At 45.2% G+C, this 284,796-nt stretch overlaps 7 protein-coding genes across 42 annotated transcripts in view; 3 read left to right on the top strand and 4 right to left on the bottom strand.

Annotated features, from left to right (window-relative positions):
• Nucleotides 1-16,385: 16,385 nt before the first annotated feature.
• On the top strand, nt 16,386-94,961 carry CASTOR2 (cytosolic arginine sensor for mTORC1 subunit 2). 7 transcript variants are annotated; one of them, XM_015646554.3, is made up of 11 exons: nt 16,701-16,812; nt 28,255-28,327; nt 53,762-53,832; nt 69,716-69,760; nt 82,133-82,326; nt 83,052-83,184; nt 84,450-84,573; nt 85,177-85,287; nt 86,654-86,736; nt 87,175-87,269; nt 88,910-94,961. In XM_015646554.3, exons 2-11 carry the CDS (start codon nt 28,314-28,316, stop codon nt 88,973-88,975), a joined length of 936 nt encoding a protein of 311 aa, XP_015502040.1. In that variant the 5' UTR covers nt 16,701-16,812; nt 28,255-28,313; the 3' UTR covers nt 88,976-94,961. The 7 variants fall into 7 exon arrangements, with proteins under 7 accessions (XP_015502037.1, XP_015502038.1, XP_015502039.1 ...); XM_015646551.2 differs by lacking the exon at nt 28,255-28,327 and having other exon boundaries at nt 16,386-16,812; XM_015646552.2 differs by lacking the exon at nt 28,255-28,327 and having other exon boundaries at nt 16,386-16,812; nt 69,719-69,760.
• A 2,042-nt stretch (nt 94,962-97,003) lies between these two features.
• RCC1L (RCC1 like) lies at nt 97,004-110,261 on the bottom strand. Of its 4 annotated transcripts, XR_002002368.2 has the most exons (12): nt 109,824-110,104; nt 108,596-108,725; nt 107,645-107,773; nt 106,754-106,820; nt 105,643-105,694; nt 104,548-104,632; nt 103,364-103,545; nt 101,898-101,982; nt 101,186-101,359; nt 100,426-100,511; nt 99,319-99,413; nt 98,808-98,896 (listed from the first exon to the last, which is right to left on the bottom strand). XR_002002368.2 is itself a non-coding variant. In XM_015646546.2 (11 exons), exons 1-11 carry the CDS (start codon nt 110,244-110,246, stop codon nt 98,819-98,821), a joined length of 1,491 nt encoding a protein of 496 aa, XP_015502032.1. In that variant the 5' UTR covers nt 110,247-110,261; the 3' UTR covers nt 97,004-98,818. The 4 variants fall into 4 exon arrangements, 3 of the variants coding, with proteins under 3 accessions (XP_015502032.1, XP_018864171.2, XP_015502033.2); XM_015646546.2 differs by lacking the exon at nt 99,319-99,413 and having other exon boundaries at nt 97,004-98,896; nt 109,824-110,261; XM_019008626.2 differs by having other exon boundaries at nt 97,004-99,413.
• A 413-nt stretch (nt 110,262-110,674) lies between these two features.
• Nucleotides 110,675-119,612, bottom strand: NCF1 (neutrophil cytosolic factor 1). Of its 3 annotated transcripts, none has more exons than XM_015646549.3 (11): nt 117,636-119,605; nt 117,110-117,190; nt 116,721-116,796; nt 115,328-115,493; nt 115,134-115,189; nt 114,716-114,838; nt 114,240-114,347; nt 113,314-113,431; nt 112,615-112,722; nt 112,040-112,182; nt 110,675-111,136 (listed from the first exon to the last, which is right to left on the bottom strand). In XM_015646549.3, exons 1-11 carry the CDS (start codon nt 117,705-117,707, stop codon nt 111,018-111,020), a joined length of 1,170 nt encoding a protein of 389 aa, XP_015502035.1. In that variant the 5' UTR covers nt 117,708-119,605; the 3' UTR covers nt 110,675-111,017. The 3 variants fall into 3 exon arrangements, with proteins under 3 accessions (XP_015502035.1, XP_033374838.1, XP_033374839.1); XM_033518947.1 differs by having other exon boundaries at nt 110,680-111,136; nt 112,010-112,182; nt 117,636-119,612; XM_033518948.1 differs by lacking the exon at nt 117,636-119,605 and having other exon boundaries at nt 110,680-111,136; nt 112,010-112,182; nt 116,721-116,975; nt 117,110-117,193.
• A 3,289-nt stretch (nt 119,613-122,901) lies between these two features.
• On the bottom strand, nt 122,902-169,243 carry LOC107212819 (general transcription factor II-I). 20 transcript variants are annotated; one of them, XR_004499891.1, is made up of 46 exons: nt 169,110-169,239; nt 166,111-166,216; nt 165,310-165,448; nt 164,037-164,168; nt 162,962-163,145; nt 162,734-162,762; nt 161,680-161,728; nt 160,933-160,976; nt 159,745-159,762; nt 159,588-159,665; nt 157,055-157,114; nt 155,098-155,160; nt 154,292-154,399; nt 153,410-153,472; nt 153,124-153,228; nt 152,805-152,867; nt 151,722-151,844; nt 150,507-150,569; nt 149,785-149,889; nt 149,170-149,232; nt 148,645-148,749; nt 148,059-148,121; nt 146,405-146,509; nt 144,908-144,973; nt 142,996-143,179; nt 141,560-141,612; nt 140,599-140,682; nt 139,723-139,906; nt 139,361-139,419; nt 138,138-138,209; nt 137,445-137,628; nt 136,881-136,939; nt 136,179-136,262; nt 135,624-135,707; nt 134,879-134,944; nt 133,878-134,061; nt 133,002-133,054; nt 132,367-132,465; nt 131,475-131,555; nt 130,495-130,678; nt 129,548-129,576; nt 129,115-129,165; nt 127,811-127,849; nt 125,958-126,102; nt 125,460-125,534; nt 122,902-124,022 (listed from the first exon to the last, which is right to left on the bottom strand). XR_004499891.1 is itself a non-coding variant. In XM_015646516.3 (45 exons), exons 2-44 carry the CDS (start codon nt 166,207-166,209, stop codon nt 125,476-125,478), a joined length of 3,819 nt encoding a protein of 1,272 aa, XP_015502002.1. In that variant the 5' UTR covers nt 166,210-166,216; nt 169,110-169,238; the 3' UTR covers nt 122,902-124,022; nt 125,460-125,475. The 20 variants fall into 20 exon arrangements, 17 of the variants coding, with proteins under 17 accessions (XP_015502002.1, XP_033374876.1, XP_033374875.1 ...); XR_004499892.1 differs by lacking the exon at nt 122,902-124,022 and adding an exon at nt 127,107-127,327 and having other exon boundaries at nt 124,964-125,534; nt 125,958-126,063; XM_015646516.3 differs by lacking the exon at nt 125,958-126,102 and having other exon boundaries at nt 169,110-169,238.
• A 6,592-nt stretch (nt 169,244-175,835) lies between these two features.
• GTF2IRD1 (GTF2I repeat domain containing 1) lies at nt 175,836-236,939 on the bottom strand. Of its 6 annotated transcripts, none has more exons than XM_019008621.2 (28): nt 236,880-236,939; nt 216,800-216,928; nt 214,572-214,713; nt 212,881-213,027; nt 209,303-209,486; nt 207,522-207,832; nt 207,006-207,095; nt 206,072-206,155; nt 204,533-204,716; nt 203,965-203,990; nt 201,355-201,475; nt 198,937-198,974; nt 197,826-197,906; nt 196,084-196,173; nt 195,503-195,565; nt 194,967-195,032; nt 192,993-193,176; nt 191,786-191,844; nt 191,548-191,613; nt 190,646-190,729; nt 189,375-189,558; nt 188,667-188,695; nt 183,247-183,294; nt 179,396-179,473; nt 178,196-178,388; nt 177,696-177,733; nt 176,855-176,991; nt 175,836-176,089 (listed from the first exon to the last, which is right to left on the bottom strand). In XM_019008621.2, exons 2-28 carry the CDS (start codon nt 216,920-216,922, stop codon nt 176,015-176,017), a joined length of 2,925 nt encoding a protein of 974 aa, XP_018864166.1. In that variant the 5' UTR covers nt 216,923-216,928; nt 236,880-236,939; the 3' UTR covers nt 175,836-176,014. The 6 variants fall into 6 exon arrangements, with proteins under 6 accessions (XP_018864166.1, XP_033374887.1, XP_033374891.1 ...); XM_033518996.1 differs by lacking the exon at nt 236,880-236,939 and adding an exon at nt 219,154-219,242; XM_033518999.1 differs by having other exon boundaries at nt 175,851-176,089; nt 176,936-176,991.
• Nucleotides 236,940-247,369: 10,430 nt separating this feature from the next.
• On the top strand, nt 247,370-261,689 carry MKS1 (MKS transition zone complex subunit 1). The gene is made up of 17 exons (XM_015646989.2): nt 247,370-247,480; nt 247,553-247,772; nt 248,551-248,706; nt 249,087-249,184; nt 249,384-249,512; nt 249,834-249,938; nt 250,654-250,762; nt 251,625-251,681; nt 252,584-252,626; nt 253,122-253,184; nt 254,230-254,300; nt 255,073-255,136; nt 256,618-256,725; nt 257,243-257,376; nt 258,053-258,135; nt 258,227-258,324; nt 258,822-261,689. Exons 1-17 carry the CDS (start codon nt 247,383-247,385, stop codon nt 258,926-258,928), a joined length of 1,743 nt encoding a protein of 580 aa, XP_015502475.1. The 5' UTR covers nt 247,370-247,382; the 3' UTR covers nt 258,929-261,689.
• A 1,456-nt stretch (nt 261,690-263,145) lies between these two features.
• The window catches only part of STX1A (syntaxin 1A), a 46,958-nt gene continuing 25,307 nt past the window's right edge, over nt 263,146-284,796 (top strand). Inside the window, exons 1-3 of the mRNA XM_015646859.3 lie at nt 263,146-263,244; nt 275,323-275,400; nt 276,528-276,627. Coding sequence (XP_015502345.1) covers nt 263,215-263,244; nt 275,323-275,400; nt 276,528-276,627 — 208 coding nt within the window. The 5' untranslated portion in view covers nt 263,146-263,214. The remainder of the gene's footprint in view (nt 263,245-275,322; nt 275,401-276,527; nt 276,628-284,796) is intronic.

Genomic DNA, 284,796 nt, shown 5'->3' on the forward strand with positions numbered 1-284,796 from the left:
AAATAAGACATTTGTCTCCTACAACAGGATAGGAGCAATGAATATTATTTTAGTTATGGATTAAGTGTGCTAATAGAATACTTCATCTAATCCTGTTTTCTAAGCAGCATGGCTACTTACACTCTCAAAATGAACTGTGTCATGAGAGTGGTTTCATACAGCACCAGGCTCCTCCTGGTTTGATGCAAATGTCACAGATGTTGTGGTTAACATCCACCACTGATGATCTGATTAAGCCTGCACTGAGTGGCACTGGAACACGCTATGAATTAATTACCATCAGAGGGGTGAAGGGTTGAAGGTGTTTAGAATTTAAATTTGTCATGTTTATACAAATAAATCAGAGATAAACGAATACATCGAAATACCTTAGTGCTTAAAATTGATTTGCTTCTGTAGAAAAGAAATTAAATTCTGGATACAAACCAGTAAGCTCTAACAGACATAATACAGATTTTCATGACAAGAAAGGCAACTTCTGCTTTCCCATTTCAGTTATTGTCATAGATTCATGAACAGCTACTTGAATACAATCCTTAAGTCCTATTATGGGATACAGGAGCAAACATTTTATCAGTTGGTGTTACTGGGTACAACTGGGGAAAAGTGCTCAAATCTGCACAGCTGTCCTTTGTATGAATTGTCCCCAAAAGACATGGGTCACACTGTGATCCCTGTAACTTTAATGTACCACTCCAGTCATTTCTCTCACAGAGAAATGATGGAAAATTCATGTTCATCCCAAAGCATGTAGCAATGTCTCTTTGTCTGTCTGTCCCCTTTGTGGCTTTTCACAGCATGATTTTCTACACCTAGGGGATCACAACATGCTGTAAAATTCAGCAATGATAGCTCCAAACTTTTTCTTAAATTCCACTATTCTGTACCTCAGGTTGAAACCTCCCTTACTTTGACTGGCAGAAAAGCTTTGCAAGGAAGTCTCTTAAAACAGAGTAGGAGTTCAAAATAGAGGTCCCAAAGAGTGACTCCAAATCGCCGACGGGGTGGATGGAGCATCCCTGATGATGAACCCCAAGCCCCAGCCCTCAGCATGCATCTTCCAACAGTGAGGATTAATAATTACATGAATAAAAATATTTCTAAGCCCCTCCTCAATGTCATTTCCAGGGAACATTAATTTCATTAATTTACTTCACTGCTTTGATGCTTTCATTTCTTTTTTTTTATCAATTAGCAAAGCTTTCTAGTGTCTCCAACAGACACAGAGTGGCAGTCAAGAAGCTTTAAAGTTGCACTCCTCTACTAAAAGAGTTTTGCATTATGTTATTTGGTTTTCAAAGTGCAAGGGATACCTGTATTAAGTTGCCATGAGCTATGTTTTGTCATCCTTAGGCAGACCAGTGCTTCTCTGTGAGTACTGCTGGTGACATCAATGCCAAAAGTGAAATGTTGACTACCTGGGTTATCAGTATGGGAATCTGACTTTAGGAATTCATTGTTCTACTCCTCATGCATATGAAGTACTAAAACTTTAGGTCTCCATTCCATGCATTATGTAGCCATGGAAAATTGAATGTAGCATCTATCAAGCCATATACAGACTAGGAAAGAGCTTGCTGGGTCATCTGCTCTGTCATCATCTTCCAGAGAAGAATCATTACTCTTTTAATCAGAAAACATGGAACATGGTCCAGGCTCTACAAATGTCTTCTGCAGTCTGGAGGTAGGTAGCTATCAGAGACAAATCTCCTGAGATGTTTGTGGCATTTCTAGTTAAGAATTCTGTCTGTTTTGCCTCAGTTTACTGTCAAATATACTGACAAATATACTATGGCAATCACTTTGTGTTTCTTAAGATAAAAGTATCTTGTGCTATTCTGAGGCAAAGCTGCAAATCCTCTGGCAAGCAGTCACCTGCAGGCTGACTGGGCGAAGTGCAAACAAGGAGACTGTAACCAGTATGAGTGGAGGGGATTGCAGGCTGGATATTTTACAAGTTACACTGTTTGACCTTCAGCGTGGGAGGTCTGACCACTCTGCCTAACTCTATTAGTGTGTGGGAGTTATGCATTGCAGGGTTCTGCATGTGTTTATCCCTGAAACCAAGGGAGTACATTAGTGAAGCTGCCTGCATGACACTGGCTAATAATGCTCCTTCTGCTGGGGATGGAGTCAGTGCCTCAGAAGGGATTATTCTTGTTGACAGACAGCACATCTGGCTGCCATATAGCCATGCACTCCAGAGGTTTTATTCTGTCCTGATTTACTCCCCACCTGGGCCGTGCCTGTAACTCTTCCAGATGTGCCACAGGTTGGTAAATATAACTCTTTTATCAGTGACTAAATTTGGACAGAACTTGGTCTTCTGTGTATGCATGTAGATTTAATTTCATTTTAGTGATAAATTTGGATTTGGAAGGCTAATTATAAGCACTTGGCCTGTGCTTATAACACTGTGCTTATAACCTGTAACACCAGTGTTTCTTGACCAGAATACACAACCGTTGGAAAAAGGCTGCCCAAGTCCCTTGCTTTATTTAGATTTGTGGGTTTTTTCTTAAAACATTTGGTTTCTTGAAGTGTTGATAGCTGTGTGAGTATGTTTATGAATGTCTCTATACAGAAGAATAACAACTATAAGCTTTTGACTACATTCATGTTCTTTCCCAGCATTGAATGTCAGGATTGTACAGTGTTGCAGAAAGAACAGAACCAGAGTCTGGAACTTTATCTCTTTTGTAGATGGGTTTTTTTGGAGGTTTTCTGTTCTTGTTTTTGGGAGTGATGCTATCCATTTTAGACTTCCTTGTGCATACAATAGAGTAACAGCATAAACCATACTTTAAAGAAATAAGTCACAGGTTGGTAGCTCTTGTAAACATTTGTAAAATCCCCTTTTCCACCTTTAGATGGCTTAGATAGGAATGGATGGTTCTGGTACTAAATTTTGAATTAATTATATATTTAATCTGTGTCATCATTAATTTTAATTATATTTTTTGTGATAACTTAAATTGTTTGTTCTTTTTATGGATGCTTCTCCAAGACAAAGAAGGAAATGTATCTAGCACACATCATAGGAGCTACAATTAAAGCTACAGATCTATTTTGTACCTTACTATGGCTGATTTCTATGCACTTCCTTAACCAATTTAGCATATTTATCAATAAGTTTTTCTTACATTTTGCTCTTCATGTATGAATTTACAGCTTCCATCCCACCACTCCCTGACAGGCCAGGAAGTCAGGTGAAACTGTGATGGGCTTCTTCTAGAACAATGAGAGTGCTTTCAGCTAGGTGCAGAAAGTGTAGCAGCTGTTGAATTTAGCAAAAATATTTTGGTAGAAGTATTCTACTTGCTTATATGTTTTCATACTGTATTTTGATAGAATTTCTATTTATTTCCCTTTGGTATCCACAGAGTGCATTGTGCAGTAGCTGTACAGTCAGGTAGCTTGCAGGCTCACTGCTCTTCTGTGCATGTCCTGAATGTAAAAGAGATTTAATGGAACTGATCTAGTCAGCATGATCCAAAGGAATGAGAATAAAACTTGGTGTCATATAATTCTGAGTTTATATTTAGATGATGACAATTATTAACTATCTTGCTCCTTTTCTGCCTGTAAAATTGGTATTTTCATTTATACCTTTCTAACAAAAGGATTGATTTGCTTAATTACTACACTGAATATGGCAGCTGCTAGTATGGATGTTGAGTCATTAATTCTCCAATTGTAGCTTTCTTTAGAATTTCATGGGGATCTCAAATTTGATAAATCACCTTTTTATTTCTTTTGGGGAATATTCCAATAAGTCTGCTATATTTGCTTTCTGTTTCTTGTTTTGTTTGTTTTTGTAAAATGTCAGCAATTTACAAGTGTTTTGTAACTAATGTCTCCACTGTAATTTCCTTATGCTGAACTCATAACTCAATGAACTCATTCTTCAAATACCAGGCTCATTAAGCTTGTGAAGTAGTTTAAAACACATAGTTAGCTACTTTGAAAGTAATAAACACACACTGGAAGATTCAGAGCTTTTTCATTTACCTATTCACTTTTTTCAGTAGCACTTTCATTCCTTTTCTGGTTTTCTCCTTCTTACCATCTTTCTGAAGCTGTGTAGAGAGGAAGACAATAGTGACATGCTTTATCAGCTGATGAGTACCTAATGTCCCAAAGATCTTTCTCCTCAGTCCAGTAAGTTGTAAGGGTACAAGTTATAGATAAGAGGTCAAATGACTGTTCAAAATTATCAACAGAGTAGGTCTAAATTTTCTTTATGCTACTTGGAATTCAGTTGTTTTAACTGCCCTGACCTGACCAGAGCTAACTGTGTGTGAGTCGTGTAATGCAGTAGAGAATCTGGTCCACACAAATGCAGAAGAAATCTAAATGATGCTTAATGAAATGACAGCTTTGGGCTTTCCCAGTAACTATATGTAATATGGGGTAGTACTACTCATTTTAACTCAGGTAATTAGAAATCTAACATATCTTGGTTATTTGCAGGATCATAATTCTAGTCATAGTGACTGGAAACTCTTTCTGTAGATACTGTCCTGAGCTTATTTCAGCTGCCATCATTTCAAATTCTGCCTTTTCTTCTCCCCAGCCAAATCTGATTCTTCTATACACATTTCACTTGAAAACTTTTTAGCAATCTACCCTCTGACATAAGCCATGGTGCATTTTACAAGAGTAGACATATTTGTGGGTTCCAGAAAGGATGGACACTTCTAGCTTTGAGATAATATCTCCTCAAGAAATCAGTCTCTTTCTGGCAGGTACCTGTTGTGATAGGCCACAGTGTCAGGGCTCACTGGAAGCTAAGCAGTTTGGAATGCCAGCTCAGACTCAGATTCTAAGAGATGATGTGCACCTGCTCTGGGGCCAGCACAGAGATGATAACTCTGGCAGAGTTCAAGGGAGGACAGTGAGGATGCTCACATTGTCCCTGGCCTTGGGCTGAGAAATAGGGCTCCCCTTGCTTCTTGGATTCTGCCTCTGGTGCCTCCTTCCTTTGATGCCTGTGGTATTGGTTTTGCTAATTCTGAGGAAGCTTATCCTACGTGGAAGAAACCTATTTGTGTAAAAGGGTCTGTGATGAAAGATGACTGCAATCATTGCAGACTGTTACATTTGCACATTTGAAGGTTAATTCATGTACTGCACTCAGACACAGCCAAATATCCATGAGAGGTTATTCTGATTTTAAAAATAGACTGATTACAAAGCAAACAACTGAATAGAGATGAAACAGCCAAAGTCCACCTGATTCCAGTACTATGAAATTGTCAATGACATAGGGAATCTCATGCCAATTTAACTATTGCTTTTCTTGTAGAAAGTGACAGAAACAAGTATTTGCAGTATCAGATATAAGCATTAACAGGGTGCTGAAAACTAAATCAGGGGTCAAAATTGGTTCCCTATGTCTTAGCCCCCTTTGTTTTTTGTTTTTTTTCTGGAAGTGAAACTTGTGTGCCAAAGCTTGAAAAAGTAAAATATGGACAAGTCAAACAATTTCACTCATATCCAGGGATCTTGTTCCAATGGTACTTCCTTAAGGCTTGCTCATCAGAAAAGAGGGTTGTATGTACAAAACAACACGTAGCACACCAGGGGAGGGAATAAATTTCTTGCATACACATGTGTCTATATGTAGAGCATATCTGTGGAACACTGACCTTCTTGTGCCTCTGCAAAGTACTGGCAGTACTGCTGCTGTGTTTCCTCTTTTGCTCTTGAGAGTGCACAACTCTTATTTGTGGCAGCTTAGTGCAATAATGGCAGCATCCTCCATTGATGAGTAGAATCTCAAGACTCAGAACGCGCTTCCTGCTCACATTCTTGGAGAAGAGAACTTCACATACACACATGGTCTAAGGAAAGAATTTAACTCATCAGCATGTATCATCAACACAGATGCAGAACAGGATAATGTGGATGGGGAAAGCCACTTAATGTACTCTTCTTGTCTTCCTTGTTGAAGAGGATGTAAAAGGATATTGGAGTGAAAATGAAGCAGCCTACTTTGTTCTGACCTGATTTGTCAAGGGCATGGATTGTTATTGTTATTTGGAGAGAAACACTCTCTTCATGTTTCCTTTGAGGTTTCCAGAGTGAGTCATGAAGGAGAAGTACCCAGGTGGCTTTGAGTACATACCTGTCTCCTGCTTCTAGCACTCTTCAGCACACTTGCATAGTAATTCCAGGCTTACAGATAGTAAAAGGATGTTCCTTCTTGAGAGATTATTGAAAGGAATTAATCACAATAATAAGAAACATTGAAATGTCTGTGTTGTAAAATGATAATTCATTCAAATCTAACCTTTTTTTCAGAAGAAAGCTTTTCCTGAGCCTATCCTATCACATTTTTACTTTTAGCATTTTCTTTTAGCACTTAGCATTTGCATGAAAAAGTCTTGTGAAGCAATAAAAAAAATAATTAAAAACCAGTGATTGGCATCAAACTGACATTCAGCATCTATATTTTAGGAAAATAATCTCTTTATGCTATTTGGAGTGATAGGTTTGCTATTCCCTTTCTACTTATGCCTTTTTACATCTATGACAGTACCAAGCATGGTGTGTACACATTGCTGATGGAATCATGGTCAGTCAGAAGTGGTCACGTGGAAGTCCCTGTGCTAATAGAAGCTGTGACATGGGGGCCATCTCTGTGTTACTTACTCTTTTGGTCACAGCAGATTTCCATTGACCCATGCTTTGGCAAAGAGCCCCTTCCTCTCACCAAGTGGCTCTTGAATTTTTTTTGCCTTTTCTAGCCCTTGAGTTTTACAGCTCAAAAACCTGACAAGAAACACCGCTAGGGACCAAGTGTCTCTGCCAACCTTTCTTTTTCTAATTGCTGAGAAGATTGGTGGCACAGCAGCACGCTCTAACTCTTCTCAATGCTCTCTATATGGCTGATGCATGGCTCATTGCTGCTTTCTCCCTGGGCAATTGCCTCTGGAGTGGCTTATACATCAGCAAACTCTGAAGTACAAGGCGTTATCACTTGTTGCCACAACAGTCATTGCCACAACAGTCATTGCCACAACAGAAAATGAGGTACATAAAAATGTCAGTCACAAAATACTGATCCACAAATAAACCTTATTTTGGATCAGCAAAAGAACTTAAGGTGAGATAATGTCATGGTGCTTGAAATGGCTGTGGTTCAGCTCTTAATCCTAACTGCAGACTTGGGTCAAGGTGGCTGTGAGCTCACAGTTTGTGGACAGTCCTTCCTTGTTGCTTGGAATCTCAATTCATTTATACTCAGCTGTTTTCCAGCAAGTAGTGTCTCTAAGACTTTATATATCTGTCTATATCCTGTTTCCATGCCTTGTGGTTTCCAAAAAAATCAACTAAAATATTTTTAAATTGCATGTTCTTTGGTAGCATATATCCAAAAGGGAATTCTTTCATTTGTTTTTTGTCTAAGTTTGATAAGGACTTGAAACTTTACAACAGAGAAGTCTTTTGGCAAAGAAACTCCCCAAATATTTACTTGTGGTTGTGATGGCTCTTCAGTAGGGGGAGTTCTGGTATGCTTAGTTAGAGGTTCATGTCCAAGAATTTGGAGAACAAGATAAAGTGCTTCCATGACTGTGGTTGGTTATGAGGAAGGGGTAAAAGCCTCTTGGACTTCAGCTCTTCCTTTGGATTCATCATCTCCTGTTCTTCTTTCCCTTTGCATGTTTCTGAGTTAAACAAATATTGTCTAGTATTTATTCCATCATCTTTCCCCTTGGGACAATGGACAATTACTCCAGGAAACCTTTCTGTTATTATTCTGTTATTTAGCCTAGGTAGTGAAATATTCTTGTGACTACATTGCCTTCCCTTCGATTCATCTATTTCTTCTGCAAACATGGGAACAAATTTTGTCTTGTTTTTGCCTTTTATCCCATTTTTATCCCATTTCTAGCTCTGCCTAAGAAGCACATCATAAAATCACTGCCTACTCACTCCACTTAAAGAGTAAGAAATTAATATGAGTTTTATGGGAAGAGAGGTAAAGAAGACTCTAGTTAATGCAAACAACTGAGAAGGCTTAGTTTTCAGGATACAAGAAGATTAGCATCAGGTAGCTGTCTGGAGACTCTTTTCTTGGTGGAACTCTGTACTTTTTTTTCCTTTTCTGTTCTCTTCAAGTCATGAACAACAATGCAAAAAAAAAATAATTTCTTGCAGAGGTTTTTCTCAAGAGCTATGTTTGCCCCCTTGTGAAGACAGGCCACTAGAAAAAGAAAAAAATCAGTTGCCAATGCAGTAAATGGCTTTCACTGTCTGTCCATCTGACTGCCAGACCCTCCTCTTCCTTTTCAGCCCTAGATGTCCTCCTGTTCATTTGCCAGGCCTCATGTATAGTAAGAGGCATGGGTTTTCTTCACACAGTATTTATTGCATCTCACTCCTCCCCACCCATCCCTCTCTACACTTTCTCCCCTCCCTCCTTGTTAGAAATGATTACATGTTGTTTGGCCTCATTCCATTTAGGTTACTTTGCTGTATCATCCTGTATTTGTGTGTAGCATAACAGCTCCAAAGATCTCCTAGTTTGAACCAAATGATAGAGTAGGCAGAGTTCATTAAAATAAATAACAGCAGAGCGTGAAACACAGCCTTGAAGTAATCAAAACTGAGATTTGAAAAGTGACTCTGAGTGTAAAGAAGTGTGTTATGTGCTGGCTGATACAGGCAGCAATGGGACCTTGAAAACAGCCAGCTTTATAAGCACTAGTCAAACTCTAAGCTCTCAAGACAAAGATATGGGTAATTATAATGGGGAGAAAAAACAGTTGTAAAGGGGATATGTGTGACCATAGTATACAACAGTGTGCCTGAATTTCTCCTTTTTATCCCTAAAGCTGGGATTCTTCATCTTGTTGCTGCTGTTCTTTATTGTGGCCAGTGGCAGAGGAAAGCCGTGATTTAACCTAGCAGTGAACTGTTTCCTTATGAAGCAAACTTTCTACACAGATAAATGTAGTTGAGCTGCAGGAGGGCTCATTTGTATCAAAGCAATCAGCTAAAAAAGACCCTGCTGAAGAAGACGAACAGGAGGATGGATGTTGATAAAGTGCTGGAGGAAATGGAGGTGGTTAGACAGACTATGCTGCTTCCCTGTAGAAGTTCTGCCAAGGGAGACCTGGACATGCTGGCTCAGGCTTGCTGTCTTCTACAGACAAATTACCAACAGGCCCTACTTTGTCCAAGTGATTCCTGCCTGCTTGACTCAGCTTCTCTTAAAGAGGGCAGGCTATAGAGTGGATTTAAAATATTCCATTTCCTCCTTTCTGTTGAACTTCCACCACAGGAGCTCTTTGTCAGTCCGTTGGCCAGACAAAAGCTTTGACTAGCACAGCAAATGTGTAGGAATTAGTCTCTTAGGGCAGACTGCAACTTCTAAAGCCAGCTTCAACAGCAGTGAATGCACTGCCACAGCCAAAAACTCCCTAGCGAGGAAAGAGCATGGTGTTCCAGGCCCACAAAGTCAAAAGTCCACAGGATTTACCCAGAGGTTATACTGACCAACAGATTCAGGGGGTGTTCAAGTGGCAATGACAAGACCCTGTGAGCTCAACTTAGCTACACCAGTTGTAAAAGAAGCATAGTCTGGTTAGAAGTGTACTGCCTTTTGTGCACATAATGTTACTCTATAAATATATGGGTAAATAAGGCCTTCTCACTATTGAGGTATAGGGTGTAGTTTCTTGAGAATACAAGAGGCAAAGGGATTTTTCCATATGGCATTTAATGTGGAAATAAATCTTGTGAATCCCATGATCCAGCAGAGCATAAAGGATTCTGTCCTGTACAATCAGATCTTTCCAGTGTGTATAAACCTGTTTCTGGAAAATACTAATGGTTTATAGACTGGGCTGGTCTTTAGGAGTCCCCAGGCCACTGTGGAGCCGCATCTCACTGTGGATGGTGTGATATGTGCTGTGTTCCTCAGTGGGAGGTATAACAAAGCACATTGAGCAAGATACTGATCTGTGCTTTCTCATGAAATCTTGTCCCCACCAGCAGATGCCTTCTTGCAAAAATGCACTGTCCACTGCCTTGTGAACTCTGGCCTCTCTTACAGCACTGAGTTTCTATAGAGCAGTGACAGTGTTTATTTGATTTGGTGCAAAATGGTTCAGTTAAGAGGGGAGCTGTGGATAAATTCCAAATCCTTAATTTGTGGATCATTAACTCTGCACTGTAACCCTTGGGAGACAAGGTCACCTGCTTCATGGGCTGGGAAGGTGCTTTTGCAAATAAGGGTGTTTGTTCAACACTGCTGATCCCTGCTGATCTGTTATAAAAGCCATGTTAGTTATTGTATTCACATGTTATGTACAGTCATGTGATGCTTGAGGCCTGAAATACATTCAGCCAGTCAGAAGAGATAAGGCAGGCTGCAATCTGGCTTTCTTCCCTGAGGTTTGCAGAATGTGTTTGCAGATGTGTTGATCTTCAGGAGGCTGGCAGTCTGGGGCTGGTGGGGGGGAGGGAGTATTTTCTTTAACTGCTTATTTCAGTATCAGAAGTAAAAGAGAAGATGAGGTCATATTTAACACCTCCCAGTACCTGTGAAGATGTCTTTACCACATCCTGAGCCATGCTTTCTCAGTTTTGTATCAACAACGATTGTCAGCATTCATTAAGTGGACATGACCTTAGTAATTTTGTCTGGAATTGTTTAGAGATAATGAGCTGGACTGGCTCTATTTCAATAATGCTTATTGCAGCAAACAGGTGTGAGTAGCTCACCTGATCAACAAACCAGCAGGATCAGCACCTTGGCTAGGAAACTACCAGCTTCTATCTCATGTGATGTTTTAGTTCAGCAACACACACATTACTTTTCCTCCTTCTGTTACTAATCATTTTACCTTCTAGACCTGAATGTTTCAAACAAAGTCAAGGTTCAACTTCTTAATGCATCTAGGTGCTAAATGAAAATGAGGGTTTCATAGAAGTGGCTGTACCCAAGTAACCTCCAAGGATAGGGACAAGCTTTGCCAGACATTAGTTAAGAGAAGGAGAAATTGAATAAAAACACCAAGACCGAATATTTATGCTTGGCTTCTCACAGGCTAAAGTTGACTAAATATTGCTTACTTTAGAGGGGGACAATACAAACCTGCCACTTTATGGTATATGAGTTTTGGCAAGGTACTTTGGGCTTGGTGAGCCCTGCATCTGGGAGCTGTTATGTCCAGCTACACAGACAGGTACATGCAATTTCATCCCTTCTACCCAGAGGCTACACGACGGGATTTACAAGTGTCAAAGCTTCCTTTCCCCAGGCCAGTTCTGGGAGTCCCATTGTTTTCTGTTCTTCTAGGGCAGTAGCTATGAGGCATCACCAAAGCACAGAACATAGGTGGGGGAGTTGTGACATTTTGTCCTCCCTGACCAAGCTGTTTAGTTGGACAATCTCCATTTGCAAGCTGGTGTGTGGATGCTTAATGGAGCTCTCTGCTGCTGTTCAGGTTAGGGGTAATGTGGCTTTGGGCACAAGTGGAGCTGCCTCTGCATATTCTTTGACTGCTGTGGCCCCCCTCAGCTCTCCTGCAGGACTTGGACTCCCTGAGGAGCTGATGCACAGCACAGTCTCTTCCACACCCCTGCTACCCTGGGAGCATGAAGTGTCTCACCTGCTCAGCTCACTTTGTACCTCAACAGTAAATTCAAGTCTTCATTATCTTACTTGATAGTTGAATAAAATGCTTTGAAACACTGGCATATTAACTGCAATCAAGTTTTGAAAGGTCTCTGGTTGCTAGAAGGAAATTAGTCTGATAAATCGCTCTTTTTAATTAAATAAATGAGTAATTTTCCAAAAGCAAGTTCAGAAACTGTCATTTGGGAAGGTTTCCCCCCCACACACCCTTTTTTTTGATTTTTATTTTCATTTTAATATATTACATGTGATTATTCTTAAAGAACTGATTTTTTTTCCTTAAGAGATTAACTGTCACTGAAGTATAAGCAGCTGGTAAACCCATCCTGTCTGTCTTCCTCAGACAAACTTGTGGTGGTCTCATGATCAAGCAGTGGCCTATGAATTGCACTTCCAAAATTATAATAACTTATGGTGTGGCCTCGGATCATTGCCTGCCATTCTGTGCCTTTGTTTACCTGTTTGTCTAAAGAAGCATTACCGTCCCTGGGTCAAAAAGGCCTGTTTAACTTAAGCAAGGAGTTCCCAGATAATTATAGTTACTTAGTAACTTCCATCTCAGAGCAAACTGGTTGAGACTGCTGAGAAATGTTGTGGCTCCCCTTTTGGTCAAAATCTGACCTGAAGGTACCTCAAGTTCTCAAACCCTTAAAAAGAGTCTGCACTCAGAAGTACAGCTTAGGAGCTGGAACAGATTGCTGTGTCCTTTATGTCCTGGGTCTGAAAGGCACCCTAGAAATGCACACTGACCCTGGTTTCACACCAGAGCTACAGATGTGCTAAGAACTTAATATGTTCCATCTACTGAGGAAAAGCAAATGCTAATACAAACAACTGTGACACTGGGTTCATCTTGCCATGGGCATATTTATCCAGGGTATTGCCATTACATCATTCACATTAGGCTTTTATTATCAACTATTTTAGGTCTTAGCAGCTGTTACAAGCTCTACTCAGAGGTCAAGATGCTGCTGAACTTCAGATCTTTTTGAAAGAAGAGCATAATTCTACCAACAACAATGTTAGATTTGCTGCAGTGCAATGTCATACAAATAATGAAATTTAATCTAAATTATATTCATTTTTAAAAATGAGGTTAAATTGCCAAAAACTTAGATACTGCATGTTAAATTCCATCTGGAAAAGGCTGCCATACCTTAATCTTTGAGAACTAAATAAGGTAATTTTGGGCTTTTTCATTATATCAGAAAAAACTAAAAATTATTTAAGAACAAATTTCCACCATCTAAATAAAATAACACTGAAATATTTGCTGAAGTTTGTAGTAACAGCATAAAACATGATGACTTGTATGATTAGAAATTCTCCTTTATTTTTCTTCTGTGTGCAGTGCTGATCTTCATGAACTGCTCGTCACAGTGCATAATTACATTCCTTTTACCTTAACTATTTCTACTACTATTTCTACTACTATTTCTATTTCATATTTTCAATTTCTATTTACCAAAGCTGATTGCTGTTGAGTGTTTCAGTGTGGTTTTGATGCAAATTGCATGCAGACACTTGGATGGTGAACTTCAGTGTACTTTATGAGAGATTTTACTCTCAGACAAAAAGTCAGACTTAGAAGAGCAGAGTTTCCCAGAGAACTGCTGGTGAATTGTATCTTGGTTGCCTCTGAGAGAAATGCTCAAGGCAAAAATGCAGAGCATCTCCTTGAATTGAATTTCTTCATAAAATAATCCATTCCTTCTTAGGGCCTCATTGCTGATAAGCAGGGCTCCAGGGTAAGCAGGAGTCCCTGTTGGTCCAAGTACAGTTGTTTTTTTTTTTACTGGGAAAGCCCCACCACCTCTGACCTCAAGGCTTCAACCCCCAAATTCTGCTTAGTATGGGTGGTATCTGACCCAGAGCACCCAGAGATCTCATCTACTTCTGATGGCTCTGCTCGCCATCCAGGCAGGAGATGACTCAAAGAGCCTGGTGAGATTTGTTTTGCTGCTATCTCCTCTGCCTGTGTTCTTGTCCAAGCTCCCATTCCTGTGTTCTGCCTGCCCAGCATGTGCTGTGGTAACTGACACTGCAAGCTGCGTGGGCAGGGAACGAGTTTTGGTTTTAGTAAAAATGGGCAGTTACATCATCTTGCACAACAGGTCCTTGCTCTGTGGCTGGGCAACAGAGCCCAACTGAGTCTCCCCAAGCTGAAAAAATATGGAAATCTTGAAATTGCAGTAATCAAAAAATATTATAGTATGTTTACTATAATATATATTTACTAATGTATGTTATTTATATATATATATATATATATATAATATATTATAGTATACTAACAACACATTCTAGGCTGCTCCCTGTGTAGAATCTCCCAGATGTACCTGGCAACAAGGGAGAGAGAGATTTGAATACTAATGTCAGCTGGAGGAGGGGGCCCTTATTAGTATTTTGGCTAATTGCCAGGTTGCCTGCTCTTGAAAAATTTGCCTGTGCTGAGCTAGACATATTTTTCATGTGTAGAAAATTTTATTGAGTGTTTGTAGGGCTTTATATTTTCCTAATGCTTCCTACAGTTAACTGTGTGAAGGTTCACAGTAGCCATGAGGTCAGTATTTCTAGCTCAAAGGCCTTCAGGCCTTCTTTGGAAGACTTAGAAAACTGTAGCAGCTGAACGGGCCCAGAAAAGGCATTGCAATTTTGGAGAGCACCAAATGTAAACTCACAAAATGAAGAAGTATTTTTGTATTTTGTGGGCTGGGGGGTGGGATTTTTTTTGCTTGTTGGCTTGATTTTTCTTTTTTTTTTTTTTAGTAAATAGAGATGACTAACTCAGGGCCTCCTTTTCTCCTTCCCTGCAGGCAGAACAAAGTCTCTGATGAGTTGCTTGTTCAAAAGGTTCCCACTGATTTTACCTTTGGGTCTGTTCTAACTTTCTTATTGTTTCATGTAAGCATTTTCTGTGGTAATTAGTCTGTAATAGCATAATCCCTGGTGGCCTTCCTGGAGTGTCTGGATTCTCTGGGCTGAGAAAGCTCTGCTGGGGGGCAACATATTTTTCTCTAAGTGGGAAGGGGAAGAGTTGATGTTGTGAGTGGAGTCCTGATTATGATGGAAAAAATCCTTAAAAGTGGAAAGTTTTGCAGCATTTTCTAGAAATTTTTCAGGCTACATTTGTCAGATTTCCTCTGGAAGATCCAAGCAACCAAGAAAGTGTGTGTATATTTTGTCCCTGCCTGCTTCCTTCTGGACTCTGTGGTCTGCATTGTCCCAGGGGAACACAGGTATCTCTGTGATTTGTAGATGCAGGTGCAGGTATTTTTTGTAGCTGGGCACAGACACATTCAAAGCTTTTAAGTCCAAGACCTTCAACTGGCAGTGGAAACAGATTAAAAACCCTCTTCAGCTTCCTAAAATGCAATGCCTAGAGTCATCTGAACTGTGAGTCCATGAAGGAAAACTAGTTTTTTTAAGGCTTTTTACAAATAAAGTAGAGATTTGATACTTCATGTTGGTTGCATTTCCTCTAAATGATTTTGACAAACTATCAATATGAATGCCTCTAATGTCAAGTTTTTTCTTTTTGGATATAAGAAAATCAAGACAGTTTTTCAGGTGTATGGCCACAGAGTAAGAACAGACATGTCTAGAGGAAAAACACAGCTATCCCATGGGAATTTACAGAACAGAAAGGGCTTGGAAATCCTACTTTTGGAAGTTTGTCTCCAGACAAGAGACTTCTGTAACAAGACAGACCTTGAAAAGCTCAACTTACAACTGCAGAGGCTCTTCTTGCTTTGCAGGGGAGATGAGTCACTTGGAGTGGGGCTTGGCTGGCTGAACTCTCATCTTGGGCCCTTGGACACATCCCACAACTCAGTTTCCCTGTGTAGAACAGAAAGGATTATTTGAAATCTTTTGGTGGAAAGGGCCATAGTGATAAGTGCTGCTGGTGTGCTCACAACAGAATCAGTGTGATCTGAAGTCAGAGGAATCCCTGCACAGCACCTGAATCAGTCTTATTGCCTAAGTCCTGTTTTACGAATGAAACTGTTTTATGTTTTATGAAAAAAACCTGCTGGAGCAGTCCCTTTTCTGGTGTGCTGTTTGGAGGCCATCCCTTCCCACCTCCATTCAGCCTCCTTGTGCTGAGGAGTGGGGCAGGAATGGGGACAAACAGGCCATTCACCCTTCCAGCCCTACAACACACACAGGGCCGGTTTTATGCTCTTGACAGCTGTGATTTTACCCCTCTAACACTTGCACGCAATGTTTTTTTTCCACATTATTTTTGCTGCACACAGAAATAGACAAGGATTTGTCCATTTTTCTGTCACGTGTGGCAGATGAATGAGGCACAAAGAATGTGGCGCATTTCATCTGCCACATGAAAGAACCAACAAGGTAAGATTTGCGTATTTCCCCGCTATTGAAGAAAACTTCTAAAATCCTCTTTCCTGCTGGCTTTTAGCTTGGGAAAGATTTTCCAGCAAGCCGATAGGTGCTGAAAGAAAATGAAACTACCCAAAACAACACCCCAACCGGCTGGGTGCTTACCAGCGTCCATTCCCGTTTTAATGCTTTTATATATATAGATTTTATTTTATTTTTTTTTATTATTATTTTTTGAGTGACGGGTGGAAACCGCGCCTGAGGGCGGGCGGGGTGTGGGGCCGGGCGGGCGCCCTCAGGGACGGGGAGGCCCCGGCGGCGGCTGTGGCGCGGACTCCAAGGCCCAGCATGCAGCGCGGCGCGGCGCATGCGCGCCGGCCCGGGCTTGAGTGGCAAGTTGTTTGTTCCAGCGAGCACCAGCTGCTCGGCACTCTCCGGGCTCCGCTGCTCCGCTCCGCGCCCCGCCGGCCTCCCCCGCCGCTCCAACTTTTGCACCCTCTGCTCCCTCATCCTCTGTTCCCGCCTCCGGAGCCGGGAAGGGACTGACAAAACCGGGGAGGGAAAGGAGGAGGGGGGAGGAAAAAAAAAAAAAAAAAAAAAAAAAGGCACCGACAATAACAGCCCCCCCTCCCCCTCCCCATTCAAAAACACAACATAAACCCCAGGGATAGATGAACTACAAATGAGAAAGAGGAAAAGATGGAACTGCACATCCTAGAGCACAGGCTCAGAGTGGCCAGCATAGCCAAGGAGAGCATCCAGTTGTTTACCTATGGATTAATCAAACTTGCTTTCCTGTCCTCTAAGACGAGGTAGGTGCTGGGGATGGGGCAGCGCTGGGGTGAGGTTGGGGGTGTCCTTTGGAGGGGACAGAGTGTGGGGGGCGTATCCTCCTTGTTTTAGGGGGCTGGGAGCTGGCAGGGCACCCCCCTTCTCTCAGAGGGGCTGGGGTGGGGGGCATCTGCCTTGCGAGTGACCAGGGCAACCTCCTTGGAAAGGGGGTGGCCTGATGGGTGCTCTCCTCTTTGGGGGGGGAATAAAAAAAATGAAGCAGGGTCCTGGGATGGGGGACACCCCTCTTTGCAAGGGGGTTGGGAGGGGGGTCACCCTCCTTCCTGCAAAGGGGCAGGGTGCTGGGGTGGGTGCTGGCACCTTCCTTGCCAGAAGTCAGGCTGCTGCCTGAGGGGGGGATGCTCCCAGAGGTTGTTTTTTTTGGGGGGGGGGGTGAAGGGACCACCTGCGTCTTCCCAACGCACACCCCGCCATCCCAAGAGCGGGGGGATGGAGGTGAGGATCAGCGCTGGAGTTCAGGGTGTCCCCGTCCAGCTTTAGGGCAGCCCCCGGAGCGGCTCCTGCGTCCCGCTGCCCGCCCGGGCCGGATGAATGAGAACAGGTGGGGGCCGGGGGGCCCGGCCGGGCCGGCTGCGGCTCGGACAACAAAGGCAACAACAGCAGCCCGAGGAGGAGGAGGAGGAGTGCTGGGGTTTGTTTTTTTCCCCTCTCTCGCTCTCTCTGCTTTTTGTTGTTTTTTTTGTTTTTTTCTCCCCCTCCCCGGATTGTTGTTCCTTGCAGCACTTACAAAAAGAGCGGGTCCTCCACACGCGGGTTTGTTTAAAAGGTGCTTTTTCCAGTGCTGCCAGATTGGGGGAGGACGAGGGGCAATGCGTGCCTTGCACTTAAAACATTGTGGTATTAAGTAATTTGGATTGTGATAGCTTTCGGGGAAAAAGAAAAACGTAGTGGAAGGCGCTGAAGGCACTGTGAAAATTATTATTATTATTATTTCTATTTTTTTTTATTTAGGGGGAGGGTAGAAAATACTGTGGCCAGTTTATTGGATGTATGTAAGGTGCTAGGCCTTTTGCACAAAACAACTTGAATTGCAATTGCAGATTCTTCTGTCTTCACTTAGTTTGTTGACTTCACGCTATTCAGAAAGAGGAATGGGAATGTAAATAACACAATTCAAACTCTTCTTGTTTTTCCTGCCTGATAATTAGTATTTCAGTTTTCTCCCCACATTCATTCTTATATTAAGGTGGGAAATTTTCTTTGGGAGTAGGAAAATAATGAATAGATATGTAAGAAATAGAAAACAAATTAATTTGTTTTATTTCAAACTGTAATTCAATGCTCTCTGTTAAAATGCTTACAGATGAATGGACCCATTTGTGGTGTAATTTGATTACAGTCCTTTATCTTAAACTTCATGCCTTGAAATTTCATTCTGATTTGGGGCTCATCCCATTTGGCTTGCCACTAACATTGTTTGCAGTGTAAAGTATATCAGCACCTTGTTTACTGCTGTCCCTGAATACTCCACAGGGCATTAAAGGGTCCTCAGTCTTAAGCTTCTATTTTTATGTGTTGTTTCATTGTAATTGAAAGTTGCTGCTGATTTTTTTGAAGGTCTTTTTGCTTCCTCTCCCATGCTTAAAATGTCACTCTTACTGTCAACAATGAAGTCTTTAATCTGTCACTCTTAATGCATAGACTGGAGTTTCATGGGGCTTTTTTCTGTTTATTTGGGATTATTATTTATTATTTTTTTATTTTTTAAACTTCAGGAATGGTCCTGTTGTCTTTTTGTTTGACATTACATTTCACATTTTCAATGTTAGAGAGCTGTGAAAGGGTCATGGCAGTAAGATAACCCCTTTGGGGTTTGATACCTTGTCTGGCATTTGGGTGCAGCACCTGACAGTTTTGTATTGTCTCTGGTTGCTGTGTTGTCTTTTCATATAAACACCCTGAGTATCAATCTTTTCCTACCTTCCATGGAATCTCACTGATCAGGAACAACAGATGTTTGTGGAACAATTTGTTGGCATGGGAAACTTCTCTTTATTTCCCTTTTGTTCATTTTGTTATTTTTGCAGACAGTAATGATGCAAGGGAAGCTTGTTTGTGTCATTCTTGAGACAACTGACAGCACAGAAACGCTTTCTCCTGTGTGCTTTTGCATGCCCTGCAGCAAACAAGGTCCCTGCCCCACAGATCTTCTCTGATGATCATGTGTATAGGAAAGAAGAGGATTGCTGGGAGATGTAACTCTATAAATTTATGACTCTACTGTTTGTCTTTCCTCCTTCTTTAAAAGATTAATATGCCCAAAAGTCAACAGCTTTTTATAGGGGTGCGAGACAAATCTCCTCTCCCACACACCCCATCAAAGAACCCCTCAGGGGAATGAAAGGGAGGTAATCCCTGCTAATCTTTGCTGATGAGATAGCAAAGATACCAGTTACTACATCACCTACATTTTTCCTGGTGAGACTTTAAACAGAGTTTTACTGGTGCTGCAAGGCTGCCAGTAAGAAATAATGATTTGTAGGACAGATGTGATCCAAAGGGGTGACAATGACATCATCAGTGTTCTTAAGTTAGTCATGCAAGAAACTAGGGTTTTTACATAGCCTCCTGTGAGAAGTGATTTGGAGGGTCTCTTTCATGTTGTCATACATCAGGGAAAAGGGCTGAAACAGTTTTTTTAAAATCTTGCACATTTTTCTTAATCCTCTTGGGAAGGAAAAGTAACAGATCTCCCTTTTTATTTGGCTTTTTGCCACTCTCTCACACTCTTGCCCTTGTTCATGACACAAGTGTTTTAATTTAGCTTCTGTTACAATAGCAATATTTTCTTGTACAGAGAACAGCAGTTTTGATACTATTCTGATGGCCAGAAGCAAGACAGCAGCTAGCATGGTGAAGAGGTGAGACCACTAGTGAATAAAATAGTGGGCTGAACTGAGCTGAAAGAAAAATTAACCGTAACTTTAAGTTAGGCATGAGGTATTTTATGCAAAGTTGCATTAAGAGAGGTTGTCTAGGAATAAATAATAGTGGAAGTGTTAAGCAGGACTGTGCCCTTGGTGTTCTGCTTTTGTCAGTGCAGGCCTTCTGATTCCAGCAGGCCCTGCCAGGCACCCCAGTGGAGGAGTGATCCATGTCTTTTTTAGTTGCATGCTGAAGATTTGCATGTGTCTAATGTTGCTGTTGCTGTCATCACCATTCTGGTGTTTATATTATTGATTGTGTTGGTTAGGGCATGGTGCTAATAGCACCAGGGTTGGGGATTCAGTCCTTGTACTAGCCATTCACCTAAGAGTTGGACTGGATTACCTTGTGAGTCCCTCGCAGCTCAGCATATTGTGTCTCTGTGTCTGACTTGAATGTTCCTTGGTGCCAAGGATTCTCACCTGTTCAGAGGCTGTGCAATGTGTTTATGCATGTAAATATAACAGCTGTGTGTGGCTTCACCATTGTATTATTCTTCTTTTGTATGTGCCTCTGTCAATGATAATTCTCTGGTGCAGAGGACTGTGATCATCTGAAAACTCCTGCCTTCATCTCCCTGAGTGCTGCAAAATGAGCAACTTGCCTCACTCCAAAACCAAGTGTCTCTGCTTTCTTGGTTAAACTGTCTCATGCTACTGGGAGAGGTGCCACAAGTAACCTGCTCCAGGACTTGATACAAATACTGTTTTGCTACATTCCTGTCTTGATATTTTTTTATTTTTTTTTTCTAATTGCAAAATATTTTTTAACTGCATCCAACAAGGAGAAGTACTGGATTCTGCACCTGGGATGGGGCAGCCCTGGATGTGCAGGCTGGGGAAGGAGATGCTGGAAAGCAGCAGCACAAAAAGGGCCCTGGGGGTCCTGGCTGGTGGCCAGCAGGATCTGATGATCCACAGTGCCCTGGAGCCAGGAGGGACATCCCTGTCCTGGGGGCACCAGGCTCAGCACTGCCAGTCCCAGGGAGGGAATTGTCCTGCTCTGCTCTGGGGCAGCCTCACCTCCAGTGCTTTGTGCAGATTGGGGCACCACAGTGTAAGGAAGATATTGAACTATTGGAGAGTGGCCAAAGGAGGCCATGAGGCCACTGAAGGGCCTTGAGGGGAAGCCCTGTGAGGAGCTGCTCAGGGCACTTGGTGTGGTCAGCTGGGGGAGAGGAGACTGAGGGGAGATTCCTTGCAGTCTGAAACTCCCTGATGAGAGGAAGAGGAGGGGCAGGCACTAATCTGTGCTCTGTGTGAGCAGGGACACGACCTGAGGGAATGGCTGAAGCTGGGGCAGGGTTTGGTTGGAGTTTAGGAAAAGGTTCTTCCCCCAGAGAGTGGCTGGCACTGGAACAGGCTCCCCAGGGCAGTGGTCACAGCACCAAGGCTGGCAGAGCTCAAGGAGCATTTGGCCAACACTTGGGCACATGGTGTGACTCTTGAGGATGGTGCTGTGCTGGGCCTGAAGTTGGACTCAATGATCCTTCCAACTCAGCATGTTCAATGATTCCTTTTAGTGCACAGGAGTTAAATCTGAATGGAGGACAGTTTGGGAGAATGCATGCATTGAGCCACCAGTGCAATAGTAGGAAGGTGAGCCTACCCTTGTCTTTTGAGAGTATATAAAAATATATGGAGATTCCAGGAGAATAAAGTGGGGTCAGGGTTCTTGCAAGCACTGGATTTATGTAATGTAGTTAGCCTGATTTCTGGGTAATGCTTTAGTAGACCCCTGAACATCTGGAGTTAATGCTAACAAGTAATCTTTCCTGTTTATTTCAGTACCTAATATAAAGATTTGATGGTAAGCAGTGAAGTGGTTGAGGGAGAAAGGTATTATTTAAATTGTAAAGCTATTAAATTATAACGAGAATAAAGTTGAGCAGTTAGTTTGCTCACAGGGCTGGGTGGTTAAAGTAATTGTAGGTCATGTGTGTCTAGCATCACAAATTTTAAAATCTCTGAGGGTTTTTGATACTCTTTAATCTGAGATGGTCATTATTTCTGAATGCTGAAGAGAAGGAAAAAGTTCTGCATGTGTAAAGGATGAGACCTTGGTCACCTGAAATGTTTAAGGCAGCCATTCCAAAATCATCTGTCACTCTGGGTTCTTTTTCAAGATGCTCCAGTTTATGTCTGTTGGTGCTGGGACTTTCTGCTTGTCACACACTACAACAGGAAGCTTGCAGGCAGAAGGTATTAGTGTGGAGGGGTCCTTAAAAATATTCATTCCAATAAAAACGTAGCCAGAAGCGAATGGTGATAAAATGTACAGAGTAAGTTGGGTTTTCTTTGAGTTTTGAGCGAAAAAATAAAGCTAGGTTTGTTGTCTTGAAGTTTGTGGTGGTATTTTTGGTAATCTGTCCGTTTTGCTTAGTAATAATTGACACCTCTACTTATGAACAGTGTGCTGTTGCTATTAATACAAGTGTTTCTCATTGCCTGATCACTTGTTTACTGTATATGTGTCCTGAAATTGGAGATACTGTAATAAATGGTCTATTTTGGACACCAGAATATAATAGGACAAACAAGTGCTTAAAATGTATCCATGCATCATTTGAGGACATTGAGATCAGCAGTCTGTTTCCTTTGGTATGAACTCAGACAAACACATGTTGTTTATGCCCTTATATGAGAAACAGATCGGCCTGCAACACTGGATGATTATCTGGCAAAGGCAAGTTACTCCTGTCATTAAAACCTTTTTCTTTTTGTCTCTCCTGGCTTCTGCCATCCTGTGCATCCTGGGAAGACCACTGAGTAAAGGCTTTTGCCAGTTACAAGATCGTATCTACTCATCTAAAGCATGTTGCTCATGTTTTCTTTTGTTGTGGCAAAGACTCCCAAGTGCCTTGAATATTTTATTTTGTTTTCTGGGTGTGTATATGTGTGTGATATCTGAGGGAGCTTCTTTTTTGGTCTCATTTGGTGACCATCTGTTCCAGAAGGAGTGAGTGCTGATGTCCAGACACTGCAGGAGGCTGGAGCGATGGGAAGCCTCATGGCCAAACCCGCCTGCCTGCCCTTCCCCAGAGCACTCTGCTGCCCTGTTTGTGTCACTGTGGGCATTTATGGTGCTGAACTTGCTGGTGGATGTTCAGGATGAGTAGAGCTAGTGAGAATCAGCTAACTGAGTAGGTGGAGAGAACAGAATTTACTTGTTTGGGCTAAGGAAGCATATGAGCTCTTTAATTGAGGATGTCATCAGTCTGCATTCAAGGCTGCTGGGTGTTTCAGCTGCTGCTGGGCTGTGAGTGTGTTCTGCAGTGTCTTAACGTGTTAAACCTTGAAAGGAACAGGTTTCCTTCCCGATGGTCTCTCACTGTTTATCTACAAATGTTATTTTTTCCCTTTATTTTCTGCTTCTGGCACGTGGCTTACCAGTGGGGCACTGCCCAATTTTCTCTTTCTTTGCCTGGCAGTTCTGTCATACAGAACTACCATGTGGTCCCATCAGGCTGAGGCTGATGCCAAGCCAGAAACTAACAGGAATGCTTTGATATTGAATGAGATTCAAAAGGTGGAATGGAAGTAGTAGATCAAACCCAGAGTGTAATGCTGGGCAGCACTATGTGCTGGAGAAATGTTGATTTAAATATTGTACTTATAAATAAATAAATACTTGCCTGTAGTTTTTAGTGGGATAGTTGTTTATCCTTATTTCTCATGCTTCAGTTCATTGGGAAAGTTGTCACATAGATGAGATGCATCACCTCTGAATAAGGTACAACATCAGTTATGTAAAAGAAACATCAATGGTGCCCACTCATGTTGAGCTGAGAAATAGAAAAAAGGAAAAAGTATTCGTCTTTTGCCATGTAACTCATTAAAGATCCCCTCAGATGAATATTTTTTTTATTACTTTGAGGTGAAAGTCAGTATTTAAATTAAATTAAAAATGTGGCTTTTATCAGTTAGATGACTCTTCCTGCAAGCTGGTACTGGTATGCCTCAGCAGTAGAGCCAGTGCAGGTCTGTTATACAGGAAAGTATGAATACTGTGCATTTGTCATCTAGAAATAGCTGCTGAACTGTTCATTAACACTAGTTTGAATCCACAGTCTACCTCTCCACTGAATTATAACTTAAATTAGACTCTGTTTGGTGGCTGAATTCTTTGGTCATTCTCTAGAAACATGTCTTTCCATAATTTTTTTTTTTTAATTCAGTTTAGCACACTACCTCATTTATCCAACACATAACTTCTTGGTCATCCTGCATGTCAGACTTTTAATATATCTGGACAAGGGCTACACTTTCTTTCTCAACAGAAACAGTGCAGATTTGTTTTTTTGTTTACTACAAACTCAAGAGTAAACTCCTGCTCTGATCTGCTGGTAACTGAAGGCTGGTAAAGGAAGAATTATGCAACAGGAATGTGAGGAAATATCTCCATTCATTATAGTTCAGAATCAGCAGAGCAAAGCCTCTAAGCTGCTGTTATAATTTCCAAGTAAAACGATCTCTTCTCACCCTCAGCTCAGCTTAGTTTTGTGTAGATAAGATATACTTGTTAAGAAAGAGAACAACAGGCAAAAATGTTGTATTATGGTACAAAAGAAATGAAGATTGGTTAAGCCAATTTCATGACTATACAAGCCCCTGTTAGTCCCAGACATACTACACAAACTTTTAGTGTGCTGACCATTGAAACAGAGAATCTGATCTCATTTTTGTGATTTGATATATAAAAACCATTATGTACTGGTTGTTAATGTTTTATTTTCACATCCAAAGAAATGCAGTGAATGCCTAAATTTTCTCACCAACTAGAACAACCTTACTTTGGTCTGTTAAATGTGGCTTACTAGAGATTAAAATAAAAAGCCTACTTCTGATCTGCAGCCTGCTTTAGGAAGCTCCCAGCATAATACCAGAGATACCAGATCTCCCAGCAGATACCAGAGCTGCTGTTTAGCACAGAGTTGGGATGTGGGAGAGAGAAATGGCAATTTTGCTTGGTGGCAGAAAACCATTCATTAATCCTTTGGGGACCTCTGAGTTATATTTTTGTGGGGATGCCTGGGAAGGCAAAGTGATTTTTTCAAAATTTTGTGATCCAGTTAATGTTTGGTAATGTGATGGAATAAATGTTTTTAAGATATTTGTGCTACTTATTGGCCATTAATTGTAGAGAGATGTAGGCTGTTATTGATGGTAAGCTGTCCTTGACCCCATTTTTTTCAATAAAATTGTTTATAAAGTAGGAACCAAACCCTCTCAGGAGTATGAACGTATGTTTGACTGAGATGTAACTGCAAAGGAGAAGTTCATCTTGTTTTCCTGTGAAGTTCTAGTGTTATTATAGAGGATACTAGAGATGGCACAAGGTGTGCCTGTTTAGGAGTGAAACACAACCTTTAAGTCTTATGCAAAGTATTCAAATAGATGAATTTAAAAAGTTGATACAGGGGGAATTTCTGAACCTGAGAGGGGAAAAATTACAGGTTTTGACATGGGTGGAACAGTTTAAAATGTATGTGTGACTCTTCCTGATTTTTCTGTTCAGACTTTTTAAGAGTGTTACATGAAGACAATCTGGGTAATGATATGCAATTGGTTTCAGCAATATCTGAATATTTATTCTAGTTCTGTGGTTAAAAGATCAGTATTCAGCCCTTTCTTATGCCATGCATGTTTTTACAGGGTGAGTTGGTGGAACTTGATAAGTCTGAGACCTTGACTGAAATGGTCCATGTTAATCTTGCTTAACATTTGTAGCTTTTATTTCTTTTCCGAAAGAAAGATTGACTCTTTTCCCTTGATAACCTCTAAGGCACTCACTTGCAAATAAATGTAGTCTTGGCAGGAGGAAAAAAAGGTAGCTCTTAATATTGAAAAGGATATACTCTGCATGCATCTAAGCAACTGTATACATTTACATAGATTTACTTAGTCTTTATTTTTGTGCTTTTTTGAAAATGATGGATGACTTATCATGTGATTAGTCTTTCAGCTGTGATCTTTTTCAAGCTGCTTTTGGGTGGAAATCGGAATTTGTAACATGGAAAGCAAACATTTTCATTTGCTCTTTTTAAACTACTACACAGTATTGAATGTGCTAAGTGTTTAGGAAAAAAAAATCTCAGCTTATTTTGTGTTTATAACTAAGCAGTGTAACATGACCTGTACTAAATAAATTAAGCCAATGGTGACTTGAGACTGTGCTTGGCAAGACACTGAAGCTGGGAGGTCTCAGCCTTCCACACCTACATCTTATTTGCAGCCTGGAAGAAGAAAACCAAGTTTACTTGCCTTTTCCTAATTTGTTCCTAATTTGTTTCTCAGTCTGGAATTAACTAGTGATCATTTTGAACTAAATTGTATAATTTGAAATGAGGAAAATATTCACAGATCTTGTGGAAGATAATATGCTGTCAAAATCTGGTGTATTGCATAAGTGGACTGGTAACAGTGGCTTTGTCAGTGATTTCTCCTCAGCTGACTTGTTTAATTTGGTTTGAAGCAGCAAACATATTTTGATAAATTTTGTTTAAATTATCTCACTTATACCTAAGATAATATTATCACTGCAAAAATTTTTGGATTTCAGGTATCTTTATATCAGATGAGCTAATGTTAAAATAAAATTGTGCTCTTAATTTTCATATTCATATTCTTCTCATATTTTCATCTCATATTCAACCTACTTGGTTGCAAAAGTATGATGTTAGAATTGGCCTTTCACTGCTGTGGGGATAGATTTCAGGCAATTTATGATATACTGAGATGATGTGTTGTGAGTTGCATGTTATTACCCATTTGGCATTTCTGTAAACCAAGCAGAGTTTTATTGTGTGCAGTTGGTTTGCATCTGCTGAGCCAGCGAGGTGTGAAACCACACACTTGTGGCTCAGTCTCTCTTGAGCTTACTGCAGGTAAGTCTAGTTAGTGAATGGTTTTCTGCTGTGAGTGGTAAGACTATGTGCTTTGCAATAGTTCCATCTCACGAATTAAGTGAGCTGGAAGGTCACAAATTGACACAGATTGTTCGTTAAGAGATTTTTCTTCAGGTAAAATGTCGGCAGTGTAGAGTGGTTATAGCAATTTTTTTTTTGCAAACAAAATCAATACTTCATTATGGAAAATAAAATGGATGTAGTTACCTGCATTGCAGACAAGGTAATGGTAGGCACAGATGTGCAGAATGACTGGATTCCTCAGGAACAGAGCATCATTTTTAACACAGATTTTGTTTTTCAATTATTGTTTTCTTGTCAGCATTCCTGGCATACGGTGTAACAATATTTTGATGACTGCCAGAAAATACCTTGCTACACCAGTGTGATGCTGGTGTAAACAAGAAAAGTAAACAAGAATTTGGCTTGACCAGAGCAGGCTTTATGATTTAATGGGGAGGAAGATGAAGGGAAGTGATGAAGGCCAGAGCTGTGAATGAGCGTGGATGGCTCAGGACTGCCCAGGAGCCTCCTGTGAGACTAATGGTTAATGCAACAGTGGAACCTCCAAGCTTTTTGTGCAGTTTTCAGTCCAAACCTGGTACTTTGTCACAAACTTAGAAAATAGCAAATCTGCACAGAATGGATGAGGTCAAGAAGGATCTCTGAAGATCAAGTAGCCCAACCCCCAGCTCAAGGCAGAGGCTGCTCAAGCGGCTTGCTCAGGATTTTGTCCATTGGGATCTCGTGCTTAAAGCCATGCATGGAGCTTTGCTCTCTGCTCTGGTAACATGTTGTTGACCTCGTTGACATTGTAATGCTTTTCTCCATTTGGCATTGCTTTCCACATAGCATTATAGTGTGTGATTTAATGTCTCATCTCAGCACGACAAAGTGTTTTTTAAACTTCAAAGCAAAACTGTGCAACCTCTTGGTTATGGAGAGAACTGTTGGTATGAATGAGAGACTTTACTGCAGCAGTTCATTGGTCCTTTGTGCTGCTTTGTGAGCATTTCAGGTGAATCTGCTTATAGCCTTTAAAGTGTAAAAAACTAGCTGAAACAAACTAGGTGCTGAAAAATTCCATAGCTTGGTAAGAGCAAAGGTTGCCTTGGGAAAGGGCTTGTACTCACTTCTGTGCTGGTGCAGACAACTTAATTTCAATTTGTAATGATGTTGGATAGATGCACAAGACTAATGAAGGTACTTCTACCCAAACCCTCTACATAGAAGTTTCATTCACGTCCTTGACCTAAGTAAGGGAAAGTATTAGAATGACATGAAGCCCAAATGTGACTTAGTTTGACTTTAATGTGCAGTACTGTGTGGTGCATGCCCTGCAGTAAATGTTGTGCTTTATTATTGTGCAGTTTCTGAAATTCCACTGTAAGAGTGCTCATGTGATGGAGCCTCACTGTAGGGAAGTGTTTTCTCTGTACTCTTCCTATTGGGATCAAGTTACTCCAAGCATTTCTGAGTGGTTCTTATAATTCCTGTACATACAGAAGTGCTGTTGGCTTTATGCCTTATCACATTACCCATCCCAGGTAATTTCTGTGCTGTATTCCAGGGACTGCTGAGGTTTGATCCCAGGACAAGTGCTCTGTGTCTGTATGTAAGGAAAGCCTCATGTCTGAGGAAGGGTAAGTTTCTAAGGCAAGGGTTTGCATGGACTTGCTGAGCTATCCCCTGGTAGCTCTTATGCTGTGACAGGCCAGAAATACTTCTTGTTTGCACAGGAGTGTGAAATCAGGCCAGAATGATTAATGTAAATGTAAATTAATGTGTCCTGTACCCATTTGAATGGCTTTGTTCATTCAGATGGTGGTTGAATTGTAATCTCAGGCAATGATTTAAATATGAAGTAGTTCTGAAACAATATAGTTGCCTGTTGGCTTTTAATGATCTTGTGAAGAAGTGTATTTTGAATGGATATCTCATTATAAAGGTGATAACAACCTAACTACTGGTGGAGGGGGAAAAAAAAGAGGAACAAAGTCAGAAATACTAAGTAATATGTGCATGTGTAAGTTATATGCTTCATGTAAAATTTGTGTCCTTCTGAGATGTACATGAGCATATGTTGGAAATTATTTTTCTTCTTTTATAGTATAGCATTGAGGCTTTAAACTGGTGCATGATTGGCTGCTAATCCATTTTTGATAGCCTTCCATGGCAGGTTGTTGCTGTTTATCTCTTTTTGAGATTTCCTACAACCATAACCATGTGCTTTTCTTAGAGATGTGTGGATGGCCACAGTGCATAGAACAGTTAATGGATCTATCTCTAGGTGCAGTCTCCATTGGCTGGATAATTTAGGGTGTACTCAGAGCATCACAGCAAAGCAGTTGATGAAATTCTTGTCCCTGATTCAACAGTTTCCATCTCCAATGTTTTGGAAGTTGCTGTTAACTTCTTGTGTGTGTTCCAAGTTCAGCAGAGGAAAAAAAACAAACATCAGACATTAACAAACCTATCAAAACTAGGAAGAAAGAAAACACAAAAGAAGGCAGCATCTGGATGAAAAGGACACCTGACACCCCTGCTCTTTGAAGCTACCTCATTTTGTTTGTTTATGGACTCACAGTTGGAGTAGTGTTGCTGTGGGCTGGTTAATTCAGAATTGGATTTGAAATTGACTTGTTAACCTTTCTTTACTCAGGAGAATGAATGGTCAGACGATCAGATCTTGTCATAGGGAGAAAAACTACTTATTTATATAGGTGTAAGGTGTGTGACTAGCAATGGTGTTAACCTTTCTTCAAAACTATAAGGGAGGCTTTTTTGATATGTGTTACTAGTATCCCACTTTGAATATTACATTTTCTCACTTTGTGTTTTCACAGTAATCGTTTTTCCCTTTCACTGGGGTTTGAAAAAATTCAGCGACAGGAACAGTTCCTGAATTCAAAATAGACTAGTACTAGTACTTTTTTCTTGGACTGTTAAAACATACTCCTGGTTATATATTCCTTGCAGGATCAGCACAGCAAAAAGGACAATGAAAGGATTTCATGTGCTCCTTAAATGAGCATTACATAAAACAAAATCTAAAATTAATTAGGACTTACCTTTTAAGCACTTGTCAAATCTCTTCATTGTCAGGTTTTCTTCCTACTTAACGTTCACTTTATATCAAATAAATGAGAGATACATGATAATACTTTCAGAATCACCTAAGTCCCTTTATTTTTAATGCACACTTGGGTACCCCAATGCTCATTGGAACCCCATAGGGCTCGGACTCAAATTGCTGTTGTTGCTTGAGGAGGAGACACTTAAAGGCTTTAAAAAATCTGCCTCCTGCTCAGACTAGCTGGTAACATTCAGGACAGGAGTAAAGTAAAAATGCACCAATGTACACATGTATGAGCATGTGTACAATATGTCTGTAGCTGTATACATGTGTCATTCCACAGTCAGAGTTCTCTTGAAATGGAAATTGCCTTAGCTAGAAAGTGGAGGTAGTTCCTGCTGACAAATAAAACCACATGTTTTTAGAGCTCTAATAGTTGTGCTTCAGGACAGAGAATGTCTCTCTCCCACTATCCTTCAGACGACAGCTGCCACAATGAAGCCTGACTATGAAGAATACATTTTTTGTGGCTGTATCCTGGGCACTGGGAAGACTCTACAGTTCAGAACAATAGCAGAATATGGAGCTGCCAGCAGGCAGTCAGAGTGGACAAGTATAATCATGCACCACTCAGCTTTCAAGGAAATTACAGTTAGTGCACTGACTTGCTCATAATAGCAATCCATTGTTTAGCTTAATAACTTACCAGCTCTCCAGGAACCAGCTAGTGATCACTGTCATCATACACTGCTAATCATTCTGTTCTTAAATTATCCCAAGATGAACTAAGGACCCATCACATCACCTATTAAACCAGCAAACTGAGTGCACTATAATTTTATTTTTTTTTAAGCTAGAAGGAACAATATTGCCTACCTTTTTTTCTTCTCTTGTTTTGTCATTATCTTTGTCATATGTAATTGTGCCTGTAGGTTTTTTTTAAATGTCTGGTAGAAAGGACATTGTCAAATTGTGTTGGGATATTTTTAGATAGATAGAGTTTATGTTAAGTTGTGGGGGTTTTGTGATAACTACTAGGGAACTGAATCTGAAACCTGCTTTTTAAGCAGGTTAATTTGTTTTTCATAAAGCATTTATGGCAGAGGGGTGATTTTTTATTTTTTTATGGTGTTTTCTGTAGTACCTGGGTTCCTGTCAATCACTTGTGTAGCCTGAGAATGCCCCTCTTTAGTAGTGAAGAATGATTATCCCTCTTAGACAAACATAAAATTTAGGCACAGGAGGACAGTGTGACTTACCCAGAGCCATGCAGGGAGCTGTAGAAGAACAAGAAGGAGAAACAAGCTGGTCCCTTTGAGTCCTGATCCCAGTAGGCCTTTTAGCCAAAGGGTTATTTGTGAGTTCAGAGCTGCCAGCACTGAAGGAGCCTTGGAGTATTTCTTCTGAAGGAAGAGAGGCCACAGCTTCATTTGCAGACATTGATATGAAAGATCCTTGAGTGGTGCAAAGTACCAAACCTGCTGGGACACTTTGTGTGGTCAGGAGTGCACAGACATGCAAGCCACGTGGGCAGATCTCCAACCTGTTCCATGCCTAGGACTGAAATGGTGAGTCTGTTACAAGGGGAGGAGAAAACAGATGCATGTGCCCATGTGGAACAGCCTCCTTGCTGTTCTGAATAGTGCAGGCAGCTGTTGCATAGTATCTCCTGATCTCAGGAATTGTGCAGACTGTGGGGTCAGCTGTTTTTATCAGACCAGAACAAGTACATTGGGATTTAAATGAAACCCTGAGTGTTTTTGTGGTTTTCTTTAATTTTTGTTTTGGTTTGTTTTCATCTTTCCTATGTCTGTCTTGGAAAGACAATTGTATCTCTTGATCAGTGACAACTAGAATTAAAACAAGGACCCTTCTGCTCCAAGATTTATTGCCTGGCACAACTATATCTGATGAAGTGTCATCTTTCATGTTTTGAGAAGATGCTGTCTGACTGAGATATCTCTGAAGCATATAAGACAAACCTGTTCTTGTCAATTATAGTAATAGTCTAGCTCAAATTATATAGGACTTCGTATATTGTACTGAAAAATGTAGACCCAGCCTTTGTTAATAAACAGAAAAGATCAAGTTGTTACAAAATGATGATCTCTACAGAGACTACTAACTTTTGCATATACTTCAGATGCATCACCTACTTTTGGCAGCAAGAAGTGAAAAAAATGCTGAGTAGGTATGTCATGTCCCCAAGGTAAATTCTGTAATAAGGAAATACCTGAAGCTTACGGGTGTGGCTTTCTCTTTTCCATGGGAATATTTCCCACTTCTCCAGTTTTCCATCTTTCTTTGAAAACAATTGTTCAGGTTGCAAGTCAGTCCTGTTTTATTGGCTTCATTTTCTATAGGGCCAACAAATGGCATTCAGCCCAAACTCCAAGGTTGTACCAGTTCACTGTATTTTGCATTGCCAAATGAAAAAATAGAATTGAATAGGATTGAATTGGAAATCCTAAAACCTCCTATTAAACAATGCTAACCTGTTCTTTAATGCAACACAATGGCTGTGCAATGATTTATGTTACTGTGTGCTTTGAAATGTGTCTGGCTTGGTAGTTATGCTTGACCAGAGCTTTCTCTCACAAGAAGTATTTCTTTCTTTGCCTTGTCTACAGATACAAGAGTGGAAATATTCAAAACAATGATTTTGTTACAAATTTGCTTGGGATGCCCTCATAACTCATTTCTCTGCATAGCAAAGTTAACAATTTTCTCTGTGTTGGTGACTTAGAGCCCAGGCTGAAATATTCACATTAGAGGGAATGGTTCTGTAAAACCCTGTTCATGCAAACTGGACATCAGTGTGCTTGAGGTTTCTGAAAATATACCTTCACACTCCCACTCCACAACAAACAATGGCTTCAAGCCATGCTGGAGCTGCCCAGCAAAAAGATGAGAGCACTGTAAGCATCAGTTATCCAGAAGAACAAAGGAATGGGAGAGCCTTGGTAAAATAAAAGTTCAAGTAGCAGAAACCACACATATGAGTCTGGAATGTGATGCTGGGGAAAGAACCATCAATAATCCTGTCACTTGCCGATTTTCCCAGGCTGAGAAATGCCATGTTGCTTGCAGTCTGCTCATCTAGATCCAAAAGCCTTTGCTTTTTGTAGCCTCATCAAAAATGAAGCTTATTTTACAGAAATCCAGTGAATTACAGATTATTAAATAATTCAGCTTTTCTTTGGACAGGTCAGCAGTGATTTGCTTGGAAACCTTGGCATACTGTTGATTTTCTGCTGTGGTGAAAGGTTGCCTATGATTTAATCTAAAAGATTCCCTTCCCCTCCCTCCCCTGCCATTTATTTACCTCAGCACAAAATTATTACTTTGACATTGTGTGAGTTGATTCCCGTGAAGGTAACATGCTCCCCCACAGAGTGAGTGCCCTGGCACTGGAGCTTCCCAGGAAATCTGTCAAAACTTCTTCACCTTGGCCTCCATACCTTCACTGTGTCTAACACTGCTATTAAACCAGTAGTAAACTTCACTCCAGGCTTGCATACTGACAGGTTTGAAGCAACAAGCTCTGTAATGTTACTTTTGGTGTTTTTACCCATGTGTTCATGACCATGTGGAGCCTCCTCCTGAAATGTTTCTAGCATCCCCAGTCTGCAGATTGCTGGCTGGGAGCATGTTTCCTCCTTAATGCATTATAGAAAATCAGTGTTGTATATTGCACCAAACTAGTGAATGTAGTGCTTGCATCCAGAATTGGGACATGTCTTTGTGGGAGACTGGCTTCAGGAGAATTATCTGATATTCCAGTTAATTGGTTCATTGGTGGCTTTCTCAGAACCCCATAATGTCCCTTAGTCGTTTTCTTTCAAAATTAACCTGGTTTTCTTGGTCTGAGTAGTTGGTTCTTAAATAAACTAAGTCCTTGGGGTTTAGGGGATTGTATTTACTCATTTTCAGATTACAGTTTTGGTTCCTTCACTGACTGTAGCTTGCTGCCTTTTGAAAGAGTCTGTACTGATGGTTCCTCAATCTGTTGCCACTCATTCTTTGTCCTGTGCTTGTTTCAACATATCATAACTGTTCTACTGGCTCCCTCAAGTCCTGTAGAGCCTTGTTATGTCAGGGTGTGTGGGAGATAGCTGTATATATTTTTGTTGTTGAGTGAATCTCATTTTGAGTCCTTTATCTTTTATATCTCAGGCCTTGGAGGTGTTTGGTCCTTCCCAAAATGTGGTGTTTTTTATAGAAGTGCTCAGCTGGCTAAAGCCTTTGCTGCTGAAGCACTGATGTTGTAGCTGAGCAGGCTTCTTGGAGCACAGACTGTGCAAGGAGCTGGAATGCAGGCTGGGAACTTGGAATATAGGTGGTAGGACTGTGGGCAAGATCAATGCCATGATCAAACTTACACGAAGTCACAGTCTTGACACATTACTAAATCTGTTTTCAGAAGGTTAAACTTTGTAATGACAAAGCCTTTAATCTTCCCTCTCCTGTTCTTTCACACATACACAGACACACAATCATCTTTTTCATTCTTCTTTCTCTTTGGTCTGCAGAAGGCGAATTCCTGCAGCATTCCTGGCATAAGGAAGGAAGCTGATAATGCTGGTGTGTAATGCTGAAGCTACAGCTGTTTAATAGTTTCCAGCACAGGGCTCTTGCATTTTAGCTGGGGGAAGATTCCTGAGTGAAGCTTCACAAGGGCACTGTGTCCTCTTGCTCCATCCAAGTCTAGTTGTGTGCCCGAGTGCCCTCTTTGGGAGAAGGCAGGGGTTGTGTAGCAACTACAGCACCAGGAACCAGGATTCCTACCTTCTATTCTTAGCTCAGCAACCAATTTGTTGTAAAGCCTTTGGCAAATCATTCAGGCCTAATCCTGCACATACAGCAGCCCCCAACAAAGTCCTTTGTGTTTTTCACTGGGGACAGAGGATCAGCTTCTTAACTTCTCCTTTTCTGGCACACCAGAGGACCAATGAATGGGAAAATACGCAAGAAAACGTGCTAATTTGTTCATGTTTATGAAGCAGTGACGTGGGCATCACTGTGTGATATGTGTGATCTTGCATCCATAAAGGGAGATTGATTGATTGCTGTTATCAGCTGGATCTCTGGAGCACAGGATTTTTGGCCTCTCTAATCAGAATGCAATTTTACATGATTATACAGGATAATGCTGGAAATGCCTTTGCACTGTCCAGATGGCAGGGTCAATGTAGCGTGGACCTTGCTCAATTGCTTTGTGTGCCAGTCTAAGTGCTGCTGCATTTCTCTCTTTATGCTACTGGCACAGCTAGAAATTGAGGAATTCTATGACTGTTGATAAATTCTGTGAGATGGAAATGAATACCTACAGAGACCTCTGCTTTAATTGACCTTAAATTAATTTCCCCCCGTTTTGCAAAGGTGAATGGCAGCACTCATTTTCCTGTGGTACTTATGCTTCAAAATAATCTGAGCTGCAATCTGAAAATGAAATGGTATAAAAAACATCCTGGGCTAGGAGTTAATTTCAGGAGTACCTTGTAAGATAAAAAGGCATAACAAAAAGGAACTTTAATCTGCAACCTCCTTGCCTTTACATTTGGCCATGCTGTATTTTGTAGCATGTGAGGTTCTGGTATCTGCTGAGTGCAGCATCTTGCTCTGCTGATTTGTGTAAGGCTTTATTTGCCTGCTGCAGGGACAGAGGTGGATTAATCTATAGAGCTGTCGGCAGAAATCCCTTAGTAGGCTTTTGAGGGGAGATCAGCTTGAAGAAAACACAACTTGGTTTTTGTGTCAGTTGAATTTTTGATAATATTACAGAAAGTCTGGTCTCTTTGTAAACTTAGTTCTGAAAACACAGGGCCTGGTAGGGGATTTTTTAGGTAGGTAGTGTTTTAGTGTAATGCCCTTGCCTGGGAAGGGACAGGGCTGTTCCAGAGCTCACAGATACTTGACAAATAGAACTAAACTACAAATAAAACTATGCCTTGCTGAATACATCATTTAGTTAAAATAAGAGACAGAAGAGCAGAACTATTACCTTCCATGCCACCTGGGCTGGGACAACATTCTCCTTTCCTCTGTCCTCAGTGAATTATCCTGTCTCCCACAGCAAGTCATTTCTGGGATCTGGAGGGGCAATGGTGTAAAGGGCACAGGTAGCCCACAGTCAGAAGCTTCTAGTTTGTTGGAAGCTACATGTCTATACCTTTAAATATGAATATCAATCTGTTGGTGTCTCTCCAGCTTTACAGTTTTCCTATTGTCTTTGCATTTGGGGCAGTGCACTGGAGCTGCCAGCAGTGCTGGGTACTCCTGGTCCTCGTGGAACTTCACAGAGGGATGTACCTGCTAGTGCCCATGTCCCACCCCAGTGCTGAGGTCTCTGAGATTGATGCACCAGGGCTGGGTCTGTCCCCCCCAGATGATGATGATGATGATGATGATAACAGCAATACCATCTATCATACTGTTCTTGGCAGTCACTGCATGGTTGTGATTTGGAGCTCTCGTTCAGCAGTCTCCTGTACTCTAAGGAGATTGTCCTCATATTGTTCTAATGTTTCTCCAAGAATATTTTCTCTTCATGCGAGTATAAGAGTCTCTTGCTCTCCTGTCTGCTCTCTCCTTCTCAGTTGTAGAGCCCTCCTGCCTTGAAGGGGAAGGCTGGCTGAAGGAACTTGTTTGCTGCAGGGCACCAGTGCCCCTCTGGGCATGGGATAAGTTTTGGGGCAAGTTGGATGGTTTGTTTGTCTTGGGAGGACTCAGAACTAATTGTGAGCTTTCAGTTTTCTTCCTACCTCCTTGGCAGAGGTGGCATCCCTGAGTACTTCTCACCACAAAAGAGCAGGAAGGTTCATCCGTAACAAAACTGGGATCAGGAAAGGGGCCAGGAAAAAACCTTCAGCTCTGCTTCTCCAAGTGCTGCACTGCACCAGCACCTCAAGATGAGCTTAAATGTAGCCCAGTGCTGAGAGGCCAGGCTGACCACAGTTCACATATCAGAATGGCTCCCTGCCATTGTTGGTTCTTTTGTTTTTCTCCACATTTTCAAATCAGAAGAGTTTTGACAGCTCCAAATCTTTCACAAGACAATTTTTCACCCATAAATTAAACCAACTCTCCAAAATATGTCTCACCAAGGAATTTGCTGCCTGCTACAGTGATTCCAGTTTCATTGATGGGATTTTCAAAGGACTGAGATCAGTATGAGCGCTTACTGCTCAAGTCTGCAGTCAGGCAGCCTGTCCTCCCTGTCCTCTGAAACTGGAAAACCTGGTGGGAAACTCTCTTGTTACCTAGTAGAGCTAATCATTAATTAGCAGGGGATGAAGTACACCAAACAATCTGCTATGCCAGATGGATGCTTCAGTGTTTAATTTATGTTCTCAAAATAACTGGACATAGATATGCTCCGCACCATGGCCTCAATCTTGCTTTTGTTGAATTCAGTGGTAAGAATGATGTTGGCTTTAGTGATCCAAGTACATATTTCTTTGAGAAAAATGTATTTTGGCATCAAACTGTAACAGTAAAAATGAAATTAATAAAAGCTGTCCAGAGCAGTGGACTTCACCTTCTTACACAGTGGCCCATTGGTGAAAAAATGAAGTTTTGTTTTTATTTCCCTAGAGCATTTCTAATATCTGAATACCAAGAAATGAGTAATTAGGTTTGGTTTTGGCTTTTCTGTTTTGCTCCTATGAATATCCTATGTGTCTTCCTAAGAGAGTTGAGAGTTTGGGGGAGCTCTGAATCGTATCAATAGTTCACCCACATTTTGTGAAAGGCAGTGGATTTGTTCTGCCATGCTCATGCAAGAATCCAGGTATTTACTAAAGGAGTTATTTGTAAAGCTGGAGAAGAGACAGGCTCTGGAGGATGGAAAAAATTTGAATTTTTCTGCTTTTGTCTTTTTTGTTGAAATTCAAAATATTGATGATACATCTTACCAGTTTTTAACTATGAAAATAAGCTTTATACACTCACCTTCAGCTGTGTCCAGATGAATTTGAGAGTTATTTACAGGATAAACTGTGCAATCAAAAGCCAATTCAAATCTCCATTAGTATCCTCTAAAAATAAAGCACAGCATGCTATGCACAGACTGACCTCACAAGCTTCAATTCTATTTTCAGGATTTAACCAAAACATTGAATTACTTTTACCTTTGTGATATTGTGAGGATTATTTTTAATGAAGTGTTTTAACATGCTGTAATTGGTTTTTTAGCAAATGTGTCTAACACTTGATAGAGAGGGGATGGTTCTGGGAACAAGACAATGCTGTCTTGCCTCATTTATCTGAGAGTTGGGTAAACATTCCTTGAGGATCAGGGAGGGAGAGGTTATTGATGACTTTCCTCTTATTACAGCCATGTGCAAATCCCAGAATACTTGTGTGTGAAGTGCAGGGAGGAGCTGATGTGTACAGGTTAAATGGTCTGATCCTCACATGTGCTGTAGGAGCAGCTTATGCCCACAGGAAACAGAGCAGAAAGCTGAATCTGAGCAAGCTGAAGCTGAATCTGAGCAAGCTGAAGCTGAGCAAGTGTGGTGGGTTGACCTTGGCTGACACAAAGTACCCTTCCAGCTGCTCCATTGCTCAGCTTCCCAGGACAGGGGAGAGAAAATAACATGGAAAACAACTCCTAGGTTGAGATAAGGCAGTTTACTAAAGTGAAAGCTTGCATGTGCACAGGCAAAGAGTAAAATGAGTTTTATTCCTTACTTTGCATCAGCAAAAAGGCCCCTTCTGGGGAAGCAGGGCTTCGGCACACATGGTGGTAGCTTGGAAAGACAAACATCTTAAATAATGAATGCCCCTTCCTCCTCCTTTTCTTAGCTTTTAGATCTAAGCTAATTCTATGGTCTAGAATATCCTTTTGGTTCATTTGGGACAGCTGGCCAGGTTGTGTCACCCCAGGATCTTGCCCCTTGTTGAGGAGACAGCGCTGCTGCTGTGCCAGTGCTGCTCAGCAGAAGCCAAAACACTGGTGGTGTTTCATCAACACCTCTGCACTTCCCAGGGCAAAACACAGCACTGAGTGAGGGCTGCTGTGGGAAAATGAACTCCATCTCAGCCAAATCTAATACAGCATTAGATCAGCTCATTCTGTCTCCCTGATGTACTCTCAGCCCACTTTTAAGGTTAGACTGAAGCCTGGTCTCTGGAAGTAGGTTTAACACCTGTTTTTACATGGGAAGATGAAAGTGATAAAGTTAAGGACAATAATTTACACCTGTTTGCTGCAGGGAGATGTGAAGATCTATTTGTAAAATCTGTTTGCAGACAGTTCATGTCCTGAACTGCTGAGGGTCAGGAAGGGATGGCAAACAGGCTGGAGAAAGTCCTGGTGCATGATGCTGCATTGTTGCTGGGGAAGGAGGCAGCAGGGCGAGGTGTCTGCATTTGGAGCCCCATTTTTCGCTGGCAACAACAGACACAAATTATTCCCTGCTCTGGTTATTGCAGGGCATTTGCCAGCATAGAGCTTTGTACTGAAATCTTTGGGTGGTGTGCAGTAATTGGTTTGTTTTTAATTTCTTTCCTTTTTTTAAACGATGCTTCAAATGCTGCAGCTTTGCCATGGGGTTATAATTACATAAACCATAGAAATGTACTTCAATGACCAGTCAGATAATGTTGTTTTTTCCAGTAGTTTAAGCTTGCCATTTATTAAGCTGTTGAAGGAATATAATTGAAATTCATTGGGGAGTTTAATTTCATCAAGCCCTCTATAGTTTCATGCTTTTGCTGTGTCTGTGTGCATTTGGGTTGCCTGTAAATGGCTTGCTCACTTTCATAAAGGAATTAGCACAACTGTGCAGCTGTGTAAGGAGCCAGCCCCCAATCCCCACCTGATGCTGCTCAGCATGCCCAAGTTTATTGACATAAACATGTGCAGAAGTGGCCTCTAAATATTACAGTTGGCAGAAAAAGTTTTATATTTTTATTAATTTTACTGCAGTTCTTTATTCTACTTTTGAGCATAAACAGACACCTGAGGTCTAATATAGTACAGAAGGTTTTAACGGTTCTGGGGATGCTCCAGCCATGCTGACTGTTGCTGGGAGATGGCTGCTGCCTTCCAGCCCTGTCAGGCTTTATGGTCAGCAAGAAACCCACTTGTTTTTTCTTACTTCATGAATTTTCAGCTTACCTGCTGGTTCTGTAGGTGTCAGCTCCATCTGGGGTCTGCCCTCAGCTTAGTGTGGAGGGCTTATCCAAAAAACCAGCGCTTTGCAAGGCAGAGTCCCCTGCTGCATCCTCCTTTCCTGTATAGCCCTGGTTCTTCGTGTGTGCCACAAGACCCTGCACTGTGTCCCCCTGTCAGCCCCTGGGATTTACCTTCCTTCCTAACATGGAACTTGTGAGGCCCAGTGATGCTTTCTGGCACTCCAAAACTGAGAGGGAGGAGTCAGGGGACTTGTACTTCTCAGATGTGGCAGGCCTCCTCCAGCGGGATTTCTATAACCAGCAAATCCGGGGAGGAGTTTAAGCATTGCTTGTCTGATCTGAAGACATGAACTAGCAGGAACCTTCTCCAGCTGCTCTGCGGAAAACGCTGTGTGGACATGAGAGCCTGAAGAGAGATCTGCCATCCATCAGTGTGTGGCTGTGCTGGATTTCAGGTGTGGTGGCTGTGGTGCTGTCCAGGACTCCGTGTGCTGCCTCATCCTCCGCGGCTCTGAGTGCGCTCTCCGCCATCCCCATGGAAACGCAGCCACTCTTTTTTTCTGTGCATGGTAGTGCCTGGATTTTCATGCTTTTGGCAGTCTTGTTCCTTAAACCAGTGACTTTAGCTGTGAAAGGTGAGCATGTGGGGAAGGACCTGCTTACAGAGATCTGGGCTCTTGCTTTAATTCTTTCACTAATGGGCTTCAGGTACTCAGTTTTCACTCTGGCCCCTTGCAGGTGGGGAGGGCAGAAGGATGAACGCTGTCAGTGGGTTCAGTTCTGCTCCAGTCTGAGTTGCAGGCTTGGGGGAAGGGTTACTGTGTTACCACGGGAGTTTTTTTGCATAAATTGGACTTTTGAATGATTATAAGAATTATTCTAAGAATTATTCTCTGCTTTGACTGAATCGGTCCTCGCTGCTTTCCTCATTGTCTGGCGTCTCTGCAATTCCTCACTTGAAAAAGCCAGGCTGTGACGGGCTGTTAGCATGGGCTGAGCCCAGCAGGACATACACGCTTCTCTGCAGTGTGGTTTCTTTGCCTTTTCTTTTAATTAAACTTCAGCATCTTCTGGTTGTTTTCTAGTGATTGTGCTCCACTTTGTTGAAGCCGTCCTTGACAAGGCTCAGCCTGTTCAGTTTGCACCAGATCTTCTGTGCTTTCTGGCAGTGTCATAATGCCAGTCCTTCTCAGACTCTTTTTCTGAGGCAGATATGAAGGGGAGCTCACAGAGATTGGCCTAAGATCACACAAGAAACCTAGAATAATACTGCAGGCAGCTTTGAATTCTCAATTTTGATCTGTAAAACATGGTGGGGGAAGTCTCTTCCTTGAGTCTTATAAGGGTAAGTACATCAAGGGCAGTTGAGAAAAAAAGGTATTTCAATTCTGATGACCATAAAAACACATTGTATTTCAGGCTTGGGGATGCTACAGACGCCTCAGATTGTCACCTCAAAAGATCCAACTGTTGTGTGTCTGCTGTAGCTGCAATCACAGAATAAGGTGGATTTTAGGAATGTGTTTTGATTGAGGCTACTGCTTTAAGCACACTAGCAAAACTGTCTTCTGGGTCTGAGCAGTGAGAAAATTTTCAAGGTGGTATGCCTTGAAGTTTTCTGCTTACTTAGTAACTTAGGCTTGATTTCCACATCTGAGACATACGAAATAAATGAATTTAAATACTCAGAGATGATTGGGGGTGGAGGGAAGGGCTTGTTAAGCAGCCTTTTCCTCTGTAAAGAAAGATCTCCCTGTCAGTTACAGGAAGATCTGTTACACCGTCTGGAATAATGCTACAGTTAAATCATGTTTATGATGAGCCCTGGGAGGCCAGGGACACGAACACAGTGAAGCTGCACCTCTGTTCCATTCCATGCCCAGGGTTATTTGGGAATGTTGATAACCATGGGGATCCCTGAACACCCATGGCTGGGTTGCAGTTGTTTTATCTACTGGAACATTCAAAATCAGGAATAAAATTCTAACGTGTGAATGTTCAAATTACCACTGAGTTAGCACTGAAACACTGAGTAGGTTGCTCTCTACAGAGGTGCTGAGCCATTGCAGCTCCAGCTGCTTGCAACAGGAATTAGCAGTAGCTCAGCAGTTTGGAAGCTGCTGAAGGACTTGCAAGCAGATGTAGATGACTGTCTCTCAGCAGTGAAGTTGAAAATACTGGCCTGAATTTCCATGGCAAAGGAATATAAATAAATAGCAACAAATTAAGCATGATGGAGAGAGGAAGAAGTTCATGACAGCCATAAATGTTATGGGAAATGAACTCTTTCTTCATAGCTGTTCTCAGAGCAGCAAATCAGCCAGTGTAAACTCACAGTGGTGTTAAATCACTCCTGGTGATTTGATGCTTGGGAGTTGAGTGTGGATTGGCACTCAATTTGAGTTGAGTGGTAGCTTGGTGTTGCACTCATTTGATGGGATTGTTCCAGCCCAGTGAATCACATTTTGTTTCTGATTTACCCCCATGGCCAGGACGGGGTTAATTTTTGCCATAGGGAGGAGGGGTCATGGTCAGCACCTGGAGGTTATTCTCACACCACCCCACCATGGAGGGGATCTGGCAGCAGTCAGGTATTGTGGGCTCTGCGTGGTGACCAAATTGCAGGTGAAGCCTTAGCCTCCCTTGGACCCTGTTGTTAATATTGATGCTGTTACTGTTCATTTCCTTACTTCACTACTTGTTTTCAGTACATTTTTCTCATCTTAGCCCCTGATCTTTACATTTTGTGCCTCCAATTCTTCTCTGCAGCCCCCTGCAGGATTGGGGGGAGGTGTGAGCAAGCAGTGCATGGTTTGGGGTGTTTCAGTGAGGACACTAAACTGGGGAATACCATTCCTAATATACAACACCCCACCTCCACAATGGCCAGATCTTCTCATTTGTGACAAAATTCTGGTTCTCCATATGCACAATAAAGTTACTAAGAACATATATTTTTATTTTTTTTTTATTTATTTTACTTGTTACATCTGTGTTATCCTGCAAGAACTGTTCTGATTGAATTTGCAGCAGGGAACAGGGAGAGACTCCCAACTTTTCATCCCTTGTGTCACTCAGGACTTTCCCTGTTGAATTCACCCAGAGCACAGAGCTGCAGGAAACATTTTGTTATCCAGGAGTGGGGCAGTTCTGACCTTGCAGGGCAGTGAACCTTTCTCACTGTAAAAAGTGATAGTTTTTTTTTACCTGGAGACTGTTTTGATACTGCCCTGCTGGGACTGTCATGTGTGCCAGCACAGTGTCAAATATGAGCAATATGGGGCTAGCAGGAAACCTGGAGTTTTAGAGAGCACTGCCTGCTCCTGGCATATCTGAGGGAGAGAGTGTATAGGTGAACACTTGATAACATAATAGGTGTTGTTCTGAAGCAGCAGCACCTTTAGAAATGCCACAATATATGCCTTATTTTTGTCTTCTTTTGAAAACTGAGTGGTGGACAGTTGGATGTATTGGGAGGACAAGACAATGATTCTCAGTCTGGCACTACACTGAGGTACAACAGAGCATTATAACTGTAATATAATTATAATGCAATAATTAAATTTTAAAGCCATAACTGAATATACTTGTAAATGCTTACTGTGTCTACTGCCATTATCTCTTCTCCCTTTCTTGCTTGATTTTTTGCCCATTGCTCTCCTTTCTGTACACAAGTGCATAATTCTCTCTGCAGGCTTTTTTTCAGCACATACAGCTGTGAGTTGGCCTGCACATCAATCTTCTCTTACCTGGGGAAATGCTTCAGCTCATGTAGATCTGTTCCTTCCATCAAGAGAGTCATCCTCTTCATAGACCTTCAGATCATTTAAAATAAAAAAAATATCTTCAAGCACTTTCCCAGAATTTTCAATGCTAATTGAATACTCCCTCTAGGAATTATTTGGTAAATGATGAAAGCAGAGCTGTGAACGTGGAAATACTCCTGGGTGTTCAAGCACAGGAATGGGTTAATTGTTCCATGGGGACATACTAGCATTTGCTCTCTCCTCTCCTTGCTCTTTCAGTAATTTTTTTCTTTTTTGGTGTGAGATAAGAATTAGGGCTGTTGAACCAGACTTGTTTCTAGTTAAATACAAACAAGAAGTAATTTTCTCCACATACACACAGAAATTGTCATCCTGGTTTTGAGTAGTGGTGTAAAGCTTCAGGACCCTTCTCCACACCTGTGAAGTCTAGCTGAGCTGCTTCATTTAAAAAGGGCTTTCTTTTTTTAAATGGCATGTGATTACATAAAAACTTCATCTGTTTTTAGATCCATCAGCATCAAGGCAGTCATTTGATAATCAGAAAACCATACAAATCTGATAGCATGGCACAACAGCAAATTGCTGCCATTTGGTGGAAGTGTAGTGGGGAGCATTGCTTTCACTGCTGCTTCCTCACTTCTGTGCCAGCAATTTCTAAGTTGTTGGGACAGGATGGAAGCTGTCTGAACACACAAGGAAATGTGAATAAAATGGCAGCAGTCTCTGTGATTAACTGGATATCTTTGTACTTGGTTCTTGTTTAATAATGCACCAAGGCTATGCTTCTCTTGCTTCTTCTCTGCATGTTGAAATTGTCTGATGCCTAAAATATGACCCTTTATGTATAAATTAATTATACATAATATTATAATATTATAATTATTACATAATAATAATTATGTATTATTAATCTTGCCTTTGTGTTTGTAACAGGAGTTAAGTTGGTGGCAGTACTTGGTTTAAACTGTGGGCTTCTGACCTATGTCTCACCTTTTATTTCTTTTTCTAGCAGCTGAGGCAATTGATATTATCTAAGTTGGTAATAATATTTGAAGCATGCCTGGAAATATCTGATAAGTGGCTTCATTCTTTTGGTAAAAGAGTGAGGCAGAGAAAAGCAGAGCTTAGTGTAAAGTTTATTAAATGGCAGAGCACGTTTAATCTTTCCACCCCACAAATTGAAGCCAGAATCCAGCATTTGTAATCACCAGTGTCCCTGCAGCATCACTAAAAACTGGTTTGTCTTTGCCACAGCAGATTGTTTTTTTCTTTCTCAGATGGACATAATGGGTTGTTTGTTCTTTCTCCTTGGACAGCTGAATAATATGTGCACAAACCCACCTACCTCTGTGCTCTAAAATCATGGAAATCAGCAAGTTGCACAGCTACCCTTTTTGACAGTATTGTAGCATGCTGTAAGTGCTAATATTCATTAATATGCACTGGCAACTGCTTGTGCAAACTGAAATCTGCAGTTTCCAGTTAAATGGCAGATGAACATCCTGAGGGACAGGTATGTGAACACTTAGAGCATGTACATGAGCTCTCATATGCCCACCATTGAATGCTTCTCTCCTTATCACTTTCCCCATGTCTTTCCTTCAATGCACTTCATTTTATTGAACTTTAAGGATAATTGCAAACTTCACGAGAGCTAAATTAGGCTTGAGCAGATAGGTTGTCAGAAACTACTACCTGAGTTGTAGCAGTAGCAGCAGAACTAATAATGTTACTGCAAATTGCATATATTTTATGTTTTCTGGCTTTTCTCCACGATTTTATTGCTTTGCCACTTCTATTGGTGATATCATCAATTATCATCTGAAAAATAAAATAAATTGTCTCATTTACTGATGCTGGGTGAAAGAGTTACCTGTGAACTTACAGCACTTCCCCACAGCTGGCAAGTTCAGAGGTACCTGAGATGTTGATGTGGTTTTTTTGTACTTGGATTTTTCACTGGAAAAAATGGATGGCAGCCCAGAATAATGCATTGAATGCATTGAAGCCATAAGCTGCATCTAGGAGTCCCAAGCCCCAGTGCTGCCATTTCCATTAAATCCCTTCCATTACTTGCAGGTAAAGATCCAAGCTCGTCCTGGCAGTTTGAATGACCATGAGCACCTACACTTCTACTTCTGTGGCTGTTTTTAATCCAGCTTTCTTGGACATATTTTTATCTAGGCAGAAATTGAACATAGTAATTTGCCTGTTCCTGTGCTTGACAGACAAAAGCCTTTCCAGTCATAGACATAAATCTGGGGAGAAATGCAGGAGCAAATGCTGCATTCTTATTTTGTGGGGTGTTTCCTTAGAGAAGAGGAGCTGACCTTTTCCCAAGGGAACAAGGCTGCCCTTCACATTTACCTCTTGAGAACAAGAGCTCTCTCACACACTAAAGCATCTTAAAATGGAATAATACCTCTCTTGACCTTTTTTTTCCTCCTCACTAAATCCACAGGACTTTGTTCCAGAGAACTCAGCACCTGTATGTGCAGCTGCTTTCCCACACTTCAGGTTCTGCTTCATATGTAAGTTTTGGACTTGATGTCAAAAGCTGAGGGTGTGTAGGACAGAGATCAGTCAGGACAATGTCTCCTTTTTGCCCTCAAAAGCCATCTTTGGAGGACTAGTGTTGGTGAAACTGCTGTGAGACTGTATTTTTCTCTGAGGTAAGAGATAAAAGCTTAAAAGATAAAGTCACACTAAGTGAAACCTGAAATAAATGTGCCTTGTTGCATCAGGTAGTAGAAGAAAATGCTGGCCTCTGTACAAAGCAGATCTTACAGCACCTTTGTGATCCAAGGGGTGAAGCATGTTCCTTACTAAGCAAAAACATTTTCTTCTTTGAGGTTCCTTGTCTCTGGTATCTCCTTTTATTGGGGGCTTTTCTATACAAATACCTTACAAAAATGTCTTTGTATGCTGTAAGCTGTGCAAGTTCTGTCCTCTCCAAAGCCAGCAGACTAACAGGATAAACCAGTGAGACTGATTTGGCTGATTCCTCATGATCAATTGTAATTGATCTTGTAATTCCTAAAGGCTTGACTTTGCAATACTCCCCATAAGTGGTTCAGAGAGTGCCCTTTCTTGGGCTTTACTAAATAGCTGATTGGATACAAAGATTGCAAGACTAGTAAAAGCAGGAAAATTCTAAATCTTGCAAGAATTTGACTGATCTCTGTGTAGTGGTGCAGTGTGAATTTACACAGAAGGTTGTATATGGTGCTTATCCAAGACGAAGTAAATTCTTTCCTTAGGAAGATAAGTGAAATTTTCCTTACCTGTCTTACCTACTCTTTAATGGAATTGCTCATGATGAACATGAGTGCTGAGGGAAAACTAACAATACTAGATTGTCATGTCTTTAAATAAATTAAAACCAAACTGTAAGTCAGCTTCATAACTTAACATTTAGTGTGTCCATTTAGTCCATCTTGAATATATCAGAAACCAATGCAGAGGAATGAATAAGAAACCACAGCACAAATTAGTGCAGGATGACATTGTTCCATGTGTAACATGAAAGCATTTGGCACCATGAGCTCATTTCGATCTCACTTGTTGTGTCTTCTGCCTCCTACCAGCTTAGAAAAGAGCTGGAGCTGTGCCTTAATGAGATGAACTCAACATGAATGATATGTGGTTTACTCAGAGTTCATCAAATGTGTTTAACTTTCATGAAAGCAAGGATTTCTTAGATGAAGTTTCCCTCACCTACTCTCAGTGATTCACTGGGTCTAGAAATCATAATTCTCATCTTATTGAGGAAGAGATCCCATGGTACAGTAGCAGCTTGGATGGAAAGCACAAGTTCCCTACACTTACAGGCCCCAGGTGCAGAGGAGCTCAGTTCATTTTGGGTACCTGTAGGGGTTTGAGAAGTACTGGAGTGCCTGACTCCTTTTCCACTTCTCTTGAAGCAGGGGTGCTTTGGAAACCTCACAGTAATCAACCCTGCCTACCTTTCAAAGTTGTGCTGCTGAATTTTACTATGGAATTTGTCTGGCTGGCAAGTACTGGTGGAAAAGTGCTGCCATCAGTGAGGCAGAAGCAGCAGCTCTAAATTGATTTTTCCCCTTACATCAATGACTAAAATGTACCATCCCCAGTCTGATTTCTGGGAGGTTCTCCTCAAGCCTTGTTTGCTTGGTGCCTTACAGGTAATTCACAGTGCTGAAACCTGAAATGAGTTCAGCTGTGTCAGGGCTAACAGATGGCCATTGCCTAGGAGAAGATACTAAGCATTCTGTACAGGTTTTGCAGCATGGTGAAAATCCAGGTTAACAGAAACAGCCAAAAGTGAAGGCTGAATTATATCAGATTCCTGAGTCATCAGCTATTGATGCAGAAGATCCTGCTACGCTTTCGTTGTGATGCTGCAAAGTAGCATTTCCAGCCCCCTGGGCAAAGACATCAAAGGATAGTGAAGATAAAAACAGGCCATGTTTACTTTGAGAAAAATGTTCTATTTATACAGGCAGATGTTGAAGCAAGTGAAAACTTTAGGACTGCTTTAATGAAAGTTTGGCAGTCCTCAACCTTTGAAAACTCATACCCAGGCTTGCTTGCTTTCCTCCAAAATCATAGAGCTGGCTTTGAGTGCCTCTGCTTCTTAGCAGAGGAAAGCTTTTTCCAGAATGAATGAGGAGCTCAGAGCAAAGCAAGGCCTGCTGTGACCTGGCAGGGCAGGAGGGTTGGCCAAGCCATGGCCTTTGCCAGAGATGCCCCTCAGTCATGGCAGTCCCTTTCTCACATGGGCTCCTGATACAGGGGCTGCTGTGTTTGGTCTGATTCCCTTCTGGGCTGGTCCCCAGCTCATGCTCTGGGACAGCTCTCTGCCATCAATACAGCCAGGCAGTGTGGCAGGAGCACACAGGTGTCACCTGTCTAGAAGTATCTCCCATTGTTTGAGTCATCTGATAGTTTCAACTTCATTATTGATGAGAATTAAAAGCAACATCTGACAGCATATTTTCTGTTGTGTCCACTTGCCCCCTTACTGGTTAGAAGGAAAAATGAAACCAGAGCATTTCCAGGCGTGGAAGGATGAGGTGTTGGCATTGCCCAGCATTACCCTTATCTGGTTTTGGTGGGCCTCAGCTGCACACAGAGGAAGATCCAAGACCATTACTCATTAAATTCTTATTCTTTGTAGGTATATTTTGATGATACAGCCTAATATTGTTCTGAGAGTATTTGTTCTTCCCATACCTTTACAAGAAGAAGGTTGTGTAGTTTTGTTATAGCTTTTTTTTTCATCTTAGCTATTGATTTCACAATTTAAATTTCTTGTAAATCTTTAACAGCTGTTATTTTGTGGCTTTAATTTTCTCAATCTAGTTTAATACTTAGCCTGCACAGCACTTGGTACATGATTACAGCCTGGTCATTTTGCAGTCTTTGGCTGTTTCCAAAGAATGTGTTTAGGGACTCTGTTGGTTACTGAAGCATCTCTTCTTCCCTTTTCTCATTCTCCCCTTCTCTGTGGTAATGCAGTAAGACATAAAATTAAATGGGGATTAGAATTTCATGAGAAGTGGTATTTTAAGTGGAGCTGCACTTGATTCATTTATGCTTTAAAGAAAAGAGCATAAGGCAAGGGAAAAACTGCTAGTTAAAGTATTAAAATCTGCCAGGGGCATGGTATTTCCTTTAACTTCCAAAACACCTATTGAGTCAAAGATGGGTGGAAATAGATGTTGTCTGTTCCCTCAGGGTTTCACTTGGAGCTATCTGAGTTTCATACCACCTCTGTGTATGTAAAGGTTGTCCAAGCATTATAAATGCATTGGTTTGGTTCCCATAGACTTGAAATGCCTCTAAAACAAAAGCTCACCACTGCCATTTAGGTGCTTTTTAGTTTGGCTAAGATGACAGCTAATACTGATTTCTGGTAGTTGGAACTGTAAACTGTTACTAAAATGCTGCCTTTTTCCTGATACAGTTCTGTCATGCCCCCCTTCCCCAGCACAATTCATCTTGTGTCGTGGTTAGAAAGACAGACGTCTGCTAAGGAAGGCAGGAACTTCCCTTTGAATGGGGAATATGACCTCCTTCCCTCCAAATTATTATAACTTGGAAATTGATGGGCTTTCAGGCAAAGATGTGGGAAAAGGAATAACAGTTCCTTACTGGCATGTGTGTGTATAACAAGGCAAACGACAGCAATGGCAGCAACAACAAACAAAAAACCCAAATAACAAACAAAACAAACCCCAGAAAACCCAATAAAGTCTCTTTAAGCCCCTTCCCCTCTCTGCAGTTCTGGGCACGGCCGGCAGGGACACTCCTGCATACACTGATAAATTTGAGTTGAGAATTCCTGTGGTACCTCACAGGCAGAGTTAAGCGACATTTCTTAGAGTTTGTGAGAATAACAGAAGGTGAATGACTTGGTGAATGACTTCTCCTCTGTTTCCTGTCTCCAACAGTTAGTGCTTTTCAGCACAAATGCAGCTAGTTCCATCAGCAGTCTGACACCTGAATTTTTTGTTCATAATGAATCTAGAAAGTTCAAATCCTATTTAGGGAAGTAATATCTAAGTGAATGTATTTATTTCTTCTCATTTCTCTCTTCCTCCAGCCTTCTCTCCTGCCTTGCTGTGTTCTCTACTTACACAGATGATAGAAATTAGTTTTCCAAGGTGGGAACAGGCCAGCACTATGCTGTGCCACTCCTAAGAGTTCCTGAAGAGGAAGGTGGGGTCTGTTGTGGCACACCTAATGCTCCAGTGGCAGTGTTTGTAGTGTGTGTGATGTGTGTGAGCCAGCCCTGTGCTCCAGAGCACACATAAAGGAGCTGTTGGGGCAGGACTTGGTCTGTACTGAACTTTCAAATGACCCACAGCAGTATTCCCAGGAACCTGTGCTCTGTGTGCAACCCAGAGCAAATAGAAGTCACATTTATGCCAGCATTACCACTCTTGTGATCTCAGCAGACCAATTGTCTGGATGAGACACTTGTGGTGTGGACCTGCAAGCACAGCCAACCCCTCCACTTCCCTGCTCACTTCTCCCATGGAGCCTGGAGTTCTGCTTGCAAACTGCAATGATGCTGTTGCTGCATCCCATAGGCACTTCCCTGCTCTTGCAAGCTTGAGTATTTCTTCCATACACAGTGTAAGTTTTGCAGTTTCAAGGATCTCATCTAATAATAGGTTGGTCTACATTTGTGGCACTGCCAGAAAAAGGCATATGTTGTCAGGCAGTCAAAGTCAGCAGCAGTGCTTAAGTGGAAATGTGCTTAAACATTGAGAAGGCAGAAATCCAAAATAATCCATCCAAGATTTGGCTATTAGGAAACTAAAAATACTGTCTTCCTACATATATGGTTTCCACATGTACTCAGAGAAATACCATTTCCCTGATATCTCAAAATTATTAAAGGGCAATTCTTTTCCTGTCTTGGCTTTGGTGCAATAATAGAAGATGCTGTTGGCATTCAGCTTATCGAAGACTGGTTTAAGAGGAAATTGAAATTATTGAAATAACTTGAATGGAAGAGGCATGTGTAGTGTAATGTGGGAGAGAGAGATGACACTGAGTTCCTTTTTCCTATCACACTTTTTCCTAAGGTTTGCAATTCCAATTTTTCATGTTTAGATTTCCTCTGGGAAAAGAATGCATCACTGGCTTGAACTAAGTGAATGTATACCACAAGAACCACTGGTTTCTCTGTGCTGGTGAAAGACTTCACTTTTAAAATCAGATGTCTCTGTGGTCCTGACCTTTTACAGAACTGCTCTGAGTTGAGGATTGGGCTTTGAGATGATATCTGGAGATACGAGGTTTTGACATGAGTTCTGAGGCAGCAATTACGGGATTTCATGTGTATATATCCCTTAAACATCAGCACACATTCAGATGTGTGCCCAGAAACTGGCATCTGTCACAATCATTCTTCTGCTGGGGTCAGTGTGTGAGCACAGATACATATTACTGTTCTAGTAAAAAATTCTTCCATAAATGCCATTGCAGATCAGCAAAGGTTAGGTTTTTAATATTAATGTTTGTTCCTTTAGGACCTCTGGTTTCTCCCTAGTCAGCATGCATGTGACTCGGTCAGGCAGTAGTAGCAAAAAGTTTTATTTCAATGACTTCTTTAGGGAATTCATCCACTGTAACCAATATTTCTGCCTCCTGGAACCCACCTAAAGCAGCATCCCAAAATTTCTTTTTTCCCAGCCTGTATTAGCCCTTGCACTGGTAGCAGTCTCATGCATTTTAGAAGTGACAGTAAAAAATTGAGCTGCTGCTATTTTCTGCTTCTTTTGGCACTATTCCTGGAGAGAGTTGAGTTGGTAAATGTGGCTGTCACAGCAGCTATTACCAATGACACAAAATAATTAAGTTGTGGTTTCTATTGTGGTGGGGCCATGTCTGTATTTTATAATGATATGTCTGTGCTAGGAAGGAGTGTTATGCTTGATTGTTGTGATGGATGCTTCCAGAAAAACAGGACAGGTCTCTAAAGGCAGGTTGTCGAATACATTCCATGTACATGAAATCCTCTTGGTTACATGGCAGACCACTAATTGAACTGTGTGTTGTTTCCCCTCAGTTTTCTGATGAGGTGACGAGGAGGGCAGCATCCATCTCATTTTTCTCCCTGTTGCTTTTGGAAAGGACAGCTGCTATGTTTGTTCTTTTCTGCCAGCCAAAAGAACATTGGAGCTAGATTTTCTTATGATTCTTTATGGTGAATGCTTTCATTTTTTGATACCTTGAGCCACCAGTATGGGGTTCCAGACTTTCAGAAGTCTTGAGGACTTTAGGACACAGATGCTCAGCAGTGCTGAGAAGCCCTGGTAGTCCCTGGTTCTTGAATCCTGCTGAACTGTGCTTCATGCAGAAATTACACTGAAGATGCTGTGAAATTTGGGGGCCTTGAGAGCAATCTCTCTTTTCCCAGTATTTTCTGTAGTTGTCTCAAGTAAATGTGAGAGTATGGTAGTGTAACTACTAACAGCTAGTGAAATCCTGCTCTTTGCTTCTTAGAGACACATGCTCTTCCTGCTGCACCCAATTTAGAGGGAAAAGTTTCTCCTGCTCTTAAGCAACAAACACAGTCAGTCCATGTGCTCTGGCATTCTCCTGGAGGGGCTGGGAGGGTGCTGGCCAGCACTGTGCTGATGCTCTGCTGAAGGTGAGCATGAGCTTGCAAAATGTCATGTTAACCTTCCTGCCACTGCTGGGGACCAGCTAGGTAGAAGCTGGGTTTTTTTCAGTAGCTGTTCAGTACATATGTTGGTGTGTCAGGGGGAAAAAAAAACCTTTTCAACTATATGTGGTCTTAAGCCTTAAGGCTGAAGTTTTTATTGTTTGTGTGTTTGCAGTGGAAGGGAATGGGACTCCATGTCACACTTGATTTGTATCTCCTGTTAGAGGTGTCATTGTTAAATGGTGAGCAAGCTGGGGGTGCTGCACTGCAGAAGATGGAGCAGAGCAGAGGCCACAGGGGATCAGGAGGGGGAGAGCCCAGCCTTGTGTCCATTGTCTTGGTGGCTGCTGCCATTCTTCTTCACCAGGAGCACCCCAGGAAGGGGGAAGGACCAGCACAGGAAACTGGGATGCTGTCTGCTGATGGCAAAAGCCTCTGAAGGAGCAAGAGATACTGGGGCTGGGTTGAGAGGTTAGATGCCAAACCTTGATAAGACAAGAAACTTCATTGTGCAAAAAGGTGCATGTGTGAACCATGGAAATGCTTTTGGATGGTGCTGGAGTGAGCAGTCAGTGAGCAAAGTTTTTTGCCCTGTGTCAGTGCACCACAGCAGGTCCTGGATGTGATGGGAAGCCTTAAGGGATATGGTAATTAAGAAAAGTAACTAAAAACTAAGTAATAAAAATAATAGGAGTTTTAACAGCTTCATTGTCCATAGGCAGGCATCAGGGAATATGGGTCACACAGTATGAGCTAGCCAGAAATAAAATCCAGGTCTGTTAATGCCTCAGGCCTCTCCATAAACATCAGACTGTGACTCCTTCCTTCAGCACAGCTTGGCTGGGAAAGGACTCCCATTTTAGGTGGAAGAAGAGGCTCTGCTCAGTGCAGGTGCTAATCATGTTCTCCTGCTGTTTGCCTTTGCCAGGTGCAAGTTCTTCAGCCTCACAGAAACCCCTGAGGACTACACCATCATTGTGGATGAAGAGGGCTTCCTAGGTAAGTGTCAGCATGTGCCACTTTGGTATCCAGCTTTTGGGGATGGACGAGGAAATTGTGTCATCTCACTGAGCCTGTAAACCAAAATGTTTGTAAAACAAGTCTGTTTGTCAGTGCTGGTAGTACAGCTCTGAAGTGTGCTTTGATCACTTAAGCACACTGTCTCTGCTGCCATGCTGTACAAGGCAATTCAGACATGGAATATGAATATATTTGAATGCTGGGAGAGGATCACACACAAGTCTTAAAAAGTAGTTTAAGCAGTTTTGAAAAAAGCAAAACCATCTGTGTATGAATGCATTAAAATGATCTGGCCTGTGTCCCTAAACCTCCATGAGTACACCACATCTTGCATTTCCAGCTTCTGTCAACCTCTGTGTTTGAAAGGAGCACTTGAAGATGAATAGTTTGTGTCATCCCTACAGCCAGCACAATGCTGTGGAATTGTGACTCAGCTCCTTTGGCTCATTGCTGTAAGCTGTGATTTATTCCCCTTTCTTACACCCAGCTCTCCCTGTACCAAGTGTGACATCTTTGCCTGGGGTGGCTGAAAGGGTCCAAGGTGGAGTTGACTGTGTGTCACAAAAGGTGGCTGGCATGTGCTTGAGAGCTGTAGATTCTTGGCATTGTGCAAGAGCTGATGTCAAGAATGGTTTGGATTTGTAGGTGGAAATAGTTTGTAATAACCTTTATCATGTGTGGAGGTTTTGTTTCTAACAGTGATATTGAGGTGGGGGAATGAGGAAGCTGTTATTATTTCTGTTTAGTTGCTCTTTCTGTATTTGGGATTAAAAGTCTACATATTTTGAGGTCAGAGAAAGATCACCTTCCAGGCAGAGCATGGGAAGGAGGGAGCATGCTAAGGCCATGCTCTGCTCCAGTGTGGTGTGGAAGCCAGGTGCAAAACCCAGCCTGAGTTTTAGCATCACAGAGCTGCTGGCTTTATCACCTTTTCTGTGCTTTCCCTTGTGAGTGGTGATCTGCTGGTGAGACCTGCATACACCACATCCTGCTGACTCTCCTACCACACCCCCCATACCCTTGGGGTTTGTGTCCAGCCCATGTTCTTCTTTCTGAGCTGTTGCCACCACAGGCAAAGCTTCATCTCAGGGTTAGCCCTCTGTGCAGTTTCATCTCTGCTCCTCAATTCAGTGTGGTGGAAGTTTTTCATAGTCTGGCAAGTCCAGGAGAAGTTACAGTCTAGCTAGAAATGTCTAAGCTAGAGAAAGTTCACTTTTCCATTGTATAGCCTGTAATCAGCTCATGGGCTTGAACCCATGAATCAAAATCTCTGAGTTGCAGCATCCCACCTTCTTGCAAAACAGCACCAATTATGTCTGCCTGGAGTGCATCAGCTGCCTCTTGTCCTGAGTACTGAAGTGCCAAATTCAGCTCAAGAATTACAGGGTAAAATTGAACCTTTGATGAGCAGTTTGGATAGCAAGTCCAACAGTAAATTACTTCCTTTTTCTTTCCAGGTAACTTTTTTCTTGCAGTGCTTGACAAACTCAATGTAAGTCTCTGAAGGACAGGTTTTTCTGTGTGGAGAATGAGAACCTTTCTTTCTCAGGCACCTGTATGAATTTTTAATGCAGCAGCAATGAGAAGGTTGTCCTGTTAGCTGGCATCTTCCATGTTAACCAGGTCCTTTTTCCTGCACATTACAAATACTGATGATGGGCAAGGAACAGGCTGGAGAAATCCGGGCACTTTCATCAATTCTGGAGGTTAACACTTAAAACATACTGATGTGCAGAAATCATTCTTAACTGTTTTGTCAAAAAATAATCCCTAGGCTTGTTCCACTGAGGGCAGTGAGTTGGGCTGGTAAAGAAGTCATTATTTCTTCTCCCCAGAAAATGTCCACAGTGCAAATCTGTAACCTGCTTAAGTATTCATCGTGCTGAAAGGGAACAGCTACAGCCTAAATCTTGGCTTTAATTCCCTGGTGGTGAGGTGGGGATTATATTTGCACAGAACCTTGTTTGTTCCAGTGACTGTTTCTTGGGCTTTGGCCTGCTAAGAAGGAAGAATTTAATTCAGCAAATAACACAGGGAACTGTGCACAGAAAGCTCTTTTCCTGGCTGATACTGAAATGAACTAGCAGGAAAAGTTTGGCCATGGGGCCCCCTGCATGAAGACAAATGTCTCACTAACAGGGTGCTTGGATAGCCATGGATGGTCCTGGCATTTATCCCCCTGCTGCACAGCCAGCACATGGCAGAAAGGTGGAGTGGCTGCTACTCCCTGAATATTTGTTGGGCTGGTTTGCTTTTTTCCCCAAAGTTTGGCTGAAAGCAGGAGCTGTTTGTGCATGTGCAGATGTGCCATATCCCCCATGTGCTCTGCATAGTCTGGTCCTTCTTCAGAGAGCTGCAAGGACAGACTCACTGTCCCTGGGCATGACCAGAGATTCCAGCCTGTGGTCTTGCTGCTCCCAGTGGTCACTGTTCATCAAAGGTTTTAGCTTTTACACACTGAAAGGAAACACCTGCAATCACACCTGGAGGTAGTCATCATCTTAGAAACGCAGTTCACTGTGTTATCTGGGAATATTCACTGGGAATATCTGCATAAATGGGGCCTGGGACAGTCTGTCACCCAGATGAAGCTGTCCTGAAGATGGATTATTGTAAAGGAACATGTTGCTAGCATTTTCAAGGTGAGGTTACTGGCTTCCCAACCTTGGCACTTGGTTGGTGTCCCTTGTGTGCACTCTTTCATGTATGCATAAAGTTTGAAGATATTGGAGAAGGGAAAAAGAAAAAAAAGAAGTGTTAGGGTCAAGTGAATCACTGTGATTTTCAAACTGGTAAATGTGCATATTCTAGGTTCAGGGAAATTTGGGGTGAGGGAAACACCCATCATCTTCATGTGCTCTGGTTCTTCTTTCTCCTAGAACTGGTAATCTGATTAGCCCATTTCATGTGGATAATTGCAGTCAGCAGACCTTACATCCTGGCTGGTCTCTTCTGGGTCAGAACCAGAGAGGAAAAGCTATTTCATTTCAGTTCAGAAGCAGCAGTGAGAAATGTCCTTCTGAGGTGCAGATACACTGTGTTAGCACACAGAGCAAAACTCTTGGTCTCCTCACACTGAGGTTGATCTGCAAGATGGGCATTAGAGTCCTTCCTTAAACCTTCTTTGGCTGCCTCATATGGCTAGTAATTTCTCTAAGGCCAGAAATCCATTTGTTGACACATTTTTAGGAGGAGATTCTTAATCTCAGCTCATACTTCACTGTAGTCCAGTACATGAAAAATAATGGAACTATCTGAAAAATCTCAGCTAGTTACCATGGCAGAAAAAATTTCATTCTAATAAGAAATGTATTTTTAAAAAAAAAATCTTGCTGGCAGTGCTTTATTTTGATAACCATCATCATCAGACAACCCTGTCTAACCTTGGATTCAGAACCATCACATACTTTAGTACCACACTGAGTTCCTGTTTCAATAACATCAAAATGGTAAATTGCTTTCAGTGTCCTCTCTCTTTTCCTGTACATATACTGGGTGAGAAAACAGCTTATTTATAAGTCCAAGCACAGAACCCATCCAGCTAGGAGCTTTATTTAAAGATACAGAGGGAAGCAAACTAGAAGTTGCATCTGGTTTTCTGAGTATTCCTTCTATAACTATTTTTTCTTTAATTTTTAATTGCCCACTGACTAGGCCTTTGTATCTGAGGCACAGTGGCATAAGTTGCTTGCTGACATTTTTAGTGCTGGATTCCTCCCCCGGATGGCCAGGAGAGCCTGTGGTTGCTAGGCAGAACATGTTTTTCTCTACTAAACACTTGTACAATCACTCTCTTCTGATCTCTGTATTGGGTAGACTATGCTTTGTCTGGGGTTTTTAGGTTTTTAAGTAATGTGGTATTAATGACCTCAATTCAAATTAAAATGTGGGGATTTGAGTATTGCCTTATTATAAATATGTGCTTGGTTGGGGAGGCTTTTCCTGCAATATATCTCTGCTGATACAGATCAATAAACATTTTGGGGGTCTGTGATTACATGGGATTTCTGCTCTCTCCCAGGAAGCAGTAGGGTTTGGTGGTTTCAGCTTTTGGCAGAAGGGAGGAAAATGAGAAATATTCCAAGGTCTGCTGTGCATCACATAGGGAAAGGAGCACTTTGTCTTCTTCTTAGAGCTTGTATGTGAGTGGGTTTGCAAATTTTGACAGCATATATTATTCCTTATGTTTGTAACCTGCCACATAAAGTCTTTTGGTTCAGTTTCTCTGCTCACTCCTATTTAAAGAAGTACTGCATAAATAATACATATTTTTTGCTGGTTCCTCCAGCAGATGGGTGTGTATTGATATCTATTTTTGTTTCACAGCCTGTGGTGAGAAAGCCAAGACTCCTCTTCCTGAACCACTTGACTGGCCATGATTTCTTCCTTTAAATTTATTACATCTTGTCCGCTTCCTAGTACTTTCCAAAGCCCAAGATAAATGAGCAGATAGATACTAGGGCTCATTTTTATCAACACCTCTCATAAATGCAGGACCTACAGAGCTTTCCTGACTGAAACAATGGAACAGTTCATTGAAATTTTAGGTTGCTCTCTACCATCAGGATGCAGCTCCACAGAAAGGTACCAGCCCTCCTTATTTTTTTCTTCACTAGAGATCATTTGACCGTCTGCTTGTTCTTCCACTGGTGCATTTCTGGTTTTTTCTCAAGGGTGGGCTTAAGGGGAGAGAGTGGCTTGCTTTGTTTGTGCTGGAGCTGGCTGCAGTCTGCCAGCTCTGAGGAGACACACCAGGGTGCTAAATGTGCCAGGAAGGGCCGAGGCTGAACACATGCTCTAAGACCTTTTGAAACATTTATATATTGTAAGTGCTGGTAAGACTGTGATTTCTCATCTTTCCCTGTTTTAAGTGAATTTTTTATTGAGGAACCTTGTGAAACGTGGGTCCAAGTGCTGTTTTCCCCTGAGAAATGAAGCACCAGGAAAGCTGAGGGATCAGTGGTACAAGCAGCAAAATTAATCCCTTTTCCCATGGCTGAAAACATTCAACCATCAGTTCCAATCTTTGCTAGTTGTCAGCTTTTGGAGATTGAATCTGGTTTTAATTTTCCAGGTTTGCTCGTTATTAGTGGTGTGCTATCCTGTGAAGAGGAAGAAAGAGAGCAGCCTGATTTCCTGAAAACTGACCAGAGCCTAAACTGGATTTGTCTTCCCAACCCAGCTCTCCAGTGAGAGTGGACATAATGATTATTTTTGGAATCTGTCTTACCATGTTCCACATTTTTAGCCAAACATAATAATGGTGCTTTGTTTCTGGAGTGTATTCATACTTCCTCTCTTATGAGACCTCTGTGAGGTAAGAATTATTTTCTCCCACATATGAGGAAACTGATAAAAAGGAGATCAAATTACTTGTTTCAGATCACATACGTACTTTGTAGGACAAATCAGATTTTGCCTTAACTGGAAGCCCAAACTGACATCTACTTACCTGCACTTCAAAATCAGACTTTATTTACCACTGTATTGCAAAAACCTGAATATCAGTTCTAAGAAACTACTGTGGAACCTGGAGGGTTTTCATTTCCTCATGACCCTCCAGGTCATCCACAGTGAGTCCCTCATCCCTCTGTGTCCCTGGCCAGCTGGGATTTGTGTTGACACATTATAACAGCTTTTGTGTATAGACTCGACTTTCTTGTGCAATACCTTTTATTGCTGGCTCAGTGTCTGGCCTGGCAAGAACTTTGTCTCTTTCTCTTAAATTCAGACTTTGGTATTAGTCTGAGTTTTTGTTTCTTGCAACAGAAATCACACATAGAGGCCACCAGAAACAGATTTTCTAGGTGAGCATGTTTGTGCATTTCACAGACTGCACCAATCTCATTGGAAATGCACTTTGTTTTGTTTAATTCTTAAAAAGTCAGTGTAAAAGTATAACCAGCTTAGTTTTTAGATTGCTGACAAAGTTTCAAGTTGCAAGGATTGTAAGAGGAGAAGTAATTGAAATGAGATGAAAGCAGGGATTTCTGTATAAGCATTTCCTTCTGTCAGTTCTTGATTGCACTCTCATAGACACTTTGTAATGGAGCTCTTTCCTTAGGAGGTGCTGCTGCTTTTAGTGGAGAGAAGGCAGATTTCTGATACATGGATTTGCAAGTTCAGCATCAGCCCCTCAAGAAGGACCAGTGTTTGTTATCCTATGGCCTGATTGAAAACGATAGTTGCATGTCCTAGTTAAATATTGAATCCCTTGGAAAGCAGAGGGGATGCTTGTCAGAGTCAGGATTTCAGAGCTGGGCTATGTGTTTGTACAGCTTTATTTAATTCCAAGTTACCCTTGGGTTATTTAATTTCCTGACAGCTGCAAAAACAGTGTTCTCAGATAACAATGGTTTCTAATTAGGCAATGTGCCTAAAGTGGTAGAATGTTTTATTTTGACCATGACACTGATGTTTTGCATGCAGCCTGGGGATGAGAAAGTCAAGCAAGTTGGACTTTCAGCTTCCTTTGGTAGAGCTGTGTCTCTCTTGTGATTCCCCAGTGAATAATGCTGAAGGCATGCCCTCTCCTCTGCCCCTAGCTTCAAACACCTCTCATTGTTTTGGACAGTGTCATCAGTAAATCTTCCTTGCAGCTGGAAACACCTTCTAGAAATATGTTTTATCAGCACAGCAGGACTAACATGACTTGAATAGCTGAGGCTACAGAGCATTCCAGGGTGAAGAAAACAGGTGAGATTTACCTGTAACTGAGGATTGTAGCTTCTTGGGCATTCTGTTACACTGCATAGCTGCCCAGATATTGCTTTTATGGCTCATACACTTAGTACAAAATCAGGTAGTGATAGAAATAAACATACAAGTCAACTATTCTTCTAAATAATTTGTTCAATTATTTTTCATCCTTCATTCACTCATTTATTATCATTTATTCATTTTAGAAAGGGTGTTAGCATCAGGTTATCTAAATTAGATCCTGACATGATCTGTGCTTGTGGAAGGTTTATGCTTTGGGCTGTATGAATTGATGATCTCTAAATTCCCTCCTGTGACAGCAAAAAGTGGCTGTTGGGAGGTCTGTCACCTCCTTTAATTCTTAGACATCCCTTGAAGTCTTGAATCTAAAAGAAAATAAGCAATTTTGTTCTGCTGTTTTGCTCTCTAAACTAGGACACCAGGTTATCCTGCAAAGGTTCCTCCATTGAGAATTGACTATTTATTGTTACTTTTCTTGAAAGTCCAGTCTTCTAAGAGAAATTCTGCTCTTTGATGAGCTGTTTCACAGTGTATCTTCCCTTAAAATCCTATCTCTGATGGCTGTATTACAGCTACAGTACTCTTAACAGAAAAAATCCAGTTGATTTTCTTGTGATAGAGAAGAATAAAATTCTAAAATAAGAACACTTCATGCCCAGAAGACAAATCAAAATAATTACAATATGTTTGGGTTGATACCTCCCTCTCTCTTTCCCCCTCCCTCTCTCTATGAATGTGTTTATGAGTTTGAATCATATAGTATTTAAATCCTAAATCCTGACTAGAATCAAAGTTGGGTGTAAGATGCAACATGCTTCTTCAGAGATGAAATTAGCTTCCTTTAGAGTAGCATAAAAACTTATTTTCCTTCATAATCCTCCAAGATTTCTGCAGACCATCGAGGCACAGTGGTAAACATGTTCCCAGGTTTGCTTGGCCATTTTTCTTTTTGGGTTGCTCTCTCTGGGATTTCCATCACAGTGTTCTACTAAAACATTCTCATGTTTATCAGCAAAATTCACCAACTCCTCTTCAGTTCCAACTTCCCTACTTTCACATTTATTGAATTTTCTCACTTGGGAAGAACTGTATCTCCACAGTCACAGTCTGCATTTATTGTTTGAGTGGGTTTTGGTGTACATGAAATTGAAGAGGTTGATAAAATGTGAGAGGTGACTTTTAAGGACTGGCAGTGTCAGCAGCACTGGCATTGTGGCTAACAAGCCCTTGGAGGGTCCCCAGAAACCTGATTTCTTTATTTTTGTGTCTTTCACATTGCTGAGCAGATTGCAAGCACTAAGTAACTGTTAATCTCTAGAGCCCTGCTAAAGTAACTGTATCTGCAAGGTATTTATTTCACAGTTGTTTTTCTCTTCTGCTTCCCTGGGCTTGGGTAAGGTGTTTATTTACTGAAACACTTTGAGCTGAACTTGTATAATTAGGAGATGCCTATGTGCATATATATATATATAGATATAGATATATTTATAAATCCTGTGTATGTTGGTGTATATACACCTATATTTGTATTTACTTATTTATTCAGGAATACAGAGGAGGTTTAAGAGAAAGCATTTTTAGCTCTCCTTTTTCAGAAACCTGTCCTTGAACTCTTGCTTAAAACTGAAAAGTATATTAGATTTTCACTTTATCTGCCAGGAGCAAACCAAGTTTTTCTGTAGCTGGTGAGATAAAAAAGCAGCTCACACTCAGGCACTGACATCCAAAAGTGAGGCAGGCCCAGCAGAGCAGGGAATCCTCAGGACTAGATGACAGGTTGTCTCCTGACCTCTTGAGTACTCTTGTACTGCTGAAATCCTCAGGTTTTAATTTTGGTGAATTAGGTGTTTTATTTGTTTCTTTTAAAAAGTTAGAATTGAGCTTATGAAGAAGAAGTGGAATGAGAATTTATGTGGACCATCATGTGGATAAACCTCTGCTGGATGCCTGGTTTTGCATTTTAACCAGTGAACAAAAATAAAGCAGCCTTTTAAACAAGCTCTGTGCTGTTAGCAGCAGACAGGAGTGCCTGCTCTGGTGGATGTTTACCATGGCTTTTCATGCTCTAAACAGAGCAGATATCATTTTTCCCCCAAAATTCATTTTTAGAATTTGTATAAACAAATTCTTGACCTAGATGGGCGCTGCCAACATGCCACAATGTGCCTGGGTTTAGTGGCTTGTATGTACCTTTCTTTACAAGGAACTGTATTTATGTATCCAAGAATCAAGGACAATCCATGAAAGCTCCTCAGATCATCTCAGATCACCACCCATTCAGATGAAAGGAAACCACAAACTGAAACCTGTTTGCTTTCAAAAGTGCAATTTGTGTATCTCATAAACATGAAGTTCAAAGGAACTGCAGAGTCGGTGACGACCCCAAAGAAAAATGCTCTTGAGAGCAGGAGGTTTAATAGCTCTTTGTGGAGTAATGGCTGCATCTTTAAGACATTTACGCCTGCTTAATTTTAAGCATATTGAGCTGGGTTTTAGCAAGCCCCTTGTGCACTGAACATGGATTAAATATCCAAAAGATGAGGACCCCTTCCTGTCCTGCCCCACAGAAGTGAGGGCAGTAGGATGAGGCTGCTCTTCACAGCGAGGAGGAGGAGGGCATGAGCAGATGTCTTCTCCACACAGGAGTGTCCTTGGTTTGACTTGGGTTCTGGGACAAAGGGTGTTGATGCTCTGTTGGCAGTGCAGAACACTGGATTGGGAGCAGAGCTCTTCCATACAGGACACAAGGCATGTGCTGGGGTACTCACTGCAGAGAACTGCAGATATTTAGATGTTTCAGATGGGATTTGTCACTGTCAGTCCTTGCCCAGCTGCTTTAAAAAGTCACTTCAGCTGAGAAGTTTCTGAAGGGACATTTACTAGGAAGAAACCAGCCTGTTCTATAGAGATTTCTGTGCTTGAGATCAGTGGAGTTTTGATCAGTGGGGTTTTGATGACTTTTCTACACTGGGACACTTTTGTTGTCAGTTTTGATTAGTTGGGCTCCTGGCATAGGGTGCAGTCTTTGTCCTTGTTTGAAAATGGAAAGGTGATACTTTGAAGGCACTCAGTGGAAAATTGGGTAAAAGAAAAGAGTTAATTACTGCTTTTCATCTGCTGCTTTATGTGGGTTTGAATTTTTCGGTTTCTTTTTTATTTTCCTGGTCTCTGGTCCATGACTAGATCACCTTGCCTCTGCCACAGCATAAAGAATGATAGTCATGTGGTCCAGGAAGCAAAAATCTTAAAGGCCCTTGTGTGTTTACCAAGTACTTTTTTTCCAAGCAGTTATTGCAGTTCAGATGCAGCTCAGATCTTAGATGTTCCTAGAAAGAAGAAAGGTTTTTTAAAAGAAAGGTTTGAACAAAAATGCAGAAGGTCCTTATTGCCAAGATGAGCAGAAGGCAGAGAGGTTTAATGTGACCAATTTCCCATAAAGAAAAGGGCTTCATTACTGATCTGTGTGTGACTAAGTTCAGTTGCTAAACAGTGACAATAATATAATTTCTACACTGGGTAGATATGCAATAAACTATTGTTTTTCTCCCAGCTTCTTTCTTCAATTCTAACACTTTGGTTACTCATGGATTAAAGAGTAAGATTGATTTAGCCTTTTTTCCTTTGAGGTGAGTGAAACAAGGCAGTTGCTTGTCAATATAAGCCTAATTTGACCTGATCTTCTCCAGTTGGGTGAAATAGTGGAGTAAGAGCTGGAGTTATTGATATACTTCACGTGAGTAGTGCATCCACTGAAAACACATCATGCTTAGCAGGTTGGGAAGCACTTAACAAGGAGAAGGCACTTGTACTCAGAAATGCCAGAGTGAAATTGTGTAGAAAATTCTGTCAACTAATGGTCTGAAAAATATTTTGCCAAGGCTATTTTCTATCCTTACTTCTAATACATCTTATACATTAATAGCCTGAACGACTGGAGAATCACACACATTAATGTCACAGTTCACTGGGACAATTTGTTTTGCAAAGATAATGAACTGTGTCAGCAAAAGTTTAAAGCTTGCTCTAGGTGGGGCTGACAGTTCAGCTTTCTGGTAACTTTGCCAGCATTTCCCAGTAAAATTCCAATGGTCTCTGACTAAATCTCTGAGAGATTTGGTAACCTGGGGGGAGGTTATGCCATCACTTTCTTGAAGTATTTATTATTTTGTTCAAAGCATTCTCAGGAGTAACTTGGAAGGAAATACTGCAAGATATCAACAGTATTTTTTTGAAGACCTCTAGTCCTCTCACACCTTGGCAACAGAGGTGTCTTTGAGTGAGAAGGTACCTTCACCTCATTAAAGTCATTCAGCCCAGGTAGAGGTTTGTGTACCCTAGGGTTTTTCAGCACAGTGTCAGGAATGACATCAAGTCTGGTGGGGTTTTTTTGCAGTCTGTAGTGCAGCTCATGCTGGCAGAGGATGCTGTACCCCTGGTTGTGGGGAGTAGAGATCCTTGGGGGTGTTCAGGAGCAGGGGAGGTTTCTGACCCTGGTGTTACCCTACCTCTGCAGAGAAAGAAGCTGAATAAAGGTATAAATAGTTAATCTGAGATTGTAGGGGACAAATCTGTGATTTGAGATCCAGACAGGCTGCTTGGGTGAGGGGATGGATCCAGTGTCAGGGAGCACAGGGTACAGGGTCAGTGGGGAAGACAAAAAGAGACAAAAAAGAGTAAAAATGGACATAGCAACAAGGAGAATAGGAGGAAATGATGCAGTTTGAGCTGTAGTAGAGGGTGACTGGGGTGGAGAGGTGGGAGGAGGGAAGAGAAGAGGAACAGGCTGGTGGGTGTTGGATTTGTGTGTAAGCAGAAAGTAGCCACCTAGAGCACTTGCTCCTTGCACTGCCCACGAGGGTGCTCAAGGCAGCAAATACCTGCCAGACAACAAAAGGTGTCTCATTCAGATCAACTGAGGGCAGTGGAAAAGGCCAGCTACATTAGCAATGCATGTGGCAGGAGGATGGGCTGGTTCTAAAGCAGCAGAGTGTGCAGCAGGCCATGAAGCCCTGCCAAAACTGCAGTTCTTTAGCAGCTCTCAGTGCCCAAGATGGTAGTTGTACTGGTTTTCCTTCTGAGCAGTTTGTTTAACTATTACTAAAAGTGCCTCTGGTTATTAAAAAACTCAGTTTGCCTGTGCTAATTTAACTCCTCTTGTGGAGCCTCATGAGGGATTCAGTTGCATCACTACAGGCTGCTGCTTTCAGCTCTGTTACAGTGCCCAGAGCTCTGGCACTGGGTGGCACCTGGCTCAGTGGTGAATGTTGCTGGGGCTGCAGACAGCCCTGTCCTTCCCACAAGCAAGCTGGAGACTAAATAAAGCAAATGGCAGGAATAGAAATACTGGTTTCATGATAAATTGGACTGTGTCCCTGCCTGTGACAACCTCTGTTTGGCAGCCTCCCACCTGCAGAGCACTCAATATTGCACCACTTTAAACATTTTCATGTGTAAAATAAATCCTCGATTACGGTGCCAGAGTGGTTGAGTAAAGCAAAGCTGCAGGATGATGATTTGTGAGTTGTCTCAAGGAACCACCGTTTCCAGCACCAGCTGCTAAATGGGTCTTTAACCTTCACTGAGGGGCTCAGGCACATGCATTAGTGCTTCTCTTGGTTTGCAGCATTGCAGGATGAGCTGCTCCCACTGGGGACTGAGCAGTACTGTGGAGCATGATCCCTGACTGATGAGGAATGTATTGCTTTCCAAGCATGGGTAATAGCTCCTAAATTCCAGGCTGTCATGGGGTCTGCAGTAAACTGACCCTGTGGAGAAAATGTACAGGTAATGAATGTCCAGCTATATTGAAAAGAAGGATCACCCTTTTCAGTAAGGGCACATGTATAGGGAAGTTATAAAAGCTTAATAAACAAATAAATAGTTTATTGATGATTAACTCAAGTGCAGATTTATTTTATGTGTTTGTAGGACCATCTATGCCACACTTGGGAGAGACTGGGCCACAACAATCCCATCTTTAGTGTTTTCTTGCTCTCTTCCATCTTTAGGATCACTTGGGGGTTTGGGGAGTGGAGAGTCATCTCTAACTGTGTCTGAGGTAGATTTGTTTACTCTGAGGAAGAGGTCACAAGAGTCTAGTGCAAACACAATGGCTTTGTTCTGAGGGATGCTTCTCTTCTATGCTTGCTTTCATACCATGCTGTCCCATGGCATTTCACAACAGTGGGGCAGAGCTGGAAAAGTTATCTATCCTTTGATTTCTAGGACCCAAGGTTTCGAGGTCCAGTTCTAATTCTTAAAAATCAGAGGTTAGCTGTGTCAAGGCAGCACTTTGGGAACAGAGCTGGGAAGGACAGCCTGAAGGCAAGAGTCTAAGCTGAAGGCACACTGAGGTGTGAGGCTGCTGCTGGGGCTGTGTCATGATCCAGTTTTAAAGTTATTAGAAATGCCTCTGCCCAAACTAAGGTGCAAACAAGACCATATGCCAAGGTCAGTAGTATTTTTATTTCATATTAAATTAATATTTAATATTAAATAAAGGGTTTTATTTAATAGTAAATATGAGAGAAAGAGGAAAAGAGAAGTAGACAAGAGGTGGGGGGGGACACCCAAAACTTCCTTCTCCCCCCCCTCATTTCAGGGGGAGGCTGTGGGCTGTGGTCTCCCCCACCCCAAACCCAGCCAGAGATGATTCTCAGTGCAGCTACTGGGTTTGGCCTCCTTGTGGATTCATTCCTTTCCCTCAGCCTTGTTTGTTTGTCCCTGGACCTGAGATGATTGAACAATAGCATCCCCTTTATCTTATCTAGACACCTTAACTTGCCATCCAAAGTTCCAGTCCAGCATCTTCAAGGAGGCTTCTGTGTTTGTAGCATCTTTATACAGTTTTTGTTATAATGGGCAAAACTCCTTCATAACAATGTTAAAGGCATGAACCATTTCAGTCCCTGACAAGCTGTGTTCCTCTCTGCCCACATATTGAGCAGCATGGAAAGAGAGGGTAAAGCTGGGGAGCAGGGTTAGTCTGCATCACTTTTTAAGCCTCCTTTTCTGGGACATCTAGCATCTCTGTCAGTTCTCTCAGGACCTGTGTTTGTTCTGGAGGTGTCTGTTTTGTTTGTTTGCTTGAGAGCTTGTGCTGAGTTTCTGCTAAGCCCTGTCATGGATAACTTTAGCTTTTGATTGCCTGCAATGTTCAGTGAAGTTCCACTTTGCACTTCTTGGATTATGTTTGCAGAAATGAATTTAAGCTATTCTTGTTTCTACTTATCCTCTTTGCTCTCTTTTGCTTCTCATGCTCTGAAAGCAGCCAGAATGCATTTTTGCTTATATCCATGGTCTCTCTGGATTAGATGGAAATGTAAACTTCTGGGGGCAAGAAACATCTCTTGGAAACCAGTGCAGGGCCCTTTGGAGTACGGCTGTTTCTGCAAGTGATCAGTAAAAATGTAGATTAAAAACTTATGTAGTGCAAGCATTTAAAACCAAACAACTTGTTACATCAATCCACTCTCAGTTGGTGAGGCATGATGAACATTTTGATGTTGCTTTTCTGCTGCTCTTTTTTTTTTATATATATAATTAGCACCTCACCTTCCTCTGCAGGGTTTTCTTTTCCCCATCTGGTATGTCCTGCAGGGTGGGCAGGCAGAAGCCAAGCCACAGGAGTGATTCTGGCTCAAGAATTGGTCCTTCCAGCCATCCTTTGTGATGTGCCTTGTTCTTCCTTGTGGATCTCCAGAAGCTGCAGAAGTGGCTGTGGGGTTGAACCCCACCATCACTGTCAGGGAGGGAACTGGTGGCTCTGACAGAGCAGAAGAGTGACTTTGGTGCCTGTTCCCAGCTGAGCAGGGGTTGATTTGCTGGGCTCCCACTGGGGCCAGCACTGGGCAGCCTAATCCATCAGTGCCCTGTCCTGGCCCCTGTGCTGCAGGGCTTTTGCACCTTTTAAATGGTTACTGCTTTTGCAGAGTTTAAATGAGCACTGCTTGCCTGTTTTCTTTCATACAGACCAATCTGAAAAGCCTTTTAACTGGGGTTATTTTCCATTATAGAATGGTTTGGGTTGGAAGGAAGAGATCATCTTGTTCCTCTGTTTCTCTCTCTTTCTAAACATTTGCACTTCTGTTGATGAGGATTTGCAGTAATGCAGATACCTCTTGATGCATTCCAGGATAGAATAAACACTCTGTGGGAGAAGTTCTTTGCTTATAAATAATCATTTATTCCCCCTAATTTGAATGGAAAGCAACATTTTACTTATCTTTTAAAACTGTCAGCTTAATTCTGTGTTTGTTAGCAGTGTAAACTCTTATCTCTGGAGCATTCTGGGCAATTTGTAGAAAAGTTAACACATATTGTGCTCAGCACAAGGAGGCAAGGGCCACAAGGTTGATGAAATGTCAGCTCTCCTTACCTAGCCCAGGTAGATTTTTGGCATACCTAAACCTGCAGGTGATGTTAATGCAGTCTGAGAGATGTTTCTAGCAGTTTGCACCATGGGTTGTGCAATACATGTAATCAATAGGCTGTTAAAGAAGCTGCAGGTTCCCTCTTGCTGGGTGATTTCAGATAATGCATTAAGTACAGTTGGGAATGATAGGGCTAACTGCCATAGACTGGCTGTATTTTACCTGAAGATCTTTCAGCTGTGGGGTTTTTTTTTGTTTGCATGGTGTATATTAGAAATGTACACAGCTCCCATCACCCAGCAGGGACAGCAGTGCACTGTGTGAGTGTAGGAGGCAGGTGGTTATGCCCTGCAGATCCTGTTTGAAAAGCCAGGCAGGAATTAGGAGCAGGGCACAGTCTTTTAGATGGAGAACTGGAATCCAGTGAGATGCTTTGCAAGATGATCTGTGGCAGACACTGGTCCCAGCCCCCAAAGCTGGTATTCTCAAATGGAGCTCCTCTTTGCTGGAGGTTGTTTAAAAATACATGTCAGTGAAACAGAGCTCACAGGCCTCCTTGGCTGAGGGCCCATAGCTAATCACTAGAGATTTCACATTGAAGTCTTTCAGAGTGTCTGTTTGATTAATGGTTCATATTTTGCTGATCTGAGCCTTTTTATTTTATTCTTCAATTTAATACATATTACTTACATGAGTTAATATGTTTTAATTCCATCTTAAATCCAGTGGAACAATCTTTACAGTGGAGTTGGCTTTTTTTTTTTGCACAGCAGCAGCAGCATGTTTGCAGAGGCTCGTGCTTGGACATGCAGCTGGTTAGTAGGATTCTTCACAATCCCGTTGTATGCACTTCCCTGGAAGTCTCTTAAAAGTAAGAAACCAAAGAACTCAGAAACACCATGGAACTGAACCTCAGTGCATTATGCCTCAAGGCTATGAGGGATAACCCTGCTGCTCTCCCAGGAGAGAGGTTTGGTATGTCAGGCTGTCACAAAGGTATGTGCAGAGAGGCTGGGTGGGAATGGGAATGCATGTTTGGGTCCACTGAGATGACCTTGCAAAGTCCAGCCGGTTTCCCTTGGCCTAAATTCGAGTACGTTAGAGCAAAATCTGATTTTTACAAGTTCACACAGTCTGTATGCTGCTCCCTTCCTTTTAAATTAAACATCCTTTTCTTTTCCCCAGGCAGGAAAAGCCCCAGGCGCGCTCCCATTGTGGCTGTGCTGTCTGGGGACAGGCTGTTTGCTGCTGCTCTGGCACCAGCAACTGCAGCCAGTGTTGGATAAACAGTGCCCTCCATCTGTTCAGCCCTGGATTCCTGAGGATGCCTTTTCCCCCTGCTTTTTGCATCCATGCAGGAAGAAGCTAGTGCTGTCTAAGCACAGCCATGCCGAAGGGTTCATTAACAAGGAGTTGTGCCATGTTTGCCTGCAGAGCTTTGATCTTGAGAAGGGCACTCAGCAGCAGCACCACTGCTGCCATATCAAGGGCCTTTATCCTTGGCACCTGGGGCTGGAGCCTCAGCAGGGAGGAGCTTTGTAATGAACTAGAAGCCTTTCTCCTGAGAACCATCAACTTCTGTCTCAGTTAAATGTGTTTGCTATTTTTCAGTGGTACAAGTGATCAGTTATTGTAAAATCCCTAAGTGGTTTGTATTGAGGAGAAGTCTGTGACATATGCAAGTGAACCTACTGCTTTTGACACTTGTTTCTCTTAACATTTTCAGTCCTGAATGACAAATGGACTGTATTCTTTGTGGTTAGCATGGACTACTTGCAGAAGTCTCATGCATTCATGCCTTCACAGTTCAAAATAGCTTCTCAAGCCAGTTTTTCCAGCAAATTTCCTCTTCCTGAGGTTAATTGTTGAAGATCATAATAGCTAGGTGGCAGAAGTCCACAAAACAAGGCAGTATTCCCCATGTAATAATGTATCTTAGTACACTCAGTAAGTTTTTGTATGCTATTCCTTCTCCCCTAACTGCACTACTTTAGTCCAGACCTAACACTGTCATGCCAGCTAATTCATTTTCATGTCTTTGCTTCCTCTTTGTCCTGCTTTCTTGGGTTTTTGCTCATGTTCACAGGATCACCTCTGCCAGACTGGGCTGTAGTCACTACTTTGAGAGCACTGCTGTCAGTAGTGGGGTCTGCTGTGTTCTGCAATGGCTTTTAAAGTCAAGAAGTCTCTCCCTGAGCTGACAAAGTGCTCTCCAAGTGTGGCTGCATTGTGTTTTTAGTTTCCCCACTCTCCCAGTGTTGTTTTTGTTCCTGTGTGTGACACCAGTGAAGCACACAGCACGCTGCCTTCCCATCTAGGCAGTCCAGGGTTTGGTTTATTTATAGGTCAGGAGAGCATGAGTGGCATTTCCAGGTTTAGGGAGATGGAAGAGAGAAACAACAGAAGGGAGCAGCTTGCTAGCAAAGAAGAGATTATTTGTCAGATTATGTCTCTTGCTCTTCCTGGAATCAGCTCATTTTTTTAGAGGACTAGCATGAGAAAGGCAGAAGTCCTGGGAGTGCTGTGTTGGTCAGGAAAGCTCTGTGCTGGGGGTTACAGAAACACAGGGGACCCTTGCCCAAGCTGGTAGGATGACATGATGTGGGGGCTTGTGGTGTGCCACTGAACTGATTTGATTTCTGCATCCAGAGGCTGTGTGACTGCTTTGGCTTTCTTTAGGTTCAGAGATAGGAAGTGTAGGAAAGGAAATATTTCTAGCTTCTGGAAACTTTCTTCTCTTTTTTATGTAGCACATAGTCTGGAAGCAAAAGTCTTTGTTGCTCTGCCAATATGGCTGTTAAGAAGAAAAGATAAAAATATGCCAAAGAAGATTTTAAAGGAGCACCAACAGGCAATGATCTTTCCAGGAGATAAAAAAAAAACTTTCAGTTTTTCCTCAGCACCTCTTACGTAGTGGTTCTCCCCCACCCTCATATTTTTGTCTTCTGAACTATCACTGTGAGATAGAGAAAAAACAATATTGAGAAATTTAGTGTCTGCACAGAATCACAGCGTGTCCCTTTAAACTACAGAAAAGCCTTAGTGGAATTTCTATTCTGGGAATAGTTAATTCTGTTTGAGGTTGGGCAAGAGAGAAGCACTCACAGGCTTAGTAGCAATATTTTTACTCCATTTGTTTTTTCTCTTAAGGATTTGACTGCCTCATTTATTTGATGGAAGGTGCATTTATTGATCAGTCCTTCACTAAGGAGAAAATCTTGAAGAAAAAGAGGGTGAGAGAAAGAAAGAAAAGCAACCAAACAAAAAGCCTAAAAGACAGTATTTGTAGCTGTAGTGCTGTTATATAATAGCCATTATGTAATGTCTGTTGGTTCCAACTAAAAATATACTGGAAGATAACTTCCAATTCATTGAAGCATTTAACTAGCATCAGGGTTTCTGATTCTGGATTCAACTCCTCCTGCAGATGTTGAGAAGAACTTACAAGTCCCCTAGGTAGCACAGCAACCCATTCTGTCTTTTATCCCTCTTCTTGTCCACTCTTGATTTTTTTTTCTTCTAACTGGAGTTTTAGAAATGGTAAATCCCTCTTCAGGTCACCTCTCTGCACACCCCACTGACCGTGCCATTGGTCCATAGAACCTTTCTCTTAATGCTTTGTTCAGCTAAGCTTTAAATGTCCATGGCAGACTCTGGGTTCCAGGCCAAGCTGAGTGTAAAGTGTAGCAGGGATTAGATTTTGCAGCAGACATTGAAAACTTGACAGCTTCATATGTAATGTTTTACAGGAAGTTGTTCTCCTATAGCTGAGCTGCAGCTAAAAGCACCTTGCATTTTCCATCCTTAAGCCTCCCCTGGAAGTGCCAGCAGGACCTGCCCAGATGCTCAGTCCAGCTACAATTGCAGAAATGGGCACCCCAAGATACCCAGAGCTGGCCCTGGTGAGATGCACACCATGGTTTACCCTTCCTCTCTGAAGCACAACATCAGTGTGGCTGGGCAGAGCCTGGAGCACCAATTCCTGAGCAGCCCAGGCTGAGCAGTGCTGCACAATGGAAGTGCCTTGGCCTTGAGGGCAGTGGCAGCCTCTCTGGGGAGGGAAGAAGACATCAGCTATGACACCCTGCACATGGTGGGTGTGACAGCTGTGGTCCCCTTAACACAAGGGAACACAACAGGCTGCTGAAAGTGACCCAAGGAGGAGCAGCAGGGAGGTGACCCAGACATCCATGAGCAAAAAACCTCCTTATATCCAGGATTTCAGTCTGCACAGAGCTGTACAATATTGTAAATAACAAGATGTATGACAGAATTGTGTGCTTTAATTAAAGCTTCGTGGTAGTGCTGGGGGAGGGTAGTAGACATGTTATCACCAGAGACAAAGCTGAGCTGTGGCTGAAGCAACTTCACACAGAGGGATTCAGAAAGCAGGGTTTAGACTCCCATCTTGTGCTGTAATTGATGTAAAGCATTGCCATTTCTGTTCTTCATTACTGAAGGTACTGTTCTGTACCTAAGCACTAAGACTGTGCAATGGCATAAATCTATATTGAGGTTTGTTACTACAGTGAATGCATCCTGCTGATGAAAAATGGTCAAGGACACTAATGGCTCCATTGCAGGCATAACAGGTGAGGAGAGAACTGTCCAAGCCCTCCAGAATCACTGTTTTAATCCCCAAATGTGATCAGCAAGGGGTTTTGTTTTTCAGAAGAACAAAGGTTTAGTCTGTTTTCAAGACTTAGACTTTTTGTTTTGCATGAATTTACTCAGGAAGCATCTTGAGATTGCATCCACACAAGCATTATGAACATCAAGTGACATATTTTGTTCTTGAAGGTGCAGAAGTCATTAGTACCTTAGTTATTAATATATATATTAGTACATTAGTTATTGTTGTTGCTGTTGCTTTATTAAAGCAACAGAATGAAGCAGGAGTGCATGTAACTCATAGGTAAACTCAGTTTCTTCTGCAGGAACAGAAATGTTGGCAAACTAATGAAGGGAACTTTGTGCATGCATTGCCTACATGTCAGCTGCAGTGCCAAGGGCAGTTAGGTTGTGTCAAGTTTTAATAAAGGGGAAATCCTTGAAAGCAGAATTAAGATTTTATCCAACAAGTATTTTTGTCTGCTTGCTTGTAACTGAATGAGCCTACTTTCTACCACAGGAATGTGCTTCACATCCTAGTTCATGGTCACATGCAGGAAGCCTTTCTGCTGGAAGATGCCTATGTGGAAAGGGCATCAGGTACTGGGTTAGAGCAGTGGATCAGGACATAGAAATTGTGTCATGTGTGATCAGATGTTTTCTCCTGGTTCTGTGTTGATGCTTGTCTCTGGTAATTGCTGAGTGATGTGGATGCTTACTCAAAACCACAGCAAATTAGGTGAGTGATAATTGTTTAGGACTCTGGGATACAGATTATAGACTCAGGCCAGCATGATTTGCTTTCTCTGGGGTAAGATATGGTGTGCAGTGCTCATTCCTTTATTTCTATAAAGGCAGGGAGAGAGTCTATACAAAAGCTGTTTGCTGAGGTGTGTGTGAATAGAAACCACTCTCCATTTCCTTGTGTTTCAGATCACAGGTGGCAGATGGGGAGAAAAAAATGTGTAGCTGTGGAAAAAGAGGCAGAGGATTTACTACTGCCTTGCCAGTCCAGCCAGGCAGAGTTAGAGCAATACACTCACCTTGGTGCACTTCTCTTGGTGACAACAGCAGCATTTTAATTGAAGACAGGACATAGATCTTTTAGTGCCAGGAAAAAGCTGGAGGTCTGAAGCATGGAATAGGGAACAAGATCCACTGTCCTGTACGTGCTCTCCCGTGGGAAATGCATTCATTACATCCTGAAAAGGCACAAATAAACCAGGGAGCACTGTATCAGTGATATTGTTGTGTGAGATTGTTATTTAAAACACTGTTTCATCTAGAAGCTCTGACCAGCTCTTAGACTGGAAATCAGCTGAGTTTGTTATTTGTGCCTATGTTTAAATTGTGCTTTCCTTTAAATGTCTTTAGTCTACATCTTGCATTGAAAATCCATGTAATTTTATGGTCAGAAGATGCCCTGGCTGTTCCTCCTGTACAACAGTTTCACCACCAAATATGCCACAGCCATTAAATCACCCCCTGCAGTGACCTGCATATCTTTAAGCATTTAAATGCCTTCTCTAAATTAAGCTTTTAGGATTAGTCATCATAGATTTGCAGCATCATTGGTGTGTTGCCAAGGACCCCAGTTTTGTCACCATGACTACTACTGCAGGGTTCCTGAGAAACACAAACTGCAGGGAAGTTTATTCACGTGCCAGAATGCGAGTGGGTGAGTGATGATGTTTCACCCACTGCAGCCAGAGGAGCACCTGATTGTTTATACCCAGCACAGCCTGGAGATGGGCCTCCAGAGGGGAGAAGATGGTTATCCATCCAGGGAAAATCACCATCATACTTACTTGTGTTGTCACTTGTGTGTGTTCAGTAAATAGTGTGCTTGGAGAAGATTGGGAGGTGTGTGCCTGTTCTCTGAAATGCTCTTATCCTGTGGGGATTATCCCTTCCCAGGAAAGGCAGTCCTTCACCATGGGGTGTGAAGCTGCAAGAGAGCTGATCCTGTGATGAAGTAATGATAAAATCCCCTGGTACTGCCTAGTGAGATGAAGTGTCGTGTTTGGGAGATATTTTTAAACCTGAGCACTGAAAAACAGAATGCCATGGTTTGTCTCCAGTGGGGAATATAGAACCCAGCTCTTTTCTGCTATTGCTTCTTTAAATATATGCCTACCTTGTGCAAGGGGAAGCTCCTGGCCCCTGTATTCATTTTCTTCAGATATCTGGGAATTAAATCTTTAGAAATACCACTGCTGGAAACTCTTAAGTGCCATCTCTTCCAGTTTGGTGCTTTTTTATTATTTGAAAACCTATCCCTGTAGCTCTCCTCCACCTTCTCCCACAGCATCTTCTTGGATATCCAACATACATACATGAGTTTACCTGGGGGATCTTGAACACAATGCACATTTGGTAGCATCTGATGTGGGTTTCCCTATGCTGTTGTTTTTTGTGGCTCATCTGCTTTGTTTCATAATGGCTCAGGACCAAAGTTGTCCTCTTGGCTGAACCTCCTGTCTTCTGGTACATGGCCTGGACTCTCCTACTGAATCCTTCAACAAAACAGTGCCAGAAATCATCAGTTCACATGGAAGAAGGGTCCAAGTTTTGAAATGTCTTGTATGATCCTTGGAGGCAGAAGGAAATCCAGGTTCTCAGCTCCCCATCAGCTCTGCAGGCACTTTGTCCTGCTCCAGGCAGGAGTGCTGTGAGCAGGCTGCCCAGCAGTGTTCTTAGTGCCAGGCAGGAGCAGAGCCCTTCTCAGAGTGTTTTTCTTCATGCATGAACCTGCTTTTTCCATCTCACCCCACCCCATCCTGCTCCCCATCTCCTCTCACATCTCACAGCTCTTGTAGCTGAGCATCTCTGTAAGGCTGGCTGCCCTGAGTGTGGGATCCTCCCTGTGCTGTTCCACCAGCTCTGGGCCACCAGCTTGCCATCTTGGCATGAATGCCTGAGTGGGTTTTTGTTTTTGAAAGAGATTCTTTGAATTAAAAACAAAGCAAATTCCTGGTGGAGGCAGCTGATGGATTATGCTCTGTGAGTGCTCTGTGCCTGGGACTTGCTCTTGTGTGATCCTTCCCTGACCTTCCAGCAACAGTGCCCAAAACCTCTGTTGTGGGTTACAGATCAGAAATGCAAAAACTTGCTAAATAATTTCAAGGTGCTAATTGCCCCACACTGCAGCTGATCCATTGATCTGGAACACAAACAACCTCAAGGTAATTTTCCGTCTGAGCCAGTCTGGGGCTTGTGCAAGTGCTGATGTTTGTTTCCTTGCTTTTTAATTTCCTGCAAAGAAAAGCTTTTGTGTTGCTCTCTGTAAGATGCCCGTGCCTCTGCCTCAGCCAGCAGCTGCTCTGGAAGGCCACACAGGGATGGAGGAAGTTGACACTGACAGTACCCAATTCTGGAATTGAAGTCTGGGGGTGGAAATGCACGATCCTGCTCAGTCATGTTGTGTCCCTCTATCTAAACTGTTAGCCTAGTCCTTGAGATATCAGGTGCCTTCTTTGCCCATCTCTAGTCCTGTTTGGGACAGACTGGGAGCAATCAGACTCTTTGTCCTGTTAAAAAAATACTTGTTTGGCTAGATAAATACTTGGAGGCAGAGGCTGCTGGGGTTGCACATCTCTGAGGATTCAGACATCCCTGTCTGTAGCAGCTGACCACAAAATCCAGCTCTGGGCCACTGCTGGAAGTGCATCCTGCACAGCAGAGAGTTAATTTTCCTGGCTATTGCTTCCAGCAGCCTCAGCAGAAGCTGTGCCTGTGCAGGGTTTGATCCGGGGGGCGGAGGTGTGGGATGATGTAATGTTGCCAACTCCCTGCACTGGTGGGAGGAGGTGAGATAAAAAAAAAACTCATCTGCATTCATTTCTCTCTCCAGCTTCTATGCACTGGTTCCATTTACCTGGAAGACTTGGGTTTGTATTTTTCAATAAAATCAGTGGTTGTTTTTCTTCCCCAGGGTAAGGCTGGTGTGGCAGCAGGATGGGGCTAAAGGGAGCATCCCTCCAGTGCTGGCAAGGCTGCACCCCACGTGCACCCCTCCAGAGCAGGGGGGAATGAGCTTTGCAATCCTATTTCTGGAGGCAGTCTTGTCTGCAGGTGGTGTGTGCATGTAAGCACAAACGAGTAGCAGTTGGCTACCCCTGAATCATAAGCAGATTTTGAAAAATGTCACACCTATCTCCCTCCAGAAAACCAGCCCCTTCACAGACTCAGAGAAGCTCCCATGCCTCAGACCCCTTGGATGGAATGCTGCAGGCTGTGTCAGAGGGGAAGGACAGCTTTAAGGTGGCATGTAAGCAGGCAGAGGGGTGGCAGGGGAGAGGCAGTCATTGGCATTATTTGCATTATTATATATTATATATATATTATATAGCACTTATATTTTTAATGACTTACAGTTGGAGCTCTCTCCCAGTGCTGTGCCCCCTGCTGTCCAGGGTGTTTGAGGGGTCTTCAGGGTAGAAAATGTAGGCAGAAAGAATGTTGTTTTTCTAATGTTGTGTAGACTGACACTGTCAGACTGATTCTTCGGTCAGAGTTGTAAACTAGATCTTCCTTCCCTGCTTTCTGTGACTTCTCTTGGCATGCAAAGACCCATGAGCTGGAATCTCATCATCATCCCATCATCCTTCCAAGGATAGTTTAGGAATGTCACATGGAGCAGCAGCTCACAGTACTTACAGCATTGCATAGTGCTCCAGCAGCAGCAGTTCAATCCTATTTGGGTTCTAGCCAGTGTTTGTTGTCCTCCTTGGAAATGGTATTGATTTTGGAGCTCAGGAGCCAATTATGGCCAATGTGATACTCAGCACCTCACATCCCAGGATGACATGTGCTAGGGAAGCTGCTCTGCTTCAACTGGGGCTGCCAGATGGGCCAGTGAGGCTCTGGACAGACTCCACACCCTGTAAATCACCTGTGCTGTGAGTAAGCAGTTACTCACACCCTAAATGTTATTTGACATGTTGGCTGGGTTTGGTTTGCACAAGGACTGGCATTAGTTTGATACTTGTGCCAGTGGAGAGCAGCCCCACAGGCTTTTGGTACCCAGCATTGCCAGGGAAAATCATCCTGGACTATCACAATGATCACATCTTGTCGAGGCTGGTGGTGTTCCATGCCAGAGACCATGGATGGAATGACAGCTTGAGCCTGGAAGCCTGCTCTCCCAGACTGTGGTAGCTGTCATGTTGGGCAGCAAATGATGGTTACAGAGCCTGCAGGCAGCTGAACTGCTCCTGGTGCCTTCTGCTAGCAACTCTGCAAAGCCAGAACAGCAAAACCAGAGAAATCTTAAGGCTTCATCCCAATGAAAGGTCAAAATAAAAACCCTGATTATAATAAAGAAAGCCCAAATCTCTGATCTTTTATCTGTGTTGATAATGCACTGATCAGAAGTGGGAGTGACTGCACTCTGATAAACCAGTTACAAGAGGACCTTGAGAGCCCAGAGAGAGATTTCTGCCCCATGGAAGGACAAGGGATATGGCAATGCTGGAGCTGTGGGGGCCTGGAGCTCTGTTCTCCTGTGGGGAAGGTGGTGGTGATGGTGAATTGGTACTGGAATGTGGTAATTCCTCTTTTTGCACTTTATTTATTACTTTATTCTGCCTCGCTGAGTCTGTGCTAATGCTAAAAGTGGTGTTTTCAGCTCTCTTTGGGTTTTGCTTCCTGGGCAAAGCACCATCCCACATGGCTTATTTAACACTGTTTAGATGAATTTGTTGAGCTTTCAGCCTAGGTTTGTTTCATTAAAATTTGGGCTGCACTTTTCTGTCTGGCTGCCTAGTGGAAACAGTGTCCAAAATTGGTATTTCAATCACTTCCTATATATTTTTCCAAGTTAATTGAATCATAAGAAGCAGATTATTTAAGCAAATGCAATGGCCTTTGTCACACTTCATAGGGCCTGTTAAACACATAAACCCAGAAATTATTAACACTTTGAGTAATTACAAGTGCAATGAGCAAATCAGCCTTCCTTCCCCCTGAGGAAGAGCTTGATGAGGTTTCCTTGGGGCAGCTCATCCAGAGCAGCTGCTGCTGGAGTAAAATAGGATAATGCCTCTGTCCACCACGAAATGCTGCATCTTCAGTCATATCCCTGGCCCAAAATTGTATTTAAACTGGTATTTAATGAATTGCAGTCCTATCACCTGTACAAAGCAGGAATATTCTCCTCTGTCTATAGAGCAGGAAGTGAGCTGTGGTCTCACTGCCTGTAGGGAGGTGTCAGTGGGTTTGGGCACACCTGGGATGTGCCCACTGCAGGTGGGATCAGGTGAGAACAGGACCCTGGAACATGGAGCTCAGCAGCACTTGTTTGATATTTAATTTCTCCATGCCAGGTGATGCAGGAAGATTGAGTTTGGAGGTGCTTTTCTGAGGCAAAGGGCTGGTGAGAAAATGGTGTTTTGCTGCAATAATTTGCTTTAAGCAACATGCACAGGTCTCTCTGACATAACATGCTGTTGATTAATGCACAAACTTACCCCCTCTCCCTGGTGTCTAGTTTTCATGTAAGCTGTGATTATTATAAAAGAAACATTGGCTTATGAAGCCAAACATCAAAATGCAGAGGCAGAGCCCTCAGTGCCCCCACTGTTTGCAGTGTGTATGCTCAGGGTTGTTTTCATGCTACACACAATTGAGGTTATTGAAGAGAGCAAAATGTGTTTGTTATTCAGATCATTTTGGGTTTTCAGTGCTGTCAGTGTCTCAGGGAAGTGGTGCCTGAGGATTCAGAGGGGGTGAGGTTAGGAATTTATTACACTGTGTCTGGGGCTGTACAGAAACAACTCCCAAAGGTCTCGTTGAAGGAGGAAGAAAGGATATTGCATGGAGGAGCCAGGAGTGTGTGGACATGGAGACATGCAAGCATTGCCTGAAGGGCCAGAGTGCTGATGCAAGAGCAGCAATGCTGGGCTGCATTTCACCTCTGACCTGTGTGTGTAACCTCCCCTGGCACATCTGCTGTGTCCTTGCTGGCTGGATCTGCATCTGACATCAGGTTCCTTACACCAAGTAGATTTAGCTGGGATTATATATTTGTTAGTCTGGATCTGAACTGTTTGCTTCTATAATTTGCCAAGCAAAAATCAAAAATCCAGAGAATCCTAGAGCAGTGTATGCCTTCATTCCAGAGTCTGCATCTGGTTTTCTGGGCTGTTAATACATTAAGGGTTTCCTAAAACCATTAATAATTTCTATTAAATGGTTTAGCTGCAGATTTTTAACTACTTAACCACAACAGATTAGAAGCAAGTGGAATGGGATTATTTTTAGTATTTTCCATTTCCAAAGTAATTTACATTATTTTAGTATGTGCTTACTTTGTAATCCCTAGTATAGATGTTACAGCATCCATCCCTTGCAGAGCTGTGTGGCTCTAATGCTGCAGGAGCCCACAGATGCATAGGGTGCCTGCTCTGCATCTTCAAAAACGAGGGATAGTGCCCAGGCTGCTCTGTCAACCTCCATCTCCAGTCCAGGAGTACAAAATTTGGGTTTAGATTAGAGTGGGGAAATGGAAACAAAAGAGGCCAGAACAGCTTGAGTAAAATGTTTGGAGAAATTGTATGATAGAGATTTAAGTCCAAGAGCACTGTGCTGCTTTGAGACTAAACCAGCAGGAGAATCCCCACAGAATTACCTTGAGAGAGATTTCAGGCTGGAGTTAAGATTTAGTAGAAAGTTTGCAATATATGCAATGGTACACAGAAGACTGGCACAAAATCAGAGTTCAGCCTGGCACCCTGACCAGGCTGCTGATCATAATCCTGTCAAATGATGCAGTCGTGGTCCTGTGGAAGTCCTGGTGCTCCTCTGGATCCATCCAGTGGTGGTGGTGATGGCAGTGTTGAGATTCTATCCACTCAGGAATGCTCAGTTCCTCCTCCAGGGCAGGGATTTTCACAATGGAGTGATGTTATAGTGTGAGTCGTAGGATATTTTTGGGAGTTCTTGATGGTGTAAGTTACAGCTCCTATTCTGGTGGTGCCCATTGTGGCCCCCTAGCAGAGATTACCCCCTTCAGGATGGATGTGGCTGTGCTGGTGCTTCCCCAGAGGGGAGTTACCACAGCTCAGTCATTGGTGTGAAGAAGAAACACTCCCCTGCCTCGAGGGGTTTGCTGCTTCTCCCCTATCTAGTTTAACACCCAGCTTGTAGCCTGGGGTGTCCAGGTGTGGGCAGCTCCTGCAAACCATATATAATATAATATAATTTACAGTTTGTCAGGAATGAGGGGAGTAAAATACAGTTTGTTTCCACCCACATTGGCACTCTCCTTTTGTAACCAGGACAGGCACTTGGGAAGGTCAACAGAACTGGTCACTGGCGTCCAAGTGAACTGCTGAGCCACCTGCAGTTCCCTGTGTTGTCCTTGACAATCTCTGTGAATCCTGCCATGGAAATTGATGCAATCCTTACAAGAAAGAGTGTCACAGTAGGATCCTGTGAGGCAGCATGGGAAGCCCAGGAGGTTGGGATAAGGGGGCTCATCTCATCCTTGCACTGAGGTCTGTGCTAAGCACAGAGTGGACCTGGCTCTCCCTGCCTCTGAAACAAACCTGTGTCCTCCCCTTGTGTCTCTGCAGAGCTTCCTTCCTCGGAACACTTGAGCGTGGCCGATGCAACATGGCTTGCCCTCAACGTGGTGTCTGGTGGAGGTGGTTTCTCCAGCTCCCAGCCCATTGGAGTGACCAAAATTGCCAAGTCAGTCATAGCACCTCTAGCTGACCAAAACATCTCAGTGTTTATGCTCTCCACCTACCAGACGGACTTCATCCTGGTAAGAGGACATGAGGGGACCAGGCAGAGCTACTGCCACCAGATGAAAGTTCACTTGGGCAATTGTGGGAAGAAGTTGTCTGGGAGTGGCAGAAGCAGCAAAGTGAGCTTCCCCCAGAGCTCTGTTCCTTGTAGTCAGGCCCTCTGACATCTCAGGAGCTTTTGCCATGGGATAAAGCATTTGTTGTCATGGGTGGTCTGGTGTCCAATGAGAGTGCTGGGCCTACACTGCAGTCTCTCCTGAAATGCAGATACTGGCAGTACTTCCCACCATCAGACTTTGGTTTTCTGAAAGTTGAAGGAACACAGTGTCTGCTGTCAGGCTGGCTGGTGATGGCCAGGAGGCTCCAGAGCTGTTTTGGGTATAGACAGACAGCCTGTCTTCCTGTCACACACACGTGTGTGTGCATTTCCTTATTTCCTGAGGAAGCAAGACTGAGGAGCAGGCAGTGCTGAGCTGTTGAAGGAATGCTGGAAAAGAGGTGAAGCATCTCTTGGCTTAGAAATCTCCTCATTCTTTTTACAGTCATAAAAGCACTCTGGTGCTCAATCCTACTGATAACCAAGTGTGTTTCTCTTAAGATACACCTAATTGGTAACTATCCCCTGGCTCAACAGGAGTCTTGTCCACTTTGCTGTGCCCTAAAGTATGTTTACTCCCTCCCCTGCAGTGTTTTGTCATTTGTGGTGCACACCATCACCAGGTAATGCTGTTGTCACCCTCAGGTGCGTGAGCGGGACCTGCCCTTCGTGATGCACACGCTGGCTGCCGAGTTCACCATCCTCAGAGTAGTGAATGGGGAGACAGTGGCTGCTGATGACTTTGGGGTAACAAATGGATTTGTCAAACCAAAACTAGGTAAGGAGCAGCACAGGCTCAGCTTGCCAGGGGTTTGAGCTTCCTGAAGCATGGGGTGGGAGTCCTGTCTCCTAGCTTCCTTCAACATTTGGGTGAATATTTATCCTGTTGTAAGATTATAATCCTACAAGCCTATCCCAGTACAGAGCGGGTTCTTAACTTTCTGAGCAGTGGCTGAATTTTGGCCTTTTAATGCTAGTTTTTCTAGAGAAGACATGTCTTTTGTAGGACAGAAGGTTGAAGTATAGTTCATTGCAGTTGCAAAAATAATGTTGTGTATGTCTGTGGCCCACATTTCCATGCTTCAACACTCCAGAGGAAAATGACTTCTCTAAAAGCTTGTTTAAGTATTGCAATGATGCACAGAGGAGATTGATTTTCAACTTCCACACTTCAGTGCCAGTGAGGCTCAAGGCCACAATGAGCCCAGGGCTGTACAGAACCTTAGGATGTTTGCAGGCCAGAGGAACAAGTATCAAGCCAAAGAGCAAAATCAGGAAAAGGAACCATTTATATACATATGCTTTCCTACAGACATGTGTGTAATTTTTTGCCTATAACCAGACAAAGCAGGGATCAGTTATCATGAAGAGCCACTCATTTTCATCACTGAAGAGCTAACAATCACCTTGCTTAAGAAAATGAGCCTTAAAGAAAAAAAGCATCAAGAAAGGGCACAGTGAAACACATGTTGATAATGCACTGGTATGCAGTTTGCTGTGTTGCTCTTTTGGTTGCATGCCTAAATGCTGGCTGCTTTTCAGCCACTGGCTGCAATCTGTTAGACAAACTGCTGCATGGCAGCTGGTTTTTCATTTTTCAAGATATTATGGCAAAATAGGTCCGTAGAAATGAGGGAAAACAGGATGGACTGCCAACAACCACAGCTGGAGAAATGCCTTCCATAGCCCTGCCTTTTCATGGTGGAAGCCTGCATTTTTTTTCCACTTTTCAGTTTCTCTTGGCACTTCCTTTAGCTTGCCCCAATGCAATGCACCCTGAAAGCCCCTTGGAGCAGAGAGCTGGGCAGGGCATTCAGGGTAACACCACCCCAATCCAGAGAGGCAGCACAGGAGCAGGTTATCCACAGGCCCCTCATTCCCTGTGTGAGAGCAAACAGGGCTTCAGCAATGAAGCACTGCCTCCCAAATGCTGTCAGCTTTCTCTGTGACCATTGCCTGTGCATGGATAACATGTTTGATGGGACAGGAGCCTGCTGCAGGTGTGGCTTCACAGCTCTGTGTGTCTGTGTGTGTCTCTTTCAGTTCAGAGGCCTGTCATTCATCCTCTTTCCAGTCCAAGTAATATGTTCTGCGTCACCAGCCTGGATCCAGATACCCTTCCCACTGTTGCTACACTCCTAATGGATGTCATGTTTTACTCCAATGGGTAGGTCCTGCAGGGAGATGGGCTTCCAGGAGAGCTGTGCCCAGGGTCTGGAGTGATGCCCACTGCTCCTCTGGGGTGCCCAGGGATCTGCTGTGGCTCTGTGCTGCTCCAGTGCTCTGCTCTGAGGGAGAGAGGGAGGTTTCACAGGCTCAAGAGGGTTGTCCTGACAGGTGGAAGCCAAACAGGTGATGGAGGGTGCCCAGAGACATGGGCTGGCTTTGGAAAGCCGAGTGTTTTCAGAGTGAGGTAGGAGCAGCCACGTGGTCGCAGTGCCGCAATCTGCACAGGGCCGGAACACGTACGGCTGCCTGGATTGCTGCTCCTCGTGGCCTGTGGCTCCACACCCACAGCCTCTTGTGAGCTGATCTTGAGGCAGGGATGGAGAGTTTTGTGGGGTTTGGATAGTTTTCCACCTGCAGAATAAAAAAAAAAAAATCAAATCAGTATAATACAGCAGGACTCAGTGTCACTTTGCTAAGTCAATGTAAGAACATTTCTGGTTTCACTGGCTATATCTGCTTTAAAAACCCTTTTTTGGGTTTTTAAAGTCTTTTTTAAAACTCTTCTAGCTTCAGTTAATGTCGTCCTCTTCTGTTTCTTCAGAGTAAAAGACTCAGTGGTGGGCAATGAAGACTCGGGACACATTCGCTTTTTCTCCTTTTCTCTCATTGAGGGTTACATCTCCCTGGTCATGGATGTCCAGACACAGCAGAGGTGAGCTCTGGTCTTAGAGTAACCTGGACCTTGGTTACTGCACCTGAGGAAAAAGGATGTTCTCAAAGGAGCAGGAAGCAGCTTAGACTGCTAAGTGTTAATTATTTGGACTGTCTTTGTTTGGGTGTCATGGACCTGTACACCCTGTCACTTTTCTGAGTAAAATCTGGCATTTTCCAATGTCTAAACTTTGGACTGGTCTGTCCAAGCCCTTAGTAAAATCACAAATCAATGTGATGTAGGGTTAGCTCACTTTCAAAAGAGGAATACTGGAGCAAAGTGATTTTGGCATTTTTATTCTGTTGTTCATTAGCTGTGCTTACAAGAGCAAAACCCAAAAAGAAAACCTGGTGTAGGTGTTTGAAGTTTTCCTGCTAAAGGCCAAAATCAGGGTGGGGATGTCAGTGATGCAGTCCTCGAGCTTTGATTTTACCCGTGGGTGTGCTTGGTTTGGAGCCTTGTTGTGATGATAATGTCCTGAGTCACCACTGTGCAGCCAGAGCCTGTGACTTGTTTATCTAGCAAGGAAAGAGCCAGCTGGGGAGCCTTGGTGTGTGTCTGTGCTTCTGCAGCTGGGCAGCACAGGAGGCTCTGGAAGCTAGAGGAATTCTGTACCCTGCTTAGACATACAAGCTTGCTTTTGACATACAGCACAGTTTGGGTTTGGTTCTTGGGGGCAAGTCTCCTGCCCCAGGGACTTGTTCTTCAAATTAATAAACTGCCCTCTTGAAAGTTTCTTTGGCCTTATTGGAGTAAACCTTTGTTTGTCTTAAGAGCCAGAGGGCTGGAGCTGCAGCCTGGGGTGTGGGAAATCTGGAGGGCCAGTTCTTCTCTCTCACAGGCTGCCTGCTTGACCTTGGGCAACTCTCTGAGCCTCTGGTCTCCTTTCCCCTGCTAAGGAAGAGAGACCTCTGCAGTGGTCCCAGGGACCTCCCAGGATGGTAGGGAAACAAGCACTGGTGGTGCTCAGACACAAAACCTTGGTTACCATTGGCATCCCTGAGAGAGGTATGGAAACATTCCATCCCTAGGTGTTTCCAAATGCAGCTCAAATCAAACCTTCACAGTCCCAACATTTGTAAAGGTGAGACTTTCTGTTGCTTAGAATTTTTTTCCCTGCCTCTCTGGGTACCTGTGCCCAGCTCCAGCAGCAGATTCTGATTTGCCATAGGATTCCTGGAGGGTCAGGCAGGTGCATCTGCCTCACCTGCCTTGAGATTTCCCAGCTTGCCCTAGCTACTGCCCGTTATTGCTGGCTTCAAACATCTCAAGGATGCAGGAAGAGCAGATCCCCCACAGGCAGAATCTGACACACTGCTGTGTTTTAATTGCTATGTTTGATGCTTGGTTTTTTGTTTTTTTACAGATTTCCTAATAATTTGTTGTTTACAAGTGCATCTGGTGAACTCTGGAAGATGGTGAGGATTGGTGGGCAGCCTCTTGGCTTTGGTAAGTAACATTTGGAGGATCAGCTGGTGTGCAGGCAGGCAGTCACCTCAGGGCCTTCAAGGGGCATGGAAAAATCCATCTGAGGCTGATGATTTAAAGAGCCAGCAGTGACTTTGTGAGCTGAGATTTTCAAATGGAAGCCTGACTCCTGTTAAGTTTGAGTTCTGAATATGTTCCTGAAAGTGCTACATGCTTAACAGTTCCAGCTACATTGCATTCATCTGCTGAGGAACCTTTGGAGGTGGCTAGAGCTGGAGCTCTGGTTAAAGAGAAAAAACTGGAATAAAAAGTGGGATGGAAATGCATTTTATTACAGAGATTCCTTCTGATTGGTGTTTTTTTGAAGACAAACTTCTCCATATGTAGGGATGGAGCTGGTGAGCTCTGAGACTTTTGCAAGCCCCTCCAGACAATGTTTGATTTTTTATCTCCCCACAGATGAATGTGGAATTGTCGCTCAGATTTCTGAGCCTTTGGCCGCTGCTGACATCCCAGCCTACTACATCAGTACTTTTAAGTTTGATCACGCCTTGGTGAGTATGAACACAGCTTCTTTGGAGTAGGGGAGATCTTTTCCTTAGAAAACTCACTATGAGAATGTCACTTCTCATCTGGATAGCTCGTTGGAGTGCCTTTGCCCCAGTGTAGCCCAGCTAACTCCTGTTCCAGCTCCTGGCTGTCACTGCCCTGGGGGAGAGGCTTCTGAAACAAGCCCAGCCCTACCCAAATAGTGAGTGTTGTCTCAAAAAAGGCTGGTCTCAGTCTTTAGAGACCTGCAGGGATGGAGACTTCACAACCTCCCTGAGCAGCTTCTTCCACTGAATCTCTGTCTTTTATTAGAAACAGCCACAAACCCTTCCATCCCTTCCAACAACAGTTGCAGGCTGCAGACTCTCAGGACAGTGCTGTGACAACCCACCCTTGAGGAGAAGGTGCTTCCTTCCCCCTAAGAGTGGGTCATCAGGGGTGCCTTTGTGTGTTGGGAACTTCTTGGACAATCTACAGTAGCAGACCCCTGCCTTCATCCCTTGGTGCCTGCATTGTCCTAACCTTTGCTTTGTGAGACCCAGCTATTAGCTCTGCTGTCCCTACATCTTCTTATTTCTTGGTAAATAAGCAATGGTTGCCAGCACAGCAAGAGAAGGTGATTTTGAAGCAGATAAGGTTGTTCCCATGTTTGTTCTCATGAGTGCCCATAAGCAGCTGTAGCACAGTCAGCAACATGAGAGTCTTGCCATTCTTGGAGAGCTCTCTCCATTTTTTATACTGATGGATATTTTACTTTCTAGGCCTACCTCTGCTCTTCCTTTGTGAAGAAGAGACCCTCAAAAATGAGGAATCCCCTAGAAAGAGAAAATGTTATGCCTGAAGCCACAAATGGGATGGCATTTGTCTTGGAACCCATTTCCCTGGTCCTGAAGGAGAGAGTTAGCTGCTTTATGCTATTAATTTTTTTTTCCTTAAATGTGCCTTTTATTGCATTATACTTCTCTTTCCATCACTTGCAAATTGATTATTCAGGTCCTACCTTTGACCTGTAAAAGCTCTAGTGAGATCAGAGCAGGTTTGGGGTTTTTTTAATTACTTTGTTTTTTCACAGTTGGTGTGAGCCATTCACAGCTGATAGGTCATGTGTGTAAAGAGTAAAAGTAAATATTATTTCAGATAGCAAAGGTCAAAGTGTTATATATGTTTGTCTTATTTTTTTTTAATATTAACTGTGCTGATAAGATAAGCTAATAAAACACCATTTAAAAATCAATACTGTTAGCTTTCCCTCACATTTCTGCCCATTGTGTGGCCCCAGGTGTGTGCATTTTGTGCAGAGCACAAGGTGCAGAGTGCTTCTACATGTCAAGCCATATCTGGAGAGCTCAGCCCTATCAGTTAAAATAGATATGTAGCTGAAAACTTTTCCCCTTACAATTGTGATGACTCTGCAGGCAGCTCCTCCTTCTCACAGTGCCTCATCCTGCTGCCTCCAGGCCCCACAGATCCTCCCTCCGAGCAGCTGGCAGGGGGTGTCCTTGTACAGCCCTTCCTCAGTGAACTTCAGGTGTGAGCAAAAACCAGCAGTGTTTGCCTCCTTGGGACTGGCCTGGCTTCACCTCCTGCCTCTCTTTTCCTTGTCAAACCTTTTGCTGGAACATGACCTTTCTCTGTTTTCTTGCAGGTACCTGAAGAAAATATAAATGGTGTGGTCAATGCACTCCAAGTCAGTCAAGCTGAAAAGCATTAGAAATCTTCTGAGCTGGTTCCAGATGCTTTTTATTATTCTAATAATAATAATTACTATTATTATTATTATTATTCTTTTTTTCTCACAGTATTTCTTGAAAAATCTGATTACAGAGAGTGACATGAAAAGAGACTGTGGAAAGTTGAGCAGAAACAGCTCCAATAAGCCTTTGTTTTAATTATTATTATAATATTATTATTATTATTATTATATTATTATTGTTATTGTTATTTTATTAAATTTATGAATGAGGGGCAGGAGGAAAGGGAGTTCTGATATGGTTTTCTGATGTTCAGCTCCGAGGTGAAGTGTACCCTGGCTGTGCTCTCAGTGTGGAAGGAGCTGCAGCCGATGGCAGCACCGTGGGGATGCTGCTGAGAGCAGTGGGATGGGCCAAGAGCAGATGGACACTGGCTCAGAGAGCCCTGAAAACCAGAACCAAAATGAAATATGGAATTAAACAGAAAAGACATTGTGTTGTACTGGGTTGTCTCCTCGCATCAGACTTCCTGAGGACTGTCCATCTTGCCTGTGTTGAGATAGGATGCAAAGGGTTCTGTTTCCCCTGACAGAACAGTTTGGTGTTGGAAAAGGGGAAAATACCCAGTTGTTTGACATTTCCCCTTTTTCTTCCTCCCTGCAGTCAAAGCCTGGCTGCTCTGAAAAAGCCTGGGCAGGGGGAGCTCAGCTCTGGCCAGCTCCTGGCAGGTGGTGTCACCCAGACTTGTGTCTGCATTGAAACTTGGCTGGTTTTGGTCAATTTTTTCCAGTCACTTTCCCACTGCTGCCGTTCCCCTGCTCCAGGACAGCTGTTGTCCCTTATCCCACATCAGAGCCTTCCCCCTGCCCTTGTTCCCCAGGGCCAGCAAGAGGAGGAAGGCCTCTTTTCTCCTGTCCCCTCAGGCTTTTTCCCACCCAGTGTGCACACATGGGGAAATAAAAGGATTGCCCAGGGTCCCTGGGTAGCTGCTCTTGCACATCCCAGGCCTCCTTGGCCACAGCAGCTTCCCCCTGCCAGGGCTCTGAGTCTTGTGGGGACCCTCCTGCAGTTTTTCATCAGCTCCTGCATCACACAGGTGGAAATTGCTGCTGGCTGGGGAAAGTAGAATGGTGCTGAAAATACCTAAAACCTGCTAGCATCTGGTCCTGTCACAGGAAGATGATGAGGCTTTTCCCATGGGGCAGCAATAGCATGTTTTCTTCTGGCTTTTACCAGAGCTGAGGGCCAGCAGGAGCCAGGCTGGTGGCACCGTGTCCAGGCTGTGGCCACTGGTGTGGAGAGCACAGCAGAGCCCAGGGCTGGGAGAGGAGTGTTACCCAAGAGTGGGTGCCAGCAGTCTGTCCCACGTGTGACCTTTTGTGATTACCAGCCCCAGCACATCTTACATTTCTTAACTTCTTCCACTTCAGTCTTGACATAAGGAAATGGCAGATCTTGCCATTTCCTGAGGGCTTTGCTGAGGGCTTCAGAGAGAGCCTCTGGCAGGATTTCCCTGAGGCTGTGCCAGCTGTGAGCCAGGGTTTTGCATTAATCTGGAGGCAGTAAGCAGGCACCTGGGATTGTGCCATGGGTGTGGTTTGTTCTGGTGTGTGGGACATGCAAACACAGACACAGCTCATTGATTGCTTCTGCATTCACAGTACTGGAGGGCAGTTATGGTTTCTGATGCTGCTGGATTCAAACACTGAGTTTCAAATCTGATTTTGCTGTTCCTTTACATGGGTTTTTGGAATTGTCCCACGATATGTTTATATTCACTTCAGATTTCTGAACTAAAGGTTTGTTCTAGAAGTGGCACTGTGCATTTCTGGATGTTTGTTTGGAAAGAAGCTTTGGGACACAGGCTGCACAGTGCAGTGTTGAAAGCGTTCAGAGATGTTTGCTGTGGCTCTGCCCTGTGCTGTGGGCACTGAGCTGGAGTGGTGGCTTTTCACCCCATATTTTATCAGTTACTCCTTGGGAAGGCAGATTGGCAGCGTGGCTGGCAGGGAGGGCAGCCTTGAGTTGCCAGCCCAGGTTTGTGGTCAGCTGAGTTGAGCCTGAGTTCTCTCTGTGTGCATGGATGGTGCCACCAGGACAGAGTCATCAGGACAGGGTCTTCCTTTTGCTCTGGGGTTTTGTCAACCTTTGGGAGATGTCAGTTTTGAAGATGCTGCTTCCAAAGGACTTCAATGTGGATAGGAAGGAATTAACTCCAAACAAGCAACTTTACTGAGCCTTAAATGAAAACAAAAAACCATAGGTTTTAATTTTCTAACATTGCACTCAGGCTATTTTAGAGGCTGATTTTTGTAATTTTTTTTTCCCCCAAGGGAATCAGCCTTATATTTGTGAAATCTGTAGAAAGCTTTGTGGTATTTTGAACCTTCCAAAGGAAGGTTGATGTCCCAGCACGGGACAGTTGGCCTGAAGAATTCACAGGATGTAAAATGCCATTGAGGGCTTCTGATGCTGCCATCATCCTTGACTTCACCTTTTGATTTCCTTTTATTGTTTTCTCCTGACATCCAAGAAGATTGTTTCAGACAACTTGATGCTTTCCCTTTAGTATTCCCTTCATATTTGTTCTGGTGGGAACTGGGATACTCCAAATGTGGCCAGAATTGGTGGAACTTTGTCCCTGCACCCAGCCTGAAGTCAGGATCAATGCAAGCTTGCATAGTGAGATCTGCCCTGCAGGAAGGGGTCTCTTTGTTAAATATTTTCATAGTAATAATAATACCACCACACTATTAACACTACAGTGCTTAGAGAAACCAAAGCAGGGGGCTCTGAACTCTCAGCACCCAGCCTTTGGGGTAGGGAAAAAGTTGAAGATATTTTCCTTTTAAATGCCTTGTGCTAATAGATCTGAGCCTCCTGACATTGTGCTGCTCACTGGTGTGTGGATAAAGGAGGAACATGGCTCAGTGGACACCCTTGGGCTGGGTGCCTGGATTACCTGCAGCTGCCAGTGCTGCCCTCAGCATCCCTGCTCAGCTCTGGGCAGCTCCAGCTGCCCATGGCCCTGCTAATGAGGGATGGCCTCAGTGCTGCAGGGGGGTTCCTGCCATCCTTGTGGAGTCCACACACCCACACAACTGTGCAAGAGCACTGGCTTGTCCAAACTCCTTCATTTACAGGTCAGCAAGGTGAATGGGAGGTGCTGGGTCCTGCAATGGCACAGTCAGTGTTCACTGAGCACAGGTGTTGCTGTCAGCACTGGATCATTGGTATTTTCTGTTAATCAAAAGGGAGAAATTCTTTATTTGGCCTCAGGCTGAGCATTGCTGCTAATTCCTGAAAGAAGGTGTCCCCCAACAACATTCAGTTATGGACAAGAAATCATTTTCTGATGAGGATTTCTTCTCTCTGTCACTTTGACTCTTGTGGCCATCTCCAGTAAGCAGCTTAAGGCATCTCACTTACCTGTTCCAGTCCTGCCTGCAAACATTGGATTGGATTAAACTTTTCTTATCTGCAGGAGAGTAAAACCCAGTAATCCTTTGCCAAAAATATTTACACTCTGCAGCATGTGCTGGGGTGTGTTTACATTGGCTAAAATGTGCAAAGCTGCCTCCAGCTCTCCCTACCTTCTCCCCATGAGTGCATCTGTCTGTCCTGTCTGTCTGTCCCCTGCCACGTGCCAGGGGCCAGCAGTATCTCTCAGGCATCCTGGCAGCACTGAACTGGTACAGAAACAGTCTGTGCATCCTCAGCAAGGCTGTGGGACCTTCCCAGGCTCCCTGGAAGGGAAACACTTGACTGTGAAGGTAATCTTGAGTTACTTTGCCATCCTTAGCCTCCTTCTTTATTTAATCCTTATGAAACACAGCTGGGTTGAGTTACCAGCTCCAGTTAGCAAAGGTGAAGGAAAGAAAGGGGTTCTGCAGTGTGAGACGTGCACTGGATGCTGATCAGCAAATCCTGGCTGCAGCAGTTAAAGCCTCTGCAGATGCTCTGGTGAGCACAGAGCAATGCACAGCCCCTGTTGTATGAAGGGAAAATGGTTGAAGTATGGATCAAAGTACATTCTCATTTTAGGATACGAATTTTCGGGTTCTGTACCTCTTTGGAACATACATAAGCCAAGATCTTTTCTTGGTGTCTTTAGACAGCACTGGTCATTTCAGATGTAAAGTCTGGGAATGAATGTTGCCATGCTACTGCAGATTCCATGAACAGCTTCCCCCTGCTCTGTAATTCTCTTGCAGCCATGACCTGTGCTTCTGCACGCTCTGACTTTGCAGAGGGCCTGGCCACAAGGGACTAACAAACCTCTGGCATCTCCTCCCAGCTGAGAGTGCCTAAGTTGTGCGGCCAAGGTGGAGGGAGTGGCACAGGGATGGCAGGCACACAGCTCCTCCCCTGCCTGCTCAGCTCCAGCATGGCCACAGCCAGCCCAGCTCAGCACTGTCCCAGCTGTGTGGAGCAGGAGAGTTCAAAAGAGCTTTTAATGCCCTGGGCTCCCTTGGGGGTTTGTTTTCATCCAATTTTAGCTTTCTGCAAAATTCTGTAAATGAATAGCCTGTCTTGTTCCCTTACTGTTAATTCCTTACATAACCCATTCTCTCCTTGTTTTCATTAGAATTAGAGGGTGGGTGATCACCTCAATTTCCCTGACAGGTTCACCTGCTCCCACCACCGAGCCATGCCAGCAGGTCCTGCTGCTGCTGGGATTTGGGTCTTGGTGCCAGAGTGCCCTGGAACATCTGCAGCCCCACCTTGCAGTGTCTGGTTGTGGCTGCACAGCACGGGCTGGTCGTCTCCTGCCAGAAGGGTTTAGTTCTGAGGGAGCACTGCACAGAGGGAGGAGAAGCCTCATTGTTCTCATCAGTGCTTTGGGCAGATTTTTAGTGTGGTTCCTCTGGGCTAAGGTTCAGTGAGCCATCACCCTGCAGGCTCACAATGCACCGTGCAAGGTCAGGGTTGTTAGGAGGGGTTGGCCCTTCTGGGGCCATAGTGCAATGCCACTTTATTAGTGCCTCAAGTGGCTTCAACAAGCCTGAGCATTTCTCTTTATCCCCTTTGTAAGGACTCCAAAGGAGCCCATATTCCCTCCAGACACCTAAACAACACTAACCCAGATTTCTAGAACTGCCAAGAGAGCAGAGATGCTCCTGGTGCAGAAACTGCCCAGCCTGGATCAGGGTCTGTCTCTCTTCCCTGGCTGCCTAGAACAGCTGTGCTGGGCAACCTGGGAAGGAAACACAAATCTTTAGGACTTTTTTATTTAAAAAGTTATTTATGTATCATTTGCTCTGTAAGTGAAATACCACTTTTGGCCTCAGACACACACCAAATAGGCTGAAGTTGGGTTGGGAACCCCAAACTCTTGCAGCCTCTCCTCCCTGCTCACCTCTCAGAAACCCCATGCAGCCTTTCATTGGGGAGGGTGGAAAAAATAGTGTATTTATTTCCCTTTAATTACCAGCTCTGATGCAAAGAGACAGGGTGGGGGAATCCTCCCCATGCAGGGGCCTTTGGTACAGCTCCTGCTCTGGGCTGCAGCCATGGAAAGGCTGCTTGCACCTGCCCTGTGGGCAGTGCCCATGGGCTCAGTGGGGCCAGGCCCTGCATGTGTGGGTGGGGAGATCCTGTAAGTTTGGGGGGACAAGGCACAGAGGAGCCTGAATGCATCAGTTGCCTTCATGAGCTCTGCACGAGGCAGGATGTTACAGCACCAGGCACAGGGAATGGTGGCAGCAGCTTGGGATCATGCACTGGACATTGTGTGGAGCTGAGAAGTGGCTGCTTTGCTTTCCCAGCAAGTGCACACGCTGCTTTTCTTTGCTGGTCTTATGCTGAAAAGCTGAGATTTATGTACTGTATGAAAAAAACAAAACAGAAAAAAGAAAAAATCCTAATGTTCCAAAATAAATGACAGTATATTTTGTACTTTGTAAAGTAATTAAACCGAAAAAGAATAAAAAGTGAAACTTATGCTGTCTGCTTTTGTACTGATCAAACTGATGAAAATAAAGCAGAGCTTGGCATTGTCTGCAAGATGTAACTCTCATTTCTTTCACCTACAGCCATACTGGGTGTCACTCACACACAATTTATGAAGGCCAGCAGACATTCTTGATCTCTCTGGTGTCCAGGTCCTGTCTCTGGGTGTATTGTACCCCTGCAGATGAAACCCACCACCATCCCCATCCTCCAGCTGTTTTCTGGAAACCACCAAACCTTTTCAGTGTAGTGTAATCCATTGTTTACTCTCGTGATCAAAACAGTCATGTAAGAAGTTACTGTGGGATTGTTAATATGGAATGCAGCCTTAATACAGAGCACTGCCCCACAATCTCAGCACTGCCTACAACTCCCCACAAAAGCAAATGGCATCTTAAGGTAAATAACAGGACTGAGGCTGTTAAACTGGTGTCCAGACCCCAAAGATACTGATACCTTTCCACAACAGTATTTTTCTTACCTCACCTGCCCAGGCCCACACCTTTGAGCAGGAGGGGCACGGGAGGGAGGTGGGGGAGATTCCAGCCCCTTGCAAAAAATGCTACAAAAATAGATTTTTATGAGTTATGATGAAGCACAGTGAAGTAATATTGTTTCTGGAGTATTTTGAATGGTGAAGGCTATTAGGTTCTCTGACTCATCTGTTTTTGAAGGATCCTGTAGAGAAAAGTCTGTTGTAACACAGCAAGTGCCTGAGATAATCTTTATCTTACAGGTGTTGGTGTGTTTTATCCCCAGCAGGGCAGTCTGCTGACAGATGAGACCAGCCTTGCTGTGTGGGGGCTGCAGGGCAGCCTGGGGGGGCCATGCTGGATTCAACTCTCAGCAGGGAATTGCCAGGACCCCTTGGGATGGTGGGGTGTGGAGACCTGAATTTGTGCAGGTGTGCTTGGGCCTGAAGCTCTCACCCAGCCTTCCTGCAGCTCCTCCAGTCCCCAGCCACTGTGGCACCTCTATCAGGCTGCCTGGAGCTGTTTGTGCACAGGGCTCTGCACCAGGGGACCCTCCTGAAGCCCTTCTGGGCTATTTTAAGCCAAACACGCCAGCACAGTGCTGATCTGAGGGCAAATCACTTGTGTAATCAATGCCAAATCAAGCAGATTATTCTAGTTCTAATTTGAGCTGCTCCCCATGTGCATCCTTGGCCCATACACTCCCTCACTGCAGGTATATTTAGGGATGCTGGGATATTTTGGGCTGTCTACTTTGCCATACTTTGAAGGACAAAATGATGCAAAGTTGCAGTTCACAACAGTGGTGACCTGAAGCTACCCCAGCACAGCTGGGCTCCTGTATGGCCCTGGTCCTGCAGGAGAAGCATAAGCCACACCTCAGGTAGGATCTGCCTTCAACACACAAGGGGTGTGGTGGGGAAGAGGATATTTTTATTTTCTGAGCCAAGACTGAGCCCATCAGCAGGAGCAGCTCCCAAAGAACTGCTTTAGAAAGGGGAAAAACTGCTGCACAGCAGCAGCTAAAAGAAAGGAGTGAGAATCTGTGACAGACAACCATGTAGAAACAAAGGTCAGCAGAGGAGATGAAGGAAGTACAAAAGTCAGAAGCAGGGCTGAACCTGGGAAAAAGGGAGAGGTGTGGGAAAGGTTAGACTTTTCTGTAGTTACTCTAACTACACCAAAGAGTGCAGGTTCTGTGTGTAGTAGTGTGTGTGTAGGTTAGACTTCTAGTTAGACATACTAATTCCTCATTACCCTGCTCTGTTTCATTGGCAATAAAATAATTTCCCCAACGTGAGTCTGCTGTGCCCATGATGGTAACAGCTCCCCTGTCCTTGTTCAACCCAAGTTTTCCTTCAGATTCTCTCTCCCTGTCCTGTTGATGAGGGAGGAATGACAGAGCAGGCGGGGGGGCACAAGGTCCCAATGCTCCCCCCACACTGTAACAAAAACATGGGCAAGTGCTGGTGCTTGCCAGACTGCTCTCACTGCCACTAACCTTGTTCCCACTAAGCAACATGTCTGAGAACAGCCACAATCACTATAATGAAGGCACAAAAACCCCCCACTGCATTAAGCCATACAACACTTCTTTTTAGGGCTGAAGACCTCATTGGCATCTCATTAACACAGAATTTGCAATTTATTGTACAGCAAGAATGCAACACAAGGACTCAACCCAGCTCTTGAGAAGGCCCAGCCCCAAGGTGCACCAGGAAACAGCTGTGAATGAGAGCAGCTCCCATGAGGCCAACAAGACATGCCTGGGCACCACACACTGCTCAAGTTGCATAGAATAAGGTATAAATTAAAGCCAACCAAATGAGAATTCACAGTTCTGAAGGTCTGCCAGTTTCATGGTAGCTTTTTGTTCTGTCCCAACCACCCAGCAGTGCGTGTTACACAGGAACATCAACAACAACTCAAGAGATGTGGCTCTATTTCCATGTACTTTGGTTCACCTTTCCTATATTTCATGCAAACCCTTCAAAATTTACTTTAATTAAAGTTTACACACTGAATTTTGGCACAGAATTTCATCTAATGAAGCCAATATATGGATGCAATACCTACCTACAACACCATCAGTCCTGCAGGTATGGAGCCAGCCCAGCTGACAAAAGTGGTTTCCTGTCACATAACTGACCCAAAATGCTGCAGTTCAAATGCAGAGCCAATCAATGCATGAGCAAATCATGCTCAACAATACGCCTATTACTACTGATAAAGATTTTATCATCACTTTATTGAAAACCTACTAGCTTGGATTCCACCTAAACAGTTTGCACACGAAAGTATCCCACACAGAGAGAAAAGTCACAACTCTGCCTGATGTTTGGAGTGTTTCACAGGAGGCAGTTCCCCACACTTGGGTGTGAGATTGGGTAAGTGCCTGCTACAGATACAGCTGTTGCATCCCATCTCTATCAGCTTACTGCTAAGAAGGTACCAAGGAATGTAGCTCTGCTTTTTACCCATTCCTTCCCCTGCTAGGCAATCCTGAAATCCCCAGGTAATTACAACTGAGAGCCACCATACCTCTGAAAACAGAAAGAGTGTAGGGAATCCAAAAACAATCAAAGGCAGTGATGTGTGATCAGCACAAGGAGACAAAGGTACCTGAGGGGTGGTGAGCACTGCTCACATCCATGCCTGAGCACTGATTTTGCAGGCAGCTGATCAAGGGCTGTGTTTCCAGCCTCCCTCAATAAGCTAGACTGGCTTGTCACCATCCATCTGTCCTGCAGCACAGAGCCTGCTGTCTTATTTGATAGTACTTACCCCTGCAAACAGGCTCTCACTCTTTGAATGTGCTCCTTTGGTGTTCAGTCTTTAGCACTAATACAGAAGGTCTTCAACAGCCCTCAGACACATCACTGCCTCCAGGCAAGGGCTGTGCATTCAGTTTCTGCACAGGGTAACAGCCTTGGCACAGGGCAGATCAGGATGGCCACCCAGGACAACTGTGCTGGGCTTCAGGACATAGCATGACCTCTCTTCCACACAATAGTAATAAAAAACCACCCAAGTTTTCCCTTGAGAAATAGTCTGGCTCTGCAAAACACTAACTCCAGAACTGATGACAGGAAATGTCCATATTTCAATGTCCTGTGTTGTAGATTTCATCCCATGCCAGTCTTCCTTAAGGGAGATGCTCTGCATGCACAGAGGGGTTCACCAGCTTGGGGCTGGGCCTCAGATTCTCTGGGAGCTCATCACAAAGGAGCAAGAGCACTCCCTGCATCTCCATGCTCCTCGGGGAACGTGCTTCCTTCCTGCAGCCAGGCCACAGCATTTCAGCAAGGCAGGGATGATAAGGCACCCAGACGCTGCTTTAGCTGTCTGCTCACAGTCACTTGGTTCCATAAAATGAGTTTTCCTTTCCAAGAAGCTCAAAAACAAGCCCTGGTACAGTGCTGAGACCCAGCAACATCTCTAGGTGAAAGACCTGACCATGCTTACCATATGATCAACTCCACACGCCACATCCACCACCTCTCCGGGTACAGTCACCTGGGTGAAACACATGACACTGCGTTATTTATCCAGCTGGAACTTTGTACCTGGTACTTCCTATTTCTCATCCTCCTTCTGCTCAACATGCCAGCTAGTTTCACAGGGATTTGTACCAATGCAAGTGCCAACTTGAAAGCACAGAAAGAGCAAGATTCAGCACCAGGCAGGCTTGTGCACTGAGCTGTGAAATACTCTTTTTCCTTCACAGAAGCCCATAAAGCTTTGGAAGGAGAAAGAAGAGCAGGCTCACTAGCAGACAGTGAGGAGATTGTAGCCTCAGCCCATCTGTTCAGCAGCAGGAGCAGCATGACTGAACAGAGCATAATCTAGACATTAGGAAGAGGGTCTGCCCAAGTACCACAGGGATTTGCCTCTTCTTTCATCATCAAGAACCGGAACAAGACAAAGATTCAACTCACCCTAAGGCAGTTTGTGCTTTGATGCCAATAGACCAGCGCCTCACTCCTGAAGCTTACTCACTTAAAACTGACTTCAAACTTGAGGAAAGCAGAGTCTAAAAAAGCAAGTTTTTCCTTAGAGGCAAGACAGAGGACAGCAGCTAGTTGTAGGGCAGGAGGTCACAGACAAGGATCCTGGCACATTGCCACAGCACTGTCAGACAGGAGCTGCCTGTCTCAAAGGGCATAACCCCCAATGTCCAGCCACACCTGGGGAAGTGAATTCAGAAATTCCACTCAGCCATAGCAGTGTGGTTTTAGGCAAATGTTCCAGAGTTGGTCTGGTTTTGTTCATTTTTAAGAAAAGAAGAAAGCATACTACAGAAACACATTTACTGCAAGTTCAGACACAGACAGGGACTCCAGGGTGGTCCAACTGATCGCCTCCCTCATCTCCTACTTGGCCTTCATGGAGACCAGGAGCATCTGTTAGGCTGAATGCTCAACTCCAGAACCAAAATCTCTTCTACATCCACTGAGTCTGGCTCCCAGAGGCATTGGGGGGAAGCAGTGGAACTGGAAGCACTGTGAAACAGCTATGAACACAGCTGAGTAAGGATCTCCTGCTGTAACCTGACAGCCAGTCCAGTGATCCACAGGTGGGAAGGAAGTCCACTGCTATGTGGACCTGCAGCCACTACAGCCCAAAATGTTCACCAAATTTAGGTGAGGAATGACTTGGACAGATGACCAATGTCTTTCTTTGCAGCACATATAAACAGAAGCACAGGTTAGGAGGGGAAGGGAGAGGCAGTAAGGGTAGCAAGCAGATGATGGTGGACAGGAAGGAGATGAGAACTGTTCAGATGTGGTGGCACAGCACCAGATGCTGTTCTAGGATTCAAAATCATTACTGGCATAGCATACTAAAAGGTTTACTGAATACCTCCATTCCCAAGCAGACTACACAAGGACCTCTGGAAAACAAAGCACTTCTACAGTCATCTTAGGCTTCCACTCCTTTCAGAATTACTCAGCAAAACCACACAGCAAATGATGGTCCTTGCCCTAAGGATAACAAAAACTAGCCAAACAATATACTCTTGGCCTTAATACCACCATCCTTACCCTCCATGGGAAATACTGGTCTTCCATTCTTCCAGTTCCTAGGCACCCTCTTAGATTCTTTCCCCACACAAACAGTTCTCCTTTGTCTACACAGGAGAAAAAAAAAAAAAAAAAAAAAGAGAATAAAATCACTCAAAAGGAAGAATTCTATTTGTGATGCTGGCAAATGTGGCTGCAGTGTTTCTGGGAGTACACAGGGTGATTCAAGCAGTATGACAAATACCAGATTTACTTCAAGGTACAATAAATGTACTTGCATTTGGAGAAAATTATGCCTAATGAACAGTACAAGACACAAGTTCTCCTTGTGCACACATCTTTGTTTACCCCTCTTACATCACCTGCTTTGGAATTCTATTTGAAAGAAGAGTGCAGCAGCAGAAATTCCAGGGAATCATTTGTGAAATTAATAATTTGTGCTGAAAGTTAGACAACTGCAGTTGATCTGTATCAGCTATCATCAGAGCAAATCCAGTAAGCAAGGCAGTGAGATCTGTCCCAAGCCATCACCTGGAGACTGTTTATTTGACTGTCTGAAAGAAGTGACCTTCTAATGACAGCTATGGAAAAGCAAAAATTTGTGTTGAACAGAGCTGAAGAGTTTTGAGCTCCTCAGGAAAACACACAAACCTCAGAAGTGTTTGGATCAGCTCCACAGCAGAAACAACCAAAACACAATCTATAACACATGGGGTTTTTTCCTCTTCTGCCAATAACACAGCAACAGGACCTCCCCATGGCAGCAGAATGAGAAACTTACTTGTAAGTGCTGCAAATTGGCTGAGTCCACAGCGAACATGAGCAACACGGATGTCTGGACTGAAGTCTGACCAGCCAAAAAGGCTGGGTGGGATCATCTCTGGCACTGCTGTCTCTATTAGATTTGGTCCTTTCCCAAGAATTCCATATCCCCAGACAAAAACATTTCCTTCTTCTGTATTACAATAAGAACACATTCTGTAAGAAAGTCTGTGCTTGTGAAATTCACGCCACAACCAAGAGTTAATCAGAACCAAAGGGGTATTTTCCTTTCTTCCAGTCTAATACTTTTTGATTATTTAAAAGCTGCAAATAATGCATTCCCATCCAAATGCCTCAATCTTTTCCTAAGCTATACAAGCATATCGAGCCTCCTACGCAAAACTTTCATGGGGAAATAATGCCAACACAAGAGTTAGCTGGATAAAATACTTCAGCCTACTTCTCACTATAGGCCATGACAAACAAAAGAGGTAAGAGCAAACAGCTGCCATGCTCTTGTTCTAAGTCTGCACACACTGGAAGCAATGTTCTGCACTAGTGAAAACAACTCCTCCAGTACATTCCTATATCACGTTTCTCAGCCTCCCAGCTTTCCTCCTAACATACAGTATTACCCTGTTTCCAGAAAACAAGATACTTGTTTCATAATGTTACATTCCTCCTACAGTGTGGCCTTGCAGCAAAGCCAATGATTCTACCAGTGAACTCACCTGTCAGCACCATGTTGCCAGTCCCTCCACAGGCAGCCTCCTTTATCTTCCCAATCTTGAATGGCAAATGCCTGGGAACATTCACCTGTACAAGATTGCAGAAGAGTAGTTAGAAACAAGGTAAACTTCAAACTAGATACATTTTAACTCGTTCATTAGCTCTAGTTAGAGCTCACATACATTGGATTCCTGATACAACCTTTATTGACTGAATAATAAAATGAGTGCAAGTCCCAAAATGAAAAAAACCCTCTATGAATTCATTAAGGTGAGGACAAAGTGGAAAAAGTTACCTACAGGAAAGCTTACATGCATGGCAACAGGGCTAAGAATGACTAATAACTGCTTCTTATCCCTGGGTTTTAGAAGTCAGACACAATGGGGAAGTCAACAGGTTGTCTTCACACTGGGTTAGTTCACTAAAATTCAGTTTGCAGTGGCATTTTTGAACGTACTAGGGAAAAAATTACTTAAAGAAAATGGCACTTATTTGGTACAGTCCAACACACATACATACATTTGTAAAGAGCAATCTTTGATTTCACAGCTCTGCCATTCTACACTTTGGACTGCATCTGTATTTTAGCTAAAGCTCATTTTTGGTTCATCCATTTCAGATGCTGCAGAGCTCCATTGCCCACGCAGCCAGGAAAACAGCTACACTGCAAAATCTGATCATTGTCCTCAGGCCTTATGGGTCTCAGCATTCAGCCCTAGATTAAGGCTACATTAGGAGAGGCACAGGAAAAGCTTTCTAAAAATTTTGCTAAAGCTATTCTAATACAATTGTCAGCTCTTAGCCTTCTGCCAAGAGTAGCTTGAGTATTGATTAATTTCCTGACTCCATTTCCTAAAGTAGCTGCAACATGAGACCAAGTGCCTAACTACCTCAGTAATATAATGCCTAGTGTGAACTCAGCAATCTAACAATGCCCCATGTAAGCTGGCTAAAAAACCCTTTCATCTGTGAGACACTGGAGTTTAGGACTCAAGTTATAAACCCACTAAGGATGCCCATGAAAAATTCACCAGCATACAGGTTGACTGGAAAGGACTTCCAAGAGCCATCTGGATCAGCACTATCCTCAAAGTAGGATCACCTGAAATCCTAGAATAGCCAGCCAAAAAACTAATTCCTGTCCTGAAATCAGCAAAAGCACTTGGGCTGGGTCTCAATTTGGTGCAAAGTCCATGGCATGGAGAAAGAAGAATACAGAGTTCTTAGACTAACAAACTAGGGTGAGGTGACACAAACCTTTGCCTGTCAAAGTGGGAAAACATATTGTCCCCTAAAGCTACACAAACATGTCAGACAGGTTGGTTTTGTAAGCTTATGTAAAAGCAGACTGCTAGTGGTGTTTGTATCTGCTGCCAAAAGAACCCAGAACAGGGAAAAACACATAATTTTTAACTCTGAACAGCAGCTGAACTGAAAGACATAAATACACACCCCTAAGTCAACTGACCTGTGTATTTTCTGTGACAGATGCCAACTGCAAGTATTCTGAATTTCCCCAGCCAAAGACATCTCCTTCATCTGAAACAGCCAGACAACAGTCCCCATAGGAAGAGACCTGGATAATGTTTACTCCAGCAATGTCCCCATGCAGCTTAGTAGGAACACTGGTGATGTTATAGTGTCCAAGACCTGAAAGGAAAAAAAGTACAGATTATGAAGAATTTTTTTCCAGACACACTTTTAATGACTGCATATGACCATTTCTGTCATGCTATAACAAAATCACCCTTCCTCTGAAATAAATTTTTCTGTCTATACTGCTTAATTAACAGCTGCAACAGACACCATTTCCACTAGCCAAAGCCACCTCTCTGGAGTACACAACAACTTTATACAATTGCCCCCTGAAGAGTCTCATATCTCTTGTCTGCATGGACCAAAGTGTTTGAAGAACAATAACCAAGCCAGGCAGATATCCCATCAGAGATGAAGTTTCACAAATTGACTGCATCCTATCTTCTGCTAGGAGAGCCATGAGTCACAGCACACTGCAATCAGTCAGACAACAGCTGGGGAAATGGCAAAAGAGGCTGGGAAGAAAATGCTTTACATGACAAACTGCTGCCTGGAAAAGAGTCCAGAATGTAATGACAGAAAGCTGGGTTATACTATATTGGCACACAAGAATTATGGGAAGCACTCAGCTTTGGGAGCAGCAGAACGAATAGAGAGTAGGAATTACTGAGAGGAGGAAGTTCTCTGCAGCAGAAGCCACCACAGAAAGGGCTCACCAAGGATCCCATGGTAAAATGTGCAACAGCTACCAAAGTGTTCATCAGTTCAAAAGTACAGAACAGCCCCAAAACAAGGAAGGAAAAACCACCACCAAACTGAAGAGCAAAGCTGTCCATGTCACCTCCACATCCCCTCAAAAGCTTTAAATAGCAAACACACTCTCCTCCAGCTGCATGCTTGCATTGCCAGAGCACCATCCTAAAGGTCCTCAAAAGATGAACAGGATTGTCTTAGTTTAGTTACACAAGAGAACTGAAAATATCTACACACAACTGGAAACATCAGCAGCCCCTTTCTGTCCACACATGTATGACAAACAGACATGACAACTTCTCAATTAGGGCAGCTTGCTGTATTCATCAATACCCTGAAAAGCAAGCTGAGCTGAGTTCCTACCTGTTTGTCCATCAGCTCCCCATCCACATGCATAGACTGTACCTTTCTTGGTTCTAAACAGACTGTGGTCCTGCCCACACACAACCTGCACACAAACAAGAGGTCAGAGCTAGTCAGGAAAGGTCACATGCTCAGACTTGATTTAGTGAAGCATTACTGACAGATAAATTGAGCAATGAACCTCTATGATGTCCATCAGCTCAGACTTTGACCTTTCTCTCTTGATCACATGGCTCTAGAGAAAGGGAAGGCCAAGAGCCACAAGACACAACATAGAAAACAGCAGAAAACTACAGGGGCACAGACATACCAACAAACTGCTCCTGTGCCTGGGAATACTGCAGCCATGGCAGGTGTTTCTGCTGCCCTGCAGTCCCTTGCTCTCCTAGGAACCTGACCTAGAAAAATGCTGGCTAGCCTAAGTGGATGGTTTTACAGCTCATTTTTGAAAAGGCAAAGACAAAATTTAAACTCTGAAGCAATATAGAAGTGACAATAGGGAAGAAATCACGACAGGAAGAGAACAGTGGTGTGGAGAGCCTAGAAGTAGACTTCTAGGTAGACTTTAGAAAGTAGACTTTCTACACAATAGTGTAGAAAAGAAGAATCATCTCCTTGACCTGTAGGTAACACTCCCCCTAATGCAGCCCAGGGTATCATTAGCCTTCTCTACAGCAAGGCACATGGTCAGCCTGATGTACCCTAGGGACTTTTCTGCACAGCTGCCTTTCAAACAGTCACCCCTAGCCCGTGGTGGTGTCTGAAATTGTTCTGCACCAGCAACAGGACTTAGCCACTTCCACTGCTGAACTTGATGAGGCTCATGTAGGCCTATTTCTCCAGCCTCTGGATGGCAGCACCAGCCTCTGGTTTATCAGTCACTCCCCTCAGAGTTTTATGCCATCTGCTATCTGCTGAGGGAACACTCTGTGATCCAGATCACTAGTGAAACAGGATTGGAGCCCAGATCCCTGGAGTACTGCAGCTGTTACTGGTTTCAACTTGGCTTCGAGCCAGCGACTGCCACCCTCTGAGCTTGGCTGTTCAGCTGGTTTCCAATTCATCTTCAGGACTGAGTTCAGATGATCCTCTTACCTGGACAACTCTGCTGTCAAATTCCTTCAGCTGATGAATGAGATGGCTTTCACTGGACACCAAACAACCACCAAGAAGAGAAAAGGCAACACAGAGGATTTCAGAAGACTGCAACTGAAAAACACAAAGGTAAACCTGCCTCTACTGAAAACTACTTTATTACCACAAGTAGAGAAATTTGTTCACATGTAGTTTCACCACAAAATGAAGAGGAAACATAATTCTACATTCTCTTATTTAAGAAGTTAAGCACTGTCACTTTTAATATATAAGCTCTTGTAATAATTGGGGGTAGGAGCAACCCTCAAAGACAGTCCCTAGTCTAAAATGAGCAGAGACACTAAATAACACTGCAATACTCATATGAACACTACACTTGGCTAGAGGTAAGCCAGGTATCCCAGAGCACAGTGTAGTGCTAACAGCCCTGCAGTTTTTTCACTATACCAGGAATTATGAACAATAATTCCAGTATCAAGAGAAACAAAAGCTACCTAATTACAGCTATTTTCTCAAACTTCACAGACCAAGCGTTGTGGATCACAGACAGAGCAATGAACAAGAATTTTTTTTGGTCCTACTAGGGAATCAGAAACTCGACATATTCCCACTATTACTTACTCTATTATACAGAGCAGTTTGAGCATATGCTTTGGTGCAACCCACAAAAAACCCAGTGAAGGAAAAGCACTACAGACTCAGCAGAGACTTAAAAGGACACTTCTTCTGTAATTAAATGGCACTTCCAGCATCCTCAGGAACAGCACATGTACTCTGAGCAGCCAAAAGGAGAAAGCACAACGACTAACACAAACTACCTAAAGCAATTTATGAAGGCTGGGTTCTCTCACTATGCCCTGCAAGAACTGTCCCATGCTGACATTCTTTTGTCTCTTGTGAATGTGGTAAGCAGAGTGCTAGTGCCCAGCCTGGGTTCAAAGCCAGGCTGCTTGTATGATGCCTGCAGTACAAAAGCCTGATCTCAGACTCCTTAATCTTAAATGGCATGCTTAACTACCACACCTTTTCCACCTTTAGGCTTTTCTGCAGGGTTGTTTTCATGCAATTATGTTTTCAACATTAAGAAAGTTCAGGATCTTTGAATTCTTACCTGTAAATTTCATCTTCAACAACCTTCCGGCCACACTGTCCATAAGAATTGTTTCCCATTGTGAAAACTGAAAAACAATGATAAAATACACTAGCTTTATTACTGCCCAATCCCCTGAAAGCCTCTTTTCAGGTCCACAAAGTATTTTCACACACTTCTAAGTCTGAAAGTTGGAGCACAGCAATGTAAAAATTGGCATAAGCTTTTTTCAAAGGAAGTCCACTTGAATTAAAGTGACTGAATCCATTTTCACCAACACCAGCCAGCAGTATCGCTGCAGGCACAGCAGCAGTACCTGGAGCCCACTGTTTGTCACAGTCAGCATTGCCTGGTTCACCCTGCTGATGTCAGAGACTCAGATCAGCATTCCCACAGGAGTGGGTATCAATAAACCAACCAGTGCACCCACTAAGAAACTGCACTGGATCACTTGGTGCAGCACTGCATCAGAGTTCCCAGGGATGTGGAGAGACAATTCACCAACAGGATCTTTTCTATAAAGGATTATTAATTAATTGCTGTTATAAACACAGCACTCTGGGGCTTCAAGGGGAAGTAACACAGGAGTACTGGCATAGTCACCCAAATTTGTGTTCAAAAACACATCTGAGTGAACAAGACAAAAAGGCTGCACTCAGCCAGGCCTGGGGCTGGAGAAACAAACCTTGCAGTAAAAAGCACCCAACACATTTACAACTTAAGCTAAGTGAAGCTCATGGCTTTGCCTTGCAGAAGCAATCCTACAAGGCCAACAGCTGCCTGCATCCCATTTACAGTGCAAAAACCCACCTGGGATACAGTTCTAAAAGACAGAAGACAATTTTTTCCCAAGCTTTTAGTAAAAGCATAGTCAGGCACCCCTTGACATCATCAGCACAAGCAACACTGTACCTCCTTCATTATCTGTCAGGACCAGGGAATGGGCTCTCCCACAGGACACTTGCAAGACTCGAGTTTGCTGTGGCTTCTCCAGTGGTAACGGAATTGGAGATGGTTCCAAGACATATTCATAGCCCTTAGCTTCAGGAAGAGACAACAATTTTAAGACAGTAGCTTCCACAAAGTAAATTCAACATGTATTTGCTGATCCTGTTGTACATTCACACACTCACTTCTGCTTTGTTATAAAAGCAGATACATTTTAGAAAAGCAAGATACTAACCAAAGAGGTTGACAGGGACTTATCACAGAGGGAGGGAGAAGGTAAAAGCTGAAGGCAATAATCACTGCCTAAAAGAAAGCCCACCATAACTAGAGGGTGAATGTTTTTAAGGCTTCAGATAGCAGAATTGTGAAACTGAGGCTTTCACCCACATGTTCAACCACTTCAGTGAATACAGCTGGATCACTAGAGCCTAGTGTCACACACAAACATTCTGTGCAACTGGGGATACTGCAAACAAGGTACAAGAGCAACAATCACAAAAATGTATCAGGAAAGGTGAAAAACGTCTTAGTGCTTCATATTAAAAGAAAAGTAGATTACAAGCACCTTCAGAAATAAGGAATGCAAGAAAGATTAGCTAGGCTAGGTTCATAAGGAATAAGACATCTAACATTTATGAAAAACGACATGCTCTACTTTAAAAAGATTTAGCAACTTGAAGAACACATAATCAGTTACAGCCAACTTGCAGGGAGAAAGAAGAGCAAAACCCCAACAAAACAAAACAAACCCAACCCACACCTAAATTTACAAAAAAAAAATGAAAATTAAAAAAATTTACAGATGGTCTTTTGCAGGAAGGTACTAGTGGATGTGAGGGCAGCAATGAGCAACACATGTACCACAGGCATACTGCAGTGTCACCCTGTAAGTCTTCAAAACACTTAAATGCTTACTTTGATCTCTTCTGCTTCTCTGGAATCCAAGCTGGGAATCCTTGTTGAGCCCCATGCCCCACACCTTGGTGATGTCTCTGGTATTAGAAGCCAGCAGTGTGAATCCATAACCGCAGGCAGCAGAGGATATCTTTGAAGACACACAAAACCCACACCATTTAGTCACAAACTGTGGCTTAGAAAAACAAGTTTCACCCCACATTTGTCCATCAGCATTCACTTTTCATTAAGATACATTCACATGCAGCCCAAATTTATGGCATGTATGGTCTTGCAAAAATTATCAGTCTTCTGTGATAAGTACAATGGTGAAAACTCAGGTCCAACCTTTCTGCCTCAAAGTTTTGGTTTTGTGTGCATACATCTTTATTTCTGCATTACCTTGAGCCCATTCAACACCACAGAAAGACCTGATTGCTGACCTGCATCAGCAGGTTAAAAAAACAAACCAAAACCAAACACATAAAAAACCAAACCAAAGAAAGATCTAGAGATACTAAGAGAATAACATGTTTTACTCCTTTTGACAAAAGAAGCCCAGCATAAAAGCCACATGAGGAGGAACTGTGGTCACTTGGACTGTGGAGAAATGGAGACTGAGGTCAGATCTCACTGGAGTCTGCAGCTCCGACCTCTGCTGTGGGACCAGGGACAAGACACGAGGGAACCGCTGGAGCTGTGCCAGGGGAGGTTTACACTGGGTATCAGGAAAAGGCTCTTTCCCCAGAGGATGATCAGGCTCCCCAGGGAATGGGCACAGCCCCAAGGAAAACTCAGGTGCAGGGTGGGATTGTTGGGCTGTCCTGCGTGGAGTTGGACTCCACGAGTCTCTTCCAACTCAAGGTATTCCATGAACGCTCCATCTCTGCACTAGACAGCAGAGCATGTGTGAAACACGTAGGCAAAAGAATAACATAATTTTCAACACAATGTCCCGTTTGTCAGGTGGGAGCACCCCCAGAGCCACTGGTAGAGGCCAAATTTATCTGGCAAATGCTCTTCACACCCTGGCTGTCCAATGCCTCTAACAAAATTACAAACACATATTTTCTAAACTATATGCTGCTGCAGTTAAACCAGTAATCATCCCAAGCAATACCACTATATCGATAAAAAACACTGAATCGTGACAAAGCCTTTAAATCCGATTCAGTAACGCCGTTCTCGGCTGTGCTAAGCCCCGATCAAGCCCCGGCGGCCGGGAGAGACACGATGGGACCGGGCTCACCTTCTCCTGTGTCTCCAGGCGGTACGGCGTGGTTTGGATGCGCCGCGGCTTCTTCCAGCTCGCGTCCGGCTTCACGAAGCTGGGGATGCCCAGGGCGCCCGAGTAGCTGAAGCCCCACACGAACACGCGGTCGTTGCGCTTGGCCGCCTTCCCCGCGTACTGGAACACCGGGGCGGCCTCCTCGGCCTCCCGCAGCTGGCGGGTGCTCGGCGGCCCCGCCGCCCTGCAGAGCAGCCGCCGCGCCAGCCCCGCCATGACTCCCCTCAGGCCGCCGCCATCTTGGCTCTGTCCTCCACGCGCGCCTGCGCAGCGCCACCTCCCCTGCGCGCACGCGCCCGGCAGCGGCGGGGTGAGCGCTTCTCTTAAAGGGGCCGCGCCTCCCTCTGAGGGAGCGCCCGCTCCCGCCCAGAGCCAGAGCGACATCAGAACCTGCAGGCCGGCCCAAAGTCAAATCATACAACCAGACCTAGACCTAGATCTAAACACACCCCCAGAACCCAAATGTGGACTTCGACCCAGGCCCAAACAAAGATAAAAACTGAAACTCAGACCCAAACCTCCACGTAGGCCCAGGCCCATCCCAAACCCAAAGCGAGACCGTGGCCAAGCCAGCCCCGCCCGGCCCAGCGATGGCAGCGCTGGCTCTGGGGTAACCCAATGGACCTGTCCCGCCACACTCCGTGGGAGCAACAGCCCTGGCTCAAACACTGAGCCCTCGAGGAAGCTGCTGTCCTTTCATATTAGTTGTCCCCCAACTAAATCTCCTCACTGCCAGCATCTTTTGCAAGAGACCCTTGCCCAATATCCATCCGGGAGGAACTGCTGTCCTGCCGCCATGCCCACTCTGCTCCTCAGGGTCTATCAAGTGTCTTTCCTTTATTGATGAAAACAAAAAAACATAATTCAAAATACAAAGAGGTAATAGAAGGGCATCTGGAGATGAGGATTTTTGGTGGTTCTAAGGAGCTGGTAGAGCAGTGCTGGTCCCTCCTCAAAGTGCTATCAGGACACCTTGGGCTGGCTGTGATGGAGGATGAGGATGGGCACTGGGCTGGGCTGACATGGCCACCATCCTCCCTGGCCTGTGGTGGCTGCCAGATCCACCTGGATCCCTGGTCCAGCTCTGAGCCCTAGCTGCACAGAAGCTGGAGGAGATGAAGCTTTGGGTGTCTGGTGTGGGGGCTCACAGGATCCTCACAGGATCTTCCTCCATGTGCTCTCAGTGCAGCGGTTCAGGATGAGGTCTTTGCTGGGACGGGGAGGAACAGCAGGTTGAGCCTTGGGCTTGTTGTCCTCTGGCTCATTTTTCTCAACTGCAAATAAAAAAATATGTACAGATGGGTCAGAGCTCTCCACCACACACCACCCTCATGAATATTTCCTACGTAATAGCCACTCCTGCCTCTCCTCCTGTCCCTGCTGCAGTTAGTGGTCTTCCTGTAGGTCATGGAGTCAGGATGCACTCACCAGTGCCCAGCTGGGACCTGTGCTCAGGGAAAGCCCATCTTTAGTTCTGTGTGAGGTCTGCCCATCCTTAGCTCTGGGAAAGTCATGGATACTGCATGAGGACTCCCAGATCTAAATGTTTACCTCTCTTTCTTCATGAAGAGAGGCTTTTTACAAGGGCCTGGACTGGTAGGACCAGGGGGAGTGGCTTCACACCATCAGAGGCTAGGATTATATTAAATATTAGGAAAAAATTCTTTCCTGTGGAGGTAGTGAGGCACAGGTTGCCAAAGAAACTGTGGCTGCACTGTGCCTGGAAGTGTTCAAGGCTAGGTTGGATGAGGCTTGGAGCAAGCTGATCAGGTGGAAGCTTGGGACAAATTGGTCTTTAAGATCCCTTCCTACCAAAATGGTATTCCATAACTCTAAGACTCTTCATGCAACGCTTCCTTCTGGGGCCTCTGCTGACAGCTAACATACATGGTGATTGCAATGGTAATGGCATTATCATGGGGGAGGTTGGGTGCACAAAGGAAAGCACAGCTCCCAAAAGTGGGCTGACCTCCTCCCAGGACCACATTCTGCTCTGTCTGACCTATAGCCAGGGGTAAGAAAACTCATTGAAAGAAATCCCTCCCTGCACAGACTTTCCCCATGGGAAAAGGGCAGATGGGCATGGTGTGACCTCAGTGTGCCATCCTGCTCCAGCTGCCAGCACTGGTGGGGGGCGTGGGTCATACCTGCAGGATTCCAGTTCCATTGAGACTTACTGATGACATTGGCCTTGCTCTGGGAATTTCCCCGCATGTTCCGCCGGTTCTGGATGTACTTCTTGCTGTTCCTCCTATAGGTGTCCTGGCTGATTTGCTTCCGGCCCTGCTTGTGGATGCTCTTTACGTTTCGGATGGTGGATCTGCAAGGAGTGAGAAATAAAACTTTCAATTTTCATGCTGGCAGCTCTCACACCACACATTTCTTTCCCCACACTTCCTCCTCTGCTTCAGCCAAACCCCAATTTCTGCTTTTGGGTTTTGCCTGGTGGATGCCAGCCCTTGAGGGCAGCCATCAGTGAGACACAATCTACGATGTGTTCAGAGGCAGCTGGATGATGCTTTGCAAGCAAACACTGAAGGGTGAACCCTGAGCACAAGTCTGGAAAATAATGATAGGGATTGGGGAGGAAGATATTGGACATAAGGCTGGAAGAATGAGACAGGCATGAGGTGGATCCACAAAAGCCCCAGAAATGATCTATAGCTCTTTGATGAATGAACATAGAGCACCTATCTTGGCCACAAAATTGAGGTCCCTGGTTCTTCTGCCCTCTACACAGAGCTTCTCCTACCTCCGTGGAGGAGCACCCCGGTTCCTCAGCTCACTCTTCACAGAGGTGTTCACCTCCCCAGCTTTCTGCAGGTACATGGAGGGGTAGTAACCTGTGGTTTCATCCTTCCTGCAGTGCAACACAAAGCAACATCACTTGCAATCGTGGCTCTGCAACCACCTCCTCAGTCCAGGAGAGAAATTTGATCATTCTTGTGGGTGGTCACAGAATGGATTGGTTAGAGGGGACCTTAAAGGACCTTATTCCAATCCCCTGCCACAGGGATACCTGTCTCTAGAATAGGTTATTCCAAACCCCCTCCAACCTCACCTTGAACTCTTCTGACTCAGGACATTCCATGAGTCATGGTTCATGTCTATCCCTTGCTGGTGCCATGAGGGTTACTTGTCATGTTCCTTGCAGCTGGGATGAAAATTGAGGTTTTACAAAGCAAAATGTGCCAGAACAATTAGAGCTAAAATAACAGATGCTTTTTTTTTATTATTTTTTTTTTCATCTGCCTCCTTCTTGGATAATTCTGAAGCCCTCAGCAGAGGAATCTCCAGCTGCAATGTTTAATACTTGGCAAAGAACAGACTCTGAGAAGCAGCCCTGCAAAAGGAAGTGCTGGGCTTTCAGAGCCCTGATGTGGAGAACCATGGATGCTCCTTTCCCTCTGCCTGAGTGCTGCTCACCTGACCTGTTCATGGCATCTCTCACCTGATGACCCACCAGCCATCAAGGAGCTTGTGGATGACTTCAATGGCATCACCTTCCTTGAGGGTCAGCTCATCCTCTTCCACAGCAGTGTAGCTTTTCTGGACGATGTATGCTTCACCTACACACAAAATGGGGATGGTGGATCATGTGCTGACACCTCAGGGATGGGGGCTCAATCTCCTAAGCCACTGAGAAGAGGAGGCACTAGAGCATTAGGAGACACTCAACATTTTAGGCAAGACTCAGGCTGCTTCAGGTTTGGATTCAGACGTCTCCTAGTCTTGTCATTACCTGTGGGTAATCCCAGCCCCTTCACCATCTCTCCAGAAGAAAGTTCTTGGGTGCAAGCAGAGGAAGTACACCTATCTCTGCTAGAAAGTGTGTTCAGAATTCGGGTGGTGAAATAAGGCAGAAGGAAGTGTTGTCCTAATAGAGCCTGTTCCAGTGTTGTGAAACCCACAAAGCTGAAGCCTGTTGAGCAATTGGTACAAGTCTGCAGGATCCTTCCTCTGCTCCACGTGACAAAGCCCTGCTGTCGTGGCAGGGCAATGCAGAGGGCAGAGAGCATGGCTGGACCCTGATAAAAACTGCACAGAGGCGAAGCACTGTGAATGCCTGTGCCTGATTTGGATGCTGCACCATGCTGTTCTGCTAACCCAGCACCTCAGCCTTCACCCAGCCAGTTCAGCATGGCCACTGGGTAAACATCAGCCAAAACACAAACCTAATGCTGAGCTGCAGGTCATGGGAAGCTCCCAAGGTTGACACTGAGGCACCAAGCCATGAGATTTATTCCTCCTGGCACTTCCTACAGCAGCATCCCCAGTGATCCTGCTCAGTCTGAATTGCCCAGCTTTGCAGTGAGCCATCTCAGTGGAGAGCTGCAGTGGGCTGTGCTCTGACACACACACCCCCCAACATTTTACCTGCATAGTTAGGCTCCTGCTCTTCAGACTCATCAGGACCATCCAATGGCTCCAGATAGGCAGCAGGTACCCAGCCTCGTTTATTCTTCAATTGACAAAACCACCAGCCTGCAAAGAAAGCAACCATGGGCAAAAGCAGGGAGTGTTGTGGGGACTGGCACTGGGTCTGTCCTGGCCAGGGCAGGTGCAGGCATCTCCATGTCCTGGACTAAAGGGACAGTGCTGGGACCAATCTCTGTTGACATGCTGCAAACAGAGAACTTGACCAGTTCATGCTGTTCCTGCTGGGCAGGAAGCCTCACAGGCTGAGGAATGGCCAGGATGTTGCACAGTTTTCTAGAACTGTGCCTTCACTACCATAACTAGCTCACAGGCTGTTTTTGGACACAAGATGCAAGGGAAGTACTCATTCCTGCTGAAATTGTGGCAGGGAGTGGGCTGACCCTCAGGGGCTCTCCAGGGGGATGGACACATACCATTCTCGCTCTTCTCCACAACATCCACCATGTCCCCAGCTTTGAGAGCCATCTCAGATTTGGAGCTCTTCTCATAGTCAGCAATGGCTCGGTACGTTTGCAGGACAATGGGGCCTGTGATGTCTGCATGAGAGAAGTAAGGGATGTGCCCTCCTCCAGCCCCCAGCCAGAAACACCCTATGTCAGACAGGCTAAAAGCAGCCCCAGGACAGCCCAAAGTGCTCTCCCAGCCTCTTTCAGCCCCAAACCAGCTGGATTTCAGGACAATGACTCATTTCCCCTGAGGATTTGGCTTCCCAAGAGCTGCAGCTCTGGCACAGGTACTGTACTCTTGGTGAGGGTATCTGCCATGACAACCCCCCTCCCGAGCAGGCTTTGCTGCTGCTGAGGCAGCCACTTGCACCCCTCGACCTCTTACCAGTGAGGTTTTTCTTGGAATCCTTTGGCAGGAGGAAGACCTCAGGCTTCTTGATCCTAGACAGGTCAGAGCAAAGGCAGCTCAATGCCAACCAGCCCTATCCATCAGCAGTGACACCCTCCCTGCAGGCTACTGCCAGCATCCAAAGCCAGGAAAGCAGGATTTCCCCCAAAACAGCAGGCAGCTGGACTCACTGGCTGTCTGTGACAGGATTCATGTCGTCATGACGGACCTTGAAGAAGTTGACCACATGCAGGCACCGGGAGATCTTGTGGGGTAGGTTGACAAGTGTGTAGCAGTACTCAGCCAGTGTGCCCTGCCTGTTCTCAGTTGAGCGTTGCCCATCAAACCACTTTGGGGCTGGGGGAGAGGAAAAAGAGCTCAGAAAAATCAGAACAGCTTGTTTTTAATACTTTCCAAGGACACTGCTCTGAATCATTAACTTTGCCCACTCTGCCAAGTGGGTCTGGCCCCAAAGTGCTGCATGGCTGCAATGTGCAATAAGGTGAAGCTCTATGGGAGCACAGCTCACGCAAGCCCAGAAATGATCCCGTTTGATCCTATTTCAGTTTTAGGGTAACTTCCACATGTGTGTTCAGACTAAGCCCTGCTGCTGGGCCACAAATACAGCAGATGCACCAGGGCACCAAGAGGGGCTAAGGGGACCAGCCTCCAGTCAGAGTAGATAGGCTTATCCTCCCATCCCACTGCTTATGGTGTTCTTGACTCCAGAGCTCTAAAATACTTCTGGCAATCCCAACCCCAAGCAGTGTTGAACTGCTTGATGGGGGTTGCTTTTGTGTGATCAGTGGCACCCCCTGCCCCTCCCAGCAGTCTGACACCTGTCTGGTCCCCAGTGCTCTCAGTTCCCCAAATGGAATAAGGATGCTTTGAACAGCCCCAGCATGGTGGGGGCAGCATGTTGGAAGAGGCCCAGCATGGTGGTGTTAGTCCAGCTGCAGTGGAACCCCTCCCAGCTTGGCACCCACACTGCTGCTTAGTGCAGGCTTACTCCTTCTCCACAGATGTCAAACACAACTGCAGCTCTTTTTCAGACTCCCTTCTGCTTCTTTCAAAGCAGGAAATTAAATAAAATGGGGAAGTTTTCTGATGTGCACCTTGCTTGGACACAAAGCATCAGCTGTTTGGTTCAGGAGTTCATTCTCTATCACTGAAGACATATTGCAATTTTCCTCTTACAAAGTATCTGTGTTGCCATAAGGGCATTAAGCCAACACTACTGATGGTGTCACCTAAAGAGGGCTCAGCTCAGCTCCACTCAGTTCAGCCTCCCCAAAACCAGACACTTTGCACCAGCCAGGGGTCATAGGGGTCATTCTTCTGGACTTGCCTCTGGGGTGCCCAGCCTTCATTGAGGAAGGATGGGGTCTGCTGGGCTGCTGAGTGTTAGGAAGAACCACTGCCACTGCTCACATCTTTCTGGGGTTTTGATTTCAAGCCTGGTGTACAGGAAATACTGCACCACACACTTGTCTGGGAGGCAGCCAGCACAGCTCAAACCCCCAGGGAATTTCCCAACTAGCTGCAATTTCTATTCACCCCCCAGACACAGTGCTTCCCCCTCACCTGGCAAGTGCGGGATGATCCGGTTCTCTATGTTGATGTCCCCGGATTCAATGGGGAACATCTCCTTCAGTGCTTTCTGCAGAGCAGAGCCAGGCACAAGAGTGAGGACAGAACCAGGGGAATACTCTGTGACACCCACTCCTCTGGCCCTAGCTTGGCTCCTTTCCTGGTGCTCGCCCTGCTGCCACTAGCACGTGTTGGCTGGATCCCACACCTCGGCACTCTGCCCAGGGACACAGAGCCAATGGCTCCCACCTGCAGGTGGCAAAAGAGATTGAAGGACTGGTCCCAGGAGCCTGTTTTGAACCAGGTTTGCTTTGAGACAATTTCAGATGGCATTTATCCTCCTTTTTCCCCACCCCGAGCCCATGTGTCCCGGGAGGACTCACGTGGAATTCATATATCTCAGTAAAGCGGCGGTAGACGACCTTTTCAGAGAGGTCATTCCACTTCACCAGGAACATGTAGACCTGAGGAGCAAAGCAGAGGCTGCAGTTTTGGAGGCAAGTGGGACACCACACCCCACTGTGCCCGGGAAGCCCTGTGGACAGTCCAGTTTCAGATAAAATTTAATATTTTCCTTCTACCACCCCAATGCCAGCAAATAAACTGGGCACTAGGGGAGCTTGGAATGAACAGAGGGGACAGAAACATGCAGGTGGGTGGGAAACAAAGAGGAAAAAGCCCTTTCCAAGACTGCAAAGTATCCAATGGCTTGCAAAGGAGGTGCCTGAATTCTTGTGTGTTCAGGACATTTTAGTCTCCTGCTGCCTCCAGCTCATGTTATCAGCCACGACCCCCTTAAAAGGAAGGATTTAGACCCTCAGTCAATTTATCTAAGGAAATTTGTTGCCCATGCATTTTACCCTGGCCAGTCCTCAGTCCTCACATGCCAGAACGCTTCTGAGTACTCACATAGTGCTGGCTGGGGAAAAACCTTTTCTCGTAGCCCAGCAGTTCAATGTGTCGGATGAAGGCGTCCCCCATTGCTGCTCCTGCCCGAAATGTTCTCCTCCAGACCCTGCTCCTGCCTGCCTGGCTGCTCTCCTCTCCCCTGGCACTGCTCTGCTTCTTCTTAAAGCCCTGGGGAAGTGGAACTCCCGCTGCAATCACCCAGAATTGTTTACCCACTGTGGTTTGTATGGAGTCGGTGTTTCCCGTGGCAAGTTCCCAGCCCAGCCCCTCCAGTGGCTCCACAAATGAGGAGAAGGTGAGCCCTTGTTAGCTTGTAAAGAAAAAAGCTTCCTCTGGCTGCATTAAAAACATTAAATACTAACAGTAACCCTCCCCTGGAATTTGGGTGTGGTACTTGCAGCTTTTGCAGGTCATTTGCATTTGGTTTCTTACTATTTTAACATGGGGACTTCCCTATATGCAAGGCAAAATTACACAGCCACAGATACTAAAACAGATCCATCCAGGGCTATTTGGATTCTGCTCTGTTAGTCACCAGATAACTGCTGCTTATGCAGAACACCATAAACTTTTTCATAAAAGCTAATTTCATAATTACAATTGTTTGTACTAAATTTAGAACTGCATTACAGACAGTACATTACTGGAAACCACTTAATTTACATGCTTCTTTCAGTTTCCTCATTCTTCATCTTGTGATGTGAGAAATGAGAGGTTTTAGATACCACTGTCCATGAAGGATTAGCTCACAGCGAAACACCACCCGTAAGTGTGTGTGATACACTGCTGAGTGTCCCATCAAATGTCTCACATCTAATACGTGGCAAGGAGCATGATTTTAGAAGAAAATTCTCAGAAGAACATCCCATCTGAACAAGCTAAGCTCTGTTTGCACAGTCTGGCTTTTGGTAGCAGGGGGGCTACGGATGTGGCTTCTGTGAGAAGCTGCTGGAAGCTTCCACCATGTCTGGCAGAGCTGATCCCTGATGGCTTTGAAGATGGACTTGCTGCTGGCCAATGCTGGGCCAGTGAGAGATGATGGTAACACCTCTGAGATAACATATTTAAGAAGCAAATCAAAACAAAGTGGGGCACACATGGTTTTTCCTAGCCAGAGGAGGATGTGAGAACATGTGAAGGAAACAACATGGAGACACCCAGGTCAGTGGGAAAGGAGGGGCAGGAGGTGCTCCAGGTGCCAGAGCCAAGATTCCTCTGCAGGCTGTGGTGATGACCATGGTGAAGCAGCTGTGCCTTGCAAGCCATGGGGATCCACAGGGTTGCAGAGATTCACCCACAGCCCGTGGGGAAGGATGGAGCAGGCGGATGCCTGGAGGAGGCTGTGCTCCAGTGGGAGACCCAGTAGGGAGAGAGGCTCTCAGGCTGGAGCAGCCTGTCCTTGGAGAGCTGCACCCTGGGGGAGGAGAGACCCATGCCACAGCAGTTTTGGGAGGACCACTGTTCATGAGATTGGAATCACGTTGAAGAAGTTCCTGGAGAACAATGTCCTGTGGGAGGGACCCCATGGTCTCACAGGGGAAGGACTCCTCTCCCAAAGCAGCAGAAGAAAACCTCGGGTGATGACCTGACCAAAACCCCCATGCCCTATCTCCCTTTGCCGTTGATGGAAAGGACAGAGGGGCTGGGAGAAAAAAGGTGTTTTTAAGGACTTATTTTACTTCTAATTATCCTCCTCTAATTTTGTTAGTAACAAATTAACTTCGTACCTCTAAGCCAAGCCTGTTTTGCCCTTGGAGGGTCTTCTCCCAGTCCTCATCTCAACTCAACTGCCCAGCTGTGGCAGGGGAGGGCAAGTGAGCAACTTTTGTGGGTACTTGGCATCTGGCCAGTGTCAAACCACAATGGAAGTTTCTTGAGTTCATTAACTGATTCATGTTTTGGGAAACAAGGCTGGGATCTTGTCTTGATTTAGAAGACAGGTGTCTGCTAGGGAGGGCAGGAGCCTCCCTCAGAATGAAAATGCAGACCCCCTCCCTCCAAATTACTGTAATTTTGAAATCAAGGGGTTCTCAGGCAGAGATCTGGGGATAGGAATAACAGTTCTTTACTAGGAAAATTAAAATTCAGTAGTATAAAACAAACCATTGACAGAGTCAGAATACAACCTGACACCCTGTTGGTCAGAGTGTTGATAACAGTTCCATTAAATGGTGGCTGCTGTCCTCCTGCAGTGACAGACGTGGTTCTGTTGAAGCAGTGATCCTGTAGAAGGGTGTAGCTTTCCTCTGAAGGTCCAGTGGTGGTACAGATGGGTCTGGTCTTCCTCTGGGAATCCAGTGGAGAAAGGCTGACTGTGGTGGTCCAAATCTTAGATTATATCCAGCTGGAATGCTTGGCTCCTCCCCCTGGATGGAGCATCTCCCAATGGGATGATGGAATTTTATCAGTCCTGCAGTGAGACTCAATGTCCCATTAACAGAAGATATTCCCTGGAGTTATGAGGGATGGGTCATGAAAGAGATAAAGAACACTGCCCCACCTGGTATTAACAGATGGCAATAGAATACATACTAGAATACATCTTGCACTGCAACCCAAGACAAAGGTATAAACACTGGGGTAATTATTTTGCCAGACAAATTTCTCTCAACTGGATATAACTTAGAATGTCTGAGACCGAAAAGAGCCTTCAGCATTGAGTGCCAACACACCCATCAGCATTTCTGCCCACCCAGCAGCAGGCCATTCATGATGCACACCATGTAAGGACTCCAGTCCTTCCAGCAAAACCATTGCAACCACTTTCACTTCATTTTTCTTTCAGCTCCTGCATACAAAGTTTAAGTAAAGCCACTCTGCTGTAACACACTTGACAAGGCAATACCCTGGAATTATTTATTTTCCCAGCTCCTTTGCTGTGACAGTGCCCTCATTTTGAGTGAGCACTGAGGACTCCACTGGCAATAGACAGCTGGGCAGGCAGCTGTGCTAAAAGTGCCTCCTAAAGAGGGCTGTGAGTAATGAAGGGATGAACCATCCTAATTTTTCAGAAGGGGAAGTCAAGCCAGCTTAAAGCCTGAGGAAAGTTGCATTATCTCATTTCCCCATTCCAAAAATGTCCAGAAGTAGTGAAACCTGGTCCCTGCTGGAGGTTCATTAGCTCAGTGTGCTTGTTCAAGTGAGGCAAATGTGTTGGTGGTTCTCATGTGGACAGTGCCTGTTGTTTTGGAGACAGACACATGGCTGAACACACAGAGTTCATGAGACAACACCAAAATTTATTGATGGATGCCTCCTTTTATAGGGGCTTCAAACTGCCCACGCTCACACACTTGACTGGTTGGGGTCTTAACTGTGCCCAGCTCACTGGCCAGTTAGATATCTGCATTCATGATTGAATGGGATTGGCCAGGGTCCCCTGTTTGAGTTTGAATCCAACCTGTCCTTGCCTCACTCAGGGACTGGTTTACATCTATTCTCTAACAAGCCAGGCTGGTTGAGTTGTTTGTTATGGCCAGTTTATCTGTACAGCTGCAGACCAGCTGTAGCTGTCACAGTTCCCCCTTCTTCTGTTAAAAACTTGCAAAGTGTTTTTTGTCATCCTCTGTGCAGACAGGATGATTCAAGCCTAGCTCAAATAAGGCTTTTCAGCCAACTGGACAAGCCTAGCCTCACCAGCCAGTGATGTATCTACCCCATGTCACTGGAGATATAACATTCATATCCAGGAGCTGTCAGATGAGATCACCAGCAACACAAGATCTCAAGATGGCATGCCACAGGATCATTACTTAGAAGTTACAATTTTACAACTTACCTCTACAAACAGGAAATAAATCAGCTTCAGAACCATGAGAAAACCAACCAACAGAAGAAACAGTCTGTCTTACTTGGTTTGTGATTCAAGTAAATAGAATTAAATAGAAAAAATCCTTAAGTCCTCATCTATTTAAATATATAAAATCTTATCTTATATAAAATCCTTAAATAAATTGTCACCTCAAGAGTCCCAGATCTCCAAAGAGCAGTTGCACAAGTTGTTTCAATCACTTCTCCACTGGCTGGCTGGGGGGCCACCAATTCTAAACTATCAAAGGAAACATCCTCTTGTTTCAGTTAGGTTTTACAGGAACTTCAGAATACTAAGAATTTCACAAGACTTTTAGGGATAATAACTATACAAATTGCATAAATATAAAAGAAAAGGTCAAATCCAAGATTTTAGACTTATTTCAAACTTTCACTCTAGGTTTTCATACTCACATAGAATCTGCTTGTTTTCCACAATTTATAGTTTTGGGACTCCATACAAGGCTATCCTTGCAGGCTGACATTAATTGCAGGATGTGTGGCACAGCACAGGGATGTAGAAGTCTATGCCTTGGGTTTTCCTCTGCATGGTATATTCTTTTCTTTGAAGGAATTATGATTAATCATCAAATGGAAGGTGACAAAACTGTTATGTTGCCATTATCCAGTTATTACAAAGTGTGTTCAGTCAGATACAGGGTTTTATCATCTGTATCTGCATTTGTAAGCATCAATACTGTAAGGTGATGAAGTCCAGGTAAATATTACCATTAATATTGTACAGTGTATGCATTAGCACAAATCCTCTTCAGAAACAGTTTACTATGAAGAGTCAGGGAAAAACATTTCAAATTTACTATGCTTTATAATAAGATTTTCTCCTTACAAACATATTTAATAGGTTTCCTTTTGGTGTTGTCTAACCTTCCAAGCTTTAGTGATCTATTTTATAACCCTGCCTGCTCTGCTATAGATTTGTTAATTGTCAGATAAACTAAAAATAGCCAACAGCTTTTACACTTGAATAATATGTTTGCACAATCTAAATGACCGAGAACAAAACTTAATTTAGATTTGGAAATCCCATAACTGAAAGCGTATGATTTTTGGAAGAGGAAAATAAATACCTTAATGCTTCTTTTCTCTGGAGGAAAACAGCCTGGAAAATTACTGTGAGTTTTATATGGGAGAAAATTATTAAGTTAAGCTAAAATCTTTAAATATTATACAGTATCATACTGAATTTTAATACACATTTGAAAAGAAAATGATGCAGTACCGTCAATCATAGCAGGAGGACTGAAGCTGTTGAAGGTATACACAGAAGCCAGTATTAGAATGGGTGCTTGTCTCCATGGCAACCAGTTGTCATGTCTGATTTTTGAAACTTTCCCAATCCTCTGATGCATGTTCTACCTGCCTACAGAATTACTGCTAGGACTTGATTGGTTGTAAAAGGCATAACTGTGTACTGCATGGACAGCCGTGAAAAACATCAGAAACATCTTCATTTATTCATCAGGGAATATGATTTACCATTTGTGCATAATGTAATCATCTCAAACTGATGGCAGTAAAAGAGAAACCTTTACAAATAATCTGCATTTTTAGAGATTATCATATAGCCAGAACTGGACATCTCTTATGGTTTGTGAAATTTGAAAAAAAAAAATAAAAAAATATGTACATGAATCTTACATATTGTGATGCATAACCAGGACTACAGGGAACTTTAATTGTTGTATTCACAGAATATTCTGAGTTTTTGACATAGTAGGACCTAGAGCAGGTTGTAGCATGTTTCCATAACTAGCTCTAGATGAACAGAAGAGCATCCCTCACAGCCTTCAGCAGAAAAGCTCACACATGTCCACACAACTACTGCCTACACTAAGATTGCAAAAACAAACCCATCATATATAAACTGTATGATGCTCTGATATAACATGGACTTACTACTTTAAATTAACAGAACAATAAACAGAACATTAAACTGTGATGGGGTTTAATTTCAGTTGGTTCCTAATCCACACATCGGAATACCGACCATTCTATCTCATTAAGGCATACTAATCAAATGAAATGAAATTCATTTGAATTCATCAAATTCATCTTTTATTTAGGAAAAAACATATGAATTGTGACAGATAAAATAGGAAAAAATTGCTAAAATATACAAATAATGTAGTCCAATGAGACATTAAAATAATAGCTGAATATTCACGTGGAGGTTTTTTTTTTCTCCAAAGTAAATAAATGTAACTCTTTACAGGAATTTTTCATTACAAAAACTAGGATGCATTCAGGTACACTGAAATTCAGCTTTATTGGAAAATGTGGACAGCCTCAACTAAGTCCCTGATGATTTTAATCCCTGCCATCTCCCCAGCATTGCTGTATTAAATTCAGTCCTTAATATATATTCCAAAGTAAACTCAGACATTCCAATTCTACAGTCATTCTTTGATTTAGGTCAATTCATAGAACTGCTGAAAAAGTAGACATTTCTATATAATAGTACAAAAGGGTTTGTATAGAAGATACTTCTCTTATACAATTATATTACACAGCTCTGGACAGGCCCAGCAGGCTCTTCTCAGAACAGGAAGCTTCTGACTAGGTAAGAGAAATTTAAAAAGTAAGTTAGTTTCATTGAAGCCTTGTGTCTTATTCCAACTTTGAGCAGTTTGTATTTTAGTTTTCACTTCTTTAGGCCTAGATTCAGCAAGCATGCAGAAGTTGAATATAGTTCTCAATAAATATGAGATTAAATGTGTGTTTGAGTGCTCTCTGTTAGAATTTAGAAGAAATATTTATTTTAGTAAAAATTCAGTGGATGGCCTAAGCATCCCAAACTCTGAACCACTGCAGCATCAAGTTGTGCAGCCACTGCTCATACAACATTTCTATAATCTTTAATTGACAAATGAGATGGTTTTTTATATCACACTGGCTGCACTGCATCCCATGACAAATCAGTTTTTCCTTCAGTGTATTTTATCCTGCCACATTCAATTTTATGACAAACACCTCCATCACAGACTTCACTGATTTAATAAAGCCACAACTGCTGTGCCTGTAGTGCTCAGGGAACAGACAGTTGGGATGCTGGTTCTTCAGCTCCTGCAACTTTCTACCACATCATTTCATTGTCCTGATGCTGCCTTCTGTGTCCTGGGCTGTGTTCAGATGCACAGATGGAGGGACAAGGCTGTCCCTCAGCTCCAAAAACTTAGATGGTGCCAGGAATGAAACCCACAGGCTCTCCTGGCCAATGCTTCATTTAACTTTATAGCAGTCAAATCAAACTGCTGAATTATCAAACGCTGCATAATGAGGAACATGCTTGGGTTTCAGTATTACCAAAAACCTGAAATTGGAAGAATTTCTACTCTTTTCTTTGAATGAAGCACAGAGACTCCAAGTTATGCAGGTCAGCATTTTAGATTTGGTGATGTGATAGCATTGCTAACACTGCTCTCCACCACCACAAAAACATAATTTTTAGGAATAAGGGGTGTTAAAAATAGAGAAAGATTTGGACATCTGGGCATTAATTAAACTTTTCATAAAAACTTAATTTATTTAAAGAAATATTTAATTTTTAAATTAATTTATTAAAAGAAAGAAAAGAAAGAAAAAGAGCTTTCCTGCTCAGTTACAATTTAGAAATATATGCGTTATCAAGAACAACAATGCTTTTTCAAACAAACATGTCAGAGCTTTTCATAAACACTAATTCCCTCAGCTTTCAGTTGCTTCTTCACATCTCTTCTGAGGTATGTGATTACCATCACACATTTTAGGCCACATTTTTCGAGGATTTCCTCACAAATTTGAACACAGTGTACTTTATATTGCATTTGGATAATAAAGTGCAAAACATCTGACATCTTACATGTGAGAACTAAGACACATAAAAATAATTCACAACTAAAGTACTGGCACCTTCCAACATTTAGTATTATACTTCATCTCTCTTTTCCCCAGCCAAAAATATAAAATATTCTTCCTTGACAGGTGTTGACTTCAAGAAACACTAAATTCTTTTACCCAGTATTGATGAGGTCTATGACATCAGGTTTGGATCTTGCTTAATTTGAGAATTTTCTTCTGTTTCTGTGTTATCTGTTAAAAAATTATTAGTGAATGAAAAATTTGAACTTCCCCACCGATTTTGTTACTGCTCTACTTAAGAAAAAAATTAATAAAAACATGAAAAACATTAATTATCTTTTTAAACTAATAATAATAATAAAAAAATAAATAAAAGTATATTCACAGCAATCAGATTCTGTGGAAATTACCATTTCCAGTGCAATGTAAAGCAACTTAGGTTCTTAGAGCACTCTAGTTCTTAATGAATGGAAATAAAATTGGCATTAGTAGGACTGCTTCTCTCTCAACTACACACAGATTTCTGCATCATTCTATTTCAGTCTATCCCAAACAAATTTTAACCCTAGCTAATTTTCAAAGCACAGTATCATACAGGAAGACATTATTATATGTTAAAAAAAAAAAAATCACATTGGCTAAAGCATTCATCACCTTTTGATACAGTTTTATTCATTGCAGGGATACTTGGAGGTAAATCAAAGGAATCTTGTGTCTGTGTAGCACTGTCCATATGACCCAGAGCCTGATTCTGTTCTTTCTGCAGAGAATATGATGTTGGATGGAAAATGGTTTTTTCCTGAAGTTGTTTAGAAGGTTTGGGGTGAGAATAATTCATCACTACAAAGCCAAGCTGTTCTACCACAATCATTTTATACCTTCCAGCCTAGTTCTGAAGTGATTTTAGCTACTGTACACCTTTCCACAAAAACATTTCTGTAGTTACAGTGTCTGAAGCCAATTTTGATGCTTTTCTACCACTTCCTAACCATCAGATTTAAGGCCTGCAGTTGAATTTCCTCCACGTGACAGCATTCAGGAAAAACTGTCCTTCTCCTGCATCATCTAGCTTCAGCAACCCACAGAGTTTTGGCATGATAAAGACATTTAAAGTTCCAGCCTTCCTAACTGAGCTTAAAATCTGCAGCTCAGCTCTGCTGTGACTCTAACACTTGTCCTCTCTCTGTCTTGATTGCTGCAACAGGGTCAGTCCATACTCCAAGAAAAACTGACTTAAAACCCTTGGAGTTAGCCTGTAACTCAGTTTGTAACACTCATTCTAGTTGAGAATGTTCGCTTGGCTTGGCTTAGAGTTCAATGACACGACAGAGAAAGTGAAGAAAGAGACTGGAAAGGGAGTTTCCATGGAAAAAACTACAGGAGAACAGGAACATTGAGATTTGCTGCTTTCTCTTTTGGGGCAATGAAAGCAGGATTAGGGAATTAGCCAAAGTTGAGAATCTCAAGATGGAAAGTGCTGGTGCACAGCAGCCATCATCCCAGGGCTGCTGGCTATGCTGCCATCAAGCTGCCACAGACACATCAGCAAACCCTCCTTGGGACCCCCTGACAAAGGCAGGACCCCAGCAAACTCCCACAGCACCCTGGATCACCTTGGAGCCACAGCAGAGACAAGCAATGGCCAGCCAGGGCTGTGCTGACAGGCTGGGCTACAGCAAAGGCAGCACTGACAGGAGCACAGCACACAGCAGACAACAACATCCCAACTCTCAGATCAATTCAGGATTTCTAATGCAAAACCACATGGGGGGGATACAAAACCTAGAGCTTCCTTGGTCTTACATGCATCCACGTCCTAGAAAACACTTCTTCACCAAAAGGGTTGTCAAGCCCTGGCAGAGGCTGACCAGAGAAGTGGAGTCACTGTCCTTGGAGGCATTTAAAAGCTGTGCAGATGTGGCACTTGGAGAGATGGTTTAGTGGTGAGCTTGCCAGTACTGGGGCAACAGTTGACTTGATGCTTTTAGAAGGCTATTCCAAACTAAAAGATTCTGGGATTCTATCTGAAAAGGATACAACTCAAATATATTCTTGGACAATAGGAAAGCTGGATGTTTTCTAGAGTTTAAGGGCTAGAAGAACAATAATACTCCACTCATTTGCCCCCAACACAGTGTATCAAAGCCAATATGGCATGCAGAGTTCCTGATGATCACTCACTTGCATCAATTCTGGAAACTACTCCACTGCATAACTGGATGCATCACTCAGGATATGAACACTCACTCAGAGCCTATGTATAGGCATGACTCACCAACCATGAAGAATTCATAAAACTTCTTTGTAAAATTATTTAAATACTAACTTTTGCTGCTAAGTATTTTTTACATGATGCAGCATGATATTACTATAAATGAAGAAATGTGCCAGGAACCAATAAAAGACCTTTTCTTGGTTTTGATTGACCTGACTTAAAGAACAGATGCAACTTAGTTCAGCATTACTTAAAAAATATTTGTTGATAATAACTGAAGACAAACACTTACCTTCTAGAGATACTTCTACTTTGTTTGGTTTAGCTGGCTCTAAAATGAAAAAAATACAGTCAAATGAATATGAATACAGCTTCAACAAGATAAATCAATTAGGGAAATTAAGTTTTCCCTGAAAAAAGAGCCTAATTTTTCTTTAACAATCAGACTCATCTCTTTGTCTAAGATAAATTTGTGTAGCTTTCTATAGTCTGCAACAAAATATAAATACACCCCAAACTTTTATTACATTTAACTATGTAACACTTTCTCTTCTAAGAATGGTTCACTGTGGCAGGCATCACCAAGACCCAGAAGATAATGTGCATTTGCACAGAATACACCAAATTTGGAACAGCATAAAGAAAGAGTCACCACTTCTCCTAAGCATTGTCTTAGAATGTGTACTTTGGGGGAGAGTGGGAAGGTGCATTACAGAGGACAAGAATGCTTTAATTCCATGCTGAGTTTTCTACTATCTCTGCATGGATTGTAGGTGAACATGTTCTGGGAAAACCATTTAACCTTTTTAATACTGCAGATATTAAGGACCAACAGCAAGCTCACAGATCACCAGCAGCTGATCTTCTTCCTCCCACACCTAAACAGAAGAGCCAGTAATTTCCTTTACAGTAATTTTCATCATACAAGTGCCCCTTCAGATGTTTTCTCTTCGTTTTCCAGTTTCTTTGTATAATGATTTATTCAGTCAATTGCAGTTTTCCCCACACTACACTAAATTAGGGTACACATTCTTAGAAGGTATATGAACATTTAGAAGCTGTACTGGATCAAAGCAAAGTTGCCCAACCACATTTTCTTTAGTTAATTCACAGCCCAAAGCTAAGTTCTCTGTTCAGACTAAGATAGGTGATGTGTGTGCAGTCCCAGGTGCAGTCTAGTTACAGAGCTTGGCAGCAGACAGAAATTCCATCCAGCTATGAAAGCAAACTTCACTTGGCTGTACATGCAGACATGCACACATTTGAGTTAAGCAGATATTAATAAATGGATACTGAATTGCCTTTACCCCATTTTACAACTTTACACATTGCCCCAAATAATCTTTCTTTCCAGCTCACTCATCATCTACAAAAATCAAACCAAGGAATACACCAGTGATACAGCTTGAAGAAAGCAGAGGCACTTTCCAGTAATGTTAAACAGCCATTAAAGTGTTGCACACAATTTCTCAAAATGAAATGACTCATCATGAGCACCTTACACCTAGGACATGAGTGCTAATGACAGCTGCCAATAAGATGCAGAACTCCACACCCCACCCCTCCTGCAAGGACATGTGTCACACTCTGCATCACCTGTGGTTGCTGCTGGTGCTGGTGCTTCTGCTTCAGCTTCTTCCAAGAGCTCTAAGATTAAACATGATCATTGTTTTAGTTCACAATGAAAATGGTTCACATGCAACACAAGGACAACCTTTAAATCTGCAAATCCTGAAACTTGTCACATGAACAGGTTACTAACACTGTGATTGAGATGTTAAATTTTCTGTTAATTTTTTTCTGTTCAATTTTTTCTGTTACAGGAAAAACACTTCCTGTCTTGCCTTCAAGCACCAAAAATTTTCTCTTAAGTTCCCACATGTTCTTCAGAGACATGTTCAATACATGTTCCACATGTTCAATATAGAGACCTTAACAACTTGAGGCCTCTGCCACTAACACAATGTAGAAAATGAATCTTGGTAGGTTACAAAAATACTTTTGTCATCAGTGTATCATAAATACTTACGATTGTTAATGACAAGTCCTGGAAATGGTCTGGAAAGAAAAAAAGAAAAGATTATTGATTGTAAAATGCACTAAAATGTGTGTTTCCTCTCCCCGTAACTTCCCCATACCTTGTGTAACAGAGGTCATGCTAAAAAATGAAAAGAAAGTCAAGTGAAACAGAAGGAATAGCAGCTCTTGGGCATTTTGGTTCTTCAAAGCTAGCATTCTGAAAAGTAACATATATGGGAATAGCTAAACCCTTCCCTTGAACACTGCTACTTATCAAAGGGCCACCTCTTCTTTAGGGTTCAGCACAAAAACACATCAAAGTCCTTTTGGTTAGAATATGTCATGATTAAGGGCTAAGAATTCAGAGCCCTTAGTAAAATCTATTTAGGAAATTTCTCTCTCTAAAGAGAAACTGAAGCTTTTAAACTCCTATGAAGTCATCTATGATTTGAGAAGTTACAGAAACTGATTGATTTTTATTTTCATTTCCTTAGAATGATTCCAAAGTTTGATCTGTTCTGCTTCATGCATACAAATTAACATTGGATATGTGTGTGTGTGTCTAGGGAGATATACACCTACAAATGAAATTCCCTTACACTGTAACTGGACAATATTGTATTTTTAAATATTGAATAGAAACTAATGAGCTCTGAACTTGTCTCAAAACTTGGTATTATGACAGGGAAAGGAAGGCACAGAGAACTATAGGGCTTTCATACACATTATGATTAGATTTCAACTCAAAAGACAGGCTGCTGTAAATATGCAGTAATAGGCCTTTTGTCATACTAAATTGGACATGTCCTCCTTCCTTCATGCTAGGAACAAGTGGGCTTCATTTGACCTGACATATTGAGCCCACAGCTATTTCAAGATGTACTACAACTTCTATTCTCTCACATTTATTCCAGCTGTGAGGCTGTACTCACAATCTAATTAATGGCAATTACATACCTAGTGACAGTAAACTTGATAAACTCTGCTGATTCCAAAATCTTCTTCATTGAGCTGATTTCCAGATAACTGGGTGCTTTAAATGCCACACCTGGAGGCATTCCATCCACCAAAATACAGCCAGGGTTGTTAGTGATTTTTCTGTATGGAACTTTCACAGGAAAATTCATACCAGTGGCTTCACCTAAGTGAGAGAGGTTGTGTTTATTTTCAAACCTAGAGTTTTTATGATTACAATGAAGAAAAAGTATTCAGAGTATTAGAAACAAAATTCAAACCATGCTTTCTATCAGATCTGAAACTATGAAAATTCACTTGACAGTGAAATGATTACAGTGTTAGAAATGAGGTCTGGATTACACTCATGAACATTACTAGGAGAGCATTAGTCACAACTCTGACAGTTCAGCATATAAAGAACACAGATTCTGCTCTAAGAGAACACTGTAGAACAGGATATAAAAGGAGACAGCTACATGAAGGAAAACAAAACCTTTCCTGCAGTGCTAAGAAAAGCAATTCAAGCAGCACAAGTGAAAGAACTGCAGATAGGGAAACCCAAGTCATTACTACTGTACAATGCAAGGTAAACCAAATAAAACTATACCTAGCAAAAAGGTTAAATTGCATTTTAAAAATTACTCTAAGTGTTAAGAGGCCAGGATTATGAAGCCCTGAGAAGAACCATGGACTACCAGCAAAATAAATATTTCATCCATGTTGACACAGCAAACAGGAAAAGGGAACCACAAAGCAATCTAGACTCTTAGGACTTTGTTTAAAATACCAAACTGCCTACATCACTTACAAAAGATTCTTTTTGGACTCAAAGCACAACATTCATATACAATTTCAAATTTGTTCATTTTAATGACCATATACATAATTCACTGTGACTGAATATTCATTCAGTAACTCCAGTACGAACAACATTAATTGCACTCACACCTATATAAAAATGGGGAGTAAGAAGCAATTACCAAATTTCTGGCTAAAAAGTTCATTTACTTGCTCTCTCAATTGTCTGGCATTTTCTTTTGGCACTCGCTCACTTTCTTCACCTGGAAGAAATTGTTAGAATAACATGAGAATTAAGCACAAATTTCCCCCCCTGAAGTTTGTTTATCCCTGCATGTTTAGTCAAAGCAGGTATACCCAAGAGCTTCTAAACAGGCACTGTCTTTTTTCCTCATTTCAGTAGTAACATGGATTAGTTGAAATACAGCAAAATAGATGGTTGCTAGAATCCTAGAATGGTTTGGTTTGGAAGAGACCTTAAAAATTATCCAGTTCCAAACCCCTGCCATGGGCAGGGACACCTTCCACTAGACCAGGTTGCTCCAAGCCCCATTCAACCTGGCCCTGAACTTCCAGGGATAAATCTAGAGATGCTGTTGTAAAGTAATTTAAACCAACAAATTGTATTTTATTTTCTTACAGAACATATGTTAAGGTAAAAGCAAATCTGATCATTTAGTAGATGACCATAGCATGCAACAAAAAAAGCAGTAATCAGTATTAAGGCAAAGCAGTTCAGCCTGCATGGTCATTCAATTCAGCTCAAGAACTGATATCTGGAAGTTACCAAGAACTACAAATCAGTATTGAATTTATTGCATCATAAAACTGGGGATACTTATTAACAGGTGGTTGGACTAAGAATATTCTAAAGATGTCACTGATGAGATACTAATGAGGGTTGGTTAATATTTAACATCTCAGCAAAACCAAAAGGTAACTTACGTTCTTTCTTGGCTGTATTGCATTCCATCAAACCAGCTTGACATTAAGAAAAACCTTTATCAAACTAAAGAGGTATCAAGAAGAATATAAGCATAAATAGTATGATGTGAAACCAGACAGTATACACACCTGGTACAGTTACTTGAACGATGTTGAGGTCTTCAACACGTGCAGCTGTGTTTTCTGTGGTCCTTGCTTTATCAGCTTTACTGGGGGAATTATTTTTTCCTAAGAGGATTAATTTAGAAAACATTTATAGAGAGCTCAAAATCTTCAGTCTCATCTATAAAGAAAATATTGCAAAACAACAAATATTGGCAAAGTTTTCAAAGAGGACCTAGTTTCAGTTTCAAAATCGGAGCATTTATTCCATCACCTACCTACCTGACACAATTTTCTACTGGCTATCTGCACTCCTGTCTCTGGCATCATTCAGATGATCTACAACTAATTTATCTCTAGACCTGAATAACTCCTGTGAATCCTACATTACTGGCTACATTTTGATAGAATGGAGTAAGGAATATATTAGAGGCACAATTATTTGTGAATAACTTAGAAAATTAATACTTCCTTGTTAGACCTATATTTAAACTGTAACTAGTAAGTGCTTTTTCCATCTTAAAAACAAACAAGTAAATAAACCAAGCACCTGCTTGTAGAATAAATATTTCATGAATTTATTAACACCATGCTTCTCTCATAATTAATTTAACCCTTGAAATAAACTGTTATCTAGAAAGTTAAGCAGTTGCAAAACTCACCTTGGGGGCTTGTAGAAGCCTCTTCTTTGATAGCTTCCTCAACCATCTCAGGCCTGCAAACAGATTGAACATTTTACATATAATACTAAAGTTATAACATCAACATTATTTTCTAAGAATGGTAACTAAGTGATATCCTCTGAAGAATGCAGTGACTGAGAGGCTCTATAACTTCACAGAATCACAGAATCTCAAAACTGGTTTGGGTTGGAATGAACCTAAAGCCCATCCAGTTTCTTGCCCCTGCCATGGGCAGGGACACCTTCTACTAAACCAGGTTGCTCAAAACCCCATCCAACCTGGCCTTGGGCACTTCCAGGGATGGGGCAGCCACAGCTGCTCTGGCCACCCTGTGAAAATTTCTTCCAAACATCTAATTTAACCCTGCACCCTGTCAATTTAAAGCCATTCTCTCTTGTTCTATCACTACATGACCTTGTAACTTCTCTTGCCACTGTTTCTGCACCACCACAGGAGTATCTAAACCTGTTCTAGGTAAAAGAAGGAAAATTCTTACAGCCCTTATTAAAATAACCTCCACTCTCAGCAATCTGTTTATTAACAACCAGCAAGCTTTAAGAGTAGCCCATAAGCTCTCCTTGCAGTAGGAACTAAACCAGTGACATGATAATTGTCATGGATTAAGAAATATGGCCTTGCTCTTCCTCTCACTACAAAGTCTGTAAGTCTTTCAGAACAAAGAGATTATTGTATCTTGTTCCACTTGCACAGCTTTCCAACCATTTCCTCAAGTACTAAAAATATTCTAGTCTGTATTTTATAGAATGATTTAGCAACTTGGCAACACAATTTCATTTTTTGATCTGCATTTCAATTCTCACAGAACAGATTATCAAAGCCATATGGGAGACTTACTTTTTAAGAATAAATTTTATTTTAGATTTATTTCTCAGGATCTTCTCTAGTCTTGGAATCCCAAAAGTCGCAGGTTGGCGGAAGGGCACTCCCTCAGGTAGTCCTTCCACATAGAAATCCTCTGGGAAGGAATCAAACAGTGCATATGGCACCCTCACTGGCTCACTGAGTCCCAGAGCTTGCCCTGGAATGCAACAGAGGTACCAGTTAGGTGATGGCTGTGCACAGAAATAAAATACCTCTGGTATAAATGGGATAGAGTAGCTGGCACATACATACTCAATTAGGTAGAACCTGCAGGCTCTGCCTTTTCTGGTGACAGTTATGAGTATGCAGGAAGAAAATTAAGCTTCAAGCCTAACTCATCCTGTTGCAGTAAATCTCGTATTTCAGTAATTTGCTGAAAATCAGTAATTTGCAGCCAGCTAATGCCACTGGCTTGGTCTGCATACAAGACTATCCTATTTGTATGAAGGCAATGCATTCTGCCTCTTTCTCTTCTAGAGAACAGCGCCAAGGGCAGGTGAGATCACTGCTCTTGTTCAAAAACCCACACTCATCTGAGTAATGAGAAGCCATTACTTCCAAAAGTCACTAGTTTCCAAACAGCCTGCACAAGAAGAAATGCTGGAATACAATGGAGCACATTTCTCCAGAAACCACCCATAACCCATTTTGAGTCATGCAGAGACATACAAAGTCCCATTTATAAGCAGAGTGATGAAAGCTTAAAGTGATGTGCCAGTATGTGGAATCACTCTGTCTGTGGATCACTAAAAAAACTGTGATCCAACTAGAACTTCTCTGTTTTCAAACCAAACTAAAATAACTAGTGGAAATATGACACTGGATTGCAAGTACATGAGAAGGAACTCAGATGGGAAACAGGAATGTATAAAAGGATTGTAGGAGCACTGGAATGAACATATGAACACCCCTCATACATCTAACTGCATGTTCACAAGAAAGGCATCCCAGTAAAAAAGAATCAATAAACATACCACATTTTTCACTAAAAAGATTTTCAACTTTCTGCTTTAAGGTACTGATTCTGGAATTCCATGCCTCTGCCAGGAAGAAATTGCAAGAATTAGAACAACACTCACACAATGAATCAGTCTTTGGATAACATTTCAATAAATGTTTTATAAATTATTATGCTTGATAACCAGTTTACTGTGCAAAAATGTGCAAAATGGCTTTCATCCTGCAAAACTATATTCACATCAATCCTCATTTTCCTGAAGCTTTGAAAGATATTGCCACTAGATAAAGCAAAGGTGATTAAAAGTGAAATTAATCTGAGAATGATCCAAATTTACTATCAGATAGCATAAAACAATATCAGATAGCATAAAATTTACTCATCTGATCCAGCACCCATAATAGTGGCAAAAAGTTCCTCATATGTTCAGTGACACAGCCCTGAAACACTTGCCTCTCCCTGAGAACTTTAATCTCTAGCAGTTTCTACTTTAGTGGTGAGATTAAATATCCATCTAGATGGGCATTTTGTTTCTGCCAGCCATCAGAGCAATTACTAAACTGGTTTACTTGTGGCTGCACTAAGTGGGTCTTAGTGCTGGTCTACAAAACTAAAAGCTCAGTCTGAAGTTTAAAAAAGTTGCAGATTAAAAAAGAAAAAAAAAGCCTAGGTCTAAGAGCAACAGTATACCTGATATGCAACCTGGATGTTCCATACCAACATTAAAGGAATGCATGTGTGTTAATTCCCCCAACACTTACCAAAAGAAAACTCTCTTCCATTTTGCCTGAAGTCATTGGTTTGAGAATTAGTTTGACCATCTTTTGTTTGTGCTTTAGTAGGACCTATGAAGAGACATTACACATAAAATGCAGAGAGCAAAAGCAAGGCATCATACAAAAAGGACAATTCATCAAACTTGATTGCTAGAGAAATCTTCAATTCTGAATCAAGAGTAGAATTTTAAAAAAGCCTTTAAGAAGCTCTAGAGTTGTATTTAAGCATTTAATACTACTGACAAAGTCTGTCATTTCTCTGCTCAGGACTACATCAGCTCCCACATCTCTGTTTGGAATAATAGCCCAAGCAAGCTGCCAAACTCCAACATTTTACCTAAGTATCATCTACACAATATCCAGTTTGTTTCAGAAATGAAAAATAAACTTGTTTCTATATTGAAGTAGATCTGGAGCTTTCAAGTGGAACAGAGTTTGCTACATGAGCTGTGTGCTACTTATGGGCTATGAAAGCTTAGAAGAAGAGAAAACATCAGAAGAATGTAATAAAAGAACATCAGAAGAATATTTCTTCCATACTGGCTTCAACAGTAACTTCAATCTCTGCGACACTTGAATTTTCTGATGAACTTCGTGACCTTCTGGAACTCCTTGGACTAACATCTGGAAGCCAAAAGAACACAAGGTGTAAAGCACAAATCCTGCACACCTAACAAAGGAACAGCTGTATTCTAAGAATTCTAACAGACTAAACTAAGTAGAGTAAAACCTGAACAATACAGTGATGCTCACAAATCTTGAAAAGTAGGTTAAGTGCTCTTGAAAAAAGCACATCTAGATTTTCTACTAATTAAAAACAAAGACTTTTTTCTTACTGTGAAGGAGAGTTTTGGTACTTTTTATTGTCTAAAACCCAAAAAAACCTTAAAATCTGAATTTTCTACAGATAAAAGATTCTTTTATTCTTTTATAAAACACCATTATTATTATTATTATTTACTGAAGTTCACAGCTCTCAGTTAAAAATAGTTGTCAAAATTGAGTAAATTCCATTTTCTGTACTAAAATAGTCCAGTAAGCTAAAAATTGCAGGTACATTTATGGTTTGAGTGTCTTTCTCAAATAATAGCAGATTTAGAGCTACTATGCTAGATCATCTTAAATAATGCTTTTTATTTAGAAAACCTGTATTTTTCAACCATGAAGATGCCTCAGTCTACTAAGGAAGCAGAAATGAAGTATTTACAAATGGATGGCAGCAAATAATATTTAATTGTTTACCTTTTTTCTTTAGTTTATTAACCACTCTTAGAGGCAAATGGGAATTGATAAGCTCAGGCCTAGAAGTTGAACAGAAATCAAATCAATTGCAAGACAACTCATACAGCAAAATGTTACCAATTTCTTGGAATTCAGTTGAGTTCTAATTCACATAACATCAGTTCTCTACAATGAAATTCTATTAGAAGCATTGATGACTCTCCATCTACTATAACCACCAAAAAAACCAGAAAACATAAAGCTGTATTTTCTATTCTGCAATTTTCTTCTGGGTTTACTTCAAGAATAAATAAATAACAGAAAAAAGAAGGAACAAAACTTCCACGTACAAGACCATTTTACCTCCTCAATTCTTGATGCATGACAATTTATACATCTACACAATTTATACATCTATAGAAATTTAATGAGGAAACTATGTCCTTGCATGAGATAAAACATATGTGCAAAATATTTGTGTTTCATAGAACCAGAGTTTAGGTAGCATTTAAAGCCTAGAGTTGCTGGGAAGAAAGTCAAATAACTTCAAAATCAGAGGTAAAAATAACAGGATCATAAACTTACTTCTTAATAACAAATTTGATTTTGCGACTCCCACGGATGATTCTTTCAAGGCGTGGAATTCCAAACCATGTGGGACTCCGGAAAGGAACTCCTTCTGGCAAGCCTTCAACGACCAAGGATTCAGGGTTTGATTCAAATACAGAATAGGGAACTTTCACTGACTCTGAAAGCCCCAGAGCTTCACCTGAAAAGAAAGATTAAATGACAGATTGCACACTTAAATGGGTGGAATTTTATCTCAAGTGATTTTAGGAATCGTGTCTTATAGAAGCTCTGCTACCCAAATTTAGCAAGCACCCTGCAAAAAACCATAAATATTTAAATATATTTAAACAGATTCCCTATTATTTTCTGTGGAGTAACTGCAAATAGGAACTTGGCCCATCTTGTTATAGATAGTATCTAATATAGGCCTGCAGTACCTGATGTTTTATTTTGAGAACTTCTTTTCATCCAAAAGCTTTTGTGCAATCATCTTATCACACAACTGGAAAAATTAGTGCCTAGGATGCTGTTATAAAAACATTTATGTCAGTTAGAGGAAAGAGTAAGTAAAACACAGATAAGAGAAGTCAAGATTTCCATATCTGTCCTAGTATACTTCTGATGCTTAAGTAAATACAGTAGCATTAAAACAGAGGAGTTTTAAAATGCAGCAGCATTGCAGAATAGTTCATTTAGCATTTAACTTACCAAACTTCACACTAAATAAATCTTCTACTTCCTTTCTTAGCTTTGTAATCTTAGAATTCCAATCTTCTCTCGCTGAAAACCAGAAAGAGGTGTCAGAGAATCATCCAGGCTCTAGATACAGAGGTACATGTACCTCTGTTCTTATGTTCTTTCAACATAAGAACATGGAAACTAACACCACAATTACATCTGATTAGACAGGGACACACAAAAATGAGTAAGGATTACTAATAGCAGCTTAAATGATACATGTAATTACCTCTACATAATGAAAAATCTGTTTAAATGTAGTTTCAAATTTCAAACACTGACCCTAATAGAACAATTTGTTCTTCAGATGCAGGAAGAAATTATTTTAGTGGTTCCTACAAAACTGGAATTAATTAATCATAGTGTATAATAACATTGTTTAGAGTAGAACATGAGGATTTAAAGAATGCTTTGCTAAACATTTTGATTAGTATTTAAAAATATCATCTTCAGTCCTATTCTCTATTTTAAATAAAAGCCAACTATAGGAGTGCTAGTGCTACTACTACTGCTAGTACTAGCTACTACTACTACTTTGAAGCAAACCCAAACTTGATGCTGCCTCCTCTTTGCTCAACAAAAAGAGCCTTTTCTATTTAACTACCCTCTTACTGAATATGAGTTTTTTCCTAAAATCCAAAAAAAATCCACAATACATTGTGATGATGTGATCTGATTACTGCTTGCATGATTATTAAATCATATCCCATCTTTTTTTTTTTTTCCTCTCCTAAAAAACCCAGTGAGATCTGGATTGCACATTCCTGTAGTAAGAAAGCACCAAGACACTTCAATTCAGGGCATTCAGAAATAAACCCCAAACTGATTCTTCTCCCTGTTAAAGGCACATCATACTTTCAACAAGTCCCTGGAGTTCCTTACCAACAGAGACCTGAAAGAACCCAGGGTCAGGTGTGAAATCCCAAGGGACTTCAGACCTTTGATTCAGGCCAGGACAGTAACTCCAGCTCTCTGGGGCTCTGAAGGTGACCCAGTCTAGTTATTCAAAGCTGGGACTGCACCAGGAAGCCATCCACATTCACAGTGATCAGTTTATTCCTTCCAACCCTCATGAAGAATATGCCAGCACACTCATCACACATGGGTTACTTCTTGAAAAGTGCTGCATTGATCAGGATGAGTTTCCCCATCAAACCCTTCCATTCCCACTTGGGAGACATCCCCTGTCTTACCTTGAACGCTCGACCTGGAGCGAACAACTTCGACTGAAGTGTGAGTTAGCAGCTCTGGCCTGCAACCAGAACACAATAATCTGATAATTCTTGATATAAATTAAATCCTACTGCCTATTATGACATGAATTGAAGACTTTGAATTTTTCTATTTTGTCTTTCATGCTTGTCAACATGCTAACAGATATGCAAAACATATTCTGAAATATGTCTGGATTGCAAGTGCCCACTAATATTTAATTTGCCTATTTGGTAACTAGAGACCAAATGCTTCACAACTTAATGAAACCAAATGCTTGATTACACTTGGGTGTTTGTGTGGACTCTTCCTTAAAAAACCCTCCATGTTTTTTTTTACTTACCTTTTGATCACAAACTTTATTCTGTCGCCTGCTTGAATTATTTGTTCAAGGCAAGGGATTCCATACCAGGAGGGACTCCTAAAGGGGACATTTTCTGGCAGCCCTTCAACATAAAGGTCAGCTGGATGAGCTTCAAATTTCTTGTATGGAACAGTTTTGGGCTCATCACTCCCCAAAGCCTTGGCTGTTGGAACAAAACACATCCAGTAATGGGACAGACTGGCCAATCAACCTTCATTAAAAGCCAGCTGATACCAGTTCCTCAGGCTGTTGCAACTGTGATCTTAAAATGTGGAACAATGCAGGACATCTAAATCCAACAGAACCCAAGTCTCTGCACATAAAACATGTAAAACATTTGCCATACTGTATAATGTTGCTGTTGGGCAGTCACAATACCAGACTGGACTGCTCACTGAGGCATAATATATTTGTTTTATCTGAAGTTGTTAATCTGTTATAGAGTATAATGAAAAATTTTATTCTAGCTCTTATGAAGTTGACTATTTTTTCATATTGGACAGAACATGAAAATTCACACAGAAACGTTTTAATACTGATTATGATGATATTGCAGTGGATGTAAAGAAATGTCTGTTTTATTCATCACCAAAGGAAAAAAGTCCAAATAGGAAGGAATCAAGAACAATCAGAAGAGTTGTATATGTAAGACTTGTAATTATTTTTAAACTATGAATTTACCTTGTATAAGCAGTAAACTAAAACATTCTTTATCACTGAACTTCTAGAATTTTAAAAAAACTTGAAAAGAAAATCTGAACAAAGGTCTCATTCATGTAGACATTCAAAGGAATGAAAGCAACCTTTGAGAAACACAAAGCCATAAAGAAAAAAAAATAATAATACTGTACTTACCAAACTGTTTACAGAAAAGTTGATCTACTGTCTTTCTCAGTTTGGTGATTCTGGCATACCACTCCTCTTTCACTGTACTTGAGACTGACACAGAACAAAACCAACATTCCCTAATTATTTTGGTTATATTTTCAGTTGTTCACTTTATATGATGCATAATCATCCTGCACTTTCAATTAACACATAAATGCTGTGTTATATAATGTAAGAAGTATGGATTTAATGTGGAATTAGAAGAAACAATCATAAAATAATGACAGAATATTACAACCAACAAAACTCCACTGAACCAGTGACATCACTCTTGCTACAAAATACACACAGTGTATTGGCCTGAAAACTGCAATACCTTCATCATCATCATCATGCTAAACTTCTTTCTACCAACTTGAAAGGAAATGAGTTCATGGGTGCAGTTCCTCTAGTCTTATTTTAACATGGTCATTTTTTCTGCCTTTGGATGGGCACCCAATGAAAGCAAGACATGTAAGAAGCATTAGAAACCTGATTAGAAAAGTGGTTGGAATGCATTATCTTTGCACCACTGTGTGCAAATGTAGCCCCATTTTCCATGGAAATCAGATCCTATGGCAATAAATGTCACTATGCTCACTGCTGAATTTCAGTTAATCTAACTTTGGAAAATCCCATATAAAAGCAATTATTCTATGGTACAGTTTCCCTATCCAATACACTCTATCTGTGAAAACCAATGCCTTTTCTCTGTATCTTAGGATTAACACCTAGCCAGGTCATTGTTCTTCCTGCCAAACTGAATCAAATCCATTGACAGTAACACTAGCTTGGATAACCAATGGAAAACTCTACAGCAAAAGAAAATTTAAAACCAGAGCAACTGCTTGCAATGTATTATTAGTAAAAGCAAACTGTAGCTGCCAGTAAGACTGACAAATAGGAATATCATACTGTGCTTGTACAACTCACAGATTTGAAAACTTACCTTCTGAACCTTCCTTGTCCACGGGAGCATCTGTTGATCTCAGAAGTTCAGGCCTGAAAGATTTAAGATACATGTTTCAACAGTGACAGATACTTTGAAAAACTAGCCTCCAGCTACAGCCTCCAGTTAGTACTTATTGAAGGATGAGAACTGAAAAACTTCCCTGGGAACATCATGATCCCAGCACTAAATTCCAGCTAACACTGAAATATCTTAAGAGCTGACTGGAACTCCATTGACAAAGTATTTTTCATGCCCAATACCCATGTCTGCCAGAGCTGTAACATTTCATGGTAACATACAGGTTCCATTAAACTTAATTCTAAGATACACTTAATCAGAAACAAAGATCTGAATAAAAAATTTAATCTCAAAAAAGTAAACTTCAAAGCAGACACTTCTGTTTCCAAAATTTATATAATTTTATCCACAGCTGAACAAACAAAAAATTAAACATTTTGATGTTTCCCACAGAGCCAAACTAGTTTCTCAGCTGCTCTAGTTACACATTTCAAAATCAATGAATACCATAAATTAATTTCTGTTAACAACTAAGACATGTTTGACAAAAGCAGGTGCCAGCATTGCATATATAATTCAATCTAAGTACTATATCTGATGTGACACAAAAGGTAGATCTACACTTCCTCTTTTCTAGTTATCTGCAAGTATTTGGATGATAGAAACTGACTGTGTTCCTGTCAGATGTAAGCAGCTGCCACCCATGGTAAAGGCAGCATACACAGAGGTAGGGGCTGCCACCACCCCCAGTTCTGAGCCTGACCATTGCAATCAGCAGATTCCTGTCCATCTCAAATACTCTTGGATCAAACACAGGAAAACATCAGCTGTTACTCACTGAAGCTCCCCTTAAACTTCAGTCAGTCTCCATCTGAGGCCTCCTTCATGCTCACCACCTGATCTACCTCCAGATACACCAAGGACACACATCCAACTAAACCACAGGAACCAGCAGTTTTATGTTGGCCTCAAGCTTGCCCTGGGAAATGCTTTATGCAAATACAGCCATAGACACCTTGATAAAATATTCCAACAAATTTTTAAAAAAGCATAAGCTGAAATTAGGCCAGGACCCTCAAACAGGATCAAAGTCAATGGCTTTCAACATGTGCTGCAGGTACAGAGATCTGAACAGTACAAAGAGATCTGCCCCTGACAAGAGGTCCATAATATTGGAGAGATCTGTCCAGAGATCTCTCCACCACCACTGTGAGTGTTCCACTGGTCTGATAAGCTGAATTTATTGACATGAACATCAACTAAAAACTACTCTTTAGCACTGTAAATTAATGTAATTAATTTAGTACTGTAAATAAAGTAGAAACCAGTTTGGAATTCCTTGCAGAAACATGAAGCAAAGTGGAACCAGCAGAAAACAGTGAATAATGTAGAGACAAACATGCAGAATTTCTCACTTTTTAATCACAAAGCGGATCTGGTCCTTTACCAGGAGTATCCTCTCCAGTCGGGGAATGCCGTACGTGGTCGGACGTCTGAAGGGAATCCCTTCTGGCAGCCCTTCCACAACCAAGTGTTTTGAATGTGACTGAAACGCTCCATATGGGATAGACACTGGACCTTCTGCTTTTATAGCTTCAGCTTTAAGGAAAAAGGAGAATAAAAATATTAGACTAGCTTGTGGCTCTACTCAGTTACCTGTTTGGTATTAATCTGATAAACATTATAATTAGCATACAGGTAATAACCTCTCAGCACATTTAAATATGCAAACATTCATGTTGTGAGGGACTTTGTTTAATAGCAAAATCACTTTGATTCACAGTAAACAAGCTGCAGTCCTGCATACATATGCAGATCACCCTCTTTTCCCTTTATGTAAACATTTAATAACAGTGACTGCACCTGCTAGAGTGAAGATTCTCACTGTTTTGGTTTTGATTAATAGAGCATTTTGAAAGATGAAGTTATCTAGACTTAATGATAAACCAAGCATGTTTCAGTTTACTAGCTCTGTTATTATTTGTTACTACTATTGGCTTACAAGTCATTAAGGCCTTGGAGTAGGGGCACTCATCCCTTCTTTTCAGTGAATTCCTTAAGTTCCCATGTATTTTAGAAATCCAAAGAACCACTAACAAAATTAAAAATACACTTCTAGCACTGCTGAAAAAAGCGTGGCCCTACTATTGAAATCTTTGAAACAAATGAAAAGCAAGAAACTAACTCAGCCACAGCTGGAAAATAACCTCAACTTATTTCTTTAAGTTATGAGGATCACACTATTATCAATAGATCTATCAGGCTAGCAAATATTGGAGAATGACACAAGAGTTTGCCAATACCAGAAGGGCTGATTTCTTCATATGCACAAGGTACATTCATTTTGTAGGCCATGCAACAAGAATTCTCTATTACCACATGACTGGTCTGCATAGTTTGGTACATTCTCCTGTTTTGATATGGAAACTAGATGTAAAAAATTATTTGAGAACAATCAAGCTAAGGCAAATTTAGAGTACAGTGATTCTCATCTCATTTCATAGTGTCTACTTCTGAAATTTTCTTAACTTTCTTAATTTTCTTAAACTAACTTTGCTACGTGCAAACATCAAAATTGAAGCTACGGCAATTCACTATGAACAATGCTCCTTTGTAGAGCAATTAAAATTCAGTGAATCAGATTCTGAACTGTATTTCCTGGGTGCAAGTTACTTTCAGCAGGCTGTTTAAATGTCAGATGATAGTCACATCCCAAATATGTAGTAACTCTGAATCACTTCCACTTTTTGCAGGAGAGGCACACCAGCATCTATTTTTAAATCTTTGCTGATGCTGTTTTATTTTGTGATATGTGGACACAAAATATATCTAAGTGTAGCATTTGGAGACAAATTCCAAAGTCTAACACATCTGCTGCTTTTTCCTTCCAAGAGCCATTAACATATGTAATTCTGCTTCAGTGCAAAACAATCATAATCAAAAATGAACAATCAGTGAGGGGCAGCCTCTCTTCAGAGCCATTCTAAAGATTCTTTCACTTAAGGACTCAGTAATTGCAGAGAAAAGGACAGCTCTCTCAAATATGGGTGCCCAAGATATGTGAGTATGCAGGTGCTCCAGGAGACTGAGCACAACTGAAAAATAAAATCAAGCTTTGCACTTTGGTGCCAAACACAGATATCCCATTTTGAAATTACTCTGCTCATCAAAAAAGCTACTTTCCTCAGTTTTACATCTTCTAACAGTGTCTAGCCTTGTAGTGCTGTCAGTTCTGGTGTGCTCCTGAGCCAACAACAAGATGCATGCCAAAGAGCTTGCATGCCAAAGGACTACAGGCAATGACTCAGAAAGGTGTGTAACACATACCATATCTTTTTTCAAACACCTCTTCAACTTCCCTTCTCAAGTCTGAAATTCGTACGTTCCATTTGTCTGCAAAGAAAAGAGAAGGACATGTCAGGCAACAAACAAAACAGAATCTCTTGTAAAACCTGTGTTACCACTAAATAAAATATGAAGTGTGTACTTTTAGTGCTCACTTGCAAACAGATGCCTGCTGAGTACAGTACAGACTACACCTCAAAATACATAGATACATTCAGAAAAAAAAGGAAACTGTTTTTTGTACAATCTCCATGCTTTTAGGAAAATTCCATAACTCTTTTGTAGATGGTACAAGATGTTGTCTGGCCTTCTATGAAAGACATAAGCAAATGAAGGGTCTTTCCCCAAAACTTCTCACATTAATTTTGTGTTTTACCCAGATCCTGCAATACAATAGAGACATGCCACTTTCTATATGTGAACCTCAAATTGAACTTGAGGCAATATCTTTAATACAATTTAGGAAGCTCAGAAATAAAGATATCTGAATATGAGATGCAAATAACTGTAATCTAACTGCACACTGGCCACTGGCTAGCTCAAAATGAAATTTTCTTAAAAACAGCACAGAGAGAAGATGAATTAAGTCAACTCAGAGAGCCATTCAGCAGGTAAGCCCTCAGATAGTCTAAAACTAGAGATTATATATTGCAAGCTCAACTAAAACTTCTGTCATCCTGGTACTTTATTCCCTTTCCTCTCCATCTGAAATCAAACTCAGTATTTCTTCACTTCCAAAACTGCTGGCGATCAAAGCTTAGGTAATTTTCCTACTGAGAGACCATATCTATAAAAGGCTTCTTCAGCACCAACTCCCCAATATTCTCCTCTAGAAATGCTGTCTTTATGTTCTCCTCACCAAGCCAAAAGAAATGACACATGTTCAATGGCCTACTGGTAGTAATGATCTCTTAAGAACAGCTCTCAAAATTTCAGTCTCTTTTGTTAAAATTGACACCTGTCATGCAAAAACCATGTTACAAGAAGATTCATAAGAATTTTAATATTTACTTAAATTTACAGAATTCCAAATAAAAACTCAAATACTCAAAAAACTAAAAAAAAAAAAGACATATTCCTGAAAGTATAGAACCTAAAAACGCAGACAGAATAATGCGTCCATAAAAACAAACCAAACCACAGAATAAAGGAGAGGTACAGAATCACAAAAAATCCCAGGCAAAGCATCTCCAATCAGAGTAAACTGAAGTGCACAGATGCATTTCTGTGGAAAAACAATCTAACAGATCAGAAAAAAACACAACCAGAAGATCCCAACTTCCTCTGTGTGTATTTACGTAGTCACACCACGTAACAAAAACAACACAGCCTATGATGATGATTATACTGCAGCAACACTCCACAGAGCCCATGGCTCTTAAAAGAAGACCTGCACTAACATGTAGCACTCCTGCAGCACAAAATAACCCAAAACCTTTTCAAGCAGGGAGATAAAATCACCTGTAAGTTTAATCTTACCAAAATTGAACTCTTTTGTTCTACTTGTCTCACTATCGGCATCTTCATTAGCCGACTTGGTTCTCTTCACTTTCTTCTTACGGGGTACATAATCAAGGTCATCATCTTAAAGGCACACAAAAACAATCAGTTATTTTGCCCTCTAAACTTCTGTGCAACATAACTGCTCTGAATTTCCAAACTCTAAAGGAATTAAGGAACTGTGCTCATCATGGCATCTAATTTTCCAACAAATTACACACCTAAGTAACTTTAGAAAACCCCTGTTTTTACCTGTGAAAGAACAACTTTTGCAAAAGGGCCTGTGCAAAGCAGAAGATAGCAAAAAACCAAGCTGCTTCTGGACTTCCAAATGAAAACAACACTGTCTTCTAAAAATCAACTGGACATCACAGATCATAAAACAACCATGCCACAGCAAAAAGGAATCTCAAAATAAATTCTGCCAATACCAAATAACTTCTTTATCTAACTGGAAGTAATATCATTCCACTAGTGGATCTCAAAAGACAGCACCTAAGGTTTGTCTTGAAGAGCTCAAATGTTCTAAACCCACTTTCAAGCCAGTGTAAAACTGATGGGCACCAATCAAATTCATCAAACAGGTCAACTCTACCACACACAGGAGAACTGCAAGCCTAGCCATTTGCCAGAGAGCTGCTACTTAGCCAGTCACTCCCCAGTCCATCCCTAGCTTCCTCATGGTAATGAGCTTTTCATTCTGCCCTGTTACCAATACCTCCAATCTCAGAGAAAACAAATGGTTAGAGCAGACAAAGAAAACTAATTTCACATACAGAAAAACATGTGCCCACCTCACCAAAGGTATAGTTTACTTAGCAAGAACAGTATCACATACTGACATATCCTGCACCTATACATTTCTTGCTGTGCTGCAAGGTAAAATGTTGAAGGTAATGCCACAAGTGTCCACTTTGTCCCAAATGCCCTGTCTACTTTCTAAATTGCTGATTGAGTGATCTTAGTCTAATTCCACAAGCAAGCACTGCAAAAGCCAATCTCAGCAGTGTCTTAAAGCACGTACAAGACAAGAATTCACAAATACAAGAAACACAGCTGATGTCCTACTAGGATCTTAGCATGAGAGCAGCAGAACACAGGTAAGCAGCTTCAGAGACACTAAGATGAAAAAGGAAAGTGTTAAGTTGCAAAGGTTTGTATCTCAGAGTTATCAGTACTAGACAGACACCTTGAGGCTTCACCTACACCACCTGCAGCACAGCTTTCTGTTCCAGTACCATTCTGCCCACAAGCTGCTGTTAACTACTAATGGTACATACAACTACAGGGGGTTTATAAAGTAATGGATTCCTCAGAATGAATGAATGCTAGAACATCTTCTCCAGACAAGGAGGATTTTCCATTACCAACACTGCAAAAATACACTCAAGGTACAAATTGCTGTCAGGCAGCATTTCAAAACCAGCCCAGGAACTCCAATATGCTTCAGTGTATTGTGGTTTTCTAATACTTCTCCACCAGGTTTTGTTTACCAAGCAGTGCACAATCCAAACTACAGTCAACACTGGCACACAATTCCCTTCATTAAATGCCAAGTCATGTAAGCTTTGGAAAACACATTTTGGACAGAAAACTGCCCAACCAACTGAAATCAATGACCTGGTGAACTGACCTCCACTAGTGAATTCAGCCTCAGAATCCTCACTTGTTTCTGACGAGTCATGCTGGGAGGAATCTGAAGGAAAAACAGCACTGCTAATGATGGACACGGACAAGATTTTACACCAGAATACCTTTACACCTTACTGCCTTCAAAATATTAAGTAAAAAACATGTTCCTGACTTCACAGAACCTTATAAAAGCAGACAGATTAATGCAGCCACAAACCAAAGCAAAGCACAGAATAAAGGAGAGGTACAGAATCACAAAAAATCCTAGGCTAAGCACCTCTAAACAGGGTAAACTGAAGTGCACAGATGCTTTTCTGTGGAAAAACCCAACAAAAAGAATCAGAAAAGAACAGAACCAGAAGATCCCAACTTCCTCTGCGTGTATTCACATTGTCACATCACATAACAAAAAACAACACAGGTAGCCTATGATGATGATTATACTGCAGCAATACTTCTACACAGAGCCCATGGCTTTTAAATAAACACCACCACTAACACGTATCACCTCCTGCAGCACAAAACTGCCCAAAACCTTTTCATAAAACAAAGCAGGGAGATAAAATCACCTTCCATCTTCATCTTACCTGAATTGCATTCTTCTGCTTCATTTCTCTCACTATTGGCAGTTTCATTAGCAGACTTGCTCCTCTGCAGACTCTTGTCAGGAGATATGAAGTCATGGTCATCATCTTTAAGAAAGAGAGAAAGAAAAAAAAAAACAACATTATTTTGCCCAGAGCATTTCTGTACAGCCAAATAACTGCTCTGAATGTTAAAAATCTAACACAACTAAGGAACTGTGCTCATCAGGGCACCTAATTTTCCAACAAATTACTCATCTGAGTAACTTTAGAAAATCCCTGTCCTTAACTTTTGCAAAAGGGCCTTTGCAAAGCACAACATAGAAAAAACAAAGCTGCTTCTGGACTTCCAAAGGAAGACAACACTGTCTTCTGAAACATGACTCGACACCATGTTCATCATCATCAACTACAGTCAGCACTGGCAAAGAATTCCCTTCTTTTTGTGCCATGTAAAGTAGTTTTTAAAAACACATTTTGGACAGAAAAAAGCTCCAACAACTGAAATGAATGACCTGGTGAACTGACCTTCAATGGTGACCTCAACCTCAGGTTTCTCACTTGTTTCTGATGCGACATGGAAAGAGGAATCTGAAAGGGAAAAACAGGACTGCTGAATGATGGACACTGACAAGATTTTACACCAAACACTCCATCCTTTGCATTTAAACCAACAGTTTAAACTGTCAAAGTTTGGATTCTATAAAGTAAAAAACATATTCCTGACTGCACAGAACCTTATAAAAGCAGACAGATTAGTGTGTCCACAATCCAAAACACATCAAACCACAGAATAAAGGAGAGGTACAGAATCACAAAAATTCCCAGGCAAAGCATCTTTAAACAGAGTTAGCTGAAGTGCACAGATGCTTTTCTGTGGAAAAACCAATCTAACGGATCAGGAAAGAACAGAACCCAAGGATCCCAATAGACAATGTCTATTTACATTGTCACATCAGATAATGAAAATCAACACAGGTAGCTTATGATGATGATTATACTGCAGCAATACTTCTACACAGAGCCCATGGCTTCTAAATGAACACCAGCACTAACATGTAGCACTCATGCAGCACAAAACTGCCCAAAACCTTTTCATAAAACAAAGCAGGGAGATAAAATCACCTTTAATTTTCATCTTACCAAAACTAAATTCTTCTGCATCACTCCTCTCAATATTGCCAGCTTCATTAGCAGACTTGTTACTCTGCAGACTCTTGTCAAGGAATAGGAAGTCATGGTCATCATCTTTAAGAAAGAAAGAAAGAAAAAAAAGAAGGTAATGCCAAAAGCGTCCACTTTGTCCCAAATGCCCTGTCTCCTTTCTAAATTGCTGATTGGGTGATCTTAGTCTAATTCCACAAGCAAGCACTTCAAAAGCCAATCTCAGCAGTGTCTTAAAGCAGGTACAAGACAAGAATTCACAAATACAAGAAACACAGCTGATCTTCTACCAAGATCCTACCATGAGAACAGCAGGACACTGGTTAGCAGCTTCAGAGACACTTAGATGACAAAAAGAGGTGATAAGTGCAAAGGTTTGTATCTCAGAGTTATCAGTACTAGACAAGACATCTTGAGGCTTCACCTACACCACCTGCAGCACAGCTTTCTGTTCCAGTACCATTCTGCCCACAAGCTGCTGTTAACTACTAATGTTACATACAACTACAGGGTGTTTATAAAGCAATGGGGTCCTCAGAATGAATGAATGCTAAAACACCTAGCAAAGTGCACAATCCAAACTACAGTCAACACTGACACACAGTTCTCATCATTCTGTGCCAAGCCATGTAAGCTTTGGAAAACACATCTTGAATAGAAAACTGCTCAAACAACTGAAATTAATAACCTGGGGTACTGACCATCGACTGTGACCTCAACCTCAATTTTCTCACTTGTTCCTGATGAATCATGCTGGGAGGAACCTGAAAGTGAAAAACAGGACTACTGAATGATGGACATGGACTAGATTTTACATCAAACACTCCATGCCTTTGCATTTAAACCAAACTTGTCAAAGAAGCCCCTCGCACTCACAGCAAGAAGAGAGGCAAATATACCATGAGCCTTTGAGCAATTCCAGACAAAGGCAAGGAGGACTACACTTGCTAAACTGGGTGAGCAGCAGTGCAGAGATGGTGCTATGACAGTTATGCTTCAAAGCAAAACCAATGACATTTGCAAGAGGCAGCATTGCTGCTAGCAAAACCTGGCTAGAAATGCACACAACTCAGGCTGCAGAGCTGTGTGCTCAGAGCAAATGCAGAAGGACAATGATGTGCTTTTCAAACCACTAAACTTTGTGTGACTAGCACCTTACAAATGCCTTTCATGACCTAAAATAATGGTGACTCCCATCATAATTTGCTCATACCAAGCCCCAGAGTGGTGTGATTTGGGAGATTAACAGCAAATCAAAATCAAAATCACAAAAGATGACCTGGTGGAAATACAAAAAATAGAAGTTGGAGAAGATGCACAATTTCAGTTGTAGGTGACATCTTTAGAAAGGTTTCTGTGAAAACATATCCATTGATGTCAATTAATCTTCACCAAAAAAAAAATTCACATCTCAAATGCTGTAAATGTATTTCCACATGTTCCTTCACTGCTATCAGAACTCTGGTGACTGCCTTCAAAAATATAAAGTAAAAATATACTCCTGAAAGTATAGAACCTTATAAAAGCAGAGAGATTAATATATCCACAAACCAAAACAAAGCACAGAATAAAGGAGAGGTACAGAACCACAAAAATATCCCAGGCAAAGCATCTCTAACCAGAGTAAACTGAAGTGCACAGATGCATTTCTGTGAAAAAACCAATGCAATGGATTAGGAAAGAACACAACCAGAAGATCCCAACATCATGTGTGTGTATTTATGTTGTCACATCACATAACAAAAAGCAACACAGCCTATGATGATGATTATACTGCAGCAATACTTCCACAAAGAGCCCATGGCTTTCAAATGAAGGCTTGTAGTAACATGCATCACTCCTGAAGCACAGAATTACCCAAAACCTTTTATTAAAACAAAGCAAGGAGATAAAATCATCTTTAATGTTCATCTTACTGCGATTGAACGTTTTTGCTCTTCTTCTACCACTACTGGCAGCTTCATTAGTCAGCCGCCGTCTGCTGCTGCTCCTCGGTCTCTTGCTAGGGGGCAGGTACTCATCATCATCATCATCATCATCTTAAAGAAACAAACAAACAAAAAAATCACTGTTATTTTGCCCAGAGAATTTCTGTGCAGCCAAATAACTGCCTTGAATTTCAAAACTCACAATTAAGGAACTGTGCTCATCACGGCACCATATTTTGCTACAAATGACTCATCTGAGTAACTTTAAAAAGCCCATTTTTACCTGTGAAGGAACAACTTTTGCAAAAGGGCCTGTGCAAAGCACAACATAGCAAAAAACAAAGCTGCTTCTGGACTTCCAAGGGAAAACAACACTGTCTTCTGAAACATGATTGGACATTGCATGATCGTAAAACAACCATGCCACAGCAAAAGGAATCACAAAATAAATTGTGCAGACTGAGACTAAATTTTTTATGTAACTGGAAGTAATATCATTCCACTAGTAGATCTCAAAAGACAGCACCTAAGGTTTGTCTTGAAGAGCTCAAATGTTCTTTCAAACCAGTGTAAAACTAATGGATCCAAATCAAATTCATTAAACAGGTCAACATCGATGTTAGACACTTTGAGGCTTCACCTACACCACCTGCAGCACAGCTTTCTGTTCCAGTACCATTCTGCCCACAAGCTGCTGTTAACTACTAATGGTACATACAACTACAGGGGGTTTATAAAGCAATGGATTCCTCAGAATGAATGAATGCTAGAACATCTTCTCCAAACAAGGAGGATTTTCCATTACCAACACTGCAAAAATATGCTCAAGATACAAATTGCTGTCAGGCAGCATTTCAAAACCAGCCCAGGAACTCCAATATGCTTCAGTGTATTGTGGTTTTCTAATACTTCTCCACCAGGTTTTGTTTACCAAGCAGTGCACAATCCAAACTACAGTCAACACTAGCACATAATTCCCTTCATTCCATGTCAAGTCATGTAAGCTTTGGAAAACACATTTTGGATAGAGAACTGCCCAACCAACTGAAATCAATGACCTGGTGAACTGACCTTCACTAGATACTTCAGCCTCAGAATCCTCACTTGTTTCTGACGAGTCATGCTGGGAGGAATCTGAAAGGGAAAAAGAAGGACTGCTGAATGATGGCCACAGACAAGATTTTACACCAAACATTCCATTCCAAACATTATACAAAATAAGTATATTTTAAACTGTTTTACTGTCTGTAATTCTCTTAAAAAGGTTCTTGATAAGTTGATGTGGCAATTATTTTTGCGACCATACTGAATTTTTTTTGCAGCACAAAATTATCCAAAATCTTTTCATAAAACAAAGCAGGGAGAAAATCATCTTTCACTTTTATCTTACCTGAATGGAGCTCGTTTGTTTTTCTTTTCCCAGTATTGGCAGCTTCATTAGCTGACTTGCTGCTCTGCAATCTCTTGTCAGGGACCAGGTAGTCATCATCATCATCTTTAAGAAACAACAAAAAAAACCCCCCAGGTTTTGTTTACCAAGCAGTGCACAATCCAAACTATTGTAAACAATGGGAAACAGCTCTCTTCACTAAATGCCAAGTCATGGAAGCTTTGGAAAACACCTTTTGGATAGAAAAATGCTCCAACAACTGAAATCAATGACCTGGTGAACTGACCTTCAATGGTGACTTCAACCTCAGGTTTCTCAATAGCTTCTAATGCATCATGCTGGGAGGAGTCTGCAAGGGAAAAACAGGACTGCTGAATGATGGACATGGACTAGATTTCATACCAAACATTCCATGCCTTTGCATTTAAACCAACATTGTCAATGAAGCCCCTTGCACTCAGGGCATGCAACAAAAAGAGAAGCAAAGATATGTTACCCTGAGCCTTTGAGCAATTCCAGACACAGGCAAGGAAGTGAGGGTTACACTTGCTAAACTGCACATGCAGTGGTGCAGAGCTGGTGCTATGACAGAAGGAAATTCCATAGTCTTGCCTTTGTAGGGTTCATAACATAAGTATTTTCCCCTCAATTACCCATGATTACTAAAAATATAAAGGAGAGCTACTTGTCCTACAGATTATAAATTTTTTTACCATCTCTACAGGCTCATGGTTACTGCACTATATTGATTTCCATATCAGGCTGCAAGGCCAACAATGGAACATGGGAGGGAAATTTGTGATCACAATGCTTTTCTGCATTGCAATGCACCAACAAGACAAGCAGGATTAGCCCATCAACACTCGGAGTGAGAAAGACCAATTTATACTTAACTACAGGACAGTTAAAGAAAGTGAAGGTAATTGTATCAGAAACTATATCAAAATTAAGTAGCATGAAGGAATCTATTTTAGTTATTCTGGCAAAAGAAAGCTGTGTATTTTTAATTGTTTTACCTTCTCTAATTCTCTCAAAATGGTTCTAAATAATCAGTTGATGTGACAGTTATTTTTGTTACCATACTGAATTTTTTTGCAGTAAAAATTTACCCAAAACCTTTCCATAACAGAAAGCAGGGAGATAAAATCACCTTTAATTTTCATCTTACCAAAACTGAACTCTTCTGGTTGTCTTTCAGTATCGGCAGCTTCATTAGCTGGCGTGGTGCTCTGCAGTCTATTGTCTGGATGTAAGTAATCATCATCATCATCAGCAGCTTTGAGAAACAACAAAATAAACAAACCAATGCTTTTATTTCCAAGGAACTTGTGTGCAGCATGAACACTGCTTTGAATTTCAAAACTCTAACAGAATTAAGGAACTGTGCTCATCAGGGCACCACATTTTGTAATAAATTACTCACCTAAGTAACTTTAGAAAGTCCCTGTTCTTACCTGTGAAGGAACAACTTGTCCCTTCAAAAAGGCCTGTGCAAAGCACAAGATAGCAAAAAACAAAGCTGCTTCTGTATTTCTAAAGGAAAACAACATTGTCTTCTAAAACATGACTGGATATCACATGATCATAAAACAACCATGCAATAGCAAAATGAATCACAAAATAAATTGTGTAGATAGAGACTGCCTTTTTTATCTAACTGAAAGTAATACCATTTGTTGCACCCCATCTGTGTTCTTTGTGCTGTAAATATTATGTTCTGTTGGTATGTTCTGTCACCTCTCAGTTCAGTAGTCCTGTCTCCTTATCCAGAATGTTCTCTGTCCCTCCCCCTGGGCTGGCAATCCTGTGTTAAGCCTTCCCCCTTGAGTGCCAATCCACCCTGATGCTACAATCAACACTGGCACACGGTCCTCCTCATTCCATGCCAGTCATTTCCAAATTCCAAGCTTTGGAAAACACATTTTGGACAGAAAGATGCCCAACCAACTGAAATCAATGACCTGGTGAACTGACCTCCACTAGTGAATTCAGCCTCAGAATCCTCACTTGTTTCTGATGCATCCTGCTGGGAGGAATCTGAAAGGGAAAAACAGGACTGCTGAATGATGGACATGGACTAGATTTTACACCAAGCACTCCATGCCTTTGCATTTAAACCAACATTGCCAAAAATGCCTTTTCCACTCACAGCATGCAATAAAAATTGAAGCAAAGGTACATTAGCATTGTGTTGTGGAATAAGGACTTTACAATTAAAACTATAAAGAAGTATGTTTTACTCCTAGCTGGAATCACATGGGGAATTTTTACCAGACAAGCATACCTGATTGAGACAGGTTTCAGGTTTAAATACAGATTGATCCCACAAGCTCACATTTCCCTGTCTGCCTATTCTCTGCCCATTCTCCACCACTTTGCACTACATATTACAGTGAGTCTTCTGTGGCACCACTCCTGCTGGTCATGGGCAGGGCTCTTTGTGATGAAGTAAGACATCTTCTTCATTTGTTTGCTGTTTAACCTCAATCTCTGGGTAGGGGCAGTGGAGGTTTGCCTAACTCCCAGGTCAATTTGTCCTGGCCAAAACCAGGAGCCTGGTTCCTGTTAGTTTCTCAAGGGCTCTGTTTTGTGGGGTTTCCACAATACCTCAGCCAGGCTTTACTGAGTTTTTATAACACACATTATATCTTTATAGCCTTTACGAAGCAATTAATTGCTACATGTTCTAAGTTGTTTCTACTTAACAAGTTACATTCTTATGTGTTTTGTTACAAGTTGCTTTCCTACTTTTACAAAATTGCTAAACAAGCTATATATCCCTGTATCCCCTTCACTTGCTTAAGCATATTACATATGCTTAATTTTCATAAGCATACCATGTTTCCCATATCACCATGAGCCTTTGAGCAATTCCAGACAAATGCAAGGAGGTGAGGGTTACAGTGGTGCAGAGATGGTGCTATATTCCATAGTCTTGCCTTTGGAGGGGTTCATAACAACATAAGTATTTTCCCCTCTGTTACCCATGATTATTGAAAATATAAACAAAGGCTGCATATCCCCACAGATTATATATTTTTTTACCATCTCTACAGGCTCATAGTTGCTGCACTATATTGATTTCCATATCAGGCTGCAAGGCCAACAATGGAACATGGGAGGGAAGTTCATGGTCACAATGCTTTTCTTGGGACAGAGTGCACCAAGCAGGATTAGCCCATCAACACTCAGTAAAGTGCATTTTGAAAAGCATCGTGTTTCTATCTATAAATTCTTACTATTTAAAACAAAGATTTTCACAGGAGAAATTCCACAATTACTTTGTTCACATGAACAACATTTAGAAGGTTGCTTTTGCATCTTAGAAATTCTTGGTAGCAGGAACATTCTGACCTTACTATGAAATTCATGGTGTTAATATTTTAACAGGTCAATATTTTCTAGTCTTTGCAAATGGACAAACTAGTATTTTTAATATAAACTGGAAACAGTTGAAAAAAATTGCACAATATTTTTGTAAAGGTATTTCAGCTACTACAGAGTTTCAGTAAGGAACTGTTTGCACTAACACAGACTTTCCCTTTTTGTTTTTTTCTTTCACACTGAAGTGAAAGAAATAGTTAAGTTGCACTCACAATTTAGAAAGCAGAGTTTTGTTAAACTTTATAAGCCATTATGAAACAGACTGAATTTCTTGAGAAACATAGCAATTCACACAAACAACTAGGGTTTTAGAGTGATCAACCTCATGCTCCTCTTTGAATTAGAAAAGGAAGAAATGATGCTCCCATTTACACATCTCTCTGCTTGGAAATTCAAGCAACCAAAATTTTCATTTCTGTTCTGTTTCATGTTTAAGTTCCAATAACCTCAATTTTATGGCAAATCAAATAGTAAAACTGTGAAAAGCAAAATTCAAAAACTCAATTTCTGAAACGGATGTGAGAGAAAATACAAGCAAAAGATCTACCTGTGTAACTTATTCCAGGAGGAATTTTTTCATCTGTCTCTGATGTTTTGGAAGGGCCTGCTTTATAACAGAGAGAACAGTTTTTAAGGGTGTCTCACAACAAACATGTATTTCCAGCCTATAGAGGAATTTCCCAAGTAACCTTTCCTTTCATATATTATGTGCTCACTTCATACTTGCTGTGATGTTGAACTTTGTAAAGACTGTGTTAAATATTAAATATATATATATTTATATTTACTTACATGATTCAACAGAATAAAAATACGGTTAGTGGTGCATTTCTTGGACTATTGAACAGTCAAGAGACTCATGCTAAACAGCAGACTTTCAACCAATAAACTAATTTTTTAAAAAGAAATGTTGATGCTTCTGCCTTTCTTCAATGACATTTTAATCAGCTAGATCTTTTTCCTGTTTGTTAAAGTTTATATTTCTTAGGAGTATTCTTTGACTTCAAAATTCCTACCTACACTAAGTACATAAATTCACAGGGATTCAATTAATTTATGACACTCCAAGGCTGTTTACTTTTCATTACAGCACCTCTTACTTCTTACTCCTCTGTGTACGCTAAAACAATTCTAAATTTAGTAATTCAGTATTAACTCATGGCAACAACCAAATGGTACAACCTTCTACCAACATAAGAACATCCACCTACAGATATAATTTTCCCTCTTTGATTAACAGGAAGAGTTAGTGTGCCACCCAGGCACACAGCACTTTGATCAGCATTACAGATCATTGAGAGGATGCACTTAGAGAAAAAATATAACCATGAAATTTTATCAGTGAATCATTTTCTCCAGGAAGGCAGAAGCAGTTTGCTATTCTCTAGCACTTCAGTTCCTTCAGAAATGGATTAGCCTGGCTTTTGCTGTAGGTTATTTTTAGCAAAATTGATTATCTTATCTGTTTTCTTTATTTTGTAGCACATCTCTCCAAAGGCAATTCTAGGGCAGAATATATCATTACTCAGGAACACCCCTCAGAATAAATGCACTTTTCTAAAGCTGACTTCTTGTACAGCAGCACCACCCACACACCTATGTGCCTGCACAATTTACAGCTCTCTATAGTTTGGACAATCTTTGGCTTGAATCAGAGTGGTAGCTACTTGAAGAATGAAGGGGAATGTGCTTTACTTGTTAAAGTCACCATGACCTGACATCAAAGAGAAAACATCTCTTTTAGCTCACAGCACCCCATCACTTCTACCAATATATTCAGTTCTGTCTTGTTCTAAAAGCCATTTTGGACAGCTACACTGCAGCTGGAGAAGGGGAGTTATTAATTGAGCACCAGTTTTTCAGAAACAGATATTTATTTCTTTTCATCAATCAGAAGGTTTAAGTTTAGAGTTCTGTGAAAGGCAACAGAAATTCCCCCCTATCAAATGTACTCAGACCTCACTCTGGAAGCATACTGCATAACTTTTTCAGCTCAGACAAACACACTACAGTGCAATGGATGCTATGTTGTAGAGAAGCTGTTTCAGTGCAGACTGTCTTCAGATGGCATTGAGTTACATTGTGGGCTGTTGGCCAAATTCTGACATCATCTGTATGCATGAAATAGAAAACCACAATGGGGATGAAAAGCAAAAGGATGAGAAGACTTGGTGTTGGAAGGAACAATTATTAGATTGTCTTCACACCAGTATCTACTTTTACCACATTAAATCATGCCTGTAAACCACTAATATGCCTATCCTGTAAGCCTCCTGGGCTAGGCAATGTACACATGTGAAAAACAGATAATCCTAACACCTTTCCAGTTCTGCACTCAAAGGGTGACACTTTGCTATGCAATGGTTGAGATCTCTCTGAATGATGTTTGTATGTTACTTGAGATATGCCAGGATGAAAATACTGATCCTATAACCCCATAGTTGGTTATTAAAGCACATTAGAAAATAGTCTGAAGAATCTTTATACAGAAAATATTATCTCAATAATATATATTACAAAATGAAGGGATGTGCTGCTTGGCACTTCACTGTTGAACATGTAACTGCCATTGAGAGATGTGAGGCAGCTTGCCCATGTTTCTCTGTATTATTCAATTAACCTAATCATACATAGGCTGAAATTATAAATTTAAAGTTTTAGTTATTTTATAATCACAATTTCTTAATTACTATTCATGTCAACAAAAAGAAAAAACTATTTCTGTTTTCTCCTAGCTGAGGTGAATGTGTTAACTGGATACACAGAGGTGAGGCAATTATAGAGTCTGCACATTGTACCCTCAGAAAAATATATCAAGCAGTTCAAAAGACTGCTGGAACCTCTTCAGACCAAACACACATATATGGGTGTTTGTATGGGATGAAGTTTTTCTTTAGGTCTTTTGGTATTCTTCGTAATAACTTAAATGATAAGCAGCATGGAAATGCTGTATCCTAACAGAGATAAGTAACTACATGTTTAATGACCAAAAATTAGTACAGAGAGAGGTATGGAGAAATCAACACTTAGGCAATCAATCCTTTCATGAGATAAACACATATGAAAATTAGTATCATTACCTGGAGTATTAAACTGATAGTAGTTAGGATCATCTGTTTCCTGCTTCAGTGTTCCTGTCGACTTTCTGGAAGAAATTCCTGTCAAAGCAACAAAGGAATCAAATATGGAAACTAGTAATAAACAGATTCTTAAAACAAAACAAACAAGAGCACCCACCAAGATCCTCGTTGGTGTCTAGTAAAAATTAAAAGAAAAAGAAAAAAGAGAAAAAAAAACACATTACACATTTGTTGAGCTAAAATAACAGTAACAAAGTGACCTGCTAGTTTTTAAGGTTTCAGTTTGGTCATTCCCAGACAGGATCTAGGATTAAATACCTCCCTACAAACTGGGCTTCCCTGCAGATGCTGTCTCAGGTCTGAAGAATATTTTTTAAATGGGCCCCTTCCTTCTTTACATGCTACCACAGGAAAAAAGTGTATTTTATCATTTGTTCTGGAAGACCTAGAAAAGCTCCTGCTCACTTTTCTGTGAGAATTACTTAAACTGCCTAGAAAGCAGGACTGGAGAGAGTCTGAGACTGACTTAGCAAAAAAATTCAAGTTAATCCTTTGCGTATGTCAAGCCAAACTTTAACCATGGAGGGTGCCTAAACCACAAATTTAAAGAGGTGAAGCACAAATAACAAGAGCAAAAAGCTGGACCACACATAAAAAATTCAAACAGGAAAGTGAGCAGTGCAGCCCAACCCAGCAAAAGGGAAAAGTTTATCACCAGTTTATCTCCCAGCACAACTGCTGCCTCAGTGGCTTTAATGGGATTACCCATGCTTTTATCTCACAGCACACATTTAAGCATTACTCTGCCACAGACCAGGGTGCCTTGGGGAATCATCTGCTACCTGCAGAGCAATTTAGGAATAATTTGGCAATTTTTAAATGACAAGTTAGCACACCTTGTTATTTATGAACTTTTTATTTCTATTTTACCTAAAAAAGGGACTTTTTTTTTAATTTTCAATGTTTTAGCAATATTAACGAATAAACCAAGATTCTGCTTCCCATTAGGGACAAAGATGTCTTGAATAAGAACAAAATAACCCAAACAAAAGAGAGAAATTTCTTCTTCTTTAAATTGCTTAAAGATAAATTTAGTCTACAATGTATTAAAAATTTTCCCTCTCTTGAAATGGAAGCATTTGGCTAGCCTTCAGTATTTGATAAAAACTTTTACTGAAAAAGGGCAGTTTCAAGGAAAGAGCAGTTTTTCCATCTCACCAAGGATATCTTTTTGCTACTTTTTCTTTTTTTTTTTTAATCTTTTTATCTTTGCTTATGTTCAGTCTTTTGAACAGAATCTGGCTTTTTTTTTTCCCTGCAAATTAAGGCAAAATTCTGAACGTACCAGAATCCTTGCTTGGTTCTGTTTTCACATTAACAGGAGGACAACTACAAAAATAAACAAATCAAACAGAGTGACAGTATTAACAACAAACCTTAGATTTCTGGGAAGTTCTTCAAGCTTTATAGCTTGTTAAGCAAAATCAGTCTCTCAGAATTTTTTCTAACAAGAAAATTTTTACAAAATTAAAAAAGCCCTGCATAGTGGCTTGTCTGATTTTTCACAACTGAATTGCCAGCAATCAGTTCAAAATTGAAATTTCCTACATTTTTTTGAGGCATGCAAATATTCAGATCATGTTTAGCATTTAATGAGAGACAAATGCAGGAGCACAGAAAACTGATGCCTGTTTTCACATTAACAAATTTTTGATGTATTACAGATATATCTTCATTTATTAATTTAAAAAAAAAATCACATTTTTCAAATTGAGGAGGGGGAAGGAAGCAACATTACATCTGTTCTCCCTCATGGCAAACTTATCCCTGACTAACAAACTGTGAATTAAGAACATCCATTGGGCTAATCAAACCAAGGAGAAGCTAAAAAAACTTTTTTTAACCTGTAACAGTTGCCTCACAAATAATGATCAAAAGAAAGAGAAGATTGAGCATCATGCTTCTAATAATGCCAAGCAAGCAAAAGTTATTCAAAGGTCAACTGGGCAGAAAAAGCACATTAAGACAAAGATAACAACATGAAAATGGATAGTTGATTAAAAAAAAAAAATCTACATTATTTTAAATTCACCTTCCACCTGGAGGTGTAACTGAGTGTGAAGGATCTGTCGTATCAGCTTCTGAAAGTTAAAAGACAATATTTGAATTTCCTGTACTCACTTTACTTTTAACACAAATTGAAAATGTAACATTGATTTCACAATGCAAAAGCCTGTTCACATTTTACAAGCATATGTGCATATTTTCCTTATTCCCAGGTGATGAAAGATCCCATAAAACTGTCCCTAGACACAAACAGCTTGCATTTTTTGAATATCACTTAGCACACTGAAAACATACCTTGTGTTTTTGATAGAATTATATAATTACCAGGATCTCTGTAATATTCCATCTCTAGACCTCAACCTGAGCCTAGGCAACACATCTCTAATTTTACTAATCAAGCTTCAACTTCTGGCTCTTTCACCTAAGAAATTAAACCTTTCTTTTTTGACTACATTCCTAGAGAGATTGCTTCATCATTTTCATAAAACAAATCCTCACACTTAGGCATTTAGCAAGTAAAGGAACGTGATACCATAAAAAGAACAGAAGGGATTTCTCCTAAGCTACAAGTGAATCTCTGTAGAGTTTTACAAAACTCACTTTAGCTCAGAATTTTTAATATATAGAGGCCTTCATAGGAACTACAATGTCTAGCCACTTCAGAAGATTAAATTACTTTTTAAAATGAAATATAAATGCCAAAATTGGCTGGGTAGTGGAACACAAGCACTGGAAAGTCTTGGCATCTTCTAAAAACTGAAAGCAGTCCTTTGTAAGTTCACTTCTCCTTCCCCTATGATACAATACAATTCACATTAAACCTAAATTCAGTATAAGGATGAAGAATAAAGTAGAATGAACTTGATCAAGGCAAAGATGAAACAGAATGAATTTAATCTCTAATGAGTTGCTCCTGGCAAACACATAAAGGGTTTACCTCCAGAAGTAAGACAACTCACAGTCTAGAAATTTCTGCACAGTTTGCTACTTTATTGACATGACCAAATGCTCTATGTATATTGCTATCCAAACTCAAATTGCAATATTTTTCTGTTTAGTCTGAATAAACATTAACTTACCTATGTGGTTCACTGGTTTCAGGAAAGGCCTGTGTGGAAATATGGGAAGAAAAACTCTATTTTAGCAAATACATTGTTAATTACTTGTTAGTGTACATTACAGAAAGAATTTCTGTTTAAGAGAAACAGTCTGCAATGTATTTAATTAAAATTAATTAAAAATTAAAATTAATTTTAATAAGTACAAACCCAAATTGTCTTCTTAGCACAAGAAAGAGAGCAACTAACCTGTTGATAGTAAATGAGATCTCTGATTTGTTTTTCAAAATCCATTTCAGGGTGGGAAGATCATAATTTGATGGATGTTTAAATGTGATTCCTTCAGGCAGACCCTGCACTATCACAACAGACTGGTTGCTCTGAATCTCTTCATATGGCACAGGTACCGCTGCTGACTCTCCTAAAGCATTACCTAGAAAAAAAAAGAGGAGGTTGTTTTGATGTTGAGACTGCTGAAGTTAGCAAAAGGATGAGTCCCTCATAAAACTTTGGATTTGCAAAAGCAAAGTGTGGATGTGCTATAAATCTCTATTGTGATATTTGCTTTCACAAGTATTAGGATTAATATTATATGTTAAATACTTTTTGGCTATGTATGTACTTTTTTTCTTGCTAACAAGTTTTAAGCTTAAAGGAGTTTCATAGTACAAAGCAAGGAAACCCCAGAGGGCAAAGACAGTGGGGCTCAAGCTGTTATCAGCAGAAAGACAATGGAGATCAGGCTGTTATCAGCAGCCAGGACCAGGCCTTCGGCAGAGGAAAGAGTGAAGCCCAGCTGTCACCAGTGGCAGGATGAGGGGCCCAGACTGTTATCAGCACTGACCACTTGCAAAGAAAGGAAATCCAATTCAAATAAAATGATGATCAGCAAAAATAAAACCCTTACGAAGCATGCTCTGAAGAGGTGGGCTCAGGGTGTAACCATGCAAAATGCTTCTTAGAAAAGTTTGAATATGCATTAAACCCCCAGGCACCCAGCCATTTTAACCCTTTGCTTTATTTCCTTTGTCTCCTTATTGTCTTTTTGTTTATATTAAATTTTTTTATAATTTATTAAGTGAATCTCGTTTTTCACAGATGCAAATCCCAGAAAGCCAAATACTGCTGGCACTAATATGCACTGTGCAATAATCTCAAATCACATCCCACAGAACACATCAAGAACCATTATATGTGTATTTTTTAAAAACAGCTACTGAAAGTTTCTATAAATATCAGTGCAGTTGGAAGGCTCAGATCATGCAGTTTTTTCCTCCCAAATGGAATAATTTTTTTTTACATCAGAAGAATTTAAAGCACCCACCATAGCATAAGCAGAAAAAGTCTTCCACAGACTTTCTAAGAGTCTCCAGCTCCTCAGCATCCACCCTCTGTCTGTTTACAGGTGGTGTAGTCTTTGTTCTCTGCAGTTCTGCAGGCCTGTCCTCTTTAATGCCTGGCAGTAATTCATAAAAATAAGACAAACATAAAATGGTAAGTTATCAGAAGTGCCTCATTGTCTCCCTGGCAGATGGGATGGAACACATGGTGTTGGGTAAATATCTTTCCAAGTCCAGAACAGGTGACCAAAAAGGTGCTTCTGAGTCAGGAAGCTCTTCTGAAAGTTCCCTTCTGACAGGAGTGATTCCTCAATCAGGTTTCAATTCTACATTTTTGTATCAGTGATCTGTTACAACCCAACATCGTGGTGACCTTCCTTGCAGTAAATGTGTGCACAGAAAGTCACTGTCCATGCCAATAGGACTCCACTTTCCAGCACAGAAAGGACTGATAAAGAGACTGAGCAAGCCAAGTTACACCCTATGAAAAGGACTTACCATCTCTTTGAACAGCACAAAGTTTTATTGTTTAATATTATTCATTTTTTTATATTTGTAGATACTTGTTAAATAAACAGGTTTTTCCACGTTTCTCCAAGGAAGTCTTTTTCCCAAACCAGTTGGGGGAAGGGCTGCTTAAATTTACTTTCTGGAGGGACCCTATTCAGAGGTCCTCTCCCAAATTTGCCCTAAGCTGGAACAAAAAGTAATGCAGATTTAATTTTCAGTCATTACGGTACAGATGCGTACTTCTGTCTACTAAATAAAAGTGATCTAAAAAAGCTATGAAAAAATACTATCTTGTCAAAACATTTCGTCTGCTTTAGTAAGGCATGAAGTGATCTGAAGAACCAGGACTGCCTGAGCTGACAGAAGTACTGCTCTACCTGTTCAGTGCTCTCCTCAGTCTTCCTGAGTGCAAAAAAATGGTTTGGAGGAGGGGATACAAAGAAAAATTAACACACACTAGGAAATGCAGGATGTTTTATAAGGGTGGACAGTCTAATCCTTCTTATTGTACTAGTTTGTCACATTATCTAAGAAAAAATGAACATTTCCAGCCATTGTAGAAATAATACTCCAAACAAGACCACTGTTACTGCTCATTTTTATGCTCCTAAACAGCTTGATTTACCATAGCCAACATAATTATACCACACAGCCATGATAGACAGAATTTTGCTCCCAAAGTTATTAATATTATGCAATATACATTATGCAGCTTGTGATATATAAAAATAAAACATTGAAACTTACAGTATTCAGTAAAATCCTTCTTAATATCTTCCCTAAAGTTGACAAAGGCTTTTCCTCTCTCAGTTCCAACTACAAAAAAGTGTCTTGCATATACACCAATACAGACAATTTCTGCCTTGGACTTGGAAAGCTCATTACACTACAAAAAGAAAAAAAAAGCTTTTATTACCATAATTAAGATACAGTTAATAAAAATGTATGTGATACCATGTAAAAGAATTACTGCTGCCAGCATCTACCCTTCAGAAGGTACCCCAATTTTAAAGAACCAAATCTTGGACAGTGCCTCAACTTCAAGGAAATGGAACAGGCATTTCCACTCACAGCCCCAGACAACTGTAAAGCCTGCCACTCAATTGAATAATTCCTAAAAAACAGATGTTATGGCAACAAAAAGAAGTCTTTTCTGAACAAGTTTTGTTGAGTTGGTACAGCATCTAAAGACAAGGTATTAGACTCAAAACCATTTATTCACGCTACATTACATATGACAAAGACCAAAACACACTCCTGCCTTTCAACCACGCTGTACCTAAGTGTACAGGTATACAGGTACCTCTTCCCATTTATTTGACAAGATAACTCTTTAATAATGTTTAAAACAACCACACCACAAGAAGAAATGAGATTACTGACAGCATGATTTATCACAAGCAATGAGTTACAGCTCATTGGCCAACACAATACAGTAGAGATACAACAGTCCACTTTCCCTGCTTCCCAGCAGGAAGCAATATACAGATGTAATCCTGCAAATACCAAGACAGATTTATGATGTAGAAACTTAACTTCTCTACTAACCATTGATTCAAGTCCTGACATGAGGAATGTAACCACCATTCTGCTTTCTAATGATTCCTCATCATGGTTGGATGTTGCTGGTACAATTGTTTGAGCCATTTTCCTCCTGTAAAATGAAAGGAAAAAGCCTTTTCAGATACATACAATTGTCACTAAAGGACACAGAATGATTCACACAAAGACTTCTCAGCATCAGAACAGGAAAGAAGAAGCTTTATTTTCTGACTCCAGTATTTATAGATTCTCAACAATGACCAGGCATTGGATAATTAAGTTACCACCTTCCCAATCACACTGGTCATGAGAAACGTCCATCAAAAGACATTTCTTAGAAGGAATGTGATAAATAACTTATGTTTATAGAACTTTCATGGAAAAGTAACTAAAACTATGAAAACATTATCAGAAGGCTTTAGTTTTCAGGGTGACAATACAACAGTGCAAAAAAATGAAAAACCCTCTTATGCAAGCAAGGAAAAGAAATAATTTCAAACTCCCAGAGAACACAGCCCACTATACACAAGCAACCAAACAAATAGGTAAATTCACAGGAGAAATTTCTTGCTCTTCTATTCTTTCATGCTTCCTGCTGTTTCATCCAAAGCTGGTGCTGAACATGAGATAAAATGTATCATGATCAGGCCACAGACTATCTGTGTCCAGAAAAAACCAAGGGTAACTAATTCAATTTTTTTCAGGTAATTTTATGGTCCTCATCACCATGACTTTTTAGTCAGCCTACATGACCTCTGATACTCTTGACAACCATTAAAAGAGTAAAACACAATTCCAGCAGCTGCTACTTGAGTTGTCCTACTGCAGCATCTAAGCATTCATAAATTACACTGGAATCATGTAAACAAAACAAAATATTAATCACAGCACACCTGACCACCTAATAATTCTTGTCTTTATCAGTGTAATTTTATTTACTTAATCAACACAATAATCAAGTTCACTAATAATTACTTTAGTTCTGTGTATCCATCAACACACAGATTTCAACAGAATTTCAACAAAATGACAACATTGGAAAAGACCTCCAAGATCATCGAATCCAACCCATGACCTGACACCACAACTAGACCATGGCACTGAGTGCTACATTGAGTCTTTTTTAAACTCATCCAGGGATGGTGACTCCACCACCTCACCAGGCAGACCATTCCTGTACTTTATCACTCTTTCCATAAAAAACTTTTTCCTAATATCCAACCTATATTACCCCTGGCACAGCTTGAGGCTGTGTTCTCTCATTCTGTCAATTTATGCCTGGTGAAAGAGACTGATCCCACCTGACTACAGCACCTTTCAGGGAGTTGTAGAGAGTAATAAGTTCACCTCTGGGTCTCCTTTCCTCCAGGCTAAACAACCCCGGCTCCCTCAGCTTTTCCTCACAGGGTTTGTGTTCCAAGCCCCTCACCAGCCTCCTTGCCCTTCCCTGGACACGCTCAAGGGTCTCAATGTCCTTCCTGAACTGAGCAGCCAGGACTGGACACATCACTCAAGGTGTGACCTCAGCAGTGCCGAGTACAGGGTGAGAATGTCCTCCCTGCTCCTGCTGGCCACACCATTCCTGATCCAGGCCAGGATGTCATTGGCCTTCTTGGCCACCAGGGCACACTGCTGGCTCATGTCCAGTCAGTTGTCACCAGTACCCCCAGGTCCCTTTCTGCCTGGGCACTGTCGAGCCCCACCGTCCCCAGCCTGTAGCGTTGCAGGGGTTGTTGTGGCCAAAATGCAGGACTCGGCACTCAGACACATTAAATTTCATCCCACTGGACTCTGCCCATCCATCCAACCATTCCAGGTCTCTACAGAGCCCTCCTCCCTTCCAATAGATCAACACATGCTCCTAGCTTAGTGTCATCCACAAACATACTGATGAAAGACTCAATCCTTCATCCATGTCATTAAAAATATTAAAGAGAACTGGTCCCAGCACAGACCCCTGAGGGACACCACAGGTGACTGGCTGTCAGCTGGATGCAGAACCATTCACCACCACTCTCTGGGCCTGACCAGTTCTCAACCCAGCAAAGAGTGCTCCTGTCCAAGCCTGGGCTGCCAGCTTTTCCAGGAGTATGCTGTGGGAGACACTGATGATGTTACAGTGACACAGTAACACTAAGTGATACTTACTGTACAATTATTACTAAGCAACACAAGGTATAAATATACTACTGCACTTGAGGGGTGGGTTAGGCAGAGATATCCCCTTCACCTCCAGCGCTGCAATAAACAAATACCTGCTCTATGCACACCGGTCTACGGGGATTTATTTCCAGCCTGATATCTTTGATACCAGTTGGATATTTCCAACTGATATCTTTCAAACATCAGTGCTGAGGCACTGCCACAGGTTGTCCAGAGAAGCTGTGGTTGCCCCATCCATGGAAGTGTTTGTCATCAAGTTGGGCAGTGCCAGGAGCGACCTGGTCTAGTGAAAAGTATTAGATCTGCCTTTCACTAGTTAGAACTACGTGTTTTTTATTCAATCCAAAGCCTTCTGTGATTCCATCATTTCCACCCAACAGCACGCAGACTGGGTGCCAGTGCCTGCCCTGGGTGCTGTGAGGGCTCCGCACCGCACCACCGCGTGCTGCCATACACAGGACCGAGCTGGACAGAGGCGAACCCCCGTCCTGAGGAGCCACTGGCCCATGCCGGGCCCAGGCTCCCCCACAGCCATTTTACACATCCCGCCCCGCCCCTTCCCCTCAACGCCCGCCGCCACGCGCAGGGCTCGGGCATGCGCGCGCCGCCCTGCCGGCCGCTGAGAGGCGGCGGCGCGGCCACAGCGCCCCCTCCCGCCAGCGGCGGAGCCGGGCGAAGCCAGCGCACCCCCGTGAGGGACCGGCGCGAGCAGCGGGACCGGCGCGAGCAGCGGCTCCGACCGAGCCCCCTGAGCCCCTCACGGCTCCGCAGCCTCCGGGACCGCGTGTCACGGTCCGTCCCTCGCCCCTCCCCGCCGGGCCCGGGCCCGCCCTCACACTCACCCGCTCCTGGCGGAGGCAGCCCGGTTCCTCCGGCTGGAGACGCCTCACGGCTGCGCGGTAACGCCGGGGCAGCGCCGGTTTTCCCGCAGAACCCTCGGCGCCGTTGAGTGGCGCCGCTCGTCCCGCGCGGTCTCGGGCCGAGCCCAGCGCCGCGCCGGGCGGGGGATGGCTCCTCGCGCAGACGCGGCGGCGCAGGCGCTCGCGGGGGCCGCTGGGAGACGCAGTCTCCGGGCCGCAGCTCCCGCCGGGCACCGCGCCGGGGGCTCTGAGGGGACGCGCCCTCCGCTCCTTCCTGCCGCCCGCTCCCGGAGCCGGCAGCGTCCCGCCGCCTCGGCAGGAGGCCCTGTTCCCACAGATCGACCGCTAAAACTGCTCTCCAGAACCAACGATGGCAGCAACAGCCTCCACCAGCAGAAGGCCTTACTTAAGGTTAAGCAGGACCTTCATAGGTCTTTTATTTCAAAGTCATTAAGCGTAATGGATGCTGTCTATGAGATCTTTATGCCTGGCTAAAAACAGTCAGATATTTTGTCTGACATCGCTATTCCTTTCCTTTGAGTTTAGGTTCAATGCAGTAAATGTGGATGGAAAGTTCTCCGCTCAGAGGAAAATGCTATATTTCAAAATTCCAATAAAAAACAATTAAAACCAAGATACTTTAAATCAAACTACCATTTTCATAAATAACATTTTACTTACAGCATGTAGACTCCCAAAACCACTGATATATTTTCAAAATGCTCACAGTGTGCTTTAGAGTTGGTCAAGAGTAACCACCAAACACTACATCTTTAAGTAAATATAATTTGTAAAGAAATGGAACCATCCAGCTTCCTCCTAGTTGTAATAAACAGCAAAAAATCCACCTGGGTAATAATGCTCAAAAGCTGGGAAAGGGCCCTGAACATTCAGTGTGGTTGTAGTGTAATTGCCCCTTCACCTTCAGGGTAACACCTGTAAATCTGAGAGTGAGACAACTGTGCTGGACATTAAACAAAATAATGAGTTACTCCACTGCCAGCTTCTCCAAGAATTACAACATCACAGTTCTGTCCATGACCCCAGAGCCATCAACATCACCACTGCCCATCAGCTCTCCTGTCCAGCAGCAAAGGCACGTCAGTGGGGTTTCTTTGTCTGGATTAGACAATTCTAATCAATAGGATTATCAGTTTAAACTGAGCGGTATTTGAGCAATCAACAGAAGAAAATAATTCAAGAAATGGAAAAGAACAAGTTATATGTAATATAGAAGTTATATGGGGGAGATAAATATATATATTTATATATATATGTACATACCCAAGTTTTGGAAGTATATACAAAAGTTATGTGGGGGAAGAAAAGTCATTGTCTGAAGGTCAAACAACTCACAAATACATGAAATAAATCAAAGTTACTGTGCTGTCAAGTAGCTGCCACCCCTTGGAAAGGGTCTAGTGTGCACTGTACTCGAGAAAGACCCTGCACAGAAACCAGTGCTTCTCACTGGGATCACAGAAATTGCTGGTATGGGAAAATCCTGCTGTGAAAAACGAGGTCCACTCTCCTGATAAATTTTAAAAGGTTTAATATAAACAAAAAGACAATAGGAGACAAAGATAATAAAGCAAAGGGTCAAAACGGCTGGGTGCTTGGCTCTCTGCCAAGAGCACACCTGGTGTTTTGGGAACACCCTTTATATAACATTCTTGACACATAGATCATGCATATTCAAACTTTTACAGGAAATGTTTTGCATGGCCACTCCTTGGATCCGCCTTTTTAGAGCATGCGCGTTTCTTGACTTTGTGGTTTTAATTCCTTTCTTACCATCTTTTCATCTGGGCTTGGGTTTCTTCCAGGGTTGACCTGGAGGGCAGCACTGAGCCCTGGCTGGAGCTGCATGGGATCTCCCAGGGCAGCCAAGCCTTGCCACAAACGGGATGGAGCCTCTCTCAACCCTCGAGCCTCCATTCTATAGCCTTGGATAAGCAACTTGCTTTAAGCTATGTAGGCTACAAAGACCTACAGGTAATGTCTGTGGAGCCATGCTTGCTTCGTGCACTGCTGGAAAGGTCTGGATACTGCAGGAAGGAATGGGTTGTAATGAACACTGGAAAACAGTCCAAAACTTGGTTGCAGCTAAGATAAAGTCTTACTTTGGCAACAGCTGAACTCTTCAAAAATATAAATAAACGTTTAAAAATAAAAAAGAAAAAGCTACCAAAAGAAGGAAACAAGGCCTCACTCTTGACTGCATTATTACTTTCCCAGCCTTTCCTTAGTGTTAGGGGATGTAGGATCCTGTGAAGGCACCCTCTGATGTGCTGCCCACCGAGCTGCATCTCACAACCTGGGATTGCTCTGGAAGGCGATGCAAAGGGATTCCTCAAAAATGCATTCAGGCTTCTGAATAAAAGCACAGATGCTGTTTATGCTGTTCTTTAGCATCTCGGTGCACTATATTTTTTTTTTTTAATTATTTGAATCAAAGCTCTCATTCTTTAATTAAACTTCATTTAGTTGCCATCTGCCTGGGATCAAAATGGCTTCATGTTTTGCAACTCTTAATGAGGATTGTTATTGGATTTGTAAACACATAAACACCACCCCCAGCCCCCTCCAAAACACCAAAGAGTTTGAAAAGTAATAAATGAGAAACATGAGTCAAGCATTAAGATCTGCATCTTCACTCATCTAATTGCAATTGTCAGGAAAATTAATCCACAAACACCAGAAGTTTATGTCCAAAAAGGAGTCAGAGGAGTCTATAACTTTATTTGAATAAAGAGAGATGCCATGGGGCATTTCCCCTGGCATCTCTCAAATTTTTGGAGGAAGCAGCCTCCTTTTTATCTTAATTTCCTGACTGCATGTCCCTCTCTCTTTCCCCATTGGAAAGGGGATTTATCCCCTTATTAAACTTTTAAAAATTCTAAAGAGTGAACTCTGTCTAAAGGAGATAATATCTCCACTGTGTCTGGCCCTTATTCTTGCCAAAATTAATGGCAAAAGCCACAACCATGACATCTTAATTTCTCTTACCAGCTTCAAAAGGTGTTTCTTTATCTCTCAATTCATCTGTTCTACTTGTCCTGAATTCTCAGAGTGACAGGGGGTGTGGAGGTCTCACTGAAGGCAGCCATAAATGCTTGAAGGATCCTCCTGCAAAATGAGTTCCCATATCCAGGTCCACTGCTTTCACAATCCCATATTCAAAAATCATTTGTTAACTGATCAAATAGTTCCTGAAGTGATTAGAAACTCATCTGGCCACCCTGCCAGCTGGCATACCACTACCACTATCTAGGCCCTCTTGCCTAGGGCATCTCAGCAAAATACACTCGATATCCCTGAAAAAGACACCTAGTCCAAGGTTGTTTCCCCTGCCTTGCAATCTCCTCTGCAGGCCAGGTTAACTTTAGCCAGGCAGCCCTCAATAGATCCTTTTGCTAAAACTCAAAGCAGTTCTTGAGAGTCCCAAGGACTTTCCCCATGGAGCTGTCTCAATATTTTTAGACTCAAAGTTCTTGGTATCTACTCTTTACTGTCCTTTGTAAATCAATTCCCCCATCTTTATTCTGCTTTACCACCTTTTATAATCTCAACTCTTCTGGTGGAAAAAACACCACAACCACCACTTCCTCCCTTCCCCTGCAACAGCCGAGCCACAGGGAGCAAAGGGAGGATCCCCAAGACCTCTGGCAAAAATGCTGCTTCTTGAACATCTCCATTGACCAGTTTATTACCTATTGTCTCTGCTGAGCCCTCTGCTTGATGGCCCTTAACAGCTCTTACTCTCCCTTACTTACCTCTTCTGGGAAATTCAGCACCTCCAACAAGTGAGTAATGGAGCTCTCATGAGTGGATATTTCCCCTGCAAGTTAACAACCCTCTTTCCCCCAACTTTCCAAACTCACATACTACCCCAGATGCATCCGTAAGACCTTTAGCCACATCATTTCCCAGTAAAGAGACAAAACAAGTCAGACAAAACAAGTCAGACAAAAATCAAACTCAATAATATGTAGGATGCTTTAACTAATATTTGATCTCCCACCAATTCGCTCAAATTGAGAACACAATCAAATTACAAACATTAAACTGAAAATGCAAGCACTCATGGTGGCACTTTCATTTTCAGGTTTGAATACACTTAGATCCCACAAACTCACACCTCTCTGCTCATCCATTCTCTGCCCACTCTCTGCCTCTTTGCGCTTCATATTACAGCGAGTATTCTGTGGTGCCACTCCTCCCGGTGGTCGTGGGCAGGGGTCTTTGTGATGAAGTAAGAAGTCTTCTTAAGTGTTCCCTGTTTGACCTCTGGGTAGACACAGTCGAGGTCTGCCTAACTCCCAAATCAGTTTGTCCTGGCCAAAACCAGGAACCCGATTTTTCTGCTGACTTTTTAAACCACAGGTTCTGCTTTGTTGGGTTTTCACAATAGTCAAGTCCTGCTTTACTGAGTTTTTATAATATACATCTTATCTTTATGGCCTTTACCTAGCAACTAAATTTCTATGTGTTCTGTTACAAGTTGTTTCTACTTAACCAGTTACATTCTTACATGTGTTGTTATAAACTGATTTTCTACTTCTCCAAATTTGCTAAATAAACTATATATCTGTTTCCCCTCCACCTGCTTAAGGGCATTATATACTTTCTGAGTTTTCATATACATACATGTTTCTTATATAATCTCTGCCCTCAAACTGTTTTCCTTATCTTCGAGGCAGGGGTGTTTGACATTCCTAGAAAAGGGAAAAGAAACAAACTGCCTCGCAAAATATGCCTGTGTGAAACAATTAATTAAAGTAACTTACTCGGGTGGAGTTTTAGCTTTTATTCTATGAAGTGCTTGTTGCACCACTTCTGTTGTTTCACATTTCACAGGTCTTCAGTGAGGTTTCCTCTTGAGAATGAGGGACTCATTCCTTTTATAATGGAGGGGCTCCCATTCAGCAGATAATCCCATTATACACAAAACCCATGTGGAGAAATACTCTACCACTGCAGGATCAAGATTAGGGAAACGGTGAGAATTACAGCTGAGGGAAACCAGTGATAAAGTGCAATCCATCATTTTTCCAAAGTAGGTCAGCATTTCTGGGTCACAATGTTACTGTTAAGCTTTGATTCATTCTTTCTACTTCTCCACTTAGCAAGTCTCACTTCACCTCAACTGTTTTATTTGGCCTTTACCCTATTTTAGCAATGAAATGTGAAACTGTCTGATGCCATTCCCACTGGCAGTCCAGACATCAGGATAATTTCTTTGAACAAAATCTTTACCATCTTGCCAGCTTTGTTGGTGTGACAAGGAAAAGCTTCTGGTCATCCTGAAAAAGTATCTAGTGGTACCCATTTTGTGGAGGAAGCTCTGCAAAGTCTATTTGCCAATAGTCTCCTGGACAATTTCCTTTCTAGACACAGTCCCAAGTGTAGGCTGCCTAATTTGATGTACTTTCTTCTTTAAACAGGTTTGTTTGTTTAAACACTTTTTAACAATGCTCTTAGATTACAGATACAGCCTTCCTGAACTGCCTACCATAAATACCTCCTTCAACTTGTAATTTTACACCAAAGTTCAGAGACTAAAGATTGTCTGAGTCAGTCTGTGTCAATTAGTGGAATTCCTATGGAATTTATGGTCCCCCCCATTGCTTCTTTCACCTCTCCATATCTGGCCTTATCTATTTCTTCTTCCAATTCCACATGCACTTTCTTTGTACGCCCACACTCCTCTTTCTCTATTCAGTCTCTCCTGATACACAAATAAATCAGTGTACTCTATATCTTCCTGTATTTGATACATTTACCAATACTTCCAGGCAAAACAACGTTTTTTGAGTGTTTTTTTTTTATCCTTTTAACACCATGCACATATTTCTCCTGCAACTCAGAATTATTCTGCAAATCAAAAAAATGAATCAACATACAACTCCATTCCACTCCTTTTTGATGCATCTGTTATCAGAACCCAGCAGCCTTGAGACACAGCCGGGGGGCCCTGGAGGTGCCAGGTGGATGCAGAGCTGCCCAGCTAAGCAGATGGAGGAGGGCACAAGCTGTCCTTCAGTGAGTGGGGCTCAGGGGGAAAGCTCATGGATCAGGGAGCTCAGGGAAGAAAACCTGAGCCCAGTGTTTTGACTCAGCCCGTGCCATAGTGGCACAGCCAGCCTTCCCCTGCCCCATCTTGCTCACCAGGCTCTGAGCTGGGGATGCTGGTGGGGGAAGAGTCTCCTTGCTCAGTTTCCAAACCCCCCATCATTTACAGCCTTCATGATTACATTCAGCTCTCTGAACTGAATCATTAGTCCCCCTTGCCCTAATTTAACTCCAATGCTTGCACTCACCTCTGCCTTTTGGCAGCATCATCAGGGATGCAGAACAGGGGGCTTAGGGGGACCTTATTAATTACAACCACCCGAAAGGATGCTGTAGCCAGGTTCTTTGGCTTTGGAGCCAACAGAGCTCATGGGTGACTGATGCTTGGGAGGGCTGGTTCCCTCTGTCACCGCAGTTCAGTTCCTCTGGCAGCTCTGTACATACATCTTTGCACCTTTGAGCTAAACTAAATGAAGCATTAAAACATTTCAGACCTCTTGGCTTCAGGCACTGGTGACACTGAGGATTTACTGAGCAGCAAAATCCAACAAGGTCTGCCCAAGGGGTGCCCTTCTGCCCTTATTCTTACCCATAAATGTTATTTATCAATACTATATATAATAAAATAAGTACTTTTAAGAGCAAGGCAACACTTTTTATTTTTATTTAAAAAGGCCTTGATGGCAGGAATATAGTGTAAAAATCATTGGAAAAACTAAAAGGCATCGATACATATTGGAATATACACTTTTTACATAAATTACATTTATTTATTTTTTCTTTCATTTGAGGTTCTTATTTGATATTGAGGTCTAATAGTTAATAGGTCCTGGGATCTGGACGTTTAGACCACCATAGTCTAACATGTACATGTTCATGGGCCATTGCTGAAAAAGAGGGAGAGAAAAAGAAGGCAAAAGTCTCCGTTAGGACACAACACAAAACCATGCATACATCAAATCTCTGACATGTTCCAACAACTGGCTGTTGCTCCCATTTTCCAAGTAAGAGAAAAGAACCAACCCCAAACCAAAACACCACTAGCAAACTTGACAAAAACCCTTTTAAGTTTATATTTCTCTTTTGCATTTCTGAGGAATTTTATTTGGCATCATCTGCAACCGAAGCCAAGCCCTGAAGGAGTGCAGTTGTATGCATCTCCCTGACTTTTATCTCCTATTTTTCCCATTTTGTGGCATTCTAGAGCTCTGCATTGCTCCCAGAACTGAGCTAGAGGTACATCCAGCACAGCTTGGACCATGAGGAACCACCATGTTCTGCTGAGAGGCACCACAGATCGAGGTGATGTCACCAGCACTCGCATTTTAAACCACTGGGCTGGAGGGATTTGCTTCAGCCTGTCTCATATGCAGCACCCACTAAAGCTCAGCATCCCCAAGGCACACTGCAGGAATGCAGGAGAAGCCCAGGGGCTGTCAGACACTTCTGCTCTGCTGACCTCCTCCAGGCAAACCCTGCAGAAAAAGACAGCCCCATAGGTGTGTCCCCTCCTTCACCAAACCTGCTTGTGCCATTTTACATCATACTTTATCAGGTAGAGGGAGGTGGTGACAGCTCGAGGAGAACAGAGCAGCATCCTGAAGCAGAAAGATAGGTAGGCAGTAACCCCCCTAATATCTGGAAGGCTTTACCACAAGTGAGATCTGATTTGTTGATGATGTAGACTCCATATTGGAAGAAGAGGAAGAGGAAGAAGAGGAAGAGGAAGATACCGAGTTCCCTTCGGAGATCCTCTTCCGCTTCCGTTTGGGAACACTGATGTCTTTCTCTGCAAGGAGAGAGGGAAGGCATGAGGTGTCTGAGCCCTGAGAGTGGGCCCTAAACAGGGGACTCATCTTGCCACTGTGACCTTGCCTTCCACAGAGCATCCCCCTGCAGTGATTTGCTGCCACTGGTGACACCGGCTTGGCCTCCACGACGTGGCACAGAGCTGTCAGCTCTCCTCACACTGCAGGCATGCTCTTGCTTGCCAGATCTCCTCTATTCATCCACCTCTTTTCATAAAACTTATAGGATTGTAGTTGTCTCTAGGACTGCTAATTCTGACACATTTGGTTAAAACTGCCTGAGATTTATTGGGATGATGGGACAGAGAGAGAAACATATTCCCGGTAATGATGGAAACTTGCCTTAGAAATCCAACTGCTAAACAATGGCTCAAATTAAGGGCTTTAACCAGGGAATAATTTGCTCATGGTGAGTAAATTGCTAATGGGAGAGGGATAATCACATCCTCCAGAACATGGAAGTTTGTGCTGAACAGCCCAGTTTTCCCACAGCTCACAGAAATGGAATCCTCCAACAGGATAGTTTACTCTGGAACAGATGCTGAGCCTAACTTTTTGTAGATAGGATCTTCTCCCCATCCTGCCCTGGGGACATGGGAGGTTCAAATGCCACCTCACAAATCCCCTCCATATTCTCTCCCACAGTGCCAGAAAAGCTGTGGTTATGTCCCAGCCCTTCCCTTACCTGTTTGTTTGGCCTCGGTGCAGATTTCAGCAAATGGCCTGTGGAGGAGAAAAGGGATGAGTCAGTTGTTTCACCCTGTGTGCCTGCCTGTGCTGGGACACAGCCCAGATCCTGACCCTGAGCTGACTCCTCCAACACCCCTTTGTGTGCAGAGGGGACTTGGAGCATCCCCAGTGCATCCTGGAGAGAAGCAACCTGAAAGAACTCAGCTGGGTTTCTGAGTTTCCAGCCCCCGTGTCATTTCCCTTCCCAGCATCATCATCCCAAATTGCACAAGAAAGAGGGTACAAATTTGCCCTGCTAACCCTTCACTGTGCCCACCCACGGGCAAGTACCTCCCTGTGGCACAGGACAGTGGATGCCAGGGCTGGAGCACGTCCTCCACGGGTACGTGGTGGCTCCGGTGGCCTCATGCCGAGTTGCTCTGCTTATGGCTGAAGAAGCAAACACAACACTTATCAAACAGAAACCTCCCCCATCACAAAGCTTGGAAAACTTACTGGAGCTGGTTTATAACCACTATTCGGATGCTCTCCCGCGCCTTCAGGATCTTCTCCAGCCGATGAATGTCGTAGGTGTTGGGGTTTCTGAAAGGGATATCGTCCGGCAGCCCAGTAACCTCCACAGAGTCAGGACTGTCCCTGATGAGTTTATAGGGCACCATGACAGGCCGGTTCAAGCCCAGAGCCTCTCCTGTAATGGCAGAACAGAGGACAGCACAACAGCTTTACCCTACAGGGCTCCAGAACCAACCAACTGAAGGACCAAGAGCTGTGGGGAACTTCGGGATGCTGTGGCTGCTACAATGCCCAACCTTTGCTGCAGCCATGTCCCACACAGCCATTTTACATGTACCTGTCCAATTTATTGTCTGCTCTGTTAGTCTCCATTTAGAATTCTGCCAGGAGCCTCAGGTGAGTTCAGAGCACGCATACTGCTGTGCTTGCCCAAGCCCACGGCTGGAACAGTAGCAGCAGCATGCAAGACAGCCCAGAACAGAAGGAAAATGGAAGAACTTGCCCATTCCCTCTTGCCTCTGTATGTCAGCAGGTTTGGCTGTCACTGAGGTGAAGATCAAAGCCATCCTTGTCACCACATCACATCACATCACTCCTGCCCTTTTCTTGAATCAGTTTATCTCTCTGGCCTCCACAACATCTAATGGCAGTTTTACACCTCAATTTAATTCCTTGCTCCATTAAAAGCCCCTCCTTCTGTACAATTAAACCTGCTGCTCACCTGTCTGAGTACCCCTTCATTTCCTGCTCACTGGGGAGCAGAGAACATCCCTCATTCCTGTGCTGTTTCTGACTGTAAGAGCTTGGTCCCACCTTGCATGTCTGCAGCCCCAAAGCCTGAAGCTGTTAGTGACCACACAGCCACATTGTTAGCTTTCCTCACAGAGAGTTTGTCCCACTAAAGGCTGACATCAGACTGAACAAATCCTGCTACTGTGCTGCATTTTGCCATCCCCCTTCCCCTCTCCAAGGATGAGTTGTCACCAAGAAGGTAATGGTCCCACCTGCCAAGAGTGAGACACAGGGACACCCCTGGGGACAGAGCAGCAGGACAATATCCGTGCTGCAGCAGCTGCCATGTGCTTGGGCTATAAATAGAGTCCTTTGTGGAAATAATTTTAACTGTGGCTGCTCTCAGCAAAACCAACCTCACCCTATGATGCATACAAGCAGAAAACTCACCGTATTTTTCATTGAAAAGCTCTTTCACTTGCTCTCGGAGAATCACCTTCTCTCCAAGCCTGTTGGCATCGTCCTCATCTGCAAAAACAAGAACAGGGGTGAACTTAACTTGTTTCCTTCTGAGCCTCTGGAAAAACAATTTCACTGACAAAATGCAGGACAGTATCCCTGTTCCTGTGCCCCAGCATGGCCTGGGGACACCTCAGAGGAGCTGCTCTGTGCCTGCATCCTGTGACTCCTTTCAGAGCTGCTCTAAAATGCTGCCAGATCTCCATCTGCCATGTGCTGCCATAGCTAAGAGCATTTTATATCTACTTTGCGGGGCTGTAAACAACTAGAAAAAATGCAAAGCAATGAAGACTCAAGCCCTCAGTGCCATGAATGCTCCCACAAGTGACATCAAGGAACGAGAGAGCACTTTTATGGCTAAGCTCCTAAGTGAAGTATCGTTTTATAATATGGCATATAATCCGCTTGGCTTTACTAGCTTTTTAAACTATCCTCATTGCGCTAAACAGTTTCTCTTTAATTCTCTCATTTCAAACAATGTTCCAAAGTCAATAGATTTTTAAACTCAGCTATTTAGCGCCCTCAGGAGGCTCCAGGAGAAATGACTGGGGTCATGATCCTAACCCTAACCTGTCCCTTTCAATGCCTTTTTTCCCCCCACAGCTATAAAATAGCAAGTGAACACACCTTATCTGCCTCTTGCTGTGGTCTCCAGCTCCCAGCAAGCTGGGATGCACAGTGCAGGGCCAGCTCACTCCCCACCTTCTGTCCCCACAAAGAAAATCCTCACTGCACCCAGAGCAGGCACTGGCACCCAGGCTGGCAATGCACTGGGTAAAAATAATGGAATCACTGAATGGTTTGGGTTGAAAAGGACCTTCTGTCACGGTCAGGGACACCTTCCACTAGACCAGGTTGTTCCAAGCACTCTCAAACCTGAACTTGAATACTTCCAAGAATGGGGCAGCCACAGCTGCTCTGGGCAACTGTGTCAGAGTGTCACCACCCTCACAGGGAAGGAATTCTTCCCAGGATCCCATCTAACCCTGTCCTCTGGCAGTGTGAAGCCATTCCCCTTCCAGGCTCTTGTCCAAAGTCTCTCCAGCTCTCTTGGTGCCTCTTTGGACACTGGAGGGGGCTCTAAGGTCTCCCCAGAGCCTTCTGCAGGTAAACACCTCCAGCTGTCCCAGCCTGGCTCCAGAGCAGGAGTGCTCCAGCTCTTGAGTAAGTCTGTAGCCTCCTTTGGACTCATTCCAACAGGTTCAGGTCTTTTTTTCCTGGAGGCCTTAGCCAGATGCAGGTGGGCTCTCACAGGAACAGACAGCTATTCATCCAAGGTGATCAAAGCATCCTCTGCTCCCAAGCTACAGCTATTTAGTTTCATTTTGACCACATGATTATGATTTTTTATTATTTTGAGCAAAAAGATTTTTGTTTTAGTTTCAAGCAAACACATGGCTGGAAGTTTTGTTTTAAATGCAAGGTGAAAATCTCCCTGCATGGGACTGAGGCTCAGCACTCCAGACAGAAAGATCCCCATCCCATATCTCAGCCACTCTGCTGCTGTGGGTGCTGGAGAAAAGCTGGCAAGCTCAAACCTCTGCACCCTGCTAGTGTAGGGTACAGCCTCAAAAAAGCCTCTTCTCCACCTGGAAAATAATTGCTTTGCCTGGATATTACACACACACACACACAAAAAAAAAACAACCAAACCAACAAAAAAACCCCAAGAACTTTCTGCAAAGAAAGCTCAGGGGCAATTCGTGCTTCAAATCCAGAAATGGCAACAAAGCAGCTTGAATGGCATGGAGAAAAACATAAATACAACAGATGAAGGTTTCTAAGTGATGCCTTGCGATGCCACCCTGGAGGCCACAGCAGACCAGAGGGGACAGCCCTGTGGGCTCCCTCTGTGACTTCCTTGTCATCAATGCTCAGTTTCTGGGCTGTACATACGTACCCGTGTGGATGTGTAGATGGTAGCAGACAAAGACACACCAAAAATTCAGTGTTCTCACTCATTTAATTCTCTGGGACTGAAAAGTGCAGCAGGTCTTTCCTTTCTGCTCAAGTGACCTGAGTGCAAGAAACAAGATCCCAAGGGATCTTGTTTTTTCCACCTTGAGGTGGGCACTACTCCCAAATTCCCATTCAAGGACACAAACAAATGCCATGAAAATCCTGGAACTGAGCATGCATAACAGCGAAGCCAAAGAGGAGCCCCTGGCCAGTGGAACTGCTTCCCAGGGACTTACCCCTCTGTGCCCAGGCAAGAGGGATCTCCCCCTCTCTTTGACTTTACCCATTTGGGTTTGGGAATTAATCAGCTCAAGGAGTAAACTGAAGGAAGGAGTGAATCAAGGAAGCCACTAGTGCTCCTGAAATGTGCTGAGTCTTTCCCACAACACAGATTTATCCATGCTGCTGGCTTCAGGTCTGTTATATTTTTTTTTTCATTAAAATAGTAGCTAGTTGATTAACCATTTTTTCCTCAATTCTGCTTGCCTAAAGTAACACCTCTGCACTCCACAGGCACTTACAAGTGGTCACATTTTTAAAGCAACACTTACTTTTTTTTCTACAGGACTTGTCAGAGCTTAACATTTATTTGAGAGACACCAAGCTACTTTTAGTAATTATTAGAACTGAGGTTTAGGTGTCTGCTGTTGGGCAATAGAATCCAAACCACTGCTTATTCTTCTAGTGACTCAAAAAAACCCCACAAAACCAAATCTAAGGAATCACATGGATAAATAATGGTTCTGTCTGTATTCATGATGTCATGTGTAGGACCTTGATCTCAGTGGTGAAGCCACAGCACAGTTGGGCAGGATACCAAATGGAGCCTTCTTCCTTCCCATGCCTGCACCACCTGTACCCTCAAATGCTGTTCAAGGGGATGTCTGACCTCTGCTCAGCCACTGCTCAGGGAGTAACAACCTCCTGTTACCCAAAGACTTGTTGGGAAGAATGTTTCATCAGGAAAACTGTCCCTGCCCAACACATCCCACTGAGAATATGGCTCAGATCCCTTCTGCAGGCAATCCCAGACTCATCAAAGAGATACTCAGCCAGCAGGCTGAGGGCAGACTCCCTACAGCAGCCTGGGATCTGGCCCTGAATCCTAAGAGGATTCTTTTCCAGCTTCCATGGCTGCAATTCAGTTACACCCCTGTGTAAATCCAGAATAAACATGCTGCCTTTACTGAGGCTATTCTGCAGTAACTCAGGTTTAAATGCACTTTGAATTAGCTTAACATATTTATATTTTCAAAGTGGAGCTATAAACTTGTGGGAGCACCAATTAACACCCAGACCACAGCCAAAATCCCTGCCTCCCACTGAGGCTGGATCTGCTGTAGCTGTGCCACAGGCACAGGCAGGTGAGCTTTTCCTTCCTCCTGCACATCACTCTGTATCTTACACCCCTGGAGCCTTTGTGGCTACACACCAACCCTGACCCAGAGTGTGTACTAAAGCAAAGCAAAAAAAAACCCAACCCAAATCCTTGGAAGCTCTCCTTATGAATGGCAAGTGGATTTGTAACAAATTAATTGCTGGGACACATGGATGAAGGATGAGAAGAACACAGCAGGTTTGTTTGGCTGGAGTGATGGCATTGATGCTCAGGGACTACAGCAACGGTGCTTAGAAATGCAGAAAGGATTAGTAACAACAATAAAACACTGTATCATTCAGTTCTGGATAGCACAGAGAAACAGAGCAGCGGGGATAAAACAATACCTGAAATTTGGTGGGTTTAGACATTTTCATTCCCATATTAAAACACAAGTGCATTTCTTGTCTGCTACCATCTACGATGCATCAACTGAGCTACGTACCATTCAAAGCAGCATAGGCTTTTTCCAAAGATGTTATCCGTCTAGGGGCTACAGCGCAAGTTAATGGAAGACAAAAAACAAAAGAGAAAGAAAAAGAGATCCATGAGTGCTGAAGCTTGGTTTCTTGGTCACAAAATAAAAGCAAAACCCAGGATTAAAATTCCTCAGGTCCCTTGTCACAGAGACATTTTGGTAGCTAATTACTGCTGGGGAAGTTATTTACTGGTGAGCTGGGCTCTCCACCTCATACCAGGACCTGCTTTGCTGGAATGTGCTTGAGCCTGAAAGCATCCCTTTGGCTATGCCACTCTCCTGAGCAGCTCAAGGTCCACATGTGGATAAGGATGCATGGCAGCATTTATGGCATGTGCCAGAGCAGCAGCAGCTGTGTTGCACAGCTGTTCCAGTGCCAGAGGAGAAAAATATTATCTCAAGTTAAAGCAGATGAAAAGCAAACAGGGAAATTGTGTCAGTTCTGCATCAACAGGAGAAACAGGAGAGAAAGGAATCCCTAAGGAGAGGGTGGTGCTTGCTACTGACTCCAAAGTGATGACTGACATAAAAATAAATTAACTTCTTGTGGCAGAACAGCAGGGATGGGACTATGGCCAGGAATCTGCATGATGGGCAAAAGGAGGAACAAAGTGGCTCATCCTGCTGAAGTCACAGCCACAGGGAGAACTGGTGGGGAGGTCAGGGCTGCAGCACCAGGGCAAGGAAAGGGCTCAGAGGGGCAGCTCCTGATGCCAAACTGCAGTGACCTGACACCAGCTGAAGGGGACCTGGGAGACAGCAGGAGCGTGTGTCCAAATTCCCTAAGCAGAGGCATAAGCAATCTGAAGTAGCTCAAAATACGTGCTCCCCATTTCAAGCAGGCTGAGGAAAGCAGCCACTGCAGCACAGAGCTCTGCTGATGCCCTGCATGAGGGAGGAGAGCCCTTCGGTTGAGCAGCACAAAGGAACAGAAAAAACACGTGGTTCTGCCCAGGGCAGCTGCAGGCACTGAGATTTGGGTGTAGACCCACATGAGCTCAGGCTCTTCACCCCTGAGCTGCAGGAAGACAAATTCTGCCGTAAATAGTTGCAGCTCACTGGCACACTGCAGGATCCCACCCCAGAGCAAGAGATGATCTCTGCAGCTCGGTCCCCTAAATCGTTGGTGACACCTTGTGGGCAGCACCCACTCACTAAATGCTTATGTAAAGGGGAAGAGATGCAGATGGGTCATGCTGGTGTTGGGAAAGCCAAGCTAGAGTCCAAGCCAAGAGGGAGCAAGGTCCTGGCGTGGCTTCTGTCAAGGAGAAATGCAGGCAGGAGCACAAGCAAACTGCAGGCAGCAAGGGAGAGCAACATATGGCAGGATCTTTCCAGTATGGCTCAGAACTGGTTTAGAAAAGGCAGCATGGCATTTCCTTTGGTTGGCAGCAACTCAAAGGCTTTTGCAGCCTTTGAAGGCTGTAAGGTGCTGTTATGAAATCACCTAAAGAAAGGTAATTTCAATTTCTTATCCTGCTAACTCAAATGTGGCATTCAGCCTTAACCATAGGAAGCATCCCACCAGACTCAGGGCAGCTGTCCTGCAAGGTATGGAGTGCATCCCAACGTGCTGCACTACAGCCAGGATGGAATGGCACCCATCTCACTGTTTGATAAGCACCCTGAAAATTGAAGGGGGTTGGGGTCTCTGAAGGACACAACAGGATATGAGGGTGGTGGAGAGCAGCAGGAAGGAAAGAGCAAAGTGAACACAAGGGCTTGGATGAGCTGGTGATGTTGCTGCCCTCTAGACAGTGAGGTTGCCACACAGAGGCAAATGGGAAAAGGAGACCAAAGCTAGGGAAAGAAAAAGGTGATTGGAATCACAAACATGCTTATAAACAGGCTTTGAAGCTCCACAGCTATTCACATCTGCTTGAATTTTAACCCTCCTAATTATCCAAATATATATTTTTATACACACACACACACATTCAACCTGCCTGAATTTTCACCTTGGACTAGAAACAGTGACCAGTTGAACACTCAAAAACAATCACCCCAGGCCTGGCTGCTGGGTTAAAAAGGGTTGGGGGGGTGAAGGAAGATGGATATGGACCTTGAAAAGCAACCTGGTGATGGAGCAAGATGTGCTCAGCCCTCAAAAGCCCACAGCTTTCCTCTTTTCTATTTTTCTTGACAGAAGTTTCCAATGCGAGGCACATCTCATCAAAGTCTTGAGGAGGATTGTGCTCTTGTGATTAAAAAAAATTAAATATATCTATCTATCTATCTATCTATCTATCTATCTATCTATATATATATATATAAAAAGGATGCCTGGATGCGTGGGTTTTTTAATTAAATAACACTGCCTGCCCTACTTTATTAATTGGAATATGGAAAATAATCTATCACGGTGGTAGGGAGCTTGGGGAATAGGACAGATGGAGCTGGACTACATTTTCAATCAAAGCACATAAAAACTAACACACAAAGATTTTTTGTGCATGTGTGTGTGTGTGTTACATTACTTATGCTTGATAGTATTTTTCAAAGGCTCATATTAAGCCAGTTTTGTATCTGTGACTCAGGAAAGAAAGAAACAAAAGGATAAGTGTAGTGCTGATAGCACTAGAGCTTCACCCCTGCTCTCCCATTCCTGTTTAATGCTGAAAGATCATGCTGCTTTCAAAAAGCTGTTTTGAAGGTCTCTGTTGCAGAGCAGACACCAGCAGTGTGGAGAAGAGGCACTGGAAATCAAAAGGAAAACTTCTGGATGCCAGGAGGGTTGTGCTCCTGGGTAAAGGCCCTGGGGAAGCCATGCAGGTGAAGTGCTGGCACTGGTGGCCTCAAGGTCATTGTCCCATCTTTGAGAGGCTGCAAACCTGCACTGCAGAAGGGCTTTTTGCCCAAAAACGAGCCTCATTCCCTGCAAAATCCACCTCCTTCTGCAAACAGCATCCCTGCAGGCACACAGCCTCCAGCTGCTTCTGCACCAGCAACTCCCCCACCTCCACTAGAGGAAAAATACCATCTCAACATACAAATTACAGATTATCTGGAGAAAAAAAGCACATGAGGATCTCAGATTATATTGAAATCCTTTTACCTGTTTCTGTTACACTTAGAAAATGGGTATCCCCAAGAGAAAGAGATCTGTGGTCCTGCAGTTCCCAGGAATGCTCTTTGCAATGCAGGAGGTGCACAACTTTAAATTATATTGAACTCCAAAAAGGTATAACCAAAAAGGTTAAAGATTTAACCTAAAGGCAACTAAAATCACTCCAAAGTGATTCTTTTTTTTTAAGAATTACATTAAATTTCCCTTTTTCCTAAACATGTGTAGCCTTCATGTAATTTTTTAGCCAAAATGATCCACAAAACCCATTAGCTTCCCTTACATTTAATATTATATATAATATTATATTATATATAATATACCCCCTGAGCCTTCCAGCTTTTAGAGACCTCTGCAATACCATACTTGGGAGTAAATATTGCTTTCATTTTAACCCTCTTCTATGAAATGAAAGTGATTTTCACTGACTTTATTGTAATGCCAAGCATGCTGCTGCTCTTCATTTTACATGACAGGGCTTCACTACACAATATTGAGGTAAAAAGAAGAGTCTTTAATTTAAATTTTTAGTGACCTGTGGCTTGTTGGAAATCATTCATTCTGTTAAGGCAGATGAAAAGCAATCAAAGTCAAGGCAGTGACTGCATCACTGTACTGCCATCAAGCACTTTGGTGTAGTGGGGTGGAAAAGCAAAGAACGGGTTAATTGTTGCCAGTGGGGATTAGGGAGGGGCAAAATACAATCAGCTCTTTTCTGGAAGAGAGATTCCAGTGGTAATCTGACTACTAGAAAATACTTACGAGTCCTGAAACTGTCTCTGAAGATTTGGCAAATATGGGAAATTGTTTATAGCAAATTGAGATGTCAAGCAAGAAAACCCCCTCACCTGTATCTGCTCTTATTTAAAACCTCAGTGGGAGGAGAGGGAGTGAAGCACCCAGCCTGGCAGGGATGCTGTGACCTGCTGAGCCCAGGGGCACTGAAATACACATAAAATATGTCTTTGGGTTGGTGCTAGAAGACAGGTCTGTGAGGAGAGCTGGAGAAGGAGGGAAAAAATGTGCACTGAAAGGAAAATCAATTTCCTCTACATCTCTATTTCTCAGGCTGTGTCTCCCAGCCAGGTAGCAGCCAGAATATTTGCCTTGTGATGTGCTCTTTTGTTAGTGGTGTGATTTGTGTCAGATCAACATCTCTTAATGTAATTATACTGTTTAGAGCAGAGGAATGGAAAGACAAGATGTGGCTGGAGGAGTGGGTACATAGCCATGCAATTCAGTGGGAAACTGGAGTTCTGCAAAACTTGTGCTTCAATGAGGGCTGATTTTAGGTCCAGCTGATGTGAACTGGCACTTTGCTGCTCAGGAACAAAAGATACAAGTCTAAGGCCAAGTTCCACAGAGGTCTCAGGGGCCTCCCTGTCACTGGCTGGGCCCTACACAGGGACACAGAAGTGAACACATGGACCATAACTGAGTTTTCCTAGAAGTGAACACATGGACCTGAATTTTACTGACAGCTCACCTTTTGTTAGAGCTCTAACACCTTCCTGCTATTCCCAATAAGGGCATATAAATGTTTTCCTGTCTGTCATATTTGTCTTTCCTAAATTGTGCCATTGCCATGGAGGCTGGCCAAGGAAATGGGAAGCCATGAATAAAGATGACAAGGTTCTTTACACCCATCTGTGCTCTTCCAACAGTTGTAATTACAGACATTTAAAACTGAGACAGGTTTTTTACCACGTTTCTGACAGCAGCTCTCTTTTCTGAGCAGCCAAGAAATGAGAGACAGCTACTGCAGGGACTCACAGTGAAGGACACGGCTCTGGGATGATGATTTGAGCAGCTGTGTATGGAGAGCACCCTGGACACCCTCCTCTCCTCTCCTCTCCTCTGCCTTCCCTGGTGTATCTGCCTGTGGAATGTTCACGAGCTGGAGTGGAGCTTCACTGCCATGCTGCTGCAGCCCAACATGGACCCCTGTGTTTAATCACCCCTTCTCTCACCACCCAACCCACCAGCTCATTACAACACAGATTTATTTTAAGAAAACACCTAAGAAAGTGGGTGTTTTCTTAAATACAGAAAACAGATCTCTGCCCCAGATTAGCTCTTGAAAACTGCCATCATTTCAAGGCAACAGCAGCAGTACTGATGAGTGATGCTGAGGCCAACTGTCTCAGGCAACAAATGCACCAAATAACAACAAAATCAAAGTGGGAAGCCCAGGAAAGTGAAGTCAGAACAACTTTCCTCCAGCTGATAAAATTATTGCTTGCCATCCACAGTTTACAACTCCTTGACCACCACTAAACACAGAGCCAATGCATTGCTTAGGGAAAAAGGTATCATCTCTTACCAGGTTTGGGGATGAGTCCTTGAAAAGGCCTGTGAAAAATAAGGAAAAAAGGAGATTTAAAATAAAATGGTAGCAGGAAGCAAGCATGCCTGGGCTGAACACCCTCCCATGGCCCAGGGAAGGCTGGGGATCAGCCTGTCCTTCACACAACTCATGTGGGACCAACAGGAGCAGCATGATGTACCTCAAGCCCCAGTGGTCCAGTGAGAGGGTGATGGAGCCACTCTTAAGGCCATTATTTTCCTGACTCACCTTAGTGTGACACACAGCCAAAATGCTTTTCCTTCCCTTCCCACTTGTGTCCATCCCATTTTTAGGCTGTGAAATGCAGAGGACCTTGCCACGAGCAGGGGGTGCTAAGGCACAGAAGGTTCTAAACACTGCCCTGCATCAGCAATAATCTGTCTCAAGCCTCCTAAAGAAGGGGCAGGGATTTCTCTGCCTGGAGATCAATCACACCAAGCACGTTTTATTCCTGCCACTGCCTTCCCCATCATCTCCTCAGGCAGTGGATGGGAAGAAAGCAGAAGTGGGTATTTTATTTTATGGTCCCCTCCTTTCTGATAAACCATTAGCTGCCACCTTACTGCTGTCTTGGGGTACTGGAGGCATTTACAGACCTGTCCCAGTGGGGCTGCAGAGCAGGGAGTGCATTCAGCTCCCTCCTCTGCCTCTCTCTGGCTCCACAGGATGGCTGACACCACATACCGTGTCACAGTGAACTTGATTTTATCAGCGACGGCCAGGATCCTCTCCAGGTTTTGGGAGCCAAAGGTGCAGGGCTTCCTGAAGGGGATCCCAGGAGGCAGTCCCTCGATAATCACCGAGCCTGGATTGCTCTTAATGCGCTTGTATGGCACTTGCACAGGGTATTTAATCCCCAAGGCCTCACCTAGGAGAGAAGTGAGTGGTAATTAAGTAGTGAGTGTGCAGGATGCCAGGGATGCCATTTCTGCTGCAGCTCTGGCTTTATCCCCAGCCCTACCAAGGCACAGCACAGTGTGGGCACGGTGCTGGAGGCACCAGGTCAGCATTAGACCAAGGACCAACATTCTCAGGCTGCCTCCATGACAGCAGTGGAGGGGTCCAAATACACGTGTGCAGCAGAGCTCATGGGTCTGAGGAGATGCACCATCCTGCCCATGCAGTGTAGTGGGAGGGATGGAAAGCTGCTGCTCTTTGCTTTGGGATGTTATTTGGAGATAACTCCACAGGTATGTTCCCTCTCTTAGGCCTGGCTGTGGGATTGAGGCTACATATTTCCCTGCAAGTACCTGGACAAGTCTTAACCCAGCCTAGAAAATGGTGTGGCCAGGACAGGGTTAATTTTTGCAGTAGCCAGGAGAGGGCAAGGCTAGGAGCAAGAGTTTATTCTTTATCACCTCACATCATTTTCCAGGAATGAGGGAAGGGGTCCCTTCTGGTCAAGTAAGTGTGGCAGAGGGAGAGGCCAGGCAGCACTGGTTCCCTCTGTTATTGATAATGCTGCTGTTACTGTTTGTTTTCTTATTTCATTGCTGTTTCCAGCAAACTCATATCTCAGTACATGATTTTTGTGCCTCCAAGTCTCCTCTCCAACCCACCACAAGGGGAGGGAGGGGGAGAAGGACAAGTGAACGAGCAGTGCACGGTTTGCAGCGCTTCAGTGAGAACACTAAGTTGGGGTGTAACATTCCTAAACCACAACATGGGGATAACAGCATTTCCCTGCTCTAGGAACAGGAGGAGCAGCATCTTCCTGTCCCCCAGAGCTCACTACAACCCATTCCTATTCCCTTCCCAACCTCCCACAGCTCCTGCAGCAAACAGCGCCAAATCCCAGATCTGCCATTCCCTCCTGGCCCTCCACAGTACCAGCAGCTCAAGGGGGAGATGAGAGAAAGTACCTGGCAAGAAGGAATCAGGAGCAGAAGGGAGAGATAAAAAGCAAAAAATTAGGAGGGAGTAAGGGGGGGAATAAAACAAGCCTGGTTTCTCACCATATTTCTTATTGAACAGGTCCTGGACTTGTTCCCGCAGTGTATTAGCAATGTCTATTCTGGAAAGCCTGGCATCATAATTTTCTGTAAAATAAAGAAACAATTATAGATTTCTGCTGGTATATTAAAAGGCACTCTGTGACTTTTAAGTAATGCCATTTTCTAATTATAGGAAAGCCCTTATCTTGCAATTAGCTAATCTGTGGAGTGGGTCATTCAAAGTCCTTAAAAATAATCTAAACAGAAATATGTTGGGTTATTTTTCTCTCGCCTGTTTGCTAAGAATAAAAGCCACGTGAAATCAAAGATTCAGTTGTGATAATTACTGGCATTAAAATATAACACACACTCCAAAGCCTCTCAGAAAAGCCAAAGGCTTTGAAAAAGCTCCCCATCCTTGTGCAAACCCTCACAGGCCTTCAGGGCCCAACAAGAGATGCCTGAGCAGGGGAGCATTTGCCTGTCCAGCCCAAAGGCTTCTCACCATCACTGTGTCCCCCAGGGAGCCACCACGCTGCTGCCGAGTGGCATTTATCCAAACATCACACAGGTGGAAAAAGCCCCAGAAAAGGCAAACCCCAAGGCTTGGAAAGTTAATTATGCACCTCACAAGGTCAGACAGGGAGATAAGCCAAGTTGGTTAATTAGGGCACCATGCAGAGCAATTCAAGCCTCTTCCTGGACCTGTGGGACTGCCTGTCCTGGCTGTGCATCTTGTCTTCCAGTTACCTGTGCTTTCCAGCCTCTCATCCCACCTCCTTTCCTCCTTCCCAGCCTTGTCTCGCTCCTCTGCCCACCCACCGAGCCCCAACACCTGCAGTACTCCCTTCCCATGTCCCATGCAGCCTCCAGAGCGGGCCAGGGGCTCTGCCTCAGCCCCACATTTGCCTCCAGCCCCACACCTTGAAAGCCCTGTCTCTTCACAGCGTCCTCCAGCAGCACCTCGCTCGAGTCCCTCTCGTCGGCGGCTGAGACAGGGGACAGAAGAGGAATTAGGATTCACAGTGCTGCCAAGGGGGATGCATGGGAAGGGGATTCCAGCCAAAAAACAAGGTGGGGAGGGAAGGCTGTAGGAAACCACTCTCACTCCTCTCCTACCTAGACCTTAGCAGCCCAGCTGCTGGGTGTCTTTCAGCCTACCTTTGGCTGCTGGGCTGTCTGACACCGACTCCTTTACACCCTCTGCCAGCAGCTCCGGTCTGGAAAACAGGGAGAGGCAGAGACATTGAGTGACCTCCCTGCCAGTGACAACCTGCTGCTCCAGCATCCTCAGAACAACACTCCTACAGCCACAAACCTTTCACTCTGCCTGCCTAATGCCATTTGAAAGCTCCTGCAACACAGTGGGAGAACTTTGGACATAGTTTTCATGCTGACAGACTCTTTAATGAGCTGATGTGCTGCTCCTTGGGATGAGATTAGGCAGGTGATGACTGAGCAGCTCAAGTCAGCAGCTACGACTTTTAGCAGATATGGTCCTGAACGTTTCTTAGGGATGGGAGAAGCCATGCATGGCTTCTTTCAACATAAAATTGACCCCAAAAATTGCCATTTGGGTACCTAATACTAAAGCTGCATAGTGAGGTGATAGTAAGGCTTGTTAACAAGGTGCACTGAAGCTGTGTCACAAAGGAATGGATCCGAGATCAGGACACAAGGAAACCCCAACCCTGGTTGGGCTGACCTGAGAGCTGCTGTGCTCACACCACAAAATCTCCATGCTGCCAATATTTATTTTCTATTTCAGTCACCTGCAGCACTGGCTGTGCCAGCATTTGGGTGAGAAACTGCCCCCAAAATACCTAAAATGTCTTAAAATCCATCTCTGGTGAATGTCTTCCCTCTTTCAGGGCAATGCTACTGCATTACATTGGTTGTGGCTTTTCACAGTCCTCCTACAATTCTTATGACACCCTCGCTCCCCAGCATGGGGTCAGCATCTTTCCTCATGTCTGCAGCATCCCATGGCACAAATGCACATCTGGGCCTCAGCTGGAGACACTTTCTGTAGGAAAACCCTCCAGGGCTCCCAGCCCCTGTCCTTGCTCCACATCAAAGCACCCTGAAGTTTAAAGACCTCATCACCCATCCTGCTGAGGTGGCCAAACCTTTGCAAAAGCAGGTTAAAAATGCAAAAGACATGAAGGGACAGATGACAACACCACCGCTGCCTCCCACAGATGGCTCCAACAAAGGCAACAACCCTCCACTGCATCTAATCACGGAAATAAAGTAGAATAATCTACTTTATTGAAGCTGACCATGAGATGGGAGCTCCCCAGGACAGCAGCAGGAGCTCTGAGCAGAAACACCCCTCCCCAAAGGACAGCCACCCCACCTGCCTTACCTTTTAATGACAAACTGGATGTTGTTGCTGGCTTGCAGGATCTTCTTCAGCTTTGCAATCCCGAAGCAGTTGGGGCGGCGTAACAGGATGCCTTCAGGCAAGCCCACAACAAAGAGGTCCTCAGGGTACATCAGGAACTTGGAGTAGGGGACTTTGACTGGCTCTGATATTCCTATGGCTTTCGCTGCATAGGGACCCAATCTCATTAGTTTGCTGGATCTCCACGTCAGGTCTAAGCAACAGCAACATGGAATGCTGCTGGAGGGACTGAAGAGGCTTTTGGGGACTTTGTGGTTGCTCTGTGCCTCATGGGGATGTCCCTGACACTGGCAGAGGTGAGATGAGGGACAGAGCCATGCAGCCACCTGGAACTGGCTTTTGTTACATTATCACAACCTGCCTTCCTATCTCTCCACAGTGCAATGGAACCCCACATCCAGACCCCCACGGAAATCCCTCTGCTAAGTGAGGGGACAGGGAATGTGCCTGGGGGTGCCCCATCAGCCTGTGCAGCCCAGCATGGTGAGAACTCCCCTTGCTCTGCTAAATACTGCCAAAAGCAACCAAACAGCCAATGCCAAGCAGTGCTGTTTGGACAGATGGAAAAACAGGTTTGTGTAGATTTGGCACAGCCTGGTTTTTGGTAGCAGGGGAAGGCCACAGAAGTGGCTTCTTTAAGAAGATGCTAGAAGCTCCCACCATGTCTGACAGAGCCAGTCTCTGATGTCTCTGAAGATGGGCTTGCTACAGGGTCAGTTAGAGAGGTCAATAACACCTCTGTGATGACACTGTGGGATCTTGACAAAATCTTTGAATTGGTGGAACAATGGTACCTATGAGCAGTGGTTTTTCTTCTAGTCAGAGAAGAAGAGGCAGTGAGGACATGTGAGGGAAAACAACATGGCAGCACCAAGGTCAGTGGGAAAGAAAGAGGGGGAGGAGCCACTTCAGGCATCAGAAAAAGATCTTGAATGACAAACTGACCAAGACCCCCATGCCCTCTCTCCTTGCACTGTTGGTGGGAAATAGGGAGGGGAAAAAGATGTTTTAAAGGCTTATTTTACTTCTCATTATCCTCCTCTGACTCTCTTACTAATAAATTTACTTTATACCTTTAAATTTGAACCTGTTTTGCCCTTAAAGTATTTTCTCCCAGTCCTTATCTCAACTCATGAGCCCTTTGCTGATATTTTTCCCCTCTCCTCTGCCCAACTGTAACAGAAAAAGTAAGTGAACAACTTTTGTGGGTCCCTGGTGTTGGGGCAGTGTCAAACCATGACAAGGTTAAAACCCCACCTCACCAGTGTGGATGATGACTCCCAGCCTGTTACTACAGCAACATGAGGAGCAGTGATAGCCAAAGCTCCAATGGCTGTTCCAGCTGCATCCCCAGTGCCCAGCCCTGCCTGAGAGCATCCTGGCTCATCTCCTCTCCCTCATCACTATGGGCTCTACCAGCTCAGCTTTGCCTCTGGCTTTTGAGGACTGTCACATCTCCTGGTCCTAGAAGTGTCAAAACTGTCTGCCAGCTCTCAAAATGGATCTGTGGCCTTGCTTGTGTTTCTTCTCAGTTAAATAACCTCTCTAAGTAGGGGTGAGCAGAGCATGCTGAGTGCCAGCTGCCATCACCAAGGTGCCACCAGCCTTCCTGAGCCATGCAGTGATGACTGTGGGTGGAAAACACTCTCTGAGACTTCAAACAAGTGATGGGGGAACCACTTTGGGCACCCCTCTGCAGGATGGAGGCTGAAGGTCAGGGCAGCAACTCCTGGGCTGCAGCCATCAAACAACTTTGAGGAAAACAAGGGGAAGAGCTGCAGTAACAAGGCTGGAGGAGGTTTTGAATGCATTTGTGAGCCCAGCAGACAGCAGATGAACAAATTAGATTGCACCTTCACTCAGCTGCTGGTTTGGAAATGGCCGGTGACAAAGCCAGCACCTGGCATGAGGAAGATGTGTTAATGACCATCTTACCGTATCGTGAGTTGAACAAAATTTCAACTTGTTTCCTCAAATGACTTAAAATGTCCCCTATACCATCTGCAAAAAAACCAAAACAACAAAACAAACTAAACAACAATTCAGGGAAATGCTCTGAGCAGCCAGCTGCTTCCAGGACAAGCACTGTGCAGGTGAGCAGCCCCTGCCTGACCTCTGGCAGAGACAACCATTCACTCTCCATGCCCTCAAATCAGTGCCAGTCCTCTGACAGTGGCCTCCAAAACCATCTCCTAACAAGGAAGGGCAAGGATGCACCTGCCACAGAGCCATGCTGGCAGTCAGGAGCAAAAGAAAAGAAATAGAAGGAAAAGTAAATTCAAGCACAGGAGGAGAGGACAGAGCCCAGGAACACAATGGTGTCCTGTGGGCAGAGGTTTTAGAGGCCAAAGGCTAAAAGCTAATGGCTTTGCAGGAAGCTCACAAAACCCAACCTAAAATACAACTGTGTGCATCCATCCTTCCAAAAACCTGCAATGATGGGCGATGCTCAGAGTTCACCATACACTCACCTGATCCCTCCATCTGCTTTTCTTCGTGTCGAGGCTCCTCACTGGACCCCTTCTCTGTCTCTGCTGAGGAAGAAGAAGGGAAGGAGGAGGTTAGCAGCAGCAGGCACCAGCAAAACCAGACAAGACAAGCAGGAGCTCTCCAGGTGCCCTGCAGCCACCTCAGTGCTCCCTCTGAGCACATGTCCCAGCAGGGCTGGGCATGCCAAGAGCTGCCCTGGCAGAATAAACCCAGTGCCTCCATACACGAGGGCTGCCCACACTTCAGCATGAGCTCCCTGGGAGAGGAGAGAGCCTGCAGGAGCAAGGGCAGCCACTGGGACATCCCACAGGTCAACTCCAGGTGTGCACTGGGCAAAAGGGCTTGGGTTTGTAGCATGCTGGAGCTGAAGACAGGATGGAAAGGAGCAGCAGTGCCAGAAAACCAACCAGTTATAGTCTATCAGAGCTCCCAGATGGCCTCTTTGAGGCCAAGACTCTGGAACTGGGTCTCAAACTCCACCACTTTGGACAATAAATGGTATTTCCTCATTTTTGACACATGCATGAACACCCATCCTACCGTGCAGTGTCCCTTCTGGTACCTGCTACTGTTTCCAGGATGTATCTTGACTCATCCGAGGCCGCCTGCGTGGGCACCGGCTCGTGCATCTCAACCGAACCCGGTGATCGGTCTGCAGACAAAAACCCACGGGCACCTTTTGTTCTGAAGCCAGCAGGACACCAAAACAGTCCCCAAAACTGCATTCAGAGGGTTCCAGCTACCAGCAAGGACTGAGCAAAGGGCCCCCCAGCTCCCAGGAACCCCATATACCACCAGGAGATGCTCTGGGGATGCCTTCTTCCTCCCAGAACCACCCAGAGCTCATCCCTGACACACACCTGACCTTTGGGTCTGAGGGAAAGAAGTAAAAATCTCTTCCTAGCCTCCACTGAAGATGAAGAGCAAACCTAGTTCAAATTATTTACTTGGCTTAATTCCATCTAGACACTCAATTTTGACTTAAAAAGCTAATGCTGCTTGATTTAGCTACTACATGGGGGGAAAAGGTTCCACTAATGTTGCCTTCGTCAACAAAATCAACCCTCTTTTTGTTTCCCTTACATTAAACTTGTCTCCCCAAATGCTAGGCTGTCTAATGCCCTCAAAGACCCATCCAAATTCAGCTTTAAATGAAGTTTCAGCTAGTTTATATACTTCAATCAGGTCACTTCTGAACTCACAGGACAAATAATCCCAATTTCACCAATTTCTCCTTGTAGGTGAGCACCACTTTTCTATTAATCCTCCTCATTGCCTTCAGCTGTATTCCCTCTTATTGAATTTGATCTTCAAATAAGGCAAGAAAAGGTGGACTCTGGACTTGAGGTATGATCTCCCTGGCACTGGACAAGTGGTAGTTTTTCCCACTCCTCCCATGGACCTTCAGCTTACCACGTATCAACTTTCTTCTCTTCCATTAGCTGCCAAGTTAAAAAAGAAAATGTTTGCTCTACCACTATGGCTTGTTCCTTCTCCTTCCCCTGTAGTAGCCACAGATCAATCTATTCTACAATCCTGGAGTGACTCCTCAACTATTGCCTTACTAAGGGGACTGCTACAATTTGAGATTGCACTGGTGTGGTAGGGCCTGGTGTCACTGCTGTCCCCACAGCCACTCACCCTCAGGCATGTCAGAGCTCTGCTGCTGCCCTCGTTCTGTGGAGCTTATTAATTAATGGCTGTAAAGCACAGTGAAAATGCAAACTGCTAACAATCCATTCATTAAACCCTGAGGATTTGCTGCACTGTCCAGGACAGGTAAGTGGAAAACTGACCCAGCTGCCCCTCAGGCATGTCATCTCCATCACAACCCATTCTCACTGACCTCTCTGGGCAGAAACGTGGGCAATTTCCCCCATCAGCATCAACAATTCCAACACATTTTCAGCACGTGCTTGATATTAAACTTGCCAACTGTTAGACCTGTTTTTATGAACCAGGCTGGTTTTCTAAATGAAGGACCTCTCGAAAAGCACCCTGTACTCAATACCTGGGATCCTCCACATGAAGCAAAGCAGCAAACCAGGCTCGCTTTCTCCAGGGGAAAGGCAAGATAGGAAAGCAATGAAGGAGAGAGAAAAACAACAAAGAGCCCTAAAACACCTTCCAATGCCCTCAGGAAACTGCAGTACGTTCCCATGTCAGCTAAGAAAGGCCACTGCAGCTATGTGAGGGAACCTTAAATGCTGGGAAATACCCTGCAAACGCCTCTTCTCAAAGCAAAACGCTGAAACATGAGGTGGCAACCCTGCCACTGCACACAGATGGTACCCCAGCAGCTACCTGGTACGGTGATCTGGATGATGTTCAGCTCGTCTGGTTCGACTTTGATCTGCCTGATCCCACCTAGCTCTCCTGAGGTACCTATGGGGAGAGGCAACGGAAGGCAGTCGCCAACAGGATCCAGCAATGCCGTATCTGCCCAGCACAGCACCCATCTTTCACAGGGAAAGCGTGACCAGCTGTGGCTTCAGGACCAGCTGAGCTTGCCACAGCAACAAGGCTTCAGTCAAGTGGCCCAGCAGCATCAAGCCCACAGCATGCAGGTACCCCAAGGGACACCTGTGGGCATGGCTTCTGCAAACAGCTTGGCTGGCAGGAGCTGTTGGTGCCCTCGAGCTGGCAGCTGGACCTTGTTAAATGCTCTTTTCCTGGCTTTCTTCACTTAGAATTAACTGGGCCACCAACAGGCGTTGGTGGGGACATTGGAGGAGCTGTCTCCTGGCAATTTTAATGTTCCCAATCTCATGCCTGGAACTTGCCCCTACTCTGAGAGGGCTGACTGAAGCTGCATCACACCAAGATGAGACCAGCTGAACCCTGGCAAAATTCAGTGTGGTTTCAACCCCAGCAGACGAAAGCCTGTGCTGACCAGCTGCCCCAGGAAGAGGCTGCCCACAGTCCTCAGCCCAGTTTCCTCTTCTCTCAAGATAAATTTCCTCACTTAGGGTGGGATAGATCCACTACAAGGTGTTGAGTCCCATTGCAGCTTGGAAAGGCAAGACAGCATGGCTTGGTGTGTGTTTCAAAGGGTCCAAGCCCCTAAATCTGGGGGAAAGCATTTTCATTCATGCTGCTTGGAATATCAACAGTGCTGACTTCTCAGTGGTGGCTTTCAAAGGAACTCAGAGAGTGAAGACTTCCCTTAGCTTTGTATTTAACCACATGCTTACGTCTCATTATTTCAATTTATGTGTTTTTAGGCCCCAGCTGGAGGGTCAGAGGGTAAGAGCCTTCATCTCTGCATCATTCAAATGTGGATAAAGTCCTCAGAGAACTGTACTGTGGCACAACCAGGCAACTAATGTCACATATTCAAGTTACTTTGCAGGCATGTTTCTCTAGTGTGCCCTCCAGAACACTGTCTTGCAAGAGAAAATGAATTATTCCTCACCTGGTTCACAGCCTTCAGAAACATTACACTTCTCAGACCTGAAAGGGAAAGGCAGACAAGAAAGGTGGTCATGGTGTAAGGAAACAGAGAGCTTAAAACCCAGTGGTGTGTGGAGTGACTGAGGCAGGAAGGAGAAATGTTGCCTGATATCACAGAGGGCTGCAGGAGCTACAGGAGGGGTCCCCAGGGTCACCCACAGTCCCAGCAGTGGCAGAACATCTGATTATTGTGAGTTTCTCTGCAAATAAGCTCTGCTCTCAAACCCACCCTGGTCCTGCACCCTTGCTGATGGCAGCCCTGCCTCTAGACACCCACGGATGGAACTGCTGCAGAGAGCTCCTGAAAACAAGAGAGGATGTTTTTTAGACCAAAACTTCCTTGGCTCCATCCCTTTGTGACAGAGAGCAGTGCATAAATATGACTACAGTGTGGTTACTCTCGTGGAGGTAAAAAAAAAATAGGGAGAAAGGAAAAATCAATTGATTTGGTAAATATTTATTCTGTTCAAAGCTTTTCTTCTCTGAAAACTGGGCACTATCCCAAATTCCCATCTACAGTCAACTTCACATGCTCAGGAATTTACACAAGTTGTTCTGCATCCAAATGAGATTATTTTGCATCCTCAGGATGCATGTGCTTTCTTGTCTGTCTCTTGAACAAGGACAACTCTCTGGCAGTAAGGGACCCAAGGAGCCACTCTGGAAAACACACTCCTCCACGATGCTGGTCCTTCAGGGGGAAGGAAAATCCTTCTGAGCCAGCGCCTGTTGGCTCAGGAGGGATGTTCAAAAGCACTTCTTGTTTGCCTAAATCCACTCAGGAGCATCAGCAGAACAAACCACAAAACAAGCCAGAAGTGCTCTTGAAATGTTCTTCCTAAATGTGGAAAGGCCAAAAAGATCATTGGTCTAGAAGGTTCTGTATTTACTACCTGGGAGTCTTGGGAAGGGTTTTAAACTCTCCTGCTTCAGGTAAAAGTAAACCTTTCACCAAGGCAATGTGGGGGGAAGGCTTTCCTGGGGGAGTGTGTTACACCTAGAATTGTCTGGCCTTTCTCCTGGAGTTTTGGACACTGCCCTTTCCCTGGAGCAGGACGCTGACCTGGGGAGACCATTCCTATGGAAACACTCCTACCAAGGCACAGAGGTTCCTCATTTGCAGAAAGTAAAAGAAACAATCTCCCACAAACCCTCCTTTGAAGCTGAAGATCTCCAGAAAGATGGAGACAAAAGCCAGCCCTGCAGACTGGGCAGCTCAAGAGGTCTCTGCCCTCCAAAGCTGTGATATTTGAGTACTGGCCATATTGCCAGGGTTGCTCACTGCCTGCTCTAATGCTGCAGGTTCTGCTGTCCTGGACATGCTTTAGGGGCATGCAGCAGCCACATCCAAGGGGACAAACCTCAAACAGCACTGGGGAGAACCAAAAGAGACTCCAACCTGTCACAGGTTCATGTCATCCAAGAGCCAAGAAAGGAAAGGAACCCAAGAGATGTCATGGGTGGGACAAAGACAAGTTAACCTTATTTCCCCATCCTGACCTGCACAGGTTAGCAAACACACAGCACTGTCTGAAACCCCAGCTGCTGGAGCTGTCAGTGCTGGGCACTGAGGCTTTGTGCCAGAGAAGATGAGGAGCATTCTTCACTCCATTTGTGTGAAGCAAGGCTGGGAGAAGGTTCCTTGTCTTACAGCAGTTCACAGTGCTATAAACTGCTGCCCTGCCTCTCCTCCTCAATGTGATTTTAAAGGCTAAATTACACCTTGCTTCCACTGAATTAAGAATGAAGGAAACTGGGGCTATAAAGAGAAAAACACCTCCTGGATCTCCCAGTCTGGGTTGGAAAGCTGTATGATATGTGATTTATGCTCCACAAGTGCTGCCAGCAACCTGTCTAGCTCATGGCACAGTTGTAACAGAAACAGGTACTCTCATATAAAACCTCCTGCCCTGCTGGACTGTATAACCCCACCTTCAATAAAAGCACTGCTAGGCTCCCTGTGAGCTTTCTAAACAAGCAACACTTAATTAGCAGGATGCTGTTGCTGCGTGGGCTGAGGGTGAATCCTTTAGGTCATGCATTAACACCAGAGACAGTTCCAGCATGGCCTTCATTCCATCAGTTTTGCTCAAAATTAATGATCCCAAACTTTTGGCTTGCAAAAAGATGGGGCTGCTTGGCCTCCTCCTGTTGCAGTGGTATTTGAGGGAGGCAGGAAAGCAACACCAATTTGGCCACTCACCTTCCCATCATGGACTTACAACATCTCCCTGATGCTCCAGCTTACTGAACCACACTTGTGGCACCCTCCTGCACCCACTGGACATTCATCAGTAATCTGCTGTGCACACTGATAGCCCCAAAATAACTGTCTGAGGGATGTCCCTTTACAGGGAACAGGAACAGAAGTCTCACTCACCTGCTGCTGGCCTGAGAGGTCCCCACCAGTTCCAGCATGGCCCCACGGTGAGGCTCGGGGGAGATCTCCCGTGGAGGGCTGGAGGGCTCCAGCTTGGTTGGATCTTTGGTAAATTTGCTTCCTGTTGCATGGGGGGTTTTGGGAGAAAAGCAAAACCAGGATTAGCAAGTGGAGATGCCAATGTTGCAGCTTGTTCCCCTCCTAGTCCCAGAGCTGAGGTCAGGGTGAGGGAGGAGGTTTTCATGTGTCACCTGCTTGCAAAGACAGGGATGCCGAGTCCATTGGGTTCACATGTTAAAATATTAGCAAGACATTTGCTTAAACTTCTCCATAATTATGTGTGTGCTGGGAAGCCCTGCCAGGAAAGAGCATCTCCAGAAAGGGCTGGCTGACAGGACAAGGATTCCAAGAGGTAAGGACAAAGGTCAGAAAAGCCAGGGCCATGGATTACTGCTGGAGGAGCAAGCCCCAAGGTGGGGAGAGCCCTGTCCCAAGGGAGGGGATGTGCTGCACTGGATGTGAGCTTGGCAAAACACAGAGTAGCAGAGACACAGGCAGCCCTGTCTCACAGCTCCAAGCAGCAGAAGTCTCTGTTCCAGAGACACAGAGAGGGACAGAAGCATTCTGCCACCATGAAAAGCTTCCTCTCTCCCTTTCCTATTCCTCAGCAGCCTGAAAGAAGCTGAAATGAAGCCTCAGCAATGACCTTGGAGATGGAAAGAGTAATCTGAAGGCAGAGTAGGAAATAAAATCAGGCAGGGAAGGTGAGCAAAGAGCTGAAGAATGAGGGCTGGGGGAAGGAGGGAGTTAGACTACATTGTGAGGCTGCAGAAACCACAAGGTGTCTTGTTAAACAGCTGTTGTCAAAGGCCCTTTGCTGGTCTCAAAGCACCATCACAATATCCTCACCCTTCTAAAACATATTCCATCTATAGAAACCTGATGCCACTTTCCTTTTGGTTCCAGCCTGCAAAAAAGGGCAGGGCTCTGGCAATAGGATCAGCAGAAATACAGAACCTTAAAGACACTATTTATCTACTGACAGTCCAAAAGGCTCCTTTTAATTTGTGCTTTCTATGAACCAAATCTTGTTCTTACACCAGCAGAGCCTGCCTGAAGCCGCTACCCAGGGGAGTAACAAAAATAGGTTTCCGAGCAGTGGTGGGTATTTTAATTAAAGGGTGAGCAAAACTTTATGGGGAAGCTTTGGGATACTTTGCAAATGGCAACTTAAAATACAGCTCCACTCAGAAAATAATGTCTTTGCAGAAATGGCACCTCCTGACTCAGCAGATGAGGGGTTTTTTTTGCACAAGCTGATGTGCTGACGCAAACCACAGAGATCCAGGTTTAATGGGTTTTGCTTCTGGTAGCCCTGCAGGGACCTGTCACCCACCTCAGTTCTGCTGGGTTTGCTTTCTCATCTCTGAATATCCACTTGCACCTCCCTACCACGTAATCCATGAGCTGATAGCACAGTGGTCTCCATCAGCAGCTCTGGAGCTGATGTGCAGATGCACACGATGCCTCCCCCAGACACCGTGCAGACATCACACAAGGAAAATCCAAGCACCCCAAAACACACTTCAGTGCCCCATCCCCTGGGAATGGGCTAGAGCTTAAAGGAATCCTTTTCTTGAGGGAAAAAAAAGCCATTAACGGATTTAGACAAAGAAATCTCCCACCATGTAGGTGGGACCCCCTCCAGGTTCTGCTGGAGGTTCCCTTTGGGTGTCATCATGCTCAGGAAGCACTCTTAGGGCTGGGGCTGTCATGGGCCAGAGGGATAATCTGGCTGGCAGAGATACCTGGGAAGAAGGTGTCTGGAGAGCTACCAGCACATGCAGCTGGCAGCTCAGGGGAAACCAAACCAGCACCCCAAAACATGTCTTTACTTGTGAGCCAAGCCCAGGCAATCCAGGACCCAGGAGTGATAAATTTGGATGCAATGCCATATTCCAGGTGTGTATGAGTGATGGGTGAGGGCATTTCTGGAGTCTCACAGCATGGGAACCTGTCTCCTTGTATCTGCCAAGAAGCACTTATCATGGAGCCAGAGAATGGTTTGGGTTGAAAGAGACCTTAAAGACAACTCATTCCACCCCCTGCCATGGGCAGGGACACCTTCCACAATCCCAGATCGCTCCAAGCTCTGTTCAATCTGGCCTTGAACAATTCCAGGGATGGGGCAGCTGCAGCTTCTCTGGGCACCCTGTGCCAGGGCCTGACCACCCTCACAGTAAAGGGTGTAAAGGGTGTAAAGGAATCATTTACTAGTGAGGAACACAGCAGTGATTTTCTTCCTCTTGAAATTACAGATATATACCACGTACTGCCTGTATTGTGGCTCAGCCTGATTCAGGAGCCTCACACACCAGAAATTCTTGATTAAACCTTCAAAACTCAATTTTTAAGGGGAGTACAGAGCTTGCACTGACACCAGGCAAAGGCAATGTCCTGGTGTAGGGCACAGACAAGGTCCCTCCTTACTGAGCATAACTGCCTATGTCCTGCACATCCTCTGCTTTCAGGTGATATTATTTCAACTCTGCTTCTCTGGATAACCTTTCAATTTTGTGGGCAATAAACCAAAGGATTTGAAGAACGTACCTGTAAAAATTCTTTCGTCAAACATCCTAGGAGAAAAGGAGAAAAAAAAAAGAATTAGAAATAGATGCTGCTAATGACTGAATTGGAGGTTTAACTAATGAATAGCATTAAACCAAGTCAAACTAGTAATTTTTTCATTCTTTGAAAAAAGGGAATTACTTTTTCAGCTAAAAAAAGGCCTTTTAGCCTGTTGTGCAACCAAGCAACCTTATGGCATATGCATTTTAACTAAAGCACCTCTAAATCTGCTTGTTGTTGAAGTTGCTGTAACCACCTTTAAATGTTTGGGGTTGCATCAGCAAGGTTTGGTGCCAGTGATCACTTAAAACAGGGTGGCAGAGCTTGGGGGTGATCATGGTACAGCCAGCTCTGCCACATCCTTGCAAAAAGAGAGAGAGGGGGATGAAAACCAGAGGTTTGAAGGGGAAAGAGCTTTCAACTGTCTTTATTGAAAGAGGGTAAAATGAGTGTTTGGTGTCAAAACAGACCCTGTGATCACAGAGGGAGCACAGCTCAAATCCCTGACACCCTTGAGCCATCCACTTCTTTGGCTTTCCTTGCCACCCACCTTTTGATGACAAAATGGATGTTGTGCCTCTCCTCCAGTATCCGTTTGAGTTTGGGGACACCATAGGTGCAAGGTCTTTTGAAAGGTATTTTGTCTGGGATGCCAATGATCTCCACGGCCTCAGGGTCACAGGCAATCTTCCTGTAGGGGACAGGGACCATGTGGTCTAACCCCAAGGCTTCAGCTGAAAGATGAACACAGGGTTTTCATTCACACAAGTGCTTTGTCTTTCACAGATGCTAAGACAAAGGTGTAAGGGGGCTTGAACTCAATCAGAGCAAATGCTTTCTGTCCTCTTCTCTGCTTGTCCCAGAAACTGAGCCCCAGGAGAAGCTCTCCCATGGGAAATGGACAAAAAGGAAAGCAGCAGTAAACACAGCTCCCAAAACTCCCAAACATGCCCAGTGATGCTCAAACCATGAGTGAACTGGCCCAAATATCATTCCCAAACTCTTTGTGACCCACCACAGGTCTGTGAGCTCTGTGATTCAGAAGCTGCATAGCACATGGAATCATAAAATTGTTAATGTTGGAAAAACCCTCTAAGATTGATTCCTGCTGTTAACCCAGCAGCACCATGCTCACCAATCGTGTCCCCAAGTGCCATGTCCATGTGCTTTTTTGAACATTTCAAGAGATGGTGAGTCCATCACTACCCTGAACAGCCTGTGCCACTGCCTGACCATCCTTTCAGTGAAGGAATTTTCCCCAGTGTCCAACTTAAACCTTCTCTGGAGAAGCTTGAAGCAATTTCCTCTGATTCTATCACTTATCACCTGGGAGAAGAAACTGAGTCCCACCTAGCTACAACCTCCTTCAGCTAATGGTAGGGAGTGGGAAGGTCCCCCTGAGCCTCCTTTTCTCCAGGCTGAGCCCCCACAGCTCCCTCAGCTGCTCCTCCTAAGCTCTGTTACCCTTTGGACACACTCCAGCACCACAAATATAAATCACAAGTGAAAGGGCTTGTCTCAAGCCCATATACAACTCACAGGTGACACAGCACACATCTACAGCCCACCTGTAACTCAGGAATTACACAGCCTGGTGGGGATGGCACAGTTGAAGAGCCCACCAGCCCCAAGAGATTTCTAAAGCTTCCACCTGCCAAAATGCCCAGGAGCTACACCAAAAGCACTGCCCACAGCAAAAGGAGCACCAACAACATATGCAAGCCGTGCAGATGGAGAAAAAAGCAGCTGCAACAACAACCATCTTCTTTTTACCTGCCACATGTAGGTAAAAGGGCCACATGCCACCACTCCTGGTGCCCAAGTGCTATGATCCAGCATACCACATTCCCAGACAGGGCTGTTTTACAGCCCAGTTATAAATTTCTTGACAATGGTGTGGGGCTCCAAACAGAAATATTGACATAACCTTCAGGAGACTGGGAGCTGCTGAGCTAAATGTGTTAGGAAGAGCAGGGAGCTCTAGCATATGGCTTCTGCTGCTGTGTTAGGGAACAAAAATGATTGCTATATAATGATATGCAATCCACAAGCACTGCAGATGCATAATGGGATATTAACTCCTACTCACCATATCTGCTGTTAAAAAGAATTTGCACGCACTCCCTAAGGGTGTTGATGTCTTCAGTTTCTTTTATAAAACTGTCCCACTTATCTATCAAAACAAAATACAAGAAATAAGAAACTTCCATATGGTTCATACACAGCAGATGCACTTTTTTCCTGCAAAGTGCTGCGAAGCAGGAACAAGACTTCAAAAATTATTTCCCTGTTCCTGAGCGAATTTTGCCAGGCTGGCAGATAAGGTCTGGGCTTCTCCAACCCCAAACCTAAGCACTCTCCTTGGCATGTGCAAAGCAGATTCCTAAGAAGTGACCCCATAAAATTTCTCAGCTCTGGAATGAAAGATCCTCTTGGACAGAGCCAACTCCACCTGGAATGAACCCTTGAAAGGTACAGCCCTTTCACAAGTGGATCTTTTCCATCTTCTCCTCTTTCCCAACCTTCCCACCCATATTTTTTTCTCCTCTTTAAGGCAGGCATGGGTTTTCAGGCTGCATTTCCCTTGGGTGCAGTGGAGGTGGGGAAATGCCTGTCTCCTCCCCACTGCTGATCCCCCCAGGCACTGCTGCAGAATCCCACTGGGATTAGTGGGTTTCAGTCATTTTGAAACAATGCCAAGTTTTCAGCAGGTATGTGCTGTTTGCAGCTGGGGCAAGCAGCCTCTCCCTGAGCCATGCCTTGTTTCCCTGTGCAGGAAGCAGAGATGGGAATTCCCAGGCAGCCAGCAGTGCTCAAGGACCACTAGCAGCATTGTGGAATGGCAGGGATGGAGCAGAGCAGAGATGAAAGTCTTGGCTCCAGTGCAAGATGCATCGCCTCCAGCACTGCCAGGTCCCTGCAGAGCGTGGAGAGGGCTGGGAGACTGCTGGGGAGAGATGTGGTGAGGGGAAACCTTTCCCTAAGGCTGCCAGCTGCCTTTAATGCTGGAGCAGGACACAGACCTGTCTTGTCATGGACGATGGAGAAGAGGATGCGCTTGGATGAGTGCACATTCTGGATGAGGGGACCTCCGGAGACTGATGATTTCTGTCCTGGACAAGAGGGGAGACAAGGAGAAAGGGCTGATGAGAGCCTGATCAGTGTTCCAGGCACCACAACAGGACCCTGGGTGCTGTCCCCCACCAACCCTTCTGTTTTTCCTCCATGCACCCTGGCCTGTGACACCTGGTGCGGTGCTGGCCAGACCAACCCCTGCCATCCCCACTCCGCCTGCCTTTCTGGCCTGGTGGTGCAGCATCTGTCATTTAGGGGCAAAAATAGAGGTATTGCCCTGTCAGCAACACCCAGGGAAGGGCTGGGGCAGCGCAGCACAGCAAGGGCTCTGCTCACATCCACACAGCCCGAGCTCTACGCTGCTTCTCATCCAAGCAACACCAAAACCCCCAGCTGCCCCCTACCAGGGCCAGGGGCGGGCTGAGCACCAGGCCCTGATGCGAGAGCAAACTCCAGGCTATTACCACAGCAGTCGCTGTACTCCTGTGAGGAAGGCACCTTCAGCTCTCCCGCCGGCCGGGCCAGCAGCGCCTCGCCCGCCGCAGTCGGCGCAGGCAGCCCCGAGGACGCCTCCTGCTTGAGGTCGATGGTGACAGGGGTGGGCAGCGAGACGCCGTAAAGGAAGTTGGTGATGGCAATGGCCGAGGGGGCATCCTGGCTGCTGGGTTTGGCCACAGGGCCGGTGGCACCAGAGTCTCGGCTGCCCTTGGAGGCGAGGGAGGAACAAGTTAACTCGATGGTGGGGTTGGGCTCTCGGCTGGGCTCATCTGCTGGCCTGAGGGGAAGGAAGGGAGAAGAGGAGGGAAAAACAGGTTCCTTTGGGCCCATGGCACTGCTAAGCTGCAACAAGCGAGGATGTGGATGGGGAAGAAGGGCCGTGCCTGGGAGGGTGGGACATGCTGCACCACCAGCTGCCAGGCTCCTTGCTGAGGAGTGCCATGAAGACGATTACAGGGTTAGAGCACCTCTCCTATTTGGAAAGGCTGAGAGAGTTGAGATTGTCCAGCCTGGAGAAAAGAAGGCTCTGGGGAGAACATATGCTGGCCTTCCAAAGGTACTGGAGAGGTGGGAATGGACTCTTGGCAAAGGCAGGGAGTTACAGCACAATGGGGAACGGTGTCAAACTGAAAGAGGGTTGGTTTGGATTGGATATTAGGAAAAAGTTCTTCCCTGTGTGGGTGGTGAGGCCCTGCAACAGGTTACCCAGAGAAGCTCTGGCTGCCCCATCCCTGGAAGTGTTCAAGGCTGGGCTGGATGGGGCTTGGAGCAACCTGGGACAGTGGAAGGCATCCCTGCCCACAGCAGGGGCTTGGAATGAGATGGTCTTTCAGGCCCCTTCCAACACAAACCACTCTATAGCTTTGATCTATGATTCAGAAGTTACATTCATCATTCAAACTCCTGAGCATCTTCAGGCACTTAAACAGCTCCTGTCTTCTTTAAGTGGAGCTTTATTAGCTAGGATCAAGCTGCCCAGCTCTATGGCATTTTTACATTTAAAGGGTAAAACCTTTTATGACCAAATCACTTGGCTCCATTGCCTGTGCCAGCCCCCCATGGCACATTCAAGGGGGGAGCTCAGCCCATGGATGAGTTTCACACTGAAGAAACCGATGTGCTCCACATGAGAAAGGGAGCCACAAGCTCACAGACAGCTCAAATTCTGCGTGTCCTACTTTTAGCTGTCTCAGCCTGATTTTCTAGAAGCATCAAGCCTTTAGAGGAGGTATTTGGTCATGCTCAGCATTTTCCTGAATGGATCTGAGGTGCTGCCAGCCAGGCAAATGCAGGGGAAATGCACCTAAAACTACTGAACCCCTTGCATAAATGTGGCCAAAAGGGGGAGTTTGCTCTGCTGCAGTCCCCCACTTCCCTCCTTGTCTGGCATTAAAAAACCCATTTCAGCCTGGGAAGATACTTGCAGCATTTACCCTGGAAATCTCTCTGGAGACAGAAAAGCACTTAGCTTATCGCAGTGGAAATTTTGGCAGAGACACATAAAAAGATGCAGTTAATGTGCGTGTTTACACACACTTTTTATAGAAATGAGTCTGAAATGGACTCAAGCCCCCCAGCACGAACAAATCTCTGTGCAAGGCTGGATTTGGCATGGCTGGAGCCAGGTTTGTGGGTCGTGAGGAGAAGCTGGGACATGGGAGGGACCCTCCTGCCTGTGCCAGTGTTGGAAGAGACACCATCCCAAGGGCTCACCGCTCTCTTGCTCCTTGTAGGTCCCCAAAATTACCTTTTTAGCCTGAAGCGGATGCTGTGGCTGTGCTCCAGGATGGCCATCAGGGATTTCACATCATACTCCAGAGGTTTCTTAAAGCTGATCCCCTCAGGCAAGCCGGTAACTGCCAGCGAGCCCGGCTCTTTCAGGAACCTCTCGTACGGCAAAGGGACCACGCTGCTCTTCCCCATGGCTTCACCTGGGGAGGGGACAGAGTTACACACTGACAAACACCCTGTGCCCCTCACCATGGCTGAGCTGGGCTGGAGGAGTAAATGCAAGAGCAAGAAATACCAGCAGAATCATTAGGAGAAAAACCCCATTCCTACCTTCGCGCTTAGCATGCAAGGCGCTCCAATTCCCTTCTAAAAGCACTAATTAATAAAAAGCTCATAAAGGCCAATAAGCAGATGTCTCATCATTCAGGTTTCACAGCAGAATCCTCAGTTGGGGTCACTTGGCACAAGCCCACCCCTGGGAGTGCCCAGCCATATGCCAGTGAGGTACATGGCCGTCAGCAAGGTGGGAAGGAGCCAAGGGCTGACAAAGAAGGCAGAGGAGCTCGCAATGATTTTTATCTCATGCTTACTGAGATATTCTGGGAGCCTCATTTCTAGTCAGTTTTCTTATTTTACCTCCTGGAAGAACGGAAAGCAGTTGATTGCTGTTGCTGTCAAGCAGCTTTGATTCACTTTGACAGACAAGGGAAAAAAAAAACCAAAACCAATAATCTCCCTCCATCCCACTATTCACAGACAGATTGAACATCGATACATTTGACTGCACAATCACCTCCAGCAGCCCAGAACTCTCACCTGCTCCCCTCAACAGTGGCAACATAGTCCCACCATGTCCCCACCATGTGCCTCTGGCTCCATTTTACCTCTGACACCAAAATCTCCCTATAGAGTCAGGTACAAATTGCTTTCCCTTCCCTGGCAGCAGCAGACAAACAGTGAACATTGCCATTATACAGGGATTTTCTAAGGCAGAGAAAAAGCCTGTGTGCCCAAACAAGGACTGCCCTACTATGCTTTGCAGGCAAAACACCATCAGAAAAACAGCCTGCTCTGAAGGATTTCAAGGAATGGCCAAAACCCTCAAGCTATTCTCTGGGGAAAAATTACTTTGGAAACCAACCCAGGCCATTGTGATCAATAAACATGGTGCTGAAAGCATGAAGCACAAGGAACAACCATGCAGGAATGCAACCTGTCTGGCAAAGCAGTGTCCAGATGCAGAACATCTGGTGCCATGGTACAGTGCCTGCACCTTCATCTCCAGACAGAGAAGATTATGGGACCTTTAAGTTGTTGAGGGATTTTATTTTCAATCTTTTATTTTTATTCTCTTCTTAAAAAACCCAATACCAAAAGATCTTATAGAAACACTGCAAATCTTGTGACACTGCCATCAAGCCCTTACTAAAAGTGATTTCTTCAACATGTCCTTTGAAGGAATGCATTATAATTAACAATGTGCAACCTGCACGAGCCATTCAGGCTTCTTATAGGGAGGAATGATAATATTTTAATTAAGCAAATAAGCAAAGTTTTAAAATAAGCCTTTGAACCACGACACCATGAGTTTACTTTCTGCAAGCTAACAGTTTCCCTGCTCCAACGTGCTGGCTCTAGCAGCTCTTCACCTCCCTTCATCACCTCTCTTCAGGACTGGGAGAAGTTCCCAATGTCCACAGTGGCTCAATCCAAATATCAACCCAATGCTCAAGAAATCCCCAAACATATTTTTATGGGGACTGTGTTATTGTCAAGGTGACCTTCAGAGATTTGTGGTTTGGCTAAAGAGACAATAATCATCATGAATGCCTGGTTAATAGAAGCCACTGGTAATCAGTCATCCTGTTGGTGCAGAGATTATCCAGCTCTGCAGGGAATCTTTTTGACTTCTGAGCATTTTAAAAGATTTTTTGTTTCCAATCCTTATTGATTAAAGGATAAAAAAAAAAGCTCTAAGAATCATAATTGTTAAACTCTCACAGTCCTCTCAGTGTTACAAACAGAATCACCCTGGGGCACTTACTGTCTCCTGTGTATTTCTCCCCACACTGTGGGTGTGTCCCCACACACCTCCATACACCTTGAAACTGTAAAGAGCTTTACTAATCATCCAATGGATGGGCTGCCTGCTTCATAAACCCCATGCAGCTGCACCCTGATCAAGCTTTTCTAATGCAATTATGCATTTATTGTATGTCAGATTTTAATAATTCACATATTCCCAAGAGGACAGCAAAGTTTGGCACTGTCCTGTCAGGACAATGAGACCTGCACCTTGGAGAGGGAATTCATCACCAAAAAACACGCTCTCCATTCTGTTCCCTTGGTTTTTCTGCATCATCCCTTCCCTCATTTTTGGGCCCAGACTCTGGAAGGCAGCAATAGGATCTGATTGCTCCCATTAATGAAAATATTGCCTCTAAGTCCTTGAAGTGACTTCAGAAAATTTCAGCAGCTGTCTGTCCCAGGGGAGAAGGGATGCCATCTCCCTTTTCTGTCTGTGAAGCCTGTGGAAGATGCTAGCAACAGCCAGCAGCAGCAACTCCTGCATGTGAGCCCAGCATAGTTGGTGTAGCTCCCTTCTGCTGTGTGGGATTGCCCATTCCCAAATCACAAACAGGGGCAAAGCCTGCACTTTGCACTCAGGGAGACCTGCAGGGCTCTACCAGGCCCTGAATCTCAGATGGTGATGGGGAGCTGCACCCAGAAAAGCCAAACACCCAGTTCTGCAGCTGGTCCAGAACTCCTGAACTCCCCCAGAGCATCATGCAGAACCAACACAGCCTGCTCAGCAACATGGGGGAATAACTGGGGCTCTGTTTTCCCAAGCCAATGTAACTTTTCCTTCCCTGACTAGCATAGCTCTAGAGGTGCTGCCAGGGGATGAGCCAGCAGCACGGCCACTACTGCCAGCCGCTCCATGGGGCTTCCAGTGGATCCTCGAGAGAGAAGAAGGTGCTGCTGCTGCTCAAGCCACTGCAGATTGGGCCTGGAAGGAGCTCTGCAACCCACTGGGTTCCATACCAACAGCCATATGGTCATCTATATTTAATTGCAGAAGCTTTATTGCTGGGGATGATGCATGTGCTGGAACGGCACCACCTCGTCTCTCGAAGTTGGGGCTGCAGGGCCGCGTGCTAGAAAATCATCTGTTTTCTTTTTAAATAGATTTTCCAGGGAAAAGAGGGAGGGAATCTGCAGAGCTCCAACACAGTGCTATGAAAGAGGTGCTGTGGATGCAGTGGCAAGGATAAAGGTGTGCTTGGAAATCACATTCAGGGCATCACAGAGGCTTCCCCTGGCCAGGGGAGACAAAGGATGCTTCAACCAGCCCAGGGATTTTTTTTACTCAGTTTGGGGCACTGGAGAACTGAGAAGCAGTGGCCAAATCCCATCTCAGTGCAGCACTAACTCGATACAGGAGCACATTTCACCGTGCTGCCCCCGCCAGGCACCTGCCCTGTGCTGAGGAGCCGGGCTGGTGATGAAAACCACATCTGGTGGCAGTGCTGGGCAGCTCAGTGAGCCCCAGGGACATTCCAGATCCCCCAAGGGAAGCATGAAGGTTCTTACTATAAAGCACATCAAACACTTCCTCTACCATCTTCCTGAGGAGGTACACATCTGATCCCTGGTCCGGGGAGACCCTGAGCACCCTTTGCCCGCACTCCTTTGCCTTCTTCTGCACCTCTGCGTCCTGCTCCTTCCTCTGCTGGATTCCTGCAGGGGGAGAGGAGAAAACAGGAGTCACTGCTATGAGCAGGCAGGTGTCCCACGTCTCCCACCCACCTCAGGCCCCAGCTTGGATGAGATCACACTGGGCTGATCCCAGCAGCAGGGTCACTCATCCAGGGCCCACCCCCTTTTCCCTGGATTTTCACACTCAGTCAGACTGAAACAGGAATGGGCAGTCCATTCCTAGTCTTTGGTTTCAATCTGCTTAGCCTTCAATATCTCAGGAAAGGAAAATCCGCCTTTCTTGGAGGCTTTTTTACCCTTCAGCATCACGTAGCTCAGTAATACCAGCTATTTCCTGCTAATTTCCCCCATTAAACTTCAAATAAAGCATATCTTTGGCATTGACTTCTTTGCATCTCTAAATGCACAGAAAATTAAACACTACAAATGCGTTACTGCTGTTCTATCCACAGTAATTTGCAAGGGATTTTCAGTGACAAAGGACTAATTCCTTCATCATCCTCGACAGACTCCTGTTGGCAATCGGCCCTGGATGCTGCTGGGGTGCTCAAGAAGGAGCTCATAGATCCTTCTGTGGAAGAAAGTCCATGGCTGGGACATCATGGGGAATGGGTCAAGAGCAACGTGGGATACACAGAGAACTAGACACAGGAAAATAAACAGTCACCATGCCCCCTGTAAAGCTCCACATGCCTCCTACAGCATGGCAAAACAGGCCCTGGAAAACTTTTTTGGGGTGTTTCACCAAGGTTGTGAAATGCACCTGCATCTGCACCCTCCAAGTACTGCCTCTCCCTCCTCCACTGACATTAATTCTGAGCACTGTCAATTCTCCTGGTGCATCAAGAAAGGCGGAACCAGAGGTTCAGATAAAGGAGGGTGCTCAGATGAGGTCTGAATCCCAGAGAGATAAGAGGTTTCTCACATCTGCAAGTGATGTCTGCTTTAGATTAATTCAGATCTTTCTAAGAGGGCAGCAAGAAATCAGAGGCACTGGAAACTGGCAGAGGTACAGAGCTGGGACAGAAGGCTTGCAGCACACAGGTATCCCCCAGATACTTGGTGAATCTGATCTGAGACTGGGGGAACACGGCTCCTGCTCAAGATATCCTGTCACCACTGCTCATCTCTCAAAAATATAAGCAACTCCACAACCAACACTTCCAGCTACCAAATCCATTCCTGTTTTTCCAAAACCAGGAAAAAACCCTTGGACCAAGAAAGCCCTTCTGCTCCTGGGAGGATCACTAGGACAAAGTATTTCTGCTAAGTCCTCAAGAAATACTCCAGGGCTCTGGCAGCACTGCTGGAGGCTAACAGCAGCAGGGCAGCAGAGCAGCCATGCAGCCCTGAGCCACCTCAGGGATGCTTTTGGAGAGAGGAACCACGCAGTGCCCTCCCTGGCAGGGAAGAGGCTCTGACTGCAGTTCCCTCCCACCTTCTCCATCACTTCAAACACCACTCAGCCCCACGGAGAGCGCTGCGGTGCCCCCCAAGCCGCGACCCCTCCGTGCCGAGCAGGAGCCACGGCTGGCACGGGGGGAGCACCAACCCCAGATACTCACTGCAGAACTTCTGGAAGTCGGCCTGCAGCTCCTTGCGGGCGCTGAGGAAGACCCGTCCCTTTTCAGTGCCCACCACGAAGGCGCTCTCCTCATGGACGGCGATGCAGGCCACCTCCGCGTTCAGCTTGGAGAGCGCCAAGCACTGTTGGAGGCACCGGGTCAGCACAGCACAGGGTGGGGGAGCAGCCCTGTTTCCCACCCCTTGCCATCTCTCCCAGTGGGATTTATTTTTTATTTTTTTCTTCCCATCGTAAGGTTCTTCCATCAAAAGCAGCGTTCTGGTTTATGTCAGAATTTCATGGGTTTATGACATCCCCTAAAAATTTCGGTGACTTTACAGCTCTACAAAAATATCCAGCTGGAAAACAAGAACTATTTACCCATCATTTTATTTTACTTTTTGCTATCCTAAAAATAAACATTTTATTGCATTTCTTTAAAAGAAAACGTTCCTGTAAAAAAAAAATCTAACAAAAAACCCACACCACAACCGATAACAATTTGCATTTTTCTACCAGCTCTAATGGAATAAGGAACACAGGAATCTTATTTCAGCTGCAGAACACTAATATGGTCAAAGTCCAGATTAGCTGAACGATTCTTCTTGTACAGTTATGCAAAAAAATAAAGAGATGGAAAAAACTTCTTCCATTAATCCATTTTATGTAACATGCCCTTCCTGCTCTACATAATACACATGTAGATGCATTTTTATTAGTATTTTTTATATTATAATCGTTAGTGCCAGTAGTCTAACTGCACTGGTTAGTCATATTATAGTTTATATTATATATAAACTATATATTATAGGAGTATCTTCATATTCCTATAGCTACAGCACTGGTGCTAGGAAGATTCTATCCCCAGGTCATGATTTAAATGGGTATAAAAGGGGGGATTTTCCCAGCATCAGCCCTGGTTAGACACATCAACAACCCCACAGAGGAGTTGGAGGATGCTGGCAGGCAGGGAGGGATCAGGAGAGCAGGGGGGTTACGTGGACCAACCCCTAAGCTACCTCCAGCTCCCTGCACACACATAAAATTCACTTGTGTGGGCTTAAACCAGCTTCTAGGCCATTTTACCTCCTGCTAACCTGCTTTGAGGAGGCATTGAATCAAATCCCACAAAACAGATATTTTTAAGAAACCTCCTTTCAAAACCCAGTGGCAAAGACAAGTATTTTGCTCAAAAAGCCCAACGCTCAAAAAATATACACAAAAACTAAGGTGAGATTTGGATGCAGAACAAATCCAAGCCCTAAGCCTGCTTGGTGACATGCACATGGCCCTGAGGTTTATTTAACAGGCACACAGGCCTGAGGTTTCAGTGAGCACAGAGCTTGCCATTGGGGAAGTGCTGGGATAAAGGCTGAATTTCAGGAGCTTGGCTCCCTGGCCCCAGTGTAAGCACCTAACAAGGACTGCATAATAATGTATATTCGTTAAGAAGCCAAACTATGGCAACATAATTTGCTGTACAGGATGGCATGGATATAAATCATCAAAGCTGCTTGGGGTGTGCAGGCTCCAGGGAACCTGCTCCTTAGTGGGGTGGTGATGTCAAAGAGAAGGAAATTGGTATTAATGAAAAAAACCTCTACCCGCATAGAGAGGAAAACATATCCTAGATAAGTGCATTACATATGACTTGACTTTAAAAAGAGAGAGCTATTTAGCACATCTCATTGCATTAGACATTTGTTACTACACATCCGCTTTCCCTTCTTGATCACATTCACAGTTAAAAATAAGATTAGCTCTGGTCCACGAGACTTAATCCAGACAGTTATCTTGTTTATGTAAGCACGGCTGACTTAGGCAAGGTTTCCACTGGGAATTCTACGTCAAAAGATATGAAAGTTATTTTCTTTGTTCTCAGAGATAAAAAGCCATTGTTCTGCTGTTGTGTAAATGCTCACGGTAACATTGGTAAAACAGCAAGGAAAAAAAAAAGCCAACCACCCTACAGCCAGTTGATACCAACATAAATATTAATGGGAAAACAATACACATCTGAGATTAACTTGTGCTGACTTTATGATCCTTACGGCTGTCAGGGTAGGAAAGGGTTTTTATTTCTCAGCAGCTCCCTGGGCTTTCCAGCAGCAGAGGAGAGCGGAATGAGCTCACCAGGCATCCTGTGCCAGCCCTGCACCCAGACAGCCTTGCTAAATGGAGGCCAAAGGAGGGAGGGGGATGGGGACAGGGGTGCCACTGGCCTCTTACCATGGAGTCTAAGGCAGACACTAAGCTGGTGATGATTTCATCTCTCTGGGGAAAAACCATATTCCATTGGTCAGCTCTGGAGGTGGTGAGTGTCACATCTAAAGGCTTCCCTGCCAAGGCCATATTCACCTGAAAACAGAAAAAAGTAAAAGAGCTATGCATCACTGTTACTAACAGAGAGCTGGAGCTGAGCATCACCACAGAAGCCTCACTGCCATCGTGTGCTATGGGAGCAATGCTGGCACAGGTGCACAGGGGAAACTGAGGCATGCACAGAGGCCACAGCTGCCTGAAGCCCACAGTACCCACGAGTCCTCTGCTAAAGGCAGAAAACTGCAGAAGCTGCTGAATCAAACCCTGGAGCCGATGCTGTGTGTGATCATCTCTGCATTTGGAGCTCACCCTCGAGGAGATGCCACCACTGTGCAGGGACCACGGGACCAGCTGCATGGTGGGACACCCCAGATGTGCAGCCTGTGGCCACACAAGCTGGAGCATGTGGTGCTGACACGGAGCACTCCTGTGCCCAAGCTCTGGTGGCAGCTGTGAGCAGGGGGTGATGGCTCTGTCCCCACCAAGACACCGTGCTGACTGTCCTTGTGCCTCCTGCTCTAAATCCTGGGCAAGAGGAGAGCCTGCCACCCAAAAGTGTCCCTGAAACAGGCCAAAGTCACAGGGTGCCCTGCTTTCACCCCAAGAGAGAGATGCAGCTCATGGCAAGGGATTCCCTAATGAAATCACCCCACTCTGCAGCTCTTGGTGTCAGGAGGAACAGGATGAGGTGGTGTGAAGGGACCACACATCTGAAAAGAGGCTCAGCCCCAGAATCTCCATCCCTCACGACCAAATGGGGAAAAATGCTGTGACCCAGCTACAAGTGAATGACAGCATCAGGCTTCTGCACCTCAGTGTCCATGTCCCATCTCAACTCATGGTAATGCCAGTGCTGCAGGGAAACTCAGCAAGGTCTCAGCCATGCTGGGACACCCACACTTGAGACAGCATCACCCCCCAGCACCCAACACACCCCTCCCAGCTCTTGCCCCTCCATCTGGAGGGCAGCCCTGCTTTAATCCTGTGAGTAAAGGGAGGCAAGTTAGCTCATAAGCCACTTGAACCAGATCATAAATTATGTGCTTGCAGATGGATGAAAAAAGCTAGAGAATCCCTAACAAGGCTGGATGGGCAGAAGGCGGGGAATATGAATGAAGCTGCCTGCACATAACTCAATTTGCCACTCAGTCGATAACCAAAGCTACTCAGCCTCACTGAAAAATGGGTTACAGGCAACAGCAAATCCCCAAATTCACCTTCCTGCCCTAGTTTGTACCTGTGTCCAAGCAGAAGGAATTTGAATGCAAAGCAAAGCTCTGCTGCCCCACAAAACCAGGAAAATGGTGGGACTTGGCCCAAAATAACAAGCTCCCCCACACTGGCATCTCTGCAGGTGCCTGAGCACACACTTTATGAAAGAATCATAGAACAGTTTGGGTTGGAAGGAACCTTAAAGGTCATCTCATTCCAATCCCCTGCCATGGGCAGGGACACCTTCCACTATCCCAGGTTGCTCCAAGCCCCGACCAAGCCGGCCTTGAAACCCTTCCTGGATGGGACAGCCACAGCTTCTCCAGGCAAACTTTTATAAGGATCTGCAACAAGCTAATGAAGAGGGGAGACAAATCCCATTAAACAATAATGACTGAATTTTGGGAACTGCTCTGGATGTGCCCCCCAAGAGCTGTTGCCAGGTCTTGAAAGCAGCTAAGCAGTGCTGGGGCTCCACTGGCACCTGCAGATGGCAGAGCTGGAACCGTGGCCACAGTAACAGTCACCCAGGAAAATCCTTTTCCACCCATCTGACACTTTCTAACAAAGCTGATGGACATCTCCATTATGATCTTGGGAGGGAAAGAACCTGGCCTAACCAGTCATCAGCTTGGAAAATAAAGCAGGAAACTGAACATATGGTCTTGCAGCTGGGCACACACCCCTGGTGTCCCCATGTTGGGGACAGGTCTCTGCCAGGCACCTCCAGCTTCACAAGAAGCTGCAGCAACACCAAGAAGCAATCTGCCTTGCTCCAGCCCTGCAGTCTGTGCATGCATGGGTGGATAGACAGACAGACTAGAGCCCATTTCATCTGCAAGCTCCCCAGCTGCTTCCTGAGCACAGCTCTGCAGGGAACTTGAGATTCCACACATGATGCCCATACATGTTTCTGAGTGCCCTATTTATTATGAAATATAGCTGCTATGACATGGACATTCTGTTGCCTTCTAGCAGCATTTTGGAGAACCAGTCCCTGCCTTGGTAGGGCTGGTTGCATCCACTCAGAGAGCTCTAGCTGCACCAACCTGCTCAGCCACGGCCTCCCACAGGAATCAGCACTTCCAGGGAAGAGATGCTCCTCTCTTGGCTGCAAAAAGCAAAGCCACAAGCTGGATCTGGCTGCAGAGAGGGAACCAATAGGAAAGACAGGGATAACATCAATGGGAAGTGGGGCAGGGTCCCTGCATCCCCTTCCTATCCTGCAGAAGACCAGGACAAAAATAAGCCCTTTCCCCTGGCAGATTGTTTAATAAGTAAAAGCAAGAATCACTCAACAAGAAAAAAAACCCAAAGCTTAACAAAAAGATGACCCAAGTAACACAATGGGATTTTAAGGGATGGGGGGGACAATATTCTAGTAAAGCTTTTAGTCATTTGTGGTCACAAAGAGCATGACAGTGGATTTACAAAAGGGTGGAATAAAAGGGAGGAAAGAAAACTTCACTAGCAAGTGCTAGGCTTATTTAAATCAAATTAAGACATAAGGCTTGAAGTTGTTTGTCTAATTAAAGGGAAACTCTTTAGGAAAACTAGGGTAAACCATTCTTGCAGCAGTTTGGGCTGGCAACAGGGAGCAAGGTGGGTAGGATGGGTGCAGAGCAGCCTGCCCCACCTCCTGGGGCTCCATGTGCCTGTCCTACTGAAATCCCTCCCTGGGACACCACCAAAGGGTTAATGTCACCTTCCACAGGGGTCCTGCTCCAGGTACAGCCCCATCACACCTCTGCAAACTCAGCCTCAACCCCAGGAGCAAAGGTTGGCTCAGGGACCATCACACCACTGTCACAGGGTCAAAACAAACATTTTTTGCAGATTGTTTTTACATTTTTTAGGGTTTGTTTTTTTTTTAGTTATCAAATTTTATTATTTTTTAATTATTTCTCATCCACGAAGTAATCTCAGGGGAACAGGGTGCTGTGCAACAGCTGGCACAGGATGTCATCTCCTGCTTGGCTCTTACAACATCTCCCTTGATAATCCTGGGAAAGATTAGAAACTTTCCCTGGGGCAGTTTCACTCATGAATCACCTGTGCTGCAGCAAAGGATAAACCAGGCACAGTTGGGAGGCTCATGAACTCCTGTGGAATGGGCCAGGGCCCCCCCAGGCCTGCACCCACAGGAGGCACATCCCCTCACCAGTCCCTCTAATGTTTCCATCTCACCAAGATAAACATCCTCCAACCACATCACCATTTCCAAATCCCATGCAGCTAACAAAACAGTCAAAAAAACCCCACCAGTAAGCCAGTGACAACCCCCCAAAGGAGATTTCTTGCCAGAAAGCTTTTATTATACTCCTCAAATGATAAACAGGTCCTATTAGAAGTAGAGGGGGTTGATGTGATCCAGCAACTCGCACAGCATGCCCCTGGCCCATGCAAAGTGAACTTCCAGGGTACTCCCAGTGCTAAGAATGGGAGAGTTTTCATCCCCCTTCTTCCTTATCTTCCAAAGTCTTACAATGATTTTCAACCCCATGTCAGCCAGAAGCAACAGCATCTTATTTATTAACTGAGTTGGTGTTTCCACACTGCCATGGTCCTTGAAACAGAGCCTCCACCACCATCCTCCCCTTGCCCCTCACCCTGCTGTGCCTGATACAGCGTAAATCCCCAAAATCTCATTCCGCAAGGGAAGCTGAACATTTATTCAGGACTTGCAAATCTGGACTCAATTATTGGCTCACCCCCTGCTTCCACTCCTCTGGGTCACCCTTGCCAGCAAAAAAAAAGGCAAGGCAATGACCCTTTTTTGGGAATTACCCAGGGCCAAAGCCAGTGCAGAGTGGGAGATGCTGTGAGATGGGAACAACTAAATGTCCAGGGGGGATGGAGCACATCTCACAATTGCTGCTTGTTACACTGACTTCTACCAAAGGGTTTTTGCTACCAATACTGAATCACAGAACTATGGAATAGTTTGGTTTGTAAGGGACCTTAAAAGTCCATCACATTCCAATCCCCTCCCATGGGCAGAGACACTTTCTGCAAGACCAGGTGCTCAAAGCCCTGTCCAAACTGGCCTAAAACATATTTGGTTTAAACTAATTAACTTGTTTTTTCCTGTTGGTCTACTGTGTCCTACAAATATAACTCTCAAATACCAAACAGCACTCTCTGGGCCCAGCCAGTTCTTAACCCAGCAGAGTGCTCCTGTCCAAGCTGTGGGCTGCCAGCTTTTCCAGGATTGAAAGGTATCAAGCTGATATCAGCTTTTAAAGGTGACACCTTTCTCCAAAGACTGAAAGCAGCAGAGCTGGGGGGCAAACACCCTCTGGTGCAGTCTGGGCCAGTGACAGTGACCAGCAGAGTAAGGATGCAGGCACTGCTCGGTGTAGTAGCTCCTGCCTCGCTTCCTCTGTTTGCTCTCCCAAACCCTATATCTCCCCTGCCTGTTTCCTTCCAAGTGGGTAGTACAGGGCAGAGCAAACTCTCATGACCAAACACCTCCCTCCCTGTTTTATTTTACCCACAAATCCCAAGGCACCTGCTGGAAAAACTCCTCACACAGACATCGGCACCACAGCATTCACCAGCATCACTGCCTCGGATTCGCTTCTCTGGATAATCTGGCACCTGCTGTGGTTTAGTCCCATTTATAAAAGAAGCAAAAAGCAAACTGGGGGCTCCCACAGGGAAAAGTGTCTACCACAGGAATCCAACCAGGGCATTGCATTCTGCTGCCACCTTGATTTCCTTAAGCCTAGCCTAGGTGCATACCTTAATATAGTACAGTAAAATTACAGTAGGCTTCTGTCTGGTGCAAAGAGAGATAGAAGAGGATCAAGTGCCCTTCAGAGGCTGTATCTCATCTCCCCCAGGATAAACACTTCCATGGCATGGCAGCTGCTGGGGAATCACTCTGCCTGTGGAGCTCCAGCAGCACTGCTTTCAGCTCCAGACAAGTTTCCACGCTGCAATCTCACGGCAGGCAGGCGCAGAAGCTCTTGCTTCCAGCAACTGCTTCTTCATTTATTAAAGAAATTTTAAAGAAAAACAAGGGAGAAAAAAGTGTTAATTGGATCACTCCCACTACAGCAGGGAGGGATGCTGAAAGCACCGTGCATGGAAAGCTGGATCCTGCCCCGGCAGCCCTGCATGAATGTTTGGGTGAGGCCAAGATGAGCTTCATGGTGACTGGTGGGTGAGCAGAACCACCCAGCCACAGGGACCTGGGAGCCTGCACAGCTCCCAGAGCTAAGCCTCCCTCCCCAGGGGGATGGCCAGCCCCAAAGCTCTGCCTGAATCAGAGAGCTCAGCACCCCTTCCTGTACCAAAGCACGCTGCTTGGCAGTTCCTAGAAGGAGAGACGCAGATCCGGCGCCTCAAACGCCAGGGCTCAGGTTGCACTTCCCAGAAGCAAGTGGCATGGGGAAGCCAAAATTAGCAGGCTGATAATTCTACCCCTTGGTACATCCCACTGGTCTAGTGGAGGGTGTCCTTGCCCATGTCAGGGGTGGGGGAGGAACTGGATGACCTTTAAGGCCCCTTTCAAACCACATGATTCCATGAATCTGTGATGATCCCTCAGCTCCTGCACCACCATGACTGCTGGTTATTGCAAGAAGATTCTGGCAATCCCTTGCCCAGTGAAAAAAATGAGGTGAAATGAACTCAGAAGCCATAGGATAACCTGCAAGGCAGGTCTTGGGATTGCACCAACCGGGGTTCCCAGCCCTGTACCCCCCTGCACCCCTCCATCAACACTTGGGTCCCACATTGCATGCCTGAGTGGGTGCTGGTGCAGGGGGAAGGCAGGCAGACTCTGTTCCCTGCCTGTGGTTTGGCAGTGTATACACTAACACTGGGGTTATTTAAAGCCCAGTTTTAACAGCATTCAGCTACTGGTTGCGTGATCAGGATAAAAAATCGCAATCCTAATTCCTGGCCCCCGGTGCCTATGGCAACTGGTATCCGTCTCCTTGGAAACTAATCTCGTGGTATTTGAACAATGTACCAAGGGCCTTTAATCTCCCAAAGACTGTAAATCTTTATTCTAGCCTGCTCTCCTCCTACCCCAAGAGCCAATATAAAAAGCCTGTTGTTTTCCATGAAATCACTAAGAGCCTAACTTGAATTTTATATTACACAGACACATGTTTTTTTGCTTTTTTAAGATATTTTTTTCCCCACTAAATTACGGAAAAATCCCATATATATGATGCTCCTGGTGTTGCAGCCCTGGCCCCACACCTGGTAGGGGATTTGCTTTCTCTGAACAGTGCTCACTGCCCTATCCTGGCTCTTGCCTCAAATGGCATGTCCACCTTGTCCATCGAACCAGACACTGCTCCAGATTATTAATTAATTTATTATTATTATTATTAATTATGATTTAGCAAAAGGCTACTCAAATATACAAAATGAAAATATACAAAAACCTAGCAGCAGCAACTCTTTGCTGGGGGCAATGAGTCCACAAGGGCTGAGAAGAAGATACTCCATCCCAGACCCCCAAATGCTGTTGGACTCCTCATCTTGCTCCTCAGCACTCAACCCAAATGCTTTTTTCTTTTGCAAAGCTGCTGTTGACGGCACCAGCCCCTCCCCAGCTCCCAGACACTGCTCATCACCCACTTTCTGCTCTGCACAGGCAATTAGTTTGCTCTGCGTAAGGTGGTCCCTGACAGAGAGATACCACATAATCTCATTATGTTTAATTTTATCTCTAGTATTTCTCTCTGGTTACTGGTGTCTCAGTACCAAGTACTCCATGTGTTACAGGATGGGCTGTTTTCTAATCCAGGCTGGATACATAAATAAACTCATTAAAAAAAAAAAAAAAAAGGTTTTTTAAAGGGATGATAGAAGGCTCAGAGATGGGAGCATCCAATGCCCTGAGTCTCCCACTCCTGTCTGCTCCCCACTCCCTTCTCCCTTATTTTATTTTATGGGATGAGTCACAAAGGTGAGAGCAGGTGCTGGGTCATCCCAGCCCCAGAGCTGGGAGCACGTGTGTAGAGGCTCCTCACCACCCACAGCCTCAGTGGCTGCCCAGAACTGGGCATCCTGCACAGGGCAGGTGACTCACAGTGCCATGGAGGAGTGTTGGGTGAAGCCAAGCACGCACCCGCCCTGGTATGACCCGTCAAGTGAGGCAGGTACTGATGGTGCCGCCAGCCAGGATCCCATTTCCTCCCCAGGCAGCCTCTGGCCATGACACCAACCCCAAAACCTGCAAACCCCACTGGTGCTGCGGGACTGTCAAGGCTCAGTGTCACTGCTGACCCAAACAAACGGCTGTGGGTGCCACAGTCCCGAGCAAATCCCAGCTGGGATAGCAACACCAGGTCCTGCTCAAGAGACCCCACTGGCTGCTGGGGCCATGCCACCTCCAGCCAAGCTGTCCCCACCACTGTGACCATCCCCACAGCTCCTGTGGGGACATTCTCCAATGCCTAACACATCATGGGTGCACACCAATAAATTACCCCCAGATTCACAAAGGCTTGGCTGTTTTTAACGCTGAGCACCACAAGCCTTGCTGTGCTGATGGCAGCTAGCCAGGGACAGGGACAGATGGATGGGACAGACACACATCCAGGGACAGCTGTGGGTTGCAATCCCCTCAGCAACACCTCTGCCTCTGGGGGCTCTGAGGAGCTGTGTGTAGCCATCAGTGCCTTCACCTGGGCAGGACAGCACAGCATCTTGAGGGGTTTGCTGTGGTTCCAGTGTCTCACCTGGTGCTCCAAGAGGGATTTGGACTGCAGTGGGGTGGGGAGTGTGCCAGCCCAGGGCAGATGCAGTGGGAGTGGCTCTGATCACAGCCCTGACTCAAAGGCTGCCTGGGCTGGCCCCAGGGAGCCCTGCGAGGATGGCTTGGGGCTGGCCAGGACCTGGCCCGAAAACAAGCCAGGTCCTCTCCCACGTGTTTCTGCTTGGAGTCACGTCGGGACAAGGTGACGTAGCTGTTGATACCTCCTCCTTCCCAGGACTTGTCATCATTCAGGCTTGAACACTGCAGCTTGGGACAGCATTTCCCTTCCCTGACACCTTGACCCACCCTAGAGCACACAAGGCCCTTCTTTCTCAGGAAGAAACTGGCCCAGATGAGCCCCAGCCCCAGGAACCCCTGTTCACCAGTGGGTCAGCTCAGCTCCCTGAACCTGCAGCCACCCAGCCCCACCCTTGTCCTGCTCACACTGTTTTGGAAAGGATTAGCCAGGGAAACCATTGGCAGAGGTGTCCCCCAGTACCATGGGGCCAGCAGAGCCCAAGGTCTTGCAGAAACACATGTTCCCTCCTGCTAAATTCCAGCTTAATTCTCATTTCCATTGTGTTATGAAATACATTATCTATTGAAACTAAGTCAACAGTTGTTTGCATTTACATGTAAACACAGTGAATATTAGGAGCAGGGCCAGCATTATATTTGCATCCAAAATGCTGCCTGCACTGCTCTCTCTCTCTGGCTCTTCTCCATTTTTGCAGCTAAAGACATAAGGATGCAGGAGATGGTGAAACCCAAGACCAGAGCAGCCCAAGAAGCAAGAAACCCCTTGTTTTTCTCTCTCTATTTTTATTTTTCTGCAGCAGGAGAAGAAACGTCCCTTTAAGCCCCCATACCACATCAACACACACACCCCTTCATCTCAGGGCCAAGTTGAAACTGCTTCAAATTCCCAATGACACACATATCTTATCAGAGCTGCTTTGCATAATGCATAAATATTTATTTGCTTTTAATCCTGCAAAGCAAACCTGCCTTGTGGCACGTTTCCCTTAATCGGCAGCTCTGGCGCCCGACAAAGCAGCGTCCCAAATTCAGAGAGCCTACTTTAGATGCAAGGGCAGGGAAATAAGCACCCAAGGTCCAGCACCCACCATCTCCTGGGGTGCCCAGAGCAGGATTGGGGTGCCAAAGATGCCATAATGCGCCCCAGTTCCTTGCCTCCAGGCAAACGAGGAGCTTGGCTCAGGCACCTCATAAATAACAGAAAATAAATATATCTGCATCATGAAACCATGGGAGTGTGTGTGAGAGGTGGCTCGATGCCGACTTAGCTGCTGGTTGGTGATACTTCCATGAGATCTTATACCATGGAGGGTGGGTCTCAAAAAAAGAGATTTTGGGGGCTGGGTAAAGGAAATCCACCTTGTGACAGGGAAGGCAGAGAGCACATGGCTTATTTTTAGGGTTCACAGCTTAGTTTTTGTAAACAGGCATGTTGAGTTGGAAAATGGAAACCCTCTAATGTGATCATCCATGGGGTGGGCAATGAGGGGATGTACCAGAAACCAACTCACCCTCTCCATCACCCCAGTTCAGGACATTGCTGAGCACAGACCCAAACCCTGTCAAGACCCACACAGCCTCATATGCTACAAAACCTGTAGGAACCGATACAAAATGAGAATTTTCGAACATGAAATCACCCTGACACCAAAAACCCCTAATTACCCCTTGCTGCAGCCAAAAGTGCAGGAAGCAGCACACTCACCCTCATCCATCCCCACTCCACAGCGATCACAGCATCTACATTTGGGCCCTTGACATTGTGAATTCATTTCTCAATCAGTTCCTCTTAAATGGGTGGGAAGTAATTAGGCAAGGGGTGCAGCAAGGGTGCAAATGCTGTGCCCAGGGAGCAGGTGAGCACTCAGCACAGCTCTTCACTCCACATGCAGCCAGAGCAGGTAAACGCAGACCTACTTCATAGTGGACAGGTAAATATTTAAATAGGATTTATTTCAGCCACTCTGCTTCATCCTCTTGACCTGTTGACCCAGACAGAGCCCCAAAAACCGATTCAAAGCAAAATGCTGTTTTTCCTCAAGATGGAAAGAAGTACCTTAACCTCAACCCAGGGCCAGTGATTTGGGACTGGGATGAGAAACCAGCCCAGCCACCCTGAAGAGGCTTTGCCCAGGAGTATGATCCTGCATCTCTCCAGCATCTTCAAGGAGTGTTTCTTATAGCCCCAAACCACCAGCCCCCCTGGATATCAGCACCTCCAAGGAGAGATACTGCTCCATCCCCATGAACACTTCCCCCATGTCCATTGACTTGCTACTGAGGACACAAAGCACCCCAGAGTGGCAGCCTGTCTCTCTACAGCATCCTTTAAACTACCCCAAATACCAGTGGCACTCCACAGACTCAAGCAGAAAGCAAAATCCATACTGGGAAGGAAGGTTCTGGGCTTAAATGCCTGTCATGGCATCACTGGGAAAAGCGGGTTAGTAAAGAGGGGAGCACACCCACAGCACACAGGGTTGAGAGGAATGGTGTTTGCTGGGAGGTTTTCCATAGGTGTCACAATGGCTTTCAGGCAGAGAGCACACGTTGAGGGTATAAACTCAGCTTGGCACCCTTCAGCCAGATCCAGGCACAAACAGTGTTATGGGGAGGAGGAAGAAGGGAGACCCCAGAAACATGTTCTGGCTCACAGACAAGCAATGCTGTATGCACCAGTGGCTGCCACTTAGTTTAGGGAGATTGGGGATGTGGGGCAGCACATGTAGCACAAGCAAGTCATCAGCCAGAGCTAGGAAGAGTCATCCTCCTGCTGCTCTCCTCACCTGCAGCCCTGGCAGGAGACATTTTCCCTTCTAGGGTTAACCCTAACCCTAACCCTAACCCTAACTCTAACCCTAACCCTAACCCTAACCCTAACCCTAACCCTAACCCTAACCCTAACCCTAACCCTTCTGCTCTTCTGGTCTTGCACCTTCCAAAGTGCCAGCTCAAGCTGCCAACAGGCACCAGCTTCCATGCCCCATGGGGACAATGCCACAGCAAAGTCCATCCAGTCTGGACAAGGATGAGACCCCACAACAGCAAAAGCCATATTCTGCAGCATCCAGAGCAGTTCCCCACAGCAGAGACAATTCCACATTGTTTTGAATGATCATGTTTAAAATAATAAAGGACGCCTACGTGCTCAAGTGCATTGATGGCAGCCCAGCAGTTAAAAATAGCCCTTTCCAGGAGTGCACTGCCAGCCTTGACCACAGGCACCCCAGGCCCTGTGGGACACACTCTCTGCTCTGTCCATCTGCACCATGGTCCATGGTGCACCCAAAGGTCAGCAAGTGTTGAAATATGCATTTTGCTTGCAGAAAAAAAATAAAAAAAAATTAACCAAAAGGAAAAAAAAATATATATTCAAGGATTCTATGCTGCTAGGGGAGAGAGAAATAAATAAAGGGGGGGAGAAAATTTATTTGGGTTCAAGCCCCAACCCAAGCAGCTGGTGTTCAGAGAGCACTGAGGTGAGGTGCAGAGGGGAGCCAAGCATCACCCTTGCCAGATGTGAAAATAGAGGAAACATTTGCATTACAGGAGTGGTGCTGGACTTGTCTTTTATCATGTAGAGCCTCATGCAGGCAGCAATAGGGCTGGATTTCTGCAGGTGTAATTCCCACAGAGATAAAGAACTTGTTTTTCAACAAGCAGTGGTATTGTACATAAATTACAACAGAAAATGTGGGGAAACAAAGAAGTTTTCAAGAGAGCACATAATCTTCAGACAGGGAGGGTGGTGGGCGGCTGTAGGAAGACAGCACCAGTGAGGGGCTGATCTCACTTTTCCATCCTCCAAAGGAATAAACCTTTAGACAGGTGGGAGGAAAAATTAGCCCACCTAACCAATAAGTATTTGAGGGGTACAGATGAAGGTGGGGGAATGGACACAGCAGGATCCAGCAAGGAGCTGTGGGAAGGGAACAGGGGGATGCTGGGTCCATCCCAGAGCCAGGTCTTCACTCTGAGGGCTCATATGGGAAGGGATGCATCAGGTTGATCACCTCATGACACCAGTCATGCTTGTCCCTCTTAAATGTTTTTTTTCTTCCCTCTCATTTTAAACAAACAAACAGGAAAAACTAAACCAGCCTGACACTAATTCTGACAGGTTTAATACATGTTTAATGTCCTGTTAAAGGTCACCACCCACTCACCTCTGCCTGTGGATCTGTAGTAAACAGCACTGGGGCACTGCTTGGCCCATGCTGTTCCACAAGGGTCCTGATGCCCAGCATGGTCCTTTCCCAGCCTGGCATCTGCCAAGGAGCTGTGGGGCAGGGCTGGCAGGGGACTGGCACATGCAGTGAACCCCAGCTAACCCCCACCTCTGATGGGACAGGCTGCCCAGAGCAGCTGTGGCTGCCCCATCCCTGGAAGTGTCTAAGGCCAGGTTGGATGAGGCTTGGAACAACCTGCGACAGTGGAAAGTGTCCCTGTCCATGGCAGGGGGCTGGAACATGATGATCTTTAATGTTCCTTCCAACCCAAGCCATTCTATGGTTCCATGATTCAAAATCTTGGATGAACTTCATCTGGAGATATGGAAGTCAACACATTTTGGGGGCCAAAAATACCAAACTCTAGCTGAGGGTAAAATGCTGTAATTTCACTTAAAGGGTTTTGGGAATTTTTCCCCAGAAAGACAAGATGAAATTACAGCCCAGCAATTCCCCTAAAGGGTGCAGAGCAATTTATTTCCAGTGATCCTCTTCTAATGAAGCCAATTTTTAACTTTGTCAGAAGGTGCATGCAGGCTCGGGGCACTGGTGCAGCTCCCTTCCCCCCATGCCTGCCTTTCCCAGGATGAAAACCTCCAACCTAAACCCCAACCAGGATGTTTATTTAAGACCCAAACCCCCAAAGGCATTTTAAACAAGCAAAGTTCCTCACATATTTTGCTGACCAAGTGCAATCCTTCATGCCAGTGATTGCAAGTCTGCACCCAGAGTGTCATGGGGGTCCCTGCTGCCACGAGGATGGTGTCGTCCCACTGCTCAGGTAGGAGCAAGGATGATTCTGTGGGACTCAGGGACCTGGTGGCATCTTGGGGTGTCCTCAGAGGCCAGAGCATTCCCACATATCTGGGTGTCCACAGCTCAGCAATGTGGTGGCCCAGTTTTTGGGAAACCTGCCAATGACCCTGCCATCACCTCAACAGCCTCACTACGCTCCAGTGGGAATTGCTCCTCACCAGTTGGAAGGGTTCCACAGCTCATATCCCAGCTGATTAAGAGGGAGGAAGCCATAAGAAAAAGCCCTTTCTCCATCCATACCAGCCACTGGTGTTTCTCCTAGGACACATCTGACACCAGCCAGCAGGAAGTAGCAGGGGAGCAGCAGTACAGCAGGCAGCTCCCACTGCTCCCTGCAGCAGCTCTTCAGCAGATGGTGGCTCGTAACATCATTATGTTTACCTAACAAGATTGCTTTATTGTAGCCCTCCAACAATAAAGCCAGAGCATCTTAAAGCAGTGGCCAATGCCTGGGTTTTGACAATCCTGGTGCGAAAAACATAGATATATATATATATGTGATTTAAAATCTCTATGTAAATCATGATTTTAGAGGTCACACTAATACACTAATTTCTTTTTTCCCCATACTAAAACAGATGTGAGTCACATGCAAGCAAAAAGACATACAATTCAATGCTTTAAATTCTTTTAAGTGCCGGGGTGGGGAGTTGCTGTAGCAATTTGGGTAATGCCACGGGCACACAGAGCTCAACCCCCAATCTACCCAGACCAGGACGCCAGAGACAGCGTTCCTCCTGGCAAGGACTGTCATTCCCTGTCTGCACAGCAAACAGGGTCCCAGCCTTCTAAATAATAATGCAATACAAATAATAAAAGATAATTCCCACATATTTAATCATTACCAGAGCTCTGGGAAGAAATTATAATCAGGCCCCTACTAATTAGGGAGACATAATCCTGCTTTTCCTACAGGTTTTTCCATCCCTGTCTCCTACTCTGGAGTGAAACAGGCAGAAATCCAGCTCAGTGGGAAGGAGTGTAGCTTTGGTGGAAGCCTCAAACAGATCCCAAAGCATAGCCACAGTGGGCACAGCCTCATCCTGCCAGTGCTAGGGGAGACATGCCAAAATACCCATCCCACTGGGCTCAGTATTCACCCTACCATGAATGCAACCCATCCTTTACGGTACCTCTTGTGAAAATCCAAGCAGCACCCATCCAGGGAAAACCCTACCCTTATCACCAATGTCCCTCTGGGATCTCAGCCCTGCAGCTTGTCTCAAGCCTCATCCAAAACCTTCCAGCATTCTGCAGCACTCCCTGGCAGTGGGCAGGGAGGGGAGGGCAGCACCTGCCTCACTGGCACCAATCCTGGTGTCACCGTGCCATCAACATGCCACGGACGCTTCCTGGCGCTGAGCCCCTAGGAAGTGGACAGGGTTAACATCTGGCATAAGGATTGCTGCTAATTAGCAGCAGGGCTGGGTTTGTCCCTTTCATCTGTGTGTCCTGTCATCGTGGGAGGTCTGCCCAGCTCCAGGCAGACACCTCCAGCTTGGTGTGATGGCCAGAGCTGTCTCCACTGCCCAGGGCCAATCCTCTGGTGCTACCGGGTTGGAGCCCAGCAGCAAATGAGCAACCTGGCAGCCAGTGCCTCAAGACAAGGTCACCTCTCTCAGGCACTGAGGAGTAGGTGCCTTCCCAGGCAGGAGACACATCCACACAGACACAGCTGGAGCTAAAGACAGCAATCTCTGCCAAAACCTGGGCAGAGAGATGCACTCATCCCTTTAAAGGTGGGTGAAGCATCCTCCAGCACAGCAACCATTTAAAACCATGGAGATTTTTCTCACCCACTGCAGTGTTTTCATTTACCAGTGTCATCTTTCTCTGGAAGACTCCCACTCTATAAGTTTTCCCTAAGCCAGACCAACTGCTTCTATGTTCTTCCAAACCACAGTTACCTGTTGAAAAGCTTTGAAGGTTTTTGTTTGTTTTTTGCCTTTTTTTTTTCTTTAGCAAGAGAGAAGGAAGCCAAGGGCTCCTATATGGCCACTGACACAACCCATGGTCAGGATCCCATGTATCCCTCCTGCCTCATCCAGGGATTGGAAGTGGGACTGAAAAGGCTGCTGCTGGCCATGAAGGCCCAGGCACTGTGTTTTTCTCTCAGAAGCATGTAAATCTGTGCAACCTCTGTGCATCCAATGCAGGGTGAGGTTTCTCCTCCAGGGTACATCCAAGCCAAGCAGGACACACAACCCTGGCAGCGACCAGCATCCACACACATCACCAAACAGTTCAAGAAATTATCCAAGAATTAAAAATGGTTAAAAACATACTGTCCACCAGTCTTCTTCCCTGCCATCTCCAGAGAGATCTATACCTCAAAGCACCCTCTGGGCTCTCAGGTCTTAATCTGCCTTTGGGGCTGTGGGAACAGATCAACAACAGATCTGTGGTGCTCACCACAAGCCTTTGCACCCACTTGGATGGCTCAGGGGCACTGCGAGACCCCAGCACACCCCATAGGGGATGTCACCCATGGGCAGGAGGCATCTGGGCTTGTCTCTTCAATCTCCTGGGGCAGAAGTCTCAGACATGCAGGTGGATACTAGATGGCATATTTCCAGGACCCATCCTGGGTCCACACCAACCTACCCACTGGCACTTGCTCTGTTTGATGTTAGAGATTTAAAGAAAATGAAGATGGACATCTCAGCCCTCATAAGAGGTGGAGATTGGCTTTGAGGAGGGACACACTGGCAAAGGACGATGATGTTCACATGGCCATGCAGCAGCAGTGATGCTCCTTGCCGGTCCCCTACTCATTCCACCAAGATTAATTATCTTTTAAAACCAGCTAGACCAGCACAGAGCAGAGACAAGACAACGTGAAGCCAGGAAACTCCAACCGAAGCTGTTTGCATGGATGAATGTAAATACTGCTCAGCACAATCTGCTCCCAAGGAGGGGATCCATGTACCCAGTGCTTTTCTCCGCAGTATCCCACCTCACGGGATGTTTTCACTTGCTCCCACAGCAAGGAGAGCATTGCTGTGTTCTAGGTAAGTTCCTAAGGTGGTGTTTGGCAGCAGCTCCTGTGCCAGGATGGGACATGAGGTGGTCCCACATGCCCCAGCTGATTTGGGGGGGGTCTCTCTGGCAGAAACACCCCAGGCCACTGCTTCACCACTTTCAGGACTGAAGCAAATTCATCCAAGGGGGCTGTACCAAGAAATGAAGCATCAAAATGGCAATCCAGAAATCCCCATGGCCACAATTCCTAAAGCCCACCTGAAGCTTCCTGCAGCTCTTGACTGCTTTTTAAAGATAACATTTCAAGAAGTGTAAACTGTACACGCCCTGTGAAGGGACAGGGCTGCCACAGGGCAGAGCAAAGTCCTGGGAAGCTTCACTTCAGTCTGCAAAGTGCTGCCACCTCCTCTGCAAACCTCCAGCCAGGGCTGCTCTCTGTCCCCAGCCCCACAATCCAGATGGACACCAGCCGCCCTTCCCCATAGCTTCCAGCTGGGCTCTTCCCAAGGAACAAGCCAATAAACACATATTTAGCTCACAGATAGCTATCTCCATCTCGGAAGGGGCTCCCAATAGGTCCTTTCCTCTCCTCCTCCTTGAGAATGTCTCTGGTGGTGGCAAACCTCTGCTCCCCGTTCAAAGCCTTGAAGAAGTTTTGTCATCACCAGTAAGGTGTTAACACAGCCATACACGTGGCTGGAGGAGCAAAGCAAGAACAGTAACACAGCCCCTCGCCTGCTCATCATCCCCTTCCCCAAACCATCACATACCACTGGCACCTCAGCCCAGTCACTCTGGAGCAGCAGGATCCATTCATACATTTTCTTCCATGAGGAACCTCCACCTCCACTCACCACAGTCATCTGCAAATGGGTGCTGGCAGCACACAGAATAACCATGCCCCAACACCACTGCCCAAGATGGGCACAGCCAGCACCAAGCCCTGCACCCACCCCAGGGGTCAGCCCTGCAGCAAACATCCAGCTGGAGTCCCTATGCATTCCTCCAGCCTGGCTGCTGGGGTGATGCTGACAAAATTCCTGAAGGAAGTACAGGGCATTGATAATTGCCAAAAAAAATCTGAGCTATTTCCTGTGGGAGAAGCAGACGGGAATCCCCCATTAACTCCAGTAGCCAGAGGTCATGTTTTGGACTGGGACTTTGGGGGTTTGGTATTTTTCTCCTTCCTTTAAGCAGGGCATCACTCCAGTTATATGCGACGCACACCATGTGGGACAGCCAGACCTGTACCCTCTGTGCTGGCCCCAAAGCCCACCTTTCTTGTCACCTCCTGCCCCATGCAAGGACATGCAAGGTTCTCATGAAAGGGCTGGGCTGCCAGTAAGAGCACTGTGTCTCATCCAGGCAGAGATGAGAGCCAGGTTGTCCTTGAGCATGCTTCCTACTCACCTGTCCCAGCTTCTCATTAGCAAACCTGTGTGAGCAGCGACCAGTGGCAACACCAGCAGCTCCTCCAGAGATGGGAAAGCCCTCTCAGGAGGGACAGCAGAAGCAGGCAGCAGTGGCCACAAGAGCATATCCCTGGCATCATTCCTCGGCTTTCTGCAAGCACCATGTGAGGGCAGCTGCCCAATCCTTTCTCCTGTCCACAGAGTGGAGATACATCCCTGGCAGGTGTCACCCCAAAAATGTGGCTTTGAGAGGCCATGCCAGCTTGGAGAGCCAGGGTGCATGGGAAGACTAGTGGCACAGCCCCAAAGCAAGGCACCCTGTCCCTTAGTGGCCACTGCCACTGGTGGTCACAGAGACTCTGGTCCTGCAGGGTTAAAGAGCAGGGGACCCACGGCTGTTCATAAAACCACACTGCCCTGCCACACGATCCTGACTCGCGCCCGGCTGCTGACATTGCTCCAATGGCAGCACGTGCTGCTGTGCCAGGGCTTGCTGCTCCGCCTGCAGGGGCTGCAGCACAGGCTCTGGGACACGGCCTTCAGCACCCCAGCCCCTGCTGGCTGCCAGCAGGGTCAGGTCTCATCCTGGTGGTCCCCATATTGCTTTCTCATTTCAGAAGGAGTGCTGCAGCAGTTCCCACAGAAGGATATTCTGTGGGCTCAGATGGGCAACAACCAGTTTAATGGGTATGGATGAATTGTTGGGGGCTCTGTGGAATTAAAGGCTCTCACATCCACAAAATTATTCCCCAGCTGCAGCACTTCCGACAGCTCCTTCAGTGGGAGCAGCACGAAGAGCAGACACCCTGAAGGAGAGGGCTCCTGTTAAGCAAGGCTGCACACTGATGTCCCCAACATCCACAGCCTGCACACTGACAGGTGACAGATGTGGCAGTAGGCTGGGTGACCAACCCCAAAGTGCCCACAGCACCTAATGCCATGACTCTGCCATGGTGCTCAGTGGCACCATCACCTCCCAAAGTGCCCTCGCCTGGCTGTGCCCAGAGCCCACCACAAACACCCAGGATTACCTGCACAGCATCACTGGGCCCAAGGCTCGCTCCTGCACAAGATGCATTAATAGGATCACTCCAATTTACAGCTTATCCCAGATAAACCCACTGCCAGTCCCACACGCTGGAAGGACAAGGGCACCTCCTCCTCAGGGAGCAACTTTCTCCCTATCACATTCATCCCTTGGCAACGAAAATCCTCCACTTGCCCCTGTAGAGGATGCCTGTTCCTTCAGGCCACAGTGACAAGGCCAGTGACCAGTCCAGACGAAGCCCCAAGTGCTTCATCAGCTCAACACCGTGTTTCTATTTCCAGCAGCACTGCTGCCAATCCCCACACCAGCAAAGAGGAGACAAGCTCTGGCAGAGCCCTGCTTCCAGCTCCCCTTCCTGCCTGGCATCGTCCAACGCAACCAGGGCAAGCGGTGGTCCTGGAGCTGCCTTCACGATGTGGGCCACCACCGAGGTGCTGCGCACTGAGGGCCAGCCTGACATCCCCTACCCAGCGCTCCCCAGCTCTGCTGCTCTCTGCACCCCCTCTGCAGCACTATCACCTCCAACTCCTAATGCCCTCACAGCCCCCATGGACCCCACCAATCCCAAGGCCCATCATCAACACCAGCATTCCCCCCACCAGCCCTAATGAGCTCAACACCCCCATCAGCTCTAATATCCCCAGCATCTCCAAGCCCTACATCTTCAATATCCTTCCCGACCCTAATACCTCCAGAATTCCTCCCAAGCTCTACTGCCCTACAGCACCCCCCAATCCTAATGCCCTCCCCCAGCACTACTGCCCTGCAGCAACCCCCAACACCATCAGCTCCCAGTATTCCTATCACCCGCCTGAACTCTCCCACACTAATGAGCCTGGCATTCCTCCCCCAGCATCCCTCCAGCCCTAATAATTTCAGCATCCCCCTCAGCAACCCTATTGCTCCCCAACACCCCCCAAGCCTTGATGCCACACTGCACCCCCCACAGCCCTATCAACCCCCAGCAGCCCTAATGTCCCCCTGAATCCCCCAGCCCTACCTTCCCCCCAGCAGCCCTATTGCCCCCAGCATCCCTCAGCCCTGAAGAGCCCGGCATGCCCCCCCGCCCGACTGCTCCCCTCAACCTCTATCATCCCCCCAGCAACCCCACTGCCCACTGACATCCCCCGTGCCTTGCCGTGGTTCAGCACCCGTGCAGCCGCATCACCCCTACAGCAGCCTTGCTGCCCCTCTGCATCTCGCAGCACTCACCCCGAGCCCTAACGTCCTGCGCTGCATCCCTCAGCACCACCCTCCCCCAGGATCCCTAGAGCTACCCTGCACACCTCCAGCCCTAACACTCCCGATCATCCCCCGAATCTTGATGCCCCCTCGCATCCCTTAGCCCTATCCCCACCACCCCCAGCCCTATCACCCCCCAGCATCCCCCCAGCCTCAATATCCCCCTGCGCCCCATCGCACCTACCACCCCCGCACGCCCCCGGCCGCGGCTCCCCCAGGGCCGTGACTGGGGATGGAGAGGGGACCCGTCAAGAGGGGAGGGGAGGCCAAAACTTTTCCTTACCGCGGGCGGTTGGGGCGCGGCGCTGCTGCCTCCCCCGGCGAGGCTGCGCGGGAGCGGCGGGGGGGGGGGGGGGGGGGGGGGGGGGGGGGGGGGGGGGGGGGGGGGGGGGGGGGGGGGGGGGGGGGGCCCCCCCCCCCCCCCCCGCCGCTTCCCGGGCGGAGCCGGTACAACCCGACAGGGGCCTAAAGGAATGAAAAGAACCCGAGTGGGGGTGTCTTGTTTTGTTGTTTTTTTTTTTCCCTCCCCCCCCCACCCCAAATCGGGCAGGGAGAGCAGTTCTTTGTTCTGTAATCCCAGTAAAAGTGCCAGCCATTCGCCCCGCCGCTAATCCCAACCCCGCGCAACGGCCGCATCCATTGGCTGCCCTTTCCACACGGGATTAACCAGCCCGAAAACGGAGAGGGGGGGGCTTGTGAAGGCGGGGGTGAGCTCTGCGAAGTCCTTTCACGCCGCGGCGGGGACGCGCCAAGGCGTACCGGGGCCACGCGGGCGCGTCCCCGGCGCGTCCCCGGCGCGGCTGGTCCTGGGGGTGCCGCGGGTGCCTGTCGCCACCTGTTGGTGCTGGCACCGCTGGGTTTGACATGGCATCGTGTGGATTGGCACCTCTTGGCGTGGCTCGGTCCGTCGGGACATGGCATGGCATGGAATTATAGCATCACGTCATGGTTGGGGTTGGAAAGGACCTCAAAGACCGTCTTGTTCCAGCCCCCCTGTCATGGGGAGGAACATCTTCCACTAGACTAGGTTGCTCCAAGCCCCCATCCAACCTGGCCTTGAACACTTCCAGGGATGGAGCAGCCACAGCTTCTCTGGGCACCCTGTGCCAGGGCCCTGCCACTCTCACAGAGACGAAATTCTTCCCTGCTCTCTGGCAGTGTGGAGCCATTCCCCTCTGTCCTTTCTCTCCAGGCCCTTGCTCAAAATCCCTCTCCAGCTCTCCTGGAGCCCCTTTAGACACTGGAAGTGTCTCTTGAGTTCTCTGGGGTCTCCTCAGAACCTTCTCCAGGCTGAGCAGCCCCATCTCTCTCAGCCTGTCAGAGAGCTGCTTCAGAGGCACAGCTCAGCTCAGCACAGTCCGTGCCTGCACAGCTCAGGTCTGCACGCCTTGGCTCAGCACAGCATGGCTCAGCATGGGGAAAGCAACCCACCAGGAGTAAATGATGCTTTTCTGAGTTCCTTGCTGCATGTTGACCAATTAAAATGAATGAAAAACTACTAAAAATAACTTGACGATATTTTAACCTCTGAAGTTTTAGAAGTACTGACACTTTTCCCTGGAAGTATGTGTTAGGCAGCTGCTCCATTATCTCCCCTTTCCAGGGCCACGGAGAGAGGAAAACATTTTAAGAGGAAACACTCTTTTTCCAGTTTCTGGAGGAGCATAGAAGGGGTTTTTTTCTGTGCTGTTGAGCAACATGCAAGCACCCAGCACCTCATGTCATTCCCCATGTCATCAAGTCTGGCAAACTCATTGCACTCACAGCCATAGGCTGAGGGCTTCCCAGGCTTATAGCAAATCCCAGTTTCCAGTTGGAATACTCAGGGCAAGACAGGTCCCACTGGGGTGGTCAGAGCTGGTCCCTAATTCATACCTGTGGTGCCTGGAACCATGAATGGTGCATGAGAACACACTAGCTGACAAATTAAATGACAGATCTTACTGTGAAGAAAGAAATCAGGGCATCTTTTGGCTAATTAAGACACCACCCCACCAGAAAAACAACCACCCACCAAAATTAATTTAACTAGGTCACCAGGAACAGTATGGGGGAGCTGCCTGTGCAGAACAGGCAGATTTCCATGTCCTGCTTTTGCTGGTGCCCTCTGTCACTTCCCCTGGTACACTGTCCGCCCATGCCTGTGGCCCCTGAGTGGGGAAATCTGCATGATTAATAAAAAGAAGGTGAAAAAAAAGTGTATTTTGATGCCACCTCCCTGTGCTGTGGCTGTGCACATCCCCTGCTCTGTGGCCCCCCAGTGCCCATGGCAGATGGTGGGAAGAAGAGCAGGGCCACTTGAGATCTCCTGGGGCTGTTGCCACTTGAGGCTGTGGTCTTCAGGGAGGAGGTGGACCTGGTGGGACTACAGATGTTCCACAGATGTTCCACTGCAACTGAATCCACTCAGGTTAGCTCAGCTCAGCCCCCCACCATCTGGGGATGCTCATGCTGAGGAAGAGGACACCTGGTGCAGCTGAGGGACAGATGCTATGGCTCAAACGTACCCTTGCATCTCTTTCCCACCAAGGAGGAAACCTGTCACAACAGGGTAAAATTTGGGACAGGATGTTTTATTTGGGGGCCAAAAGAATGAACCACACAAAGCTGTCCACTGTGACAGGGATGGTTTAATCTGCTCTATCTCAGCAATAAAGAACTTCCTTGTCACAGTGCCAACAAAAGAAAAGGCAACATCACCAGGAAACAATCCTATCTGCAGAACTCTTTTTTTTATATAATTTGTTAATTAATGACTGCTGGGCATCACAAGGATTGTTGTTTTCTCTGATATGCTGATTTTTTCTGTCTCGGTGGAATTGGAGATCACAAAAATAAAATTAAAAAAAAGAGAAAAGCTGCTTCTTCAGAAGAGGGAACAGGGGAGAAGTTTTAGTAAAGTCAGGAGAAATTTAATTGAAAGAATGAGTATATTTCTTCTTCCTGAAGGGGTATTGTGTTCTTTTGCTATAGCAAATTGCTGGTGAAAGCGACCAAGACAAAACAAAATGGTTTTTAAATTATAGATCAAAGAGCAGGACGTTTCTGGAAGCCTACCCCCAACTCATATTCCCAGGCAGGTCTCTGGTGAGCAGTGTGGCTGCAGGGGCCTGGCATCACCCAGAGCAGGGCTGGGAGACGCAAAAACCACACACAAAAAAAAGCCTAGAGGAGAAAATACTGGGATCTGCATAACGGGGTGGGAGGCTTTGAGATTTGTGGAGGGGGAAAGAGCTTCTCCAGCCATCATTTCCACTTGGAAGAACAAGATTTTGCTCTGCCTACCTGCACCTCACACACCTCATTGCCCACCAAGTGCCCACAGCCCTGCTGTTTTTTCAAGCTGTACTGCTCAAAGGATTTGCTCCAGTGCAACAGAAAAAAAGGTTTTTTTCAATTCAAGCTGTCCATTGAATTATTTTTGTGCTATGGAGAGTGAAGTGCTACTGAAGCAGAGCTTCTGAACAGTGTCCTGGAGAGCAGAGCAGGGAGATTTCCACATTCTGACTTCCCCCATCGTTCTGACCCTCATGTTACCTGGCAGGAGTAAAGAGCCCTTTCCTAAGCTGATGGCCCTGGGGTTGGTTTTGGCTCAGGAGTTCAGGGGATGGAGAATCCTGCACACACCCACCCAAGTATCAGCAAAACCCCAGGGGAACCCAACAACCCAGCCTTTGGCTTTGGGTTCCCCTCTGCACACCTCAGGCATTGTAAAGGGACAGGTGAGTCCCAACCCATGGAAATCCCTCTCTGTGAGGTGGAAATGCAAGCATCAGGGTTATCCACACACCAGGTTTTGGCTGAGAGCATCACCTCCTCCTGACATGGTCTAGGGGGTGTGCCTGCCTGAGCCCTGCCCAAGGTCAGGCTGTTATTCATCCATTTTTAATCAAATCCGCAGCTGAGGTTACAGCCTCAGCCTTTGAAATCATTGCAGAATTTCGCAGTGTGGCTCCCGCTTTTCCTCATGTCACCTTTCCCGTGGGACTGCAGCCCCAGCAAAGCTCCTTGCTCTCCCCTTCAAGGCTGCTTTCAGCCCTTGATTGCAGGCCCCTGGCAGTTTTCCTGGCTAAGCCATCACCTCTGAAGGCCCCATGCCCCCACCATCCGCCTGCTGCCATGCTGGGAATGAGCTAAGGGTGTCAGTTCTCTGCAGGCTTGGGGTCTTGGTGCTGGTAGCCCAGTGGTGCTGCCAGCCTGGCACAACCCTCAGTGCAGGCTGGGCACCCACCCACTCGTGCCCTTGCAGCACTGATACCAAGGGCAGGAGGCACCGACATTCCCCCAGGGTCCGCACAGTACAAAAGTAAACGTAACGATGTTATCCACTGATCTGGTAATTAATACCCTGGATTCTTCTTGTTGGAATGAGCAAGGGCCAGAACATGCTGGGGGTTTTAATTAAGAGACGGGCTGGAGAAGCACTTTCTCTCAGTTTTCTCTGGAAGGGACTGTGCTGGGGGGAGGGTTGAGGTCTGGTCTGCATGAGGTGTCCAGTGCCCCACACTGGTGCCTCTGGAGCAGTCCCAGTTCTGCACCCACCATACCAACCCACACATCTGCTCTACCTACCCATGCTCTACATCTAAGAGCCGTGCCAGACCCCGCTGGGTCTTTTTTAAGTGAAATGCTCTCAAGATCTTTAAATATTAGGCACAAAATATTTTCCCTGTGCTGTGCTCTGCTCTGCAGCACCCATCCAGGGCAGGGAGCAGGCAGGAATGCTCTACCCAGCAGAACCAAGGATGCCAGGGTCGTTTTGCTCCAAAACTGCTGTATCTGTAGTTGATCCCGCTGCTATTTTTAATACAGATGCCTTATTGAGATTCAAATGAATGTTTCAAATCCTTGCTCCTTTGCATAATTCTTTTTAATTAACACTTCAAAGGTTTGAACACAAGATCCATACTATTTCCCTAACGAAGTTGACTGAACCTCCTTTCCCCCTAAGCTTCCTCGACACATTTCTGAGGGATAAAGTTGGGTTTGGGGCTGTCTCCTGTGTCCCCTCTGCAGGGGCATGATGGCATTTGGGATCAGCCTCTGCAGAAACAGGAGCTAAAGGAGTAGAGGGGGTTGATGGCTGCAGTGGCTACCATCACTCACCCCTGCAACCAGCTCGACATACACTGGGCAGCCAATGGCCTGAGCTTGGCACAGAAATCATGGTGTTTGAAGTGAAAATGGTCAAGCTTACTGCTCCACCATCCCCTGCCCCAGCACCAACTGGTGCTCTAACACATTTTCACACCACATCAAATAAAACCTCCCCAAAAGGAGAATCCCATCTCCAGGGTCACCTTTTGGTCACATTTTCAACTTTCCTGGCACTCAAAAGACCCAGAGGCACCTTTCTTCCTTAAGATGTACTTTGAAAATAAAACCTGGAATTGTCATACAATTGAATTCATTAGGAAGAGTTGTAGCTTTTCATCAGCTATTCCAAGAGCTGGGAATGATAAAAGGTCCCAAGCATATAACAGAGACACAGGCAAAAAACAGCCCAGGTCCCCTCACCCATTGCCAAAATCAGAGGGTCTCCCTTTCTTGAGTGGAAGCTTCCTCACTTTGCAGGACTGGGACTCCAAAGAACAGCATGGTTCAACCCATAGGAAAATAAGCTTCAGCTTTAATTTCTGCAAGTGCAGAAATTATTAGACACAACAAATGGTATAATTAGCAGGATTTAATAAGAGACTGTCCCTGACATGCAAAGGAAGTGGGCCTTTGTTCATCTACAAAAGACATTAATTTGCAAATACTCTCAGTAATATTTTTTTGTTATTTAGACTGATATTTTGAAAGCCTCCAATAAAATGAGAAATCTGGACTAAGCATTCTGGTTGCCTTTCCAAGTGCAGGAATCCAGCTTTGATGTTCTTCTTGATAACATCTTTTTAGAGCCTTGACTGCATCAAATTAAATTCTGATTACCCTGATAGTGCAGTACAACTTCCAAATGTATTCAGGTAACTTTGTTCTGGAATGAAATAAGCTATTTTGACAAGGGTGCTTGCTAGGCAGCAAAGAGATGGAGAGGAAAGAGCCCTGTCAGGGAAGCAGCACATCCCCAGCCCCAGTTTCAGCCCTGGGGCTGCTAGGCTGTGGTGCCCCAGCAAGCCAGGTCATTGGCGTTGGGAGCTGTAGCAGGGAGGGGGGACACAGGCAGACTCTGCAAAAGCCAAATTACACTTTTGGTGGTTCCCAAATCTTCCAGCACCAGAGCTCTGGACCATTTGCCCCTTCCAGAGGGGACATCCCAAAGGGACATGCCCTTGGGTGGTGGGTCCTCAGAGCATGGACCATGGCTGGCCACATGCTGTTAGTACACATCTGTGTACAGACAGACACATCTGTGCAGAGATATCACCTCTATATGCAGAAAGACCATTTCATGTCTCTTCCCTACCTCAGTCCTGGTAAACTCAGCCTGAAATCACTGGTCTAGCTGTGGGCACAGGCACAGCATCCCAAGGATGTCCAAGTGATGCCCAAGGCGCAGGCTGGAATCCCTGTGTGATCTTCAGTCCATTAGCAGTAGTGCTGCTCCCTGGCCCAAGCTTTACTCCACGGCTGGATGCTAGGATGAAAACAAAGTGCAAATATTATTGTTGGCAGAGATTATCAGCTCCCCCACTGTGATTTAGGCATCTTTAAACTTCATGTTTTATTAATCCTCACTATACAATTAACGGCATCAAAATGTGATGTCTGCAAACAAAGGGATGCAGTGCAGCATTATCTCTGTAAAATACAGGACTTGGGCACTTGATTGTAAATATGCCTGTTAAGGCATTCTATAGTGTGGGGCTACACATAAGATGCAGCTGCAGTCACCTGCCCTGAGCAGGGATGTGGTTCTCATGACCTTTGCTTCCTGCCCTGCATATTCCCCCCGGGGGAGGGCTGGCTCCACGGAAAATTCTGTTTCCTTCCAGCTGTACTGGATAATGCCTCCTGCCCCCAAAACCTGTCTTTTCCGATTAAGTGCTGCTGCAGGAGTTCTGGCTGCAAAAGGGGACTTTGTTGTTGACCTGGAAGCTGGTGTGGGGACAGCTCAACAGCCTCTGCTGGACCTATCCTCTCCCTCATGACCCAAGATGGGATGATGGAGGAGAGGGACACAAATCTCCTTGGAAGCCACTGTTCAGGGATGAGTTTTGTTAAGATCTGATAAGTGCCAGATGCCTCTGCCCAAATTAAGCTGCAAACAAGACCCTATGTGAGAGTCATTAATATGGATTCTATCTAACAATAATTGTGGAGTAAAAAAATTGAAAAGAGGAGTGGGAAAGAAAGGGGGAAGAGAGGGAAGAGAGACATCAAGTAGAAGACAGTCACCACACATGGACCTTGAAGCATCTGTTGGTCCTTCTTCACTCTGGGCTTCACTGCCCATCTGCATCACCTTAGGACCTCCTGTGACTTGGTAGAAGCCACCTCTGAAAAACAAGGTGATGAATCACCTTCATCAGCTTCCAGCATTGGGCTGAGCCCCATGGACTTTCTGCAGCTGGAGATTTCTTCCAAGCAAATTTCAAATGAATTATTCTCCTTCCAGCTTCTGGAGGACAGTGAAACCCATGGAAGCAGCCAGTGCCTTCAGCACCCACTATAGAAATAAACCACACAGTGCCCCAGGGACTAGCCTTTCTTGCACAGATATTTTAGATGCTGAGACCCTGCACTGGACAGGGCCCAGAAGCTGCTGGAGAAATGGAAAGTCTCGAGTTTTTTCTTCTTGGCAGAAATTTCTGCCCATCTTAAAAGAAGAAAATAGGTGGATATCATGGATCACTCTGCACAGACTGTTATAGCTTTGGAATAAGTCTGCATGGCAAATTTTTAGGGTGTTGTTGTTAGTCACCTGTTATTTTCTTGGGGTCTCTGGAATCAATCCATCACCTGCAAACCTCATTTTCAACTATTTGAAAAGAGTTTAAAACATCCAGGTAATTCTGATAGTGGAGAATTTTATTTGAAGTCCATAAACAGGAGAAGCCAGGAAACAAGGAAGAAAACAAAGTTCAGTGCAGAGTATGTGGGAGATTATGATAGCTGTGCTCTCCTAGGTGGGGAAATAAAGGCACAGAATAGAGAGAGAGAGAGGGAGGAAAAAGAATATCACCAGTCTGTAGAACTTGTGTTGGTCCTGCCACATGGCATGTCCAGATCTGGGGCTGAGAGACAAAGAAGAGACAGAAAAGGAGAGGAACGAGTGAGACAGGGCAAGGGGAGGGGTAGGAGATCCACTTTTCTAATTCACCTGGGTGCACGCCTCTTATGCAAACTCGATTTTTCACATTGTTCTGTTCGTGTATGCACAGCCATTCTCCAGGTAGCGATTTGGGGGTGGGGACTGAGCATGACTCTCAAGGCAGAGCAGGAAGTTGGCTCGGAACAGCGCTGCCGCACCTCTGCAGGATTCTCGCTTTCCATCAGAACTTTCCTGTTTTAACAGTCAGAATATCTGAGATAAAACATGTCCAGGCCTGGTCCTCCACAGTCCTGAAGCACGTTGCTTAGGATTGCGTCCAGACAGTTCTGGAATATTTCCAATGAGGGAGACTCCATCCCCTCTTCTGAGCAAGCTGTTCAGTGCTTGGTCACTCACAGTTAAGTTGTGCCTCATGTGCAGGTCTAACTTCATGTGCATTGATTCCTGCCCATCGCCTTCTTTTCTTATTGCTCGGCACCACCAAGCAGAGGCAGACTCCATTCATCCTCTTCCCTTATCAAGAAAAACTTGCTCAAGATTAATTTCCTCTTCACTGCTTTCTTTTTAAGTGGCTGCTTTCCAATGCCAGTTACAGACAGAATTGTGATAAATTCCTGTTGTCAATACACAGATTTCAATGGAAGAGTCTATTTCACAGCAGTAAAATAACTGAATCCAAACAAAAAAAACCCTCAAAAAGCTACCAAGACTGCAGCCAAAAGTATAGAGGTGCCCTCATGCATTTTTGTTTCTAATGACAAGTAGCTTTGAAATAAACTAATCACAAAAGCTTTTAAAGTTTTTATAGAGGGGAAAGGGCTTGCTTATGACACCATTTCTTTATGTTTGCAAGTCAGACTAATTAAATCCTACTCACAGAAGGGAGGATTTCTTAAGGGACAAAAGGATGCAAACAGCAAGGAAAACATGTGGGGGGGTAGATGTACACAGAATGTACAAAAGCCAAAAGAAGTGGCTGTGACATGCTGTAAAGCCCATCAGTTTGGAAACTCTTCAGTTAATGCAGAGAATCAATTAACTAACAAAACAGCTGAAGAGGTTGCTGAAAAAGATATCCTTGCATGAAAATCTAGCAAAGTGTTGAATGTCCTGGAATAAAAACCGAATTACAATAATCAGGACAGGCAGCTAGCCCCACCATTAGAAGCTACAGAAAGAAACAGCAGATGATTGGTGACCTCATGTGGGCAGAAAATTGTACCTCCAAACATAATGTAAAAATATGTGGTTTGTTTCTAAAGCAATCACAAGAAAGGGAGAAGGCCACCTCCAGAACTCGTAAAATTGAAATTCACCAGGGGATTGTTGGCAAATTGATTTTGCAGAACTGCCCAGGCAGAATTGGGACTGGTACATTTTGGTATTGGTAGATACTTTTTCTGGACAGCCAGAAGCTTTCCCATGTTGCACCTACAAGCCAAGGGAAATGGCAGAAGTTTTGCTGAAATTAGTATTTAATAGCACTGGAACTAACTCTTTTAAGTCTTAAAAGGTACACCATTATCAAGACATCTTTGAGACTAGACTGACATGTACATTCGTTCCAACCAGGAGATCCAGTGTGCATCAGAGCCTGAATTTTGGACCAGTACAGGAGAAATGGAAGGGACAAAATCAGTTCTTCTGGTAAACTACACCACACTCAAGGCAGAAGGAATCAAGCACTGGGTTCATCACACACAGGTAAAACTGTAGATCACGTGGATTGATGGAAAATCCTTTAAGAATGAAAATATGAAAGAAACCCTATGGATGTCGTGTGGACCCTCACACGGAGATTGGGGGGAATCCCCCCAGGGGCTGTGGGGACCCTCACATGGAGTCTGTGGGGAGCCCCCTCACACAGAGCGATCTGTGTGGGACCTTCCCTCACACAGAGTGAGGTGTGTGGGACCTTCCCTCACACAGAGTGATGTGTGTGGGACCTTCCCTCACACAGACTGATGTGTGTGGGACCTTCCCTCACACAGAGCGATGTGTGTGGGCCCTTCCCTCACATAGATCCTGTGGGGACCCTCACATGGAGTCTGTGGGGAGCCCCTCACACAGAGTGATCTGTGGGCCCTTCCCTCACACGATGCTTGTGGGGACCTTCCCTCACACGGAGCCTGTGGGGATCAACCCGCACACGGAGCCTGTGGGGACCCTCACATGGAGCCTGTGGGGAGCCCCCTCACAAAGAGCGATGTGTGGGACCTTCCCTCACAAAGCGCGATGTGTGAGGCCTTCCCTCACACGGAGCCTGTGGGGAACCCCTTCACATAGAGCCTGTGGGGACCCCTTCACACGGAGCCTGTGGGGACTCCCCTCACACGATGCTTGTGGGGAGTCCCCTCACACGGAGCCTGTGGGGACCTCCTCACACGGACCCTGTGGGGACCTCCTCACACGGAGCCTGTGGGGACCCCCTCACACGGACCCTGTGGGTACTGGTGTCCCGCGGAGCTTCGCGGGCTCCGTGCGCGGCGCGGGCCCGGCCGTGCGGGAGGCTCCGGTCGCGCGAGGGCGCTGCCCACCCGTGCGCTCCGGTTTCCCCGCAGCGCGGCCATGGCGGGCGCGGCGCGGCGCGGGGGTAGCGCCGTGTGCCGCTCCCGGGACCCCGCCGTGTACCGCTCCCGGGACCCCGTCCGCAACTTGCGCCTACGGTGAGCGCCTGCTCCACCCCGGCCCGGTTCTGCCGACGCGCACAGCCCTGACGCTCCGCTCCTTCCCCGCAGGGTCCGTATCCAGCGGGTCGCGCCGGCCGGGCCTCTCCTGCCGCGGGCGCCGCTGTCGCCGCTCGCCGGCCCCGAGCGCCCAGGCCGGGCCGATCGCACCGCCAGTGCGGGAGCGGTGCCGCTGCGGGTCACCGCGGCCTCTCTCGTCGGAGCCCAGAGACCCCCGGAGGATGAGGAGGAGGTGGCCGAGGTGGGGTGGCAGGAGAAACTCTTCAGCCAGGTGGGTGCACGGTGAGGGGGCGGGAGGGACTTCGCGGAATGGGTCAGATCGGAGGGGATCACTGGGGTCATCCAGTCCGACTCCCCTGCTCCGGCACGGACTCAAGAGCACGCTGCTCAGGCTCGTGTCCAGCTGGCTTTGGAATACCTCTGGTGACGGGGACTCCACGCACTCTCTGGACAGTGCTTGGTCACCGCACAGGGAAGAAGTTCTTCCTCGTTTTCAGGTGGAACTTTCTGGGCATCAGTTCCTGCCCGTTCCACTTGTCCCATTGCTGGTCCTTATGGAGCAGAGCCTGATCCATCCTCTGACCCCTTTGATACTGACAGAAACTGACAGACGGGGATGAGGTACCCTCTCAATGTCTCTTCTCGAGGCTGAACAGCCCCAGCTCCCTCAGCTTTTCATTCTAAGAAAGGTGCTCCTTGAGGAACTTTGTCACCCTCTGATGAACCTGCTCCAGGAGCTCCATGTGTCTCTGTCCTGTCCAGAACTGGCTTGGGGGAGATTCCTGACACCCCCTTTTCTGCACCTCACTGTGGGGTTCCTTGTTTCAGGGCAAGCTGCTGTGCCCAATGCTTTCCCGGTGGGCATTGGTGGTGCTGCTGGCTGCCACATGCCTGAGCAGTGTTGGAGCTGCTCTGGAGCTTGCATTATTTGTTGGGATTCCCAAAGGATCTTGTCTCTGGGGTGGCTTTGGTGAAAAGCTGAAAAATGTTTGTGGCTTTGCAAAGCTGGTGAAAGGCAGCTGTTGTTGCTTTACCTGTGGTGCTGTCAGTTTGAGGTGGATCTGTACCGGAGTGAGTCAGCCTGCCAGACTCCTCTGGACTGGCAGTACCATGAGGAGATCCAGAAGCTAGAGAAGGCTGGAGGTCGGAAGAACTGTCGCATCTTTACCTACACTGACCATGACCGATTCACCGACCTAGAGGAGGTACCAGCTCTTAGTTACTCAATGTCTGTCAAAACTTCCAGTCCTACTGAAGAGGGAACATTTCTTGATTCTCAGCCAGGCAGATACCCTGAGTGCAGGAGAATACACTGCTGGAAAGAAGTTTCCCCTGGTGCCCCAGACCTGGGGTGGGATGTCCCTGGTTCAGAGCAGTGGTTGGGACAGCAAGAGGGACTTGGCTCTGTAGGAAGCTTGCTGAATGGAGTGAGCTGTATTTTGCCACCAGAATAGTGAAGGAATTCTGCAGTCATTTAGCAATTTTTCCTTGCATGTGATTGTGTGCATGCCTGTTCTCTCCTCTAAGAGGAGAGCTGTGTTTGGGAAAGATGTCCAGTTAAGCTAGTTCCTGTCTGTTCTTCCAGCTCTGCCAGAAGGTAACTGACTTGGATAATGAAGTGCCATCATATCTGGTTGAGAGGATGGCCAACGTGAGGAGGAGAAGACAGGACCGTAGACCTGTGTGAGTTCCAACTCAACAGGCTTGGAGCTTGTTCATGCGGGTTTTGTGGTTCTGGTGCCCCAGCTGTGGATCAGCCTGGTCCATGGGAGCTGGTGGCTTGTTCTGTGTCACACATGTAATCCAGCACTGTGACTCCTCATCATGGTGGGTTTGGTGCTGCTGAGGTGAGCTGTGACTGGTGTTGTTCTCTTGTTGACAGAGAAGCAAGTTCTCTGAAGTCAAAAATCATCACCTGGGAACCTTCAGAAGAATTTATAAAGAACAATCATGTCATTAACACACCTGTCCAGACCATGTACATCATGGGGGACTTGGGACCTTATGGGAAGTAAGTAAAATCCTGAAGTGATCGTAATTTCCCAAAAGAAAATCCCATCTTCCCTCCTTACTCAAAACTCCTGTTTCTTTCATTACTTGAGGGGGGAGAATTCCAAGAGCTCAGTAACAGGGGCTGCAATTTCTTTCTGCCTCTTTCTTCTGTTGGGAGGCAGCTGAGTGTATACCTCCAAAAGGCTTCTAAACCAGTGTAGGAAAGTGTGTATGTGTTCCCTTTTGTAACCCCGAGTTCCTTTACTGGCTCTGCTGTTCCAGAGCACAAGAGTATCAGTGTTCTCTGTTTAGACTCTGTTTTCCTGGTGTCCTCCTTCAGGCTTGGTCACAAGGAGTATGAAAATGTGCTTTGCACAATCAAGGTGGATGGCAATGGGGTGATCACAGTGAAGCCTGACTTCACTGGCACCAAAGGAGCCTACCGGTGAGTGGGACAGGGCTGGAACATGTCCTGGGGCTGGGGGCTCAAATTGCTGTTTCCTGGTCACCCTTCGGGCAGGGGATCAGCACTTAAACTGAGAAATATTTCATTTATTTTTGAGATTTCTAAGAAAATATTATTGTGTGCTTATGCTCAGTGTCACTGTGTGTGTGCTGTGTGGGGCTTTGGTGCAAGTCTCTAGGGATGCAGGTTATCTGTCATGGAATCATGGAATAGTTTGGGTTGGAAGAGACCTTAAAGCCCATCTCGTTCCACCCCCACCATGGGCAGTGACAAATTCTACAATCCCAGGTTGCTCCAAGCCCTGTCCAGCCTGGCCTTAGGCACTTCCAGGGATGGGGTAGCCACGGCTGCTCTGGGCAACCTTTGCCAGGGGCTCACTACCCTCAGAGGGAAGAATTCCTTCCTAATATCCATCTAACCCTACCCTCCGTCAGTTTGAAGCCATTCCTCCTTCTTCTATCACTACATCCCTTGTAAAATTACATTATGCATATAGTGGATGCAAGTAAGTCTTCCATTTTGAGGGAACGATGCTGGCAGGCACTTGGAAGTGAGGAGAGGGCTGTGAGTGCCCTTGTCTCACTGCACAGGCTGGGTAGAGGGGATACTGCTGGGTCAGGAGGGCCCCATTGATACCTGTGCCTGTTCTCTGCATAATGGGGGAGTTTTTCCCATGTGTTTTGGGACTCTGCAGGATCGAGCTGGATGGAGAGAAGCGAGAGGTGTGGGAATACACTATTGAGAATGCTTCTGCCCAGGTGAAGCCAGAGGAGGAGGAGCGTGAGCAGCGTGTATTCAGAGAAGTGAGTACTGGCCACGGAGCATATTCATGAATTCTGAGTAACAGAAGCAGCTAAAAATCATCATGGAGATGTAACTGCTGGTGCTCTGCACACCTGAAGTGACAAAATGCCACTGCCCTAAGCCTCATCATGCTCAGGGATCTGAGAATTACAGCAAATATTCCCTGCTTCATCCCTTATTCCTCAAAGAGCGCTTGTCTGTAGTTAGCCTGCCCCTGGCTGCAGTGCTTTAGGGAGTGAGAACTGATGCAAGAAACCACCCAATTTTGTGCCTTCCTAGTGTCACCTGTCAGTGTTTTTCCTTCCCTTTTGAGCAGTGGGCAAACCCTTTCCTTTATCTTCCTCTTGCTGCCTGTATATTTATTAAATGATGTCTTGTTACCTGTAATGTCCCAGGATATTGGGATCGCATTTCACATCTCGATTTTTCTGAATTGCCTTTTTGTCTCTTGACAGTTTATGAAAGTACTTTTTGGTTTAGATTTTTATTTGTGCATTTCCTTACTGGTTTTGTGGTCACCATGGGAATAATGATTTCATTACACTGATCTCTGCTTGGCCATTTCCTTGGAATAGTTTGTACCTTTGTTTTTCAGGTATCATTTAAGATCTGACTCTTCAGTTTCTTTTCCCTTAGAGCTGGTCTTGGAGAACCAAAGCTGAAGTTCTGTGCAGTGTTAGCAGTTATGCATCATTGTTCTATTATATACTTATATTCCCCATATTTGCTGTAACAACCCCACATGTGCTAAGCCTGCTAGTGATTTGAGTTTAAATTGTATACAGTTTAAGTTTTGCAGTACATAACAGCAGATATAATCAAAATGCCACTTTTTTTTGTTGTTGTTGTGTGTGTTTGCAGCTGTATGGGCGGCACAGGGATTACCTCAGTGGGCTCGTGGGCTCAGACTTTGAAATGGTGAGTGCAGGGACTGGAGCTCTCTTGTCTCTGGGTGACCTGACTCAGGGTTGCCACTTGCAGCTCAGTCTCCAAAGACTGCTTTGCTCTGGAGGGGGGTGGGCAGCTTTTACCTCGTGGCTTCAAACAGAAAATTGGGTCAGAGGGGACAACTGGGAGTGGATTTGGGGTCTGCAGAGATCCATCCTGCCCGTTCAGAGCCTGCTGAACACAGCAGCCTCTGTGAGGCTGCATGCTATGCTTCAAGGCCTGTGACTGTAGTACTCTGAGAAGGAAGGAGAGTTTATGTCTTCAGGGACAGTGATTGCTGTTAACTTCTCCAGTGTCAAACAGCTCTGTGTGCCACTTTGTGCAAGTAAACAGCCCCTCTCACACTCAGACTCATGCAGTTTCCATTCTCACTTGAATTATCCAAACTGCAGTGTTTTTTTTCTCAAATATTGTTTGCCAATACAGTGAATACAAATCAAGTGAAATGCAATACAAAGCAGTGAAAGTTGTGCTTTCCAGTACTGATCTTTTCCAGACACCGATAGAGTGTCTCAGTGCTCACCCCTTCTCCCTCATCTTGGGCAAATGCAGGAAAATGACAGAAGCAGGACTGTAATTTCTGCAAGTGACTCCTCACTGTGTGTTATATTGATCTTCACATCTGTAAGAGACCTATTTACAGAACAGTAAATTCCTGCAGGCTGGGATTTGGTCTCTTTAGAGCCTCTTTCCAGGGGGACTGTTCACTTCTGGAAGTGGTAGGACAAATCATGCCTCCTCCCTGGCCAGAACAGTAAATCATTCATGTCTGAAAATCCATAAAATACATGTGTGAGATGCTGTTGGGAAAGAATTGTTGAGGTTTCATGAGTGTTGAGCTCTTTATGTTGTGTATCCGCTAATTTTTCCAGCCTCTTCCTGGTACTCTGAGACTTTTCATGAATGGAGAAATAGGTGAGTCCTTATTCTAAACAATAATAGGGGCAAATGTGGGCATGCTGGGATGGCTGAGGGTGTGATCCAAGGATTCTTGAATCCCTAGATTCAAGAGGCCCTAGAATCCTTTGCTTCCTCCTTCTCCTCCCTGTTTCCTGCAGACTAATCCCTTGAGAGACATTTACAGATTGGAGGTTACAAATGCTGTAGCTGTTCTAAGAAGGTCTAGATCTGAAAAAAGGAGAGCAGATTGCTGTAATCTCTATTAACTTCCCAAAGAAACCAATTAAATGTGTGAATTCCGTCATCTGGTTAGTGGTACAGGAACAGGGCTAGTCTGGAGATGGAATCTTCTCTGCAGGTCGTCTCCTGTTACTTTGAAGACTTTTCCCAGCTTCCAGCAATAACTGAATTTCCTTGAGGTTATTGGTGGTGGCTCTCCCAAAAATTTACAGTGAATGCTGGAAGAATTTGTGTGGAATCAAACAGCTGAAGTTCATCCTCTCTTCTCAGTTTCAGCTCAAGGCTATGAGTATGACAACCTTTACGTACATTTCTTCCTGGAGCTGCCTAACCGTGAGTATTCACATTCCCAGCCACATCACAGCAGCTTAAGAGATGAAACAGGCTTTGGCTGTTCCATCAGACCAGGAAAAATTAATGTTGGGGCTGGGATCTAGTTAGAATCCTCCAGAGCTAAAATGCCAGAACTCAGCTCAGGCTGGGATATAGAGGTGGTGGTGACCAGTCTGTCCAAACTTCATTCCTTATCTTGCAGAGAACAGTCTTCCTGTGCTACCCACCACAGTGACCTTGTCTGATTTCATCATGTTGCTATCATGTTTTGTGCTGATATTAGCATATTAAATTTTGATGGATGAATAAGTCTTCCAGCACTTACCTGCATATCCTGCTGCATGTTTAGTTCTCCTGAAGCTATGGCTCTGGCTCCCCTATCTGGATATATGTATCAAGATACCACTTCTGCTACTCTGTACATTTAGATAAGGCTCTACATTTCTCCTGATGTGAGTTGAGCTTTTCATGGACAATTCAGGGTGTTCTAAAGAGCAGTGCCTAGATCAGGGAAAAGTCATATGAGGAACAGCTGAGACAGCTGGAGGGGTGGGTTCAGTCTGGAGAAGAGGAGCCCCAGGGGGAACCTTCTCACTCTACAACTCCCTGACAGGAGGGTGCAGCCAGGTGGGGGTCAGGCACTGCTCTCAGACAAGTAACAGGACAAGAGGAAACACCCTCAAGTTGTACCAGGGGAGGTTCAGGTTGGACATGAGGAAGAATTTCTCTGTGGAAAGGGTGATCAGGCATTGGAAGGAACTGCCCAGAGCAGTGGTGGAGTTGCCATCCCTGGAGGTGTCCAAGGAGTGACTGGATGTGGCACTCAATGCTCTAGGCTGGTTGACAAGGTGAGGATGGGTCACAGGTTGGATTAGATGATATTGGAGGGCTTTTCCAACCTTAATGATTCTGTGATTCTGTGAATGCCAGGGTGGGTGATGTTACTTTTCACCCAAGTCATCAGGGACTGACATTCTCCTTTGAGCTGCTCTGGTTTGTGAATTTGGCCTCACCCCAAGCCTTCATCTTCTCCTGTTTCCCCCAGAGTGGTCAAGCTCCCCGTTCCATCAGCTCTCAGGAGTGACGCAGACCTGTGCCACCAAAAGAGTGGGGAGGGTAAGGACACTTGCTGACCTGCAGAGCAATTTGAGGAAAACAGGCAGTCTCTAGAGTGGAACATTTGTAACAAACTACAGATATATTCAGCAAAGGTCCTGAGTTGAGGGCTCTTTTCAAGATCAGAGCATGATCAGGAGATTTGGGATTCTCCTTATTCTAATTATACTTGTCAGTTTTTCAAGGGGCCACCATCTCCAAATAAAACTATACCAAATAAAACTACTTCCAAGCAGTTTCTGGAACCTCACCTTTTTATTAATTTGTTGACTGATTGCCTTTGGAGCTCTGATTTTTGTGTTCTCCAATGCTCTGAGCTAACCAAGCATTGTTCCAGCTTGCTTGGGGCAGGAATGTGCAGAGACTCTACAGTGACTTTGAACTTTTTCAGCTTTTTAATGTATTTTATATGTTTTCATATTACAAAAATAATTATCATACAACATTTCAGTAATACCGTTGTTTAAGGTACTGTGCTTGGCTGGCTCCTATAAAATTTGAGGCTGCCCTGTAGTTATGACAGTTTTCACTTGATGTGTGTCACTCCCCTTTTATTATTTTCAACATCCTGTTCCATTAACATGGCTCTAGGGAGTGTATGCAGGTCCATGCTGCACTCACGTGTTTGTTAGTGGGATGTAATTGATCTTTTTGGGCAGCATCACCTGCTTTCTACCATTAATTCCTTTCTCCCAGCTTTCTAAGCTCTCTGCAATGCTGGTGATGAAGTCTTTTGTCCAGGAATCTGATCTCTGCTCTGTTCTTTTTCTAGGAGAATGTGGCATATTTCTGCTACCCCTTCACTGTGGAGATGTTTTACACCCAAGAAGATGAAGGTGTGTTTCTTTGTTACCCTGAAATCCTTTGGTCCCACTCTAGCCATCGAGCTGTCTGTCCTGTTGGAGGTGAAAGGACAGAGGGAAATGTTTCTGGTTCAACAAAAGTTCACCCTGTCACCATGCAGCCCTTGGACACATCCTGTGTTTGCCCTGCCCAGGAATCCATTAGCATTTTTATGGATTCATTGATGTTGCCCTGTTTCCAGGCTGTAGACAGCTTTATCTGGTTGGAAAACTACTTGGATCTTGGCTTGTCTCTTTAAGCCTGGCATGCAGGGCTGTGATGCTGTGCCTGGTGTGCTGCACAGAGCCCTGGGATGCTGCAGCTGGAGAACCAGGCAGCTTTTTTTATACACAACTAAAACTCTGTGCTGAGTCTTACATTTGTAGACACGCTCAGTGACCTGTATAATCCCTAGATAGTTCATGTCACTTTGAAACTTCAGCTCTATTTTAAACTGGGCTTCTCTGCTGCCTGTTCCCACTGCTTCCTCACCAATCCTATTGCTCTGTGGATACAATTGCTAAGGACAGCACTGTGGCATGCCTTGCCACTTGAATCCAAAGTACACTTTGGATCTGGGTATTCAACCAACACTAATGAATTTTCAGACTAGAGGAAGCACAATGAGTTTGTTTCACTGTGGAAAAAATAAATGTTTGGAGAGATATATTCAAGTTAATATTCCCCCAATAGCAGTGGGAAAGGTCAGAGATGAACAGGTTCTGCTGTTTGGCTTCAGATCATTCACAAAATATTGTCTTGTCTTCTCAGAGATAATTGACAGCCCAGTCTGGACTTGCCCTTAAAGAATTTTCCACAATTTTTATCATCAGTAATTCTGTTTTCAGCTTCAAATCTGAGGGTTCAACTTTTACAGGGGAAACTAATCAACCATAAATCTTTGTTAGTCATTGTAGAAGAAATACAGAAAGGACTGTGGTGGAAGGATGCTGGAGTGTGTTCAGAGAGGGAACAGAACTGGGGAAGGATCTGGAGCACAAGGAATACCTGAGGAAGCCGGGTGGACTCAGTGTGGAGAAAAGGAGGTTCAGGGAGGACCTTCTCACTCTCTACAGTTCCCTGATAGGAGGGTAGAGCCAGCTGGAGGTTGGGCTCTACTCCTAGAGAACGAAGGGCAGGACAAAAGGAAACCTCAAGTTGCTCCAGGGGAGGTTCAGGCTGGACACTAGGAGGGGTTTCCTCACAGAATGGGTGTCAGGCACTAAAAGGGTCTGCCCAGGGAGGTGATGGATTCCTCACCTCTGGAGGTGTCCAGGGTACGACTGGAGGTGGCACTCAATGCTCTGGGCTGGGTGACAAGGTCACAGGTTGGACTCGATGATCTTGGAGGTCTTTTCCAAGCTAAATGATTCTCTGATTCTTTGGCTTCCTACTAGTGGTATTGGGCATTTAGCATTCTTTTTCTCAATGATAATCTCCTTCCCAAAGCTGTGACCTGCTTCCCATCTTGCAGACAGTCTCCCTCAGTGGCCTGTTCTCTACTTTGAGGTCCTGTCCCTGGATTTCTGGCAGAGGTATCGTGTGGAAGGATATGGGTCCTTGGTGCTGCCAGCATCTCCAGGTAAAGCATCCTTGGGACATTGTGTTAATTGTCTGGGAGAATGAGTTGAGTGGTTCTCTTGGGAAGTGATTCAGCCAGTCCCAGGGATTTGGTGTACTGAAGGGAGCAGTCTGGGGTGCAGAAAAGAAGGATGTGAGGCACACCTTGAGCTGCTGTCCTTGATATCCTTTGACACTGCCATCACAACGTCTGGTGTGATAAAGCTCTGGGGTGATGCTGTGCATCCATCTTTACAATGGCATTAACCCTCTGTGTCCCACGTGGAATCTGGGAGTGACCCCTGTGTGTTATGAGGAGATACTACTGTTGGGCAGGGGGTACTTTCAGCATTGGCTGTGTGACTAGAGTGGGCTGACTCAAGGGAACATGCTTTTAGAACATTTCTGATACTGTGCAGTGTTTCAATTTCTAGACAGCTCTGGATTGGGTCAGCAAGTATCCACCTGCCTTTGCTGTCCTCTGTGACTGAATAAATCACAGGTCACAGCAGCTAAGCTGTCCTCTTGTCCTGGGCCAGGTGTCCACATGCTCACCATCCCTACCTGGCGTCCTGTGGATCTGGGAACTGTTGCTGAAATGAGGAGGTTTTTCATTGGGGGATCTCCTGAGCTGGAGGACTTAACCTACATCCGGGTACCATCGACCTTCAAGGTGGGCTCAGCTGCAGAGTAGCCTCTTGCCAGGACATGGTGTGTTTAGCTCTTGTCCATGGTCAGCCTGGACCAGATTTGAACAAGGATGAGCTGCTGGTCCGGCCACTCTAACTGAAGAAATGTCTCCTCTGTGAGTCTTGTGATCCTCAACAGAGGAATGAGCAAACACTGAGGCAGAGCTGTGTCTTCTGAGGGGTGAGCAGCTTAGAGAAGTAGGGGAGCATGGACCAAAGCCTTCGCCTACTCCTGCCTATAAAGTGTTTGTCAGGTCAGCATTTGGTACCAGCTGTAGACTTCTCCTGGATTTCTGTGAGGAATTTGGGCTGTATTGTGCCTGGAACAGCTTCCTGAAGCAAGAAGCTGATGGGTGTGAGGCAGGTAGAAACTTCATGTTCTTCAGAAAGTTGCAGAGGTGGCTGCTGGTGTAATGAGCAGGGTGATGTTAGTGGCAGCTTTGTGTGGCAACAAGCCCTGAAGCAGTTGCTGAAACCCTGCCCCAGCACTGCACTGTCAGCTTGCAAGTGTTTAGGTCCTGCCCTCAACACAGCCTGGAACTGTGTGCCCTTCTTTCCAACCTTGCAGAGAAGGGAGGACTGTACCCACAGGAGTTTGTGCTCTGGTGGAACATACTTGTTTTCACTGTGGGGTTACTCTAACCTGTGCCATCCCTGCAGGGAAAGCGCTTGAGCCGCTTTGGTTTCCGGACAAAGACCACAGGGAGTGTCACATTCCGGCTCTATTGCCTGCAGCAGTCCAAGTGAGTGCAGCAAAGGGAGTAATTAGCTCCATAAACTCCATCTCCTGTGCTGGTTTTGGCAGCCCTGACCTGCTGGTGTGCTTCTGTGCAGAGCCTTTCTGGAGAACAGTGCCCTGAGACAGCGCATGCAGAGTGTACTGGACCGACTGGGAGGCTTCAGCCAGCAGAGCTCTGTCTACAATGTTTTGGGTAGGCCCTTCAGTGTCATTCTGTCTTGGTGAGCTTTGGCTCCCTTTTTACAGAGTGGGCTGGATATTTCAGGATAATCTATTACTGTGGGAGTAATTCTCCTCCCTGTGAGCTCTGAGTCTGTGGCAGAGGTTAAATGTTCTTTCTGGGCTGGAAACTTCAGGAGGCATCAGCTCTGAGCAGGCAGGAGGGGTAACCACTGTGTGAGGGCACAGCCTGGACTGGGCTGCCCAGTCTTGCCTGGCACTGGGCAGAGCTGGTGGCACTAAGGCACAGACTCTGTGTCTGATTCCATTGTGTAGAGAAATCAGAGAGCAGCAGGTAGAGCAGCACCAGGTGTTTTGGTGGTGTAACCTATTCATAGGAGGTGGGATCCTGCACCAGGAGAGATGACGTTCACTGAAAAGACATATCCCTCCCCTTCCCTGAGGCTGTCTTACGCATTCTTTTCCCCTATTTTTATTTCTGTCTGGCCTGCTGTCACCTCTGTGTTGTAGAGGCTTTCCAGCGGGCACGGCGCCGGATGCAGGAAGCGCGGGAGAGCCTTCCCCAGGACCTCATCAACACTTCTGCCTCTGCTGTGCCCCAGCCCCTGGAGCCATGAGTGTCACCTCTGCTGCTTGGAGCACTTGGCATCCTCCCTCCAACACGAGCTCCCACCCCTCAGCAGGAGTCCCAGTGCTGGTGCCTGGAAGCTTCAGAAGCCCTTCCTTTTTTGTTTTCCTTGGGTGGGAGAGGGAGCTTGTAACACCTCCAGGCCCAGAATTTGCATTTCCACAAGTATCTGTGGAAGGAAACCTGTTTTTCAAGGCCGTTTGTTACCAAGCTCAAACAATACAACCAATTTTTCACATTTCTTCTGAAATACTGATATGGAACCTGTGAACCCTGTAACACCTTTTCAGGGATTGAAAATGAAGTAATGAGAAAAATTGAAATGACTTGGTAAATTTAGTTTTCTTCTTAGAGAAGAAAAGGTCAAGGCATGGATGCTGTTTGAGATGAATGAGTAGATAACCTCTTGAGAAATGCTGATAATTGTTGTTAGCTGTTGTGTGCAGGGCAATCAATAGTAAAATTAATCCATCCACCTCTACCTTAAGACTGATTCATTCCTAGAGAAAGAGAGCTGTCTGCCACATGTAATATATGAAATTCAAGCAAAGAAAGACAGATGGAGAACTGCACAAAAGGGTTACATTCTGCATTTCCTTCTGTGTGCCCATAAGGTCTGGCTCTGCAGTGGTGAGCAGGAGGTTTCTTTGTTCAGGAATACAATTGAAAACACACCTCACCTCAGAGCTTTGGCTGAGGCTGGAAGGTTTGCAGACAGTGAGAACAGTTTATAACATTTGCACAGCAGCTGAACTTTGAACTGTTCAAGCTGTTCATTTGAGGTTGATGTTTGTTGGTGGTTCGTTGTTGCATCTCTGATTGCAGAACACTGTGGTGCTTCCTGGGAAAGCTTGTGTTTACCCACTCTTTACCCACTTTCTTCTGTTCTTTTCTCAGTTTTTTCCCCCTATTTTTATTTCTGTCTCAAGTTCAGGGGAACATAGCTCCCTGCAGACTGACAGTGGCCAGGCATTCCTGGCCAGGCACAGGCCAGGAATTGCTGCAGATTCTTGGGGGTCCCAGAGTGGGTCTAGCAATGAGACTCTGAGGTCTGTACATGGCTGGCAGCCCCCCAGCTCTGACTACACCAGCTACAGCAGCGTAGCTGGTTTCTCTGGGGCTTTGTCTGCTTATTCCTTTCAGAAAATTGGAGCTATGATGGTTTTTGAGAGCCAGCTGAACTTCCAGCTGAATGGGCATCTGTCCGAGACTGGATCAAGCAGCTTCACCGGTGCTTTGGGCTTCGTGGGGGCAGGACTCAGCCCAAAGGCCCTCAGGGCCTTCCAGGGTCGAATTAAATGAGCTGTGCAAACAAAAGGGAATGGCAGGAATGATAGCTTGGTGGAGGAAAAGGCTGTGGGCAGTTGACAGAGCCTGCATGATGCAAATCAACACCCATTAGAAATTCCAGTGTAACAGAAAAAAACCTCCTAGAGATGAATCACTCACATGATTGGAACAGCTTCCCACCAAAGTCAGACTGCAGGAATGGGTTTTGGTCTCAATGGAGGAAGATTTGGGCTGTGATAACTCTAAACTGGAGACTTGTCAGGAAATCTCAAATGGCACTTCAGCTTGGCCCCATCCCAGGACTGGAGATGTGCACCAGGAGTTGCATCCTTCCTTTGTGAAGGATGCTGGGATGTTGGGATGTGTACCAGGAGGGGGTTTTGGGGAGGACACTGGAATGTACACCAGGAGGGGTGCTTGGGAAGGACTCTGGGGTGTGAATCAAGAGGGATGTTTGGGAAGGATGATGGGAATATGCACCAGAACAGGTATTTGGGAAGGATATTGGGATGTGCACCAAGACAGGGGGTTTGGGATGTGTGGAGCTGCCATCTCTGGGCAGGAGGAGCTGCAGCAGGACCATGTCCTACAGAGATTTGTCCTGCCCCTGGCTGGTGTGTGGGGAGGGGAGGAGTATTTTATTTGCACCACGGGGTTTAAGTGGTCGTTACTAAATCACTACTGGAGGTTGATTGTTGGATCAGTATGTTTAAATTTTAGCCACGGGATTGGAGTAGCAGAGGAAGGCTCCCAGCAGCAAAGGGAAGTTCTGGGCTGCTTTGCCTCTCACCCCTTGCTGCTGTTTTATTAATGCTCATTGTTCTCCCAAGGTGCAGCCCACGTTCTCTGCAGCTAATGCCAATGTTTTAATGCATGGCAGAGTAAAGCTGACCTGAGCAAAATCCCACTTCATTGGATCAGTCAAGAAATAAGTGTCTGTGTGCCCTGTTCCTGCACTGAAATGATTGCTTTGGTTTGATTTAATATCCCTCACTGCTTTGGGTCAAGGAAGTTTTTAAGTGAACCCTAGTGCCGTGTAGGCTGGAGATGCTTCCCTTTCTCTCTCATCTGTCAAAATAATTTTCTAGGGTAACACAGAGTATCAGAGAGGACTGACGGAATCAGACTTCTCTATAATTTATTCACAAGTTCTTGTACTTAAAATCATCTGACTTTCACAACAGTTGGCAGGATTTCTACAATGCGTGAAAGTGAAACTTGTCTTGGAGGTGTGTGATTCCAGGTTGTTTCAAGCTTTCCAGATCTGAGAATGAGAGGATCAGCTTTTGGGAAGGTGGGTTTCCCATGACTTAATATGACCTTAGAAAGCCAGAAAGGTCAGGCTCAATATCAAGGTCTAATGCACAAATTTCTTCAGGCAGCATAACAGATGTTCATCTGTGAAAAATCTGAGAAATATTTTTCAACTTGTTCCTTACATAAAGACAGAGAATACAGATCATCCCTATCATATGTTTTCTTTTTTCTGTAGGAAATTTTCCTGTGCAGGGCATTGGCAGTGGCAGCTTGCGCCTGAGCGTGTTGTCAGGCTGCTGCTGGAGGCATGAGGAGGTGGAGAGAGCCCGTGATTCCTTTTAGGTGGTTGTTGTTTCTCTGGAGTGGTTCCTGTCCCACTCTGCCAGTCCCTGGGTGATCTTGTTCCCTCTGCTGATGTTCCGGTACCGGTGATACCGGGGGTACCGGGGGTACCGGGGGTACCGGAGACCGATTCCGCAGGTTCTGGCTGGAGCCGCCAGAGGGAGCCGCGCCCCAGAGCCGCGCTTGGAGACCCGGCCGGGCTCACCTTTGGGGGAAACCGGGCAGTGCGGGGGAACCGGGGGGAAACCGGGGGGAAACCGGGCAGTGCGGCGTTAGCAGGGTTGTGTGGGGCAAGCACGGGACAGTGCGGGGCGAGGGGGGCCGTGCATGGTATATGGGGACAGTGCGTTGTGAGCGGGGTGATGTGCGGGGTGATGTGCGGGGTGATGTGCGGGGTGATGTGCGGGGTGATGTGCGGGGTTGTGCCGGCTAGTGAGGCGTGAGTGAGGCTGTACACAAGGTGAGCTGTGTTGGCCGGAATACCGGCGGGGGAGACCCCTGGCATTTGCACCAGGTGTACCCCAGCACTGGGCACCCCAGGAATGACACGTGTCGGACTGTAGGAACTGCGAGCCGTGGCCCTGCGGCTGGATCCACTGGCCCCAGGAGAACCCGCAGGCCCCGGCTATGGGAGATCCCGCTCCTTTTTATCCCTGGCAACGGGGAGGGAGAGGGGTGTCTCCCCGACACTACCAGTTTCCCCAAAAGCGGCAAACTGGCAGCATCTGTCTGAGCCCTGCTGGCACTTCTCTGCTCCCTGCGAGCCTGGTTTTGGGGTCCTCAGGGTAGGTCCCCCAACATGCCCTGCTTGTCTCCAGGCTGGGGGTGAGAGCCAGCCCGTCTTGTTGGTGCCCCCAAACCTCGCTGTCTGCTGGACCCCCAGCACCACTGCCATGGCCCCAGGGACACCCTGCTCTTGGGGATGCCCTGCTGTGCATCTCTCCACACCCTTAGGATCACCATGATGTGATGTCCCACAGGTATGACCTCCCCAGGTGTGATCCCTCCCGATGTTATTCCCAGGTATGACTTCTTCTTGTGGCCTCCCTAAGTGTGACCCCCCTCCAACGTGATGCCCCCAAGGGTGAGGTCCCCTGGGTGTGACCCTCACTGTGACACTTCATTTGCCCCCCGGCGCGACCCCCCGCCACCTCCGGCGACATCCCCTTGTAGCGGTGACCTTCCTAGCTGTGCGCCCCCCTCCCCCGGTCGGCTCCCCGCAGTTTGACCGGAGGTGCGAGTGTCCCCCTGCCAGCTCCCCCATCCGCATCATGGCAGGGTCCCCCCGGTGTCCCCCCGCCCCTCTCGGCCCCGCTCCACGCATGCTCCGCGCCCGCCCCTCCCCGCGCTCTGCCCGTTCCCAGCGGCGGCGGCAGCGGGGCGAGGATGAAGGACCGGACCGGGGAGCTGCGCGCTGTGAGTGCGGGGCGCAGCCGGGGATGCGGGGGATACGGGGAGATGCGGGCAACCCTCTGGCCCCATCGGGGACCGCCCGAAGCCGTCTCGACGCCCCCCTCACTGCGCAGGGGCCGCCCTGCCCTGAGCGGCGGCGGCGAGGGGGTTGGGCGGGGGCTGGGAGCAGAGGATGATCCCCCTGGATATCGCCGGGATGTCGGGGCAGGAGGGGAGGGGTCCCCCGGGCTGCGCCACCCGCACCGCCGCGGACCGCTCGGGTTCTCCCCGGCAACGGGCGGTGCGAGCGGCGATCTGCGCGGTACCGGGGGGCCGCGGCGGCTGAGCGGCATCGCCGCCGGCAGGAGCGGATGCAGACGTGTATTTGTACCGCTGCGGGCGGCGGGGTCGTGCCGTGCTCACCCGGGACCGTGCCGCGCCCGCCCCGCTCCCGTTTTGCGTGTTCATCCTCCGGCGCAGCCGCTGCGGCGGGGCCGAGGAGCGCCTGCGGCCGCTGCACCGCGGTCACCCCAGCGCCGTGCCCCGGCTTGTCCGGGAGGCCTCGGGCTTCGTGTGTGCGTCTATAGCCGGTCGTGTGTCCCTCGGAGGCCCCGAGCCCCCCGCGGTCCCGGAGCGCGGGCGGTGGGAGGCGGCGGCTGCGCGCACCGAGCATCGGTGGAAGGCTCCGGTGCCCCCGCTGCCCGTGCCGTAGCCTCCTATTGCACCCTCGGGGCCGCGCTGCTGCTGCTGCCCACGCCTGGAGCCGAGCTCTGGGGACAGCAGCAGTGGCCGGAGGGGCAGAGCCCGAAATCCCGGAGTGCTGCTCCAGCCCCCGCCCCGTACCACCCCCCTGGTCCTCCCTCTAGTGCTTTTTCTTATTTGTTTTTTTAAAAATAAATTTTTTTGTGGATTTTTTTTTTTTTAAATTACTTCACGGTTGGCGCTGCAGAGCTGCCTGGGATTGCAAGGGGGGGTCTGTCCCGTGGGGAGGACTCTGCCATAGAGCGAGGGACAGTGGGGACCACTGTGGGTGTCCAGTCTGGTCAGGCATCAGAGCTCCCACCAGGATCACTTGGCTGGGAGTTTGGTTTGGTCTGAAAAACGCCAGGAGGATAGAGCTGGGGTGATGCCAGCAAGGGGCTGAGGGGGCGGCTTTTGGGGTGATTGGGCAGCTCTGAATGCTCAGGGCTGACTGTAGATGCCCAGGGGTGGCTGTGGATTCTGGGAGAGGAAGGGGCTCCCCCAAGAGCTGCCTCCCCACTCTGCCTGGAAAGCACCCAAACATGGGGCTCTGTCTCCACCACCAGCACAGGCTGTGAAATGGGATTGAAAAACAGGCTTTTTAATAATAATAGTAAAAAAGAAGCCTCGTGAATGTCCTTTTGGCAGCCGGCGCTGGCTGGGAAGTGATGCCGTGGATTATTTTAAAATTTCTCTGTTCCTTTAAATACGCCTTAAGAAAAATAAAATGTGTTTTTGCCTCATTCCTGCTGCTGCTCCTTATTCATCAGCCTCATGCTGAGGATGCAGCATTCTTCCCAGGGAAAAGGAATGCTTTTGAGCATCCAGTTGCCCCGAATACGAGTGGGTGCCCCTTGGCAGGACTGCAGTGAGTGAGGCAGCGTGGATTTACACCCTCAGTGGTGGCAGGCACCAGGGGAGGAGCAAGATGCTGCAGTGGACACAGAGTCAGGAGCGTTTGAACTTGTTTCCTCTCTGCTGCCTCATTAATAGCCAGGGCTGGTTCTTCCCATGTTAATACAGTATCTAAATTGTGCCAAGGATGATAAAGAAGAAGGATTAATAAAAAAAAGGGCTGGCATTGTTGGTGCAGAGGAGGGGATGCAGGGCGGTCACTGCTCTACAGAACAGGAGCTCCATGTCTTAACAGGATTTTTTAAATGGTACTTGAAATTCAAAATGCTAATCCTGGCTCTTTTCTGAACCTCGGCTCTAGTTTGGATCAGACTTGCTGGATGGAGCTTATTCAGTGCCCTTGTGGGAGCAGTGCCCTCAGGTCTGCTCTGAACCAGGGACAGGAAATTTAACTTACAGATGAAACATGTCCTCTTGCGGAGGAGAGCAGCTGAGGATGGGCTGTGCAGGATGCCTTGGATGAGGCTGAGCAGAGCTTTGTTTACAGCTGCTTTTGTGCAGGTGTCACAGCCGTGGCTATGAGTGGTCTTTCCTGCCCATCTGGAGTGGGTCTGGAGCTGGTCCCGTTCCCCAGCACCCCCAGAAGCAGTCCTGATGACATGGTGTGTACATGCAGGATTGTGAGAGTCCTATGGTGCTCCATCCTGCCATAGAGCTGACAGCTCTGTTTGAGTGAGACATTGGGATTTCCAGGATGTGACACAAGTCCAAATGGTAAAATAATTATGAATGGTGTTTTGAGAGTGCGACAAAGTGAGGGAGATGTGCCAGTGTTGTAGGATCACAGAGTGGTTTAGGTTGGAAGAAACCATCCAGTTCCAAACCTCCAGCCATTGGCAGGGCCCATTTTTTGGGGTGTGCTTTCCTCCTGTGCCTGTTGTTCATCTCCAGCAGCTGTTTTTGTGTGCATTCTCCAGTGATGTTTGTGTGTTTGTGCCATCCCACTGCCCTCCCCAGCTGGCTGAATCCCTGCTCCTGACAGCCAAGTCCCTGCTCCCAGCGCTGCTTCCTGCCAGTGGGAGTTGTGGGAGATGGGTGTTAAAAATAAAGGAAGAGAGGAAGCAAGGTGGGCTCCAGGTCCGGCTCTGTGGATCCATCCTCTCCCCTCCTCTGGCGGTGAAATCTGCAGTGGTGCTCCAGGACTCACAGCCTGACCTCATCCATCCCTTCCTCTTAATTCCATGCTGTTCCCAGGGAGGCTTTCTCTCCTGGGGGGCACAAATGTGAAGTCGACCACAATTGCTGTTTGCAGAGGTCAGGTCTTGTGTGTCTCCATCTTTTCCAGAGCCCCCCGGCTGCAGAAGTCCCTCCAGACCTTGGAGATGAATATATTTACTTGTTTAGATGCCATCTTCCTTTCCTTTTTTAACCCTCTTCGTTGCCACCAGTGCTTTTGAGCTCTTCTGTTCAACCAGAAGGGTCACGTAAATAATTCATCTGTCCTCCATCCCTGCCAGTCGCGCGTGGGGCTGTCACGTGGCGGGTGACAGCCGGTGGCGCGTCCGCAGCTCGCGCAGCCGCCTGCTCTGGCTGAGCTTGATGGGTTTTAGCATTATTGAAATGCTGATTTTTTTTGGGGGTGGGGAGGAGCAGAGCTGCCCTGGAAGGTCAAACATTATGGCTGTCCTTAGAGCATTCCTGGTCCCACAAGCATTGGGGAAGGGAAGCTGCTTTGCTGGCTTCCTTGGGGTGCTGGAGCAGGAGGGGTGAGATGCCAAGGAATCCTCACTCCTGGGGTCTGCTGAGCTGGGTGAGGAAAAAGGTGATAGGAGTGATGTAGATGAACCCTACATGCTCCTGTGGGAGATGTTCTTGTGCTCCCCAGCAGCTGAGGGGTCCTGGGTGTTCCTGTGCCACAGGAACGCTGTCCACAGCAGTGGGTGCACACCGTGGTAGGACAAGCCAAAAACTGGGAAAACCCTTTTCTATGCTTTAAACATGGCTGCAGGCAAAGCCCAGACTCTGTGTCAGCTCTGTGTCATCTCCTCAACCTGGGAGGGGCCTGGTGAGGTGATGGACAGGGTTTGAGGGACAGACAGACCTCAGAGGGGACACTGAGCCCCGGGGTCCCTTGGTGTGTGTTGGGGAGCTTCAGGTCTGGTGCATGGGGCTTTGGTAGTCCCACTGAAGTCGACTTGAATACGGAATACTTTTGACCCACTGAGACCTGGTGTCAATCTGTGGGGACCAGAGAGTGATAAGAGTGATAATTAGTGCAGCCAGATATATCAGCTGTGCTCTTGTTGTCTGAGAGGCCAGAGCCAAAAGGGTGCAGTCTCATCCCTGTTGTTTTAGTCTTTGTGTGTGAGCTGCTCGGAAGCTGTACAAATGTTTGTTTTGCCATGTATCTCCCCGTTAACAAGATTTCTCAGGAAATATGCAAAATTATCACTACAGGCAGAACATGTACAGTAAGGCTCATTAAGCTAAGTACTGTGATAAATTGCTTCTTCCAGAAAATTATGTATATTAGCAAAAAGGAGGAGAGTGAGCCCGGGTGGAAGACCAGGAACAGAGATTGTGGTATTGTCCTGGCTCTAGGTGACCTGAGCACACCTGCCTCAGGGGAGTGTCCTTGCACCGTGGAGTCTGCAGGATGATCCTGGAGGAGATGGTGGGGAGCAGAGGGCAGGCAGAGGACAGCATGGGAAATGGAGATGGAGCGATGCTGTGTCAGGACCAGACCAGGCACAAAGCCAAAGAGGCTGTCTTTGCTTAGGAAAAATGTGAAACGAGGCAACTGTGCAAGCACAAGGAATAGAAAGTTTTTCTGAACTGGAAGAAGGGCAGGGGTGACGTGTCACAGGCTGCTTGCACCTCTGCACCTCTGCTGTGCCCCTGCAGTGGCCAGAACCAGGGCTGGTGTTGGAAATGTGGGCACTGCTTTTGCCCCCCAAATCAGAGAGCTGTGAGCAGGGGGCAGGCTGTGGCGTGAGGTGTGTCATGGGCTCACACTGTGGTTTGGGTTGAAAAGGATCTTCATAGACCATGTGGTTCCCACACCCCTGCCATGAGCAGGAACAGCTTTGACTGGACCAGATTGCTCTCAGCCCTCTCCAGTCTGTCCTGGAACACTTGCAGGGATGGGGCTGACACAGCAGACAGACTTCTGGGTGCTCAGGTCCCACAGGAGAGATGTTCTGAAACATCTTTCAACCTTTTTCAGTGATACTCTGAGTATTTTCTGTAGTGATGCAGGTGCTCTCCCCTGGCAGGAGGGTCTCTTCTTCCATCACCTTTTGCAGGATGGTGGAAGTAGTGATTGGAGCCCAGGACATCTGCTGGCCAAAAGCTCTTCTTGGGGACATCCAGAGGAGAATAGGAAGTCCTTCTGTTCCAGCAGCCCTGGAGAGCTCAGGCTCAAGAAAAGCTTTCCCTCAGTAGCCAAGGAACCTTCAAAGAATCATCATCCAACCCTATTGCCATGGCTTGGGACATCTTCCACTAGACCAGCTCCTGACTGGTTTTAGAATTCCAAATCTCCTGCCCAAAATGTGTTCATTTGCTCCTAGGCCAGCATATTCTTTCTACAGGAGAAGGTTCCTCTTCCCTGCTGCCTCCTCCTCCTCCTCAGGCATCCACAGGCACCTCAGGTGCAGGAGCAGGGGACACACCTGGCTGTGCAGCACCAAAATCTGCTGCAGGGTGGGATTGAACTTTCTGTTAACAGTGCAGTTTATCAGATTCTGGTGAATACTTGCAGACCCAGGTTTCTTTTCATGGGGAATGACTAAAAATGAAGTTTTCTGCTCACTGTCCTGTGAGTTTTCAGGAGAACACTGCCACTGTGGCCACTTCCATCGTGCTGTACTTCTGCAGATGTTTGCTGCAGGTTTTCCAGTATGAGCTCTGCCTTTTTCTCTGCCGTTGCTGGTCTTCCATCAGCTTCTGTCAGACTTTGGGTTTGTGTATGAAATGACTGTTTGCTTTGGTTTTCCAGAGAACCTTTTCCTTTTGGGAGGATCAGTTTCTCACCTGGATGGTGTACAGGGTCTAGACAAGAGCACCAAAGAAATGTCATTGAGCTTTCACGACCATGAAACAACCTGGTTTGGTGGAAGGTGTCCCTGCCCATGGCAGGGGGTTGGGCTGGAGCATCCTTGAAGGTCCATTCCAAATCAATATATTCCATGAGTGCCTGCCTGTAGGTGGGGTAATGGGACAGGCTGCAGTGTCACTAGTGGACATCACCAGGTCTTGGTGACGTTGGCAGACACCAAAGCACGGTGATGATCCCAACAGAGACCTCTCTGAGTGTGCTGATCCTGGTCAATGGAGTGGAGATAAGAGATGAGTGGTCCTTCTGCTGCCCATGGGAAGCTCTGATCTGCACAGGAGCTGTAACAGTGGTGATGCCACTTAAAGGATGTTAAGAAATTAATTTCAGATTATTTAAGTCTGTTTTTAACCAAATTATTCTTCAGCCACGACTGTGAATTTATAAAGTACTGGCTGTAAAGTATGGGTGCTTTTCCAGTAGGTGATTGTGCTGTCCATGTTTCAGAGCTACAGTGAGTTCAGCTCATTGCTCTCTCCAGGACTGGTGGCAACTCTGGTGGTCACCTCTGATGGTTGTTCTTCAGAATTAAGGAGAGTTTTACTTGTTTGCTTTTAAAACTGAGCTTAAGAGTGATCAATGTTCTGAGAAAAGGCTTGGACTTTGTGCCAAGGGCTGGGAATTACTTTGCAGGAATGCAAGCCAGCACCCAAGGACAAAATTCTTGGAAATTATGTTCTCCCTTGCAGTGCTAGTGTTGGAAGTTGGAAACCTGACTCATGCGGCTGCTGCTGAACGCTGAAGTCATCTGTGCCTTGGACTTTTATTCATAAAAAAGTTGTTAATGGGAAGGTATGGGCTGGTTTTGGTGAATATCAGAATTACAGAATTGCTTAGGTTAGAAAATCCCTCTAAGATCCAACTGTTTCCCCAGCACTGCCAAGGCCAGCACTAACCCCAAGTGCCACAACTGCACATCTATTAAATCCATTCAGGGATGGTGGCTCCACCACTGCCCTGCACATTCTGTGCCTTGGCAGCTGGGCTGCACAGCCCTTTCTGTGAAGAAATTTTCCTCAGTATCCAACTAAACTTGCTCTGGAACAACTTGAGGCCGTTTCCTCTTGTCCTGTCCCTTGTTCTCTGGGAGCAGAGCCTGACCCCCACCTGACTCCACCCTTCTTAGAGCATTGTAGAGAGTGAGGTCCTCCCCTGAGCCTCCTTTTCTCCAGGCTGAGCATCCCCCATCTCCCTCAGCTGCTCCTGGTGCTCCATTCCTTTCCCTGGACACACTCCAGCATCTCAGTGACCTTCTTGTGAGGGGCCCAGAACTGACCCCAAGATTTGTGGTACCTCAGCAGTGTCCAGCACAGAGGGATGATCACTGCCCTGGTCCTGCTGGACACATTATTTCTGATAGCATCCAAGTGCCACTGGCCTCTTGCCCACCTGGGCTTATGTTCAGCTACTTCCAGCCAGCACCCCAAAGCCTTTCCCAGCTTTTCAGTGACTCTGCCCCCAGCCTGGAGCATCCCATGGAGTTGTTGTTACCCCAGTGCAGGACCTGCCACTTGGCCTTGTTGAATGTCATGGAATTTGCCTTGGCCCACTGATGCAGCCCATCCAGATCCCTCTGCAGACCTCTCCTGCCCTCCAGCAGGTCAACATTTCACCCAGCTTGGTGTCTTCTGCTGAGAATGCCCTCAATCCTCTTACCCACATCATTGATAAAGCTATTAGACAGGAGTGGCCCCAACATTGATCCCTGGAGAGTGCCAGGGTGAGAGGCTGCCAGCTGGATTTAATACTGGAGTAGGACACAGCTGAGCTGGGGCCCGTGTGCCACAGAATGACAAATTTATTGTGGTGCACGGCTGTACTGTATGATCTGCAAAAAGGGCTGAGCTGAGACCATAGGCAGCTTAAACCGTGGTCTTGGGTTCCTCCCTGAAAACCTTTAGGAGCAGGACTTCAGCCCTGTTTAAAGGGCTTTTTTTGGCTGCTGCAGATGCCTAAAGCAAACCCTGAAGTGTGAGGAGGCAGCCCCAGGGTGAGGGACCTGTTTGGTGGGTGGGGGATCCATGGGTGCTCAGGACTTTGTCCAGGTGAGGCTGTGCTGAGCTGCCCTTGTGTTGCCAAGCATCTCAGAGCCAGGCTGGGATGTTTCCAGAGATCTGGGCATCTCTAGGCTCTCCTACGTGTCCTTTAGGCTCTGTGAGATGGCTGAGATGTCAGTGCCACTTGCTGCTGAGTTATTCTGACCTTGTCCTTCCTTGCACAGCTGCATGCCAGAATGAGCTGCCCTGGGAGCTCTCAGTGTCAGCAGCAGTGCCCTGGGCTTGGGGGGTTGGATATGGGGAACAAGGTGACTGCTGTTGGGTGTTGGACCCCCATGTGCCACTCTTTGTGGGGACACAATCCCAGACACGACCTCCAGCTGCTCAGAGGCATCCCCAGGAGCAGCCTGTGCATCCTGCCGTGTTCTGGTCTTGGTACAGAAAGGGCATCGTTTTACAAAGCAAGGCGAGCCCAGATGGCTGGAATCTCTTCAGGGGGGCAGAGCAGCACGGAGGTGTTTGTAAATAAAAACAAACAGATGCAGCTTGGGAGTGAAACCCTTGAGCAGCTTCCTGCATCTCAGGGATGAGGCCTTTCTTTGCTCAACTGAGTGGTCCCTAAAAGGGGGATGGCAGCTGGTCTGGCTTTTTCTTTCCCTTTGTGAGGCTTGCCTTGTCTCTGGTGGGGTGGGAGGCAGTGTGGCCTGGGCTCACAGCCCTGTGGGGTGATGGAGGCAGGGGGGGCTCACTGCCTGTTTGGACACAGATGTTTCCTAGGAAAATGTGCCAGCAGGGCTTGGTAGAGGGATGTGTCTGGGTTCAGATGTGGCTGAACCTGTTGTTCCTCTGCCCTGCCTCTGCTGCCTGCACCAGCCCCCTGGATGCATCTGGATGTGGTCAAATCCATCTGCAGCACTGACAGGAGAGGACAGGCACTTGTGGCTGCATGTGGCCACTGCTGAGGTGACAGAGATCTGGTAATGCCTGCACAGCCCCCCTGCCAGCTTTGCTGTTTGGAGGAAAGCAAGCATTAAGCCTTTTCTGTGCTCCTTTGCCTCTTTCAGAAAGTGCTTGGAGAGGGAATGGGGTGGGTTGGAACCACGGGAATGTCATTTCCTCAATAATTAATTTACAAGCATGTGCTGGTTACAAAACCTGCAGAGCCAGGATGCTCCAGGGCTCTGGATGTCTTCCCAGCTCCTACTCCTCTTTGTCAGGGATGGTATCTGCCTCCACTCGGGATTTTTGCCCTTGTGGAGGGACTTTGAGCCCTGTGAGGCTCCGAAAGTTGCTGGAGGAGCTCTGACTGACCTGCCCTACCCATCTAGCTCCTCCTGCTCAGTGACACTGGAGAGGCAGCAGCTCCCAGAGCCACCCCAGCTGCTGGGACAGTGCCCACAGGGTGCCACTGCTTGGTCTCTGCTGGACTGGAGCAATAAAAGCCTTGCAAAAGAAGGGTTATCCTCACCTACCTTGTGTGGTGGAAAAGTCTGGAAGTCCTGGGTCCTTGGTGCTGCCTGGCAGGGCCTGAGGCAGAGGTGGAAGGGCACTGGGAGGATGGTGTGCCTGACACTGTGAGTTCCTGGGCTGGGGAATTGTTTGCTGCTTGTGCTGAGCAGCACCTGCAGGTAGTTTTGACTGTGACAGGAGCTTTCTATGTGACTTTGGAAACCTGGGATGCTCACAGCTGGGATGCATGAAGCCAAAACACTGTTGGCTTATGTTTCCTTTGGAAAGTTCTGCTTTCATTCCTACTTTTGTATTAGGATTAATCATGGGGGGGATGCCTCTAGCTTGGGGTAAAGCAGTGAGGGCCAGAGTGGTGGGAGATGCTGGGAGCAGCTGATCCATCAGTACCCTGCATCCCCTGAGCTGTTCTCCCAGTGGCATCTCCTCTGGTTGCAGTCCAAGTCACCCATTAGAGGATGTGGCTGCTGCTGACTGGCTCAGGGGCTGGTGGGGTGGGCTGATCAGCCTGACACGGGGTGTCGGAGGCGGTGAGGCACCGAGGGTGTTTCCAGTGACGTGGGTGGGACAGATGGTGCCCTTCTCCAGCCTGGAGTGACAAGTGACATGTGCCCTCCTGACCAGCAGGCTCCATCTGTGTAATTTCCTCTTCATGGGGCTTCTGGCTGGGCTCTGTGCCATTCCCCCTGTCCAGTGCCTGCCCTAAATAACATCTCTCTGCCTGTCCATCAGCTTCTGCTCTCCCAGGAGTGGTGAACCCTCAGCCATGAATGCCTCTGTCAGGGCTGTGCGTGGCTTTTGACCCACTTCCATGGGTGGTGGGTCCCATTCCTTTGGGATTTCTGGGTATGGCAGGGTCTGGCAGGCAGCATGGATAGGACTAGGCAGGGATGTGGCATCCTTTGGGCAATGAGCCAGGCCTGTTTTGGATGTGGAAGGGACAAGCAAGAGGTGACAAGGAGAAGAGCATCTTGGCAGGTACCCTGCTCTCCTGCTGCTCCTCCTCTGCTGCCAGTCCCTGGCCTTCCTGGTTTCTGTACAAGCCTGCATTTAAAATTATCAGTGGGAATACTCTGCTCACAGCCTTCAGAAAGGGGCTCAGAATTATGGCAAATTGAGATCCTGCCAAATGATGACAAAAACAGCTGGATAGGCTTTTGGGGAAGTTATATTGAAGGTGTGTTTTTCTGTACAGGGCTGCAGGGGTTGACTGGGGCTTCCCATCCAGTTCCCCTTGCCATGGGCAGAGATCCCTTCCACTAGATCAGGTTGCTCCAAGCTCCATCCAGCCTTGTCTCCCTGAATGGCTGTGCTACAAATGGGCACAATTTCAGACTTCAGGGCACAGTTTTCTGTGTCCACAGAGTGGTGGGTAAGAGCAGCACCATGCCTGCTTTTCCTTGTCAGGGTGAGATTTTCACCAGGATTGTGGGAGCTCTCTGATCACAAAGCCTCTGGATAACCATGAATGGGATAAGTGTGTGTGAGTTACGCAGGCAAAAAGTGGTGGCAGGGCTGAAAGCTGAGGTCTCTGGATGATACCACCCAAATCAGTCAGTGTAGGGTGAAAAGACAACTTTAGGGGGGTAGGATAGATATTTCATGTGGCTTATTTCAATGTAAGAGGGCTCTCTCCGGAGACTGTAGTGGCCACCTCTCTGCAGAGTGCAGAGGGCCCATGGGGTGATGAGTAAATATCTGCAAAAACTGCAATCATTTTGAGATGATGATGAGATGAGCAGAGGCAGTCCTGTCTTTAATCTCCATTCCACTGGCTTCTTCTCTTTGTAAAAATGGAGTAAAAAGAAACTTTTCCAACCTGTTAATTGTCCATTTCCCTCCTTCATGTAACTGATTTGGATAATACTCTTTCAAATGTCTCCTTATGTGGAGGACTGTAATTTTTCCTTCCCTTGAGAGCTTGCATCCCCCGCCTTGCTGGGACAGGAGGTGTTTTCATCTCTGGTGACAATGACACAGATGCTTCTGCAGACAAGGACAACCCCTCATTTGCCTGCTGTGACTTTACTAGTTCTGCTGTATTATCTGTTTGCTCCCACCTTTCCTGCACTCTGCAGCACTCCTTTTATTTTCCCATCACAGCATCCCTTGTGTTTCCCATGGCAGTTTCCTTCGTGCTTTCCCATGGCAGCATCCCTTGTTTTTACCGTCATGGCATCCCTTATGTTTTCCTGACATGGCATTCCTCATGTTTTCCCATTGCAGCATCTTTTTTCCCATTGCAGCTTTCCTCATGTTTCCCATTGCAGCTTCCCTCATGCTTTCCCATGGCAGCATTCCTTGTGTTTCCTGTGACAGCATCCCTCATGTTTCCCATTGCAGCATCCCTCGTGTTTTCCCATCACGGCATCGCCCATGCTTTCTCCTGTGACAGCATTCCTTGTGTTTCCCATGGCAGCATCCCTCGTGTTTTCCCATCACAGCATCCCTCGTGCTTTCCCATGGCAGCATCCCTTGTGCTTTCCCATTCTCAGCATCCCTTGTGTTTCCCATGGCAGCATCCTGGTGTTTCCCATGGTGGAGTCTGTGGTGTTTCCCATTCCTTGCAGCTCCTTGCAGAGCTGTTGTGCTCACACAGGGCTGAGGGTGCCCTTGAAGCTCCCACTCCATGGATGTGGGGTGTCCTTAGCTGTGTCCCATGCTCGCTGTGGAGGTCATGCCTTGGTGCTGTGATATTTTGGCCATCCCTCACTGCTGGGTGTATCTGTTCTCTGCTCTCTGAGTCCTGGGGGCTTGGAATAGCAGTGCCCAGGGTGTTCCACACTCTGTTGAGTGTTTGTCACAGCTCCTTGGAGCAAGTGAGCACAGGAGAAGGGGAAGATGCCTCCTAGGAGCTCCTGAAATAGAGCCATGAGCTCTGCAGCAAGCACTCATTGATGCCTCTCTCTCTCTGTGTTGTTGCAGGCAAAGGACAGTGATGATGACGATGAAGTCACCGTCAGCGTGGACCGGGATCGTTTCATGGATGAGTTCTTTGAGCAGGTGAGAGGTTTGTTCCTCCAGTGTGGCTTTGAAGCTGGTTCAGACCTTTCTGCTGCCACCAGATGGGGGGTGTGGATGGTCCAGGCTTCCTGCAGCCACTGGGAATGGGGGTGAAGCTCCTGCCCTGGCTGGTGCTGCTCAGCTGATGGTCAGGGTTATGCTGAATGCTGAACATCAGGAACCTGGCTTCCCTGCAGACCTGAAGCTGTGCTGCCCTACAGATGTTCTCCTGCTCCTCCAGAACCCAGTGAGGCTGTTAGCCAGGTGATGGGAGCAGGGAAGGCTTACACACAGCTCTCAGGCCTTTCCCCAGAGCACCTCTGCAGAGCAGCAGTCTCTGCATGGGACTGATTTAATTTTGTGCCTCCCGTTCCCAAACAAGAGGTTGTCTTCTGGCATGTGGGTGGCTGTAAGATCTGCTTGCGGATTTTTAGCACACCCTTAGCATGGCATGTGTGTGGGGGGTGTTAAAATGGATCTGTGCAGGCAATGGAGTGGGAACTGGGATAAATCTGATGTGCAGGTGGAGGAAGATGAGCAAAGGAGTGGTGTGAGCCGGAGGAGAAGACTGAGTTAGAGGGTAAGCAGCCTGGCAGGCAGAGAACACAGGAGAGGTTTCCCCTCTTAGGCGGTGCTGGTGTCTTCCTGTAGCACAGAAGTGCAGAGAAAATGATGGAATGGATCTTCTGGAAAATGTGGCCTCCCTGGAACGAGGAGTGAGGATCAAATTGGGCGTTTCTGGAGGTTTTTCTGGAGCAAGGAGCCATGGGGGGCTGAGCCGTTACCAGCCTGGCTTGTGCAGTCTCAGCAATGTTCTGCCAGAGGCACAGAGTCTGGGAATCAATCTGATGCTGGTTTATATAAATCCCCAAAGTTTCTCAGTGTATCACAAAGAATACAGGACATACAGTCTGTATTACACTGCTGTGACTCAGAGCTGGCTGGTGGGATGGAGAAGGTCTGATTCCACAGTGGTGCTATAGTTTCAAGCTGGAAAATATTTATCCAGGAGGGTATTTGCAGTGGTTCAGACATGTCATGGTTGCTTTGGAATAGGGTATAATAATCCCTTCACTTTCCAAAAGTCCAGGTCTGTCACAGACCACCTGTCTTGTCTCACTTCACAGGTGGAAGAAATTCGAGGCTTCATCGATAAAATTTCGGAAAATGTGGAAGAAGTGAAAAGGAAGCACAGCGCCATCCTCGCTTCACCCAACCCTGATGAAAGTGAGTGAGCTCTGGATGTCCTGTGGGCACGTGGCTTCACTGATGGGCTGGCTGGAGCCAGGCACAATCCCCTGTGTCTGCAGGTGGCCATGGCTGGATGGTGAGGGAGGGCTTGGACTTGCCTGGTGACTGGTGGCTTTAAGACCTGGAGAGTCCAGTGAGGCTGCCAGAGGGGATTTCTGAAAGGATGGGGCAGTGTGGAGGCTGGGAAGTGCAAGTGGTGTTTTTGTGGTGGTTGGCTGTGGTCTTGCCCCAGGCTGCCTGGGAAAGTCAGTGGATAAGGGAGAACAGACCAAGTGTCACCTATTTGGGCCCAGAAATGTTACAGCTCCTCTTGGAGCCAGAGGTGGGCAGCTGGGACCTTGCATCTCTGTCCTGGGGACAATTTGTTGCTGGCTGGTCAAAGAGCCTACTCCTTCCAGACCTCTTTCTTCCCCAGCCTTGTCTTCCAGAAAAGATGTTTTCTGCCAGGAGCTGGAGTTAGGGGTTTGAGCACCCAAGAGGTAGCAGCATCTGGGTGTCCAGGAGATCTGGCAGGGTTAGAACTGTGAATGCCGTGGTTCCCTGTTCCCAGGTGGGAGCAGTGCTCTCCTAGGGGAGCCAGGAGGGGACTGTGGGGGCAGTGAGGTCAGCAGAGGCTTTCCAGCATCAGTGTCTGCAAAACCCTTATTGTGGAGTGGGTGGATCCGAGGGCTGAGCTGTGCAGGGAGAGCAGGGCTGAGCACTGTGGGGTGGGGCTGGACCCTACCCAGGCTCACCTGCTGGGGGACAGCACTGGAACAGCTCTGCTGCCCCACACTTCACCTTCAGTGTAACACTGAGCCCACGTGGCTCTCCTCTGCTCACCTCCATCGTGAGGCTGGTGTCACAGGGGTGTTGGATGCTGCAGGTCTGACCCTGCAGGATGGCTCTGGGCCACTGGCAGCCCTCATTTTGGCAAAGGTGTTGCTTCCATATGCTCGTGCTCCCAGTGCTTGGAGGCTGGAAAGCTGAGACCAGGTCTCCCTCTGGTCATCCACTTCTCATTTGCCCAGTGCAATTCCATGTCTGCTTGTGGAATTGTGCCTAGAGGTCCCAGGAGGGTGCCCACACACACTTTGCCCTGCCTCCAGCCCTACATCAAATCAGTAGATGTTGTAATTACTTGAAAGGACTGGCCCTTCCTAAATTGTCTCAGGCTCCCCTCTCCTCGCAGCTACTTCTCAGCTAAAATTTCCTTGGCCAAGCCTGGAATCGAGGGATTTTCTCAAGGGAATTCACGTCTCAGGCTATTGCTCAATCATCCTCCAGGCTCTTGTGCTTTCACTGTAAGATGTTGCAGTGTTCCTGTTTGGGGATGTTCAGAGAAGAGCTGCTGTGCTCCTGGTTGCTGCAGTGGCACAGGGTCCACTCGGGGCTGCAAAGGGCACTCATGGCCTAAAAGCATAATAATCTATTTAAAATCTGAGATCTGCAGTGAGCAAAATGTGGTGACATTCCCATGACTTTCAGAAGGATCCAGGACATTGGAAGTGCTTCTGGCTTTGCTTTACTGCGTTACTTTGCCTCGGTTTTGTAGAGAATTCAGTTTGTTGTACCAAGAATTGTTTGGACAGGAAGAGAGGAGCCCACACATTAATCTGAAATTTGTGATTTGTAGCACTGTGCTGTGTTCAGGAGGTGTGGTAGAGCTCAGTGGTGGACAGACTCAGAATCACAGAATGCTTTGGGTTGGAAGGGGTCTTCAAAGATCATCCAGTTCCACATCCCTGCCATTGGCAGGGACACATTAAATCTAGACCAGTGGACCACTTGCTCCTAGCCCTGTCCAGTGTGCCTGTGAACACTTCCAGGGATGGGGCAGCCACAGCTTCTCTGGGCAACCTTTGTCAGCCCCTCACCACCCTCATGGTCTGACATTTCTTCCCCATGTCCAACCTGGCCCCACTGCCCCTTGTCCCAGCCCTTGGACCATTTTGGTGGCCACCTCTGGACCTGCTCTGGCACGTCACTGTCTGTGCTGGCAGCCTCACCCCCACCCTCCTGTGTTCCTGAACCCACAGAGAACCTGCTCATTAATGCAAAGGCTATTTGTAACCCAGGGCTGTGAATTTATTGAGATTAATTTGGAAATTCAGAAACAAGTTCCCATGAGGCATGGGAGGGGGTCAGAGCCAAAGGACACTAAAATGTAGGTTGTGAGAGGCTAATTTTGGGATGTGCTCACTGGGGTTTGCTGTTTAACATGGCAAGGAGTGACACCTGGGATGGCCATCAGGGCAAGGTGTTGCTCTCTGCAGGGATTTGGGATGCTGCTTGTCCCCTGTGGAACAGCACCTCGCATGTTTCTTAGTGATCTCCAAGTACTTTAACATCATGTGGAACCTCCAGGAAATGTTCCTCCAGGAAACAAGAGAATGTCACGGGCTTCTCATCCTTGTCTGGAGGCACATGTGCTGTGCAGCTTGGTTTGGTGTGGGTGTAGCTTCTCCAACAGAGATGCAGGAGAGGAGCAGACACCCCAAAAGGGAGAGGGAGCTCTGCAGCAGACCCCCTCCAGCCCCAGCAATGTTTGTTTTGCAGCTGGAGCTCTGCCTTCTCTTGCTGAATTGCCACTGTCTTGCTGCTGACACTGGGGATAATCCCTTATCTGCAGAAATGGGTTTAGGAGGGCTGAGATGAGCAAAGCCTAAATCCTTTTACTTTTTCCTGAGATTATTCTGATGTGTGGGAGACTGGTGCTTTCTAGGCATGCTGAGAGCAGGAGCAGCAGGGTATGGTCAGTAGAGCTGGGCAGCAGCACAGGCAGGAGCAGGAGGAAGGTGGCCAGAAGTCCTGGGATCTCTGGGAATTCAGCATCACCCATGGAGATCCCACTGTGGGTGCATGAGGAGCCCCTGCTATGGGCACATTCCAAGAGCTGACTCTACAAAGCTACAACTAAATTATTGAGAGGGGGAAAAAGTCAGGGATAGTGAGTGGAAAACTGCTGGGAATAGCTTGAGGAGGAATTATTGGTGACAATCCATTTGGATCTGGGAAGGCAGTGGCTGTGTGTGTGTCCCTGGGTGTCTGTACTCACATGTGGCTGTGCTGTGTGTGGCAAGGGGGTGTCTGTGGCTGTGCTTTAGGTGGGAAGAGGGGAAGGCAATTAAAATTGGAGAGTTCAGGCAAGCAGTCTGAGGAAATGGTAGCCAGAGCAGGAAATCTGGGTGCTGAAGGACCCTGGGAGCTCTCACAGTGGGGATACAGGAGCACGGAGGAGCACAGGGTCTGGGGGACAGGTGGGACATTGCTGGGTGGGTGCATGGGCACCTTTGGCTGGGCTGGTGGGGTGGGTGGCCACCAAGGAGGGGAGACCTCATGTTGGACAGGGCTGGAACCTGCCAGAAATGGTTGTGTCGTGTCTGGGCTGTGTCTGTCAGAAATGAGGGTTCTCTGCATTGGTGCTGGAGCCCTGGTGTGGTTGTGCAGGTGCTGCAGTCAGTTTGGCTGCCCACGGTTTGCCAACATCAGCTGATTAGACATTGAGGAGAAACTGGAAGAGGAATTGAGGGGTGGACAGCCAGGGTACCCAGTGATGATGATGAGTGATGGTGATGAGACAGTCCAAGACACTCCTGGAGCCCTGACAGTCCTGGCCAGTGACCAGGTGAGCCCAGCTGGAGAGTGGGTCTGACATCAGGGTGAGAGCGGGTGCCTGTCCCATCCCTGACTGATCAATGAAGAGCAGAACTCACAAAACCAGCTCAGGGATGAGTGACCAGTAGAATTGGCAGGAACTGGTGAAGTGAACTGTTCTGTCTCAGCCTGAGGCACACCTTGCACTGAGCACATCTACTCTGTGCTGTGCACTGCCCTCCCCACCACTCTGCAAAGCTGACTGCATTCCTTCAGCAATGGGGCTACAGCTGCTTTGAGTTCAGGCTGTGCTTCTCGAGTGTTCCTGAGATACATGGGACCATTTTCCTTCTGAATTGTGACAAAACAGACACCTGAAGATGTCCAGTCCAGTGGTGCTGGCCCATGGCATGGCTGTGGTGCTGGTGCAGCATGTGGTTCTGCATCCAGTGTTTTATCCAGTGCTAAAAACAGCTCTCAGCCTGGAGAAAAAGAGGCTCAGGAGGGACCTTCTTGCTCTCTACAACTCTGTGAAAGGATGCAGCAGGATTGGAAAAAATTTATTCACAGGAAGTGTGGTCAGGCAATGGAATAGGCTGTGAAGGGCAATGGTGGAGTCACCATCCTTGGAGGGATTTAAGAGATGTGTGGATGTGGCTCCTGGGGATATGGTTAGTGTGGTGGCAGTCCTGGCTTAACTGTTGAACTCAATGATCTTGGAGGGCTGCTCCAACCTAGAGGATTCCATGATAATCCTGTTCCTTTCTAAAGACAGTTCACACAGTGCTGCCGTATGTTTGACAAAATCACTGCAGTAATCAAGTGTTTGACTGTCATTCTAAATCATTGCAGCGCTTGTTTTAGGAGAAAACATTCAGACAGCAAACATCCCCCATTTCCCCTTGAACTCCCCCCCAAAATCCCTGTGTTTTATGGCCTCACAGCACCACCCACATTCTGCATGAGGCTCCAGCCCACTCTTCCTGGCTGTGCCAGCCTCCTCTCTCCAGGGTCTCTGCCCCCTGCCCTCCTCCTGTTGATCCAAGGGTGCTGCCAGCTGCGAGGCTGCCGTGGTGTGTGGGTGCAGCCCCAGCTGCACAGAGGAGTGGGAAATAACGATTCCCTGCACCCCAGGAAGATGATTAATCACTGTAAGGGCACTGCTGCCCATTTGCTGTTCCTGGAAGCCCTGCAGAGAGCTGGTTGGAAGGGCTCTGCCTCCTGGAAGTGCCTGGGAGCTGCTGATTCAGAGCGGTTGCTGCTCTGGCAGCTGCCAGCCCAACCCCTGCAGGCTGATCCTTGCTGCCTGCCCAGAGCTGCCTGCCTGCCATCCAAGGGCTTGGAATCCCACTGGTGTTCACCAACCTGGCCACCCACACACAAGCACATGGCCTGGACATCTGTGGGACATTCCTGAGTACCACTTGGACCTCCTGTTTCCTGAGCTGGGCAGTATTTGGTGTCGTGAGCTGCCCAAAAGCTCAATCAGAACTTGGGATTTCTTTTTGTTTGCCCTTGTCAGGCTCCTTTGCTGTCTCCTGGGTTGTCCTCATCTCCTCTGCCCAGCTTGAGCTGTTGGCAAAGGGACTGAGGGAGTGGGAGGACTAAAGGGTTGGCTTCATGCATATTCCACAGCCCAGACCAGTGTCTATCTCCTGGCTTCTCCCCCACCAGGAATGTGAACTCTCTCTAGCTTATCTCAGGTCCTGGTGAGGCTGAGGCTGTTTGCTCAGAGAGTTTGGGGTGAATAGCAGCTTGTGTGGGTACTTTGAAGGTCTTGAACAGCAAGGGCTGGGGACAGTGTGAGTGGGCAATGGTCCTGGGTGTTAGGGCCACAGTTAGAGCTTCAGTCTACAAAGTGTTTTATTGGCCAGAGTTGAAAAAATTCTAGAAAATTAGGAAAGGTTTGAGTCAGCATCTGATGTTTTTCTTATTTTCCATAGCTTGAATCAATAAGTTGCAATGCGAAATTCTGAGCTGTTTCCAAGAATAAATGTCAGCCTTTGGGAACTGAAGGACTGCACAGAGGTCACTGATGTCCCAAATCTCTTTTGGCAAGTGGAATTTTAGCTAGAAAGTCCTTCTCCATAGGGATCCATCCCCATCCATCCCCATCCATCCCCATCCATCCCCATCCATCCCCATCCATCCCCATCCATCCCCATCCACCCCCTTGTCTTTGCTGGCACCTGGGATTGTCCTGATCCAGGTCCATGACCTTGCCAGGCCTGGTTGAACCTCACTGTCCATCCATAGTCCATTCATCAAACCCCTCTCTGCAATTCCAGTTTCCTCAAGTCCCCCCAACTTTCCCTCTGGCAAGAGCTCCTCCCCAGTGCCTCAGAGCTCAGAGCAGCTGTGATTCAGCAGCCATGCTGGAGGCTGTGTCTGTCTCATTTCTGTGCTGCTTTCAACCTCCAAGGTCATGGCCAAGCTTCCAGCAGGCAGTGAGGAGCACAGGAGAGGAGCTATTCCCATCAGGAGTAGGGTGCTTCCCAGTTCTCCAGAGGAAGATTTAACCTCTCAGATATGCTGTCCCAGGACAAAACTGCTGTCTGCGTGGCTGGGCTGTGGCTCCTGCATCCCTGCTGTGCTGGGACCCACTTTGATGGGTGCTGGCCAGAGGGAGGGGACCCACAGTTGTGTGTCGCCACTGTCACTGGGGTGCCTACCACAGCACCAACAGGCAGCCCCTCCTCCTTGGGTGGTGATTCTGTGGGTACCAGGCCTGGATTTTGATCCTTCAGCTAGAGCAGAGCTGTGGGAAGGGGCCTTGAGGTGTTTCCAAGTGAATTCAGCAGGCAGGTGTAAATAATAGATATGGGGAGCAACTGGAAAGGGAAATACCATGGAAAGGTGCTGCCATTCCAGTGGGGCATTGCAGTTTATGAGCTGGAGATCATTCAGTAGGAGAAAAAACTCCCCCTGATGTGTCACTTGGCTTCTCCCATGGCAATTTGCTGCTGAATTATCAGTGCAGGGATCCCCTGCCTGTAATCTGTGTGTGCTCACCAGTGCGTGTTGCAGATCTGTGTGCACAGGGTGGGATGGAGCCACGAGCCTGCACCCAGGGCTGCCCACACCCTGGATACCCCATTGCTTGGTTGGGGCACTCAGTCTGCTGAGGCTGCCCCAGAAGGGATATCCTGGCCTGGGGGTAGATTGATGGGATGTGGTGGTGCTGAATTATTTTTTCACACCTGAGACCTTTCACCTAACGTAGCTGGCTCGTGGATGCAATTCCTGCATCACTGGAGAGCTGGGCTGCCCTTTGAGGGACGTGTCGTGTTGTTAACACGCTCCAGTTCCTCTCCAGTTGGTGATGATGTGCTGTGTTTGGACCAGTCTCCTCTGGAGACGGTGACATGAGGACACGTGGGCTGGGGAGGTGTTACCATAAATCCCAGCTTGTGACTGAGACACGAGAGATGGGCTTTGGGCTGATATTCCAGACTTGGCAGCCTGAATGAGATGTTTACAGATGCTGGCTGATCAGACAAAGAAATTAGTCTGTCACTTCAGTAGCAGTGCCTGCACCATGTGACAGTGATGGGTCATGGCTTAGGAGGGACCTTCTTGCTCTCCAAAACTCCCTGACAGGAAGGTGGAGCCAGCTGCAGGTTGGGCTCTGCTCCCAGGGAACAAGTGACAGGACAAGAGGAAACAGCCTCAAGTTGCACTAGGGGATATTTAGATTGGCTGTTGAGAAAAATGTCATCATGGGAAGGGTTGTCCAGCCTTGGCACAGGTGAGGTCCCCATTCCTGGATGGATCTCACAGATGTGTGGATGTGGCACTCGTGGACATAGGGTAGTAGTAGTGGCCTTGGCATTGGTGAGGGAAAAGTTGGACTTCAGCATCTTAGAGGGCTTTTCCAGCCTCACTGATTCTGTGATTCTGTGGTTGGGGAAATGGGATGAATTACTGATGTTTCATGATGGCTGTGAAGGCTCTGACTGGGCAACACTAGGGCCAAACACTCTCAGATTGTGGCTTGTTAATGGCTCTGTCACTTCCCTTGTGGTGACATGTCCCCAGAGCCCTTTCCACTGATCCTGCCTCAGTCCCTGGGGTCTGTTGAAGAGAAATGATTTTTGAGAACAGGCTACAGATCTCGAACTTCTTTTTAATGCCAGCAGAGCCTGCTTAATAGGTTTAAGCATCTTATCTCTCAGCACTGTTAATGAGTTTCCAGGCCCCACAGAGGTGGAGCAGAACTGTATTTTCCCAATCAAGTTATCAGTTTATTAGCAAAAATACAAATAAAAGAGTTGCTTTGGATGCAACTAAAAAAAAAAAAGTGCTGTCTGGAGAAGCACTGAATATCATGGCATGGATAACAGGATCAGAGCAAGGCCCAAGAATTGTCTGGTAAAGAAGATGAAATGCAACTGGGACATGGCCTCTCAGATATCTGGGGCTCTCTCATGGAAGATTTTTCTTCTTAATCATATGAAGCTCTAAATGGTGGAAGCATTTATTGAGTCACTCCATGAATGTGCCCTACTGGTAGAAGAGCTCACCAAGAGTTAATGGATGATTAATTAGCTTTGAGGTAAATAATTAATC

This window comes from Parus major, chromosome 19 (genome assembly GCF_001522545.3).
Source record: "Parus major isolate Abel chromosome 19, Parus_major1.1, whole genome shotgun sequence".
NCBI classification, from domain to species: domain Eukaryota; kingdom Metazoa; phylum Chordata; class Aves; order Passeriformes; family Paridae; genus Parus; species Parus major.

What these genes read in the sequence shown, in the direction of transcription:
- CASTOR2 (XM_015646551.2), top strand. Translation starts at nt 16,700, where the DNA reads ATGGAACTGCACATCCTAGAGCACAGGCTCAGAGTGGCCAGCATAGCC. An exon ending in ATTTGTCAAACCAAAACTAG is followed by an intron (nt 83,185 to 84,449) that starts GTAAGGAGCAGC and finishes TGTCTCTTTCAG; the next exon opens with TTCAGAGGCCTGTCATTCAT. An exon ending in TTAAGTTTGATCACGCCTTG is followed by an intron (nt 87,270 to 88,909) that starts GTGAGTATGAAC and finishes GTTTTCTTGCAG; the next exon opens with GTACCTGAAGAAAATATAAA.
- RCC1L (XM_015646546.2), bottom strand. Translation starts at nt 110,246, where the DNA reads ATGTCGCTCTGGCTCTGGGCGGGAGCGGGCGCTCCCTCAGAGGGAGGC. An exon ending in CTGTCACAGAAAATACACAG is followed by an intron (nt 101,983 to 103,363) that starts GTCAGTTGACTT and finishes AATCTTGTACAG; the next exon opens with GTGAATGTTCCCAGGCATTT. An exon ending in CCAATTTGCAGCACTTACAA is followed by an intron (nt 100,512 to 101,185) that starts GTAAGTTTCTCA and finishes TCTCCTGTGTAG; the next exon opens with ACAAAGGAGAACTGTTTGTG.
- NCF1 (XM_033518947.1), bottom strand. Translation starts at nt 117,707, where the DNA reads ATGGGGGACGCCTTCATCCGACACATTGAACTGCTGGGCTACGAGAAA. An exon ending in TTTTCCCCAGCCAGCACTAT is followed by an intron (nt 117,191 to 117,635) that starts GTGAGTACTCAG and finishes TTTGCTCCTCAG; the next exon opens with GTCTACATGTTCCTGGTGAA. An exon ending in GATGGCTGGTGGGTCATCAG is followed by an intron (nt 112,723 to 113,313) that starts GTGAGAGATGCC and finishes GTTGCACTGCAG; the next exon opens with GAAGGATGAAACCACAGGTT.
- LOC107212819 (XM_033518983.1), bottom strand. Translation starts at nt 166,209, where the DNA reads ATGGCTCAAACAATTGTACCAGCAACATCCAACCATGATGAGGAATCA. An exon ending in GAAACCAGTGAACCACATAG is followed by an intron (nt 161,729 to 162,733) that starts GTAAGTTAATGT and finishes TTTAACTTTCAG; the next exon opens with AAGCTGATACGACAGATCCT. An exon ending in TGGAAGAGAGTTTTCTTTTG is followed by an intron (nt 134,945 to 135,623) that starts GTAAGTGTTGGG and finishes TCTTCCTGGCAG; the next exon opens with AGGCATGGAATTCCAGAATC.
- GTF2IRD1 (XM_019008621.2), bottom strand. Translation starts at nt 216,922, where the DNA reads ATGGCCTTGGCAGGGAAGCCTTTAGATGTGACACTCACCACCTCCAGA. An exon ending in TTCTGAAGGCTGTGAACCAG is followed by an intron (nt 197,907 to 198,936) that starts GTGAGGAATAAT and finishes CTCTCCCCATAG; the next exon opens with GTACCTCAGGAGAGCTAGGT. An exon ending in AAAGCAGATGGAGGGATCAG is followed by an intron (nt 195,033 to 195,502) that starts GTGAGTGTATGG and finishes GTTTTTTTGCAG; the next exon opens with ATGGTATAGGGGACATTTTA.
- MKS1 (XM_015646989.2), top strand. Translation starts at nt 247,383, where the DNA reads ATGGCGGGCGCGGCGCGGCGCGGGGGTAGCGCCGTGTGCCGCTCCCGG. An exon ending in GATTCACCGACCTAGAGGAG is followed by an intron (nt 248,707 to 249,086) that starts GTACCAGCTCTT and finishes CTGTTCTTCCAG; the next exon opens with CTCTGCCAGAAGGTAACTGA. An exon ending in TGGGCTCAGACTTTGAAATG is followed by an intron (nt 251,682 to 252,583) that starts GTGAGTGCAGGG and finishes TAATTTTTCCAG; the next exon opens with CCTCTTCCTGGTACTCTGAG.